The 243,793-nt window shown below is 41.3% G+C and overlaps 1 protein-coding gene across 3 annotated transcripts; it reads right to left on the reverse strand.

Annotated features, from left to right (window-relative positions):
- Positions 1-137,749: 137,749 nt before the first annotated feature.
- Positions 137,750-243,089, reverse strand: FGFR2 (fibroblast growth factor receptor 2). 3 transcript variants are annotated; one of them, XM_081912671.1, is made up of 17 exons: positions 242,814-243,089; positions 220,762-221,028; positions 218,707-218,781; positions 211,510-211,679; positions 196,637-196,760; positions 177,685-177,875; positions 174,942-175,086; positions 169,694-169,890; positions 159,519-159,670; positions 156,455-156,576; positions 154,806-154,916; positions 152,551-152,741; positions 147,954-148,076; positions 146,467-146,537; positions 144,727-144,864; positions 142,765-142,870; positions 137,750-139,605 (listed from the first exon to the last, which is right to left on the reverse strand). In XM_081912671.1, the coding sequence occupies exons 1-17, from the start codon at positions 242,986-242,988 to the stop codon at positions 139,441-139,443; spliced, it is 2,523 nt and encodes an 840-aa protein (XP_081768797.1). In that variant the 5' UTR covers positions 242,989-243,089; the 3' UTR covers positions 137,750-139,440. The 3 variants fall into 3 exon arrangements, with proteins under 3 accessions (XP_081768797.1, XP_081768796.1, XP_081768798.1); XM_081912670.1 differs by lacking the exon at positions 174,942-175,086 and adding an exon at positions 176,708-176,852; XM_081912672.1 differs by lacking the exons at positions 218,707-218,781; positions 220,762-221,028.
- Positions 243,090-243,793: the final 704 nt, after the last annotated feature.

Raw genomic sequence — 243,793 nt, forward strand, 5'->3', positions numbered from 1 at the left:
GGGGGGGGGGACGCAAGTGATTTTTAGTTTTAAGGATTTCCAGGGTTATTAATTCTAGGTAAAGAAATTCAGAGCTCCAAGTCGTCCCCCCACACACTTGGATACAGTATCTGGAGTTATGCACTGCAGCATGTCAAAAGGAAGCTGTTTAGGAACATCTGGCGACCTCTTCTATTTCCTGCAATTTCTTCTGCCTGGTTTTGATGTCATTAGTTTTAAAGACTCACTCCTTAATGGATGCTACCTTATCAGATGAAATAATTTCAGAGTGATAGAGGATTGGGTGTGCTTTCAATTAGGGCAATTGATTTTTTTGATTTTTTTATTTTATTTGACTACTGAGGGCCAGGCCCTTGACCTACGATCGTAATTTGTTTTGTCTCCATTTGCTTGGAAAATGCTTCTCTGCTCTCTCCCCCCCCCCCCCACCAAAGAACATTCCTCATCAGCAAAGCTGCCCACCTACCATTAAAACCAATAATTAAAAGATATTTTTACTATTTGGAAATACTGCGTTTAAATAAATCAGTTTACAAGACAATAAAGGGAGTGGGGGAGCACAAAAGAGAAGCTTACAATATAAAAGTGTTTCCACCGATGTTGTTACTTTGCCTTTTACTTCCATCTGAATATCTCCTCAGCACACCTCTCTAGGGAGACTGTTTTTCTCCTTCTGTGACTACAGAGGGCAGCATTGATGAACTGTCAGAACTCATTTACACCAACAACGATTTAGGAGAATAATCAAATTAGGGTCCTGCAACTCCTTATTTGTTACAAATAATAATTAAAAAAATTCCACAAAGGGAGACTACATCTATGACCCCAGCGTAGCTGAAGGCATAGCTTTCTAATTTACTCATTTTTAAAAGTTACCATGTTGTACATCTTGCTTTAAAATCTTTTACACTTTTCATCACTGAGCAGAAACTAATTTTGTGACATTCTAGAAAAGGAATGAATAGTCAGAGCAATTAGGTTTCATTTTTAATTATGGAAAAGCTCCAGAATAAAGGAATATATGATGTGCCCTGAGGCTGCCTGCATATTTCCCTCTCATGTTACCTCTAATTTAGCTACCGAAATGCAGGGACGGAGCTTTTGCATAGGGGAACTGGGAGGGTCTATCTCTGTCCATCGTTCAGCTGGCTGTTCTCCATAGAACAAGAAGCGCTTTTCATTCAGGTGTGTTTCTGATGGGGTGCACCAGACCAGATGTTAAGGCTTCTTTGTATTTTGAAGTGATGGCATAATCAGTTCTATTAGTTGGATAGAAAGGGATGCGTTCTTCTTTCTCTCTCCTCCATTTTATTAACTTCTCCATCATCCTAGAAAAAGTGGTTCATTAACAAAACAATACCACGATGCCTGAGAAAATAGTTGACTGCAAACAAAATACAAGGAGTTGCCATCATCTGATTGTTGAAAAAGCTCATTGATGCATAGCTGTCAACTTCCAGATTTGAAAATAAGGGACCAGCAGCCTCAAAAATAAGGGATCAACAATTACTTTTATAAAAATACATACTTTGTTGCATGCAAATGGCTTTAGATACCTATTAGGTCCATAAATTACCATATAGCATATATTCAACACAAAAAACCAGCAACAATTTGTTGTTGCAAAGCAGAGCTGGACATAGAAAGGGCCCCATTACCTTCAGTAGCTTATTTAAGGGACATCATCAATAAGGGACAGCAGCGGGACATGGCACTGGGATAAGGGACTGTCCCGCCAAATAAGGGACGCTTGACAGCTATGCATTGATGCAAACTGGGATCTTTTCCATGGATATGGATAATTTGCCAAAATCTATTCATATGGAGGGAAATATCTGGTATATGCAGATTTTTTTAAATTAACAGTATTTATAAACCCCCTTTCAATATATGTTCGCAAGATACTGTGCAAGGTTAAATAATAATAATAATAATAATAATAATAATAATAATAATAATCCCAATAATCCCAGTTAAGACAATATCATACTATATTCTATTAATCGTTTGCTATTACTTTGTAACCAGCCTTCTTTGCTAGGTGGAGCAGCCACATTTCTAAGTGGGGCACATTTTGGGGTGGGGTGGGAATGCACAGTGTCAACCAGTCCCCCTCTCTCCCTGACTGGTGGAGAGGATGTGAGAGCCAGGCCAGGGGAATGGAAAGGCAGTGATTTTCACCCTAACTCCTCCTCCATGCAGAGAGTGTGTTAACTTACACAATGGACTATGTGAAAGTCAGAACAGAAAATTTACTATGATTCTTAAGAATTAAATAACCGGCTTTTTTATATAGGAGAGAATGATGCTAAGGATACAGTGAAAAGGGGGAAAGCAAAATATGTAAAACAAACAAAATAGCCTACACTATCACTAAGAAGTTTAAAACTAGTGCGGAATTTGTTTTCGCAAAAATCCACTCTGGTCTTGTTCTGGACATTTAGATTTTCCTCCTTGTTGGACAGCCACGGGAAAAATGGTTACTATATGGAGGACCAACTAAATAATTGAAAACTAATTGTGAAAAGCAATTGGGTTTTCTTTACTGGTGGCTGGGTTTATTTTTTTCTGGGGGAGAAGCCACAAACTGAGCTGCACACATTGAGAAAATCAGAAATTGCCTAGGTTGTCAGCCAGTTAACTAACTGTAGTGCGTACAGCAGCGTTTATATTCTTCTAGGGCGGTTTTCATCCATTGCCATCCAGTACTCAAGAAAACGAAGAAAGAGTAATTTAGGGTAGTTCTTTTTCTTGATCACTTTAAGTTATCTTTTTATTTCACCATTCAGCAACCCAGACCTGCTGTCCTCATCATCATAACTGCAGAGTAAACAAAAGCTTAGTTCTTACTAAACACAAATATGTTTCTTTATTGCTGAGTAGGTAAAAAGCACAACTGAAACCGAAATCCAAGGGTTGGAGTCTAACTCTAGCCCATAATGCAGTGTTCTAATATTTAACCCTGCAAGGCTTATGTTACTATACAGGTTGTTGTTTTTCAGGACCACATAAGTAATTATAGGGTGATTGTGATAATGGAAAATCCATACTCAATTCAAGAAACTCTTGAGTAAGCAGGTTCTTCAGAGGTTCTTCCACATGTGACTTTTGTTGTGCAATCACCCTGCCTTGCCCACCAAAGTTGTCAGAGGATCCTAAGCTTAACTTGCTTCTGTTCTTAAAACAAGCTGACCTCCTTTAAACGTCATGTCACAAATTAAAAAGACAATATTCAAAAAAATAAATAAATCCTGGATGCCCATGCAGCAAATAAAATCGGCTGCCACTCATTTTCTTTTTCAGTTTGGTATTCGTGTGCTTTCTGAATTATTTTTGTAGTATAGCATCCAACAGAACTCACACATAGCACTCATGCCACTCACACATAGCATACCCAACATTGTGCTTTCCTTTCCCATTTGAAAGACAGCCTCGCAGGGTTCATTTCAATAGCAACATATTCCAGTGCTTAAACAGATACGGAATTGCAGCCATAGAGTTTGAGCTGCTCAAGGTGAAACAGCAGTGTTTCTGCACCTACTTTTTATGTTTTCCAGATGGTAATGTTAAAAGTGTGTGGCAAGTCTTAGCAAAACAGCATCAGTCCTTTTGACATTAATAAAGGTTGCAGTGTGAATAATATAGTAAGGGTATATGTGCTTATGCACACCCCTAGACTCACACTTCCATGTACCCACACCCTTACGAACAACAAGGGGAAATTGTGAATGAAGAGGAGGCTGGGGAGATATCAGCCAAGGTGGGAGAAGTTAAGTTGTAGCCCTGAAATTACAAAAGGACAGCGTGTAGTTTATAACTTCACACAGACGGCTGTGTAGAACATTAATACTATTTCAGATAAATCTCTATGCTTTTCAGCTGAGTTAATTAACACACCTAAATCCCAAAGTTATATTTTAGAAACAGATTTTTTTTCTCTATAAACCTGGACGTGAGTCATACCTTAATTTGAACCAGAATACTCTCAAGAAAATGCAAAAGTGTGACTCTGCAGCACAGGATAACATAATAGTTATAGTCTTTTAACATGTACATTATGACTTTTCTGCATTTATACCTTTCAGAGATGTATGCTCATCACTTGATGGTTACAACATGATGATTTCTCTGTATGAATGAGCCTCAAGTAGAACTTTCAGATCATTTCAAATGGAGATGACCTGTTCCTTGAAATTGGTTCATATATCCAGCTATCTACCATACTCTGGGACATGGTAGTAATTGAATGCATGAACCGACTGGTCAGCTAGGCCAGCTCACATATGGGAGCCATATGTACATCACCCTGGGTTCCATGACAGAAGAAAGGTGAGATATAAATGTAAAAAAGTGTTGAGGATAGGAGAGACAAATATGTACATATGGAGTATGGGTGCACGACTAACCCAAAACTGTATGTCAAAAAGGCATAGTAGCCAGAAGAGATCCAATCATGTTAAGGATTGCATCCAACTAAATTCTATTCAGAGTAGACCTATTTAAATTCAATGGACCCATTTACTTCAGTTGGTATACTCTAACTTTGGGTGCAACCACAAGCACTGAAATCATTGCAACAGAGGCATATGAATGGTACTTAAAGCAGCCACTCAAGTAAACAAATAGTAGCCAGTTAGTCAATAAGGCTGTGATCCTGTGGACTCTTATTTAGGAGTTGGTCCCAATGGACTTGGGACTGGGGAGAAATGTGTTTCGGTTTCCCATTAACGGTGAACCTGAAATGTGTGCATTTCTGAATTTTGCAGTGCAGTGCTCCAGCCAAGTAATGTGTACCAAAATGAATGTTCTGAGGCAAAGGGTGGATTCAAAAGCACATATTAGTAAAAATAGCATACAGAAAACCATGCTCTTGGGGTAAACTGCTTTGTGAAAATGTGCATATAGGACAAAATTGCACACATATGTCTATTCGGAGGAATTAACATTAAAATGCTGGTGAATTTTCATGATGACTTAAAAAAAATCTCTCAAACTGATGTAGAAATTTGGAGATCTGGACTTAAGAATTAAGAAATAAGAAACTGAGAGAAATGAAAACTGACATATTTGTCTATCCTTCCACTAAAGACTGTGTGACTTAGACACATAGTAAACATGTATAGGATTGCACTATATATTTACACGTGGGAGGAGAAAAACAATAGTTTTAGAGGGGAAAAATACTTTATTTTTATATTAGAAGGGATATCTCTCACTCTCTCACAAACATGGGAGGGAATGTGTGTTTTATAGCACAATCATATTCATATTTACTTTAAAGTAAGCCCCACTGAGTTCAGTGAGACTTACTCCCAAATATATAGGCTTAGGATTGCAGCCTTAAGATGTCTCTTGCCATCACCAATTTTTAAAAATGCCTGTATTAAAATTTATCTATGCTGGTTAATCAGCAGCACTTTTTAATTACTCAAAATATAGGAAGAGAACCACACACCCAACCTCTAATTTAGGACTATAGGAGATCTTTCTGAAAGATCTGAGAACATATTCCACTTCACTATGATGCTCTCTAATTTGTGTGGCCATTAATTGCAGCAGCAGCCCCCCCTTTTTTTACTTTTACAAGTACATAATGTATAATGAGATTAATAGCTGGGATAATGAACATTCTGGCAAGGCACGGAAATAGCAGCGAGGAGAAAAAAGGAGAGCAAGATCTGAAAAGCTAATGATCCATTAAAGTGAATACTGGCTCTGTGTAGATCCTGCATTGTTCATTATTGCATAATAAATTTAATTGACAGTGATAGATTCAGCCAAGAAGGGAGCTCATCAAATAAGCCAGAAAACCTCCTGCTTAATTCACTGGGCAGACACTTGGGAATTCAAAGATAATTGAATTACAGTTTATTATTGATATTAATCCCCACAAGGATATGCCTAGACTACAGAAATGTCTTCTGATATTTTATTGAGTGGTGAAACATGTGTTACTCTCCATGAAATAATGCACACATAAGCTGTCTTGCTATGGTGCTATCATTTCCCCAAAGAACCAAAGACAGTCATAGGTGAGGGTCACACTTCAGGGAAACTGTACTAATTCTCCCAGTTGTCAGAATACCACTTTGCCCTACATATACTGGAAATGTCACATTCAGTCCTCCAGAAGGCATGTTCTTATCACTCAGCAAGCCTTCCAGTTGACTTGGAAATAAAGAATAAATCATTTAATAGTCTAGCTTCCTCAGGAAATTGTGGAAGTGAATATGCGACCTCTCCTATATTATTTCCTCTAAGTTGTGGGTCTTGTGACCCTTTTCTTAATTGGCTGTCTTCCTATCTGTCAGGTCATTCATTCAGTGCTTCCACTGGGAATGTTCTCAATCTGTTCCTGAGGGTTCAATTCTTGGTTCCCTGCTATGCTGACTCCATCTCTTCTTGAGTGAGCTCATCAAAACCCATAACCAGTGCTGTTTTTCTAGAAAAAGAGGAGCCATGAACGCTTCCCTCTTTCTCTTAGAATGGCAATGACACCTACCTGAGGGGTGTCGGAACTGAGTTCTGGTGAGTTCCTCCTGAAAAAAAGCCCTGCCCATAACTATTATTACCACTGACATGCTGATGATACCCTTCCATAAACACCCTAAATGAATAACCAACAATGTTGAGCTGTTTCTGATTGCTTTCTGGTTTTCTGAAGTCTCTATTCTTGGTATACATGGTTATATTTCAGTGGATGGATTGCATCTTTAGCTGTGTCAAGCCAAGAGCTTGAAAAGTACATATATTTAACAGCCAAGTTTCTTCAGGAAAATAAACTTGCCATCCTGTTAGAAACTGCCTTCTCTGGGAAATGTGATTAGACTTTGACCATTGATGTAGAAATGACATTCTTTCTTTTGGTTCAATACTTCCCAGGCGTGATTCACCTAAGAAAATAAATTTTCATTTATGACGACTATATAGCAATATGCAGTCTTCAACATGGCAACTTTCCACTTCCTATCCTTATTGGCCTTGCTATATGATCACACAAAAGAATCTTTGTTAAATTCACCACACAGTTATTTATATGCTATCCCCAGCACCTTCCGTGGAATGTAATTTCTTTGCTGTGGTTCTTCTGCAGTTCTTCAAAAATTACTAAGTGTATATTGTAATCCAGCAGATGAATACTTTCTCTCATCAAAGTATATTTCAATGATGGGGCAAGTTGGCAGTGGTGTGTGAGGGTTACAAGACTATGTGCTTAAAAAGGGAACAGGACTGCATTTGGGTCACATGCATGGGAGATGTTTTAGACAGATTGTACCTAAAAACAATTTGTTTTACAGTACCTTGGTTCTCAAATCGCTTAGTTTTCGAACAAAATGTCTCTCGAATGCTACAAACCCAGAAGTAAGTGTTCCGGTTTGCAAACGTTTTTTGGAAGCTGAATGTCTGTTGCGGCTTCCACTTGAGTGCAGGAAGCTCTTGCAAGAAGCCACGTCTTGGTTTTCAAACTGTTTTGAGAGTCGAACAGACTCCCAGAATGGATTAAGTTTGAGAACCAAGGTACCACTGTATTAACTAAAAACCACTTATGTGAAAAGAGATATTAGTGGGAGAACCATTGTTCAATAGCCTGTTGGGTTTTTGGTTTTATCAGTGGCATTTCCACTTGTGATTGGTGACTAGGGTGGGATCCTCACAATACTTGTCAGTTGCAATCTAAGCCCAAAGAGGGGGAAAGTAATAAACCAACAAATGTGCAGTTACTGATCCTGAAATTGTACTACTATCTGCTTTATTTTTGTTTCCCCCCCTACAGTCAAGCAGTATATACATTTTATGACATAAATAAAAAATAAATAAATGCTGATTAGATTGATTTAGGGAGGACACTTTAATTATAAACTTATTAGGTCATCCAGTGGGAGCCTCCTGAATGTTTCTCCTCTGGGAACAGTTTATTTGATGGGAGGGCCTTTTCTGCGTTGGTACTCTAGCTCTAGAACTGCCCCGTGTTTGTTCTGGCTTTTGGCAGCAAGGCTGTTTTCCTGTTTCATTCGTTCTATTGCCTAGAAGGTTTTGGGGATGTCAGGTGATGTAGAAACAGATCAAATAAATGAATAGATTTTGTGACAGAGGCTGAGGCACAACAGTCACCTCAGAATTCTCAGCATCCTTCCCTTCCTGCCCTTGCTCCCCCTCCTCCTCCTTATTGCCCACTCTGTTTCTCCTATTGTCCATATTAGGCTGTAAGCACTTTGCGGGCAAGGATGTGGCTGTTTTGCTTATGCAAAGGGTTTCACAATGTGATGCTACTGCAAAAAATAATAACAGCAGTCCAAACTCTGTAGGCCGACTATGCTGTTTACTGAACGGTTGCTATTTCTACTGCAGCTACTCTTTCTGTACAGATTAATTTATCTGGATGGTTTAAATCTGAAAGAGGAAGCATTCAAAACATTTAAACATTCAGAATGTGAGTGCTGGAGCGGTGGGGGGCATCAGCAATGGACAGATCAGTCTGTTTATAATCCATGTCAGGTTCAGTGTGAGCAACAGGGACTTTCATGGGCAGCAACTAAACACATGCAGGCTTTCACTGGATCCCACTTGGCACAGACTTCTTATTAAAAAATAACAGGCTGTGTTCACATTTAAAGCCCCAAAGAACCCTGGGAACTGTCGTTTACACCTCACAGAGATATAAGCCCCATATCAGGTCCCATGATTCTCTGGGGGAAGTCATGTGCTTTAAATGTACAGTGTGTGCGCAATCATTGTCCTACACAAAGTAAAATAATGCAGGACTGTGTTCAGCTAAATGTAGAAACCTGTTCAGAGAAATGGGCTGTTCCTGTCTGCCTTAGCTGACTGAGGTTAATGGCTAGCCATCTCTAACCTGGGTCCAAATCCAGATCCTTGCCAAATTCCTGCAGTACACTTCTGTATTCAGGGAGCTCCCAGTTGAGCAAATTGCCTAGAAGAGTTAACCACTGGATTTGAATGAGTGATAAATGATGTGAGGGCTTAATCCGTTTCTGATCTCTGACACTTTGGGACAAGTGTGCCCCATTTCTGAACCACTCTGCGGATTATTTATTAAAATGCTTACAAAGATTTGCATTTAAATACAGGTTTAACAGTATTTCTGAATATGCACCTCAATAAATGCATTTCATATATGTGTGTTTTTGATCAGCTTTTTTTTGAACTGAGAACTGCATTGCAAAATGAAGAACTATGCTCCAGTTCTTAAATTAGTGTGGGAGGTGTGGATCGGGTCAGTTCATATTGGAATTGCACAAAGATTGAATAGCATCTCTGGAATGGTTTTTTCTCCCCCTAAAGGTCTCCTGTTAAAATAACTAGGAACTCTGACAGAACTGAATTTTCCACAATGGCTTTTTTTTTTACTGCTGTAATACATAAACGTATGCAGACATACACAGAGAGAAGCATTCACTTTTTTGCATTGACTATGAAAAAAAACAAACCCGTTTAAAAATATTTTTCTTTAAACGACATGATATAAGGCCATTTTTTCCAGTGCAGCCAACTGAGCATAGAGAGCAGCTTTGTATCCCTGTGTTAGTACAACAGTGATATGCAGCTACTGTCAGGAGACGGAGAAGTTTATATTAGAATTCATGACCCCAGTAAGGCAGAAGTACAAAGAGGTGCTGCCTGGAAGCTACTTGCCTGACGTCCTTGTAAAATAGAAGGAATTCCACATGCAAGGAGACAAGGTTTATTTTCCTTTTTAAAGTGTATCGAAGAACAGATCTAAAGTACTTCTGCATAGATTGCCCAGCAAAGTTTTTTCAGACGCTTGCAGTCATCTTATTTGTACTGAAAAATAAGTCAAGCACATGCCATTTTAATGTGTTTCCACCCCAAGACCTATTTAACATTACTTTGGCAGCCTGATATTTAAGCCAGTGCAAGTACTGCGAAGCGAACAGTTCAGGTGAAAATGAAGCCCTACTGTCAAGGCATCCAGAAGCAGCTTGATCACGTATTTTATGAAGCCATTCATTCAAGGATTTATAAACTGAATTTCTGCTCATAAAAATGCCCAGTGCAGCTAACAACAGACTTTAAAAGAGAGATTTAAAATAACTTAGCACTAATTTAAAGAAGCTTAGCGTCATACATGTTCTGCTGGGTGCTCGTAACTATGTTGCGTAAGAGATTGCGTAATCCGTTGTGCAACGTATTTCTGTCGGTGTGATGGTTGCATTGGGTTCCGCTGCTGGACAGCATTAAAACTCACCCACCCATTAGTGTGGAAGCCCTTGTGCGAATAGACAAATAATGTTGTATGCAGCCCAATCATATGTCTTTTCTGCTTTTTTGCAATAGGTATATAAATCACAGTATTGAAAGAGAGGCAGGAGATAAAGCAATTCAGAAATAAATAACCAGCCCACTAGATTAAATGTCTGCTGAAATGAGAAGGTTTTTAAGAAGTGCGCCCCAAAAAAACCCCCAACAAAGAAAGGAGAATCTAGTACGTTTCCGAGCACAATTCAAAGTGTTGGTGCTGACCTTTAAAGCCCTAAACGGCCTTGGTCCTGTATACCTGGAGGAGCGTCTCCACCCCCATCGTTCAGCCCAGACACTGAGATCCAGCGCCGAGGGCCTTCTGGCGGTTCCCTCATTAAGAGAAGTGAGGTTACAGGGAACCTTCTCGGTAGGGCCTTCTCGGTAGTGGCGCCCACCCTGTGGAAGACCCTCCCTTCAGATGTGAAGGAAATAAGTAGCTATCCTATCTTTAAAAGACATCTGGAGGCTGCTCTGTTTAGGGAAGTTTTTAATATTTAATGCTGTACTGTTTTTAACACTTGATTGGGAGCCGCTCAGTGTGGCTGGGGAAACTCAGCCAGAGGGGCGGGGTATAAATAATAAATTGTTGTTGTTGTTGTTGTATTTCCAAGGGAAGGTGTTCCACAACCTGGGCACCACTACACAGGGCTATGGCTTTACTCCTTGTTGCTGTCCAGCACCTGGCACTCTAAGGGACACAGGGCCTCTGAACCTGAAGTTTCCTTGATTGTTATATTTTAACAGACATGCCCTCTATGATCAAGTGGGGAACCTTTCTTATGTCAAGGGCTGCAATGCGTTCCAGGGATAGGATGGGCTAGAGTTGGCAGGGGGCGGGGCCAAATTCAAAAGTGGGTGGGGCTAGAGCTGTCTGTGAATAGTCTATTACCATCTTCCCCACTTTCTCCCTTTCCTATTTTCAATCATTTCCTTACACACACCCCTCCGTCTATTCTCCCCATTTCCATTTAACAATGTTTGTGTACTAGTTACCTGCAGTTTACATTAAATTTATCAAGAGAAGTCAAACTTTACTCATTTTCTGCTTCCGCTTCTATAGGATTTACACACATCCACCCCATGATTTGCCCTCAAATAAGTCCCTGTATCACCGGGAAGCCGCTTGCTTGGCTACTCTGCCTGTGAAAGGCAGCGACAGGTTAGAGACTCAGTAGCCTTATCGTGCATTCCCTTCGTCAGACAAAATTCCCACTGACATCAAAGGACCAAAGAGTGTGTGATTAAGCTCTATGTATAACTAGATTCCAAATTCACCTTGGTTCCCAGCTTCATTTGCGCACAAGATGAAAGTAAGCAAGTGATTATATGTTCTCAGATAATTGCACACATTATTAGTCTTCGGTGTGAGACAAAGCTTCTTTATAAACAGAAAGTTTGTTACTGCCAGAGGTCCACTTTAAAGCTTTCAGCTGACCAGTTTCGCAAGCTACCTAAAAAACTTGTCTCTCTGCCGAGCACAAGCTCCTTCACTCAAATTTAATTACCATTGACTGGAATGTTATAAAGTAATTTATGATACAGGGCAATACTGCTTTTGGAGTTTCAAAAATTAAAAAGCACAGTCTGATGTCATTTGAAAAATAGTGCTGTGGTATTTGAGTCATATATGCAGTTCACTGATGTGACAGATTATTTTATAGGAAGCCTGACAAATGAAGCCATTCCCCAGAAGTATACATTTCCCCCCACCATGTTTCGTTTCGTTGGGGAGGGGTCTCTTATTTCTTTATGTATTTTATTTCATTTATTCTTCACCTTTCCTCCAAGAAGCTCAGTGTGGCATGCATAGTTCTTCACTTCGTTTAATCCCAACAACCTTGTGAGGTAGGTTGGGCTGAGAGGCAGTGACTGGCCTCAAATCACCCAGTGATATTCATGGTCACGTTGGGATTTGAACCCTGCTCTCCAGGCCCTAGTCTGACACATTCTAAGTGCTACAGTACACAAAGCCAATCATGACATTCATTGGACTTCATTATAAATGTTTACCTCATTCCCCAAGCTCTGCAAAGGATCTGGCCAGGCAGCCATGAAATAATTTGCTATAACTCACTGCACACTTCTTTTTGTGTGAATAAACTCAGTTGCTGCCATCTTCATTTTGCCCTTCTTCCTGAGGCTTTGGGGCATCTTACAATGGACTGAAACATGGAAGACGAGGCAGATCACTGTTGTATAGGTGAATTTACAATGTCAAGTGAGCCACAGATCAACAGGTATCTTACATGCACAAGCAAATGCACAGTCATGATTTGTACAAAATTTACAGCTGACAACTTCAAATCGGTGACAATGTAGCTAGGAGATACAATATTCACTTCCAAATCTAAGCATCTCTGTGCTTTAATACATTTGGGTCACATATATAGCTCAATTTGTAGTGATTTGTCTTACTGAAGATCATCATCATTGTTTAGTTGTATGCTACTTTCTCACGGCAACCCATACTCTAAGTGATGCATAGCAGCAAAAAAAATATGTAAGATAATTCACTAGCATGTACAAGAGGCAACCCAATGTAAACAGTCATTTAAACAATAGGCTAATAATGAGCATCACATTAATAAATATACAATCCACTGATAAGCTGAGCCCCATTTAGGTGGATTTAAAAATTGGCTATTTTTGAGAAACTTTAGAAGCCGCACTTCTTTGGAGCTTAAGTATAAACATGCTAAAATGGAAATTAATGAGAGGCAATGATTCCAATGCAATACAGTTGACAACAATGAAAAATAATAGTGCTCTCAGGAACACTGGAAAGGGCAGTGAGCAGAACAAATCACTGCACAAACACTGGCTGCCTAGGATGCCAAAATACTCAACAGACCAAGAGACGTGACGTGAGGTGGAATTGTGGAGGAAAGAAACAGCGGCATCCAGAGGGCAGAACAAACTTCAGAGTCTACAAAAAACTTCACACTGTTTACCAGAAAGTTTTTCTGTCTCTCTTTCTCTCTCCATTTGGGTATTCTTAAGAACCCAAAGGAAATGGAGCAATTTCTCTAACTCCATGTTTTATTATTCCATTTGCAAATGAGTCACGAAGGAAGACTTTTTTATTATTGGTAAAATGCTGGTTTCATGCTTTTTTGTTTTTTAAATAAAATTGTCAACGTGTTTTGGATTCTGAATTCATCGCCAGCTAGAAAATTTATAAAACAGCTCCTTTATACAAGTGAGGGCTGCCCATAACCAGGTGGACATTTTTGTCAAAGAGAATATGGCCAACGTGGGGGGGAAAACCCTCATATGATTTGAATTAAGCTTAGATAATATCCACATTTGGCTCCTCTAAATTTGGAAGGAGGGTCCATCTGAATGACTCCTTGGAGACTTTGGCTTTTGCGTAACTTTTATATTGAGGGTTAGAAATGATGGCTTATTTCAGAATAGAAAAAGAAGGAAGGAAAACAGTTCAATTCCTTCCAAGCATGTACATCAAGGGGCTGCCAGCCTCCGTAAGCTTGTGGGTACCACTTCGTTTTCTTCTGAGTGTGTTTTCTTCTCTTCTGATCACTTCCTGCCTCCCTCTCCTGGACCAGCCTCTGCCCCAAGAGATGGGAAGAGAAATAGCATTCTGACACACACTTCTAATAGCCTAGGCTGACCTGGGCTTTGCCTACAGCAGAAGAAGAGCTACTGAAAGAAAGCTATATAAGACTTTAAGACCTTGCTGGGTCATCTGGGTGGTGAACCTGCTGTCTTCCAGATTTAATTGGATTACAGATCTGATGATTCATGACTACTAACCACACTGGGTGGAGCTGATGGGAGTTGGGCACCAGCTATGTTGGGAGGGTCACAGCTTCCCCATCCTTGGGGTAGTCTGGCAGTTTTTTAGCAGCAGCCAGCCAGGCCCTCACAATGAGCGTATACATGATGATTATAGATTATAGAATCATGGAGTTGGAAGGGATCCTAAGGATCATCTAGGCCAACCCCCTGCAATGGGGAATATGCAGCCATCCCATACAGGGATTGAACCTGCAGCCTTGTGTTACAGGCACCACACTCTAACCAACTGAGCTGTCATGGAACTGACACAGCTAACATCCATGAAGATGCTCAATTTTTTCAGTGGTCTAACTCCTCACCTCCTCAGATCTAAGCTAGTTTATGTAACCGCTTGCTACATACATTAGAGAAGCCTGATGTCTCCTGGGAACTGTCCCAATTAATGGCCCTTTGGGCAATGACTTTCTCTTCTTTCCTAGGGCAAAGATGCTTCTGATACCATTTCAAATTTTAGTAATTATTTTAAAGTTAAAAGGAAACTGGCTCTATATTTAGACTTGTAAAGGAAAATGTGGCGGGATCCTTTTCTGGGCTGTTTGTTTTATTTGCATATCAGAGCTCATAATATAAGAAGCTTTTAACATGAAATTAGCCCCTGTTGAGTATAAAAGGGAGCAGTTAATCATCTCCCTTTGATTTACATAGCCTGAAGTTGGAAGTAGAGGGAAACCGGAGGAAAAGGAGAGTTGTGGGATGCATATGAACACTGTATTTTGCAAATGCCTCTCAAAAGTCACTGAATGGCTGGTCACTGCATAGGTATATCAGGGTGTATTTAGCCACAGCTGATTTGAATTTGTGGGAAGAGAGTGTTTGTAAAGCTCAACACTTCAGAGATAATGTGGCACAGGTGACTCAGCAGGACTTCTGCTTTCAGCCTAGCTACTTCAAAACACAATAGGAATGAGTCATCAATCCATATATGGTAAACCTAACCACTGGACAGCTAACATATCGCCCGAAGGGCAGCAGGTGCCCCTCAATGCATTCTTTTAGTCAGCTTGCCAGAGACTATTGGAATCATAAGAATGTGACCATACATTTTTAATTTTTTTATATATGAAGTGTCTAGCCCTCATGGTTGCAAGGAAAAAACAAGTGTAATGACAAAAGGGGCAGGGGGAGCTAAAGAATCAAAACACAGGAAATCCAGATTTTTTGCATTATGTTTCAACATTCAGAAGGGGATAATGGAAACACAGTGCAACAGAGCCAATCAACTGCAGCTTAGTTCTGCCATGACTGCAAAAATTACGTACATGTTGTGTTAATTGTACTTACGTTGCACTTCCAAGCAAACAACTCCACCAAGATGAAATCGGAGATGTCAGCATTCTCATTAGAGGCAATGGAGCATTTGAACTCAAACTAATCAGCAACAGCTTTCTAGATTATTGTACATTTCTGACACAGCTGAGAATCCCTAACAAGAGGCTGCATTTATCTACCCATATACAGTCCTACTGACTGTCTGCAAAGACTGAAGACGAAGCAGAGACAAATCTGGAAGCATCACAAACTCTGTCCATGAACTTTCATGCAAGCCCACTCACTCTCCCTGGTGTGGTGGCATTGTGGGCCAGTGGTGGCCTCCCTTGGGCCCATTGAGGGGGCTCAAGTCACTGGAATCGTGCCTGAAAAGGTGAGGAGCTGGATCCAAGCCTGCCTGCACAGTGGCCAATGGCAGGCAGGCTTGGACACAGGGCTGGCTTTGGGGGTGGACCTGACACAGCAGGTAGGCTGCATCTGGTTTGTCTGTAAAGACCAAAGAGGAAGCTGAGACAAATTCTGAAGCATCACAATCATTAGGAAGTCACAACTGAATGATGCCCCACATTAAGTGTTCTCTGCACATCTGCAAGAATGACTAGAACTGAAACACATGGTAGTATTCAATGCTGGAGGACTCTCTGTCCATTGTGTCCTTGTCCAGTGCATTCTGAATTAGTACAGTGCCAGGGAGACAGTATCACAGTCCTTTTATGAATATGGATTCAGTCAAGTTTCACATTCCATGCATTAGAATATATTATGTAACATAGCCTAGTCATAGAAATTTGCTTAATTTGCATATGTCACCCCAAGCGCCAATGTAAGTCTGGGATTCATTTGAACTGAATTCTAACTTTTCCATTTGGGGTACATGCAGCGATGCTTATATATGTATTTTGATTGTTTGGAAGAAATGACATTTCCGCATACACAAGCTAGACTTCTACAAACTAGTTTGTTACCTTTGGCAGCCTTTCAGAAGGAAGAACACACACTCACACATATATACATATATAGTGGGTGGGTGAAATGCTAGCTTTCTGATTCAACAGATCTAATCAAATGACATTGAGCAAGATCTCATGTGCCAAGAGAGAGGAATATGGCTGTGTTTTCAATGTCATTGTGTGGCGTCTGTCATTCTATGGTGCCAGCTGTTTTGCTGGTATCAATTAAGCAACCCGCCTTGTGTTTCTGCTGGGAAACCTCAACAATCCTACATTTTTTTCATCATAGAAAAAGAAATTGTCTATTTGTTAGTGAACTAATTAGAACAGAAGTTGGCACAAACCTTTCCCGGGGGTGGGAGGAAAGAAACATGCCCAAGGCTAATAGGAACGTTCTCCATCATAAGGCCATGTCAACCAAATGCCAAAACACTGACAAATACACAATGTGTTCTGTAGGCAGTAATTCAAAACCCTTCGTTGGTATGATGTGTGCGAATTAGCAGAACGTTGTTGTGAAAAAAAGAAAAGCCTTCATCGAAGCTGCAGGAATGACTGCTTTTGCTTTCACTGTGCAGTGGTACCTCAGGTTAAGTACTTAATTTGTTCTGGAGTTCCGTTCTTAACCTGAAACTGTTCTTAACCTGAAGCACCACTTTAGCTAATGGGGCCTCCTGCTGCCACCGTGCCGCTGGAGCACGATTTCTGTTTTCATCCTGAAGCAAAGTTCTTAACCTGAAGCACTATTTCTGGGTTAGCAGAGTCTGTAACCTGAAGCGTATGTAACCCGAGGTACCACTGTACATGCTTGAGAGAGAGTAAGCCAAGCTGTATCCCACCCTTACGTTCAAGTGAAGTAGACAGATATCTGGGTTTCATGCTAGAAGGGATTTTGACCCTTGTTCTTCCAGCTGTAGAGTTTTGTGAGACTGCTGTCTCATTTCACCTCTAGAAAGTTTCATTTACTGCACTCCTGTTGATGGAGCTGCACAGCTGTGAGGAACCTTGGCCTTTCAGACGTTGCTGAACTCCAACTCCCATCAGGCCCAGCCAGCATGGCTGATGGTTAGGGAGGAGGATGGGAAGTTTTGTGGAAGGCTCTCCTAAAAATGATCAGATTTGTCAAAGCAACAACAATGATATTTGCAGAGTATCTAATTTAAGTTGAAGTTCCTGTTCATTCAGTTGGATATCATTATTATAAAAGTGATAAAGACCCCTGGCCAGCTTTTTTTTCTTTTTCAAAAAAGAGAGCACTGATATTTGGAGACCATTGACTACTTTTATTTCATTTTAAACTGATGGTTTGAATCCTTCTTCTGAAATAAAAAGAATAAGGTGCCTTATTTGATTTGCAGTATAATAAAGCTCTAAATTAGAGAGTCCCCGTCCCTGTCACTTGAGGGGAGATATAGTTGTTTTTCTCTTATCCTTGGGCGTTTACTTGCAAAAAATAGAAGAATTTAATTGTCTTTGCCAGGAATACAGTTGCTTGGATTTAATCCAAACCAGGAGAGATTGGAAGAAGAAGAAAAATAAGTTTTACCTATGTAGTTAGTCAACTTAAGTAGCACCAAATTACCTGGGAGAAAGGCAGATTTTGACTCATCCCCATATTCATGTTAATATTGGAGATATTATTGGAGATTATATTGGAGATAATGTTGGTGTGTGGAGGAGTTGCAGCATGGCTTGTCATGTAACCCATAGGAAGCAGCAGTGTGAAAATGGCTTCAATGCTCCTGGGGGGAAAGTGAGCATCAGATCCAAACATGTTGAAAGGAGCTGCTGGCAATTCTGTGTCCCTTCACCAATCCCCAAAGATCCACCTCACCTGCCATGGGCCATCTGATTTTCCAAACATCCCAGTTAGACGATACCAAACATTCACTCTGCTTTTTCATATGTCATTGAAAGTGGTCTTATGGTACAATGCTATCCATGTCTATTCAGAAGGAAGTCCTGTTGAGTTCGGTGGGACTTAAGTGAGTATAGGGCTGGTGCTCTCATCAGCTAATTGTACACTGTTGGTATTAGACGAATGGTAATAAAGGCTTGTAGTTATTTACTTACATTTAGAAGATAATCTGTGGCAATAATACAGACACAAAAGCAATTTTGTAAGCACTTTCCCCATGTGCTGCAGAATGCTTGGTCACCACGGCAATTGCTTTTTTGGGGGGGGTCATTTACAGAGAAAGAGAGTACTATCAAAATTTGGTCACCAAGCTGCAGTAATGCAAAAGGGGGGGGGTGTCAGCACAAATATTTGTCTTTGCATCAGTCATCCAGCAACATAATTTTCTTTCAGGGAGTTTTACAGGACATGACCCATTTAAAATTTTGACATGTTGTATATTTTACATGAGAGGAAACTAGAGAAAGGTATAAAATAACAAACTACATTTTGCCTATAACAAATTGTGCTTTTATAGGAGAAAATGTGCAGGTTTCTCTGTTAACATTGACATTATTCATGGGTTATTTTATTTTTAGCATTAACATTGTTATGACTGGTCTTTAATTATTTCCCATCGCTTTGCACAGTAAATCTGGTTACAGTATGTCAAAAGGTTAAAAGTTGCTTCTATTACTCTTACTGATATTGGTATTTTCAAAAGCTGCCTACATTTCTTTATAGAGGTTGCTTGTATAAACACCCTACATTTAAGGCACAAAGTATATAGCTTCCAGGGACGCGGGTGGCACTTTATAGTGGGAAAGTAAACGGCGTTTCCATGTGCTGCTCTGGTGCCGGTTCGCCAGAGCAGCTTTGTCACGCTGGCCACATGACCCGGAAGTGTCTGCGGACAGCACTGGCTCCTGGCCTCTAGAGTGAGATGAGCACACAACCCTAGAGTCTGTCAAGACTGGCCCGTACGGGCAGGGGTACCTTTACCTTTACTATATAGCTTCCATCGAAAAATCATGTAAGGTGTAGTTTGTTAAGGTTGGTGGAGGTTGCAGATCTGTGAGGAGTAAACTACAGTTCCCAGTGTTCTTGGGGGGAAAGTACAACAGTCCCATTTCTCAGAGGTGAATAACAAGAAGTCGTCCCATTACACATACAGAAACACATACAGGAGCCCTCTCGCCAGATGACTTGACACTGGCAATAGGAGGGCACCCTCTGGAGTGAAGAGCCTAAGTAGCATAAGGTGGCCAATGTGGAGCCTTCCAGATGTTGTGGACTACAGCTCCCATCATTCCTGGCTAATGGCCATGCTGCCTGGGGCTGATGGAAGTTGGAAGTTCTCTACACTCATCTCCTCAAGCAGACAAAAATAAATTCTGTGCCTGGCTTTGACTGTGGCAAAGTCATTGCAAATGATGCCATTGTGATTCAGCGATCACATGATTTGCCTCTCATTGTTCCAGAGGGATAAAGCAGTGAAATGTTCTTGATTCATGGTGGATTGGAGGCTGTTCTGAGCCCTTTTAGAAGACAGAAGGAATGTTCTCCAGTCTTAGTGAGTATCAGGGGCAGTAGCATAACTAGCCACTCGGGTGCTTGGTGCGGCAAGTGCATCCTGCAGCAGGGTGCGCTGCACGCTGGGTGGAGCCTCTCCACTGCCTCCCCCTCAGCTGTAGAGCGGCTGAGGGAGAGGCAGAGGGCAGACGCATGTCCCATGCTGCTGTTTCAGGAGAGTGCTAGGCCCCGCGGTGTGGCGCCCAGTGCCAGCCACCTTTTGTTGCATTTGTTGACTGAACTAAAAAGTTTTGTGAGCCCAATTTTTATTTTTATTTTATGCTCATATTTTTGTCATTTTGTCACCCACCGACCCCAGTGATGACACCCAGGATGACCTGCACCCCACCCCCACCCCTTCCTCTGCCACTGATCGGGGGTAAATACTGCCTCAGTTCAGTTTCAATATTTGGGAAACATTTGACTGAACATGCAATAGTTAACAGAGGGGCTAGGAGCATGCACGCTCCACCCTCTCTCTCTCTATCTCACGCACTCACACAGCTCCTAAAATTAATATCCACACCTCCTTCTACAGGACTGAAGCAGACCCACTTTTAAAGAGATGGATATGCTTCCATCATGTCTTCTTTGGTCCTGATATAATTATAATTGAACCAAAACGATTTGCATAGCTTGGTTGGTTTGGTTTTGTCTGAACATGCAAGCCTGGGAGCTTTATAGGATCCTGCAAACATGTTAAGGAGATAATTGTTGTGAAGTCTAATTAAATGTGTTGAAAAACTTATTGGCAGCTTCTAAAATTGCAATTTAAGTGATGCAAGAAATCAGAACCGTGGTGTCTTTTGCTGGCGGGGCAGATTATAAAGCTGCTGCAAGAAAATATTTGTGCATAATTGTAGTCCCCAGGGTGCTTTTTTTTTCATGCATGTAACATTAATTGAAAATGTAAGTTTCAGGGTATTGAATCTGATATGCTTTCAGTAAGACCCCCATGTAGATTTCAGCTAACAGAGAAAGTTGATTTGCTGTCCAGAGCTGCGATGCCCACAGCCGTGGACTGCTCATGTGGTTCTATAAGCATGTATCAGTGCAGGTCTAGGTTCTCAATAAAGGTAAAGGTACCCCTGCCTGTACGGGCCAGTCTTGACAGACTCTGGGGTTGTGCGCCCATCTCACTTAAGAGGCCAGGGGCCAGCGCTGTCCGGAGACACTTCCGGGTCACGTGGCCAGCGTGACAAAGCTGCATCTGGTGAGCCAGCGCAGCACACGGAAACGCCATTTACCTTCCCGTCAGTAAGCAGTCCCTATTTATCTACTTGCACCTGGGGGTGCTTTCAAACTGCTAGGTTGGCAGGCGCTGGGACTGAGCAACGGGAGCGCACCCCGCCGCGGGGATTCGAACCACCGACCTTTCGATCGGCAAGTCCTAGGCGCTGAGGCTTTAACCCACAGCGCCACCCGCGTCCCAATAGTTGGCCAATAATGTCCAGGTAACTTCACTAGTTCTGTGTGCAGAAATCATAAGCCATGGTAGGGAATGTTTCTTGGTCCAAGGTCCCTGTGCCTTCTAGGTCCAACATCCCAGTGGTGGGCAGGGCCAGAGGCAGAAATGGGTAGATTTTACCTCTGTGCATTAGGATAGCTTCTGCATATTCTCTCACACAGCCCTCTAGCCTACAGCCAAGCAAGCAAGAGGCATTGTCATAGTTTGAAGATACAATCCAGCAATGCAAAAACTCTCAGGCGGGGACAGTGTGTGATGTGGCTTGCAGAGAGAGGCTGTGTCTGAGGAAGGGGTGTGATGGGCCAGATAGAGGCTTGGAGGGTCACATTTGAGCCTCAGGTTCCCCACCCCTGTCCTGTTCCATTATAACCAATCATGTCAGTAGCTTTATGTGTTGGATGCACCACAACAGAGTTCCCATGCTTGAAACTGAGTGCCTTTTGGGAGTATCCTTGAGCAAGTTAGTGAACTTTTCCCCCTGCACCTCAGTTCAATGAGGAGAGAGGGAGGGGAGGGAAACACCTCTGGCTGCCCTTATTTCAGTTGGTTCTCCATTATCCTGTTTCATTCTCCATTTAGAATTAAGAATCCCCATCTTCACAACGTTGCACCAAAGTTATGCTGGCAATGATAAAACACAAGAGAGTGCCCCAGTTGTCAGATTCACTTCACAGCAAAGGTTGACAATGACACTGCTGCCTTTTAGTTACCAGGTTAAGACATTTTTATTCTCACAGACTTTTTTCATGAAATGAACGTCAAACATTGTGATGGTAAAGGAAGCTGCATTTCAAACCTGGTAATGTAATCACCCATTCTGCTGTGTGAATTGATTCTGAAGTGGTGACAAATCTGAAAATGTGCTTGCGTCCCTACCATTTTAATTATGTAATTGCATTTTACTGTAAATTCTAATTGCAAACTGTCCTGGAACATATCTGCAGGAAGTGCAGTATACAAATACAATGAAATTAATTAATTTGGAATTGGTTCAGGCAATATTGCATTAGTTAAGACTCTCACAAGGAAATGCTGACATAAGAAGTCATGGAGGAGGAGCTACAATCTTATGCAAATCTTCCCCTGCAGCATTCTTCACCCTAAAGCCACATCAAATTAGTGCCAAAACACTAAAAAAAGAAAGAAATGCACAGTGTGCTCTGCAGTTGCTAATTTGAAACCCTTCATTAGTACGTAATGTGCTGATTCAAAGTGGTAGGGGGGAGTTATGTTGAGAAATCTCTTTGAGACTGAGCTTTTTTGTAAAAGCTTGCCTTTTTTTACATTTATATCCCACCTTTGTATCCCAATCAGGTACAGGATAGTGCTCACGCTCACACACGCACACACATACACCCCAACAATTTTTTTAAAATCCTAGCACTGAAACAGCAATGTAAAAAAAGAAAGCTCAACATGTCAACAGATAGCAATCACAGGCTCTGAATATTCTGTTGATTAATTAAAAGATTTCTATACAACTTTTCATTTGCATAAAGAAGTATTGAAGCAGTTCACACAGCAATCAAACATAACAAGCCCATACAAACAGTGATCAATAAAACCAGTAAAAAATGTAGTAACCAGTATTGATAATATTAAGGGTCAGCGAAAGCCTGAGTGAACAGGTATGTCTACAAATGGTAGCAAAAAGACCTCATGGTTGGTGCTCACCTGATCTCAATGGGAAAAGAATTCCACATGGTAGGTGTCAGACCAGAGATAGCTCTCTTCCATACCCCACCAGTTGGACCTCTTCAGGCTGTAGTATTGGCAGAAGGACCCCTTCTTTAGTGGTCTATATGGGAGCTGCCATTCCCAGCACCCTTGACAAACTACAGGTTGCAGGGTTTTCCATGACTGTGAAAGCAGTATGATAGTCCTTTAGATGTGTGGTGTGGATGTGACCCTAGTAAGCAAAATGTGAGATGTCACATTCTGAGATACGTGCTACAGTGAAGTTGATCGTTGTCATCAGATGGTGCCTTCTCTATTCCACATAAAAAAGCCAATCAGATTGGAAGCAGAGTCCTGCTTCAACTCTGGTAACAGGACATTGTCTTCTGCTACTCCTTAGGAGGTGCAGAACAGCCCCCATGGCACACACAACCCTTCCTTCCTGCTTATCGGCATTGCCACCTAAGGCAGCTGCCTCCCTCTTCCTCTGACTGCCATGTAATCAACATACTTAAATGCCTTTGCCACCTTGCTTGCCTATAGGACCATACACAGCTGTACTGTATTTGTTGTGTTGCAAAGGCACCCCCAACCATATATGAACTGGCACAGCAACTCTTGGAATAAGATCACTGCTTGCCCAATTTACTCTCCATGTAAAGTTTTTAATGCGACCATTTATGTAAGCCTCTGGTTCATCCAGACCTTTGATCTTCTCAGTGTTTTGAATGCCCTCCAGCAGTTGTGCTCTTTCTTTTTAGGCCACTGTTAGTCAGAGGTTAGTTAGAAAATGCTTCATTATCCAGCCTTTCAAGGAAAAGTCCTGGAATAGTACAGTGCATTGGAAGTTTTCCATATTCCTTAACAAAGTAAAAATATTTGGAGAGGACATTTCCAATCAATTTAAATGAAAGTCCCAGATTTTATTAAAACCACCAATGATCAGGTTAAACTGCTCACTTTGGCTGTATTTCTGCAAAGGGAAGTGTTACAAGATCCAAGGACAACATGCTGTAGGTTGAACCGCTGAGTTACTAAATGGTATACCATTACACCAACATTAATTGCCATTTTATTTTTATTTCCCCCTTATTCTCTTTCTCCTCGGCCTCAGGCCAAGAGAGGGAGGAAAAGTCATTTTGAAAAAGATTCTGAACTCTAGGGACAAGGATAGCAATCCAAAGTGGTATGTGCAGTGCTCTGCACATACATGAGGATTTTTCACAGCTCCCCTGTGGCAGCGCTTCACACACACACACACACCAACACACACATCCCAAAAGACCTGGTTTGATGGTCTGGGTCCCTCTGGAGAAGCATCCCAAGGATCTGGAGAGACGCACTGAAAGCAAAGATTGCCCAGTCTTTGCACACATGCAGAAGCACTTTGTATGCAAGCATGGGTTCCTGTAAGTTCAGGCCAAGGCTTTCAAATCTCATTTATTTCAACCAAACTTGTTCTCCTGTAATAATCTGGACAACACCTCATGTTCTCAAAGTATGTTGTTGCAGCATTTCATTTCCTTTAAACATGCTGGGTCTAAAGATGCCTGGAAAATCTGTAACCCAATGTGTGGGTGCTGGCGATCGTTCCTCAGACGTGACTGTGTCTATCCTTGACCAGCGCAACTGGTGCCCTACCATACCAAACACGGCCCACCAGCCAAGTATGATAAGCTGCCAAGTGCTTCTCAAGCCCTGTTTTGAAGGCCAAGCAGCAGAAAGAGGAGGTTTATCATGGCTGGTATGCCCCATGTTCTGTTGAAGGAGCAATTGCTCAAGGAGGTAATTCTCCCCATGTTCTTAGGGGTGTCTTCTAATGAAGAGTTATCATGAAACCACTGCTTGACCTTTTGCGTCAAGCAGTAGAAGCCCTGGCAGCTCTCGGTATGAACCCAAGAAGCATTTTAAATGTTTTAAAAGCATGTCTAATGAACCTGGTCAATCTTTCTCTACTTACCCAAGCTGCAACAAATATATCAAAAGCAGAAAGAGGGGGGGGGAATACTCCGCAGCAGCAGGCTTTGACAGTGTTAAGCCTGGTGTTTTACTGCCTTGTTACGGAGTTCTGCCTTGCACCCGTTCCAGTGGCAATGGATGGGGTATGACTGCATTACACTATATAACAGCATGTATTTTTGAGGTGGCAAAGTGCTTTTCAAACTTCTCAGAGACGGTAATAAACTCCCCCACCTACACTAGGCAGTAATCTCTAGATGTTTCTATTATTTTGCTGGCAGTATCGCACCATTTTAAGGAAGTGTGTCAAGAAAAATAGAAATCCAGGCACAAGGAGGATTTAGGGCCTGTGTCAGCATATAATTTTGCCAGAGGGCCACTTTTCAAGGGAGTCTGGTGAAGGTTTATTCTATTTTATATCTCGCTTTTCACCCAAGTTGGGATTCAGCATTCCCCTCAGTAAATTTTCTGGGGTTTTTTGTTGGATGCCTGTAATCGGTAACAAAGGTGTGGAGGGGAAGACAGAGAAGATAGAGAAGGGGTGGGACATCAGAAGATAAGTATGCCCACCTCCTTTTCCTGGCTAGGCATGCAAATTCAGAAAAACTGCTGATTATTTTGAGTGGATCCTTTGAAACAGGGTGTTTAACCCGTGGTTCTCTAGTTGTTGTTGGGTTCCAACTCCCAGCAACCCCACCCAGTTTTAAAACAGTGATAGACAACCTGCAACCTCCAGAGGTTGTTTGACTCCAATACTTATCAGTCCCAGTCAGCATATCCAAGGGGTCAGGGATGGTGGGAGGAGCAGCCCAGCAACATTTAAAGCCCATATGTTCCCCAAATCTACTCCCCCATTTTCTTATTGCAAATTATATTTTATTAACTTTTATAGGGACATAGGAAGCCACCTGGCCCATCTAGTTCAGTATTGTCTACACCAGGGTTTCCCAAACTTGGGTCTCCAGCTGTTTTGGGACTACATCTCCCATCATCCCTAGCTAGCAGGACCAGTGGTTGGGGATGATGGGGATTGTAGTCCAAAAATGGATGGAGACCCATGTTTGGGAAACCCTAATCCATGGGTAGGCAAACTGGGGCCCGGGGGCCGGATGCGGCCCAATCACCTTCTCAATCCGGCCCGCGGATGGTCCAGGAATCAGCGTGTTTTTACATGAGTAGAATGTGTGTTTTTATTTAAAATGCATCTCTGGATTATGTGGGGCCTGCCTGGTGTTTTTACACAAGTATAAGGTGTCCTTTTATTCAAAATGCATCTCTGGCTTATTTGTGGGGCATAGGAATTTGTTCATTTGCCCCCCAAAAATATAGTCTGCCCCCCCACAAGGTCTGAGGGACAGTGGACCGGCCCCCTGCTGAAAAAGTACTTAGTCTACATAGTGATTGTCCAGGGTTTCAGATAGGGATCTCTCCCTGCCCTAGCTGGAGATGTTGAGGATTCAACCCAACACCTTTGGCATGCAAAGCAGATGCTCTTACCACTGAGCAACAATTGCATATACAACACAGAAGCAATCAACAAAAACTGAGTACAATACAAGATCCTTAGAGAAGTATCAGTGAAAGTGCCACCTGTGAACTGTAGGCTAAAAGAAAGATTAAAGATGTTTCAGGGAAATAGGTTATGCCCCACTGTCCATTTGTCTTATCCAGCCTCTCCATAAGGAATCGTGCTTAATGGGGCTGGGTGAGGGTGGGTACAGACTGACAGGAATCAATATGGCTGTGAAACAATAACAACAACCCATGTATGCTGCATTAGCTTTTCAGAGAGAGCCGTGTTGACACCCTTTGCCAACAGATCAGTCCCATTCCCTACTTTAAAGAGTAAAAATACAGTGTTTAGCACCGTCTGGAACTTTCCCTCTCCTTTATGGCATTTCCTGTATTAAACTGCACTTGATGAACTCAACTGGTGGGAGAAAATGAGTGCAGTAGTTCTGTTGACCAGTTGAGTTCTCTCATAGTACCAAAAGGGGAAAAAAAGATCCCCTATTAATCTCCACAGCAGCCTTCTCCAACCTGCTGCCCTCCAGATCTTTTGAGCTACAATGTTCATCAGCAGCAGCCAGCAAGGCTATTGGTCAGGAACGATGGGAGTTTGAAATATCTGAGGGGTGCCCCTGAAATGCACTGGAAAGTGCAGGCTACTGATTTTTGAAATCCTCAACTAATGCTTTAAAGAGATCTGGGGCTTGTTGGGAATGCAGGTTCAAAGGAATTGGCACGTCAAAGAAGGTTGTGCAAACTTGTACATTCAGCATAAGCTTATAAACTTTGCTCCAAGCCAGGCTGAGGTTTACATTTGTACTAAGTACCAAACCAAATCCAGCCCGCATTTGGCCAGAGTTTGAGGTTCATTGCACATAAATTCACACAACTTCACTGATGCCCCAGAAAAATGGAGAATCCTGGAGCCAGTTGAAGAACCTCAAGGTGTTCCAAGAAAAGCAATTTTTGTATTGCCAAGAATATCTTAAATGGAACTAACAATAGTTGAGACCTGAAATCATGTTATTTTCCCCACCCCACCCCCCACAAAAAAGTCATCTAGCTAAGTGCAGCGTGCAGGTTTCAAGTACCTTCGGCAGCAGAGAAATTAAGCAAAACAAAAAGCTACAAAACATCCAATGGAATTTGACTTGCCATCCAAAACTTGTTCTGCTTTTCTTTCATTAAAGGAGAGCACACTCAGTTTTCAAGCCTACTCATATCCCTTTCCTCACACAAGCCTGCTAGCCCCTCAGAAAATGGCTGACTCATTACTGCACAGGGGCTGGATGTGGCCCCCCAGGCATCGCTATCTGGCCCTTAGAATGCCCACCAGGCCACCATTGGCTAGCTTTGTACTTTGAATGTTTTTGCCTGAGTGGAATATATCCTTGAACTCTGATAATAGCTCTTGCTGGTATGGATGGAGGATACCAGGGTATGTGTGCTGGAATTAGCCTACCATACAAAGGTAAACTTTCCATTTGTTGCTTGGCTTGCTTTTGCCTCTCCTGGGAAATTTCAGCCCTGAGGCTGAAAATGTTTCCCACCCTTGCTTTACAGGATGGTTTGTTTCCTGCTCAAGTTTTGCTGAAGCTAAGCAAGCCTGGATCTGGTTAATGCCTAGTTGGGTCACTGCTTGGAGACTGCATTTAGTGGAAGATAAGGGACGCAAGTGGCGCAGGGACGCGAGTGGCGCTGTGGGTAAAACCTCAGTGCCTAGGACTTGCGAACGTATGGTCGGCAGTTCGAATCCCCGCAGCGGGGTGAGCTCCTGTCTTTCGGTCCCAGCTCCTGCCCACCTAGCAGTTCGAAAGCACCCCTATGTGCAAGTAGATAAATAGGTACCGCTTTACAGCGGGAAGGTAAACGGTGTTTCCGTGTGCTGCGCTGGTGCAGGCTCACCAGAGCAGCTTCGTCACGCTGGCCACGTGACTCGGAAGTGTCTCCGGACAGCGCTGGCCCCCGGCCTCTTAAGTGAAATGGGCGCACAACCCTAGAGTCGGACACGACTGGCCCGTACGGGCAGGGGTACCTTTACCTTAGATACGAAGTGGAGAAACATTTGAAAGCAAGCAACTCCTATTAAATTCAGGGGGACTTACTTATAGGTACACATACATAGGCAGTAGATAAAAATAGTTTATGAGCACTTCCTTTTTCTTATTTTCTTTATTTATTTATTGCACTTATATCTGACCTTTTTTCTCCAAGGTGGCGTACATGGTTCTCCACAACAACCCTGTGAAGTAGGTTAGGCTGAGAGGAAGCAAGTGGCCCAAGGTCAACCAGTGAGGTTTTGTGCTGAGTGGGGTGGCACTGCAGTCTAAACCACTGAGCCTCTTGAGCTTGCTGACCAGAAGGTTGGCAGTTTGAATCCCCGTGATGGGGTGAGCTCCCGTTGCTCTGTCCCAGCTCCTGCCAACCTAGCAGTTCAAAAGCACACAAGTACAAGTAGATAAATAGGTACTGCTGTGGTGGGAGGGTAACCGGCATTCCTGTGCGCTCTGGCATTCGTCACAGTATTCTCTTGCACTAGTAGTGGTTTAGTCATACTGGCCACATGACCCGCAAAGCTGTCTGCGGACAAACACCAGCCCCCTTGGCCTGAACCAAAGTGAGCGCTGTACCCCATAGTCGTCTTTGACGAGACTTAACTGTCCAGGGGTCCTTTACCTTTACCTTTAGCTCCCAGGTCCAGGTCCAAGACTCTAACCACTACACTGACTTCCACGCCCTTCTCTTTCTATTCTTTTTTTTTAATCCATATTTTCTGGCACTACATTCAATGATGGTCTCCAAGGATCGTATTTCATTCTTCATACCTGAAGAGTAAGCTGGTGTGTGGAAGCATGCAAACGTAGCATGCAAAGCTCTGGAGGTAATTTGAAGCACAACCTGTATTGAACTTGGCATATATACTTTTGAAGAACTTCAATGGCACTCAGAATGGTTTCCATTGAAACTTCTCTAGCTCACTCTCCTGATGTGTTGTTTCTGTTTTCGACCAATTCACTCTGGCATCTGTATTATACAAAATGTTTGCAGTCCTTGAAGTTCATTTCACAGATAGCCTTGAGGCACATATTTAATATATGCATCTGGAGAAAAGAATTGCACTGTTCATGCCAGAACTAGCCATGCTGCCTTCTTTTCTACTCACATACTTGGAGGAAGAACATATGCCTTTATCAAAATCTCAGTTATTCAAACTTGCTGGATACCTTCAAACCATTCACATATACAACACTGCATTTTATGGCAAAAAGAGAGAGAGAGTTTTGTGGTGGCTGTTTAAGAGAGACACCTACTATAGTTTTGAACATGACTCTGTTATAGGTTTCCAAGCATCACAATTTCACAGAATATAAGAAACAAGCTCTGAAACATTAAGGAATTTTTGTACTAGCGGACACCTGTTTCTACAAATACAGACCCCTCTGAAATAAGTGAGCACTGTTGACTTTAGAAAGACAAGCCTTGAAAGGTGTAATGAATGAATGGGGTTTAGGGTAGAAGTTGCCTGTTTCCTCTCTCTACAAGATAAATTATTACTAGAGATACAAACAATCATTCTCCTTCTCCTTTCCACAATCTCCTCAGCAAATCCATCTCTTCCCCCCTCCCCCTTGATGTTAACAGATGACCAAAAGAAGCAACTTGTTCATTCCTCCCTATGAAGTGTTCTTTTAAGCAAGCGGTATATGAAATGTACATGGTGGCTCCCTCGGCAATACTAACAGTGTTTTCTAAATAAAGTATATTGCTCTTTATGCACAATGGGGTAGGGAGTTAAAAGTCTGACATCTAATTTACTAATAATCTATTATATACCTAAAAACTTAACTCTATCATCTGCACCCTAATAAAAATCCCATACAGTGGTACCTCGGGTTAAGTACTTAATTTGTTCCAGAGGTCCGTTCTTAACCTGAAATTGTTCTTAACCTGAAGCACCACTTTAGCTAATGGGGTCTCCTGCTGCTGCTGCGCCACTGGAGCCCAATTTCTGTTCTCATCCTGAAGCAAAGTTCTTAACCTGAAGCACTATTTCTGGGTTAGCAGAGTGTGTAACCTGAAGCGTATGTAACCTGAAGCGTATGTAACCCGAGGTACCACTGTATAAATATATTCATGCTGCTTGTGGTGTAATAGCTTACTGTAGGATGGATGCAGGTAACCACTTGTGGACCAGTCAACTCACTTCAGGGCAATGTACAGTGTGCAACCACTTACCTGTAGCATCCAGACATGTGGAGAGGTCCAAGCAACCCGTCGGAAATGTCAGTTGGCACATGGCCACTTGTGACTCATGTTGATTCGCCTAGTGGCTACCACATTGCAAGCAGTTGCGCCTAAAGACTTATTAAAGGCAGAGCCTCCAAAGTCAATTCAGACAATAAACCTAAGAGCATAAGAATAGCCTGCTGCACCAGGCCAGTAACCCATCTAGTCCAGCATCATGTTCTCACAGTGGCGAGCCAGTTGCCTGAGGAAAACTAGTGTCAGGGACTGGGAAGAGGAGGAATGGTGGAGACCGCCTCCCCAGCCTGACCCTTCCAGAGAAGAAAAAGACAGCTCAGAATTACAACAGGGGGTAGAGGGAGGCCACAGCTCAGAGGAAGATGAGGGGAAAAGTTGGGAAATAATGGGAGAGGAAGAGGAGGCAGAGCCGGAGCAGCTGGCTGACATGTTATCACTAGAAAGCATTCCAGACCCACCATCTCCCAGAACCCGGCAAGCCTTAAAAGTAGGAGAGCAAACGGCTCAAAGACAGACGGTCCTAAGCAGCAACCATAGAGTGGGCAGTGCTGTTGATGAATGAGGAAGTGGTAGAGAAGTGGGGTGGAGATTCTCTCGGGACAACGCCATTATTCCAAGAGGCTGCATTCCTAAGCCTCTCTCTGAAAATATTGACTAAAAAGCAGGCGGTAAGGACTTTTCCTTGTCTGATCTGTTCCTGGCAACCTACTGTGGGGGTTGGTTCCTCTGCCACCTGACAACTACTGAGCAGAGCATGAGAACAAAACACTCTCCCTTTCTGTGGTTTCCAGCAACTGGTATTCAGAAGCACGGCTGCCTCCAACTGTGGAGAATAGGGCATACCCATCATGGCTTGTAGCTATTGATAGGTCTTTCCTCCAGGAATTTGCCTAATCATCTTTTAAAGCCATCCAAGTGGCCATCACTGCCTCTGGGCAGAGTACCATAGTCTGACTGCATGAAGAAGTACAGTGGTACCTCAGGTTACAGACGCTTCAGGTTACAGACGCTTCAGGTTACAGAGTCTGCTAACCCAGAAATATTACCTCGGGTTAAGAACTTTGCTTCAGGATGAGAACAGAAATCGTGACCTGGCGGTGTGGCGGCAGTGAGTGGCCCATTAGTTAAAGTGGTACCTCAGGTTAAGAACAGTTTCAGGTTAAGAACGGACCTCCAGAACGAATTAAGTTCTTAACCCGAGGTACCACTGTACTTTCTTTTATCTGCCTTAAATCTTTGAACATCCAGTTTCACTGGACATCCATGAGTTCTAGTGTTATGAGAAGAGTTATGGGGTTATGTGATAACATCAACTATTCTGTGACAGCTGCTAAGCAAACACAGATCTACAAGAAGAGAGCACTTTTTAATTATCCAAGCATAGATATCTCTCAGCAGAAACTTGCCATTCACTTATTCACTGTGAGGCCTCCTGAATTCATAAAAAAGAATTGCTACAAGTGTAGTTTTGGCCCAAATGAAAACTCCAGCAAGCTTAACTTTATGTAGCATAGCATGGGAATTAATGGGTTTTTAACAGGGAATTCTTAGCACCTTCACATAACTATTTTCTAGGGGTTGCTTGAGGTATAGCCTCAAATGACTCTATATTAGTATAAACTAGGCTGTGCCAAACATTCTCCAGGTTTCAGGTAACAGATGCTGATTTTGCTAGGGTTGAAATATTTTCCCTAAAATGTTTTGTGTGAGTTTTTATCTTTTTCTTTTGGTTGTTGTAGTTTGGGAACCACCTCCTACCTGCACTCACAGTTTCTGCTTCCTGTCTTAGTCCTAACCAATCAGGGTTTTTTAGTGAATATTCTGGTCATAAATAGTGGGTTTTGGCAGGGTGGGAATGTTTTCCCAACACCACCACCCCAATTAGTTTGTGTGGCTATTCATTTTTTTTCATGGTTGAGAATCATTTTCCCCTTGGCTTCAACTTCTTAATCATTCCTGAGTTGGTCACAGCCAATCAGGGATCATTTAGTGAATGGGATGATGTCACAACAACACCTAACATGGACACTAGTTCCTGACTTAAATATATGTGTGATCCCAGCCAGTCGTGGATCTTACAATGAACAGACTGATGTGATGACATTATAAGGCCAGACATATTTGACTATTTGATAATGTCAAGTGGAGCCAAAATGGAACAATGTGAGAGTTAGAACAAGAGCAAGAGAGGGCAATGTCAATGAACAGTTATCATACAAGACAAAGATGTTGAAAAGGAGAGGCCTTTTTAGGCACTTCTGGAAATGTTCTTGATAAATTATGAGTATTTTTGGCCCAAGTCTAATGGAAATTAGAAATAGCACACCCACCGTTATTCTCTTATTTCCATGCAAACTATTTAGCTATAAAGATTTCATTTTAAAAATGTGAATGTTTACTGAAAACAAGCTGGCACATAAAGTGACCTTAATGATCTTGATTGGAATGGCCTTAACAGATCCTGGGACATCAATTGATCATCTTTAACCTTGCACAGAGAACTGATCAATTGGGTCATCCTTTAAATTAAACACCAGCAACAGTCCTGTGTGCTGCAACACTTCAATTCCACATTCTGGGTAGACATTTAACCACTAACCTCTAATTGGAAAAATAAAAGGACTTTCTGTGTGGACTTTATTAAACACAGTATCTGGCAAATAAGACATTCACATACAGATTTCATTTTGTAGCAAAAATATTACTCCTAATTTTTAGCACATTTACAATAATTTTTTGTACCTTGGATTAAAGAGAATGCCCTCCTCTCGCCGTCATGCTAAATTCACTCACTCTACTTTCAGCTTCAAACATTGTACCCTAGTTTATTCCTTGCCATGGAATTTCAATTTATATTTGAGGGGCATTACCTTATTTTACATTGGCACTTTTTATTGGAATATATGATTCAAGGCCACCCCAAAACCAATAAAATTTAGATACAGGTCCAAACTTTGCTTCAAAACCACTTTCTTGGATGTTCAGTCTTACCACTTCCTAACTACTTTAATAGCAACAAATATCCTGTTTCAACAGAAATATTGCAAGCTCTGTCTTGAATTACAAGTGCCAGCAAGAGTCAATGTTAAGGACAGATGATAGATGATAGATAGATGATAGATAGATAGATGATAGATGATAGATAATAGATAGATGATAGATAATAGATAGATGATAGATATAGATAGATAGATGATGATAGATAGATAGATAGATAGATAGATAGATAGATAGATAGATGATAGATAGATAGATGATAGATAGATAGATGATAGATAGATAGATGATAGATAGATAGATAGATAGATAGATAGATAGATAGATAGATAGATAGATGATAGATAGATAGATATAGCATGAGAGAAAATTGCTTAACCAAGGTCATACAATGAGTTTATAACTTTTGGGAAATTTGAAGCCAGATCTATCTCAAGCCCTAAATCACATTAGCTTCAAAGTTTGAGAGAAACTGTGTGCACATTACCTTCAGCTCCAGTGCACTCCTGCTGCTGGTGTTTGAGGCTGAGTACACATAATGTGACCTGTAGTTTTCTTGTTTGATGTTTTCCCCTCTCAGTGATAAGTTCAGGACATACAGGTTAGAGGAATGGGCAAAAAAATCAGGTAATATGCTTCAGGTAAAGCCTCTTCTCTGGTATGTAAAGGTAAAGGGACCCCCGACTATTAGGTCCAGTCATGTATGACTCTGGGGTTGCGGCGCTCATCTTTCTTTATTGGCCGAGGGAGCCGGTGTACAGCTTCCAGGTCATGTGGCCAGCATGACTAAGCCGCTTCTGGTGAACCAGAGCAGTGCACAGAAACGGCATTTACCTTCCCACTGGAGCAGTACCTATTGATCTACTTGCACTTTGACGTGCTTTCGAACTGCTAGGTGGGCAGGAGCTGGGATCAAGCAACGGGAGCTCACCCCGTCGTGGGGATTCGAACCACCAACCTTCTGATCAGGAAGCCCTTGGCTCTATGGTTTAGACCACAGCACCACCTGAGTCTCTTCTCTGGTATGTACAGCAAAGTAAAAATGCAAACAACCTCTGCATTTTAATTGCATTTTAAAATGTAAACAACCACTGCATTTTAAGCCACTAATGTGTTTAAAGCCAAAAATCAGTACATAAGGCTGAGATATTTGAAGCTTAAGCTTTAATAAGGAGAGTTCTGAGACTGTGATCAGAAACTTAGGGACAGGCGAGTGGAGACTAAAAATTCACACCACACAGCATATTTTGTTTTTACGACCTCCGATTTTATAAAGACACCTCCTGATTCTGGTATATGTCTGACAATTTAAGTGATTGCTGGTGTGAAAGTCCTTATACTTTTGAGTTTCAGCCACTCTTTTCATAGGGTCATATTTAATCTGTTTGTGATACAGTTCCTACATAACTTAGGGCAGTGCTCATATTCGTGTGATGGAAAAGTGGGGACACCACCTTCCCTCTAGCATACAAATGATGCAGTGCAAGAGCTGAGCCCTCCATCCAACCATAGCTGTCAACTTACAGATTTGAAAATAAGGGACCAGAAGTCTCGGAAATAAGGGATCAGCAGCCAAAATAAGGGGTTTTAGTCAACTAGCAGCCAAACGAAGCCTCAAGTGGTGGTTCCCACAGTGCAGCAACCTGGCAAAGGGGATGCAGCAAGGAAAACAACCGTCACCTCTCCGCTGGGAAGTGCTGAGCAAAGGCAACGCAGCCGATTTGATCGGTACAAAGCATGCAAGCTCCACCCACCAGTCTTTCTTAGACTCCTTATTGGTGAGCAACACAGCCAAGCAACATAGTTTGAGCCTCCCTCCTCCCTGGCTGGCAGGGAGGGAGGGAGAGGAGCTGCTTCCTTTGAAACCCGGGAAATTTAAAGGACATCATCAATAAGGGACAGCAGCGGGGCACAGCGCTGGGATAAGGGACTTTCCTGCCAAATAAGGGACGGTTGACAGCTATGCATCCAACACCCAGTCATGCAGAGCAGTTCCGTTGGGCAGATAAATGTAGGTTGGCAGGAGGAAATCTATGCAAGCAGGGATTCCATGCAACTGCCTATTATATCATCTGGGCGAGGAATGGATGGAAGGGGTGCCCCCACTGTTCCACCGGCCTCTCCTACATAATTCAGCTGGGCATCTGATTTGGTATTTTTGACATGGTGATTATTATTCTAAATGTTCAGACGGGTATTGAGATTTCACTTTATCCCATCCAGACCAAAGCTGAATCTTGGCTTTTTCTGGCTGGTATGTGTCTTACAATTTACATCAAACCCAGAGGTTGGAAATATTTCCATCCTATGCTAAAGCTGTTTCCAACAATAGGTTTTGCTAAGCTGTTATATGATCCTGTGTTTGGATATGAAGTGTAACAGGCATCACGCACTTGGACAAGTCACTAGTATCTGAGAGTGTTGGACCAGCGTGTGGCCACAGTCTTGCCTCTGAACTTGTATCAAACCAATGGCCTGGCAATTTATTGGTATATGGAAGCATGTTGCCTTGATTGAGATGGGATACCTCACCACCATTTATGGCCATAGGTGGAAAGAGAATGGAAAAATGTCTGCCCTTAGGCTACGCCTCACAGGATCAATGGTGCTAATTTGCATCGTGGTTATTTTCCAGGTTGGGAAAGCAATGCTTGCCCAGCTTAGTACTTTTAAAACTTATGATTAAATGCACAACCATCTTTCTCATTTCTCATTGCTCCCAGTTGATGTGTAGGAATACTGCTCACTACTCAACAACTTCTTCCTTGTCTGTTAGAGCAAAGGCAAAACTTATTGTGGGGAGGTGGTTTCATTATGATTAAAATGCTGTGCGATTCTTTCCTAATGAAATCCCCAGTCAACTGTCTATTTTTAACACATATTAGTGCTGTGCTCGAGGGAAATCAAAAGCAACTATAGAATAAAGATACTGTAATGACTTACAGCATAGTTGTAGATATATTTATTTCTGTAGATGGCCAGTTTCCCTAAAGAATAAGTTGGGGAAATATTATCAGCTCATTATTACAGAACAGTCAAGTACTCAGGGAAATATTCCATATCTTTGAATTGTGCAATACTTCAGAGGAAGAATGACCCAACAGTAAGAAATAATAATTTATTGAATGACAAGTAAATCAAAATGTAGATGCTAATAGAAAATGAAGTAGGATCTGTGATCTTCTACTTTTCAGGTGCATATATTTCCTTTGTAAACTTTCCCTCCTACTAATTGCTTTTCCCCTGGTGACCCTTTGTCGTGATACAGCAGTAGGGATAGAGGAGAAATTAAATTCAAAATCTCACTTTCCAAATCAATAGGCAAACCAAAACACAGCTATCCTCCCAAATTCAAATTCGCACTTAACCAGATTTAGCAATGCAGTTCTCCAACCAAACGGTATTTACAAAAATTCACATATTAGGTAAAGTATGTGCTTAAAAATGAAGCTATAAGTGAAAATATACCAAAATGCATTATATTAGGGAATTGCTTTCGTGTGTGTGTGTGTGTGTGTGTGTGAAAACTACATATAAAAATGTGTTTATTTGCAGAGATTTGCACTAAAATGTTGATGAATTTTCATGAGGATTATTTTTTAAACAAACTGCTGCACAATGCAGAGAACTGAGTTTAACACTGGAAAAGTGAGAAACCAAAAGAAGTGAAATTGACAATATGTTCCACTTCAATTCAAGAAGATTGGCTGTAGCAGAATCCCCTGGGAGACGGGGTGGTGGTGGTGCATAGATAAAATAATGAGCTCCTTTGATGCAAATGACATGTTCACATTCCCCTAGCTGTCACTTTGCAGCTGTTGGCTGGTCATTTGGTTTCCCAGATCAAGGTCTGCTTCTGATTGTGTAGTTCAGGCTTGAGCTCTATGTCAATGCTGAATTCAAGACCTCTGTATATATTGTTGCAAATAAGAGGCCAACTTAAAAATAAATTACACTGAGGACAAATGGGTGAAACCAACCAAAAATGGTTCCAGTGGTTTATCATAAACCATCCATTATAAATATGAAACATAAAGCTACCCAGTTTACATAAAAGAAGAAACATTTGGTCAAACAGTGAAGTTCCATGAGTGTGTGGTCAGCTACAGATGTAAATTTATGGTTCACTGTGACATGCATGAGCCTTTGAGCTCACATGTTCCCATTTCCCCTCTCATCTTTTAGCATGCACATGAGTTTTCACTTCTATTTTGAAATAACTGCCATTTCTACAATTTAACAAACTATTATTAGTCTTAATAATGGTTGAGGGAAACGAAGCATCTTCAAACCATGGTTTACAATCCTGGCTTGTTTGCCTAAACCATCGGTAATGTTAACCATGGCTCTCAGTTCAGACCAATCAACTGTGGTTAGTTGATAATAGAAGCAAAGGTTTCTGAGTCATAGCTGCTCAAGAGAAATAGAGGGGAATTCATAAGCCTAAGGCTTGCCCAAGATTGTTTCTATAGTGCTGGATCAGCATTACATCCAAATGTAGCCTATGTGTTCACATGCATGCTGTTTTGTGTTGGTTAATTTGTGATGTTGGTCGACTCCCGAGATAAGAGATCGCATTAGGAAGCATGCATTAGGATGCTTCCATGACCAATGTGGGTATACTGAATTTATGGAGCAGGGAAGAGAATCATGGTGGCTGGCAGTACCTCTGACATCCATACAGTCATCAGCTCTTTGGCACAGAACCTGACTGTGTGTGGCATGTACAAATGCTATGTGCAGAACAGAAAACAATGGACCTTGCCCCCTCTTCCATGTGTTTGATATATCTATGTTGGTGCCCTGAAGAAAGCTGTTGTCATGTGTGAAGAACACATCTCCATGTGTCTCATCAGTGGTATGACACTGAAACTGACATGATTTGATAGTGGTCTGTGTGCATGATCATGTATATGTGTTAGCCATGATTTTTACTGTCTGGAAATTAAAGGAAAAGAAAAACTCCTTTAGAGTTAAAGCTTACATTATGATTTCTCTCCATCAGGCCAGAAACTAATATATTAATAATAAAGGGCTAGGATTCTTGGGTACTAAAATCAATGCATGCTTCTCTCTATACCATTATATGTGGGAATGGGGAAATTGTGACATGAGAATCAAACAGCAACTCTGAGAAACTGTGAAGCTCAGAAATAGCTAACTAAACAGAGCTCCGCATATTTGTAGCATGTATATTTATTGTAGCTGATAATGCGTAAGCTCTAATAGTACTTGGTGTTGGAAACAGATAAGTGAATGGATGGTTTATATTACTAGCTATTCAGACGGCCTCCCTACTGTTCAAAACACCAGAGAAAGCACATTTCAGTAGAATTATGGCTTTGTATTCACCCAGTGACCATGCATTATATATCTGCTTATGTGTCAGGAAAGTCCAAGTAGGAGCCACATTGACTTCCTTGTAGTGAACATTAGAGGCACTTCACGGCGGGGTTCCACCAATTATGATGACTGCTTTTCCCTCCAAGCATACAACAAGGAGGCTCAAATTTGCTATGTGAAACATACAAAGTGGAATAACTGAACAGATGTCTTAGTAAAGCATCTAGAAGTGACAGGAGGGCATTAGCTGCCTGGGGCCAAGGGGAAAAAAATTGTCAAAACACAGCCCAGACAAAATAAATACTTAGCAAATGATGTTTCTTTGGCAGGTCATCAGTGAACGCTGGTCAAATGAAAATAGTGATGTGCCCAACCAGCTTTGAGCGCACTTATTTTAGGCAACTGCAAGGAGGGAAACACTGGGGGCTTTCATGCTGAGATGACGGGTTTGCTTGCACCTCTGCCATGTTAAATGCCAATTATTTTGCTCTTGTATAGGTGCACGCCCAAAAGGTCACTTCAGGCAAGATGTATGCATGTTATTAAAAAGCCACTGCGCTCTTGCTTGTTGTTGATCTGGCACCATTGCCCATCGTATCTCAAGTAGCTCTCTGAACATCTAGAGCAGTGGCTAAAAGAACGAACTATAAATCAGAAAACAGGACCAGCCCTACCGTAATGAGGCATCTACCTCAGGCAGCTGGCTTGGGGTGTTGTGAAAGGGCAGCAAATTGTTAGTTATTTTTGATTTCTTATTGTTGTCTTTTTGCTTCCACAGAGGGGAATAGGCACCACAGGAATTTTCTGTCTTAGGTGCCAAAGGGTTCAGCTTAGAGACCATGTACCTTGAGGCGGATCTGGGAAATTGTGGCGTAAATAGAATACATTATAATTTATAATATAATAATATAATATAATATAATATAATATAATATAATATAATATAATAATATAATATAATAACTGGGGTTGTTGTTGTTGTTTAGTCATTTAGTCGTGTCCGACTCTTCGTGACCCCATGGACCAGAGCACGCCAGGCACTCCTGTCTTCCACTGCCTCCTGCAGTTTGGTCAGACTCATGTTTGTAGCTTCGAGAACCCTGTCCAACCATCTCATCCTCTGTCGTCCCCTTCTTCTTGTGCCCTCAAACTTTCCCCTTCTTCTTATGCCCTCAAACTTTCCCAACATTTTCCAGGGAGTCTTCTCTTCTCATGAGGTGGCCAAAGTATTGGAGCCTGAGCTTCAGGATCTGTCCTTCCAGTGAGCACTCAGGGCTGATTTCCTTAAGAATGGATAGGTTTGATCTTCTTGCAGTCCATGGGACTCTCAAGAGTCTCCTCCAGCACCATAATTCAAAAGCATCAATTCTTCAGCGATCAGCCTTCTTTATGGTCCAGCTCTCACTTCCATACATCACTACTGGGAAAACTATGGCTTTTACTATAGACCTTTGTTGGCAAGGTGATGTCTCTGCTTTTTAAGATGTTGTCTAGGTTTGCCATCGCCTTTCTCCCAAGGAGCAGGCGTCTTTTAATTTTGTGACTGCTGTCACCATCCACAGTGATCATGGAGCCCAAGAAAGCAAATTCTCTCACTGCCTCCATTTCTTCCCCTAACTGGGGGTAGGGAGTGCCATTTGGTGCTGTGCCTCAAACAACAGCAACATGTCTTGGGATGGCCCCTCAAATCTCACACCTGCCACAAACCCCATTGGTAGACTTAGGCAAACCATCCTCTACCCTCTCTCTATATTAGAGTGGGGTATTAATAAAATATAGACTTGCCTTATAAGGTTGCTGTTAAGGATGACAAGACCATGCATGTTAAGTGCTTTAGAGGCTATTCTTTCTTTAGACACACACACAAATATATCATCTGTTATGCAGGCATATCAAAGCTGTGTATGAGAAAATATATGGTATTCAACTAAGTATTACTCAGAGTAGACTAACTGAACTTCATGACTATGAGTTATGTTAGGTCCATTAATTTCAATAGGTCTACTGTGAACAAAACATTGCTGAATACCACCCAGTATGAATATACTAACGATATAGTACCGTAAAATCAGGCACACAGTAAGAATATAAAGATTATCTTAACAGCTGACATCGATAGCCAGAAAAAGCCACAGTATACCAAAATGTTTTCATCATGTGCTGGAATTGCATCTCTGTTGGTTCATACCTTGTATCTAGGGGGAAACTATTCTGTAGAGCAGGCGCCACCACAGAGAAGGCCTTCCTACTGGTTAATACCAGATGGATGCCTGCAGACTGTACAGCTCACCAGAAGGGCCTCTGTAGATGATATTTACTGATGGCCAGGTCTGTATGGGGAAAGGTGTTCTCTTAGATAACCTTGCCACAACTTGCTTAGGGACTTAGAAGCTAATACAGAACCTTACACTTGGCCCAGAGTAAATTGGCAGCCAGTTCTTCTTTTTCTTGTCGTCATTAGTATGTTTGGTGCGAAGCAAAGCACCATGTATTCAAATAAAGATAGCATTCAATGTTGGATAGATGGGTCAATCAATCAGTGTTTATTATTGTGGCAAATAGCCAGCATTAATATGGGATGGATGAATTAGCTCCAGTTTGTTTCAGTAGAATGAGGAAAGCTTCATAGTAAAGATACCACCACATGGTTTCTTAAAAATAAAAGCAAAAAAACTTTTCTTTGTATTTCAAGGGCATTTTACATATAGTCCATTTTGTATAAATGGAACACCACTTTTATGCATGCCATACACTCCCCCAGAGTCCTCTTACTGAGTGGTTTTTGCCACTGTCTGAAAACTTGTTTCTCTAATATGAAACCATTTGGAAGTAACCAAATCAATTAGACCCTTTTTGAGCTGCTGCAAAAATATTCAGTGTTCAATTTTGAGGTTGTATTTTTAGGATTATAGTCAATCATATTTTATATGTGACCACAGTACTTGCTGCGGAGTTATTGTATCCCACACTGGCATCCTTCTGATGAGGGTTAGTCAACAACTCCAATAAAGAATCATATATTACCAGAAATGACTAGGAAGTTCAGTTGGATAAACTTTGGCACAGTAATTACATATCGAAGCTGCCTAAAATTGAGTAGAATGTTTGTGATGAAGTTTGAAATTTGGCTGGCGATTCCAAGGCCGTTGGACAGAATGTCTGGCTAGAGATACAGTGGCAAATATGCATTAGTTTGCGGCGAGGAATTCCAATTGGTTTTGGATACGCATTGCAGTGGGGTGGTTGCGAAATAGAGCTTCCAGAGGCAGAAGGTTCTGCCAGAATGGTGTTTATTATGGGATTGGTGCTCTTTACACATGCGAGCTTTCTTGCAACAGCCACATTGTTATCTAAATGCCAGACTGTATCACATACACACTAGATTAATCTGGATTCACCCTTCCCAGTAAATTGTAAAAATCTGTTGCCCATTACCCATTTTTGGTATCTCAGTGATCTGTTTACACTATCGAACCCTCTGTCTGGAAGCAACCCAAAAGTCATCCTGGATTGCCTCCCTTTTCCCTATCAGACGTGTACATTTTTTTAACCAAAAAGCAACTGTCCTTAAATATGGTTTCCTAGGCTTCACATTCTTACTTCCTTGTTCTTTTTATGTTCACATAATAAAGTTAGCATTAGCTAGAGCCAGGACACTCACAATGTTTCTATTTTTGTTGCAGCTATACTGCGTTCTTTTCATTTGTTTAATCAATTCATTGTGCTGTAACGTTCAGCGTTACTATACTTTTTCATCTTATGACCACAGCTAGATAGATACATAGATAGTAAGAGTGTGTGTGTGAGAGAGAGAGAGAGAGACAGTCACATCTGTTTATACTAATATAAGAGGCGAGGATAGATTGAACTCCTGAAACCATTTATTCAAAAGGTTTCCGATACACCTAGATTTAAAACTATTACTTCCAAATTAGGCAATTTTGGTTACTGTGGCCTTCAAATGTAATACTTGTCTTTGAGAGCTCTGTCACTAAAATTACCTAACTTGTCAACAAAAGTATTTTTTCTTCATGTTTCACACAGGATGTATCAGTGAGGTTCTTTAAACCTACACTTAGCCATAGGCAGATATGTTCTTTTTGGTTTCCCTCAGTTCATCATTTTTCCAGTATTAAATACAGTTCTCCACATTTCCATGTCTGTTTACAAACTGTGATTTATGTACACTTTAACACATTACTTGGCTGGAGAACTACATTGCAAAATTCAGAAAAGTGTGTACGGTATTTCAAAAGCTGGCTGTGTTTTGCTTCGCATATTGTTTGGGAAAGTGCAGATTAGGGAGGGTTGCCTTTAAATGCCAACGACATTGAAATAAATGATGAGGTCCAAGGCTTTGGGCAGAGTTCAAAAGGCAGGTGCGCCGTGCCGCCCTCCCTAGGGCTTTTTCCCCTGTTAAGATAAATGCAGCTCCAATTCACAAACTCCCTCCTCTTACAAAAGGCCTCTGCCAGTCCATGTGACTGTTGCCCCCTGCAATGTGTGGCTTGTGGATTTCAGCATTTGCTATCACACTCTTCACCTTTTAATTAAACTGCGCTCAATGAGAGAAAGAGGGAGAAATAAAAGGAGTTCTATTTGTCGCAGGAAATTTTACAGCACTGACAAAGGGATGGCCGGTGGCAGGCAGCCAAGGAGGAAACTCAATCTTGGTCAGTTTTTATTAAAGTAACTTTACACTGTTGACATTTGCCTTTGTCCTTATAAAACTCCCCAAACGCTTGCAAGGATAAAGGAGGCAGTTAAGCTAAGCATGGGAGTTGTTGGGGAGGAGGAGCTGGGCTTTTTTGCTTTTTTAAAAAGTCAGCTGCATAATCAGCCGCAAGTCAGAACTACAACCGTATTGTATTAACTGCTCCTAGTGAGCAATAAATTTAAACTAACTTGAAGGTCATAACCAGAAAATGCTGGAGCTGAGGCCATAATGTCCATGACACAGCTTCAGACAAAGAATGCTTCAGGTTACAATATGAAAGACTGACCTTCTCTCATAATATTGAGTTTGCTGGGTATGTTCACAGGCTACCTCCTAGTGTTTTATGGATTATTATTCTGAGGGACCAATCAGCCTGAAAATGTCTCAGACAGCCTGGCAGAAAACACAAAAACAGGAGGAAAAAGAATGAAATTGCAGGCATAATGACTGTAACGCAGATTCATTTGGCTCTTCTCGGTTTCCAAGCAAACGCGTGCAGCATAGTGCATATTCTCTCTCTTGTTTTTTTCTTGTTTTTTTAATAACAAATGATGTGCCGTGGAACTAATCCTGGAATCTTGTATAACCTGAATATAATTTCAGTCCTTCATTAGAACTGTTAAATCTCAACAGAAACACACACACACAAAGAGAGAGAGAGAGAGAGAGAGAGAGAGAGAGAGAGAGAGAGAGAGAGAGAGAGAGAGAGAGAGAGAAGCCATGAAACCTAATGAAGCAACTTATTTCAGACATTCAGACTCAGCTTTCACGCCACATTTGGAATCACATTAATAAAACTCTAAGCATTTGGGTGCTCCTTTGGAAAGCATAGAGGGGCTTTTAACTGAAAGCTGGAACCCCCCACTGTTTGCGACGACAGACAAACATTAATGTGGAAGATCATTTCCAATATGGTTAGCCTGAACAGCTCCATATGGATCATGCTGAACTCATTTCCCAAAAAAACAACAACTCTTGAGTTTTAATCTCCACAACATTTCTGATGGTGTTCTTCACTGAACACATTTTCCTTCCCCCGTCCCTTTCAAAAAATTCCAATGGAGAGCTTCTGAAGCGACATAACCTTGACGTACATTAGCTAGCCAAGAGGACCATTGGCTTGGGTATCTGTTGTGTGTGTGTGTGTGTGTGTGTGTGCTTGCACTAAGCCATCCATCTCTGAACCCATGTGAATGTCTCTCACTTGTATCAGCCTTCATTTCAGGAGGTGAGGGGAACCAAGCCAACTCACACTCAAATCCAGTTTGTGAGATTCCTCTGAGCCTTATCAAACCAGATAAGGCTTCCAGATTATCTTTCTCCCCAGGACAGCTTTCCCAGTTGGTGGCTGTCTCTTCATCTTCAGCGAATAAATTCCACAATTTAATGATGCACAATGCAAAATAAATAAATAAAAATAAAAATATTTTGTCTGTCCTGAATTTTCCAGCATTCAGCTTTCCTGGATGAACCCAAGTCCTTGCATTATGCATTTGTTATTTTACTGCCTGTTCACCCAGTTGGGTTAGAACAGAACCCCTTTTTGTTTTCACCACATTGAACAATCACCTGCAACCTTGGCTACCTCAGTGTTCACCTTTAATTCTAGGTCATTTCTGAACAAGTCAGAAAGCACTGGTCTCAATACTGATCATTGGGAAAGACTCTACTGCCTACATCCTTCCATTAGGAGAATTGTCAATTTATTTCTGTGCTTTGCCTCGAGTTCCTTAACTAGTTACTGATCAATAAGAGGACCTCTCCTCTTATTCCATGAGTGCTCAAGAGACTCCGGGGAGCTACTTTGTCAAAAGGCTTTTCATAATGTCAGCTGGATCACCTGTGACAATCTTCAAGAACTCTATGCAGTTAGTGAGACAGGACATGCAGAAACCATGTTGGTCCTGTTGAGCAAGCATTGATTTCAATATGCTTGGTAATTCTATCTTGTCAGGCAAAGTGGATTAGAGCGGTTGTAAGTAGTCACATACCTGAGATCAATGATAGCACCGAGGCAATGAGAGGAGGATGGGGTACAGAGTCAGAAGTGGCAGAATCAATGCTGCATTGAAGATTCGAACAGTGCCAGTTTTGGGAAGAAGAAGAAGTGCTGATATTAATATATTGGTAAATGTGCTCTGGGTGGCAGCACAAAATGGCTGCCGTGGGAACACCCACACAAAATGAGGTGACAGTATTCCATACTGGTGAGTATTGTCACAAGGTGTACTGGAATACTCACCAGTATGGAGTACTGGATAGAAGCATAAAATGGGGTGCATGGGATTTATAAGGTTCCGTTTCATTTCAAATAAACTAATGTTCCACAATACAAGACCTGAAACTTTCCTGTGGACTTATACAAAGTTGTGGTTGTTGCGGGGGTGGGGGGGATGGTGGGCAGGGAGGGCAAAAACTAGCCATCCTGTACTTCAGTAACCTCTATTTCACATTGTCAGTAGGCTTGATAAATTCTGTATGAGGAAAACACACTTTGGACATTTCAGTAGCATTTCTGGATTCTGATGCCAGATAATATTGGATAATAAACGTCTTATTATGATGTTTGCTGAGTTCCCATTGGTTCCATGCTTGCTTCGTTGAGCGGTGAATGCATGCATCTTGTGGGATAATAGGATGCCATATAATGCATATTAATATAATACTGTATCTCTTTGTATTATATTCAGTAATCTGTTCTTTATTTTGTTTTTATATGGTGCATAATCCTATTACGACAAAAGCTGAAGCAATAAAGCTGGAACAAGTTCCGAAAGCTCTAAATATTGTTGCTTTTTCCATGTCTGGAGTTGTAACTTTCCACACAATAAAAGAATGAAAAATGCAGGAATGTGTAGTTATACAAACCTCAAAGATGCACAGTCAGGGGAAAAATATGCTTTATTTTCATCTAAATGCTGAATGTTGCTTTCTGCAACAACAGCAACAAAATGTTTGTTTTTCAACTCAATGTAGTAAAAGTTTTTTTAAAAAAATAACTATATAAAATTATCTCTTCCCTTATTTTTTAAAAGCTATATTTATAGTTACCAATTGTCAGTTTTAAACTGAAAAACTCTTTTTGGCATCCTGTCTTTTAAAATGTTGGTTCTATTTCTATACAGTCAAGAGCATCTATTTTCCATTTGCTGAAGAGTAGTTCTCAAATTAAAACAATGCACAAAGTCTGATTGCCCTTTAAAGCAAAAGGCGGGGGGGGGGTATAAAAAGAAATTTATTCCCAACCCCGCAGAACTTTGCTCTGGGCTGTCTCTAAATTAAAAAAGAAAAGAAAAGAAAAGAGAGCCATTCAAGTTGCAAAACACAGAAAACAAAAAGCAGAACAATAGTAAATATTCGGAGTGGAATTTCACGCAGTGCTAAGAAGAGAGTTCCATCAGCTTAAGCATTACTGCTTGCCAGGGGGAACAGTCTTCTCTTTCCTCCCCCTGTGCACTCCAAAGTGGATTTGGGGGAGGCGAAGGGGTTTAGGTAAAAGGTAAAGGACCCCTGGACGGTTAATTCCAGTCAAAGGCGACTATGGGGTTGCAGCGCTCATCTCGCTTTCAGGTTGAGGGAGCCGGCGTTTGTCCACAGGCAGCTTTCCAGGTCATGTGGCCAGCAAGACTAAACTGCTTCTGGTGCAACAAAACACCGTGACGGAAAGCAGAGCGCACGAAAATGCCGATTACCATATTTTTCGCTCCATAAGATGCACTTTTTCCCTCTTAAAATCTAAGGGGAAATGTCTGTGCTGAAATGTCTGTGCGTCTTATGTAGAGAATGTGTGGTCCCTGGGGCTGGGGGAGGGGGAAACCTGGGCTTCCCCCGCCAGCCCCAACAAGCTCTGGGAGCAGCGGGAAGGCTGCGCTGCTGTTTGCTGTCAGTGACAGGCTGCCCTTCTCCCTCCTCAGGTAAAAGTCCCCAAGAGCCACACACACACTCCACGCAGCTCTTTAAAGGGAGCGCTGAGCAGAGCCTGGGATGCATACAGGCTCTGCTCAGCGCTCCCTTTAAATAATATATTTTTTCTTGAATTCCCCCCCCCCAAAAAAAGTAGGTGCGCCTTATGGTTAGGTGCGCCTTATGGAGCGAAAAATACAGTACCTTCCCACCGCAACAGTACCTATTTATCTACTTGCACTGGCGTGCTTTCAAACTGCTGGGACAGAGCAACAGGAGCTTACCCCGTCATGGGGATTTGAACCGCTGACCTTCCGATCATCAAGCCCAAGAGGCTCAGTGGTTTAGACCACAGGACCACCCACGTCCCTGCAGGGGTTCAAGGGAGGGTGGAGAGGTGGAAATCTAGGGGTGAAAAGGTAGGTGTGTCAACATAAGATAAAAAGTGGGGTGCACTTTGAACATGAGGAAGCAGATTGTATTGATTTTAATCAGTGAGCATTTATGGGCTCTTTTAATTCATGTGCACTAGATGATCACGGAGTGAAAATCATTAGGAGTTAGTGAAGAGCATAGCCATGTTTGGGCATGGGGAGGGCAAGACAAAAGAGACCATTTGGTGACAGTCAACAAAAAAAACCCTGTAGATAACAACAATATGGCAGTGGAAGGCTGGATTGCGATTCTTGATGCTTAAAAATATATTCTTTTTCTCAACAAAACACTTGGTAATTAGACAGCCATGACCTCTGGAATAGCTATCATTTGTAGGAACAAAGGAGGCACCAAGCTGCTCAGCCATTCCATGCAATTAATCAAAGTGTTCCCCACCTAAACATGAGGGACACACATTTGCCTTGCGTTTCGTTTAACTTTTGTCTCCCACTGCCCTTGGGCTAATCTTTGTGATTGTTATTTTTGTGCTAGTTCCTTGTAGTCTCCAAGTTTAGCGTTTTTAATTCATCTGTGCTGAATTTTAGACGTTACACCTGTGCACTTCTATTCATGAATATCCCTGTAAATTTGATAACATCATCCATTAGGAAATGCAACTTGACAAGAATGCTACTTCACACACTTTAATATGGCACCCTCTATAGGTAAGGGTGGGACGCGGGTGGTGCTGTGGGTTAAACCACAGAGCCTAGGATTTGCCGATCAGAAGGTCGGCAGTTCGAATCCCTACGACGGGGTGAGCTCTTGTTGCTCGGTCCCTGCTTCTGCCTACCTAGTAGTTCAAAAGCACCTCAAAGTGCAAGTAGATAAATAGGTACCACTCCAGTGGGAAGGTAAACAGTGTTTCCGTGCGCTGCTCTGGTTCTCCAGAAGCGGCTTAGTCATGCTGACCACATGACCCGGAAGCTGTACGCCGGCTCCCTCTGCCAATAAAGTGAGATGAGCGCTGCAACCCCAGAGTCGGCCACGACTGGACCTAATGGTCAGGGGTCCCTTTACCTTTACTTTATAGGTAAGGGTGGAGAAAATGAATGCTGGCATACTCCACCACAATGACACAATACATTGTGACATGGCTCCAAGTATGGGTGCTCTGCATAGCTTACCCACTTATTTTTTAACCGCTGTGACACATCTAAGTTGTAAATGTGGTGGGACCATGCAACCATTCATGCTTTCCCACAATAGCTACATAGAGCCTCTTTATGTAAAGCAGTGGTGACATGAAATAGAGGAGATAGTGCCACGATTGTGGATGAGATTAGCTTCCACCAAAACTAATTTGCTGATGAAATTAACACGGCTGGCATCCTGAAAACGCCCCCCACAATATTCACAGAACCTATGGTGGACAATGGGATTGTACCCACTAGCCATGCTCCCAGTGACAAGATGCATACTCCCTATCCACATACAAATGTGCACACATAGAAATTCAAATGGAGTGGTCGTTTTGGCCAGTTAGGGTCCCTTGTTAGCACTTGTCTATGAATAATGCCTCTTCAGACCAAACTGGGACTGTGTGTACTGCCACTAGGAATGTAGGCAGCAACTGCATTTATGTCCAGGGGTGCGGCCAAGGAGTGTGATTCCTTCTCCCTCACTCAACTGGTGACTACATTCGAAGAAGCTCAGTGGTTTCATGAATAGGTTCACAGGTGTAGTCACATTTAAAAACACACAAACATTAATACACACACAATTATAGAGGAGGTGCACAAGGGAGAAAAGTCAAAAACTGGGCTTCAATTAAATACGAAGGGAATGGAGACAGATACAGTACTAAAAGAATGTGAAAAGAGGACGTATACACAGTAATTTAATTTTTTTTAATCATGAGTTTTTTGGGTCTGGAAACACCCAAACCACAGTCCCGATGTGGTAAATCAAGAGATATTTACTTGGCATTACTCTCCTATCTTGTAATCACAGTACGATAAGCAGTGTGACCACAGTTTCATTCTAAGGGAAAATGGCACGAACTAGAGAAATTTCACACTTTTAATCTTGAACTCTCTTTTTGACTTTGTCGTAAATGCGTAAATGCACACATGCTCCACAGTTTGGAAGCCCTATCTGGCAGACAGCGGTGGCTTTCTTATCGGGCTTGACCACATGGCCAGTTTCAGTGCCAAAGTATATACATTTCCAGAGCACTGCTTGGAGAACAATACAAAAGTTGGTTGTCCCTCTTCCAAATATCCATATACTGCAGTCAGTGTCAGCTCATTTTTCCTTCTCAGATTGTGTGTATTATTCTGTTCTGCTTCTCCAGCATTTTTCTTTGTTTTCTAAGTGTTGAACATTGCCATGAAGGTTGGCTTATCTGCAGCATGTGAGGCATGAACACCATTCCTGAAATGGTTGTGGTCCTCCTCAGTACTTTTTCTTGAGTCCATTTTAATTGTCCACCCTGGGTCAAATGGTCTCACTGTGTTGCCCTTATCTACGGTTTGGCAATAGCAAGCTTTAGATATGGCTCATTACAGTTATTAGCAACGGCTGTGCTTCCTAAAGTGTTAACAACCTTTGGCTTCCCCTCCTGATGGTTCACAGACTAGCAGGTCATTAACCACTGGAAACGACCATGTTTCTAAAAATTATATTCTAAGCTTTGGAATCCACACAGATTGTACAAACAACGTGTCCTTTGTCCTTTTTCTAAAAAATAAGATGGACTCTCTCTCTCTTTTAACACAAGGCAGCCCAAGTCTTTAATCCCTAAATATTTCAGTTTATATCCAACTCATTTGTACTCAGTTATACCACTTCAACAGTCATGGCTTCCTCCTAATGAATCCTGGGAAATGTTGTTTGTTATGGGTGCTAAGAGTAATTAGATACCTACTTCCTTCACTGTTAAAGTTCTGAGAGTGGTTTAACAATCTGAGGAAAGTTTCTTCTGGGGATTCTAGCTCTTTTTGGAGGTGGGGATAGAGATCTCCCAAATACTCTCAGCACCCTTAACAAATGACAGCTCCCAGGATTCTTTGTGGCATAAATAGTGCTTTAAATGTATGTTGTTGCTGTAGCCCCGGACACCCAAATCCACTGGAAGCACTACCAACTCTGCTAGGTAAGCCCATTAGGGCCCACAGATAATGAAACCTCAAACTGACCTTGCAATAAGTGAAACCCAAATTCGTATTCCAGGAGAATGTGGTAGGATCTCTGTGATGATCTTGATGTCTGGAGATATCAAGTGAGTTAGGACTCTGGCTTGTGTCCCAAGTTGGAAGCAGTGAAAGCAACTACTGCATGAAACTTTGAGGAGATGCTTCTGCAGCCTTGGCAGGATTTCCACTGCACCACCCTTTACTCATCTGCCTGCTAAGCTTGCCAACAGACCGAAGCAAGTGGTTCACCCTGCTCTTTGCACATTTTATAAGAGTTTGGATGCTTTTTACACAATGGAAATAAGCAATATCACCTTCCACAATGGTTGGTTGAAAAGCTGGCAGGACTACTCTTCTTTGACCTTCCTCCAGAGTCAAGCTTCCACATGGTGCCTTCTTCCTTAAGGAAGAATCTCACTGTTCAACTTCGCTCACCAAAAAAGCAGAAGGATCTGCAGGTTTAGATGTACTTCCTCCATGTGGTCATTTTACAGCAGGATGGGTCACATGGAGCGAACCCACATGTAGTGCAGTCCTGTCCATGTCTACTTAGAAGTAAGCCCCATTGAGTTCAAGTGGGACTTATTCCCAGGGAACATTATGCGATGTTTCCAGAACTGTCATTTCAGGTGATTCAAGACCATTTTTCGTTCCTGATCCATTTCACCCATGCAAAAACATTCTTGTGATATTAGAATTCTTGTGTTTGTGGTTCAGTTTTCAGCTTACGCTTTGCTCCAAAGTGCTTAATATTTTCATTCACATTACAGGGCTGCTGAAAGATTTTTGGAGCAGTATCTCATTATTCAAAGCTTGTTTGGACAAACCCTTTTATTGCTCAGCCTCCTTTTTTTTTCAAAAGGAGTAGGTAATATTTTTTAAAAAAATGTTTTAAGCCCTTTCTGATGCATATAAAATGTAATTCCTTTGGTAGGCCTGTACAGTCTTGTCATCTCTGCTTCTCATGTGGGATGAGAGAAAAATATTTCATATACCTTCCAGCGCATTATTGATTTGCGGTTTTCTTAACAACTGTAATTAAACTGTGCCGGGTCTTCTCTGTTAGCATATTTGATTCTGAATTTGTGGAACAACTTTATTCCTTTCATTGCTGGAAGAGCCTTATGGGATTGAATATGCTAGTGCTTGTAATGAATTTATAAGCTCCTAATTCTCGCCATCCTCACTGTCATTCTTACAAGCTCAGGAATCAAAATGTATGGTAAAAGAGTAAGACAAGACTGGAAGATTCATAGTTGAATACAGATTTTATCACTGCACTTTGAACAAAAATTAATATATAAATTACTATTATTACCCGTTTCCTTAATTCACAGATTACCATTAGTTACCATTAGTTGTCCAATGGTCTTGTCCCCTTTCACTGTCCACATGGAAGGTGCTGAATGTTCACATCAGGGAATTTTCTCTTCTTGTGCAGGCTCCCTGTGCAACATAGAACCCTGATTATGTAGATTTAGAACTCTGATTACATGTGTATGGAACGAGTATGGAACGAGTATTCCCTGAAGATGTTTTGCACCCAATATGTGGATGGCAACAGGGAGGACACAACAGAATGAACAGGCTGGACAGTCTTAACCTCCTACTTTGCCTTATTACATGAGAGGCATGTAACTGGGGCTGCAAAACATTGATAGATCTGAACTAAGTGTTCATAGTCCTGTGAAAAGAACAAAGGGGGGTTCCTCTGTGATCTGTAATAAGGAGTGAGCTATAGCAGGTGCAACTGGAGTTGGAACCATCTGTCAATTTCCATCCCTCTCAATTTCTCATTTCTCTAATATTCAGTTCTCCACATTTCTGCTGCAATTTGTGATTCTCTCCACAACCCCATCCCCACAAACCCTCATGATAATTCATCAGCATTTAGTATGAATTTCTCCTTATAAACACATTTTTCCCCATGCAGTTCTGATTAACATTTTTGCAAGCCCTGTCCCCATAGTGCAATGCTTTTTTATATGTTATTTTCATGAATATAGACATTTTAATGCACACGTCCCGTATTATGTGCACTTTTGTACACACAATTTGGTTGGAGAACTGCACCACTAAAAGTGTGAACTGTGGAGAACAGTTGGGGCTAGAGCTGTGCATTGGCTCAAGAAGTGCAGTTTCCTGTTAAAAATGCAAACAAAATTAAAATTTTCTCCTATCCCTGGGTTCAATGCAGCTTGCAGGGAAAGGTGGGGGAGGCAGTTTGTTGACTTGGCAGAATACAAGCCTTCCTCCCCTCTCGGGCTGCAGCAGTGGGTACAGATGAGTTTCATGCTGCCAGAGCAGGCCAGGCACTCCTGTCTTCTACTGCCTCCCGCAGTTTGGTCAAACTCATGCTGGTAGCTTCGAGAACACTGTCCAACCATCTCGTCCTCTGTCGTCCCCTTCTTCTTGTGCCCTCCATCTTTCCCAACATCAGAGTCTTTTCCAGGGAGCTTTCTCTTCTCATGAGGTGGTCAAAGTATTGGAGCCTCAGCTTCACAATCTGTCCTTCCAGTGAGCACTCAGGGCTAATTTCCTTAAGAATGGGTGCGTTTGATCTTCTTGGAGTCCATGGGACTCTCAAGAGTCTCCTCCAGCACCATAATTCAAAAGCATCAATTCTTCGGCGATCAGCCTTCTTTATGGTCCAGCTCTCACTTCTATACATCACTACTGGGAAAACTAGAGGAAAACCAGGGAGTAATTACACCACTACTGGAAAAACTAGAGAGTAATTAATAATTAGAGTAATGAAGGAAATGCAGGGTTATGGATTTTTTTAAAAAGACACCACAAAAGGAGTAGGAGAAGTCAAAATATATATGTTTATTGAGGAAATACTGGATTTGTATTTCTGTAAAAACTTTCTTAAAAACTGAAAAATAAAATTTATTTAAAAGGGTGGATTTAATTATTATTATCAAAATTTATATTCAGCCTGAGCATAGTAGAACTTCCAGGTGGTTTACAAGAGAAAATCCCTAAGTGGTTTACAAGATGAAAATGCTTAAGTTTAATCTATGTTGTGTTTTCAAATTTAAGTCACTCTGTAAGGTAGTATACACACAGACAATTATTTTCTCGGGAGCAAAAGGAGGAATTTCCCCCCTACTGCTTCTGTAGCATTGGTTCCTCACCTTGTAGCTTGCTAATTGAAATAAATGTAATGGAAAATAGGAGATACTAGTTTGTTTTTTAAAGTTATACCTCACCCTTCAATATTAATATCAAGTCATGCTTTGAGTGCTTGTTTCAGCATTTCTGGACTACAGACGGAAGCACTTCAAAAATCTATAAAACCAGGTTGTCAAAAGAAAACTTTGGGGTGCAAATAAATAAACAATCTAATGGGGGATGCCTATAAATTTACTGGTTCTGCATCTCTAAGAAGCCATTATTTGTATAAAGACAGGATTACTTACTTAACTTAATTTCTTTCTTTCTTTTTAATTGGCTAGTAAGCTGATTAAATGGAAGACCACTTATATTGACTAAAACTTCATCAACCTTAATGCCACTGACATCATGCACCTCCTGTACTTTGACTGTATAGTCTGAGGGGATCCTAGTGGCCTTGCAAACCAACTCATTTATGTTGCAATGTATCTGTCACTGGTGATACCAGTTGCAGTTCTGCCTGTGCATGGCTGATTTCCGCCCACATTTTACAGGGTAGTAACATATCTATCACTGTAGATATCAATCTGTTGGGATTTGCAGGATACTGGATAAGCCTGCAGGCTTCAGGATGATGCAATACTCTGCTGGGTCAGAGTGACTCAGCAGGAGTGTAATTGGTATCACCTGCTTTAAAAGGAGAGCCTGTGTAACAGTGGGTGTGGTTGGTGTGGTGGTTGTCCTGTATGGTGGTTGTGCTGTAGAGCTGTGGTGGAGGAGAGTATTCGTTTGTAAGTACTCTGTATGGACTGTTTCTTTTGTACATGCCTGTGTAAATAGCTCACATTAAAAAAGACAGAACTGGACAAACCTGGAACTCTTAGCGTCTCTGCTGAAAGCTTCGCGTAGAATACGCGACAGGGTTATGGGCCCAGCACGCTTCCGCTGCGCAAGAGTACAGGTGGCAGATATCTAGCCGTGGGTGCTGGAGGTGAGCTGCAGGGATGGAGCAGTCCAGAACTGGCGTGTTGCTGGAGAAGCTGACGGCCACTAACTACAGCATCTGGTCGGTCCGCATGCAACACTTCCTCAAGCGTGAGGGACTGTGGAAGGTGGTGGAAACTCCACCGCAGCCCCCTGAGGAAGATGAGGACGACGACGAAAAGCTGGCACTAGCAGAGGCCCAGCTAGAAAAGGATGAGAAAGCTTTGGCTACGATCATCCTTGGAGTGGACGACAGCCAGCTAGTCTACGTAGCTGATAAGGTGACGGCAAGTGAGGCGTGGAATGCGCTCAAGGCTGTCCATGTGCGAGAGACAGCTGGCTCACTGATAACACTGACCAGGAGACTGTACCGGTGTCGGAAGAAACCGGGGGACTCCCTGGTAAACCACCTAAAATTCCTAACAGGCTGTTTCCAGGAGCTAGCCTTAAGAGGGAGGCCTGTGGGGGAAGAGGACAAAGTCTTTATAGTCCTGAGTTCCCTTGATGACAGCTATGATATGCTGGTCAACTCCCTCGAGTCTGTAGAGACTGATAAGCTGACTCTGGAATATGTTACCGGACGGTTGTATGCAGAGGAGGACAGGCGTGCAGAGCGAAAGATGACCTCAGCCCAGCTGTTGGAGCATCCCAGAGGGAACAACAGCCGGGAAGAGCAGAGGTGTCGGGAGCCGGAGAAACAGCCAGGAGGAGCTGCTGCAGACCAGCCGGTGGTCAACAAAGTAAAAAGGTGTTTTTGCTGCAACTCCAATGGACATCTGCTGCGGGACTGCCCGAGAAAACAACAAAAACAGCAGAAGCACAAGAGGCAGCAGAGAGAGTCTACCGCTTGGGTGTCTGCAGATGGTCAAGAAAATGAAGAGCTGTGGGTTCTGGACAGTGGAGCTTCTCAAACCTTTTGTAAAAGAAAAGGACTGCTAACTGATGCTAGGGCTTCAAACAAAAAACATGTAAGTCTTGCTACGGGCCAGAAAGCTAATGTGGTTTGTGAGGGGGAGGTTGTGTTCCCACAACTGGGACACACATTCAGGAATGTGTTGTGTGTGCCTAGTTTGCAAAACAATCTCCTAAGCATTCCTGACTTGGCAAAAGCAGGCTTTGAAGTAAACTTTGTGGGAGACCAGTGCCAGATAAAGCAAAATGGGGCAGTGTTGGCAAATGCTAACCTTAGAGCTAATATGTATGTACTGCAGTGTGAGTCTAAGGTTGCTAATGTGCAAAATGTCCCAACCCATGATATGTGTATTCATCTCCTGCACAGGCGTCTGGCTCATGCTAGCTATAAGGTGCTAAACAAAACATTGGAGTTGTGTGGGGGGATGAAAAACATAAAAAGTTGTGATAATTACTTAGACTGTAATATCTGCAAGGAGGTTAAAAGCAGGGCTTGCCCAGTAGCAAGAGCAAGCCAGAGAGAAACCAAGAAACCACTGGAGTTGATTCATGCTGATGTAACTGGTCCTTTTCCACCAAGTGTCTCCCATAACAAGTACTGCTTGATCCTAGTGGATGACTATTCTAGATTTGGCTGGGTCTATCCATTGAAGCAAAAGTCTGACGTTGCCCAAACTTTGAAGTTCTGGGTAAGAAGGGTAGAACGGCAACTTGGCGAAAAGGTGTGCTCTATTCAGTCAGACAGGGGAGGAGAGTTTATGGCAAGCTCCCTAAGAAACTGGTTGCGTTCCCAAGGGATCAAACATAGGCTTACCAATGTGGCGACGCCTCAGGAGAACGGAGTAGCAGAACGTAGGGGAGGTGTCTTGCAGACACAAATGAAAGCATTGCTAGCAGATGCAAATCTCCCAATTAAGTACTGGGCTGAGAGTATTAAGACCGCAAATTATATTGGGAATCGCTTGTGGTCAAGGGTACTAGATGACATACCCTATAAAATTCTCTATAACAAAAGTCCCAGTTTGCAACATTTGAGAATCTTTGGGACAAAGGCATGGGTTGACATACCTGTAAAGAACCGAAGAAAAGGTGGGAAAAGGGCACAGCAGTTGCTATTTCTTGGGTATGAAAGTGGTACGAAAGCTTACAGGTTTGAAGATGATAAAAATCTTTTGAGTTATAGTCGATCAGCCAGCTTTAATGAGCAAAGAAATTGGCCCAAGATACATGCAAACCTGCTGCCAGAAAAAGTTTTACTGCCGAGCATACCTGATAAGGCAGTTGAAACAAAGCTGAGAATTGGCAACTCTCCCAGAGAAACTGAAAGGGAGGAGGTAAAGGTTGAGCATTTTTCTCCAGCTGCTAGTATGGAGCAGGGGAGAAAAGAAAGTGCAACAGGGACAGGAGGAGGTAGATCTACAGAGTCAATCCACCCCAAAAGCAGTCCTGAAGGTAGTCCAAGGGATGAGATTAATGAACCAAGGAGGTCTGCAAGAAGTAATAAAGGTCAGCCTCCAGACCGTTATGGGTTCCCAGCCACCATAAACCAGGTTTGTGTAACTGAGCCAGAAAACTTTGAAGAAGTGCAAGAGTTACCTACTCTAGAGAAAGAGGCGTGGTTAAAGGCAATGCAGGCAGAGTATAACTCTCTGCTAAACAACAATGTGTTTGTCCCTACAGAATTGCCTGAAGGTAAAAAGCCCATAAGCTGTAAGTGGGTTTTTAAAGTGAAAAAGCTGGCTGATGGTAGTTGTCAGAGGAAAGCCAGGTTGGTGGCAAGGGGCTTTACACAAAGGAAAATGATACATTATGATGAAGTGTTTGCCCCAACAGCAAAGGCTGAAACAGTAAAATCAGTTTTAGCAATGGCAAGTCTGAGAGGGTTAAAAGTTAATCATTTTGATGTTGCCTCAGCATATTTAAATGCTCCTATAGACGCCGAGGTGTATTTACAGCAAATACCAGGTTATGAGCTGGAAAAAGACAGCATGGTGTTAAAGCTGCAAAGGGCACTATACGGGTTGCACCAAAGTGCACGTCTATGGCATGAATGCATAGACACAACTTTGAAAAAGATGGGATTCAAACAAAGCCTGGCTGATTCCTGTTTATATTCAGCAGTGGTGCAAGGAAGTGTTTGTTATTTACTTTTGTATGTTGACGATATCTGTCTGATAACAACTGCACAAAAGCAAGTGTCTTGGTTTATGAACAGCCTAGGTAACAAATACAAACTGAAGTATTTGGGAGAGATTCAGAATTACTTAGGAGTAGAAGTTCAGAGAAATGAAGAGGGCGTCTACTCTCTGAGTCAGAAGGAAAAAATTGAAAAATTATTAAAGACATATGGAATGGAGAGGGCAAATGAGGTTGATACTCCCATAACTACCCAGTACAAAAATGAACCAGAAGGGCAAAAATGTGAGAATGCAACAGCGTTTCATTCTCTGTTGGGTTCTCTGTTATATTTAAGTTGTTGGACAAGACCTGACATAACATTGGCAGTGCACATGTTAAGCCAAAGAAGTGCAGACCCGGCTCAGAGAGATTGGCTAGCACTTAAAAGAATCCTAAGGTATCTGAAAGGCACAAAAGATTACAAACTGGTGCTGGATACAGGATGTGATCAGCAAGTGTATGCATACGCTGATGCCAGCTGGGGGGACAGAGAAAATGGAAAGTCTACCACTGGCTATGCCATATATATTGGAAATGCCCTGGTTCAGTGGAAATCCCAGAAACAAACATTTGTTGCCACAAGTACTTGTGAAGCAGAGTACTCAGCCATAAGTGAATGTGTATCACAAATAGAATGGTTTGCTTGCCTAACAAAAGAGCTTGGAATACCTTCTGAAATGCCAATCACTGTGCTAAGTGACAACATGGCTGCACAACAGCTTGCTAACCAACAGAACTTTAAAAGCAAGAGCAAACATATAGCTATAAGATACGGAAATGTGAAAAATGCTTTGGAAAGAAATGTGTTAAAGGTACAGCACTGTAACACAAAATGTAATGTGGCAGATTTGTATACAAAATGTTTGGATGCTCCTAAATTTCGAGACTTAAGAGAATTATTAGGTCTCAAGCCTTTGACTTAAGGAGGAGTGTTGGGATTTGCAGGATACTGGATAAGCCTGCAGGCTTCAGGATGATGCAATACTCTGCTGGGTCAGAGTGACTCAGCAGGAGTGTAATTGGTATCACCTGCTTTAAAAGGAGAGCCTGTGTAACAGTGGGTGTGGTTGGTGTGGTGGTTGTCCTGTATGGTGGTTGTGCTGTAGAGCTGTGGTGGAGGAGAGTATTCGTTTGTAAGTACTCTGTATGGACTGTTTCTTTTGTACATGCCTGTGTAAATAGCTCACATTAAAAAAGACAGAACTGGACAAACCTGGAACTCTTAGCGTCTCTGCTGAAAGCTTCGCGTAGAATACGCGACACAATCATTGTACAAATTACTCTGGGGCTTATTGTTGGCAGATCAGCTCACTGCTCAGAAACAGGCTCTGCTCAGGACATAAAGCGTTGCTCTTCTTCTGCAGAGACTTCTTCTAGACAGAGGGGTGGAGTCGGCAGCTCTCCCTGATGCAGGGCTGAGTCCACGTTTAAGTCACAGTCTCAACTAAGCCTTTTCACGAGGGAAGGAAAGCCACAACCAGATGGAATTTTTCAAAGCCAAAAACGAATGGCAGGATAGTTTTGAAAACAGACCCAGATGAGGGACAGATGAGACCCGAGCAGGCATATAGACACAGTCTCTTTTCCCTGCCTCTGTAAGCTAACCTTGAAATTGTTTTTAAGTGCTCTAAGGCCACAAGTGTAAATGTCGACCTCTTGCAAAGCAGTTACAAATTTATAGTTTTGCTTTAAACAGAATTTTTGTTTAACGATAACATTGAACTGAACGCCATACATTTCCTTTGATTTAGCTACGGTAGGTCCCAAAAGCATTCCCTAGAAAACAATAAACAGCTTTCTTAACCCAACTAGGAGCGGAGTTATCCAGAAGTGATTTACGCTGTTGTGAGTGACACTTTCCAGTACTGCTTTGCCCAGACAATGGGACAGTTCAAAAGAGCCCAAGCTGTGCCTATGAAATATAGTCCCTCCCAGGCGCCCTCCTTGAGAAATTGCTTTCTAATTTCCAGATTGGAGGTTTATGTTACTAACTCCATAGATGGCTATTTGGCTTTCCTGCCCTTAACAACATTCAGATATGAGAGCGAAAGGAAAACATACTTTATGGCTCTGTGTGATGCAGGGCCTTGAAGAATGCGCACTTGATCCCTGGACGCAGAACGCGCAGTTATGCGTCATCTTGCATGTGGGTTATGTATGTTTCTGGTGCTGCCCCACCACTTTAATTAAACTGGAAACAGAAGGTTGTTATGAATGGCAAAATATCTGCCTTTACAAAATGTTTCCATTTCTCCAGCATGCACACACAGGGTAGGGCTTATTCAGAGGCCGCCAAAGTTGTTCATTTCAACAAGATGTGAATTATCCCTCTTAAAATGCAAGGTTTCTCAAAAGGTTTCTAAAATTTGGAACCAGATGACAAAGATGCTCAGAAATGCCTGTCCTAATGTTCTTGCTGAAACAGAGGAAATGAGAGTGAAAATTTGGTTTAACAGTTGCAACCATGCTGGTTTTGTCAACTGATGAACCAACACATGATAAGTGTGTATATATATATTTAAATCACCCCACTCTCCCCTTCCACAAAGATGTTATTCCAAGTGTCCTAAAAATCTGCAAAGCCAACATTTAAAAATTGATCCAACCATAAAAATGTTGTTCATATGCAATAATTTGTCATTGATCTAAAAGATATTGTAATAAGTTTGTGGTTAGGCTAAATGTGTTTGGGGGTTGCTTTCAATTCTGTGATTTTATAGCTGTAAGAGTGGATTCTGTAGAAATTAAAGGGATTGATGAAGTGGTCAAACTAGGTAGGAAACTTAGCTTTGCAGATTCTGCGACTTTGCATAACACAGGGCTGCTGAAGAAGATGGTTCATAAACTTCAGCTAGTGCAGAATTCAGTGGCCAGGTTGCTCACAGGGGCAAGACGGTTTAAGCATATTACACTGATCTAGTCTGACTGTACCAGCAGCCAATTAGTTTCTGGGCCCAATTCAAAGTGCTGTTTTTGGCCAATAAAACCTTAAACGCATTAGTACCAACATACCTCATGGACTGCCTCTCTCCATATGAAACTACCCAGACCCTGAGATCATCCTCTGAGGTCCTTCTTCATGTGTCTCTTCCATGGGAGATCCCGAGGGTGGCAACACAAGACTGGGTCTTTAATGCAGTGGTTCCCCATTTGTGGAATGCTCTCCCCAGGGAGGTTTGCCTGGCACCTTCATTATACACCTTTAGGCACAAGGCAAAAACATTCCTCTTCAACCAGGCCTTGGGCTGATTGACATTCAATGTGCTTTTAAATATGTTGTGGGAGGGAGGATTATTGGTTTGTTTATAACAGAAACCAGGTTGCCTAGTAAAACAGGATTTAACCCAGTGCCCTTCAACTCCTTCTCAGAGCTCCTTGGGGAGCTACAAATTGCATCTATGTAATTATGAGAAGGGACGCAGGTGGCGCTGTGGGTAAAACCTCAGCGCCTAGGACTTGCCGATTGTATGGTCGGTGGTTCGAATCCCCGCGGCGGGGTGCGCTCCCGTCGTTTGGTCCCAGCGCCTGCCAACCTAGCAGTTCGAAAGCACCCCCGGGTGCAAGTAGATAAATAGGGACCGCTTACCAGCGGGAAGATAAACGGCATTCCATTTGCTGCGCTGGCTCGTCAGATGCAGCTTGTCACACTGGCCACGTGACCCGGAAGTGTCTGGGGACAGTGCTGGCTCCCAGCCTCTAGAGTGAGATGAGCGCACAACCCTAGAGTCTGTCAAGACTGGCCTGTACGGGCAGGGGTACCTTTACCTTATTATGAGAAACTGAGTACCCTGGTGTACTGCAAACAGGGTACACCACAGGGGAACACAAATATTGGGATCAAATGGGAGATGTTCCTATCATTTAACCAAGTTACATTTTTTGTTGTTTCATTGACTTTCATTGGCTCAGTCAAGAAAACCATCAATATTGCAATGGTCAAATTGATTTTCATCCTCTTGTTCTTTTTAACATACAAACGGATTGCCTTTTTAGGACAGGAAAATGTTAACACTCATTTTGATCAACTTTGGGGGAATTTGTAAAAATAAATAAATCCATGTTTAGCATTTTCTAGCTCCCAATACATTACAAAAAGAGGTAGACGTTATATACCGGTATTCATTATTCTCTGGCAATGTGTGAGGTTACGACTGGCTGAATCTCATCACATTGTAGAACAGAGGATGGAACTGCAAAATGATTGAGACACCATAACCCAGATTCATTTGTAGAACAAATTGTAAAATCAGTCCGACAACAGAGCATGGAATCATCCTGGGGCTCTCGCCCCCATAAATCAACTTTGAATGAGAACAGAAGAAATCTGTTGGAAAATGTTGTGAAATGTCCATATGCGGCAGTTCCACAGTCCCCTTGAATTACTACACAAGCTTGAGTGGCCAGAATAGGAGGCAGAGCAAGTGAAAGGGAATGCAAGAGACACAGAGTTGGAGCTTGGAACAACCATGGGGTCAGAACATTTTAGTTCTTTTGAGAGGCACCAGATGCCTCTGTTATTGGTCCCACTTCTTCATAAACCAGGCTTTTTGCATTTTATGATAGTGCTCATCAATACAAAGTACTGGTGCCTCTTTTTTGCTGTCCATGGCAGCCATATTGTGCTGGCATCGATGATACTTTTATCAATATATGATCACCGGCACCTAATTTTTAATCGAAAAAACCCCCAGAACTGCCTAAACCAAAATCTTCCTATCTCTCAAATCTTCAGGTCCAGAAGGAGTGCTTTCAGGATTCAGTCTTCTTCTTTGTGTTTTCTAAACACTCCCATAATATGCAAAAGTTTCATAATACGCCCGTGCTAAACCCATTAAACTATTTTCTGTTTGCTTAATGCTCTGTAAAACGGAAGAAGAGTTGGCCTTCTAGCTACACGGAAATGACTCTTCCTATAACAATCTCATTGCAGTAAAAGAAACAATCTGTGGCTGTTCTATCCATGCGAAAGATGCAAGTCATCATCAGAATAAAAAAATGATGAGCTACCTTTGTGCTCTGATGTTGCCGATTAAATTAGCCACCAGGGAGAGACTTGCTTCTTTCCAACTCCAAGACTGGGCAGCCTAATAGCTTATGTCCTGGCAATAGGGAATGTGCGGGTGATTATATCCTGGTAAGTAGTTAAGGTTAAAGTCCAAAAGTCTGTGGAACAAAAAGCTGTTTTCTATTCACATTTGGCTAGAGATACTCAAAATGAAGCAGACCACCCACAGCCTGACACTTGGGGAGACTGCAGTGCATTGAATCTGCTGAAAGTCGGCTACGAAAATAAAGTTGTCAGGAATCTGCTAAGAGCTAAGGAAAAAATTACATACAGTGTCATTTCTAAAAAAGAAACTCATGACCTACGCACATATATATGCTTAGATAGTCCTAACCAATTATATATATATATAGAGAGAGAGAGGGGGGGGAGGGGGAGGGAGGGAGGGTACCCTTTCAGGGGGGTTTTCACCGGGGGGGGGGAGTTTTCACTCATTTGTGGGGAAGGGTTAAAGGCCTGTTAATGGATGTATTCAAGACTTTATGAAGAAAGAAAGAAAGAAAGAAAGAAAGAAAGAAAGAAAGAAAGAAAGAAAGAAAGAAAGAAAGAAAGAAAGAAAGAAAGAAAGAAGACATTTGTTGTGGTGACTTCTTTGTAGCTCATAATAGCCTGAAATTGAGGCTAAAAGGAAAAGGAAAAGGAGGAAAAAGGAGGACAAGCAGGACAAGCAAGCTGTCCTTGGCCACAGCAAGGCTTTACCTGGAGGAGTACAAAAGAAAGATAGTTAAAGCCAGGACTTCTGAGTCAGACAGCCTAGAATTATTGCAGTGAGACCTCTTTTGGGGTTCAAGAATATGTCACCTAAAATTCCATGATGGAAGAAAGGCACATAAGAACATAAGAAGAGCCTTGCTCCTAGTTCTTCATCCTGTTCTCACAATGGCCAACAGCGCTGTGGCCTAACCACTGAGCTTCTTGGGCTTGCCAATCAGAAGGTTGGCAGTTCAAATCCACACAACAGTGGTGAGTTCCTGTTGCTCTGTCCCAGCTTCTGTGAACCTAGCAGTTTGAAAGCACACCAGTACAAATAGATAAATAGGTACCGCTGTGTCAGGAAGGTAAACAGTGTTTCCGTGAGCTCTGGCACTCGTCACGGTGTCCCATTGGTTTCATCATGCTGGCCACATGACCTGGAAAGCTGTCTGTGGACAGATGCCAGACCCCTTGGCCTGAAGCAAGATGAGTGCCATACCCCATAGTCGCCTTTGACTGGACTTAACCATCCAGGGGTCCTTTACCTTTACCTTTTAGTTTTTCATCCTGTTCTCATAGTGGCAAATGAGATGCCTGTGCAAGGTACCAGCTGCTAGGTGCAGGAGTTTTGTCTGTATCACCAAAAGAGTGGTATCTGTATATCTCTAGCCCACTCCCCAGGGCTGATACCGACATTGGAGGATCTAGATCAGGAAAACGGCACAGTGAAAAGAGTAAACCCCTTCCTCCTTCAGGGGCAATGCTGCCATAAATTCAGAGCCCCCTGTAGCTGCTTTAAAGTGCAATAAAAACAAGAGGTGCTCCCATCACAGGTTTCCTACATCACATGTAATTTTGGCTCTTTGTTGGAGTCTTCCCAATAGGAAATGTATAGTTAAGCTCACAAATAAAAGCTTGTCTAGGAAGGAGTCTCCAGATATATCCACCTTAAGGCATATAACTTCTTAAAATGATTTGTGGTGCTCTGGTGTGATTCTGATTTCCTTCAGTATTTCGTCTTCCTGTCCTGGAAAATGTATGTCTGTTTACGTCATGTGTCACCACAGCCCCCTTTATAAACAACCAGCCAGAGAATACTTCATAGAAAGATAAATGCAAGGCAAATCCAAATGCCGTCCGTAAGGATTCACAGAGGCTTAAGGGAAAGGGCTTGCTTGAATGAGATTCTGGCAGATGCACCGGGAGCTCTGCTCCTTCATGGGCTCTTCCTTCAATAGAGGTGGGCCCACAGACTTTGCAAAATTCAACTATCTGTAGAGTTCGGTCATTCTCTATAAGGTTTCAAGGGCTAAAGTTGTATTTTCATGACATTCATTCAGCGCTGCAAATAGGTTATTTTTACCACCTAAGCCTATGTCTACATCAAAGTAAGAGTGGTATGTGTATGTTTTGCTTCCCCTATATGTTGTATGGAATATTAATACCCCTTCTTTTCTATGATATAATGTTTTTTTCCTTGGAGGATGCAGAGGTACACATACCTCTAAACATTTTGTGAATCTTTGTACTTTTGTCCATTTAATGTATTTCTTTTTCCCAATTTGAAATATAAAATGGTGATTTTCTTGAGTCAAAATGAGAGTACAGTGGTACCTCGGGTTACGAACTTAATTCGTTCCAGAGGTCTGTTCTTAACCTGAAACCGTTCTTACTGAGGTGCACTTTCGCTAATGGGGCTTCCCGCTGCCACCGCACAATTTCCGTTCTCATCCTGGGGCAAAGTTCGCAACCCAAGGTTCTACTTCCAGGTTAGCGGAGTTTGTAACCCGAAGCGTTTGTAACCCGAGGTACCACTGTACCCTTTAACATTTTTAAAAAAAAAGCACTGGATATTTATGCGTATACACACACTGTATATATTAAGTCACTTGGTGACCCTTTGGGTGACAAGTCACTAATACGTTTATGACCAATAATGATGATGATGATTATGAAGAAGAAGAAGCTCACCATACCTTGACAACATCTGAGCTCCTGATTTTTAAACTTTAGGGTTGTTGAAATATATACAAAAAATAATAATCAATTTGAGTTGTGTGACTCAAAACTGGGTCTACTAGATCCAAAAAAGTTAAGAAATGTGGACTAAAATCACTTCTGGGGCTCCTCCTGGATTAGAGGCCCTGCAGCTTAAGCTTCAGGAGGTTTCACAGTAGATCCACTCCTACCCAGCAGACCTTCCTTGCTCAGCAGGGAATGGTAAGGGGCACATGGACATGGGGATGGAGAGAGGGAGAGGGAGAAGGTGGAGCTTGCATGTGTGTTTGCCCTTGCCCCCTCTTAACTATTGCCATTCAGGCAAATGGATGTTTTCCAAATGTTGAAGCTGCACTGAGGCAGTATTTGCCCCTGATAATCACTAACAGTGGAGAACATTCCTACTAAAAGGACCAGAATGGCCTTGATCCACTATAAATCAAGAACATTTCACTGCTTTATCCCTCTGGAACAATGACAGGCAAATCCTCTGATCGCTGAATCACAATGGCATCATTCATGATGACTTTGTCACAGCCAAAGCCAGGCGCAGAATTTATATTTGTTTGTTTGAAGAAACGGGTGTAGAGAATGATTTATGTTTGGAGATTTTCTCTTTGGCTCGAATGCATCTGTTGATTTTAGATCATTTGTTCCACAGCTTTCAAGGGTAGGCAACGGGGTGCCCTCCTGTGGTTGATGAACTCCAACTCCCATCAGCCCCAAGCAGCATGGCCATTGGCCAGGAATGATGAGAGCTGTAGTCCACCGTATCTGGAGGGCACCACATTGGCCACATTCACTGTATGATTGTTTTATTCCTGCATGCTACTTAGGCTCTTCACTCCTCATAGGAATGGTGGGGGATACTATCCCATGGCCAGTGTTGAGTCATCTGGTGAGAGGGCTCCTGTATGTGTTTCTGTATGTGTAGTGGGAGGACATCTTATTCTTCACCTCAGGCCAACTGTGACTTAGGCTTGCTTGTTTGTGCTAATAGCAGTGGAGTGTATGAGTAAGTAGACTATGGATAACCCCCATGTGTGGCATTAAAATAAATAAAAGGGTATTTCTATGACTGGATTTCTTCAGTGCTCTAACGTGGCAAGGAGCAGGGTGAACAGGTTGCCAGGCAAAACATCCCCCTCTGTCCACAGCAGGACAGCCTATTGCTTGAGCTATGCAGCTAAACCACATTAATAGGCTGGGGTTGTTAGTTATAAATCACATATAATAGCACTGAAGTTTTATCCAGAAAGGAGTCCTTTAAAGAAGGAAGAAAGCCTTAAATTAATTATCTTTCTAGCTGCTCTACACTCCTGTGCCTTTATGCATTATAGGTGTGCTGCACAGGAAATCAGTTTCTAAAAATAAGATAATTTTCATTAAATTAGAATTATAGGGAGGATGCTATACGACAGTTAATCCTAAGAAACTCTGGGAGCTTTATAGTATGGTTTCATGGTGGCTTTTGAATGATATATAAGGTAAGATATGACACTCTGTGGTGCTTTATATTATCCATATGGCAATCATTTGTTCTGTGAGTACCCATTTCCCTATCCTTATAAGAGCCCATAAAAAGGAATAATAAAACTAAAAGTGATAGGGAGGTGGGTGCTCTTAATTGACACCACATGTCTGTCATATACGCTGTATTGCCCTTCTCTCTGAGAAGGAACTTTGCTCCTACAAATGAAATCTAAAGCTGTCCTTTCTGCACATTTTCAGGGCCAGGCAGCACTGCCCTATGTCTATAGAACAAATCCCCGCTGCAAACCTTAATGCCTGTTCATGCTGAATAGGTTGGATCTTTAAATAGGCTATCCTATTTTCTCTTTCACTGGACCAGACAGTCTTCAGTACCCTCAACTGAAAACAGAGCCATATTTAAAGGCAAGTCTTCTACTGTCACATGACTGGCCCACAATAAAGCCTTCCCAATGAAAAATGGATTCCAAATACATGCTCACCTTTAATGATCTTAAGAGTGGGGATGTAAGAAAGCATCACTTTCTGATCCACTCTGTATTTGTTGCATGCATCACTGTTTCTATTCCACTATTCAGTTTGCCTTCCACCCAAAATGCTGGCTATTGTGGCCAGTTATATAACTTATGTACCTATGTAATTAATTATGTAAACTACAGTGTAATTCATTATTCTGCCCCATTCATCTCAAAGCTATGAAATCCATGCAAATGGCAGAAAACATAATCAATTACATATTGATTGTGAAAGCTACATAAAGGGTAAAGGGACCCCTGTCCATTAGGTCCAGTCGTGACCGACTCTGGGGTTGCGGCGCTCATCTTGCTTTATTGGCTGAGGGAGCCAGCATACAGCTTCCGGGTCATGTGGCCAGCATGACTAAGCCACTTCTGGTGAACCAGAGCAAACACTAATTGTATTCACCACACTAATTTCCATCTTGGACATGAAACAAATCAGCAATTTCTGCTCCTGTTTTTGTTTTCACCAGAATTCTCTGACATCTCTAGTTAATGTGTGTGAATGACTTTCTTTTAACATTCTCATGTGTGCCAGTTAGCTAACCAAAAAATTCAAAGCAAAGTTTTGTTCATGGACCATTTCAATGATCTAATGTCCAAAACCCCATGCAAGTAAAGCCTACAGAGTTTAGTTGGATTGCTTGTGAGCAAAAACAGACAGGTGAACCTTCTGTAAGGCTGCACTACTATATACACCTACTTGGGAGTAGGTCCTATTGAACTTAATCCTACAGAAATCAATTGATCGTTCAGAGATGGGTTATGAGTTTTGATGTAATTCCTATATTACACCTGGAAGAAATTAGTGTATGGAAATAAAGGCTGTGTCCAGATGGCAGCTTTGCCCATGGCTGATTTAGCACTGAAGCACTAAACTGGAAGAGGAAGAAAATATAAACTTGAAGAGGAAAAAAGAGATGACAAGGAGGCTAGGGCTTTCCACAACAGGTACTCTTTTGAACTATGCCCCAATGCAAATCCTGCTAGACGCCACTGTAGAAGCCCTCAAAGTAGCTCTTGTCCGCTACCAGACTCTTGATTCTATAGCAGATAGAAGTGTAAGAATAACTCCACTACACCTAGAATTCTGAATCTGGATCTTTATGGAAAGCAACTTACACATTCGGGCCATTGAAGTTTAAGTAGCCTGGGCTCAACTGGTTTGACAATGGAACTCCCATGCAATTGAAAAATGTTGCAACTATATTACAAAAAAGTTGAGAGTTTTCTGAACTACTTTTCCATTCCTCTTTGGAGGAAAAGTGTGGTGGGTCTGGAAAGTTGTAAGCCAACAAAAACAAAACATTACAGTGAAATCCAGCGTGTTTCTTTTACTAGGATAATAGTCTTTTATATGTGCGCCTTCAGCTAATAAATGTAATATAACTCAAACATTACTTATATTATTTAACAAAAGGTGTTATTGAGACCAACATGCATTACTCTGCTGAATCAGGCCATCAAGTTCTCTTGGCTTTTGAAATATTGCTAGCCTGGAACTATTCCTTGCTCTCACCATTTCTTGATGGTTGAGATGGAGTTGTTGAAGGTAAGATGTTCACCACCGTGGAACTTACTTATGATTATGTTGTTTAAAACATCTTCAAATTGTCCTTCATCCTTACAGGTACCAGAGGCTATACAGTGGTTGTGACTAGATTAAGTAACTGATTGATATTGGGAAAATGCACAATTATCAACAAAGTGCATATATAGAGAGAGAGGAGAATATCCTGACCTAAAAAACAACAACAACAACCCTGAAAAGCTATCCCATACTGAACTGGAACAATCAATAATTAAGTAAAGAAAAATATTTGGATTCTTTTCCTAAGAGGGGACCCCTTATGATAGAAAACAACCATTATAAAAACAATCCTAATTATGAAGAACAGAGGAAGCTGCTGCCATATACTGAGTCAAGCCATTACAGTGGTACCTCGGGTTACATACGCTTCAGGTTACAGACTCCGCTAACCCAGAAATATTACCTCGGGTTAAGAACTTTGCTTCAGGATGAAAACAGAAATCGTGCTCCAGCAGCACGGCGGCAGCGGGAGGCCCCCATTAGCTAAAGTGGTGCTTCAGGTTAAGAACAGTTTCAGGTTAAGAACGGACCTCTGGAATGAATTAAGTACTTAACCCGAGGTACCACTGTAGTTCATTTAGCTTGGTATAGTCTACACTGACTGGCAGCAGCTTTCGAGAGTTTCATATGCAGTGGTACCTAGGGTTAAGTACTTATTTCGTTCCGGTGGTCTGCCACGCCGCCGGAGCAAGATTTCTGTTCTCATCCTGAAGCAAAGTTCTTAACCTGAAGCACTATTTCTGAGTTAGCGGAGTCTATAACCTGAAGCGTATGTAACCTGAGGTACCACTGTACAAGTCTCCCCCCAGCCCTACTGAGAGATGCCTGCCCTAGTGAGAGATGGGCCCTTAGATGCTCTCCCACTTAGGCTAGCCCTTTTGAAGAGAAGGCAACCGCACCAATATGCATGGCTAGTAATTTTCCCCCTAATACCTAAATGCAGACAATGCAGGAGTCAACCTGATTTCCCAGGGCAGGGAACTCTGTGTTTAACTCATCACTAAGAACCCCGCCCCTTCTCTCATGGCCACCAGCCACACCTCAGAAGAAGAAGACAGGAAGTGGGGCAAGCAGATTCATGTTGGAAGAGGGAGCCATTTGGCTAGCCTGATCCAAAACCATTTAAGTTCCATGAAACCAAACAAAAGAGGGATTTATTATTTGATAAGTTTTCATAACCAGGCTACTTTAGAGTGAGCCCTTTGGGGACTGCTGCCAAGACGATATGATTAATCTGTATTCACTTTTGACATACTGCTGTCGTTATCTGCTTTATCAGTGACAAGGCCAATCAAGTCATTCTGCTTCTTTTATGGCTTACTTTGCTGAAGCTTTAAAAAGAATTACAGGCTGGAGGGGTGCAGAGTTCCATTTTAAATCCACTGAGAAAGGATGCCAAATGTTTATACAACTACTGAGACTTAACAAATTTGTAGTTCAGCCATAGTGCATTCATTGCTTATACAAACAGTATTATTGTTTTTTTGTCAGATAAACCTCCTCTCTCTCTAATAGGGTGCTTAATCTGTTCACATTTCATGCACCGGGACAATCAGAGCCTGTTCTAGTGTCAACCCCAGAAGAGAGTATAGTTGAATGGTTAATTATACTTGTTCCAGTAAGGGAGTCTTGAAAAATACAGCATGATCACACAGAAACACATTTTCTCCTTTGTATATTTCCATGGGTCAGGAAAGTGACCCAACACTGAACAGATTCCAGACTGTGGAGTATATTTCGCATATGTATATGTTCAGTATACATGGGCCAAGATATGTCAACAACAATAATAAATTCTGCTTACATCACAGTCCTGTACATCTGCACTCAGAAGTAAGTTCCACTCTGTCCAATAGGACTTACTCCCTATTAAGTGTGTTTAGGATGTAGACTCAGTACAGGTTTAACCAATGAGGTGCCTTCCCAATGTTGGTGGACTACATCTGCCACCATCCCTGATCATTGGCTAAACTGGCTGGGGATGATAGGACGGCATTGTAGTTCAACATCTAGACGGCATCATGTGAGCAAGTTTGGGTTAATATAACACTTTTACTATGTGCTGATCAAAATTGTTCACATAACATTGTTTGTGAACATTACAACAGTTCCTTAAAGTAAAACCACTATAGAGTGTTCTCGGTGAAAATCAATTGTTGTTTAATCGTTTAGTCATGTCCAACTCTTCATAACCCCATGGACCAGAGCACGCCAGGCACTCCTGTCTTCCACTGCCTCCCGCAGTTTGGCCAAACTCATGCTGGTAGCTTCGAGAACACTGTCCAACCATCTCGTCCTCTGTCGTCCCCTTCTCCTTGTGCCCTCCATCTTTCCCAACATCAGGGTCTTTTCCAGGGAGTCTTCTCTTCTCGTGACTTCCACAAATGCAGCAAATTTGCCAGATTTTGAATCAGTGCATGTCTGTGGATTCTTCCACCCTTCAAAATGTCTGGAATATTTTTCTAAGAGCATTTTCAGAACTGTCCAGTTTTAGATTTGATTTGAACCCTGTGCTTTTCAGCAATGGAATCCACATTTTCTCTCGCCCACCCCACCCCCCAACCACATTTGTTATTTGGTTCCACAGCCTTGCTTGGCACTAAGCATCCAGTTCCTGTGCCGATCTGATTAGGTCAAATTACATGCTTTTACTACTCCTACAAGCAAATGCAGCAAGCCTACAATTAAGTGTGAGGTGCTTTAAATCCTAAATGGAGCTAATGTCTGCCCTCACCAAAAGCCTGAGGTCCTCGTTTTCCCCCCTCCTTTTAAATTGCTATTTTTTTAGGCTGCTTTCCAACAGCTGAGCCCCTATGACAAGTCAGGACGGTGAACCTACCTTACAGTTAGAATTACTCCCTGGCCATTTTTAGCATCTTTGACAGCTTGTTGAACATACAATATTGCCCTTGTAAGGGAAGAATGAATGGGAAACAGCACTGTGATGTCATTCAGTGTTATATAATATCGGCATTGAGGGAGAAACACAGTTTTGATGCATCCAGGGACGTGTGATAATTGCTGTTACCTTTCATGTTTCCTATCGTTTGGAACCCAAATAATAATCTACTTGTAAAGAAAGAAGAAAAATGGAACTATTTTGGCAAGCAAACTGAAAGCCTTAGAAGTGTTTGCAGCCCCTTGGCCCAATGCTTCCTAAAATGATGACAGAGTCTCCAAATTTGTTATGCTTTGCTATTCTGAAAACAGCAAAGAAGGAAATAAATAAATGACTGATAACTTGGCTTATAGCCTCTGGACCTTCACGGGAAAAGGACTCCTTGTTCAATATGATTATATTTAATCCACTGCTTCTATAAGTTATGGCAAGCCCTACTTCGAGGTGAAATGTGAGATAATTCTTTAGAATTGTACTTATGGAAGTTGCAAGCATGTGGCCTGTGGAAAGGCACTAAATTAATAGTCATACCTCGGGTTGAATGTGCTTCAGGTTGAGCACTTTTGGGTTGCACTCCTGGAAGTAATGGAGTGTGTTACTTCCAGGTTTCACCACTCACGCATGCGCAGACGCTCAAAATGACGTTACGCGCATGCGTGGAAGCGGCAAAATGCGACCCATGCAGATGCACCATTGTGTCTTATGTTCCGAGGTACCACTGTAGTGCAATCCTATGTATGTCAACTCAGAAGCAAATGTCATTGAGTAAATGGGAACAATATAGTGGGGAGTCCTGCCCCAAGGTTGCTGGACTACAACTCTCATCATGCTGACCACTGGCCATGCTGGTTGGGGCTGATGGAAACTGAAGTCCAACAATATCTGGGAGGTTCCCCATCCCTGCCCAAACCTATAAGCTGCTATGCATCAAGATCTAGATTCAGAGTTCAAGCTGTAGTGGAGTTATCTTGACACTTCTGCAGACTAGGGATAATCCTCCCATATTCATTGATATCACTTGTTTTAATTACATGACGCTTTTCCAGGGCACATGGGATACTGCAGAATATAAAACTCTGAAAAAAGGTTGATCTGGTGTGACACATTATTGGTTTTAAAAGATTAAACTAGAGGTCTGCCATCAAGGTTTGTGTGGATAAATACCTACACAGATAACGTTCTCCACCCCTTCAACAAACAATGGCCTTCCTTCACTCTTTGTCTTGTCAGTCTACCACTCTCTGCAGCAGTCTTCCCCCACCTGGTACACTCTAGAAGCTTTGGATGAAAATATCCACCATCATTTATCTATATATCTCCCAACTATTTGAGTTGTTGACTAGAATGAATGGGAGTTGTTGGCCAAAACATCTAAGAACATAAGAAGAAGCCTACTAGTTCAGGCCAATGCCCCATCAAGTCCAGCTTCCTGTTCTCACATTGGCCAACCAAATACTTGTGGGAAGCCTGCAAGCAGGAGCTGAGCTCAGCAGCACTTTCTTTCCTTTCTCTTCTTATGCCAGATGTGCCTACTTCTTCGCATCCCAGATCCTACTTCCTGTGAAGCTTATAGCCCTCAATGCTATGCTTTCCCCCTCTCTCATACCAGCCTCCGCTTCTCCAGCATCCTCTTTCATTCCTGCTGGTCTTCTTGGCACTCGTACATGCAATATAAGATGGGGCATTGGTCTGTATTTATTTTTTTACTTCCTTTATTCTTTGCACATCCTCATTCATCCTCTTTTTTCCACACCATAGAACATTAGATACAGCATTGCGGTACTGTGGTAAAGAGAATGTGGATGTTAGATGCTGTTGGCTGTTCCAGAAAATAAATTATAATGACAAGTATCACTAGGATACTGTTTCCCTTTTCCATGAAAAGGAAAAAGAACTAGGGCATTTCGAAGATCTCCACCAAGGAACAAACAGATCTAATTTCTTTCTTTTCTTGGGATAATTTTTGAGATAAGCCACTGTGTTTTCCATTTTAGGAAATACAATTCCCCCCATTTGGATCCAATTCAGAGAAAGCCACACACAAGTCCCCTTGAAATTAATAGGATTTTTGTTAGACACAACTAATTTGATCAGTTGACTTCATTGCTCAGCTAGCTTTCTCTGAAAAACATGTTTCAAACTTTCTATTCTTTAGTAATGCTTTAGCATCTCATACAATATCCCCTTAAAATACTTTACTTAGAATAATATCTTATTAGAATATTTTATTAAAATAAATCTTTTCATTAAGCTATTTTCACTCAGAAGTAAGACCGCTATACACAGTGGTACTTACTTCCAAGTAAGTGTGTTTTGTTTTTTTGTTTGTTTGTTAATCACCTTCCGCACACACTCTTCAAGACAAGGTACTAAATGCAATTTTAAAAATCTAAAAAAGTTAAAAGCAACACAGACAACAACAGCAGATAAATTTTAAAACATCCATGGCAGAAACCTATTCATTCAACTAGGAAAGTGTGTCAGAACAAAACAAAACAAAATCTTCAGTCATTCCTGAAAAGTGCAGGTAATAGGCTCTGTCATTTAAGAATGCATCCTATCATATTGCTGTTTCTGTTTTATTTTATTTTATTAATTTTCAATCCATGTTATCCAAAAATGCATATGTATCCTGTACTTTGTTATCACATACTACTATGCGATGTGTTGTTTCTCAAACTGGCTTCACATTGAATGGAGTCCTTAACCTGTTTTTAGAATTTGTTTTAGGATCCCATACTCATAGCAGCTGCCCAGAGAGCTGAACTAATAAGCTGAGGTATAACACTTCTTAATAAAAAGTTCTGAAACCCGGGTTTTTAGAATTCTCGTTTTTTCTGGAATTCTTGATTTATCCAGTAGCCTGCTTTCATTGTTGCTCCCAAAGATCTAATACCTTTCTCTGTTCCAATTTGATCCGCTCCATTATCTGTATTTGGATATTTGTCTCTCCACACGATTAACATCAGGTGAAGGAGGAAGAAGAGGTGAGCACACTTCCCCATTCCTGCCATCACCAGGCAGAGGTCCTGAGGGTTGTTGGTCCCCATGTTCAGTTTCCAACACATACATGTAGGTGGCTGAGTAGAAGAGGGTCAGATTTTTCCCCTTTTTGTTCTGGATATTGTTTGGTTCTTTCCATGTTAATTGTTTTACCTCCCCACCCCCACCCCCCAAAAAAATCAGATTCTGCATCTGCATCAAATTGCTTTAGATTCTTCTACATGTGGTTTAAACAAATAAATCATACTAGGGGGAAAAAGTTGTTTTCCCCACATAGCTAAGCTACAAGAAACTGTACTGTACAAGTGTGATGCCTGCAAACCATCCACTGATTCCCTCCCACCCCTTCTTCTTCCTTGTTCTGTTTTGGCACCAGTATGTCTGTGTTTAACTTTATATCTCTTTGCCAGATTTGGAAAGTTGCTTAAAGTAATTATCACATTTTTGTCTGCAGGGAGGAAATTGGGCCCTGTGGCGCTGCTGAAGAAAATAATAGCAAATGGGGATACAGGGGTGTATATGAATAGTTAAGAAACCACTGCTATGATCGAGGACAAAATTTGTATTCAGATAGTCAAGACTTTTCATTAATACTTACTACAGAAGGCAGGCTATTAAGCTGGTGTGTGTCTGTAGGCACTATTCAAAAATGTCCCATTTCATAATCTAATTTGAATTAAGTTCTCTGGATGCCGTTGCTTATGTTGCCAAAATAGCAATAGTAACACAAAGAGGAGGTATCAGCAGACTTGGGGGAACCTGGATATCTGAAAAACCACCAAAAAATTATCAGGGGAAAAACCCTAAAGTGGGGGCAACCCAGAACACAATCCAGAGAGAACTGAGCACACTTAATGTCCATGTAATGCTGAAAGATTGTCGAAAGGGGAAAAAATGAAAACCTGGTAGAAGGGGAATGAAATAGAGTGGCTGAAAAGGGAAGATCGAGGAAAAGACATATAGGGACCCATGTGCACTATACATTTAATGCAGTATCATGCTCTTTGAAACCGTCATGGCTTCCTCCAGAGAATCCTGGGAAATGTAGTTAGGTGTGCTGAGAGTTGTTAGCATACCCGTATTTCACTGACAGAGCTACAGGGGATTGTCTCCTGTGAAGACAAAACATTCTTGTGTACAATGAGTTCATGTATCGCAGCTTCTGCTGTGTATGTTTGAGTAATAATCCTTTACATTCTCATTTTTATTTTTAACTTTTCAGCACTTCATTCTCATACCTGACAGTGGCTCTTTAAATACAGTCTCACCACCAGCCCTGGCAAAATGCTTCTGGCAACACTTTCTAACGAAAGGCCAATCCTGATTAGTTCTACTCTTGATATTCATTTCAGCTGCCATTAATCATGATGAACTCGGTGTGCCGATCTTGACGGCCGTGTGTAATTTCTTTGGAATTTCATTTTCATTTAACATTAATTAAAGAACACTTATGATAAAGTGTTACCAAAATGAATTCCTGCTCTGAAGCCTTGGTCTGCCAAGCTTCAACCTTCGGCAAATTGTTATGGGTGACTAATAGACATCCTAGGAAAATGAGCTTTGTTATGGAATCTTAATCTTAGCTGTGAAGCCGATACAGCAACATAACAAAAGGGAGGACAATCTTGAAGGAGGCTATCCACTCGCAATCGTATTTCTTGCCTGCTTTCTATCTCCTCCACCCCTGCACTGCCTGAAAGCATTAAAGACGCTTAGCAAGCTAGTTTGGTGTAAATGTGGCCTCTTGACACAATGGATCTTTACTCTTGAGAGACTGATTATGACACACTGATCAGACACAGGATATTAACCTAGCTGGCAATTCAGCTTCCTGTTGCTGAGGTTGTACAGACACCGGGGTGATCCTTGAGATGCAGCCTGGTTCATGAAAAGATTTATTTCTTCACTCATATTTCTTGAAGCTGTCATATCCCTGTCAAGAAAAAAAGCAACTGTATGCATTTGCTATGTCTCCTTCTACCCCGACCCTTTCTATCTGTGACATTCACCATGGGGTTTATACTTTACATTTCTTCCCCACCTTCTCAGCCTTAGAAGGAGAACCACTGTTGATATAAAGGGCTTTCTCTGCATCCTGTTTTCACAAGAAATTCTGAATGGATCATGGAATGAAATAAATAAACTTTAAAAAGAGGTTGGTCATTGTTCTTTCTCGTTCTCAGTGGACATTTACCATTCATCCCATAGATTCAGTTCCGTCATTTTGGCATTGCTCCCAGAGCACAAGGAATGCAACAGGTCTACGTAGGGAAGGGGACGACGACCCACCGAGGAAGCAGAGAAGGGTTTCAACGTGATTCCCCAGTTCAAGACCTACTGAGCATGTTTCCTACATCTACACCATGCATTTAAAGCACTTTTCTTCTCCCAAAGAATCCTGGGAACTGTAGTCTACCCTTTGTAAAGCTACCATTCCCAACACCCTTGGCAAACTACACTTCCCAGGATTCTTTGGGGAAGCCAAGTATTCATTAAATGCATGATGTGGGTGTGATGGATTCAGGACCAATTCACATGTGATGATAATGATAATGATAATGTGATGGTACCTGATGTGTTTTACATGGCGAATATCTCCTGTGAAATTGCCCACATGAATGATTGTGTATCCCTTGGTTTTCTTGCTTAAGAGTGTTTCCTTCCACCCACCTGGCATTCCAATCCTCCTGAGTTCCAGTTTTACCAACTGAAGTTTTAACGTTAATTCTACAGCTGAGCATGTGGCATTTGCTACAGCTTTTGGCTCCTTAAGTTCATTTACATCTCCCCCCTCCCACCCATTGTGCTGCATTTGTGCACTGATTAATAATAATAATAATACAGTAATAATAATAATAAAAATAAATAATTTTATTATTTATACCCCACTCATCTGGCTGGGTTTCCCCAGCCAGTCTGGGCAGCTTAGTGTAGGGGCAGCCTGGGGGTTTTGTGTCAACATCACTTGGATAGGCTCTCTTCCTATTCACTTGTTATGTTTCCTTGGTGGTGAAAGAGGGTGGGGTGGCCTAGCGTGTGGTTGATTGTCTTTGGTTGGCTGCAGTGAGATTTGTTCATTCGTGTGTGGGTGTTGTTGGGTTAAGTTAGCCATTTTGAAACATATGCTGTCGATGGGTTCGTGCTGTATAATTCTTTATTTCCTTGACATTTGAAGGGAGGTCATTCCACAGGGAGGGCGCCACTAACAAGAGGGCCCTCCAAGCAGGAGATAGCACCAGTGCTCTTTTTCTGGGGGGACGCAGGGATACGTGTGGATACGTGTACCCGTAAACATTTTGTGAATCTGGCCTGATGGCCTCGTTTCATGTCACAGTGTTTCCTGAGTCTCATACGGAGTCTGAGTCAAAATGAGAGTACCCCTAAACATTTTTATATATATAAAAAAGCACTGGATAGCACCACTCTGGCAAGACAGTCTGCAGGCAAGTAGAGTCTCACCCTGCGATAAAAGAAAGAAAGAAAGAAAGAAAGAAAGAAAGAAAGAAAGAAAGAAAGAAAGAAAGAGGGAGGGAGGGAGGGAGGGAGGGAGGGAGGGAGGGAGGGAGGGAGGGAGGGAGGAAGGAAGGAAGGAAGGAAGGAAGGAAGGAAGGAAGGAAGGAAGGAAGGAAGGAAAAGATGTGATCATACTAGTTTCCCATCAAAATTCTTTTTGTGCCATGTTATACTGATGTAATCCTCCTGCACCCCTGGTAAAACACCACACAAAATGGACCTGGATGCAATTCTCATATGATCCCATCAAGGTTGCTTTGCTGTACTGTCCCCAGAGCATGCCTACAGTAATGTAGACTTGGTGGGGAAGACATAACTGAACCAAAAGAACAGAGTAGTTATGGAGAACTTCCCAAGCACAGTGCTCAGTACCAAATTTGTAAATGTATAGACACAAAATACTCTAGGATTTCTAATATATCAATTTGGAAAAAGGACCAGGTAATTCAGAAATCCCTGGGGAAATATTGGATGAGGAGAATGTTATAGGCACCCCTAAAAAAAAGATTTGAGAATAGTCTGACAGATTGTAACACAAATATGCCGTCAATACTTTGGAAAAGCCCTAATGGTGTGGGAGAGATGCTATTCCAACTCCAGCTCTTCCACTGTTCTCTTGTCCTACCTCCTCCTCCTCTGCATGCTGTAACAAGCACATAGTGCATGCCTAAAAATGCATTTCATCTCAAGATGACAGGAGACCTGACAGTGCTGCCTGAGTCGCTGCCATTTGTCACTGCATTGCAATTGATACACATACCAAAAAGGTGTCAAAAGTAGTTTCATTTCTAAGGAGACAGAAAAAGGTAGTAGAAAAGTTACATATATCAGAGGCATTTTACTCCACTCTTCAGCTGACAAGATTCCTGGGCAAGCTTACATAAAATCAATAAAAATAATAACAAATAAACAAAAGCAGGAAGGGAAAGCCGAGCCGATAAAAATCAATTAGCGATGAGCCAACATTAAAAACAAATTTTAAAATCCAAAGCGAAAAGCTTCTTACTTTGTGCCAAAAGGAAAACAAACTTGTGTCCATTAAACCTCAAGGGGAGAAAATGGGAAGGTCAGGGCACCACAACAAAGAAAGCCCTGATTGTATTTGATGTTGGGCTAAGTAATGTGTTCCCTCAGTGCAAGGAATTAATCCTGCTTCACAGAACATCCCCCCTCTTCCCCCTAAGCCTATTCTGGGGTTACCCCAACCCTCCAGAGCAGATTTGGGAGTGGCCTGGGCAGGCCTGGGCAGAAGGAGGGGCAGTTGGGTAAACTTGCCCTGGGCCTCGGATGGCTAAACTGGGTGGACTTGCACTGTTGTGCCAAGAATCTTATTGCAACAAGACTCCCGGCCTAGGCCTCCGGTAAGCTTGGCATGGGCCTGGGACATGCATAGGAAGAGGAGAGGAAAGAAAGTCGTGTTGCACAAGCAAAAATCCTGGCATTGATGGAACATGTTAGTTGGATACCACTCTTTATCGTCATTCATCATCCACCTCATCTTAGATGGCAAGGAGACCTGAAGAAGCACCTTTCAGCAGATTATAAGATCCCAGCAAGTTCCCCTGGGGGAAGAAAGTGCTCTCAGGTACATGGTCCCAAGCAGTTAAGATTAAAACCAGCCCCTTGTTGAAACTTCCTCCAATTTTTTCTTGCCACTTAGCATCAAATATCTATTTTCCACTGATTACTTGAGAGAGTTTGGCTTTTCTGGTCATCTCTTCATGTTTTCACTGTAAGTAAGGTACCCATTTGATATTTACATTTCTGAATACATTCAGGAATCCCAATTAAGGGGCAACATTCAAACTGAAGCTCAAAATCCAACCATTCAGCCTCCCACTACTAAACCACAACCTTCGTAAAAGAAGTTGTTTTTATTGCATCTTTAAAAAAAAAACAAAAACAAATTGAATAAACAAGTTATGCAAGAAATGGAGGAGGGAATCTTTTCCAAAAAAAGAACAAACATTGCCTGGGGCTTGATATGGATGTCTGAATGTTCACTCACATGGATGATATAATGTGCTCTACTAAAAATAATATAAATTAACGATGAGCATTTCCCCTCTCTGAAGCCAACTAGCACACACCTTCTTCAAGCATCTGCCTGCAGCAACTTATCTACTTTTTCAAGTGCCAGGAACATGCTAACAGAACATTGTGAGTGAAATCTGAGGCTTGTGATTTGCCTCCGGACAAGGCAGGGAGAGACAGAGAGAGAGATTTAAAGTGATAATTGTAAGGATCTTGGGCAAATCATTCAAAGGTCCCCTTTTGCTTCCCTCAACTTTCTCATCCACACCATCCAATTCCTCCTCCTCCTCCAGAGTCCACTCTCAAACATTTGATACTTGTATAAAAGGACTGACTTATTTCTGTTGTTGATAAGCAGTGTCCAGTGCACAGCGGAATGATGAGAAGTATGAGCCAACATGCTCTATACTACTTTATTTACAGTTCAAAGCTGGTAAGTTACAGAAAAACATCTTCCCTCTGCCGGAGCAGAGAAAGCGTCATCTCTCCTCTAAAGCACGGAGAGAATCACAAACTGAAACTGCAAAGAACAGTGAAAAACAGGAAACCAGTGTACGTCATATCCAGTCTCCCGTTCCCGTGGGAAAACCTCCAAGAGTACAGACTCTGTGGAATGTAAACAACCTGTCTCGTGACAAGCACTTCGCTGCACAGAGAAGAAAGCAGAAACCAACATCCTCCCCCTTTCTGTGAACATCTCTGGGCAGCGTGTTCGTACAATATCAGTACAAACCCAACTTCTGCACATAGGTACAGTGTTGATCCCTTGATACAATCTTGGACAATACATCAGCAGGAATTTCATTACCTGGCATATAGGACACCGTTACGAGTCCCTTCTGAATACGTTCCCTAGCATGTTGCAACTTCAATTGCAAGTGCTTCGTGCTTTGCTTACAACCTTCAGAATTCAGCAAAGCCAAACATGCTTTGTTGTCCTGGTAAACCTGGATTGGACATTTGACAGGAATTTTCATGTCTTTGCACAATTGTAACAACCATTCACAATCCTTAAGTGAATAAGACAGTGCATTCAGTTCAGCTTCACAAGTACTTAAGCTAACTGTTGTTTGCTTCTTGCATGACCAATCAAATAGACCCTGATTGTACTTATAGCAAACTCCAGACGTACTTTTCCTGTCTGTAGTGTCACTTCCAAAACTTGCATCTGCAAATATCTCAAGACCACCAGACTTCTGATTGTTAAATCTCAGTCTGTAATGCATAGTGCCTTTCAAATACCGCGCTATGCGTTTCAGAGCTTTCCAATCCTTAACAGTAGGATTGTTGACTTGTCTGCTTAGCAAATTACAGCTAACAGCAATGTCTGGTCTTGAACATCTGGCAATGAAGTTTAGCTTGCCTAGCACACTTCTGTACAGTGTAGTGTCAGAAAATGCTTCTTCAGTGTCATCTACCTGATAACCTGTTACCATCGGTGTGTCCACAGGGTTAGCATCCATCAGGTTTAGTTTGCTTAACACATCAGCAATTTTCCGTGACTGGTGTACTAGAATGTTACCATCTTGATCTCTCTCTATTTCCAGAGATAGGTAGTTGTTTACCTCACCAAGATCTTTCATGTCAAAGTGCTCTTTCAGTTGAGCTAGGGCGTTATTGTACATTGTGACATCTTTCCAAAAGAATAAAAGATCATCAACATAAAACAAACAATACAGTTTCTTTTGCCCCTCCTCTTTGACAAATACACATGGATCAGCTTTCCCTTGCTGAAAACCTAGAGAAAACAATACTTCAGTGAGTTTTGTGTGCCAACACCGTGCACTTTGTTTGAGACCATAAAGGGACTTTTTCAGAGCACAAACAAATCCCTGTTTTACCTGTACGCCATCAGGTGGAAGCATATAAAGTGATTCATTTAGAGATCCGTACAGAAAAGCTGTATTCACATCATGGTGACTAATGTGTAGATTTTCTTCTGCAGCTAGCTTGAGCATAAGCCTAATGCTCTCATACCTCACTGTAGGTGAGTAGGTCTCGTGATAGTCTTCACCTGGTACCTGAGCAAAACCTCTGGCTACCAATCTGGCTTTGTGTCTGACTATCTTGCCATTTTGATCAGTCTTCGCTTTGAAGACCCATTTGCTTCCAAGCAATTTCATTCCTGGAACTACTGGAACTAGGTCCCATGTTTTGTTCCTTTCCAAGGAATCAAGCTCAGCCTTCATGGCATTTAACCATGGCTCAGCTTCCTTTGAATCCAAATCCTGGATTTCTTGGAAACTTGAAGGTTCAAAAACCTTCTTGGAGCTTTTAACAGCTGTTACTGCTATCTTAGCAAACTCATCAGCAAATCTCTTTGGAGGTCTGCCTTTTGTGGCTCTCTGTGACCTGCGAATTAGCCTTAAGTCTTCAACACTCTCCTCTTCCTTCTTAGGAGAAAAGCGACCTATTGTGAACAATGGTTCCTCCAATTCTAGATCAGAGCTTTCAGAGGGTCGCATAGAGGCTTTCGCACTCCTGAAATCCTCTGAATCACCCGATTCAGTTTCAGTTTCAGACTCAGAATCAGAACCTTCATCAGTGGGTGTGGGTTGTTGACTATCCTCAGTCTCATCACTGTCATCAGGATAACATTGGAAAATTCCCACATTCTCCCCCCACTTGGCATTGTACTCAACACTTCTTGTGAGCTTAATTTCCTTAGAGTCAGTCATCATTATTCTGTAAGACCCTTTCTGATAACCTAGAAAGATACCATGCAATCCACGCTTGTCTAACTTGGAGTTTTGTGGAGAGTGAACCCACATGTCCGAACCAAAAATTTTCATGTGTTTGATGTATGGCTTCTTGCCAAACATCTTCTCATAGGGGGTACAACCAATCGCTGAAGATAACCTGCGATTATAACTGTAAGTGAAACATGAGAGAGCTTCGGCCCAATAACTCTCTGGAAGATTTGCATCATGCAGCAAGGTTTTTAACCCTTGAAGCAATGTTTGATTTGCTCGTTCCGCAAGCCCATTCTGCCATGGCGAGCGAGGACTAGACAAATCATGTTGAATTCCTTTCTCAGCCAGAAAAGCTTCAAACTGCTGAGAAGTGAACTCTCCCCCCCGGTCAGTAAAAAGAATTTTTATTTTCTTACCATGCACATTTCCCAACCAAGCACAGAATTCCTTGAACCTAGGAAAAGCCTCTGATTTCTGCTTGAGATTGTACACATAAATATACCTGGAAAATGCATCAATAAGAACCATGAAGTACCTATTCCCACCCAAAGAGGGCGCTAGTGGACCAACCAAATCAGCATGAATAATTTGGTATGGCTCTGTAGCTTGCCTACTAGACACCTTACCTTTCGCAGCCATTTTCACCTTGTTTGCTGCGCATGCCTTGCACTTCATGTGGTACCTGCAGGGTTTAATAGTCATACCTTCAACCAAAGCAGGCATTTTAGATACTGCCTCAAAATGCAAATGACCAAATTTCCTGTGAAAATCGTGAATACATTCTGCATGCAAACTTTTGTTAGATCCTGCAATGCAACAAGTGTCATCCTGCACAACATCATCATAATACAAAAGAAACAAACGATCAACAAATTCAGCATACAATTGATAATCATTTTTCTTGGTGATGATGCATCTATTGTTCTTAAAGGAAACGTCTATTTTCCGCTCCATCAGCTGTCCAACGCTAAGCAGATTATGTTTCGCGTCCGGCACATAAAGCACGTCCTGTATCGACAAGTCCAAACTGTGAAGAACAACAGTTCCGTAGCCTTTACTGGGAATCGTGTGGCCATCTGCCTGGTGAATCGCACCTTCCTGCGGTGTAAAAGACACGAACAGTCGCTTATCGTTGCACATGTGATGCGTTGCAGCTGAATCAACAACGAAGAAAGATCTAGATGTCTTCTGGACCTCTGCAACCTCTGCAACCTTTGCAACCTTTGGAACGTAGCGTGAGACCATTGCCTTGTGCTGCGTTGTCCTGGACACCGGACCTTTGCCTTTGCTCTGGCCTTTTCCACGCGATGAGCTTCCACTGCGCTGCTCTGTCTTGGCCCTGGGATATTTGCAATCCCTCTTCATATGGCCTAGACGTCCACATGAGTAGCATTTCACTGCCTTCAAAGCTTTGGCGCCATCTGGTGGTTCCACTGCACTGCGGGATGACGACTGTGAAGTCTCCCCCTTGTTGATGCAGCTAGCACCGCGGCGATCCGCTTCATTCAATATCACGGCAGTAACATAGTTCACTGTCAGCTGAGCAGTTGGCTGTATAGCAATCTGAGTCGCAACAGACTCCCAACCTGAACCCAAAGATTGTAGTATCATGAAGGAATACACAGCCTCTGGAAAGTTGAGTCCTCTCTGTTGCAGCTCATGTCTCAGATTCTGCATCTCCATCAGATGTATACGCACATCTCCACCTTCAGCAAGAGCCATATTATGCAGCTTGTTGAAGTAAAACATAGTGGACCCAGCTTCTGTCCTTAAGTGAGCCTCTTTCAAAGCATCCCAAATTTCTTTGGCTGAGGTCTTATCACGCAATAGACAGAGCTCTTCTGGGGATACTATCAATGTAAGAGTTCCCCTTGCCTTGGAATCCTTAGCTTTCCATTCATCTGTAACTGGAGCTGGGGGGTTGTCTGTAATCACCTCAAACAGACCCTCTTTCCGCAGAATTGCCTCTGCATACAAAACCCAGTCCGCATAATTTTTCTTATTGAGCTTAGGAATCCCACAAGCATCAGCTAGCTTTGCAGTCGCCATTTCTGCTTGTCTGCTGCTGCTTTAAATCAAGCTGCTTTAATCCAAAGGCAATTTCAAAACAGCCTCTGCCTTTGAGCCTGCGCCTTTCTGTATGCTGCGTTGCTTATCTGCAGCTGTTTCAAACTGCATTCCAAAAGCAAGCTCAAAAGTGATAGTCCCCAAGTGCTTTCTCAATGTTGCCCTTTAATTTTTGCTGCGTCACATTTGCAGCTGCTTTGAAACAACAGCACTTTACTTTCGTTTTCCCCCAGCATAGCGTCCCTTTGAGCCATTTGCCTGTGCCGCGGCAAAACCGGCTATTAAAAGTTCAAAGTCCAGCCATAAAGCCATTAATTAGAAGCTGGCAGGCTGCCCGGAGCAGTAGCACATACCTTCATCAATCATTTTGACGCGCAGAGCAGATACCTTGCGATCCGTGCCTCTGCCGCTGTTCCGATGCTTTGCCGGCACTTCGTCTCTGTGCTCCTTTGTTCCTTTGCCAGGAGCCCGACTTCTGAAGACCATCCTCAAAACACTGCATTTTTCTGGGCCCGAAACCAAATGTTGTTGATAAGCAGTGTCCAGTGCACAGCGGAATGATGAGAAGTATGAGCCAACATGCTCTATACTACTTTATTTACAGTTCAAAGCTGGTAAGTTACAGAAAAACATCTTCCCTCTGCCGGAGCAGAGAAAGCGTCATCTCTCCTCTAAAGCACGGAGAGAATCACAAACTGAAACTGCAAAGAACAGTGAAAAACAGGAAACCAGTGTACGTCATATCCAGTCTCCCGTTCCCGTGGGAAAACCTCCAAGAGTACAGACTCTGTGGAATGTAAACAACCTGTCTCGTGACAAGCACTTCGCTGCACAGAGAAGAAAGCAGAAACCAACAATTTCACCCTAACAACAAAGAAAATACAAAGAACATCGGATACATGCTGAATTAGATGTGTTGAATGTATCAACTTGTACACAGAGTTTTTCTTTGGAATGGCAAAGAAGCATTCCACAAAATCTATCGGTGAAGTCCATGCAGATATCTGATACAATAAAAACAGAGCCCATCCTGCCAGAGCTGACCCTATTATTAGGCAATGTGAAGAGACTAGCACTCAGGCAGAATATGCTGATGAGCAGGAAGTGGTAGAGTGGTGTTGAAGGACAGAGCTGGGTGTGCCGAGTGTCCTGCCCTGCCCCGCTTAATGGACATTGTCCATTGCCAGTGTTAAAGTAAGATTTGACTGCCAATTTGATCAGGTTTTGTAGGTTGGGTGAGGACAGGAACATCTTGTCCTTTGCCTCAGGCAGTCTAAAGTCTTGGGCTGGTTCTGCCTCGTGTTTAGGTCATGCATATAACTGAACAAAGTTTAAAGATATAACCCGAGTGTGTATATTAATATTTAATATTAATATATTAAAACCTGACCCCTTTGGAGTTTAATTTGATGGCACCAAATTTCAGACAAAGAGAAGCAATAACTAAGAGTGTATATTTATGTAGGTGGAACCACTTTTGACATAGAGAGGATTAACAGTGCTCTACCAGCACAGAGTGGAAGCTGTGGAATGAATCTTGTTGGAGATATCCATCACTCCATTTAAGATCTCCATTATATGACAACATTGAAGAAAAATAAGAGCTCCATATGTAACTAACATTTGTTAGAATGAAAAGAGAAGCAATATAGCCACCAGGAAAAGTACAATTCTCCTCTTGTTCACATTGATATACCCAAAATCTTATATTTATTGAAATGTTGTGAAGTAAGGAGTTAAATGCTTCTGTAACTATGGAAGAAGCAAGAAGCTCTTGGGGTATGAATGCTGTGCACCCCTTCATTGTAGACTCATGCTGTATAAACCATATATCATAAAGACACTACTGGGTCTGCTGTGCCTCATTTTTCCAAAAGGAATCACAGACCCTGGGTAAGCATACCTGGAACCCCTTAATCCCACACTGCTGTAGAGATTAGGGTGGCATGTAAAAATAGTCTATGGCTACGGAGCATTCTTTTTGCAATGGTGTCACAGCCCGAACACTGGAAATAGAGGGGAAATGGCATACCCAGAATTACTTAGGCACAGTGACTTCATCTAAACACATTTCCTATATTTGCACTGGTAGCTTGAGTACTGTGTTTTATTACCCTGTTTTTCTAAGCAACCCCCTTCTTCTCTGTGTATTGGAAAAAGCAGGACTTTGAAGCATATGTTCCACTGAAAACAATGTCTGTTCTAATTTTGGGCTTTGCGTAGTCACAAAGGTGAGTAAGGATAACTTATTGCCAGCACCCCCTTCGTCGCTTCTCATCACTTCTTCTCTTTCTTCTGGTTTCCACTTCCCACTAATATTCACAATATGTTGCATGAAGTGATGAAAACGAGAAGCTTATTTCCATGACAAATTCAGAAATCACAACAGGGTGGAAGAAAACGCATTTAGCAGGCAAAAGATTCATGCAGAAAAGACTTCCTTTCTCATCCATTTGACAAAGTGTGTTCAGTATATTATAATCCAAATTTCTCTACATATACTGTTATCATTTTTCTTTTCTTTTCTTTTTTACCATTCAGATAGTGCTCCCTAGCTTCTCTGGAGTATGCAGGGAAATCTGGTGAATGTTACCATTCTTTTGCAGACAGGAAGTGACCGCATCATTAACACTATCCAGAAGTGAGCAGTGATAAACCTTGGCAAGGCTACAGACAGAAAAGCTGGGCAAAACGACACAAGACACTGATATATATATATATATATATATATATATATATATATATATATATATATGTTCCAGTTCAAGGAAGAAAACCCACATGAACTCAAAACACACCCCATCCAAATAAACCTTGTCCTTTGCAGACTATAAACAGAATATGTTCGAGGCAATATATATATATTAGCTATGGCAGGGTAGTGAAATGAGATATTTTGCTGTTTCAATATAAATGCTGAATACATTTTACTTTGGGTTTATATATACACTTCAGAATATGGTCTCATTCAGTAAAGACAAGTTGTAGCTACCATCTTGAATTTATCTTGCGAGAGAATTTCCTGCTGTTATTATCTCAAGATCCTGGCAGCTTAATTGACACTGAATGCTGCTAACTCCACATAAAATGAAAAGAAATGTGAGGGGAGGAAGGGCCTTCTGAGTTTTCTTTAGGTTTAACCTGAAACTTGAGAAGTTACCTGAGTTTCTACATGCTGCCTGTGACTCTTACTGCTGTGCAGAGTGAATAGCTGCCACCACTCCTGCTTCGGTGTAAAACAAGAGCTTGCTAATGAACTTCCCTTATTTTCTGCAAGGTTCACAAGACTTAATTCATATAATCTGTGACCCTCCCTGTCCCCCACCTATAGAGGTAGAAGAATGCAAATACACTGCTATTTAATCTATCATTCACTATGAAAATTAGATTTTTTACATCTTTTTGATGGATGTAAGGACCTGAATTCTGCTCAACTGAATTTCCCTCCTTAATGAGTTCAGGGGAATCTAAATATTTGCTTTGGCTCGCTAGATATTTTTGCTGCATATATTTAGCCCGTTCAGGCATGATCAGCAGCAGGAGAGTTCAATAGACTTTCTTCCATGTTCCTAAGTCTGTGGATTTGATAGCCAAGTGCCCGCTTAAAGTAGTCCAGACAACAGAGTGGAAAAAGAAACTTTAATACTAGGTGTGAAAATGGTGTGAACATTACGTACGTGTAATGGCACAAGATGTAGCCTGCACTTTGAGAGGGAGGAGAGACACACCAGCCAGTAAACCCAGCCACCCTTCTCTTGGCCCTCACCCTTGCCACCAAGATGGCATCTTACGCCCATGTTTACTGCTCCCAGTAAACAGATCTTTAATATCTGTAACTTGCTTAGGGGCTCAGCAAACTCACTATACTGGGTAGTCTGCTCAGGCAATTAGTCGTAGAGCGAATTCCAAGGACTCCAGAGTAAAGGAAACCAAAATCAAATATGGCACTAGAGGTTTTTGTAGAACAGTAATTAAAATCATTATTGTCAAAATATCGTTATTTTAAAATTTGATTTAATCAGTCCGAACACAAGAGCAAGGGGAAATTACAAAGGAAAACACATTGGAAAGCTGAGTGTAGTCAGACATCCACTCTGGACTTGAAGAAGACTGGTTTTGAAAAGCTTAAGGAACTTCTGAGTGAGAACCCCTGGTCAGAAATACTCAAACAGAAAGTGGAGTCCAAGTTGGATGGGAGTTTCTTAAAGGTGGAATATTGAAGGCAGAAAAGCAGACAATTCCAGCAAAAAAGAAAAGTGGGAGGCATGTGAAGAAACTGATGTGGCTACATAAGAACAACATAACTGTTAGGTGGGTTTGTAGCTGGTTGACTAACCCAATCCAAAAAGTGTTCATTCATGTTTCATCATCCTTGGAAAAAGTGACAAGTGAAGTGCCGCTGGGCCTGTTGTTATTCAATGCCTTTATAAAAGACTTTGAGGAAAGAATTGACGGGATGCTCATCAGATTTTCAGATGACACAAAACTGGGAGGGGTAGTGTCAGGGGTGCTCCCCAGCAAAGGAATGTACATGGCAGATACTTCACTCTTTATTGCCAAAGGTAACACAGCAGTTTTCATGGCTCTGAATACCACACACACCAATTTAGTGTCTAGGCAGCTATTCCCAGGTCTGTCATCTACAGAGCAGTTGCAGCAACCATCCACCATCTTATGTATAATCCCCCTATATCTGCGTGGAAGCTGCCTCTGTTCTTCGTGCCTCAATTCTCTCCTGTTTCTGGGGGAAAGTGGTGCAGGAGAGGGTGGGGAAGCACCCGGCCCTTCACTTGCCTGACCTGCCAGTCTCTCTGCATGCTTTGATCTTGATGACTATGGTACCTGGCACCTGATATTTAATTTTCAAAAACACACGATTGACAGGAATTGCAGGAAGAATTCTCCCTGGAAATGACAGAAGCTGAGTGTCATGGTACTGCCAGAGAATGCCGAGGAGGAGCAGGAACAGGCAGAGGGAGGTGGGCAGGAAGTGGCGATTGAGGAAAGAGGGGAAAGCCAGGAGGCGGGAAGGCTCTCGGATGTTGAAGCAGAGCCTCAGCACCGCACAGGATATTCTGGCACCGATAGTGAGACAATGCCTATTCCATCTGCCAGGGAGAGGAGAGAGTTAAGGAGGAAGGGGGAGAGGCATCACATGAAACTTCCCTGCCTTTTCTGTTGGAGGAGAAGCTGGCGCAGGCCACTTCCAGAATCTGAACCAGCGGATTCAGATGCACGATTGTAATACGCTGTCTGTACATATGTAAAATAAAGAACTGTATATATCTCTGAGTGAGCAGAGGTACTTATTGAGAAGAGCATTCACAAGCCATCACACTGAGCCAGATGGAAAAGTTGAACTTTTTCCTTGTTTATAGTAAAGATGTTCTTTCCTGTGAATTTATCCATTCTTTTTTTTCCCCCAACTCCAAATCATGATGCTTTGCTGATTTTGTGTACGTTGTGTTATGTTTTCATTCTGTTGAGAAGAACAGTGGCATTCAGTCAAATGGCATTACTGGTACTGCAGTTCCATTATAACACTGTGAAGATCTCTGAATTAGATATATTCCTTTCCACCACACTGGGGCTTATAGACGCTCGTCTTTTAAATGCATAAATATTTATAAACTCGTTCTGCAGAGCTCGTCTCAATTGTCATAGGGGTATTTGAGTACTCTTGCCCTGCTTTTAAAAAATCAACCAGGATCTCTCATATTGAAAATGTGCCAGTAACTGTAAACCAAATGAGTGGTGGATGCCTTTACTTAAAAAAAGTTTTCAAATGCTATATTTTGAGAATTTGTCAGGCAAAAAAATAAAAATGTCCCTCACAATGAAAATCCTATATAATGGATTAGAAGATGAACCAAATCCCAATGTTTATTCAGTCTAATGGAAACAAAGAATAAACTTGCTAGCATATCACAATAGAGAATTGTAGAAGGAGCCATAATAGGCCTCTTCTGACAGCCAGTGAAAAATAACATTTGTGCCTATAAAAAAAATCCCTCATGTCTATATTTCATGTTGAAAAGCCAATAGGAGACTTCAGCCAAACATTTTTATCACTACACTATCTAGATTTATATTCTGTTTGAAGTCCTCAAAATGAAACTTTCAATCTACTCCTGGCTAAGTATAAAATTGTTTTCACTTTCCCTGGATATGGGACTGAGAGGTGGAGAACAGCTGAAAGGCAGTGCTGGACTAATGAGCAATTCTAAGAGCAGAAAGCCCAACTGTTTTTCTTGATCTCTTACAGTAGTAGGCAACTGGATGACCTTCCATGTGCTATTGAGCTACTACTTCCATCATCCCCAGGCAGCATAGGCAATGGTCAGGGATGATGGAAGTTGGAGTCCCAAGAACATCTGTCTTACACTACAATTATAACAGACACACCAGCACAGTCTTTAAAGGCTGTGTGTAATGGTGGTGGTGGTAGCGGCAACTTTGTAAAGGAAATGGAACATTTCAGGAAATCTAAAATGGGTGGGAAAGAACCATAATGTTCTAGGCTGCCCTTGAACTATACCATGTTAACGTTCTGATAAAGTAGCTTGGGCTAAAATTTTACAGCCTGGTCTAGAGACTTTGATGGAAAAGAACTCTGCCTGAAACCTTGTTGCCATCAGTAGACCTGATGAATGATAGCTTCCTGTATTCCTGGCACCTGCACCACAAATTAAAAAACTGTGATGAGGAGCTTTAGGAATGTGATGAGAAGCAGGGACAGGGAAGATCCAAGGCAGATCATATCAAAAACAATCCACTTACAGGAGGATTTGATATCTATATATTAGTGGTTCCCAAACTTTTATTCCCCACAGACCAACTGAAAATTGCTGATTGTCTCGGTGGACCATCTAATGATTTTTCTGCCCATTCAGCACTGTTCTAGATGCTGAATGTTTTTATTATTATTGTATTTTACAGGCATGCTGCAGACCACCAGAATGAAGCCCCCTGGACCGCAGGTAGGGAATCCCTGCTCTGTTTAAATTGAGGCTGCTAGAGGTTATTTTTGCAAGCAGGTGGAGCAACCTAGGGCTTAAACCAGGTATAAGGAAACTGTGGTCCTCTAGATGTTACTGGCCTACAACTCTCATCATCTCTGACATTGGCCATGCTCACTGGGACTAATGGGAACTGGAGTCCAACAACTTGAACTGGAGGGCTAAAAGTTCCTCACCCTTGGCCTAGCCAGTTTCTGTGTCAACATGCGAACGTAAGAGATCATACCATAACTGAAGAGACTCCTTGCTGATCCACTAAGGTGAAGTATTTGGTTATATGTGAGGTGGTCCATTGCATCTCCCAAGGCCAAGGAAGTTTGAGTGTTGTGCAACAATGAATCACTGTTCAAGGTTTCTTTCACTGCAAGACAGTTTTCAAGCAAAGGTGGCAATTGACTTGCTCTGCATTCATTCACTCTAATCTTAACAACACACAAGGAAATCATTATCCCTGTGTTCACAGTAGATGTTATATAGTTGGTGGTTCGCTAAACTAAAAACTTAAGCTCATATGGAGTTTCAGACTTTATAATAACAAATCTCCACACTTCCTACACACGGAACAAAAAGGTAGACTGCATGGGGGTGTTCACTTCCTTTTGTGTTCATTGCATAAGCCAAAAAACCAACTCCACAAAGTAAATGAAGGTTCTCCTATTGTCCTGTATAAACACCCCTTTGTTGCTTTCCAGTGAAAAATGCTGCTTAAAGAAAGCTTTATATAGATTTCAATAAAGAAAGCACTGTATGAAAAACTGGATTCACAACACAAATTAGACCAGCTCTGTTGCACTGACTGGTGCATGAAAACTAAAGCCAACCATGTCAGATAATATTTTATTTGGAGCTAAAGTGACCCATTGTGAACTTTGACATGCCACCACTTCCAAGTTATGTGTACCACTTTGACAAAAACTGGGCTGAATTTCTTTTGGCTGGGAGCCTATAGGGACCTATATTCCAATTTTGCCTAATATTAGAACTAATTTTCTTTTCGCCTTGCTGGCCAGTCACAATTTTCCCCTCTTTGCCAAATCTCCTCATAGTTCTCGGTGCTATTCTTTGTTTGCTTCCTTGCTACATTTTAAAAATAAAACTCAGCTGTTTTGCTCCAGGAAACATATACGAAAAATGGTCAGAGCCCTCTTAAAAAATCTAATTGACTCCTGTATCAATCTGTTACTGCTGGCTTATCAAAAGCAAGGAGAGCCACGGTGCTGTAGTCTTAAAAAAGCAACAACACTCTTTTGTTACTATAGATCCAAAAGGGAGGTATGTACATTTGTAAAATGGATTCTTGCAGACTTTTCTCTGACAGCTTGCCCTAACTTCTGCCCATAAAATTGGATTATTTGAGGTGATTTAATTGTGTGGTAAATGCTCATGTCAATACAGTCAAAACTTCACATTTTGGCAAAGCTTTGGAAGAAGACTTTTGGAAGAAGCTATAGGATCTCTTTGAGTGTTATGCGCTGAAAATGTGTGCAAAGAACAGCACCCTCCTAGGAGGGCCTGTACTTCAGGATTAGGCGACAGGATCATGTGTGTGTGTGGCCAGATCATGCTTGGATGTCCTATAACATTTTATCAAAAGTCTGGAAAGGGATATGGTAGAAGGTTTACTAACTCCATATCTATATGGTAGAAGGTTTACTAACTCCATATCTATTTATTACACAGATATCCCACCTTTCCACTGCAAGGTAGGTCAGGCCAAGAGAGTTGACTAGTCTAAGCTCAGTCAGTGAGCTTCATGACAATTTGGGTCTCTCCAGTCTTGGTCTAACTGCTACCGAGAGAGGGGTGGAAAAGCAAGTAGGAGACTCTTGGTGAGAAGGCTACCCTGTAAATTAAACTCTCAAACAGTAACAGTGATAAAGCAGTGGAAAGGTTCATTTATAACTGAGAATAAGAGGATCTGTGATGCTTTTACAGATTATTACTCTCCATTACACACTTCCAAAATGACTCTTATATCCACATTCTACTAGGAAGAGCATGGGTTTAGGAAAGTTACAAGGAAGAGAATTCTACATGTGTGTGTTTAAAATTAAAACTAGAAGCCCGTGAAGGAATGGTATTTCCTTGTAAAGAGTTTGGGGATATATTCAACCACCCACTAGCCGCTTTATTTCATAAGATTGTCTCCAAATAGATTATTCTTGAGAAGAATCCAGAATACAGATTGTATTTAAATCTGATTAACAGAAGAACCCTAATCCCTGATCTGCTGAGCTGGAAGGGATTAGGATGTGATGAGGGTATCCCTCCACCCAGCTCTGCCATTGCAGAACTCCCTGTTGCACCAGCTGAAAGCACAGGCAATCTGAAGCTATGGTGACATTGCACAGCCACAAGAAAAGGCTGTATAGTTAAGGGGAAGAGCTAGATTATAATGCATGAATCTGCAGTAGCTCACTATGGGTTCAATTCAGAGAAGAATAAATCAGCAGGCAGCCTTCGCTCTGTCATCTCATGCAAGAGTTTGTACAATACCATAAAAGGCAGGTGTGAGAGCAGTTCTTGTGCTTCTACTTCTGTAAGAGGTTGCACAAGCTCTAGAAAGAGTTGTACAATAGCACTTCCATCAGTAGAAGTCCCTTTTCTCATGAAGTATTTTTTGATCCCACCTCTTATCTTGCCTATTTCTTTTCGAACCCTTCCGTATTACTTTCAGCTGGACAAAACAGAGATGAAAATGTAAACATCTTCATGTTGAGCAGTTAAGCCAGCGATGTATACAACATGGTCACAGAACGAAGGTGGGGAGGAATCAAATACCTTTTAAATCAGTACTGTAATTTACATGATAGATGGCCTGTGAAAGTTTAATACAGAGTAATGGAAATAAGTTACTAATGCACAGGTCAGAATGCACATAAATTGAAAGGGGGCAGGCTTAATGCAGAGGACACCTAATAAAAGAAACATACAAACTGGCAGCCGGCCAATGCAATATTAATATCTACAAATAGAGCACTGTATTAGATATGACAAACATTTCCACTGCCAGCCTAAATGAAAGAAAATGTTTAGTCTTAGCACACAAGTATGACTATGAAGTCATCAGAGGCCTTCATTTCAGGCCCATTTAAAATAAGCATTCCAACTAGCATTTCTTTCAACCAACATGTCTTCTGGGCACCATTTACAAAAATTCAAATAGTGACATAAGGGACCATCTTAGATTCCATTCAGTACCAGACCTGCACAGAGCATCAATAGATCCTTTGGCCATTGCTGCTGCTGCTGTTCAAAGAGCTGCAGTTCTGCACTATGGTAGGGAACAAGGGTTTTCTTGCTGCTATAGTAATTGACAGGCTTCTTTCACTCCTGTTCCAGTCTGTTATGTGGCATTCAATAAAACAATGTCTGGAGGAGATTCATCACAGTGCTATCTCCTTTTTAAAATTTAAAGTACTGGAGGAGATTCATCACAGTGCTATCTCCTTTTTAATATTTAAAGTCCCGGCAGCTCGCTGGAGTGCACGATCCCATGGCAGTTGCTAGCGTGCAGTCTGGCAGGCCAACAGGTCCAAAGTCCTCTCCCCTTGTCTTGCTTCTTTAAAATAATTGTTCTGAATGCACAATACAGTTTTCATATATTAATTCTTGACTACCTTCAACCTGGAAGACAGGAGACTGCAAAATGTTGCCTGTGGAACACTGAAGAGTTCTGTTAAAGCACAGCAGCAGAGGATTATTTTTCTTTTATGTTAAAATCCTATGCAGATCTGCTTAATAAAAGAAATAAAAAGTTTTCAAATTCTACAGGCACCATTCTAGACAGCCTCATATGTTATGTCCCATTGGAGGACACAGAGGGGGGGGGAGAGAGGGAGAGAGAAGCAAGAATATGCACTACTTGGCCATGTCTTAATGACCTTAAGGTAAGAAAATGAGAAGTCTCCATTCTGCCCTGCCCTCATAAATAAAAAATTATTGAGAAAAGTGAATCCCCTATATGTCTACAAGTTGGCATACCTAGTCTACTCTGGAGAGGCTCATGTGCCAGTTAATTTCATCCACTTTGGCCAAAAGGAAAAAAAAGTTAGAACCATTTTTAAATGTTCCATTATAGTGAATTTTATGCAGAGCAACTTGGGATACAGAATACACACTGAAATGCAGAGAACATACAGCAACCCAGAAAGAGAACACACCAATGCAAATTGAAACCTATGTAACCCCCTAAAGCATATGGGTGGACTTAGACCACAAGAACGGCTCAGCTATGAATCTCACTGGATGACCTTACACTTGCCTCTGTCTTTCAATCTACCTGATGAGAATAAAATGGGGAAACTGGCTGTGTTTCTTCGCAAACTTCTCAGGTAAATTAAGTGATCCGAGAAAAGCAATGAACTTCCACAGCCCTGCCTGTATACAGATTTTAACTATTTTGAGATATGTAAGCATAAGGTGCATGCATTATATTAGACCCACAGAAAGAGCCCAAATTCAACTATTGGTGTGGTTATCAAAGCCACCTAGGTTTTTTCTCTCAACAAATTTCTGTGAAATACAGGGATTAGGGAAAATGTGAAATTTTATCTCTCTTAACAACAAATGGCTGGCACTAGGTGTTCTCTTAAAACACTATTTTAATGGTCCCCTGAGATCACTTATCACTTCCAATCCTCTTTACATTCTCGCACACACTCCACCATGAACAGGATTTTATAAATACTATCAGCTTCATACTTCTTCTTTGACTTCCTCAGACAAAACACTTCTTCATTTCTCATTGTGCCATTATCTTTAAACACTCAGAAACATCGTTTTTAATGCATACCTGTTGCCAAAAACAGCAAAGACTCTTACATTTATACATGCAAGAGGAGATAAGTGCTTAACCCTGTTACCGTACAATTAGAGTCTTTCAGCATGACATTTGCTTGACAGATCCCTGCAAATCCCTCCAGTGACTTGCTGCAGACTGTGTTCCTTAAAAAAAAATCTCCAGATGAGCCCCATTGAAAGGCAAACCAGTGCCTAAGAACAGCGGCAGCCAACTATATTTTGGTGCCTCAGCCAGAAAATCCATATGGCCTTCTCCCGTCAAGCTGTAGCAGCATTTGGGGGGTGGGGTTCCACTTTGGTTGTGCCTGCCTAATTTGTACTTTACAGAACAACTGAACTAAACTGAAATGTTTGAAAATCCCAACTTCTCCACACTTTGTGATGCCATTTTCTAAACAAGCTAGGTGTACCAAAATACATATAATAGGGGACGTGCCTGTAAAAAATGCACATAACAGTAGTAATAAACATACAAAAAATGCATCATGTTAGGGAAAATTGTTTGTAAAATAACTGTACATTTGGCAAAATTCCATACAAAAATGTGTATATTAGGAGAAAAATGCACTAAATGTTATTTGGAGGTTTTTTTTTAATGCAAACTGGTGTGAAAAATATGACAAACTAAAATGAAGAGTGGAAAAAATGAGAAACTGAGGGTAACCAAAATTAACAATTTGTCCTTCCCTAGGTAATATATATCATATATTTTACACAAAAAACCACAAAATGTTTAAATCCTTTTTATTGCTAAGAAATTTTATCTACAAGCACATAAATGAACAAAAGAAAAAGGTGTGTGTGTATCTATGCATACACTTACACTAAGCAGAGAATAAACTTTTGATTTCATATATTTCCAGTTTGGGGGGGGGGGAGAAAACAAGCTGTCCCTATTGCAAAGCTTCTAATAAGTTATATGGTTGAACATCATCTCGTACCTTATTGTTGTAGTGCAGTACATAATAAACATGGACCATTTTTCAATGAAACTTTTATTTCCCTTTCTGTCTTTTCTCTATTTAATAATGTCTGTAAGTTTCAACATGTATATCACATCCCAGATCCTACTAATCTTCTCTTTCAGTGATGGTAGTTCTTTCTGTTTCCACTTATGGCCAACTGCTATTGTAGCTGTTGTGAATTCCTTTTCAAGGCATCCCAAATCAGCTGCTGATTTAAACACAATGCTCACTTTTGTACTGATTTATCTATAAGCAGAGAAACAGAACTTTTATTGAAATATTTAAAAAGTTCAGTAAATTTAAGTGTGATGGTGAAGTCGTACGTATCAGGCTTCTGCACTACAGGAAAAGAGAAATGTATCTGAAAGCGGTTATGCAAAGTGCCTCAGAGGAGATCAAACCCAGTACACAATTATATATTAAAGCAAACCTAATTTCAATTATGTTAACGTTATCCATTGTGCCCTATACCCAATACAGCAAGCATGGAACTTAATATTATCACATTTCATTGGAAGCTGCCCAGAACCTAGTCTGGGGCAACCTAGTCAGATGGTGGCATCATCATCACCATCATCATCATGCTTTTATTGCTGCTAGCTGATCATTTCTTTCTTAGGCCAACTGCTGGTTAGCAAACCAGTATAATAACCTACATGGAACCTAGTCTTAGGAAACCAGTCATTGCATGTCCACCATGGCTCAACAACCAGTGCTTCCTTTTTAGCGTTGGCTGTTTAAGAAGCTCCTGCCGATCTGAGCTTCTTCTTGACACCCTTCATTCTCACACTAGCTGCTGACCTTCCTGAGACTCGACTGTTTGCTTGTCTGGACTCTGTAGTCCTGCTGAGGCCTATCAACTCTCTAGAATAGGGGTGGGGCACCTTCAGCCTTCCAGGTGTTGTTGAACTACAGCTTGCATCATCCCTGACCACTCACCACGTGGGCTGGGGCTGTTGGGAGTTGGAGTCCAATGACATCTGGAAGGCCAAGGGGTTCCCTACACATGCCTCAAAACTAACCGTGCCACTTTGAATTATGTTTTACTATATAACTTAGGGCAATGGCCCTGTTACCATTTGGAATGCTGATCCTTAGTGTACCATCATAGTTCCAATAGGCAGGAGCAAAGGAGAGGGGAAACAAACTATACAGAACTCAGTGGTGTGCGGTCCATGGACTAGTGGCACTAGCCTAGTCCCCTTAATGTTCCCAGCGGGACCTTTCTGTGTGCCTTCTGTGATGGAACTCCTACTTGGGGACTTCCCTGGCTTTTTTCTGGCCCACGTAGGAGCAGTCTGAGGGTGAGTCTGTAGGTGAAGACTTGACGTTTTCCTCCCCAAAAAAGTTTTTGAGTTTCTGCTGAAATGAGGCTGCATTTTAATGTTGTATTTTAATCTTGTTTTTTAAGTTGTATTTCAATCAATTGTTTTATATCTGGTGTTATACCTGAGCCTGGTCTTGGCTGGGGAGGGCAGGGTACAAATAAAATTTATTATTATTATTATTACCTGCTTAGCCAGTGTCTCTAGGCTCCAGGCTTTCTCTCTCATTACCTCTTTAATCATAACAACACACACACATGAGTAGGAAGTGGCTGCTTGAAGCCCCTTCTTCATTTTTTTAAGGAAGAGCAGTCAGAAAGCCTGAGGTGCCTTTGGGGTAGGGGTGGAACAGCCACTGTGTGTGTGTGTGTGTGTTTTGAAAGTGTGGTGTTTTAATAACATAAACCCCCAGCCCCAATCTGCCAGAACCTGAAGGATCAGCAGCAGCATGCAACAACCAACAATAACATGATCATAGAAGGGAGAAGATGAAGAAAGGGCGTGCATTAAAAATTGGTTTTTTAAAGGGGGGGGTCCACCCTTCCACCTGGGGTTGTCTTTTTCAAAAAACACACAAAACAAAGCAAAGCCAAACTTTTCTTCTTTTTGCAAGCTGCTTGGAACTGGCAAATTGACCAGCTGGGGAATGGACTTCCTTGGGAGGCTGTGGACTCTCCTTCATTGAAGGCTTTTAGGTATCTGCCAGAGATGCTTGGGTGGAGATTTCTGTCTTGCAGGCGGTTGGACTAGAGCCCCCTTGGGGTCCCCAACTCTACATACAGCCCTGTTCCCCTATAAGAAAATTCACTGCACGCCACTGACAGAACCTGTTGGCATGCTTGTGTTTCCATGCATGCAGGGACATGTTGGGGAAAGGTGTGTCGTATGCAAAGGGTAATTTGTATCTAGCTGCTACTAAGTACATGCATGGCTGGCAGAGAATAAGCCCCCAGATGTGTAGTCAGCAGGATTATTAACTGTGTGAGCCACTGAACAAACAGTTGCAGTGCCACCGTGGTTTCTAAGGTTTCTTAACATCTTTCTACCGGTGCTCCACACCTTCCTGATTAGCAGGGCTTGGGGGCAATGGCTGCTTTTGAATCTCCTGTACTGATCTGTTTTAACTTTCTAAATTGACCGGCTTTTTCTGTTGGAAGACAGCCAATTACTTTAATGGCTGCTTTGTATTTTGGGTGTTTTTGAGGAAGGGGGAAGGTACGCTGCTGCTTCTAGGAGTTTTGCGATTCTGTTTTATTATATTTAACATATAATAAATATATATTAAAAGGCCTTCAGCCTTTTTAAAAGACATATAGGAGAAAGTGGGACAGAAATGGTTAAATAAATAAATAGATGCCATAATAAATCTGGTAGTCTTTAGGGTGCCACAAGACTTTGTTGTTTTAGCAATTTCAAATCGATCACTGTTGTTCATAAGACCACAGCTGTAAACAGTTTGGAGCATACTTTGCTGAACTGATTCCTCTGAAGCATTTTTGAAACATCAAAGGTGTTTTGCATCCAAGCCTTGATTCAGGGCTTTTCCTTCATGCAGTTGATATTAATAGTGAAGCAGGTGCTCCGCGAAATGCCCAGTTGTGTGAAAGCGTTTTGCCGTACAATTATTTTCCCCTCAGAAAGTGGGGTGGGGAGGCAGCAGGAACAAAATGTGTGGAGAATCCAAAAAGCTCAAAGACATGTTTGAAACCACCATGGCCTATAAGCAGTCGCCTAGCCCTGCTCCAAATAAAATCATTGCAGTTTTTAAAAGTGGCTTCTAATCTCACAGCTGAAGACTTTTGAGATTCTCAGTCAGTTTCTCTCACTTGTGTGGGATTAACCGTTTCAAAATAATACCTTGCTCTGACTAGGCAGTGACTATGTTTGTGAAACCATATACAGTGGTACCTCGGGTTAAGTGCTTAATTCGTTCCAGAGGTCCATTCTTAACCTGAAACTGTTCTTAACCTGAAGCACCACTTTAGCTAATGGGGCCTCTCGCTGCTGCTGCGCTGCCGCCGCACAATTTCTGTTCTCATCCTGAAGCAAAGTTCTTAACCTGAAGCACTATTTCTGGGTTAACGGAGTCTGTAACCTGAAGCGTATGTAACCTGAGGTACCACTGTACAACAAACCATCTTCCTTTTAACACAAGTGTGGCTGTTCCTGCTGAAGGAACTTCCCACCTCTAGTGTGACAGTATAACGTTTGGGCATGATTTAAGGCAAGCAGAAAGAACACTAAGAGTCTGAAGTGAAGCTATTCAAAACCAGAGAAGAATTTTAGGTAATGGAAAAGCTTGAAGACTGATAGGCAGCTGTCTCCTCCAGCTTCAGTAAATTAGGCCTTTGGAGTTACTGCTGCTGACAGCTACCTTAACATCTGTCTGGTATTTTTAAGGTGATAACATGCAGCTGATGTCTTTGATCTAAATGGAAAATGCACATCAGCCACAACACTTGGAGAGGCCCTGTTTTTGGATAGAAGCGTTCACCAAGCAGGAAAAATTGCTGAGAATCTTTTCAGTGTACGGTCAGAAGAGAAAAGGAACTAATATTTTAAAAATTTTCTCCAAACAGGCTTCCCTGCAGAAAAGTGTGGCCAAAAGCCCACCCTTTTCCACACAAGAGCAATTCCAAACAACCTCGAACCTTGTTTTTCAAAAGGATACCACGGTGAAAGGTATTCGCTCCTATTTCAGTGACATGAGCATTTGCCTCATACAAACTCTGGTTTCAATGTCTCTCAGTATTTGTCTTTAACTAACCACAAGGGCTCAAGGAATGCCTCTAGTTTTCCATGTTCCTACAGCTCAATATGCTTTCAATTATTTTTCTGGCAGAGGTAAAGAAAGGGGGTTTGATAGTCTTAGGTCCTTATGTCAGGAGCATATAAATGTGCCTTTTTTAGAATGATACAAATATCGCTTTCTTCTCTGACTGTCTGATATAGTAGCAATTTCTAAAATGAAAGAGCAGGCTTTTCTTACAAGCACTGAAGAAGACATTTTGGAGACGGGAAACAATGCCGTTTATCTGTGCATCCCTTGTCAATATTCTTGGGCTCCTACCTCCCACTGAGGGAGTCAAAACTGAACCAGTCCTGAAATCTGGGCTAAATATGTATTTATTTTTTTCTTGAACTGGAACAGAATATGAGCAATTAGTTGCAAGTGTACTGAACCTGAGCCAGAACAGAACCTAATGAATAGGTGCAGGTTAATGCTTCAGAATAACAGCTCAAAAATATGGCTGTGTACAGACTATACATTTAAAGTATATGACTTCCCCCAAAGGATTGTGGTAACTGTAGTTTGCCCCTAACAGAGCTACAATTCTCAGCACTTCTTAACAAACCACAATTCCCAGAATTCCTTGGTGGCTGCGATGCCACTGCCAATGCGATGCCACTGCCAATGCAGACCTCGCTCCAGACCCCTCTGCAATGCTTCCACTTCTGGGACACAGTGCCCTTCCAAGCATGCTCTCCCGAGCATATGTGTGCCCTCCAACCCCCCCCCATAAAAAAAATTAGAAATGCTCCCAAACCCCAGACATTTGTATAAAATGCAAAAATCCACCCAGATGGGCATACCGCCCCCCCAAAAGAGGACACGTCCAGACATATGGCAACCATAATATATGCATGCAAATTTATAAATAATTATATGAGACATCTCACTATAGTGTGGAAGACTGTGGCCATGTGACCTGTGCCTGCTGTCCGAGTGCTAAAGAAATAACTGTTGATGGGCATCTTCAAGACTTTTGTTCTCCCTTCTTGTAGTTCTTTGTCTTTAACCTGGCACAGGATGCTTCAAACAGACAACTGTCCTCTGACAGCCCTCTGAACCGACGGCTGTCTTCTGTAACATAGGAAGGGAACTTGTTTGAACAGAAGGCCCTCTGGCCAACTACACACACTGCGAACACTGGATATAAAACAGCTCAGGATTAACAGACATCTTGGTTAGTTTACAGCCGTGAGCTTGGTGCAGAATTGTAGCAGCTGACGTAATGGAATCTGCAGAGTCAATACCAAAAGAAGAAACTGAAAAGTAGATTAAAATAAGAATAATCTAGCCATTTGGATTATTATGCTTCCAAATACCAGGAAATAGCTTGGAAATTGCTTTCAGGTATCATGTTTACTAAAATTGCTTTCCTGTATCATGTTTTCTAAAATGCAGAGTTATTATCACCTACCAGGGGGTAACTGGATATAGACTGTAGTGTTTGTAACATAAGAATTATTGATGGAGCAGTGAGTTAAATGCAGGCTGCCACAGAGTGCTTGAGTGTGCTTTTCCCTTGCAGGTGAATGCAAGCATCCTTTCTGTGAGTTTACTGTACTATTTAATGCAAAATGTAGGGGCGATTATTCCTTGAATATCAGGATTAGAGAAGTTTGTTAAGCATAACAGCAATGAGTCAACTTCATACTCTTTTATCTTCCACTTAACTGATTTCACGCAAGCTAGGATATCCGTACCAAGGAAGACGCCAATAATATCTACTCCCTTTTCTGAACTCTAATTTTGCAGATCCTTTTAAGAACAGAAAGGTATATGATGCACACATTTGGTCTGCCAAAAGGTCCAGCAAGCATTTCAGGTATCAATGAGTGCTTTTGTTTAAAGGACACTGAAAAAGACACCATATCTCACAGACGTTTCCTATTAGAAAGTACATTCCTAATTTTACCCAAGTATATAGAGATGCTGTGCTCTGTTGAGAAGATGAAATTTTGGATAAAATGTGCTTCAGGCCTCCTGCAAAGTGAACTTATCCAAGTGTTTGGACCCTTAAGCTGAACTAGAAATAGTTCTATTAAAAGTGATGGGAACCATTTAATAGGGCTGTAAACCCAAGTACAAATTCCTTAAATTCCTTAAGTTCCTATTTGTATTAAACAAAACAGGTCCCAATTGTTTGTTCATCCCTTTCAAGGCCCAGAGAAATCCCTGGGTTCAAATTGGCTAATAATAATAATAATAATAATAATAATAATAATAATAATAATAATAATAATTGTACCCCACTCATCAAACTGGGTTGCCCCAAAGGTTTAGCTACTGTAGAATTAATTCAGCTTCACACTGTGATGTTGTGCAAACAGTAAACATACAACAAAATGCAGTAATCACATTAACACTATTGTCTAAGACACTGATGTCACAGGACTTCAGTTTGGATGGTGTGTGACTCAGTTTGGCCCAACCCATGATCAATTTGTGTCCAACACAATTGCAACATCCACACCATACAGTACTTATTATACCACTTGAACAGTCATGGAGAATCCTGGGAATTGTAGTTTGTAAAAGGTGCTTATCAAGGGAGCCGCTGACCTCACAAAACTACACTTCCCAGCAGGGCTTTTTTGCAGCCAGAATTCACCAGAACTTACCGGTAGTTCCTGCACCTCTCAGGTGTGTGCCATTGCCATTATAAGAGAACAAGGGAGTTGTTCATTGTGAGTTCTGACGCCTCTTTTTATAGATAAATAGAACTGTTTTCCAATACCCAGGGACATGCCCTGGGTAATAAGATGTTGTGCACCACTGCAGCAAATACAGTTGCACAACTACATTGTAGGAGAGATGGATATGACCATGCCTTGTTCCACTGAGATCGCATGAAATACTATTAATCTGGATACACATGTCAATGCAGATGTATATCTGCATCTGATATAGGAAACAAGATCACCTGTGGCTAAAGGTATGGCAAGACCTTTCCTCTTCACCTCGGAAACCATCTTCATTTTTGTGATCATGCAATCAGCAAGAAACTCAAGGAGTTTTGTGAGGAATGATTGCAACTGCAAAACCCAGGTGACGGACTCCCCCTCCTTTCCATTGCACATGGGGGTGGGGAGGTAAGGCAACAGAAGGAGCCCGTGTCTGGCCCATCAGACTCCAGATTTTTAGATAATATTTCAGATCATGCTCAGAAATGTCATTTTAACCTCTGGAGTTGGTTGTGCCAGCCAGTGGTGAGGCCCTCTGTTTTCTGTCACTGGTTGTCCTCCCCTTTCTGAAGGGGAGAATCTGGCAAATGAAGGGGTCTAAAGTTGTGACCTTTTTTGAAGTTCAATCCGTAGATGATCCCAGAAGCGGGTCATATTCTCTCCCCACACACACACCAGCAAACTGAGCACTCGCCTCATTCTCTCTTATGAGACAGCCTGCTTCTGTATGTGGACCTCTGTTACTGGCTCTGGATAATGGGACAAAATAGCTGAAGAGAGCCCATGCTGGGTCAGTTCAGGCCTTGGTCACTGCTTGCCAAACTGAGCCTGATTTAAAGTTTGGTTGCTGTCGTCCCTCTGATAAGCATGACAGATAGGGTTGCGCATGGGACAGAACATTTGGGGTTCTTTAGCTGACACCTTTTATCTTTAAAAGAAAGTTGCATAGCGTTGTTGCTTTCTTTTTGCAGATTCCATACTTGTGATTTGTACATTTTGTTTAAGAAAGAGAGAGAGAGAGTGTTATACTGCTAGTCTAACCCATGCATCAGCTCATGCTGTACCACTCGTGCCAGTGCAACAGTGGGATGCAATTTGTAACTGAAACCGCTTCATTCTAATGACAGCAAACAGCCCAAATGGCATTTAACTGGGAATGGAATTTAAAGTAAAGGAATGGAATGTTATTCTTTCTCCACTCATTGGGGTGGGGGGAAGACTGGGGAAAAGTAAGTTCTCCTGCATGCCTCTCTGTTGAAATGAATAGGAGCTGCACAAGAGCATGGCTACAAACTCATGCTGATCTGTAGTAATTCCATTCAGAGCCAGCCCTCTTATTAGGAAGAGTGGGGTGGCTGATTTGGGGTGTCATGAAAGGCTAGCTAATTGTTATTTATTTAATTATATTTTTACTCCCCAGGAGGGTGAAGGTATTTGTTAGATTTTCTGTCTCAGGCACCAGAACAATTTGACCAGCCTAGGATATCATGCACTTTGACTGTGGGGCAGAGGTGTTATTTATCATTTGTACATTGGATAAAAACTCATTTATCACGCTCAAGACAGAGGACTTTCTAAGGCAGGGTACAAGAAAGTAGAACAATATAAATACTCATTATATTCCGGGTCTAGGCATGCTTCTTCAGAAAATTTCCTGTGTCTGAACACAGCTGTTTTCAGTCTCAGATCCAAAGCTGCCCACAAGGGAAGCCATGGCAATTGGATATACTCATTGCAAAGCCAAAATGACCAGTTACATGCTTTCTGAAGCTCGGTAGCCTTCTATTAGTTTGCCTTTGCTTTGAAATTGAGAGCAAGGCAAAGCACCTCTCTGCTTATTGAAGGCAAGGGCAACCCACTACATTTTGCTGCCTGGGCCGAGTGGATAAGATGGTATATCGCCCATTTCAAGTACAGAAACCTGTCAAATTGCCAGTTTGAACCTCCAGCACTGGCAATAGGACCAAGGGGTGGCAAGGTAGCTGAAAGGGTGGAGGAGGGTGGACCACCAGGTACAGAGAAGTCTGTGCTACTATGAAGAGAGAGAGGCTCAAGCGGAATGGTCTTGACTTCCTCACACACACACATACACACAGTGCCTTGCTGCCTGAGGCAGCAGCCTCACTCTCCCTAATTGTAAGGTCTTGCTGGAGGCTCATGCTGACTGAAGGAAGCATGTGAATTAGTTAACTCTCCTACAGGCCACTGCATCTGTCAGTCACTGAACTGATCCTGTGTTTTTATGGAATTGTACAGGAAGGGGATGGTGTAGAGCAGGTATGGGAAACACTTTTCAGTCTGAGGGCCAGATTCAAACCTGGCCAACCTTCAGGGGCAAGAGGCAAAAGGGGACAGGCAAAAGTGTCTGGGGTCAAAGGTTGCCAAAGCAAAAAGTAAATCAATAAATACAGTGAGGCAAAAAATGCTGGAAAATCACATTTTACATAATGTTCTAGAGACATTTTCTGACGTCACACCCATGCAACACATGCCGGGGCCCCTCCATCTTAGGCAGAAGACAGCACCTCAGAAATAATACTATTATGTAGTAAACCTGTTTGCTACACAGGAGCATTATTTATACTTACTGCCTCTGATTCAACTGTTAAGGTAGGAAGCTCCACAGTTAATTGGTCAGGCCCTCCGTTTCTAGACGATTGACAAGCATTCTCCAGAATCTGCAAATTTGTCCTGTTTTCATGAAACAAATGCTGTCCCTTCTTGTGGGGCGAGGGTGCCAATTCATCCCCACAAACCAGTTTTTGGAACAGCATATTAAAATGCATTTGGGTTAAATGTACAGCTATGCTCATGATCACACAACAAAATGCCGGAGGCAGTGTAACAAGCTGGAGAGCAGGGATGGGTAACTTGCCCCCCTCCAGCTGCTGTCGGACTCCAATCCCCCCGACCATCGGCCTCATGGACCAAGGTTGATGGGAGCTGTAGTTCGTCAGCATCTGAAGGACCACAGGTTAGCTGCCTATGGGCTGGAGAGAGGATCACTACTGCAGAAAGAATGCTGAACTAAATATCTGGTTGCAATGAATCCAGAATGATTCAGTGTGTGGTGGCTTGTGGGGAAAGGGGGAAACTATTTTTCTTCTGCTGCTCAGAACGGTAGGAGCTAAAAGCCTTTCATAATGAAAAGTATACAGAATGACAACAGCAGAGGCCAGCTCTCAAGCCTATGTATAAACATAATTGCTCGATTTGGGGGTTTGGAACGTTTGTTCCTCCAAACCCTATACTCTTTTTTTATTTTCAAATAGCATGCCCCCTGCCAAGAAGTTACATTTTTTCCTCTCTTTAAAATAAGCAGTGAGGGCAATGGCATGATGAACAAATTTCATTTCTTCTGTTCCATTTTTTCCATCTTTAATACAGCCTCCAGCAGGCCAAATGGCACCAGTGCAATTGCTAGTAAGTCAATACATCTGGCTGCATTCCTGAAATGACAAATCTGATGGATAGAACTCCAGCTCCTATACAAAGCCTCTTTTCAGAATGCTCTCTCCCTGGTACTTGTCTGCTCGAAGCAAAACCTAATGTGTGAAAACAAAATAAAAATCAAGCTCTTTCACCACCCCGTGCTAGTGTTTCATTTTCAGTGGGCTAATGTTATTATTAACACAGCTCTCTCGTGCTGCCCAGATTCTGCACCTCTGCCTGGATACGATGAGAGCTTTCAATTTGGCACCACGAGCGGCTGTTCTGAGGGCTCCTTGCTTTGCTACAAAAGCATGACATGGCACACTGCTAAGTGTCTAGAACTGATCAGTATCCGAAGAGATTCTGCTTTGCTCACCAAAAGCAATGTGATTGTGTTGGAAATTGCCAGTGGTGAGGAATGCAAGCATGCGGGGAGGCGTTTTACCTTTCAGCTTTGATGATCTTTCAGCAAGAAATTATGAGCTAGACATCATGTGTGACCTTGTGACTGTATATGGGGAACAATCTGTCAGCACATCACTGGGGTTTAGTCTGTTAAGGATTCAGCACATGCCCATGGCATGAAGGTGGGATACTTGGCATTCCATTACTTTAGATTTAATGAGCAACTAACACCAGATCTATATAAACTGGATTGGCTAAGGAGCCAATATTGACCTTTAATGTTTTCTATAGTCTGAGACCATGATACCTTAAGGATTACCTTCACCTGTCTGGACCAGCCCAACCCTTAAAACTGGCCATGGTGGGCCTGCTCTTTGGTTCATTGGAAGTAGACATGCCTAGTGGCTCCTTAGAGTCAGTACCACAACTCTGAAATATCCTCCGTGAGAAAATCTAACAGATTCTACTCTTCCTACTTTCAGATGGCCTATGAGGACAGACATTCATTATTGGAGTTTTTAAACTATTTGAATGGCTCTTGTGCCGTCTTATCTTTCATTATTATTTTCTTATTATATTGCTTCTGTTTTACAATAATTTTTTATTATTTAGATAAATACAATTTTTTAATGTAGAAAAGTGGGATAGGAACCTTCATCCTACTCCTGGTCCATGGAATCAGGGTACCCCATTAAAAGGATTCAGGGCCATAGCACCCACAAAATGGTGATTTCAGAGGAGGGGGTTGCCCTAGTTTGCTGTACATCATAAAGCGATTCATATCCTTGGTTAATCCTGCCAAATAATCAACCAGCAGAAGAGGTTAGTTGATTCAGACTTCACACCCAATGCCTGCGCCAAAACCTGCTGACATCTGTGGCCTGTTTAAGTCCCAAGTGGTTGTCCTGTGTTTACTACAAGTTCACCATGCCTTGGCCCCACTGCCTGAGGCTTCAATGCCCCTGGACCCACACACTGTCCTTCCAATAACTTCCTTGGGATTTAATTGGCTGCCCTCAGAAGTTTTGTGGTACCTTTGTGGAAATGTGTTTCACCTCTAGATTAGAATGAACAAGAAGCCGCCTCCATCCTAAGAAATGTTTGCACTAAAGGAGATCTGAGGTATATCCCAGAACCTCATGTCTCTAGGCTTCTTGGGACTCCTCTCAGAATCAAACCTCATTCTCCCACTGCCTGCAGAGGAAAAAAATGTCTATTGGCAGGTACAGTCTGAATCCAAGCCTAATTTCCAAACAGACTGCAAACCCCCAGACCTGCAAACCCACCAGCCAGATCTAATTGTTCACCTTTGACATGGGCTTTGCTTTTTGAAGTAAAACAAATAAAGGAAAACAATTGTTGAATTAAAATTTGCCCATTTGAATGCCACAACATGAAGATGTTATTTTCAAAAAATGCATTCTCAAAATGTAATAGTTCAACATGAAATATTAGATAGCCGGGCAAAATGTCCAGTTCATCACATTCAGAGCTATTCCACTGATTTTTTCTCAAATGCATGTACTTTTTTTTTTTCAATAGTATGTTCCTTGATCCCCATTCATCCAGGAAATCCTGTACAAATGATGTAGCTTCTTCCACAAAGACATGACATTTCTTTGTATTTCTTGGCCACACAGAGTGAGGGAAAGGGGCGAGGCTTTTACGAACGTCAGAAACACTCTACTATTTCTGTAGTGAATTTTGTCCAATGATACATAGATTTTCCTGTCCAATATAACGAGTAAATACTGAAAACAGTAACAAGAAACAACAAGCACAGATCTGTACAAACTCAGGAGAGTAAAGCAGCCTAACATTAGTCCCTTTAACTCATCAACAAACCGAATAAGGTAGCAGTTAATCTGTAGGTTTAAACCCAGCAGAAAGTATTGTGGGTGTGGAGATGACACCTCAGTTAATGGAGCAGAAGGGGCACCAGCGTACCAGTGAGAGGCAGTGTAGTGTAGTGGTTAGAGTGTCGGACTAGAACCTGGAAGACCAGTGTTCAAATCCCCATTCTCTGGGTGACCTTGGGCCAGTCACTCACTCTCAGCCTGACATACCTCACAGAGGTGTTGTGATGGTACAATGGCAAAGAGGGGAACTATGTATGCCACCTTGAGATCCTTGGATGGGGGGGGGAGAGAGTGGGATTCACTGTTGTTGGCATCCGTCTGTCTTGAGAAACAGTGGAATGCGCCTCCAGGAGTGAAGTCAAACCACTGTGTTAGCAGCACCCAAGTGACCTCTCTGGAGCACAGGCCTGGGCAGTGTGTATGGAGGTCCTGGGCTGCCCAGACAATAAGATCCCCCTCTCAGCCTCACTGATGTGGGACAAAGGAAAGCAGAGCAATACATTTGGCACCAGCTTGGTTGCAGGAATGGCTGGAAGGAGGGGTGCAAGGCGCTATCTAACTATCTTAGGGGCTGCACTCCGGATTTGTGTAGGGTTTATTCCTAAATTTCAGCAGCAGTTTAGAATCAGAGTTGAAACTGCCTTCTTGTCTGCTGGGCCCACTATTGGTCTCATCTGCTCAATCCACCAGAGCCTGTCTTTGCATGCAGGGGAAGGGAAGTCTCACCACGGGTTCGAGACCCACTGGCTACCCTCACCTGGTTTAGCTGGCCAGTTGAAGCCATTCCTGGGGTGTGGCCGCTGTCAGATGCTGACAGCTAGGAGCCACAGGTGAGAGCTGGGAGCAGGGTGGGCGGCAAAGGTGCACAAACTACCCCAGAAGGAGCATGTCATATCCCCAGCCAGAGGTACTGCTGTTCCCCTGACACCCCATACACCCCTCGTTGGGGTACAAATATAATTAAATAAATAAAGTGAGCGTGAAAGTTTTAAAAAAGTGAGGAAGGGAACTTTTGCGGAGGGGAAGTGCAAGTATATAGAAGTTTCCATCTCCTTCACCTGGGACCCTTTCCCTCTTAAAATCTCTTCCTCTCTTGGCTCTCCTTCTCTTCCATATACTTCCCCTCTTATACGCCTACCTTTCTACAATATTGCAACTGAACGGTGACTTATGTCTATTTTGGCCCTGAGGCCTTTATCAATAGTTCCTCATTCTAGGTGACGCAGAGAGCAACCCAGGTAATAGCCAATGAGCCTAGCTCAGCAGGTGCAGCAAGAGACTCTTTATCTCAGGGTCGTGGGTTTGAACCCCACGCTGGGCAAAAGATTCCTGCATTGCAGGGGGGTTGGATTTCATGACCTTTGTGGTCCGTTCCAACTCTACACTTCCATGATTCTATCATCTGGATAGAGTGATAAATACATATTGAGACATCTAGATTGACAAATAATATGCCAAGTTGTCTGCCCCGTAGTATTTCAAGGAACCACTGGCGAGCCATTTGTCTCTTTTCCATCACAATAAGTGTGTTCACATATTACATTTAGCACAATAGCTGGGCAGCAGAAATCAACCAGTGTACCCCCTTTCACACAAACACTTGTAAACGTGAAGAGACACCTTGTACCTGTGTGTGATGTGTGAACAAGCCTTTTGTGCAAGTCTGGGCACTTGTCGATGCTTTGCAGCATACATACAGAATGCTGGATTGCAGTAGTGTTGTGATTTAAGCAAATTGATGATTTTGAGTATTTAAGAGGAACTGAATGCATGCAACTTCATTCACAAATGAATTTAAGGTGGGGCATAGCTTATATGTCGTGCAGCTTCCAGATTTGCACCCCATTATGATGTCTATCATCTGGAGACGAAATAGAAAACTGGAGGTTGCTATCTAGACAACAGCAAACCGTGGCTGCAAAAAATAAAGGCGCTTTTCAAGGTTCATTAAGCACTAATCAATGCCTAGATTAAGACTAAGGAATGACAAGTCTCAGACGATTTGAAAGGGTGTGTTTCATGCTGTTAAGAAATTCAAGAGCCAGACAAGGCCGTCCCACAGTCTATTTAATTTAACAGATAGTCATCTATTATACATTTCTTAGAGGACTGAGAGCGTACTGTATGTCTTTCTCAAAACTTTAGAGCACACAGTAAAAAGAGTAGGAAAGAAAACAATCTGAGTGAAAGGAACACAATTTTGGAAAAGGACCAGCTTCCTTCTGTTCCCCGGCCCCCAGAAAAACCACCAATTAAAGTGACATTACTGCAGAACTGTGCCGGAAAGCCAAGTGGATGCTGCTTGGATCCAGTCAAGCAGTTCACAGACTGATGGAAAGAACTGTTCATACCACATGCATTTAGCGGTTAATTGACCTCATCCATGAACACCGACTTTTGCCAACAAAAAATTAAAGTCAATATCCCTATTTATTTCATACGCTTGTTTGGTGTTTGCTGAATGAGATATGCACCAGGTTTTTATTCCAGTGCTGGAAAGAATGTGGGAAAGATTGGTCAACATGTATGTTTATGCTTTGTCTCTGTTCCACAATGGAAAGGGTTGTCTATGGCAGCCATCATTTCTGTGCTGACTAGTATTAGTCAGGGTCCAGTGCTAGCAGTGTAATACCTGTCACCATGATGTGTGTGAAAAAGATAAATAGCTGCCATAATGCAATGGAGTGGTTTCTCTCTCTGCTCTGTGAATTTCGTCCCCCCACCCCATCCGCAGCAATATTTGGAGCCTCCTGGCATACTTAACTATTCAAGAAAATAGGTGTGTGTGTGTGTGTGTGTGTTCCTGTGGGACTCCTTTCAGATCTGTCAGTTTGTCAGCTACAAACTATATACTGAATATTTTGTCATTTTCCACTTAACCCTGCAACAGCTATGATGCATATTAACCATCTTCTGCCCTCCCCTCCCCATGAGAAATTGTGAAGGAATTTATAGTGTTTGTGGTTGGTTGGTTTTGTAAAAAATCTATAAATACAACTTTTTTAAAAAAACCTTAAAAAATTAAAAGTGTGTGTTTTCACACATGTGTGTGTTTTCCGCCAGACATCTCAGGTTTATTTCTCTATGAAAATTAGGAAAACTCTGTTCTTCCCCACTCCTGAATCTCATAGCACTGATCTGACAGCAGCCTTGACAGTGTGACCTAATGCATGTTTCGTAAGAGAAAGTAAGTCCCATTGTGCCCAATGGGATTTACTACCTGGTCAGTATATTTGGGGTTGGACCCTAGCAGTGCAACCCTATACATATCTCCTCAGAGGTGAGTCCCACTGAGTTGAATGGGGCTTACTCCCAGGAAAGTGGGGAAGGAATTGCACTTACCTGGGTAAAGTGGTGCTTTTCAGACTGTGTTCTTAGGAAGGCTGGGACTCCATAGAATCCTATCACAGTTTTCTCAGCGAGAAAAACCTTGTTCAGGTATTATGCCAGTTCCTTCTGTTTTGTGACTTTTAAAAATGCAGTTGTTTTTAATTGCAAATTATATTTACTATTTTATTGTCCAGAGAACTTGGTTGAGTGAACAGTATATAAATGTGACAAATATATGATTCAGCTTTGCTGTTAGACACAAAATCATGTTAACAAATAGGCTACTGCCAAATTTGTATCTTATGCTACCAATATTTAGTTAGTTTCTGAATTCTTCCTCCTAGCAGTTCTTCACCTTTTCACTGCCCTGAAGCCCCACTTCTCATGAGGAGCTTTTAAACTTCCCCCACATTTAAAAAGAGGCATTTTTGTTGCTTCTTTGGAAAAAAGACACATCTCAGCTCTGTGCACCTATCAGCCCATTGTATGTTTTCTTTCTGATTCTGGGCCACCAGCGCCCTTTGATCACAATGAGAGAGATACATTTGCAGCATTTACTTGCTGGCGAAGTTTTAAATGGCTCCATTTATTTGCAATTGAAGGTGTACCCAGCCTTAGAAAGACATTCATCAAATAAAGGCAACACATAACTTTCCCATTACCTAGGTGTAGCCTGAAACTGCCACTATACAATTTGAAGGAAAAAAACCAAAAAAAGAGCTATAACTCAGCTTGCAATCTGGCTCCCATGCCCATTAAAGCTCAGTCTAAATATAATTTTGACTGCCACCCTCAGCCTTTATAATATACTGTTCAGTTTTACATGTAAACTCATAAACGCTCTGTAGCACATGGTACTGGTGGCTGCCCAGAAAAACCTGAAAAGGGTGGGTGTGTTACCTTAAGATACTATTGTGCTTTGAGATAAGCCAAGCAGCAAACAAAGCACACTTTATAACGAGCTGGCATAGCTGCTGCCTGCGATTTCAAGCATCTGAATGGGAAAACAGCTCTGGATATTTATGACAAATGTCTTGTTTCCTGATTTATGTTAGTACCATGCTGTGCTCGAGCCGATTTTGGTCAGAGAATGGAGCTAATAGGCTCGCAATTCTTTGCAACTAATTGAATGTGAATTGCGCTGGGCAGAGAAAAACCTGACTGAGAGCAAAAGCCAGTGATGTTGAAAGGCTGAGGGAGCCTGTTGGTAGGAAAAAGCAGGAGATGAATCTACAGTGAAAGCACTTGCGAAAAAATCAGGAATGACCACAAGGATGGAGCGCCTGACTTGGAGCCAAAAATCTTTTTACATTTTCCAGTCACAATATCAAATTCTTAGCTTCCATATCTGGATATCTGACATTCGTAATGTGCAGCAGGCAAAGCCCCCTTTTCTATAAATTCGGAGTACGCAGGACTGTAGGAAAATAAGAAATGGGCAGTACAAAATGGATTGGTACACTTTTTCGGGTATGTAGACATGTTGAATCAATCACATTAGAATCAAGCCTGGCATATATTTTATCCTGCAAAGCTAGAGTTAGGCTCTGGCAGAACAGGGGTGGCTAAGCTTTTAGGGGCTAAGGGCCACATTAACTCATGGTGAACTCTCTGGGGGCACCATGGCAACTTGGGTGTGGTCGAAATGTTGAAGTGGGTGTGGCTAAAGTGTAAAGCAGGTGTGGCAAGAGCTGTTTAACAATTAAAGCCATAAGCAGCCATCAAGCGGTTTGATGCTCACAAACGTTTCAAGGAACATTTGGAAAGAATTTAGAGGTAGCTTCAGCACAGGCTTCCATTTAGCAACAAACTGCTCCTGTGTAGGAAACAGATATCTAGGGACTGTGAAAGGAGTCGATTTCAGAAGTGCCGAAAGGGTATGCTGGAAAATGAAGACAGTTAGATTTCCATCAGTTATAGGATAAAAGTCTTTGGGACTATTTTAAGGGGTGAAATGGGAGAGCCCACTTTGAAAAGCTTGATTAGAGAAAACCAGAAGGATTTCTTAACAGGGAGAGTCACGCTTCACTTGGCTATTGGAATTCACGAAAGTTTTCCAGCAGCTATGGGAGAGGACAAGGATATTGTACACCCGCTATATTATTTGGCTATATCATGCCGTCGTTCTCCACATTTAACTTTCTTAAGTATAGGGAAAGGATGAGTAGATGGTATGGGAACTACGTAAAGCAAAATGCGCTTAAGCCTTTGGGGAAAGGTCGGGTTTGTGAAAATGCAACCCTGACTCACGGAGCTAATTGCATATGTAATGATCATGGTACAGACGGAGGGGGGAGGAAGCTGAGACAATGAAAAGGCACTTTCCATGAATTCAGCATTGAAAGCAGTTGGCATGGTAAAACCCCTACCACCAATGAGATGTTTCTCTCCATGCAGTTGAGAGCGTATGGAGAGAGACAGCAGACACACTCACCCAAGCCCTGTAGTCACAGCTGATTCCACAGAGCAAGATGGATTCTTGTTGAGATTTCCACAAATGCCTAGGCATGCTATGCAATCCTATCCACTGTTCTTGCCATTGGGTTCAGTTGGGCTTCCTTCCAAGAAGGCATGCACAGGATTTAAGCTGCATGTTAGTAACCAGAGCAAAGACTTTTCTCCTTACATATCATAATGAACACATCTGAGCCCCCACATAATTGTTCCATTTAAATATTGACACAGTATAGTAGACATTCTGCCAGGTCCTGTTTTCTTCGCAATTAAGTATTAGATAACAGAACATATGTACCCAGCTGGATACAGAAACCCAGAATTTCTGAACAGCGTCCCAGTTTCAGGAGCCGGCATGGAGTCAAAATGACCTCTCCCTTGCCAGTGCTAACAAATTTAGATTAAATATACAGATACAGAATTCATTGCCTGATTTATTGTCAATACAGTGTTAATATTTGCATCTACAGGATATGACATTTTTCAACCATTTGACAGTGCTGGGCTGAAAAGAAGCTGGGGATTTTCTTCCAGGATGACCTGGAAAACAGTGGAACAATTGGAAAGGTTTACTTTCTAGGTATGAAAAATTATGGTAGGCCCAGGAAATAAAGCTTTGAAAGAAGAATTTAAAAGTGTAGATTAGGTGTGTAGAACCAGTGATCCTCCAGATAATAATTGGCTACAATTCTCACTGGCCCTGACCATTGGTCATGCTAGCTGAAACTCTTGAAATCTGGGTTCTAATAACATCTGGAGGCCCTATCCCACATGCAGATCTTTCAAATGCTTAAGATTCTACCCCAAACCATTTTCTGGTGGGATTAAAGGGCATTGCTTCCAAGTAACTATGTTTAGGAGTGGGTTATAGAATCATGCTAGCTCCACACACTGCCACCAGGCTCCCCAAAGAGCATCCATCTGATCTTCATTTGAAAGAGTTCTCCCTCCAGTGCAGATTGTGAGCAGAGAGGGACTATGTATAATCTTGATTTTAATAGTGGCTTCCAGGGAAATAGTTTAGCAACCCTTGCCCACTGCTACTACTCCAATCGAATTCACAACCCCCTTTTCAGGGTGTTTTGTGTTTTGTTTTGTTTTTTTTTGGGGGGGACCCTGCCAGGAAAGTATTCACAAGACTCCTGGATCTCATCTATTTTGGCCCAGATTTAAAGAATATATTTTCAAAGAGCTCTAGTTTTAATTCCATAGTATTAGGTCAGCTCCACACACCAAACATCTATGATCATCAGCCCAGCAACAGTTAAAAGTGCACCATATTTAGATTATTATTTTTTAAGAAAGAAAGAAAGAAAGAAAGAAAGAAAGAAAGAAAGAAAGAAAGAAAGAAAGAAAGAAGGGATTCATTTCACACAGTCTTCTAGTCTAGTCATAATAAAACATATTTTGAAGTTTCAAAAAGATTCATTCACTCTGGTTGTTGCAGGGTATCAATCGCCATCACAAACACAGTGCATTTACTCTATATGACCACTGTTTCTTCACAGAATAATTTCTTTTAAAAAAACACTGAATGCATATTTGTATGAAAGAAATCTTTGATTCCATTTATGCAATGCAGCTGTGAAGTCAAAAGGGCCATGTATTCTTATTTTTTATTTCAGTCTAAGTTGTATACTATGTTACAGAAAGATCTGCACAAACAGTATGAGTTTACAAAGTGAATTTGACATGCCTTGGCTTTTAAAACTGCTGAGCACTGTGGTGGAAAAGTGACACATAATATTTCAAAACACAATCCACCAACAAAACAACCTTACATCTAAATAAAAACAACTCAGTTATAATCAGCATAGCAACAGGATTATAGTATCAAGCTAACAATATTAAGGGGACGCGGGAACGCTGTGGTCTAAACCACAGAGCCTAGGGCTTGCCGATCAGAAGGTTGGTGGTTCAAATCCCTACAATGGGGTGAGCTCCCGTTGCTCGGTCCCAGCTCCTGCCAACCTAGCAGTTCTAAAGCACATCAAAGTGCAAGTAGATAAATAGGTACCACTCCGGCGGGAAGGTAAACAGCGTTTCCGTGCACTGCTCTGGTTCACCAGAAGGTGATTAGTCATGCTGGCCACATGACCCGAAAGCTGTCTGCGGACAAACACCAGCTCCTTGGCCAGTAAAGCGAGAAGAGCGCCACAACCCCAGAGTCGTCCATGACTGGACGTAACAGTCAGGGGTCCCTTTACCTTTACCTAACAACATTAAAACTAAAAAGCTATTCGGGTTATTTAAACAGATGCTTAACTTCATGAAGACTCAACCCCAAGGAGAAATATTGGATCGGCCATTTTGAAGTGTCTTGAAAAGTCAGAACCGTCCGGTGTGTAAAGTACATGCTTTATCATGGGCCCACTCTAAACCCCATTAATCTGGGGTCAGTTCCAATGGAATGTTTCTCAAACTATTACTTGTGGAAACAGCGCCAGTTCTACCATGTTGTTTCCTGAGTTCCCTCCAAACCATTCCCCTCTTAGAACACAAGGAGAGCCCTGCTGGATCAAATCAAAAGCCCACCTTGTTCAGTAATCTGTGGCCAACCAGATTCTTCTGAGAAACCCACAAGCTGGACTTGAGCACAACATGAACACCCTTCCCACTCATGTTCCCCAGCATCTGGTACTCAGAAGCACACTGCCTCTGATACTGAGCCATTGTGATTGGTAGTCATTGATAGCCTCATCTTCTGGGTTGGAGGACATAGTCTGTGCCACATGGCCCACCATGTGCTTCCGAATCCAGTTTGCTGCTCGCAAGTGTGGTGCAGGATTCTATCTCGTTCCCATGTGTAATGGGATGGGGCATCTTGTTTTTCTCTCAAGCGGGCATAATGTGACCCTGTGTGAAAGTAATTGCTATATGTATGATATTGATGGATCCCTCAGTAGCAGATGTAAGCTGCTATTTTACACACAGGCTTAATCTGCACTATAATTTTAAAATAGTATTGTACCACTTTAGACAGTTCATGGCTCCCAAACAATCATGATGACTGTAGTTTGTTAAGGGTTTAGAGAGCTATTCCCTTGATAGAACTACAGTTCCCAGAGTTCCCTCGGAAGAGGGTCTCATTGTTGAACCTCTGCAAGGAAGATAGTAGTCTCCTAACAACTCTCAACACCCTTAACAAATCACAGTTCCCAGGTTTCTTTGGGGGAAGCCATGGCTGTTTAAACTGGTATGGTGCTACATTACATATATAGTGCAGATGGGGCCTTCGTTAGGAATAAGTACTACTAGAGTCAGTAAGTTTTATGAATAAACATTTATGAGATCAGACTGTTAGGTGAATACCACTCTACGCTGGAAGTTTTCTTTGCATATGTGTTCACAACTAAAACTTGCCAGATGAGTGCAGAAAAGTAAGCCAGAACTGGTGCATCAATTGGGTTTTTTAATGGGATAGGACCAGGCTACTTTTGTTCTGGTGGAGAAATTTAAACCAGCTGTAGTCATGTGGAGTTAAGAAGGCAGAGTGATGACTTGCATCTGGATGCTGGTGGTGGTTTGTGACTCACCTTTGCTGGAGGAAAACACCAAAGTTCATTTGAAAGATCCACTCTTTTAAAATTCTGAGAATACAGCAGAAGAGATATGTTGTAACAGGTTTTTTTCCTGCTTGCACTTTACTGGGATCTCGTGAAAACCTGGAGAAGGGAATTGTTTTATAAAGCAAAATGCGACACAGTAGAGGTGATGGAGAAGAATGCAATGGCTGCAGAGTTCCCTGTACACTTGTGCAATGGACTTATGGCTATGTCCCCACTCCCAATATTTTTTTGGGGGAAGCAGCCCTAATGATCAGGGGGCAGTGGAGTGCAGAGGAAAGTACAGAACTGAGGGAGAAGAAGAAGAGGAGTTTGGATTTGATATCCCGCCTTTCACTCCCCTGAAGGAGTCTCAAAGCGGCTAACAATCTCTTTTCCCTTCCTCCCCCACAACAAACACTCTGTGAGGTGAGTGGGGCTGAGAGACTTCAGAGAAGTGTGACTGGCCCAAGGTCACCCAGCAGCTGCATGTGGAGGAGCAGAGACACAAACCCGGTTCACCAGATTACAAGTCCACTGCTCTTAACTACTACACCACACTGGCTCTCTGAGGGTGCCATGGCTTCTGTGGGTGGCTACTCCTGCTGCTGCTGTGGAAAGAGCCCCCAGCTGCTCCTGACATTGCAACATGACATCACACGTGTGAATTATTATTATTATTATTATTATTATTATTATTATTATTAATTTGTACCCAGCCACTCTGGGCGGCTTCCAACAAAGATTAAAAATACATTAAAATGTCACACATTAAAAACTTCTCTGAACAGCCTTCTGATGTCTTCTAAATGTCAGGTAGTTGTTCTTCTCTTTGACATCTGGTGGGAGGGTGTTCCACAGGGCGGGCGCCACTATGGGGAAGGCCCTCTGCATGGTTCCCTGTAGCTTTGCTTCTTGCAGTGAGGGAACCGCCAGAAGGCCTTCGACGCTGGACCTCAGCATCTGGGCAGAATGATGGGATGAAGTCACACGTGCACACACCCCCCATCTGCAGCAGAACTTGGTGTCTCTGGCACTACACCCTTCTCAAATCAGCTCCAAAGGGTTGGGGTGGAGATATATGCAGGTGCATTTTCACCTGTAACTCGTAGTGAGAACCTGACCACTAAGACTGCAAACCCTAAACTTATTTGCTTGTGTCTCGCTGAAACTGGGGGTGGGTGGGAAATACTTCTGAGTTAACATGGTTAGGCTTATGCTGCAAATTAAATTGAAAGAAAAGTGCATACTACGCATATTTAAGTGGCAGAAAGGGGGAAGAAATGCTGTGATTTGTTTATTGCTTTGCAATTGTATACTAAAAGAGCTTGCATAACATCAGCCTGTAGCAATGGCATTGAGCTGATTAATGCCTTTCGATTTCTTAAACTCAGAAAACAGAAGAGTAGTAATCTCCCCCCCCCCCCCAGAGCAGGGCACAGTTTCAGGTATAAACTTGTAAAAACATCAAGCACTAATGAAGTGAAAAGAAGGTGAAATCTGCAGGCTGCAAGGCAATCAGTTTTAGGGAATACTAAAGAGGAGCAGATTGGTGCTTGCTTAATGTTTTATACCAATTTTTTTGTTGTTTAAAAAAAATTAATTAAATGCATATTTGAAAACTAACATTTATTGCCTTATGGGACACATAAACTGTTCTACAATCCTCGCTGATGTCCCAGCGTTCAGAGGGGATCTTAGTCATATTAGGCTGCAGCACTGAAAATATGTTTGCTTGCAGAATTTATATTGCTTGGTTTAAAAACCTATAGACACCTCAGCTAGAGACTACTCTGGTTTCCAGACTTGTAAAACAAAATAAAAACACTTTAATTAGCCTTGAAGGGGCATTGGAAAAGGGCAAACCAATCAAAACTGAACAAACATTTTTTGCCAAGTTACAAGCATGAGTAAGTTCTTACTCAGCTTTGGTTCTACACTGACATGTATTATACAAAAAATATATACAACTCTGAGCTTGGAGCAAAGTTGCTAAATGAGGAAGTAGCGTTTATCCAAGATTCAGTTTTTAAAATGCTGGCATCTTGGCCTTAATCATGTTTACTCAGATAGGTAAGCACATTATGGCCCACTCTGGAAAAAATAAACATAAAACATGTAAGTAAGCCCCATTTATTTCAATTAGCTTGACTTCCAGGTGAAAATGCTTCAGGTCATGCTCTTAGGTTGCAAGGCAATGCCTACTCATTTGGAAACAATTCCCATTTAGTGAGATTTCAGTGGAGATTTATGTCTGGACAGACATCCATAAGATCAGGTTGCTTACCTGAAATCTTAATCACACTATGAATCAATGCAAATGTTCCAAATCCATCTTGTTTTCTCCACCCAGGCCCTTGCCAGCAGAATGGAATGTATGTCGCTCTTTCAGACACTATCTGTGTTTCTATGTGTAACATTCTCTGCTGTTTGAGTCATTGTTCCTTTTTGTTTGGTGTACTAAAGGCTTGTTAAGACACTGTCCACCTAAGGTGACTGAAATATGTGAACCGCAAATGAACTTGGCATGAACGGTAAATTTAACCGCTATTACTCACTTCATTTTTATTTCAGCTAGTTATCTGGGCTTGTTGCAATGCATTCTGGAACTCAAAATAAGCCTTCCATTTCATGGCTAGAAGTAAATCAATAAACAGACATTACCTACATGATAATGTGCTGATCATTTCTTGACATCAACGACAGTACAAAATCTACCAGGTGCCTAATAATTGTGGAGACTGTATTTCAATTTATTTAATCATCTGATTATAGAAAGAACATGACAAACATACTGAGTAGCCAAATTGTCTTGTAGGCTATTTCAATAAACAAGATTAACAATGTGTTCTTAAATGTAATCATTGGGTTGTATCCAAGAAAGTCATTGTGTGAGTGGAATGACTTCCTCTCACTCAACAGAACCTCCCCTTCTTCACTCTCCCTTGCGTACTACCTGCACTGCCATCAAATTCTGGATCAGATTTGCAGCTGGTGCAGATTGGGAAGGCTGTGTCTAACAGCCTATATTTCCATGCTTTGCTTTGCTGCATAGCCAGGCTCCTGAGGAACTTACTACGGTTTTAGGGAGAGAGACAGTGGTCACCAGGAGCAAGATCCAAGTGTCTGAGGTGCTATGGCCAGTGAACAAGGCTCACCCAGAACCCTTTGCTATAGAGGTCAAGGTATATCACCTAACCTGCTTGGGCCTGTTGCTGCAAGGAGGATTCCTTGCTGGTAGGGATGGGGAAGAAATGCAGTTCAGTTTCCTATTAAAGTGACCCTACCTAAATATCACTTTTCAAAATAATAGGTAAACTGAAAGGCAACCAAATCTTTGAAATTCACACTTCCTCGAATTTTGCAGTTCATTTCTCCAAATGCATTTACTAGACAAAGTGTGGATAGAAAAGCATACACCAGTGAAAATGACATACGAAAAGGCATTATATCCAGGGAAAATGTGTATTAGGCAAAATTGCATACTAAAACGTGTCTGTTAGCAGAAATTCTCATTAGAATGTTAATGAATTTCCTTGAGGACTTCTTTTTAAAAAGAAAACTGATGTGGAGATGCGGAGAAGGATTAAATATTGGGGGAAAAAGAGAAACTGAGAGAAACCAAAACTGTCAGTCACTGGTCCTTTCTTGCTGCTGAAGCCGATCACCATGCAGATGACATCACCATGAGTTATTCAGCTCAGAGGCTGAATTCTCATTTGATATCTCTTATATTAGCAGTTCAAGACCCCCTGCATACCCAAGTTTAAGAGCAGAAAGGTGGGTATTTAGGAAGGCTGATCATTTGAAACACATGCATGGCAAAACTGAGATTCTCGTGTCCAAAGTCAAAACCAGTATTCCACAGATTTTACAGCACATGGAGACCCTGATTTTACCAAGCATGTCTGAAAACAGTAATTTCCAATCTGGGGCCTTCCAGATGTTTTGGACACCTATCAACCCTGGCTATCAGCCATGCTGGCTTGGACTGATAGGGAGTTTGTGTCCAACAGTTTAGCCACCCCTACTTTACAATGCAGTTTACCCCTTTCCATACAATAAATAAGCCTATGCAAACAAGGCAGACCTTTACATTTTAAAATGGAAGAAAGTATTAATCACTTGGTATAGTATGTAATGCAACAGTTATTTTGGGTGTGCTCCATAACAACAGGCAAAGGCAGATACTTCAAAGGAAGATGACCAAATATTACGACATGAAAGACAGCTCCATCTCTTGAATCAACAGCTTGCTCCACAAGCCATTTGACCCATGCTGACTTTTGGTCCTGAGTTCTGGAACCAATCCCTGGAAAATGTTCTTATAATCAGTCAGTTCCAAGAAGCATCTCACAGTAGGTTGCTCATGGAATCATAAATGGCAAAAAGGAACCGCTGATACCAGATTTGTCTTTGAAACACACATTTCCACATTCTTTGTTTGTGCCACTTTGAAAATGACTCACACAATGGTGATTTTACCTCTTCCTGTGGGACACCACTCCACCAACAAGAAGGCCTTGTAGTCAAGAATTTTTATTTTAATTTTATTGGCAAAGTGCGAATCTGGGAACCATGAAGTCTGTTCTTTGAATCCACAATACTCAGTAGGGTTAAAGTCAAGCAAAATATATCTTTCCATCCAAAATATTATTGTTTTTCTGGAAGATTTTTCCGAGAATGCAGAGTTTGAGAAGTAGCAACTGAAATAGGAAATCAAGATTATAGCACACCATTACTTGTAGTTTCATGGCTGCAAGTAATAGCTATAATGACTACCCAATCTTTGTTACAGTACTCTGGAAGTGAGAGGAGAAGAGCATTCAGTCATCCTTTACTCAAAAGAAGAAGAGGAGGAGGAGGAGGAGGAAGAAGAAGAAGAAGAAGAAGAAGTTGTTTAATTTTAATATCGTATCCAGATTAATCAAACTGTATCAAGCAGGGAAATCACCATCACTGCCTCAAAGTACGTTTACTGTAAACCAGGGATGGAGGAAGATTTTTCAGCCTGACACGCAACCTTCCAGGGGCCACATACGAGGAGTGAGCAGGGCCAGAGGCAAAAGTGGGTGGAGCAATGGATGTGGCTCTTACTTGTATACAGAACACTACATTCCAGCTACACAAATGTCAGGTTTCTACATCCACAAATCCCTTTCCATCCTCTGTCCTGGTATGCAAGAGGAATTATCCCAAATGAAGGGCAGGCAAAAGCACTTGTGGGGTGTGTGGAAATGGGCCCAGTGAAGAGAGGCTGTGACTTGGGGAGGAACATCACCTAGGGAGAGTGCCAAGGGCCAGACTGGGAAACTTGGAGGACCTCATTCTCCCCTGGGGCCTGAGGTTCCACAACCTTGTTGTAAACAATAAAGATGATTTCACCCTTCTCTGGAGAGAGTTCCAGTCAGCCCACTTGCATCCAGTATTGAGTAGGTACCTTGGGCAATGCCTGGTGTGGGAAAAGGAAGCAGGGTGGTATCAAAAGGTAAGGGTAAAGGGACCCCTGACCATTAGGTCCAGTCGTGACTGACTCTGGGGTTCATCTCGCTTTTTTGGCCAAGGAAGCCGGTGTACAGCTTCTGGGTCATGTGGCCAGCATGACTAAGCCGCTTCTGGCGAACCAGAGCAGTGCACAGAAATGCCGTTTACTTTCCCGCTGGAACGGTACCTATTTATCTACTTGCACTTTGACGTGCTTTCGACTGCTAGGTGGGCAGGAGCAGGGACCAAGCAACGGGAGCTCACCCCGTTGTGGGGATTCGAACCACTGACCTTCTGATCGGCAAGTCCTAGGCTCTGTGGTTTAACCCACAGCGCCACCCGCATCCCACAGGGTGGTATCAAAGTGGGAAGCAAGTTAGGAGTTGGGATTGATACTTTCCACAATGCCATTGACCTACTTCACTAGAATTCTTCTTTTATATAAGTGTGTCGTTATTAGATTATAAACCCTTTCACTGGGTAGGCACCATGGTTTATATTCTGTGTTGTATCTGCTGTCTGGAAATAACAAAATGAAGAAAAAGAATTTGATCCGCAGCAGTCTATCATTCTATACTTACCTCGGCTAATACAGGGAGCAGTGTGACAATATAACAAATCTGATCCATTTTAATGATGCAAAGAAGTTAGCTTAGCAAATGTTTTGCTTTATCTCATTTGGACACACAGCAGCGTGAGAGATAAAAGTGCTTAGAGACTACCCTCTCCCATCCGCTTAAATCAGGCCAGTGCAAACATGTGATAAATGAGACCCATTTGAGAGAAATGATTAACATGGAAAGTTATACATAACCAATTAAACTTGTAAGCTAAACTTAAATCCCCAAGATTCCCAAAGGACATAAGTGCAAATGACGTAACTGTGTGATTCTGGTTTCATGAAAATGGTGGAGAAAGTGAACTTTACGTACTGTATGTGGGGTCTCAGCTTTCCCCCGTCTCACAACAGCTACTTCATCTCCAAAATAACATTTTATCTGTAAGTTTATATGCTTGCTTAGGAATGGTAAACGGTCTCTCTCATTGGTTAAAAGTGAAAACAATTCCTTCAGTAGTAGTTGTCCGTGCGGTCAAATATACTCCAACTCTGAGGATGCATAATAGCAATATACCATCTCCCCTGCTGTTCTTTGTGTTTGCAATAATTATATAAGCAGTTAAGAATCGCCAATTATGATGATAAATTATAAATAAACTGTTGTTACACTCTGGGCAAACAAATTTGTTGTCATTAATAACAGAAATGATAGGAGTAGTAATATGTAGTATTTGCATAATGCTTTTTGAGCACTCAAAGTATTTTGTACATTATTTTGTGCATTGTATGTACATTATCTCAGTAATCAAAGATTTGTTTATTGTTGCTCTTTTGACCATCATGGTCATATCAACCACAGAAATAAAAAAAAAATTAAAAATAAAATAAAATAATAATATACACTGGCACAATATAGAAGAACAATGTTGAGTAAAATATGCTTTTACATTAATATATACCCAAATAACCTAATAATACTATACCATACTATCTCAGTAATCATTGTGATAGGGAGTCTGTGGCAGATGATGAAGACTGATGGCAAGAAAATATAGCTTTTGTTAAAGATACAAAGGCTTAAGGACAAAGGTTTGAAGTGACCACCACTGGAGATCTCCTGGATTTCCTGGGAGGGCAGCTAAAAGGTCATAGGATTCTGCAGACCTCCCTCGTCCTGATGGAGAGGGATGTCTACCACCAGATGGATGTGTGCAATTAGAAGTCTCCATGGTGTGATGGCAGAAAGTTCTGGCAATGTGCTATGATGGCAGGAGGGTCAGCAATGGGACATATGCATTGCAGGGAAGCCATGGAAAGAGTCACTCTGCACTTTATTGAAAAGACAGTGGCAGAGTGAAGGAAACAAAATTAGACCTAACATGTGCTTCTTTCCCTAGAAATTTTAACAACAACAATAGTAAAGCTTTGGGCAATGATGACCCTGGAATCAGAGTCCAAATGCTTGTGCCTCAAGTGCATATTACGTACTTCTATTAAGTGAATGAACTTAATGCCTATAGAAATTGGCATAGAAAACATCTTCACAATACCCGTTTGTTTTATTTGGACATGGTTGCAACCACTGAAAAACCTGGTACTAATAAGGACCATATATACAGGGTGGTCTAGGAATCACATGCTGTGGGGGTAAATTACAGTAAGTGTTCAAATTCTTGGCCATCAACTTGGAAACACTTCTCAGTTCATGGTAGATGTTATGTGTGAACATTTTTAAAGTGTGCAGATTCTGATATTGGAATTCTCATATCTTAATTCCGGGATCAATGGACACAAGCATTTTATGGTGTTTCCACCAAAATAAGCCAATATTTTTTCATATGACGCTGGCATCTACCACTTGTCGGGAATGCTCGGTGTTAAAAGTCATGCCTAGGGACAACAAATATTACAGTGCACCATTCTGCTGAAACTACAGCTCTGCCCATATTGTCAATAAAGTGCCATCCAGAATAGGCATTAGGAATATCTGCAGCATGTACAGATATGCTTCATTGTTCATTTTGCCACAGGATCAGTTTAAGCAATCTCCTCAGAGCCCTACCCACTATAAACATTTTGCACATGAATCATCCATCAAGGCCCCAAGTTTCTTGGCTTAACAGCAGGCATGGTGCCTGTTGACATTACATCTGAAGCACAGTATGAAACATAGATTTTGGATTACCCATATCATTCTTCAGAAGAAGGCTTTGCCACTTCAAGAAAGAGTGATGAATTAATATGGAATCATCTGCCTTATATATGACATTAGTTCTGGCTCTTTCTTTCATCTTCCTTGTAAGAGATCATTAGTGGCTTCAAACACAGCATTTAAAATAAAAACCAGTTGAACCAGAATCATAGCCTTAAAACCTTAAGTTTGTGTTTTCATAGTCATATGAAGTTAGTAATTTCCACACATACATTTTCAGGGTTTCAATGCTTTGTTCCACCCACAGTGTTTGGGGTAAAAGGAATGCACACATTTTGTTGTTGTTGTTCCAGGCATGTTTTTTGTGTCCCAAGAACTCAGGACAACTCTTACTCCTGTGAATAGAGAGTGAGGTACTTCAAGCTCATACCCTCCAACATTTCTCTGATGAAAATAGGGGTGTGGTATTCAATTGTAGTAGTAGTAGTAATAATAATAATAATAATAATTTTATTATTTATACCCTGCCCCTCTCACTAGGTTGCCCCAGCCACTCTGGGCAGCTTCCAACATATATAAAAACATAGTCAAACATTAAACATTTTTTTTAAAAAAACTTCCCCATATAGGGCTGCCCTCAACTGTCTTCTAAAGGGTGTATAGTTACTTACGTCTTTGGCTCGGAGATCACATAATTCCATACCCTCCAATATTTCTCTGATGAAAATATGGACATTCTACAGAACAAATGGGACATTCCAAGGTCAAATCAGAAACTGGGATGGCTTCTGTAAATTTGGGACTGTCCCTGGAAAATAGGTACACTTGGAGAGCCTGGAAGCTGGTTTGTCAATCATCTCTTCCATCCAACTGGGAAGCAGTTTAAGCAGCAAAGCCAACCTCCTACATGACTTGTAATCGAGCCAAATAGAGCCAGATTCTTTATCAAACCAGCAGAAATGCCATGGGGGCTCAGGCAAAGAGATTGCCTTCCCTCCTGACCAATGAGTGACTGGGCCAATGAAAAAGATGATCACCTGGCTACATAAATTCAGCCCATGGACCTAATATGGCCCAAGGGGCTGTTACTGGCAAATTTCACCCATTCACTAATCATGTAGTATCATTTGACATCACTTATAAATCATTTTGATCTGCCCTGATATTTTCTGTGGCATTCCCAAGGGAAGACGTACAATTTTACATACCTTTTTTACATACATTTTGTAAATATTTTACTTATTTCAGATACAATTTCCCCAAGACATGGAATACATTAAATTATGTAAAGTACATAACCCCTGCCAACCATAAGAGGCCTGGCCAGGTTTGAATCTGGCCCTTGGGCTGCAATTGGTTCCTCACTCCATGCTTTTCCACATGACAACCACTGTACCAATTCCCAGACCTTTCAAATACCTTCAGATTTGAATTCTTAACATGACCTTTCCCTGCCAATCCTGCCTCATGTCTGTAACTGGGGAGCGGAGGAGGGGATAACGCACAGTCTTGTCTGCCCAGCCCCTTGTGTTACCTCAACTGCCATTTGTGCTACACTTAAGCCATAATTGGCACACCTGCTTCAATCCCAGCCCTCAGCCAAGCAGCTGTTAGAGCTGTGTTTTCATTGGGGTGGATGAGCAATTAAGAAGGTCAATGCACAGCTTTTGTCTGAGACTAAACCACACACACAAAAAGTTACTGTAGCCAAATGCTCATACCTCTTGTGGTATATGAGCGCGTGATGACAATTCCCCACAGATTACAACCCTTTTCTCATCCTAGCCAAGCAGAGTGAGGCTCTGCGCATCCAGGAAAAAAGGATGCGCTGGCACTCCATCTGTAAATAAACTGCAGTGATGTCATATGAATAGTGCTAAATCTGGTAATGTCTAAGGGTCAGATATGACAAAAGCAATGCACTTTGCAGACCGACTGGCTAAAAGAAGGAAGAAGAAGAAAATGTTCTCTTTCAGGCGCAGCTTCTTGTGACTTTCACTTCAGTAAGGAAATAAAGTTTTTGTCCTGATTCAGGTAGTGCTCGCAGGGTGAGGGAGGATGGCGAGGAGATGGGGGCCAGTGCTCAGGAACCAGAGCAGCAGGACCCACCACCAGAGTCGGAGGAGCCCCTGTCTCCCCAAACACGGCAGGCTCTGAGGCATAGGGAGCAGCAGGAGGAATGCACTAGGAGGCAGAGGCAGGCAAGGGCCCACAGCCCAGATTCCTAGCTGGCCAGGTGGGGCTCGCTAGCTCTGGGAGGAGGCATGTGATTCCTCAGCTGAAGTAGGTTTGGAGCAGGTGAGGGTCTCATGCCTCATCAAACCCAGATGCTGCAATCAGCAGGCAAAGTAGCAGAGCAGAGGTGCTGTGTCTGCTCACCTGCCCATGTTGAGAGGCCTTGGCTTGGATACTCCTGGACCTCTAAGGGACTGTGCTTTGGGTTCGACTCTGGACTGTATGCTGACTGCTGGACTTCACACTTGGCTACTTGGATTGACCCTGGACTATTTTTCCTACCAGGTAGGCTAGGGGTTCAGGACACTAGGCCTGTTTCTCAACCAGAGGGGTGTATAAAGACCTTGTGTACCAAAAAAAAAAATGTACAATATAAGTACCTAACAGACAATATTTTACTATAGTAGTGTGAAATGTTATGTTTGGAAGGTGACAAGACCGTACACAACTTATTATGTGATCTGTATGTCATCATGGATGAACAGTAGTTTGAAATTATCTCATGTCCATTAGCATGGAAGCTTACAAGGAAGCCTTTTAATCACTGGCATTCAGTCCTCCAAGAGGCATTTTTGAAACTGATGTTTGAATCAACATGCCAAAGATGATTTTGAACAATTCACTTCTGAAATGTTTTGGTTGAAGTTTCTCCCTGTGTACCCCCAAAACAGGAAATCAGGGCCTGCGCATTATTATTCTGATTTCACCCAAAGCTGGTTTCTATGTTCTTATGGCAATTAAAGCAAAGGAGCAAAACAGACCGGATGTTGAAAGGGACCTAGGATGTGCCCAGAATCCAAAAGCTTATGACAAGCATGCAGCATCAATGCTTGCACTGATAATAATTAAAGCTGAATCCTAATTTAAAATTCCATGCTAATTTTTTGAAAATCTGAAAATTTCTTTTAAAATGACCAGTGCCTTGCTTTTGTTGTAAAGCTTGTTAAAAGTCATGTTTCGACCCTTTTGGAAATCCAAGTAAAATAATTAGGGGAGCCAGGTTTGAAGTGGGCTGTGAGATTTGTATGTTAGGGTTTTTATCTCTGTGTTTGTTTGTTTTTTTAAGAAAACAAGGTTGACAAGCACTGGCCTCAGGTTTCTGCTCTCTATGTGTCCCTAGCGAAAATCATGGTTGTGCAAACAGGTAGTGTGTGCATGAATCCTTGGTCTGATTCAGCAGCTGGGGCTGCACATGCCTAGCTCTCTAAAAGGAGGAGGAATCACACTAAGAAACCATTTGGTAGAGACACTGCAGTGGGAGGCGGGTGACTGAATGCAACTAAGTTTTACTCAAAGTAGACTTGCTTAAAATAATGGACCTAACTTAGTGCCATCCATTTATTTCAGTGGGTTTACTCTGAACAAGCCTTAGTTGAATACAGTGGTACCTCAGGTTAAGAACTTAATTTGTTCTGGATGTCTGTTCTTAACCTGAAACTGTTCTTAACCTGAGGTACCACTTGAGCTAATGGGGCCTCCCGCTGCTGCCGCCGCCACACAATTTCTGTTCTCATCCTGAAGCAAAGTTCTTAACTCAAGGTACTATTTCTGGGCTAGTGGAGTCTGTAACCTGAAGCGTCTGTAACCTGAAGCATCTGTAACCCGAGGTACCACTCTACTCCCATGAAAAAACCTCACAAGTTTTTGAATTCCCTTATTATTTTTTGTATTCTTTCTGAACTTGCGTTTCCAAAAATGGTGATAGTTGAAGGGTTGGGGGGTGGGGGGAGAAGTCTTGCAATATTACCAGGAGTCCCTCAGCCAATATCAATTCCTTCTGTAGCCAGATGTTGCATATCCCTGTGTTGCTTCAGATGTCAGACAAAGCAGTTATCTATTCCTTTTGCCTAACACAGGCACACACATATATAAACACATACATTTCCATGGAGGGAAGGAGGGAAATGCTGTTGCAATCAAAATAACAAAAGACGTGTCTTTCTAAAAAGAGGGTGCACAAAATTGTTTACTTATGTAGCCATGTGGCTTTGCAGAACTTGCGAAATATCACTTTCTTGGCCTGAATTAACAGAAATCTGCCTTCTTCCAAGACAGAATATTGTATTAATAGCTGCTTCATTCAAACTGAAAGGGCAGCATCAAATCTACTCCTGTTGCTGCAGAGCTGGAGATCTTGCTCTGTGTCATTTCACAGTTCTCCATACTCATGGAAACAGAATGATACATGTGAGGAACTCCACAGTGACTCTTAAGCATGAGCCTTATTATCTTGAATCGATCTTTGCTTTGCATCTGGAATAGCTGAAAGTTAAAGCCCTTTGCAAAGCTCATCTCCTGTGTAGCCCCACTTTGACCAAACCACCCTGAAGTTTGAAATGGATTCAAGAGGATCTGGAAACTATAGCCAAGCTGACTGATGGCACTTAATTGCATTCTGTGTTTCATAAATGCTATACCGTAAATCTACTGATTGTCATGGAGAACAGGGTGATTAATGGGGGCCGCGGCTGTGTGCAGTTAGAGTTACAAAGAAATCTTGAAGATATGGAAGCCTTTGAGGACACATGTGTTCGAACGACTGATGCTTCATGCTAGGGCAAAGAGACTCTTGGGGCCAGCAGGTTTGGAAGGAGGAAGGGCCCTGAGAGTAGATATAGTAGATAGCAAACATAATGCATTTCTCTTCCTTCATATACTGTAGAAAGTCATGAGAAGCATTCAGTGTACTGGTTTGCACACAATGCTAAGTCATGGTTAACATTATCCATAGCTATGTCAACAATAGCTAACAAATTATGGTTAAAGCTTAGGCACCTGGCAGAAAACTTAAAACCTGGCTTATTTCATCCCCCTCGTTCTCCTGTAAAAGGAGACACTGGCCCGGAAGATCCACCCTTCACTCATGGCTATATAGCTTTTGGGCAGTGACAGATTCTTAACCATAAATAGGAAAGAATATGTTGTGACTGGTACTGAAATCAATTCAAAACCTGATAGCCAAGTGTGTGTGTGTGTGTGTGTGTGTGTGTGTGTGTATGAATATGATTTCTGAGTTTACAAAAATATGAGCATTGTCTCTTTTTTCAAGTTTCAAGTTTCATTTTCTACAGATCAGTTTCATTTGTTGTGAGACATTAGTGTTACATACAGTGTTAGGTTAGGAAGGAAAGTGGGGAAGAGGGGGAGGGGAGAGTGATGTGGGGTTAGGTGGCAAAGTTTCTATTCTTCTGCTTAATGTACATGAGGGGTGTTGTGTCAGCGTCACTTGTGTGGGTTCTCTTACTATTCACTTGTATTTGGGGGTGAGAGAGGTTGGCAGTGGCCTAGGGTATGGTTGGTTGTCTTTCTTGTCTTTGGTTGGCTGTAATGAGATTTGTTTTTGTGTGTGAGTGGGGTGCATGTGTGTTTGGATCAGGTTAGCCAGATTGATTCGTATGTTGTTGTCAGATTCTTGTTGTTGTCTTGTTGGGCTGTGTATGTGGCAAAGAGGAACCATACTGGGGTGAAGGCATCTTCTATTTGTCCCCATGTCAGTTTCAATTTATTGGTTAGTTTTTCTAATAAGGCTGTTTCCCATACTACTTGATGCCAAGTATGTTTTGAAGATTTTATAAACTATGTGAGCCATATGTGTGTAGTTTGATCAAATCTCTCGCCCACTTTAAGCACAAAAATCACCCCCAATAATTAAAAATGAAGTGTAGTAGACCAATTCTGAAAGGGAAGATGAGGTTGGGGTTAACTCTGACATTAGGAAGGAGAATGTGACTTGCCACAAGCACCAATTTTAAGATGTAAGAAGAGATGAGTCTGCTTGAGCAGCCCAATGGCCAATTGAGACCAGCGTCCTGTTCTGTTGTCAACCAGTTGCCTGTGGGAAACCCGTAAACGGAACCTGGTCTTCTGCACTGTGGTTTCCTACAACTGGCATTCAAAAACATTACTACCTGTGACCATTGAGGCAGAGCATAGCCATCATGGCTAGTAGCCATTAATAGCCTTGACCTCTACGAATTTCTCCAATCTACTTTAAAAATCATATAAATTGGCGGTCATCATAGCTTCCTGTTGGAGCAATTTCCATAGTTTACGTGCTGTTTGAAGTACCTTAGTTTCACTGGATGTCCAGTTCTGCTGTTATGAGAAAAACACTCTACCACTTTCTCCATAATTTTCATTAACATTTTAACTTATCATTAAATTTAATTAATAATTAAATTTATCATAAAAAATTCAATAACACGTTATATTTTTACCACCATGCTGGGAGGGTTGTGATTTAAATTTTCTGCTGTAGGCATTGCAATGCCATGGACCACTGCAAGAACCCGTCTATGTTGAAAGTTTGACGAGAATTTCAAATTCTCCTTGTTTCAAAATGCTTACCCTGCTCCTTCCTCATGTCCCAACAAATGCTGAAACAACAATATGCCACTATCGCACTGAATTCACTCCCTCCCAAATGGTCTTCTCTGGCTTTGCTCTCAGTTGCAACTCACGATACTTCTACTAGCCTTTCCCTTCATGTTTATATAGCAGGATATCCAGATGGCATTGAATCTTGAACCCATAGCTCTTTCCACAATACCCTGGGACCATTTGGTGAAGCCAGCAGGCTACAAATAATAAAATGCTACCTGATCCCACTACGGGAAAAAAAAACTATGTAATGATCCTAAAACAAATGTCTTTCATTGAGGTGAAATTTCTTGGCCCATTTCAGAATGATTTGGCCCAAAAATTATTTGGTGCATCACTTTCGGAACAAACTCTTCTAAGCACACATTGCAAACTCCCTTAAATGATCCAAAAGTTGTTGTTCTTTGGAATCATTAGGCAGGGCTATTTTAATCAGTCAAGTGTTTGAAAGCTTTGTATCTGGGATACAAAGTATTGTATGAGGGCATGTGTGGGTGAGAACTAAGTTTATTGACTTTTAAGGAGGCCTGGTATGTATGATTTCACCATCCCTTGGTGTGGTTGTGAGTGATAGGCAAAAGGTTATTGCAGCTAACACTCAAAATGAAACTTACTACTGTGACTTTTAAAAGCTACAGTTCTATGCCCACATATGAAGGAGTTAGTCCCACTGAACTTACTGGAACTTATTTCTAAGTTATGTATGGGAGCAGCCTGCATGAACTTGTCAGAAGTCAGATTAGACATAGCTCAAAAGCCTCTGATCTTTTTGCTAAAGGCCTCCAAAAAAAATGTATTCTAAGATGCTGGAAGGACGTCTTGTTGATTTTTTTTAAAAAACAACACTAAATCTAATTTGCAAAAATCACTTGTTTTGTTTTTCTGGTTTTACAACCATTGCAGCTATAGCCATTCATGTTGGAAAAAATGCTATTCAGTTGTCAAATTACATTAAGTAATTCACAGAATAACTCATAAAGTGCATTTAAATGTTTATGTTGCACTTAGTCCAGTGAATTCAAGGCTGTGTACATGTCAAGTTCTCTATCTTCACAACAACCAAGAGAGGTAGGTTAAACCGATAGTGACCAAGCAAAAATTAGAATCTATGTCAGTCATGAAATTCAATGGGTACCTTGAACAGGGATACTATCTGCCTATAAGTTAGCATCAAAATAAATGCTACTAGTAACTTTGAAGGCTTTAACACTCTATGCAACAAGCATGCACACACATGAGTTAATGAAAGGGAGAGAGGACATTTTCATGTTATAGATCCCAGCGGCAAACCTTTTGTGTGAATCAATAGCTTCATATTTGGCTTAAAGGCAACATGCCATATTGATTCCCAACATAAGATGACTCTATAGCAAATGTTTGAAGTTTCCTTCAACACACTGACTCTGGGACGTAATGACATAGAATTGTGACATTGATGCTATTGTTTTTTTAAGTGTCCATAGCTCAGTATTTAGTTTCCAGTTTGTACATCTCTGTGGCAACAGAATTTGGGGCAGAAGGAAGCACTATATTCTACTGAATATAGACCTTTAACAAAATAAAAAAATAAAATAAACTGCGCCAGAGAGAAATGTCTAGACGAAATATTGTATCTTGGCCACAACCCTCTTTGAAACGTGGTTCTTGGCAGGATGGAGTTTTCCATAAATTCTCACTTTTTCTTGTTTGAACAGATTATGCCATTGAATTCTCTAAAAGGGGGGCATGTGAAAGGAGTTTGTGCTGCACTTAGCACTCTTCTAGCCCTTCCATGACCCCTTCATGACCTTTTCTGTTCCCGAGAGAACAAAAAAAATTGAATTCTTTAAGCCCAGTGTAAAGCACTCCATTGCAGGGTCACTGGTACAATGCAGCTTTATCATCTTTTGCAGTTTGGCCTTTTTGTATGGGAACAAACTTTGCTTGTCTTTTTGCTTACTACTAGCATTATTATTAACAATACTTGGTTGCCCTTTTCCAACTACAGTGGTACCTCGGGTTAAGTACTTAATTCGTTCTGGAGGTTCCTTCTTAACCTGAAACTGTTCTTAACCTGAAGCACCACTTTAGCTAATGGGGCCTCCTGCTGCCGCCGCTGCACGATTTCTGTGCTCATCCTGAAGCAAAGTTCTTAACCCGAGGTACTATTTCTGGGTTAGCGGCATCTGTAACCTGAAGCGTCTGTAACCCGGGGTACCACTGTACTGAAATAAATTGGGAATGGTCTGGAAATGACATGTAATGGATTGTGCTGAATGTGAACAGTCATACATTAACAATAACTAACACAAACTAATGGGTGTTCATTCCATTTCTGGCTATATTATCGCAGAAAACCCGAAGCCATTTTGTAAGACACAAATGATTTAAAAAAATAAGATGCATGACATTTATTTTGTAATGTTAACATTAATATCCGTAGAAAGATTTTTATTGTCAGTACAAAAATTAACAGATTTTAATACTTTTTACCCCCTCCCCCCCATTTTAAAAAACATGTAAAGTCGGTATGGATTGCATTCATATTGCATGGCTACACCAGCGTGAAAGGTGATTTGAATGTGAAAACATAATGCTTTAAATTCTGAAAGACAAGTTATAGAAATGCAGTAATATTTTTGGCCAGGCACCAGGGCTGACACCTGGTACAGCAGGATGGTTTGGAAAGCTGTAATGGAGCAAGAATAAAATAACCCCTCAGAAAGATGGTCAGATTCCAACATGAATTTCTGTAATTGCCATGATGACAACCTCGGTGCTCTCGTAGTACAAGAGAAGCCTCAAAAGCGTGTGTTTGATCAAAATATCCAAAAGCATTATTGGACGTTCAGCAAACATAGTTGCTAATCTGAAGCATGTACAGAAAGCTAAGAATTGAGGTTTAGGGCGTTTAAAAATTGTAGAAGTTTAGACAAGCTAGAATACTATGGCGTAAGTCTCAGACTTTTGGGTCGTTCTACTGAGCAATTTAATTAAATGAACAGGGGTGGCCATCTAACTTTTTTGCATTTGAGGAGTTGTAAAGTGTGACAACCAAAACAGCTACACACCTGGCAATACAGGGAGCAAAATACTTTCTCATTAAAAGATACTTTTTTTATTTCTGAGAGTTTTGGTTTGTTACAGCAATAACCTCTCATGTAACTTTGGGCTGCAATCCTATACCTGCTGAACTCAAAGGGTAGACATGTATAGCATGTCACTGTTAAAAAAACAACCCAAATTAATTAAAACCTTAATTCCCAAAATTAGTTATATACCGTAAATATTTCTCTCTTTTTTTAAAAAAAAGATCTGACAACTAGTAAAGTTTGAGCAATATATCTACTAGTTCTCTGTGCTGTCTGCATAGAAATGCCATTTAAATTACAAAATAACACAACCCTATAAAAGATTAATTGTTTTGTACATTACCAATTAATTAATAAATTAATGAGATAACAATTTTCCCTGAAAGCAAAGTATTTTTCACCTTTAGGTGGTGATATTTTAAAAAAGAAAAGTTTTATGTATGAACAGCAATTACAGGTAGCTGTTTCTTTTTAAAAAAGGCTAATTTTGCTTGGTGAAGTGAGACATCCATTTTCAAATCAATACAAAAAATAATTCATTGTAAATATATATAATATATATTTATACATATTTGATTATATTTACATACATCCAGCACCTATATACTGCATTTGTGCTCTGTAAGTGTGTGCCAACATATATTTTCTCCAAATATTACAAAATAAACAAGGAAGGCTAACCCAACATTTGCCTCAAGTCCAACTGGTCCACTGAATGTAGAAAGTGTGTTGCGGTATCCAGACCTGTCAACTGGCATCCAAATATGGCCCATAAAATTCTTCTTCTGAAAATTGTTTAGCATTCCAAAGTACACCACTTTTCCCCCTGGTGTGATCATAACACCTTTTGCCAATTTTTTGCTTTTGTTTTGGTCCCTACAATTCATATGTACAAACAAAAATCCTGTGTGTCTGAAGAAAGGCTCTTTTTTTTCACATGGTAGGTAGACATTCTTGTTTTCTTACTCCTTTGAGGAATAAAATAAGGGTTCTTTTCATGTTTTGACACTGCCGTTTATGTGCTGGTACTTAGGGAGGCAAGGTTCATAAGGCATCGGATCGGCAGAAAAAACAGAGTCATCACCTGAAGAACAGGAACTCCTTGTGTCTTGGTAGCTAGGTGAATACTGTTCCAGTGGTCCACTAAGATCTAGGTACTCCTGTAAGATAAATTCATACACGTATTTACTTTAGGAGTGTACACATTTACTTTTGTGGGGTGTGTGAATGTGTGTGTGTGTAAATAATATCACATTCATATAGAAACACAAACAAAAAAAAACAGGCTGGCACCATTCAGCATTCAAAAGTAGATTTCTTGAATCAGTTCACATATCACAGTAAACCATGGTTAATAGGTCACTGTAAACATGCATAAGAGGGCTCTCTCACTTTTCCTGATCTCACTGGTGCTCTGTACCCAAAGGGTTTTTCTTGGCTTACCGGTTGCGATTTGCTGGAAGCAAAACAAACCATGATACTTGGGTTTGGATGGAATGCAAAGCCATATATTGTGGGTCATTTTATCTGCATGCAAGCATGAAGGAGCCCGCTTGAGAGCAAGCATGGTACAAACTACGGTTTACTCAAGATGTGCACACAGGGCCAGTGTCAGAACTAAGACTGTAGAAACTCGGGTTCAATCCCTACCCATCCATGATGATTTCTTTTGGGTTGCTGGCTTCATTTCTCAGCTAACTCAACTTTATATAGTAGATGTGAGGATAACACTGTAGGGAAAGAAGGCCTTAAGCTCTTTAGACGGAGAGTTTGGGGGGGGAGGGTAATAGCTACTCATAAAACTAGAAGTCACCAGAGGAGTGTGAAAAAGGAGCGGGGGACCCAAACCAACAAAAAAGGGAATTCTGAGGCAGATGTGTCAGTTCCAAAAACATCAACTTTAACCACACCAGTCGAGACATATACTGTAGCCACATCAAAAGCAAACATTTTGCTTACGATGATAAAAACAAAATTTCACCCTACATAGAACTATTTTTCCCCCCAGCACATGGAAACAATTTGCAGAGAGAACGATCCTTTCTTTCCAATATCCATTTGGTTAAGCTGGCTATTTTGTATTTTATAATATCACATTTCAATTTACATGTGCTCAAGCAAGTAATACCCAAGTCACTGCAATACGTTACTCTAAGTATATTTTTTTGCTCACTGTAGTTGCTTCCACCAGCTTTTGTGGAACTCAATAAACTTAGCAATGATTTTGAGCAAGTCCCAATGAAATCAGAAGGAGCATGGCACTTTCATTCAATGAGTCTAACACAGAAAACCTTCCTAGTCGCTTGTGTCCTACATTTTCATAGCTGGGGGGGGGGGCGTACATAAAACCCAGTGATTAAGCATAGGGACCTAGGATTCTTCTTGTTGACGGCAGAGTGACCAACTCTGTCTTGTCACTGGAAAGCTGAACCAGAGCCACCAATGGAGACCTGGATTAATTATGTCTGTGTCATAGCCATCTGGATTGTCTTAGCCAGAAGAGGACCATCAAGGGTGTGGTATGTCAAAAAGGGATAGGTTTGTGAAAGTTTGGTTTTTCTATTTCCCTTTCATATATAAGGGAAAGCATACTTTGTATCCCCCAGTCTTTTCAGCTCCTATATGGAAAGGCCTTTTGAAAGTGGGGCATAGGATATAACGCATAGGATCCTTGCCTTAAGATGAATTTCCAAGTCCATGGGAGCAGAGTGCTCACCATGTTACATTGGTGGATACTTTCCTTGCTACTGTATTGTGCTTTGCTTTGTACAGTCTTGTAACAGCTACATTTCTGTGTTGTTTTATTTGTCATTTGTAAATGTTTAATGAAAATAAAACAAATCTTTAAAAAGAAGAGGAAGAGGAGAAAAAGAGCTATAGTGTCAGCTGAATCTGAAGCCAGGGCTATAGAAGTTCTTGAAACAACAGTTTTGGCAGGAGAATAAAGTTATTTTTTCTCCTTGAAATGCTGCTTCTCTTTCAACTTCTGCAGAGCAGCTGTATTCATTTAAATACCAATCGCTTCATTTGCTAAACCACAAGTTACGATTCTAAGATGTGAAAAAATCAATTTTTAAAAGCTGGGCTGCGTGTGTGTGTGTGCGTTTTTAACAAATTATGTGATTTTTCTTTAAAAAAAAACAAACCAACAGTGAATGTTTTCCTATTAAGACAGTGATGGTTAATTCAATGTAAAATAAACAGAAGCATGGCACACAGCAAAAAAAAAACAAAAAAAAAACTTCATAGTACACTTTTGATCTGATGTTACTTCCATATCTTGTAAGTACTCTTTCATGTCTGGTCCCTGTGATCTCCGTGTCTATTTAGAGACAATATGAATCTATCGGTATGCACAGGCTAAAATTGTGGCGCCTCTACCATCAATGGCAAATAGCCCATTGACTTCAAAAGAAGTTGTCATTTCCTCAATATAAATTAGCATGACAGCTTTTAGGAAAAATATGGAGCGGGAAATTTCTACCACAAATGGAAGGAGAAAGCTATAGGGATACCCAGTGAAAGACTTTATCCATGTGATTCACACATATTCAACAGATCCATATATTCACTGAAGGATGGTTCAGTTGACGAATTTATGTGATAATCCTTACTTGGTTGTTAGCTTCAATATGCGGCTATAGTATGACCCCTAGATGTGGGGAAGTCCATGCAGCTGACAATTTACCATGGAAGACAATCCATGATAGCTGGTATTCAAGGGTGTACTACTTCAAAAATAAATACCAACCTGGGAAGAAACTCCATTTCAAATTAAAATGCAAGCCTAAGAAATTTTATAATTTGTGGGTTCAACAGAATCTCCAGTACTGTTTCTCCTCTACAATACTTAACTGATCTTGGTGCTGTGTTCAGACTTCTATTTCTACTATACCTACATATATACAAATCAGAATCAAACTGCAGTGCACTTTAACCCTGAAAAAGAACTCAGGATGGAATGGGGTGATTCTCACTGGCAGGGATTAGAGGAAGAGATTAATACACTGAATGCACCTCTTTTAGTTTATCCATAGAAATTAATAGTTGTTTTTCAGATACTTGGACATGGTTGTAGTGTGGGCAAAACCAGTGCTCAGTGCTTTGTACTCTGTGAACAGGGATTCTACCAGGGAATGTGTGCAATGTTTATTGTGCATAACTTGTGCAAGTGCCCTTCACTGCTAGGGGCCTTGCAATGCACAAACTCTCCTTAACATACCTTGCAATAGGCATGTTCTCATTTAAGATGCTCCTTATAACATTGAAAGCATTTTGCTTGTTCTTTCAGAAGTTTAAAAAGCAAGCGCCTTACTCACCTCATTAGTTGTGAGAGTGAGGATCCGATCCAAGTCCTCCACAAGCTGCTTAAAAGTAGGTCTCTGGGAAGGCACAGCATGCCAGCAATCTCTCATCATCATGTAGCTGTGGAAGGCAGAATTTCATTGTGTTAATTAACTCAATGTGTCTATGTCAGGCATCTTCCATATTCACAATACTTCAGGGCTGTTCAGTTAAAGTCAGGGTGTGTTCACATGTTACAGTCTGGAGTATTTAAGATGCATGCATTATGAACTATGGTGATTTCCATTGATGCTTATTCATATTCTACATATACAATTATTATTATTATTATCATCATCATCCTTAGTAGCCTATGTTCTGTCTTTTGAAATAAAGCTCAAAGCAGCTCACAGGGGAGAATCTGAGTAACCATTATGTGAAGCATATACTAAGCAAACCAAGAATGGTTCTTGTGGAAATTATTTCACCATTTGTAAATACAATAGTTCATTTGTTTGACAGTGTTTGCACTCTCAGCAGTTTTACTGTTTTGCTGATCAATTTAATATACAAATTTATTGCATTTCAGTGGTATTGTATCTTGCTTTAGGACTATTTTAGAATAAACAAACAAACCATTTGCCTAAAAACAAATGCTTCATGCTGATATCTAAAAGCCTGAGGGATTGGCCAAGGGGAGCATTTTTAAGCGACACAACTTCTCCCACCCCCACCCCAGGCTCAGGCAATTTGTGAATCTGTATTTAACCAGAGTGCTGGAGCATTCATATAACTCCAAGAGGGCAATCCAAACCCAATATCGGCTGGGATTAGTGATTTTGAAATAGGTGGCTCTTCAACTGAATTATGACCATAACTAAGTTGTTGTTGTTTAGTCGTGTCTGACTCTTTGTGACCCCATGGACCAGAGCACGCCAGGCACTCCTGTGTTCATGACTAAGTTAGGTTCATTAATTTCTATGGGTCTACTCTGAGTAAAACATAGTGGAATGCTACCTTAAGTTTCTAAAAATAAATAAATGGTGAGGCTTCTCCATCCCCTATACTCTTCTCTCTTGCCAGTTGTATAGCCTGTTCCAACACTGGCTTTGTTCAGTGACAGTCATACAGCTCCATTTCCAGCCCCACACTTGAGAATGACAGGATCACTATCCACACTCTTTCAAATACATTATATGGGGATAAGCTAGGACATTACTGGCATTAGACTGGGGCTATTTCATGCATAGCACTAAAGATAAAACATGTTCCTATAACTGACTGGAAGGCCCCACATATTGGGCCACAGCATATATGTGAGCAGAAATCACAAGTTCCACTGCTGGTTACTTGATGAATCTGTGAACCATATGCTGTGCTTAAAACAGGTCTGGGAAAGCAACTTTGGGATGTATGAGACAGATGCATGAGTAAAGTAAATACTTTAAATTTTAAAAAAGCCTGTGGGGTTTTCAGACCCTGTACAATACTTCAGACAAGATTTACTCTTGCATGATTCAAGTCAGATATTGTGTAAAGCCTGCTGTTGAGGGCCCAACGAGGAGGGTAGAGAAGAAAAATGGTTGTTGAGAGGGCATCAGCAGCACTGTGGTGAGGGCCCCTGAAGTCTGCAGCTGGACCTGGTCTAAGTGCAACTCAAACAAAAAGATCAACTTATTGATGTGTACTTTTGGCAGGTCCACAACTGACTGCATAATTAAAACTTTCCCAAATCATACGCTTCCTGTTCACATTGCTAAAAATATGTATCAGACATGTGATGTTTATCCTGGCTTTTAACAGCTGAGATGTGTGTTTTCAGGACCCTCCCTGTTCCTGTGACTGATTAGTTTCATCTCTTTCAATACTCATTTTTGAAGCTGCCCTGTGTGCACATGCATATAATGTTATAGTGCTCCCATTGTATCATATAAATATTGCTGATTATATTAGCACATCCCTCTTCAGCCCATGGCCCAGCAAGAAAGAGTTCTTACAGTTCACTGGTGCAATTGGCAGGTTTGTCCATTCTGTGTCCTTCTTTCAGCAACTTGAAGAGCTCTTCCACTGGAATTCCTGGATACGGTGACCCTCCTAAAGTGAAGATCTCCCACATTAGCACACCAAATGACCATCTAAAACAAGAAAGGGAATAAGAATGGGGCTGAATCAGATTTACTAAAGACAGCATAGAGACATCTATTTTTAGCTACCTACCTTATGATCTGAGCAGCAAAGTTGTTTAACGCTACTTTCCTTGCTTGTTTTCCTCTTTCTGGCGGCAGATGAATAATGATAGCTATCCATCTACCTTGCCATTTTTTACCAATCCTAATCTACCCCCTCTCCAAATATAAAAATCATTTTGTTTGAGGAAGTACTTCATGATGAAAACAAACAAAAACAGAGAAATGTTGGGGGTGACTCAGTTCTGTTGCTAAAAAATTGAGCAGATCTGCTTCTGTAAACAACCTGGATGGAAAACCTCTAGGAATCATGCAGAAACTGCTCTGAGTACCTTGGGCGAAGAGTATGGCAGGGCTAGCCAATGTGGTACCCTCCAGTTGAAGTACAACTCCCATCAGCCCCAGCCAATGTGGCCAATGGGCAGGAATGATGGAAGTAGTAGTCCAACAACATATGGAGGGACCACATTGACTGCCCCATAATAACACACACATAGGAGAGAGACAAAGAGACACAACCAGAACCACGGAATCATGGGATGTAAGTAGGGTCTGGCTGAATCTAATCCAAATATAAGCAACCTGTTCCATAGTTACAATCCAAACCATATTTGCTTGCAGATACGTCTCAACAATCCGTAAAGGCAGGACTGTGTAAGGCAATGGCATTTGTGTGTGATCTGCTGTCAGAGGCTGATGTGCATCCATTATATAAGTCTGATCTGCCCAAAGGTCGCATGAATACAACAAATATGTGCATCAGACATTTGCATAGGATTCTGAAACAGGCGAGGACTAGCATAGGAAACAGACTGTTTTGACTATTTTGCTTCTTGTCCAAATGTACCTGCAATTCTGAGGAAACCCTTGCAGTCACAGATTTACGAACAATTAACAGCAACTCAAGTCTTAGAGTCTCCAGGCTTTGGTTCAGAAAATGCTCCAACCAAACCATTTAAAACAATGCTTCAGAGCTGCACATCTGTAAAGAAGGTTCAAGGGAAGTAAACTTCCGCACTGGCAAGAGGAAGCCAGTGTTTTCTACCTTTCATGTGCTTTGAAGCCAGCCAGATTAGTAACAGAGCACTGGTCTGCAGTCTTCCAGAAAATCCTCACTTTCTAAGGCTACCACTTACTGGGGAATAAAACAGCAGTCACAGGTCTCAGGAAGTAAAGGAGGGGAAAATAATGTAAAATCTACCAAAGTGAGGTCAACAATATTGCTGAAAGAATGAGTCCATGAGGCAGCAATGAGATTGAAAATATCCATTGTTTTCTTTGGTTCTGAAGTTTTCCATGGTAATTTTTTAAAAAACAAAAAAGCCTTTGCAAAAAAACAAAGCACAAAAAGCTTTTCTTTTCAGCTTTTTAACCTGCCAGAATAAAGGTGTCTGGCTTGTAGTAAATTAATTTACCTTGGTGGATCAAAGGTTGAGAGACATATTTTAATCTGTTGCATATATATTTCTATTACATGTAATTCAAGTACACTGGAAGAAGCTATAAATGAATAAAAAGATAAAAGTAAGGTTCTGAGATAAAGTTACTTACACATCACTTTGATGTGTGTAAACCCTGTCAAATAGAGCTTCTGGTGCCATCCACTTCACAGGCAGCCGACCCTGGACATAAAATAGAAAAGCAGCAACTGGTTATCTACTGATCATTAGTCAATTTCAGCAATGAATCTGGCAAAGATTAAGTCAAGCTGCAATACTAAATTTTGCTAAAGCAAATTAACAGTTCCATGAAACATTAGAAAACACAACCCCTCTTTCCTTAGTCTCCTGGCTCATTAACATAGCTGTGATTCTCATTAACTTCTATAGAATGAGAATTTTAAAACGTCTTATTCAGAATTGAAAGAATCAGAAAGTCAAGCTCTGCCACAGCTTTCACCCCACCAAGGCATCGTTCCCCAATCATCAGCACTCTGCAGAACCTGTATAATACAGGGAGTGCTTTATTTTGCTCTATTCAAGCATACTCAGGGGTAAAAAAAAATTAAAAACCAAAATGTTGGAATATGCCCTTGTGCAGGCGGCAACCATTTTGCATGGGGATTCCATTCCTGGCCCCCACATGGACTGCATTAGCCTGCCCCTGTTCTGCCCTCTGCTAGGTCCAAAAGGACCCAGGCATCAGTGATTGTGTGTCAGTTGGACAAACACAAAATGGTCGCCGCCTGTTTAGCAGTTCCTCTCCTCAACCAAAGTCAAATAGTCCTTCTCAGTGTCACATGCCCACAGACTGGATCTGTTCAACGCCTAAATGGGAGTCCAATGGGAGACCACCAATATAAAGAACCCTGATTTCTGTGCTAGAAAGAAGATGCAATATAAATGTACTAAATAAATAAGTTAACTAAAATGACAGCTGACCCAGAAATATGATTCATGTGCAGGGGCATCTAGTATAATGTGCAAGAGAAGCCCCGCATGTTAGGCCTTTTCTAAATAGATTTAATCACTACTTTGTATGCTAAGAGATCCTGTTCCTTTTTTAAAAAAAAAACACAACAGAATAAGCTGCTATCCACAGTGAGGGCATGCCATTTAAATGGGGAGTGCTTGTTATTTAACCAGCGGATTGCCAAGAATGTCATAAGCTTCTGCTGAAATGTGGGTAATAAAAGACTTCTACAAAACTAAAACCAAATGTTAGTAATTTCATAATGGATACATTCCACAAAATTATCCATTGATTACAAAAAGCCAAATTTATATTCATATTCGGTATCTAGCTAACAGTCAAAGAATGTGCTGCAAGTTTCATGGAGGCCATAAAACGAAAAAGGCTAAAGCTTATCCTTTAGAAAGCATCATGTAACACGTACTCTCCCAGCCGGTGTAAGCAGATAACCTTCCTTTCCTAGTAAAAAGGGGTTAGGAATCCTAACACACTTGCCTATTATTTTCATTTCTTTGATTAAAAGTTAGGCTGCTGTACAAGAAGTCCATTAGGAATACATTTGCCATACTTAAATGCAGCAAGGAAAAAAGATACCGGATCAAGTGATAAGACTGCCTTCCACTTACATTAGTAGTCTTTTTATAATAATCTATATTGTTGATGTCTCTGGCCAACCCGAAGTCAGCTATTTTCATGACGTTGTTTTCAGTTACCAAAACGTTCCTTGCTGCTAAATCTCGATGGATGCACTGGAAAATAAAATTTAAAATATGAATTCACAGAAGTGAGTACACGCATCCCATCTGCAACCCGATTCCCAACTTGATAAACCTTCAGCCATCAGAATTCACACTGCTTCATTCAGGTACACACAGTCAGGGACAGATGTGAAGGCTCAGAGAAAAATGGAACCATTCCAGAAAAAGTAGCCCCCCCCCCCCCGTTTTTAAAAAGCACTTCTCTCCACCCCCCAAAAAATGTAAAACATTTTTGGATTATGAAACGTTTTCTTTTAAAACGATGAACGAAAGGAGACAAGGAGTTCATATACTTAGTCCCTCAAAACTAAAATGGTGTAACACAAAGACTTTTGTATTAAATTATGCACAGATCACTACAATTTGTTTACGCTGTGGACAAGCAAGTCCTGAGTACAAGCAGACAAGCAAGTCACTGAGAGTACACAACTCCAAAATGCAAGAGCAAGATGCATTTGTGCCTCTTGGAGGGCACTGCCATTGTGATCTTCCTTCGCTTGGCATAGTTGATGGATCTGTTTCTGTCCTCTGGACTATGCCTCAAAGGACTGGGTGTGGAAGGAAGTACAGAACAACATAATTTTGTGGCCATGCGATTCTTGCTGCTATAATCTGACCCTCCCCACAATTTCTTTCAGCTGTGTTTCTGCACCTGGGGAAAAAACATTGCTGGGAGACCAGAAAGGGTGAGGAGGTAGGGAATGCAGGTGGAAACTAAATGACATGTGGCAACCACTTGAAGGCAGGTTTTGTTTTAAAGCATAGAAAACAATTCCCATTGGCCAACTTTCTATATACTTAAAACACATTTGTCAGAAGACAATTCACTCATGTTAAAGCTTTCTGGGAAGATGATTTCAACATCCCTAAAAATAGTCAAGCAACATGTACCAAAGGCTCCAGAAATACTGTCATTTCTCCTAGGAAACCAGTCTAAAGTCTCCTGCCACTTAAAACCTGCTGATTTTATCTTTTGCCATTAAAGCACAGCTCTGCAATAGTATACAGTGATACCAAGTAATTATTTTCCACTGCTTTTATGAGAGCGTTTAAAATACGGCAAGATAGCAACCAAATCTTTCCCTTAGTGACTACTAGAAATCTCTAAAAAAAAAATGCATTTGAAAACTCACAACTCCATTTTATGCTGCGAAGGGAGACCATCCTTCAACTGAATCAAATGTTTAAAACTGTACATTAAATTGTATCATACGGCTCCTGAAATAGCTTCCACTATAATGACTTCCACTATAAACCCCGTTTGTATGAACTCGACAACTTCTAAGAAACAGGATTTCAAGTTAACATGTGGAGTCAGAGTGGCTACTTTTTGCAGAAGTATATAAAAATAAAAACAACTATATTCTCTACCCCCCCCCAAAAAAAGGCTGAAATGTAGCACATTTGTGCCCTCTGAGATATCCAGCGTACTAGGTTTTGAAACCAAGTTACCGACTTTTGAAAAACTAACATTTTGTAGAAAACGTAAATAATGAAATTTGAAAGTGGTCTCCCACACCCTTAACCTTCTTTCCTCCCTGCACGTCAGCACCTTTTTGAAAATGCACAATTGACCTTTCTTGACTCAGAAAGGAAGTTCTGCCTGCTGATGGAAACCATAGCTTGCTTTAAGCTCTTCTGTCATTAGTAATAAGAGGCAGCAGGAGAAACATGTTGTGAAACTTTCTACTGGATTTCCCCCCCCCCCTCCTTTTGGTCCAGGATATCATACTTCCACAGTGCAACACTACATGCTCTTATTGATGGACTTTTTGAACAGAAAGTATTCTTTTGTCATGTTATTTCTTTTAACCAAATCCGAATCGCAAGGTGCAGATCTGGCTTTGCTCCACTAAAATAAAAACCCATAAAATAAAAGATTGTAACAAAATTCCAGCAACATCGAGATCTATATTACAAATTATTGGAATGCCATTAAATTCCAAAAGAATAGTTACATCACAACAAAAACAGTGGTCCAGTTTGCACATTATAGTAATGTTTTGCTCCCCCTTAATCTCACAGGGAAGGAACAAACTATGAACCTTGGCCGAGTGTCAAGTCAGAACTAGTGCTATGCCAGGCATTTTTTCCGGCATTCAAAAACTATCAAAAAGGGAGAGAAAACGTCAATGAAATTCACATGGTGGTGTGCAGAGGGTTTATGTCACCTTACTTTTGAGGTGGCCAAGACTGTGAATGGGCCTTTCTTTCATTCTACAAATCATTTTCAAAATGACAGGGGCAGATCTAGATTTCGGGGTCTCAAATTTCAGCGGCGCCCTGGGCAACGCCAAAATCAGCATCTCCTTGCCTCTTATGCTCCGTTCTAAATCATAGTTGCGGCATCCCCCTCTCCCGTGGGTCCAGTGCACTAGCCATGCCCCCTAAATCCACCTCTGGGTTGCACAGTCTTGCTGGTGCAGCACATTACATGACTCACAGAAGCAGTAAGACCCTTTTAAACATTACAGTTTTTTTCAATTCTAGAAAGCATTTTTCAGTGATTTCTATCTATCCAACGCAGTCAAGCCGAAGGAGTATTAAAGGGGAGGAAGAGGGACTTTTCTTTCGCTTACCAGTCCCACAAGGCTACGTGGTGATATAAAGAAATAAACATTATTTCATTACAAGTTTAACTGCCTGGTAAAATCTGTTGCATTTGCATTTTTTTATTTAATGTCATGTTATAAAGATGACAACTGGACACGCTGAATTTCTGTGTATTTCTGTTCCTGGATGGTAAGAACATCCTGAAAATATAAACTCATATTATTTCTGCCCAAAGGAGCAAGTAAGGGTATGGGGAAGCTGGTGAAATGTCAATATTAAGCTGTTTAAAGAATCAGAATGTATTTCCCTTTTGTTTAGTTTCTCAGATGTGACTACTATCTGTTTAATGCCTTGCACTCTCAAAACCTTCCATTCTGCTGGTACATTTCAGTTCTTTTGGGGGTTGGCATTCATTCAAGGATGTGGTTTCTCCTTCTCTAGGGCAGAAGATTTGTGCACGCTTAGCAACTGCATTTCTCTATTTAAACAGCTGAAGTTGGCTTGCATGCCAAAAAGACAATGACCATGTTCCCACACGATGCTAAACCATGGTTTGGCGCTATGTGCACAAGCACAGCATCCAAAAAATGGAATGTCTGCCTGCAAAATTTAAATACAGACTAAAATATTTAGAAAATATTACTTCTGGTGTAACAAGCAACTCACATAAAGGAACGTTGATTAGCATGTGCTAGTACACAATGCTGTAGTCAACAACAAAGCCAATTATGTTCTGTCTGACTCAGTTACTAAGAAAGCTGGCCTTGCACCTCCACCATCGTCCTTATTTAGTCTATTAAGCAGAGGACTGCACTGTATTTACAGGCACAGGAAAATTTTAGGTTTAGCTGTGGAGGAATCTGCCAAATAGGGATCTCCAAGGACTGAATATCAAAATGATGCTATTACAGTTAGTTTTCTCAGCAGGCAAATATTTTAAGTGAAGACAAATGACTAATTTGCTCACAGGATTGCTGCTGCTTCTTTTCACCAATTAGCCAATGCCGGCAGATGGAATTCCCTTGAAACCTCTTGGGAAATGAATGGCGCTCTCTTTCATATTCAGTAAGTTAGTAAACTGTTTAGGCTTTAGTTTAATAAGGCAAATTTCAAGGTTATGCTTTTGTTGCCTGACTAAACAGCTCACAGTTTATCCACATCAATATTGGAATTCATGAATATCTAAGTTCATTTTCTGATATTGTTTGCCAAATAATGATTTCTTTGTTCTGTCTTTAAAAGAAACCTTAGCCGGCATAACCTGGCATTTGATTACTTATGCATACATTTGCTTCCAAATTAAATGCAGCTCTTTACTGGAGCCTCTATGAACAATTCTGCTAGTAAAAATGCCTATTAATATTAAAATAGCTGAAGCTGCCATTCAAATGGATCAAACTGAAAAACTTGAAAAGGAAGGAGTGGAAAAGTTGTTTAGCACTAAGGGTTACTTGCTTTTATTTATTAATTTTGCAGCCCCGATCAACCTAATTTGCAAAATAGTCTATGACTGTTGCCAACTGCATTTGGAAATGCTCTGCAATTCCACAAGAGGTTTCTCCTCCTATTCCCCTACATCATCTGGAACAGGATTTCCCCTAGATTTCCAACATTGACTCCCTCACCTTCTACAAGAGGAATCACCACTGGAATTTAGAATGCAGTACCCATTTGCCCAAATAGTTAAGAACACTGCTATTGTCTCTGGGCCTGAGCAATGCCTATAAGCTTGATGTAACACTGGGACAGGCAGATGAGTATAAAACTCAGAATGTGTTGTGACATTCAGGATGCCAATCTCATGTTTCAGATCTGTTTCTTCAAAAATGCAATTTATAGATGGAGGGAAGGGAGGGAGGGAGGGAGGAGCAAGCTCATGCAAAGCTGTCATCTTTCAATAACACTGGCTTACTTTTTGTGATGCTAAGTATTCCATGCCTCTTGCCAACTGGTATGTACATGAGACTAAATCTTTGAATGTCATCTGCTCTTCAGGAACCCGGTTAATATCAAATGAATATTCCATCCCTGGTGGCCGCCGTGCTCGCAGGTACTCCCGCAAATTCCCTTTCGAAGCATATTCAACCAGCACGTAGAGTGGTCCTTCAAGGTGAGCAGATAAGACAGTATATGAATGAATGAAAACCAGGAGCAATATATATATATATTCCATTCTACTGACCCATAAAAGTATAGTAGCATGAATCTTTTCCGATTCATTGGATGATTTTTCTCAAAATGCTATTGCCATGTATTTCTTTAGAAAATAAATTCATTCTGTCTGTAGTACAAGTAGCATGTTTATTTTTTAATTAGACTTCTCATCTGCCCTTCACTTTATGGTCCCAGGACAGGTTGCAACAATATAATATACAATTATACAAAAGAGATAAAACCATTGCAATTATAAAACAAATAGAACTATTTTCCAAATAGAGCAGAATAGTATAAATTCAATAAAAGAGGTGATTCTCACAAAATAAAAGTTACTGGAGTCCGAAACACACCCAACTCTTTAATACATTCAGTTCAAATCAGCTGCCTTCAAACATTCACATTCTCCCCCCCCCCCATGACGCCATACCTACCCATCCACCTACTCCAGGTGAACATACACAAGATCACAAAGCAGAATATGCACTCTTGCCACATTTTGCCTTCATCATAAGAACTCCCTTCCAGTCTTACCAAAAGCAGAAGGGAGGTGGAGCAGTTTCTGCTTTGTATGCTTTAAGCTCAATAACCAGATTCATGTCTCTCCTCCATCGGGGGTGGGAGAGGAGATGAACCCATGGGCTTGACCCCCTGACATGCACCATCTCTCTCAGCATTTGTACAGTCCCACACATATTGGGGTCTATACTTCTGCAGCAGGGAACTTTTTCTACCCAAGTAGGCTCCATGCGCAAGTCTAGTAAACTTGAAGAAAGGGTTTCTAAATCAGGCAGGGATTCTACTAAACAGCAGGCTCCCAGCTGCAAATGTTCAGCACCAACATATGGGGTTTGCAGCAATGCTGGCAGAGATGTGAGGGAGGTGGTGAGCCAAACGAGTTCACCCTTGCTCTCCCTTTCATGTGACAATAACTGAGGGGGTGGAAAGCAAAGAGCATATGAACAGGGCTATTGAGATTGGCACGAGATGTTTAGGTAAAACAAAAGGAGCAGGAAGTACATGCCTTGTACTTTTTATTCCTCTCCATTTCTGACCATGTGAAAGTCATCTCATGTATTTCAGACGTCAAGGAAATGCAGAAGGTCCACTGAAGAGCTAACTTGTGCATATGAATTTCATCATGAAGTTCCACCCACTCATTCCCGACTACTTTTTGGAATCTTATTTGCTCTTCATTGTTCCATCAAATGAACAGGAACAAAAACCACTGTGAAACTAGTGTTCAGCACAACACTAGCTTTCAATTTTCAACGCTGGCTTTCAGTTACCAAAGAGTTAGAATAGGCTGTAATACAGGAGGAATGCAGATCACATTCTGTCGGTAGAGCTGTGCAAGAGTTGCAGTAGATCAGCAAGGTTTCTGGCTCCAAATTGCTGAACAGTAGCAGCAACAAAAATATTTGTTTCCCTTCTAACTAAGGCTGCTGTGATAATGAAAGCTGGGGTGGAGGGAATCAGGAGTGGATTGTGGATTTTGAAGTGGCAGGGCTGTAGACATTCCTGCACTGAGCATCCACTCAAAGGTGCCCTGTTCCTTAATTCTGAGAGAGTGTTGTCTTTTCCCTAGCCAGTATTCTGCACCTGGCTCCAGTGGGGAAAAAACAAAGTAGATCCCAAACGCCTGAAGTCTGCCCACCCCTAGAATGAACTTAATTAATCTTGTTATTGTAACGTGCCCTAGCAATCAGATGGGCGGGCTGAAAAATAATAACATAAATACATAAATTAATCCACCCAGCATTTGAATCAGAGAAAAGTACTGTGTAAAAATAAATGACAAATGTTGCTTCTATATTCCTCTCCTTTTAGCCAGAGATGCAAGTTCCTGCATATTTTCAAAACAAATTCAATATGGCATCCATCTATCCACTCTACTCTCCCACAGTGTCATTTTTATTACACTTACACAGAATTAACAGACAAGAGTATGTCACATAATAAAAACTGCACTATATCACCACCTTCGGTCTGTAAAACCAAAACGACACTCACCGTCCTGAGTGCAGGCCCCAAGAAGATTGATGATATTTTTGTGCTTCCCAATCATTTTCATCATCTCCATTTCGGACACTAGGTCAGAGAGGTCTTTTTCTGTAGCATCATCTGCACAAGACAAAACGAGTTCCACCAACAGTTTTAAATTAGTGCACCAGCTCAATTGGTTTTTTCTGCTAAAATGTTTCCTTGCAGGCTCTCCAACTAGCTTGAGGTACTTTACAGGCCATTAAGTTACAGATATAGTAACACTGTTTCCCTGCAACTCTGGTTCCCAAGGCCAGCAACAAAGTAAACCACTGGTCCTTTGTTGTTTAAGCTGTGGGCTCTGCTTTTCATTGAGTAAACCTCCATAAAAACAAAAGAACATATAACAAAAATTAGGAAAGCACACACATTACAGTACGAAGGGAAACTGTATCACAAATAATTTTAAGAAACTTATATACCATCAAAAAGTCCTACTGTATGATGTAGTCCAAATGTTACGATTTCAATGTGATGCCTATCAGTCTCTTGTCTGGGAATTCTACCAGTTCAAGCAACTTCAGAAACCATTTTATATAAGCTTTAATTTCCTACTGTGGTTCTCCAGCTCCATAAAACTTAAAACCATAAGGAGATGGATGCGCCTTGTGTCATATCAGAACATATAAAACAGTAACACTTTAAATTAAGACCTCCTTAATTGCCCATCTCTGCACCTTTAATGCAGATATCCCTGTTGCAAACAACATATCAGAGAATTGCCGGCAAGACTTCCAAGCGAAATATTTTTATTTTTTCCAGTGCTCAGTAGTTTTAAAAAATATTATTATATTAATATAATAAACATACAATGGTTTAGATTACTTATACAAGATCACTGATAGCACACCAAATAATGGATTAGCTCCATAATTAGTGATGCATATGTCACTCAGAAGTTATCCTAAATGGTCATTTTCTTTGTTTATATGCATTCCCTATCATGCTGGAGGCTTTTGTTTGGGCAAAAGGCATTTGAAGAATTACCTATTTTGTTTACAATGTCAGTCATTATTCAGGCATAAGTATAAATATGTATTTTTAAAATTAAGATCCTAGATTAAGTATAGTATATTTGTTTTATTACGGTCAATGACCAGTAGCAAGATAAAATTACAAAATTTAAAAGCCCACAATTGTATAAAATCCCATACACATAAACATATACTAGATTGCAGAATAAATATCATCATCACCATCATATTTCTATATATTGCCTTTTACAAATGTTTGCACTCTGTCTTTCTCACATGCACATTTTTTAAATGTGTTAGAAGAGACTAGGTCAGGTCCTGTCATTTGTTTACCTAAGGCATTTATGCTACAGTTGCCTTTCAGTAACTTTTAGCCAACCAAATGAAAGAATGTAGACTTCCCTGTGGATCAAATCAAGAGTTGAGGAATAAACAATTGTACCAAGACTTTGACTTGCTTGTAAATACCTGCTGCTAAAGATAAATAGGCTGTCAAAGGCACTGATTTATACCGAAAACTGCTGAAGCCTGAGGTGAACAAAATGAACTTTGGCCTTCTACAGTTAGAGAGTTTGGACGCCACAAAAGAAACATTATTCACAGAACCTGCCACCTCGCTCAATACTCCCTTTCACCCCATATTACCTTTCAGCATTTTCACTGCAACAGTAACGGCTTCTTTCGGCCTGTCTTTGTCGATTCCCACCGCTTCCGCCATAACAACTTGACCAAAGCATCCTTCCCCAAGGGGCTTCCCTAGCGTCAACCTAGGGATGTAAACAGAGGATTAGCGCCTGGCATCTGATGAGGAGATGAAGTTGGTGAAACTCAAGAGCGAAAAATAAAATAATCTTTCAGCAGACCACTTTTGACCAGAGCATTTGTTGTAAAGAACTAACAAGGGTCTTACTAGATGTCAGGGCTTGTGCACGCGCCTCTAGCAAGTTTTCTGAGGAACAAATTCTGCGTGTGCGCATTTATCACTTACATGACAGACCCTCTTCATGTACTTGCAGAAAGAGAAGCTGCAATTCCCAGAGTAGTTTAGCGATCAATCTGTCTTTACAGGGAACTTTGGGAACTGTAGCTCTGAGGGGAATAGGGGATCTCCTAACAATTCTCGGCACCTTTAGCAAACTACAGTTCACAGGATACTTTGTGGGAAGCCCTGATTGTTAACACGGTATGATTTGTACGGTGTGGATGTGGCCCTCCTTCCTTTTCCAGAAAGGCCACAGAGTGACAAGGAAGCTTAATTAGAGAGGCTTCTCTTTTCTACCAACTTTGGGGAGTGCTTCATCTGAACCACCACAGAGCATGTGAAGAGTATCTTTTTCTTCACTGCTAAGTAATCACAACTAGCCCCTGTATTTGCATCTGCAACCAGACAGAAGGGCTTCTATGGCTGTCTAAGAAAATAAGGCCTATTCATTACTCCCAACATATCTAGACACAAAGTGTTGTAAACTTTACAACAATGGTACTAGAATCTCCTCACCCTCTTGATACTAATGGCCAAAGAACTTCCTGTACGAATGAAGGCAGAAAACCTTTATATTGATACAGTGAATCATTATTTGTGACGTATATTTTACCACTGTGAATTGAGAGAGATTTCGGAGAGGAAGCTCTTTGTTTGTCAATGTTGCAAAGGTGATCCAACTGCCTTACTTCATTGTAAAAGGCGCCCTCCCTGGAGCAAGAATTTATCTTGAAATGAATTGGGGATAAGGGATCCTGTTTTTCATATGCAGCTTTGTTTGTTTGTTTTCTTTACTATTTGCTTTGCGTTTTTGACTATTGTTTTTTCAGTTTTCCACAGCAGACAGATAGAAATTATTGTTGATAAAAATCTCCGATTAGAAATTAAGCACAGACCATATGTTAAACTAACAACAGAGCCTCTACTGCCTACCTCTTCCACTAGTTCTGGCAATGTTCTGGTGCAAGAGGAGTCCACTGTATTCTCTCCTGGAGAAAATTAAGTGGGCTTGGCAAAATGCCATGATTAAAAATCAAATGGGATGAGTTTAAATAGGGGCTTTTAATTGAAAAAAGCTCTCAGTTTAATCATGCTAATGTAAATGTATACACTGGGCTATATCTGTTATGAAAATCGCATGCTACTTTGACAATACACAAAGACCAAAGAGTTGTATGTTTTGTGCTGAGATCATGCTGCATTTCCCCCCCCCCCCGAAACCAAAATTGAATTTAAGATCTTGGCAGAAAGCAAACATTTGCATTGGAAAATGGTTAATTTATGTGCTCTTGTGCTTCTAATATGAACACAACAATTCTGTCATTGTGTTTCTGCGGCCCCCAATCTAATAAACTGCTCTTAAAGAGCCTTCTTTCATTACAAACCCTCTCCACCCACATTTATGCCGAATGCTGTTTTCAAACGTTTAATGCTCTAAGATTTTCCGCATTAATGTTTCCCCTAAGGGAAAGGGCTGACAGAATTATATAGACAGACCCCCACTGTTGACTAGAATCTTGCAGGTGGCAAGTGAAATGCATGGCACCATCTTTCATCCACATAATTAAGACTATTTCCATAAATAAACATAAAATATTTTTTTCCTTTTTTTTAATCAACAGGTAAAATTTCAAAAAAGTGGTTTTAAGTTTTCAAACAGTAGCACAATTTCTAAAATGTTTCTATTTTTTCCTGAAAATTCAACAATAATTAAAATTAATTCTAGTTTTAATGTGTGCCCTGTTTCATTTCAATACTATAAGCTTAGCATACACCAGACACTAAAGAGCAGAGGTTGTATCCAACAGTGTTGTTCAGCTGACAGTAAGGGTGCCCCCAGGCCTGTGGAACTGATTTAGAGAAGACGGAAATGGGGAATTACTGGAAATGGCTTCCATGTACATCAGGCATAGGCTAACCCATCCCTCCAGATGTTTTGGGAGTACAACTCCCATCATCCCTAGCTAAAAGGACCAACGGTCAGGGATGATGGGAGTTTGCCTATGCCTGCTATACATTCTTTGGACAGAAACTGTACTGTGAACTGAGCGCTACTGTTGGATACAACTCCATATCAGCTCCTGGTGGCAGTGGGGAAAGCTTTGCTCATGTTGCTTGAAAGCCCCTTAGCACCATCATGTTAGTCCTATTGATACACCACAGATGGCATTCCAAAAGCGAAAGGTAGCACATGACACATAGGATGTATAAGAGAATCCACAAAATATCAGTTTGTATTATTAAAAAAAGAATAATTTTTTTAGTCTGTCATGGCTGCTGGAAGTACCAGTATGGGGGAAAAAGGAAGTCAATATGATGGGCTGCAAATTGTGTCCACTGATTTCTGGGAATTAATTTAATGTTTCTTTGTCCATTTTTCAACCGAACATTTTGTTGAACAATAAATAATGGAGATAGCATTCAAACCAGAAGAAACATATATACTTCTCCATTAAGGCATTCTCTTTCTTTTGGCTGTTTTATACAAATATGCAGGCAGGAAGCTGATAATAAAGATAGAATCTCTCAAGGAATACTATGTTCTTCAGAGGAAATATATAATTTGCCTAGGCCCCACTACTATGGTTTGCCTTACCATCAGCAAATGCAAATGACATAAGTGGAAGAACTGTAAATGAAAAGAGCATGGGAAGCATGGACTGAGGTCTCCTTGCTCCACAGTTACCAGAGCTATTGAAATACCATAAATGGCAAAATTTTGCTTACTTATCTCTTGGGAACTCCCATTTTGGATCTTCTGGTAGTTCATACTCTGAGACTCCTGCCAACATTGGAGCATCAGCATTGGAGGATAGACGAGTGGTTATTCTCACCAAAGGTGTGTTGGAATTCATGGAGGAGCTAGAGTCTGCAGACACCTGTTATGAGAATACAAGATGCAAAACGAAGATGTAATCTTGGTCCAATTACTGCAAACTGGCAATAGAGAGCAACCAAGCCAGGTCATAAATGGCACTCGGCTACTGAAACGCTCACTAAGGCACATGAACATGAACATGACTTCAGGGTTCCAATCAGTTTTGCCTTACTTCTGCTAACTGGCTACATATTAAGATGAGTTATGGCTACAAACCCAAACTTTTAATATTCTGATATAATTGGATAACTGCATTACTGTCACTGTTTGTAACCATCTTCTTCTCTCACTCTGCAAGTGAATATTTTTTTTAAGAGAATGCGCTTTCTCTCTTGCTATCTCTTTATGGTAACTTTTCTCTTAAAAAATTAAGCACAACTAGTGGTTTTCCATCCATATGTGTTTTTAAAATTTGAAGCAAGCTTATTATGTTCATCAGTACATACAAGGAACTTGTCACGACTTGAGTGACTCAGCCGAAACAGTGTTGTTACTATGTTGCTAAAAAGCACTTGAATTATCCTAGGTATCCAAATATTATTTTCCTATTTAACAGCAAACAAAATATCTGTTCAAATCTTGATGTATCTACTTAGTAAACTTTTAATCCACACAGCCAGGGAAAGTTATAGCACCTCTCCAATACTACTACTTGAATAGTAAGGGTCTGTCAAATCCTAACAAAATTTAAATCTCCACTACTCTACAGATCAAAATGACAACAGGCCAATATGAATACAAAGTTCTCACATAATTTTTGGAAGTTCCTTAGGAACTATTGGACTCTTTAGTGATGGGGACACCAATATCTTTTTCTATATCACCAATAGTACTGATAAGAGTGTTCTTGGTCAATCTTACAGATAGGTGTGTTTGCAGTCAGTAAACAGCAGCCACTTTTGAATGATCGCAGCTCCCCTTAGTAAGCTGAGATATGCCTGAGAACTATGCACCTGCAAGCAGTTCCTTTGCTTCCCCATTTATCTGAGTGACCAAGGAAGCCACAGTAAGCTTCTGCTTACATCTGAAAAGGGAACTATGGTTAATAGATTCCAAGAAGTCAGGAACTGGAAGTTCATATCAACTCTGGCTTCCTGCCTTGTTTCACCACTTCTGTGAAAGGAAGAGTGAAACAGGAACAAAGGGGGCTGTGTGCTAGTGCATGAAGTTCATGCATATATCAGCTGATTAAGCCGAGATCTGACTCTAGGAATATGGTCACTGTTTGCAAAGTATCAGAACAGTAGAAATGTTTCTATGGTGTCTGGCATCCAAATAGTTCAGATCTTCACAGCCGGATTAAAAACTCCAGTATGAATTGTGTCCAGAGGGCTAAAAGAAAATACTGCATGGATGAAGACTGCTCATGTCTGATTCAAACATGAAAGTGGCAGGGTGTTTGCAGAAACAAAACAATTCCATAGGGTCAAGATTCCTGGATGCTATTTTAATAGGTTTTTCCCAAGGATCAGCAGGACAGCACAGTTCAGTGTCGAACCAGCCCCAGGCATGGAGGCAGATGTAGAGACTTACAATGCATTCCCATCAATCTCCATAGGGCTGGTGGCACAGCAGCCATCTGAAAGCCTTTGAGGTAACATTCATTCCAATGACATAACGTATGGATTTGGCCATAATGATAAACACCAGAAATATGCAAGCCTACAGAGAGTGTTCAAGTACAGGGCACATGCAGCACACTCTAAGAGGCACAAACAACAGTCAGCATGCCTGAACCTGTATGAGGTCACCACAACCTCCCCATTAGTTGTAGAAAGATGAAACAAACATTTCCCTGCTCACTGTTGCAACATGCAATTCCATTTGCAATAGGTTCAGGAACGCCTCAAATCTGAAACTAGAAAAAGGGCGCCAGGGAGGCTGAGCGTTTGCTATCCTGGTGTCTCTACTCCCCCACCACACACACACACACACTTGTAAGCCTTCAGTTGCTGATCACTGCTTCAATATTTGTCTGGGTGCAGTTTCAGCTGGGTCACCTACACCTACTGCGGTCATTTCACAAGAGAGCACATTGAATGTGCAATGCAGTTCCGAAACTGAAGTGGCTTCATAATACTTACCACTTAACAACACTGGACAAAGGAACTTTGTTTTCATAAACACTGTTGGAACAAGACCAAGCAATGATGCCACTTAATACATGGAAGTGCCATTCCATGCAACACAATCTGGTGGTTGATAATTCTGAAATGAATAGGCTTTTTCCTCCTCTACCTCTTCCTTCCAGATGGATGTTGAAATGTTTTGCAGCCCATAGCCTACTATCTTGTTAGAAGGATAGATGGACGTTCTCGTGCCAAACGTTTTCTTTATCACTTGACAAGAAGTACTTGAAGAGCAGGTGATTACAATGTCCCAACCCAAACTAGAAACTGCACATCTTTTAACACAAGATACCTGACCTTAATTATGATATAACATTTTATTAAGACTTTGCATGCAAGTTATTTTATCAATTTCTACATGTTTTAAAAGCACCTTGAAGAGTTTCAAACTTGCTCCAAACACCAGAGTAACAAATGAAGTTATTTTCAATAAAACTGTGCTAGAAAAAAGGAATATATCACCTCCTATATATTTTTGGAATCTTCTATTCACTGTGACTTAGAACCTGCTGACCTGGTACAACATAGCTTTCTGAATGGCTGCAATGACACGCCAAAAACCAATCTAGCCTGAATTCAAACATCTACAGCTTAAGTAAACAATGTAAACATGCTTACTTAACATGCTACAATGGCTAGCATGCTACAATGGACAGAATGGCTAACTGGCTCCAAATTTTTTATTTTCTGAAATCTTTCCATTTATTTTAATTTCATTTTGTCTTGAACTGTATTGAGATCTCACCATGAAGTCTCTAGAGCAGTGTTTCCCAACCTTGTGCCTCCAGCTGTTTTTGAACTACAACTCCCATCATCCCTGACTAGCAAGACCAGTGGCAAGGGATGATGGGAATTGTAGTCCAAAAACAGCTGGAGGCACAAGGTTGGGAAACACTGCTCTAGAGAAAGGGCAGATTATGAGAGAAATTGGTAGAGAAATGCAAATAGATACATAACCTCGGTGTAAACTCCTGTGAGAAAGGAGAGCACTGAGCATGGTGGAAAGGCCTGGTTTGCATGTCATGCTAAACCATAGTTTAAAACAAACTATTATTTAATGTGAATAATCCAAGGTTGGTTCTGGACTTACTGCTGATGATTTGTTTGCACGAAAAACAAGCCAAGAACCCGAGCTTGGACTACATGACAAGCCATGCTTTGACAAGACATGTTTTGTCTGCAGTGTGGCAGCAACAGGACTATAGGAGGAGCATTGCGTAAACTTTGGGGCAGTGTAAGAAAGGCCCTGCTGGATCAGGCCAGCCTACACCAACATCCTATACTCACAGTGGCCGACCATACACCAATGGGAAGTCCACAAGTAGGAACTGAATGCAATAGCACTGTTCCCACCTCTGCTTCCTAGCAACTGGTATTTAAAGGCATATGGCTTCCAACAATGGCGACAGTTCGCAGCCATGATGACTAGCAGCCACTGATCCTCCATGAATTGGCAGTCTCAATCTCCAATGCATTTCCCTAATCTTATTTCAAAACCATCTTTTAAAACCATCCCTTCCATAATTTAGCCATGCATATCTAACATGTCAACACACTTCCCATCCACATTAAACCATTTTTTTAATATACTGTGCCAAAGTGTAGTTGTTGCCCTTACTACACTACAAAATTGCTTGGGAATTTTTTAATGTGAATCCAAACCTGGCAGAAATTCAGTATAGCACTAACTTGGCCAAAATTAGTCCAACCCAATTCTATGTTGAGTGAGAGAATAGGCAATCTGGACTACTATAGAATGATGTTAGACAGCCTGCCCAAAGCCAGACGCTGTTTTTCAGAGTACTGAACTATGACTGTTTTTAAAGTAAATATAGATTCCTTACATGGTACGTCACACATATTGGAAAATGATCTGAAATCTGCTCATTTCACCACTCACATATCAATTCACCAACATTTATCTCAAAGGTCATATCATTTGTTTTCCTAGACAGAGAAGAGTGGTGTACAGTTTTGCTGGGGAAAGCCTGTTTAAACTTTAAATCCATAGCTGCACTGTGTTGCACATGATGACGTTACAGGAAAAGCTTGAAGGAACACTTTGCCAATTCATTCTATGTTTGCAGGGAGGGGAGCAAACTCACCAGTAAGTGTAACATCAAACAAGTCCTCAGCGTAAATACCAAGACTGCGTACAAAAAAATGACTCCATTCTAGAAGGAATATTTAGCATTAGCTATTTTTTAAAAAAAGGATCGGGCCAGTCTCAAAGGTAATGTATTTTTGATTGATTCATTGGAGCAGAGCATGGTATTATGGAAGCTGAAGGACTATTAAAAAAAATTGTCCATTGGAAAAAGAAGAGTATAGCAGCACAAGTTGGCCCAGGATCCAGGGAGGCCTTCTGGGACCAGCCCACACTTTTAAAAGCCTTGTTCTTCCACCGAGAAATAAAAAGGAAAATGCCTGGGCATTTTCACTTTCTATAGGTTATTTCATTTTACACAGATTTGCTTCTTAGAGCCTTTTGTGTACACAAGGTAGAGTTGCACTCCCTCAAAGCCAACCTTCTGCAGGACTCAGTGGTGGGTGGGGCCAGGGTGAAATTCTAGTGAGAGGTCTCACATGGTAGAAGGTGCTCCTTCGGATCATTTCAGGCCTCTGGATTGAAATAAGAATATTTAAAGGAGGAAAAACCTGTCTACAGACCCAAGATGAACATCAATGTTTAATATCAGACTACCAGTATCAGATCTTCCTTCCTGATTCCTCCATTATTTAACTCTCTCCACATCAGAGTACATGGCAAAAGGGATGTGGGGGAATGTGAAAGCTAGGGAAAGTAAAATGAAGGAAAAGCACACAGGGCTTTATGTGCAAACCTCATACATACAAAACCTACAACAGCATGCTCAGGGCTTCAGACATTCAAGCAAACAAAACCACTATATTTCAGAGATCTTCACCTCACATTCTTAGGAGACGTTGTTTCCAGACAGACAGACAGACACACACACACACTTGTATACAGTGGTACCTTGGGTTAAGTACTTAATTCCTTCCAGAGGTCCGTTCTTAACCTGAAACTGTTCTTAACCTGAGAACCTGGGTTAGCGGAGTCTGTAATCTGAAGCGTATGTAACCTGAAGCATATGTTAACCCAAGGTACCACTGTAGTTTTAGGATGTTATGTTGCAATTATACATTTTCAGGCAGAACTGCACATTTCTATAACTGTTCTAATAAAGTTAAAATGACAACATCACTACAGTGGTACCTCAGGTTACAGATGCTTCAGGTTACAGACCCCGCTAACCCAGAAATAGTACCTTGGGTTAAGAACTTTGCTTCAGGATGAGAACAGAAATCGTGCTCCGGTGGCGCGGCAGTAGGAGGAGGCCGCATTAGCTAAAGTGGTGCTTCAGGTTAAGAACAGTTTCAGGTTAAGAACGGACCTCCGGAACAAATTAAGTACTTAACCCGAGGTATCTCTGTACTCAAATCTGTAAAAAAAAAAATTACTAATCCGTTGGAAGACTGATTTCTTTTAATATGACGTTTCAACTTCAGTGAGGCCCACAAAGCCCATGGTTGCCTTCGCAAGCCTGGTGTCTTGAAGCTGTTTTAGATGACAACTCCCGTTAGCCTCAGCCTTATGGAGGGTGCCTTATGACACTCAGTATACCTGAAATTCCCATACCACAAACTGTGATTTTGGAAAGTTTGATGCTTAATCCTATACATGTTTACTGACAACTAATGCTACGTTCCATGAATGTATTTCCAGGTAAGTAGGCATAGGACTGTGACTTATATCCTTTTGAGAAACCTGAAAGGTGATCTCTCTGTGTTATGGCATCACTTCTTGCAAGCCCCCAAGTGTACACCAATAATCTCCTTTGGGACTCTGCTTCTCAGCTTTAAAAAGTAAGAGTGCCATCAACCTTCTCTACAACTTCCAAGTCACCTAAACTAACTGATCCGTAAATCCTGTTCAAAGGTAATCAGGTTATTTACTCCTAATGCTACAGAGCACAAAAGTAAGGAACTGCAACTTTTTATTTGACTGAACTGATATCTAGGTTACTGCCAACTCTTTTAAAGGTTTTTAAAAAGGAAAAGAAACAAGTCTCAAAAATACAACCAAGGCTTGCGGGGACTCAGTGCATTGCAACAAAAAAATAGGCCTATTCAACTAATCCAGGAACACACGCCTGTTAAACAAAACACCCTCTGTTTTTCTAACTCCTTCAGATTTACAGCAAATGTATGAAACCCTAACCTTTAATGTACAGAAACTAAACAGTTACTTCTGAAAATCTAAGTACATTAGTCTTTGCCTCTGGAAACCATGATTTCTCTAACTGCTGCTGTTGGCAGAGAGCATTACTTCAGTGCAAAAATGTATTGAGAACTATGAAAATAGAAACACATTTCCTTGCAATGCTTACAGCAGATACTTTCACAATCCAAAACTTAGGAGTGGCTGCACCTGAAAACATGGAATGGAATAAACTTGGAACAACATACAGAAGCATTTCTAAAACTACCAGTTGATACCAGAAAAGTATTTGGTTGGGGAGTATTTCCTTTACATGGGTAAAAAGGTAAGAAAACTGAAATGTCAGCTACTCAACAAAACCAGAACATGAACAACAGTGCATCAAGTTTACCATAAGCGTGCAGAATACAATGTTTTAAAGGTGGTTTATAGAGGAGTTTCATTGTGCAACTGCATGACAAATGATGGCAGTGAAGTCTGCTGTTGGCGAAGAAAGAGACAAATGATGAAAGAGTATTTAACAAACCAACAGACTGGGATAACTGCCCTTTGGAAAATGGTGAGTTTATGACAATCCATGGTCTGACCACTGACAGATGGATTATATACCAATGGTATTTTCTCTGTCATCACCACATGATCAGGTCATCTTGCTGCTTTCATTCCAGTCACAGCCCAATAATCTCTTTTTATTCCAGAGCTGATACAAATAGCCTATTCTAAGTGGGCTTAGACCGAAAGCTCTCTTTAGTAGAGAATACAACATTCAAATTTTCCTGGCATACGTTGTTTGTGCAAATGCATGCACGTGTACATGACAGCCACATACAAAGTTTAGTACTCCATAAGAGTAGATGAAATAAGTGTCTCTCGTACAATTGCTTAAAGCATTTTAATTCTACAAGTGGATTAAGTCGGCTCCCTGGAAGACTTTGGCCACACTGCCAGCTACATAGAGGCAACTGGGAAGCCTTTCAGTCTAAATTCTAAGACTCTTAATTTAAGCAGAATTAAGTCAGAGAATAATTGTCCTATGCCATGGGATTTCAAGTGACACCTTGTGGGCACAAATTAATTGGACAACTTTCCAGGGGCAGATACACATTGGCCTGGTTCACATATAAAGTACATGAACCTTAGGCTCTTGCACTCCCTTTTCTGCTCCTCTCTGGCCACAAGGAATACAGAAATACCTGCTTCCATTTTCAGCTAACCATAGTTTGTTGTTTACTTCCAGTTGAGAACTGTGATTAGTGCTAACTGTAGTTTATTGAAACAAGCCAATTTTGCTGGTAAACAATCCTTGCTTGCTTCAATAAACTATAGTTAACAGTAACCACAGCATGGCATATGGCACAGAGAGCTGTAATAAGTAGGAGAGATCAGCACAAAACAGGAATGTCACCTTGCATAATCAGAAATTTCCACTAGTGCAAAACTACAACGGCATGCAAGCCTTAGCATTTACGTGTATCTAAACTATAACCAGGGATGCGGGTGGCACTGTGAGTTAAATCACAGAGCCTAGGACTTGCTGATCAGAAGGTCGGTGGTTCAAATCCCCGTGACGGGATGAGCTCTCGTTGCTCAGTCCCTGCTCCTGTCAACCTAGCAGTTCGAAAGCAAGTCAAAGTGCAAGTAGATAAATAGGTACCGCTCTGGCGGGAAGGTAAACGGCGTTTCCGTGCACTGCTCTGGTTTATGCTGGCCACATGACCCAGAAGCTGTACGCCGGCTCCCTCGGCCAATAAAGCAAGATGAGCACCGCAACCCCAGAGTCGGCCACGACTGGACCTAATGGTCAGGGGTCCCTTTACCTTTACCTTTAAACTATAACCAATACATATCTCTTTTTCTCAGCTGGGTTGAGGAATCAGTCATAGAAGGAAACAGGTCCATTCAGTCTAGCCTACTCCTACTTGGCATAGCCATCAGTTTTTGTTTCCCTGTTCAAACCACTCTACCTAGGCAGCAGTGTGCTGCAAGTATGGAACAGCTGCACAGTTGAAAAAGACCTGTAGAAAAAGACCAGTCAGTCTGATAGTAAATTCTCTTTGGCTCACACATAGCAGTAAGTTAGATCTTCAGAATGAGAAAACCCAAACCCTGAGTTTTCCAATAGCTCCCAGAAAATATTGGAGCAGGCATTCTATATCCTGTGGTGCAGTCCCTGAAGCCTTAGAGAAAGGGGAAGAGGCTGAGCAGAGAATCCAAATAAGACTTAAATTGGTCAAATTCATGACACTTGCAGTTAAGTTGGTCTTTTTCTACATACCTCCCACTTGCAGAAGCTGAAACAACAAAACCCATTTGACGGGCAAGCATTAATATAGGTGAGATTGAAATAGGACATGAAATAGGACACCTGGAGAGGACACATGATTCAATAAAGTTCCAAATGTGCACTCGTTAATTATACTCAGCAAAAACATATCATTGTACACAATCCAATTCCACTGAAATCTGATTAAACACAGGAAATAACAGGTACCCTTATTGATGGGAAATAACCTGAATTTTTTTAAAATACAATTTTTCCAAAAAAAATTCAGTTTGTCTTTTCTTAACACAGCAGGCCTAAATCATTGCACGAAAAAATTCCTGAAATATTTTGAGCTCCCCCTGCCCCCCCCAACTTCAACATGTTCAAAAATCACTATATCCACTAACTGAATATAAACAAAGCATTCAACTCCTGAAAGTCCTATTTGCGTTGAATATACATACTTTCAGGAAAGCTGCCTTCTCACAAAGGAAACAATAGAATATATTTTACAACCAAATGTTCAGCTCAGTTGAAGTGATATATATCCATGTCCAAATTTACAACCTTGCTGGATAACAACACTTGTGACCTGCTCATTATTTTTAAAAATATGATTCCTCTCTAGAAACAAACATATATTATAAAAATATATCATGTGAAATGTCGCTGCACAAGAATACTTGAAGGGAAGGAAGGGAGAAAACATTGAGGAGTGGGGGGAAGCACAACTCCCTCCCAGTTATGCATTCCTGTGTTTAGATGCTTTAGCAAAACATGTGACTCCCCCTTTATTCCACTGTCTGTGGCACCAGCTAATCTGATAAGTAGCTCAAATGGAAGACACACCTGAACATATACTATTTTACCTCTTGTGTTACTTAAAAGTGTTCACATTTACCACATCCTCAAAAAGCTTTTTTTCATTTTCCACTGGAAATGTAATCATGCTTCCTCAACTTTACAGCATCAAAGTTCCTGCTCTGAGATTAAATAATTTTCAGCAGCCCTGCTTTATTTAGCCTAGGGGTTTATTGATGTCAGAACCCAGTACAAGATTCAGAAACACAAGTCAGGTTCTGGAACCACACAAGTGAAATCACCTTGATCCAGTAACAGCTGTGCTCCCTAGCTTCAGACCTGGTGGAAGAGCAGGGTGCCTCTGAGCTTAAGCAGCCCTTGTGTCTCCACTCAACCACTACAGGATTCTTTGAGACACCAAGCTTGAGACGGGGAGTTATGGATTCAAAGCAAAATGGAGTGCTACAGCCCCTCTTCTTAGCAATCAAGTGCCACTTCAGTCCCATGTGCTTCATGAAAAATGATCTGCTGGCTTGTTTTGTTTATAGGATAATAGGTTTTTTAAACTCTTTATCTACTTTCTGTTACCTGTCTGCGCAGCGGAATGCGCTTAGTCAGCTTGTGCACGGCCGGCTGGCTACTGAAGTCCGGCTTCTTGGTGGAAGATCTCATGTGGCACAGAATGACTGTCACCACCATGCAGACAATCAGGAAGACCCCTACACAGTAAATGGCTATCTCCAGGTAGTCTGGCGATGTTGGAAACGGTTTGTCTTCTACAGGTCCTAGAGTGCAAGTACGAAGGAGGAAGAGTCATGAGGAAGAATTACAAGGTAGCGAAAACAAATCGGCAGCACACATCAAACCAAGTGGTCTGGTTTGCAACGAACTACGCGAGATAAAAGAACACTCCTGATTTCCACAGCATGGAAACAGCTACACTGAGAGTCTCCACGCAGCCATTTTTCAAAGTGTCGGCTTAAGCTGGCTGCTACCCCGCTAAGCGAGCTTAGTGAGGTACTTCTGGACAAAATCACTTTGGTATGAATAGCTGATCTTATTTAACTTCACAAGGAAAGGCTACATGCTTAAATTATGCCTGTGATCACCTTTTCTTCTCATTCTATTTTTCTTTTTAGCCAAGCTGCTTGAGACAGGGAAGTGGGCACATAATTCACTCCAGATGAATCAATATTTATCCCAATCTCCCAATCTCTGGCCTGAAGCAAATGACAGGTTTAGTAAAATAATTTTTCAAGAGCATTGTGTTTAACTCTGTGGGCCACCTGAGCACACAATGAAAGGCAAACAAGCACTGAATTAGCTAGCTGAAAAGCAAGGCTTATGGGACGCCGAAGCATAACAAAGCTCAGGCATGAACTGGCCTGGTTTAGGTATCCAAATACTTCTACTGAAAATCAGGATTCACAAAAAGTGTTGAAATGTATTGGACAGCGAATTTGTGTCAACAGCACATCTCTATGAACACTTACTTGGGAGTAAGCCCATTTAACATAGTGGGATTTACTTCTGAGTTAATAGGCACAGGATTTGGGCTATAAAAGTCCATAGGAATTGAGTGGCTAACTAATCTTTGGATATTCTGAAAACAGCAGACTGCTGTGGATCTCCATGACCACTTTCTCTTAACTAGGTCCACGCCAGTTCTCAAGTACTGAATTTAGGTATCAGCATATTCCCTGCCCCCTTCAAAAAGTACCGTATTTTTCGCTCTATAGGACGCACTTTTTCCCCTCCAAAAATGAAGGGGAAATGTGTGTGCGTCCTATGGAGCGAATGCAGGCTCCCTGGCTTCAGCGATAGCAAGGCAAAGCCTCCGAAGCCTGCGCTACAGAGGCTTCCCGTTGCTTCCGCTGAAGCCAGGAGAGTCTGCTCTTTGAGGCTGGCGGTGGGGAAAGCAGCGCTTCCCCCATCGCCAGCCCCAGAGGATGGGGGGCAGCAGGAAGGCGCGCGACGCCTTCCCGCTACTCTCCAACCCGGCTTTGAGGCTGGCGGGGGGGAAAGCAGCGCTTCCCCCATCACCAGCCCCAGAGGATGGGGGGCAGCAGGAAGGCGCGCGACGCCTTCCCGCTACTCTCCAACCCGGCTTTGAGGCTGGCGAGGGGGAAAGCAGCGCTTCCCCCATCGCCAGCCCCAGAGGATGGGGGGCAGCAGGAAGGCGCGCGACGCCTTCCCGCTACTCTCCAACCCGGCTTTGAGGCTGGCAGGGGGGAAAGCAGCGCTTCCCCCATCGCCAGCCCCAGAGGATGGGGGGCAGCAGGAAGGCGCGCGACGCCTTCCCGCTACTCTCCAACCCGGCTTTGAGGCTGGCGGGGGGAAAAGCAGTGCTTCCCCCATCGCCAGCCCCAGAGGATGGGGGGGCAGCAGGAAGGCGCGCGACGCCTTCCCGCTACTCTCCAACCCGGCTTTGAGGCTGGCGGGGGGAAAAGCAGTGCTTCCCCCATCGCCAGCCCCAGAGGATGGGGGGCAGCAGGAAGGCGCGCGACGCCTTCCCGCTACTCTCCAACCCGGCTTTGAGGCTGGCGGGGGGGAAAGCAGCGCTTCCCCCATCGCCAGCCCCAGAGGGTGGGGGGCAGCAGGAAGGCGCGCGACGCCTTCCCGCTACTCTCCAACCCGGCTTTGAGGCTGGCGGGGGGGAAAGCAGCGCTTCCCCTATCGCCAGCCCCAGAGGATGGGGGCAGCAGGAAGGCGCGCGACGCCTTCCCGCTACTCTCCAACCCTCCTGCGGGCTTTTGCGGGAGATGGGGGAATTCCCCCACCTCCCGCAAAAGCAGGCAAAAGCCGTGCGCTCTTTAAAGAGGCTCCGTGGCTTCTGCAGGCTTTTCTAGGAGGTGGGGGAATTCCCCCACCTCCTAGAAAAGCCCGCAGGAGCCGCGCACCCTTTAAAGAGCGCACGGCTCTTGGGGGCTTTTCCCCAAGGACGGAGAAGGGACTGACTGGCCGAGTCAGTCCCTTCTCCCTCCTGCGGGCTTTTGCGGGAGATGGGGGAATTCCCCCACCTCCCGCAAAAGCAGGTAAAAGCCGTGCGCTCTTTAAAGGAGCTGCACGGCTTTGCTGGCTTTTCCAGGAGGTGGGGGAATTCCCCCACCTCCTAGAAAAGCCCGCAGGAGCCGCGCACCCTTTAAAGAGCGCACGGCTCTTGGGGGCTTTTCCCCAAGGACGGAGAAGGGACTGACTGGCCGAGTCAGTCCCTTCTCCCTCCTGCGGGCTTTTGCGGGAGATGGGGGAATTCCCCCACCTCCCGCAAAAGCAGGCAAAAGCCGTGCGCTCTTTAAAGGAGCTGCACGGCTTTGCTGGCTTTTCCAGGAGGTGGGGGAATTCCCCCACCTCGCAGAAAAGCCTGCAAGAGCTGCGCAGCCTTTAAAGAGTGTGCAGCTCTTGGGGGCTTTTCCCCAAGGAGGGAGAAGGGACTGACTGGCCGAGTCAGTCCCTTCTCCCTCCTTCGGGCTTTTGCAGGAGATGGGGGAATTCCCCCACCTCCCGCAAAAGCAGGCAAAAGCCGTGCGCTCTTTAAAGGTGCTGCACGGCTTTGCTGGCTTTTCCAGGAGGTGGGGGAATTCCCCCACCTCCTAGAAAAGCCCGCAGGAGCCGCGCACCCTTTAAAGAGCGCATGGCTCTTGGGGGCTTTTCCCCAAGGACGGAGAAGGGACTGACTGGCCGAGTCAGTCCCTTCTCCCTCCTGCGGGCTTTTGCGGGAGATGGGGGAATTCCCCCACCTCCCGCAAAAGCAGGTAAAAGCCGTGCGCTCTTTAAAGGAGCTGCACGGCTTTGCTGGCTTTTCCAGGAGGTGGGGGAATTCCCCCACCTCGCAGAAAAGCCTGCAAGATCCGCGCAGCCTTTAAAGAGCGTGCAGCTCTTTGCGGCTTTTGCCCAAGGAGGGAGAAGGGACTGACTGGCCGTTTCAGTCCCTTCTCCCTCCTGGTCGAAAAGCCCGCAGGAGTCAAGCGGGGCTCCTGTGGGCTTTTGCGGGAGGTGGGGGAATTCCGCCACCTCCCGCAAAAGCAGGGAGAAGGTCTTGGAGTAGCGCACAGGCTGCGTGCAACCTGTCCACTGCTCCCAGAGCTGGGGGGGGGGGGGGGAAATCATATTTTTTCCTTGATTTCCCCCCCTGAAAACTAGGTGCGTCCTATGGTCCGGTGCGTCCAATCGTGCGAAAAATACGGTAACTCATCCAGCTTTCTTCAAAAGTCTTCAAGAATTCTTCAAACTGGGCTGTCACATAGCAGGAGGACAGTATGAGATTCTACTCTGACATTGGTAGATCACTAAGTTCCAGAACCAAAAAGAGAATGGATTTTTAAAAAAAATAATAAAAAAAAAATTTACATATATTGGTATATATTCACATATATAGGTAAGTCTACAGATAGAAGATCACACTCAGATCTTAACAGCCCCTAGTCTGTGAATGGCATCAAATGGCAATGCTAGTTTTACAGTTATTCTCTTCATTAAGTAATTGCACAGAATTTATTTTTCAGTCATGATTTAACTAATTAAGAAAGTATTCCCATTTTTTACATTGCAACGATAACACTTTAGTTTATTAGGTGGGGTTTGACAGCAAATAAGAATTGTGACAAAGCACTTGTCAAGATATTTGTTTATTATTATTATTATTATTATTATTATTATTATTATTATTATTATTATTATCTGTTCCTAATACTTTTACTTCATTACTCTGAATCATCACCATCAGCATTCTGCAGCAATACCCGGTCATTATGCAAGCAATGCACATTGCAACATGTTCATCTGTCTCATTTTGTATTAATATAAGCATTCACTCAAACTGATTAAGAAGTGGTGCTTAAGCGCTTGCAAATATGGAAAGAACACTGCAAGCAGAAGCAACTGCAACTTTAAGCACTGACTAGCTGTTTAGTGGTGAATGCACCTCGGAAGCCACAAAGGTTAATAGTTAAAGATGGTAGTAATGTAAGCTATCTCTTACATAAAGAGAGAAGAAATAACATAGAAACCTTGAGAACAACTCATATAGCAGCACAGTACTTAATGAACACATGCAGTTACCAAACCTATATTTTAAAAACATTAATACTTAATATATATCTTGACCAGCGAATTATTAACTGTGCAAGTAATTCGGCAGTTGCTCTGCATTGAACAGTTATAAAGCAAGAAAGTTTAATTAGTGCAGACATCTAAAACTATATTTTCCGACAGACAACCAATTTCAGGCAATGAAGCGCATTAATGTGTGTTTCTGCTAAAAACAGAAACAACATCAATCCAAGCATGGCAATACATGCTTTGCAGAAAAGCAAATTAGCTTGTCATTTGCTTAGAACATGCAACATTTAAAGATACACCAAGTTGATTCCAAAGATTTGTAAAAACACCGCTTCTGTAATCACATTTCAGCACAGCCAATTCTCATATATACACGTGTAAACCCAGGCAATTTGACTGGGTTGTGGTATTTCATAAAATGCGACTTTGAAATTTCCCTTTAAAAACTTCCCAGGAGAGGATTTTTGAGTTTCTCTCAGGGAGAAGTTTATGATTGTTGACTTTTGGTTATATAATCAAGTGTCAAAGAAAGCCTCTTTTTTCCAAATTTATAATGAACATTAAGGTAATTGGGGGGGGGGAGGGGATGTTTAAATGAAGTCTGAAAAAATTACAATTCATCTTTTTCAGTTGAAGTGCAGCCTTTTGCTGCGGTGAAGAACATTTGAAAGGGAACCAAAAGTCCACTTCTGAGACAGAAGCTGTGCTAATTTTGCAGCAATCAACAATGAAGCAGGGGGAAGGGTAGGGGAACCACTGAAAGATAGCAGTAATATACCTGGCAGAACTGTCAACCATGCAGAGTGAAAGGATATCCCAATAGAATTACCCGCCAAGCATGTATACTCCCCCGCATCCTCAAAAGTTACATTCCGTAAATAGAGAACCTCAATCTCTTTGTCCGTGGTGTTAACACCGGCAGCCTAGAAAAAAAAGGGAAGCAAGAGAAAAGCTAGACATTTTAGGAATTCTTGTGGATGGGAAGTGGAGCCACGGGGAGCTTGGCACTTCAGAAGAAACGTCCGGTGCACAGCCGTGGGGGGAGATCCCATCCACAAAGCCCTCAACCAAAAGGCAATTACCAACAGATCCCAGCTCACCTCAGAGAGGAATGAATCATCAACACCCTTCACCAAACCTACTCTCACCACCTAAGAAGGCATGCAATCAAAGAACATGGAAAAAATTGTCCACAAAACGTTTGGAGGAGAAAATGACATAAACACAAAGAAAGATGAAACAGACAGAAGAAGAGGGGACAGGATATTCTGTAATGTCACTTAAAATGTCCTTCAGATTAATGAAGACATACATTTCAGAGACATACAGGGAAGGACTGAAAATAAAGAGATAAAAAGACTTCAAAAAGAGGTGTTTTCATTACAACCTGTATTAAATATAGCCCCAAGAGTTCCTTGTAACCAAGGGCTGAGGGAGAACTCAGGCTATCACCGCCTCAAATAATAACTTAAGTCAAACCTAAGATTTAAATATAATCGAGCAGTTTAGGAATCCATCATGAACCCAAACGCAGGTTTGTCACAGGTAGGAATGCCCAGACAAACAGTTGGTGCTAGAAGTAAACAGGCCACTACTGTTTCAAGTGATCATAGAAATAAAATGTATGGAAAATGGATTTTCTAGATGTGCTTACTTGCTTACATTTGGGTCTATTATGATGACCCAAAGTCTGGAAACAAGTTGGTCTGAACAGTTCACCTTATCTAGAAAAAAAAAATTGGGCCACCCAATGTGGTGAGAAATAGGTGTACTGATAAGGCGTACAATAGGATTTACAAATACCGGAATGTGAAATTCAACAATCTCTGATTAACAAGATGGTAACTATTGCTGCAACAAAAGGAATCAAGACCTCTATATGTATGCCGAATGACTATGGAAGAGAATTAGTTCTATTCAAATATTAAGATTTAACATATTTGCATTTTTAAAAGAGCATGAAGCTTTTTGCCAAAGCTAAAGTGCATACCACACTATTAAAAAGATCCAAATGAGACCCATGACATGGCTATACAGCACTTGTGTAAAGATGGAAACAATGATATAAAATGCTGGCTCGTCAAGTGGATAGGTCTCCATGAATTCATGTTCAGTCTTCTACCAGACTGAGACAGGTGGCATTGAAGGTAATCTGGTATGTGCAACACCTCATCACTTGATCCAACCTCAATGAGTAGCTATGATTTCCAGAACAGTGATCAATATATAATACAAAGAAATAGAAGGCAACAGTGCAAAAGTAAGGAAGACTCAGAGTGGTCAGATTCTGTGGGGAAAAATATATACGAAGACAAATGATACATCAAAGAAAAAACAGAAAAGACAAAAGGTTTCAGAAGAGGTAACTAAAACAGTATTTGTGGGAATTTTTCCATGGCTACTGGAGTAATACCAGTTGCATCTCCAAGAGAGGATTATAAATACACCAAGGTCATGGAGTTATCCTACAAGCTGCCTGCAGAGTCCCAAAGCACCAATTTTTTCCAGCTTCTACATCCAGCTTTCTTTAACAGACGTCGTTACCTTTTTTTAGCAGAACCGTAAGCCAGGCAGACTGGTTGGCCTCCCCTATATAATTGGAGACCTTACAAATATATTCTCCAGCATCCGCCTCTGTCACATTGTACAGTTTCAGCACTTCAGCATTGGAACTATTTATCCCCGAATGCTAGAACAGACCAATAACACAGGAGAACAATGTAACTACTGCCCCAAATGTAGACACCACCATGGTCCCGCCACCAAAACACTTGAAGGAGTCTTCCAGTTACTACAAATGCTAGCATTGAAATATTGCACTTTAAAACAACAGCAGCAGCAGCAAGAAAGATTTCTTACAAAATTGGGGCAGGAAAGCTTCTGCCCAGATAAACTACCTTTTTTGTTTCTTCGCTGTGCAGAATCATAAATTTCTGGCTCTACTGCTAAGCTTCATGGGAAATCACTACTATAAAAATTAGCTGTTCCTTAGGAGCAAAGCCAGGCAAAAATGACATATTTTCAAAATGGCTGCTACCCCTAAAATGATTGCCCAGTCAATAGTTCACACTTGGGGAAGGGGGACACACTCAGTATCTTTATCATAAGGAAAATGAGCACTGACAACATCCTTTGGCAACAAATATGGTCATTACAGAAGGGCCTATAATGTTGTCCAAACCTCTTAATATATTTCCTTTGATTTATTTTGGATACTCTTTGCCAATGCACAAATCTCAAGTGATGCCAAGATAACGGCACTGCAAGTCTTTTAATAAACAACCATGATGTCTGAAAAATAAGCAAACAATCATGCTGATGGATAAAAGACTTTAAGGAAGGTGAAATGCGGAATGAATTTTTGCTTTTGTTTATACCAACAACTCAGTATTCCACTGTATTTATGTGTTCTGGCAAGGATAAATTATAAAAATCTATCCCTTGACCTTGTTCAAAAAGCTTTATAACATTCTAAAAAGAATTGCTTATTGTTCAAAAGAAATATGGGGGGGGCAACTCACCTTTAAAACTTTCAGGTACGGCAATCCATCTGGCCCATATTTACTTCCATTCTTTTCTGTGTGTTTTATCCACTGGATATGAGGCTGAGCATCACTGTAGACTTTGCAGACAAACTCTGCATCACCCCCAACAACTGCGGAAGTATTTGCTGGTAGGCCAGCTTGTAGGATAGGCCTGTGAGGCGATCGCTCTGTCAGGAAGCAAAGATGGGGCGGGGGGAGAAGAGAGAGAGAGAAACGTATAAAGAAGCAGAATTAAGCAGCACTGCCAAGAAAACTGTTAGTGAACATGAGCCAAAAAGCCCTGTAAGCCTGTTGGCTGACTTCACTGAAATAACGCTGTAACCAAAACGTAGAACAAAAACTGCACTTCAAAGGAGGTGCTTGAATACTCCAGTTGGAGTGCTGTCTAAAGACTAGCCTTTTAGAAGAAAAAGAAAAAAGATGGCACAGAGCAGAAGACTGTATGAAGTGGGGGAAGGGAAAATAGGGCACAATTAACTAAGGATACTTTTTTTAAATCACAGAAACTTCTATTTATGTGGTATCAAATATGAGAGCACCACTCTCTGGGGTTGTTCCCTACTATATGGGGTGAGGGAAATCTATCATCGATCTATCTATCCTCTATCTATCTATCATCGTCTTCAGTTGTACGGTAATTGATTTTAATGAATGTCAAACTAGAAAACAATATTATGATTCACCAACTTAATAAAAAAGAATTAAGTGTGTCCTAATCTGAAGTCAAATCTACAGTGGTACCTCAGGTTACATACGCTTCAGGTTACATATGCTTCAGGTTAGACTTCGCTAACCCAGAAATATTACCTCGGGTTAAGAACTTTGCTTCAGGATGAGAACAGAAATTGTGCTGCGGCGGTGCTGCGGCAGCAGGAGGCCCCATTAGCTAAAGTGGTGCTTCAGGTTAAGAACGGACCTCCAGAATGAATTATGTTCTTAACCCGAGGTACCACTCTATTGCCAAATCCTTTGGGTGAGGGTTTACTGAGGTATATTGTAACTGGTAATTAGGCAAAAATAAAAACATAGAAGGGGAAAAGAGAAGCAAAGACCAAACAAAAATACTACCAAAAACAAGTAATTTTTTAAAAAAAAGACTAAAATGAGCATCAATTAATATATATTATTATAGAAGGCATTCACTAATTGTGAACTATAATCATGTACTGATAATAACATTACTGCAAAGAACATATATGGCATCATCTCATATACATGTTGGTTACGTAACAACCTCAGTCAAGGAACCATTATAGATTTTCCACAATTAGGCCTATTGGGTCTGTCCCAAAGGGTACCATCAGTGCATAGGACCATTACCTCACATGAACCAGAGTACCAGTGCTTTTTCACCAGCAACCACTACTACCTCATATCCATATCCTGGTTTGTAGGTAGTAGCTCTTGAAACTCTCAGCTTTAGGGAACTGCTTCTAGAAGACATGCTTCAGAAGCCACACTGTATGCCCAGAGCTCACTGTGTGGCCTTCTGCGTCATGATCACAACTGGCAACTACTGTTCTAAAAAACAACTTCTATTATTTCTTTTAATAATGGGCTTTCCAAAGGGCTTTCCAAAGCTCTGAACTCATGAGATCATTCTGTGGTTTGGGCCTTTGAAAGACTTAGTACCAAACGTAAAAGGGTCAGCTTATTAAGTTCCATCATCCATCATCGTGAAATGATGCACAATGGTCTTTTTCCAAGATGGTCATCAGGGAGAATACTGAATTGGCTTCTTGGCAAAATCTGTATGTTCTTATTCATCAGCTTGAATTATTTCACAGCAATCTTGAAGTATTAAGACTCAGCAGTAATTTTATGCCATTGGGAAGAAAACACCATTAAGAGATTAGAAGCTAATGATTTTCCTTAACGGTATTTGGAACTCAAGTGTATCTCACATGTCAAGAAATGGAATCTTTTTTTGTTCTTGCTCTGTTTCATTACATGTTTGTTTATTTATCTGATATTATTTTGCCTCTCATCTCAGGGCAAATTATAATAAACAGGAAAATAAATCAAACAATTAGACACCTGAAATGAAAAACTTATTAAGTGCTTTATTTTTTGTAAGTGTAAACAAATTACACACAATTTCTTTTGGACTCTTCATTTCTTTTGAAGAACCCACTGGGGTTGGGAACTTTTTGCCTTCCTGATGTAGTGGAATACAACTTCCATCAGCTCCAGTCAGCATACCCAATGCCGATCAGAAGGTCGGCGGTTCGAATCCCCGCGACGGGATGAGCTCCTGTTGCTCGGTCCCTGCTCCTGCCAACCTAGCAGTTCGAAAGCACATCAAAGTGCAAGTAAATAAATAGATACCGCTCCGGCAGGAAGGTAAATGGCGTTTCCGTGCGCTGCTCTGGTTCACCAGAAGCAGCTTAGTCATGCTGGCCACATGACCCAGAAAAACTGTCTACGGACAAACGCCGGCTCCCTCGGCCAGTAAAGCGAGATGAGTGCCGCAACCGCAGAGTTGTTCGTGACTGGACTTAACTGTCAGGGGTCCTTTACCTTTTTAGAGATACATTAATTATTAAAACTAAACTAGAGTTATTTGAGGAAACATTAAAAACCATCCAAATTCCAAATAGCATATCGTCTGCCATGCAGTGCAATCCTATACATGTCTGCTCAGAAGTAAGGCTCACTGAGTACAATGGGATTAAGCTCTGGTACGTTTGTATAGGACTGCAGCCTTTAACATGTTGGCTTCCAAAAAAAAAAAAATGTCTGAAAAGCACAACACTGGGGTGTAACAGCAAATAATGACACTGCCAAACAATAGGATCTTTAATAAAGGCCATATATTTGGCACTCTGCAAATGCCTATGGGGAATTTACTTACTGAGGCAGCACTGGCAACATACTACAAAGCAGAAGCCTTATTTAACTTGTAGCTCTTGCAGTGCTGTTTTTAAATTACTTCATGGCTGTATGTTGGACGGTGTGTATGACTTGAATTCATCCAACATAAAAGATCTGCTATAGTTAAGGTCTGGGGACATAAAAGGCCTTCATCTGGTGACAAAAAGACATCTATTTAAGCACCTATAAAGCTTCTCTGGGAAAGAATTTCATAAACAGGGTATCATGACTGAGAAGGCCCTCTTCTCACCTTACTTAAGATGGCACCCAGTGGAAGCCCTGCAGAAGATGTGTGGGCAGGTTAATACTGTATGGGGAAAGTGGGCCTTTAGGTCCCAAGCAATGCGGAGCTTTAAGTACTAATTCTGAACAGCACTCAGTAATGGACCATGGGGCAGTACATTTCTTTTAGCACTGGTGAGTTGTGTTTCCAATGCCCAGTCTAAATTCATATTCTAGCAGCTGCATTTTGGACCAAACTGCAGTTTCTGATCAATCTTCAATGGCAGCTCCACATACAATGCACTGCAGTAGTCTAACCAAGACTCGGTGAAGAGACTACAAGGGTGAGGGAATTTCACCTTTTGTATTGATACATATTCCTAATGTATAGGTATTTCTTATTTCATTCTTAAAATGTTTTACTTCTTCTTTTAGGACAATGACCTCACAAATTGGTTTCCAGTGACAGAAAATACAAATCATCAGGAAAAATGAACAACGTAAGGGCAGTGTGAGAGGGATCACATCCACAAACGTCAGAGAAGGTTATGCTGAACAAACAGTTCCAAAGTGGGACTCCAACAATTCCCTCATGGAGAAATGCATAAGAAAAACAGGGAGAACTCATGGACCTCTTTGGAAGTGAAGGATCTGAACAAATGCAAGAAAGCGCAACTCCATCAACCTTCTTATATTTGCACAAGCCACTCTCTGTGTGTTGCCTTGTCAGATGTAGGAATGGTATACTTTTTTTAAAAAAGTGAAATGCAAATTGTGGTTTAATGTAGCAGTTAATATTTTTATAGTCCTGGAGAAAACTTATAAAGCTTTCCACCCTTTACTAAATAAGCTCCAACTCCATCTCCCCTACCCATGTTTGGGTACAAAAAGAAAAAGAAAAAACAAGTATGATCTCGCTTTAATGGAAACCTTACACCATCTTCCAAAACATATTACAATCGCCTTCAGTATAAAATGAAACCTTAGAGAATATTATTTAAAATGTTTTTAGAAAGTCAGTAGGCCTCATGTTTCATTTATCCACATCAGGATTTGATTTCCTTCACGACCTTACTTCTTGCCCTTAAATGGGGGTGGGGAGTCCCCAATACCATTGGCAGGGGGTGGGGGGAGAATCACCACTAACATTAACACACTATGTGTTTTGTTTATTTCACTTGAAACTTTTTAACTTTTAGCTACATGTGCTAGCTTGCCTCATGTAGCTGATCTGAGGTTGGAATCTTTAGCTCTAACATTTTAAGGGATGTGTAAAAGTGTTCACGTAAGGCACTGGCTGTAGATGATTAAGAGTAGAAAATGTTACCAAAGTTTGAGGCGTTTTAGTAAAGCGCTGCATATCAAAGCAATTGGCTTCTTCAGGTACTTCATCTAATAATAAATGACTTTCATTGACTGCAACATTAAATCTTAAACTTGATTGCTGCCCATTGCAATCCAATTGAGTGCAGCAACTGTCACTGAAAGAATAAGGCATTCTGCATAAAGCTGTCATATATAGGTTACCTAATCATACAGAGTATGCTGGCTGCTAACATCAGTGGTACAGTGAAGGATGCTGTTTCAAGGTAACAAAGCAAACATGTAATCTGGCCTAAAGAGATCCAGGCATCTATCTAACTGCCTTAGAACAAAGCTTTCCAAACTTTTCATGTTAGTTACACACTTTTTAGACATGCATCATTTCACAACACAGTACCGTAATTCAGTTTTGCATTATTTCGCGGCACAGTAATTCAGTTTTACTAGAAAACTGGATGTTAAACTAACCCCATTCCAGCCCAGGAGGAGCACATGGAGCATTCACACGACACACCTAAACACTGCAGCTGACAATACTAACATGTCATGACACACAGTTTAGAAAGCTCTGCCTTAGAAACTGCTGAATTTTCAGTGATATTACACACACACACACACACTGCACTCTATGTGGGGCTACCTTTGAGGTGACTCAGAAACTACAACTAACCTAGAATGTGGCAGCTAGACTGGTGACTGGGAGTGGCCACCGGGACCATAGAACACCGGTTCTAAAGTATCTTCACTGACTCCCAGTACATTTCTGAGCACAATTCAAAGTGTTGGTGCTGACCTTTAAAGCCCTAAATAGCCATGGCCCAGTATACCTAAAGGAGTGTCCCCAACCCCATCGCTCAGCCCAGAAACTGAGGTCCTCCTCTGAGGGTCTTCTGCTGGTTCCCTCACTGCGAGAAGTGAAATTGCAGGGAACCAGACAGAGGGCCTTTTTGGTAGTGGCGCCCTCCCTGTGGAACATCTTCCCTTCAGGTGTCAAGGAGATAAAGAACTGCACAACTTTTAGAAGATATCTGAAGGAAGCCCTGTATCGGGAAGCTTTCGGCACTTGATGTTTTATGTTTTTAGATATGCTGTAAGTCTATCTAATGCAAGTCTAGTGGCTTTAAACTATGACCCTGTTCCCAAGCAATATGAAATATCTGATAGACATACATGGGGAATGACTGCCTTACATGAGAAGTTGGCATTCCACACCACTAGTATGACCCAAATTTATATCAGGTTCCCTTTCCTTGTTCTCTCTTTCATTTAAGTGACTCTGCAGTCTCACCACTGATGGAGCGGCTCCAGCTATTTACTAAGCTCAGCCTTACGTGTTTTCCAGATGTTTTGGACCACAATTCCCATCATCCCTTACCACTGGCCATGCTGGCTGGAGCTGGGGAAGTGGTGCATTTAATAATCATTATATGCAAAGTATGCACAATTACGACAAAATAAGGGTGAGAGGAAAAGTGGGCAAATATTACCATATTGTTCTCTTTTAATTTGATAGCTCTGTGGGGTTTTTTTACCAAAGCCTTTTCACTACGCCTGCGTGAAGCAGTGTATTAAAATATAAAATCTGCTGCAGTTCGTTTGTCAGGTATCCAGATCGTGCCTGTGCATTCTGACTAAATATGGTAATTTAAAACATTAAACATTACAGTTTTAGGCAGTTGTTGGTATATGGGCAAGTAGCAGGGGTGATAAGAGACTATGTCACATTCCTGAAGAAGAATAAAAGCTGTGTTTATGAAAGACAAAGACAAAGGCTAAAGACAAAGGCTAGCTCTAAAATACAAAGTACTGCTAAAGTATGCTAAATAAATATATTGGCCTTTTGGAGACCAATTATATTTTGTTCTACATCTGAAAACAGTTAAAGTAAAACTTTATTAATTCTTCATTCCAAACTATAAATGTTAAATTTTAAAACACACACACAACTTCAGAGCCTTTGCTTTCCCAGTGCTATAAATCCATCAGTATTCAGTATATGTATTCTCTTATTTACTCATGCACAAAAAGGTCAAATAGGCACATGGGAAATAAATCTTTGCTAATTGAAACTTCAAAAGTTTCCATTTTGAACATGTAGATGGTTGGGTTGTATAAAGCATGCCAACACCTTTCCCTGTAATTTTTATTTAAGGGGCCTTTACATACAAGGGGGGAAGTTCCTGGACACTTCTGTCTACAGTGTCACTGATAATCTTTGAAAGAATAAATATGCACTCATATATATTAAACAAAATCCTATGGAGTTCGCTTACCCTGAGTTCAGTTCAGGATTCAATGGGGGGAAATTACTCCTAGTAATGCAATCCATGCCAACAATTCCATGGGGCAGAGGAACTGTAAGCAAAGGGTGGTAGGTATCATTTCGCCTAGAAAATAGCTATATCAGTGTCTGGAAAATAAGCCAGTGAATGTTACTGATCTGGTTGCAAATTGCAGAGAATTCACCTTCTAAAATGTGTTTAATAAGACATGGTGCAATTCAAGTTCTCAAAATCTGCATACATTATTCTAGTAATCCTTTTAAAATCCTTGTATGGGAGGTCAGTATGTTCACTGAATAAGCAGACAGAGGGATGAGACCAAGAGAACAGTGGTTTGCCTAAGGTCATGTAGTGAGTTTGTAAAAATGCTACATTAACCACACAGTCAATGCCTTAAAACACTGCCCTTGTTACACAGGCAAGTAAAACAGTTCCACTATCACTAGAGTTCAAAGATTATAGGGAAGTTACGAAAAATTCTTGGAAAGTTAAGAAAATTCAGATAAAATCTCTGTGATGCAGCCATGGACAGCTGACATACCAGAGTATCAGGTGACTCAGCACGTCATCTACAAGAACTCTCATGATCCAATAATTTCATCTATTGAGACATCAAGTACAGCATCTTTGGCTGTGGTCAAAGCCAGATAAAGAATGTGGAAAGTGCTGAATGAATGTTATCTGGGGTCAGCCTTGTTCCAACCCTTGGCTCATGTGTTTAAGCATTCACTTAAGATACTGCTGTAACTGTGAGGAACATTGCTACATAGCTGTTTTATATGTGAGATGAAGCTCAAGAGCAAAATGATTTCTAGAGCAAGATTCACAGCTCTTCATACCACACCTCTTTCACTTGCAAGCTGCCATGAGAAAGGATAAAATGAGCTATATGTTGGCTACAAGACTGTGGATGGATTTTCATGCATATGGGCTTTTCTATGTTCTTATAGGGGCAAAGTACAAGTGTGCACAGTGTGAATTTCTGATAGGAGAGGGTTGCTCCCCTCCCCCTTTCTGGCTGAGTCTCTGGAAAATCCCCAACAATATCCATGAACCTTGTGCAAATGACAAGAGGATTGTGGCCATTAACTGCAATACAATCCACATTTAGATGTGCTTCAAATCCTACATGGAAATGAAGCACATACTGTTCTGCATTTTGGCTCTTTTTATGAACAGGGACACCTAATGGTACAATTCCAATAAAACTTTCAGCGGCTGGAGTTAGTGTGCGGGCAGTTACTGTAGACCCTAGATTATTCACTGCAACTAGTAGCATATTTGACTGAATAATCAGTAGACAAAAGGTATTCTCACTGCTTAAACTCCTTTACAAATTAGCAGTCATGTGCACTTACAAGAAACAGTGAAACAATACTATTAGGGAAACAATGTATTGTTGAAATGCAGCAGAATGAGATTACTAGATAATAGCCAGTTTTAGAATCATAAAGAAACATTGGCAGATTCATTGGCAGATTCAACAATAATCAAATGAGCCAGAGTTCAGAAGTACATGTAGTGTTGTGCATGTGCACAATAAAACATTTACAATTTTTATTCCTTTGCCTATCTGAAGCCTGGTTCCTCAACATCAAAGTATTCTTATCTAGGACAGTCTGAAAAAAGACAGCATTGTTTAATCTTTAAAGAAATTTGCTGCCAAGTTCAACTCGTACCTCTGTCTATGTTTTCATCACTGATTTAATCCTTAGCAGTGTTCAGGAATCTGTATCTTTGCAAAACTCTCAGGTATGTTGACTATGGCTGTGATCCAGAGGTCCATGTATGAGCCTTATGCCTACTAGAATGTTTTTAATTTTCCGTTCTCAACAGTTGCTACTACAGAACCCCTCCAAACTGATTTTTTAGAACTCATGAGTTCAATTAGGCACACATCCATGCAGCTCCAGATACCACAGTTCTTGAAACTGCAGACAAAGAAAATATGCCCAGAATGAGCAATAGCCATTGCTAATCTTGAGGCCCACTATATTCTCCAGATATCTTCATGGATGGTCAGACTCATTAGGAGGTGTGGGGAACTTCTGGTTCCCCAGATGTTTCTGAACAACAACCCCTAACATCCATGCTTCTTTGGGCTAATGGGAGTTGTACTTCAGCAACATCTGAAGAACCAAAGGTTCCCCACATATTCTCCATAGGAAACCTGGCATCACTTGGCAATGAAGGCTTCACAAATACTGAACATGTGCACTCAGCTGGTAGGAAGTCAAAGCAACGGATGTCAAAGCAACAGATGCTGCTGTTTCTTTTCCTTAAAGGGGAAACTGAGCAGAGTTTTCAACAAACATAATTCAAATTTAGTAAAGCTATTTGGGGGGGGGGGGTGTCAGACAAAGTAGCTTCACTTAGTCATCCTCACCCAATTTTCTTAATGGGTAAGGAAGAACCATGTTTTTATCCTTCGTGTTCTCTGCTAATTATGCACCCAGTTTTACCACACGATAATCAAACTATGCTCTTTGAAAATGTATCCATTACAAAGGTTTAAGTGATACAATGCACCACCAGCCACTCAGAAATTGCAGTATGCAACATGAATGTTCTTGTTTTAAAATGTTCAGTTGTCATCGCTGGCTAATGGTCTTAATATCAGTCCGCTCTTCATGCAGAGAAACCCATTGTTAGGCTGCCACAGTGTGCGTTTCATGAGCTTCCCCAGAGGAAGAGGCTGTCGTGTCTACCCCGCTAATCTTGGGGTTAACCACTATGATCCTTGTTACGGCACAGGCAAAAGCCAAAGCTTTAGAACATCTGAACTACCAAGAACAGCTTTGATTGGGCGAGGGAAAATATGGAAAGCATAACAATGAAATAGTGTGACTGAAGGATTTTTTATTTTATTTTTTTACTTTGTTATATATATTAAAAAAACATTTTTGGATTGGAAAAGAATAAAGCAGAACTACTCTGGAATGTGAAATGCAAGAGGCAATTTCTCCCACACACGGCTGAAACATAGAACCAGCCAAATGGGAGACACTTCTAGAATCTCTTGGCAATATATCATCAGATTTTTTTTGGAGCTCGATAGCAGTTAGGAATGCTTGGATATGAAAATCATTTATGTCAGCCTCATCACAATACAGCCTTGCAATGGTACTGCTGCATGAGCTTGGTAATTGCGGTTGGAAATATAACACTGAAATGCCAAATCTCATACAGAGTAAAAGGGAAGGGTAGGTGGACTGTGGTATCATTATGGACCCAGTCCCATTCCATCCAGGATACGATACATAAATGGTTGGTTCATTGGGTACATTCAGATGTTGGGATTATAGCATTCGTTTTCCTGGCTGTAATTCTGTCCCTGTTTCCAACATTCCTTTTACACTGAATTACCGATTGTGTTATAGAACTATGGGGGTTTTTTATTGATATACCATGCTATGTCATGCTAAATTTTATTTACACCAGCAGCCATGCTGTGACACAACTGCAGATGTCATTGGACATGTTGCCATCCTTTATGCACATGAATGCTTGTTTTCACACAAGAAAATGGCAGAAAGATTGCCTTCCCAAATTTTGGCATCCATGAAAAGGGTTGGGAAAGTACAGCACAAAATTCCTGCAGTTTTCTGAGTTAATAGGGTTGCAAACAGTTTTTTTTTCCTGGAAGCATTTAACACAGAAATGAGCACTAAACTTCTGGTCGATTCCACTTGGTTTGCAAAAGGGGCTTTTATGTCATGTGAAAAGAGTGTGTATCATGCAGAAATTATCAGGTAAGGAAACATCAGGGAAATGGAATGAAGTGCTGTCTGAGTATAAGCCATAGTCATTTTTATGTCATGTCCTTACCACTGTAATGCACATACAACTAAAAGCATCACTAGGAAAGCATGGTAATGAACTACACACTGTTTGTAGGGAGAGGGAATGCAGCTGAATGTTGTTTCATTGCTACAGGATAAGAACATAGGAACCTGACTTAAGTCAAAAGCTGCCAGAGCCTAAGTGCATCTAGCTCAGTATTGCATGCACAGGGTGGCAGCAGCTCTCCAGAGTTTCAGATACAGATCTCTGCCAGTTGTACCTGGCAGGGATTGACCAGGGAGCTTTTGCATGCCAACCATGCAGCTACACTGATCAACAGTGCTTCTCTGCAGTATGAGATGTCAATATGTCCTAATTAGTAATGTTGATTGCAAAGCAATTGACCTTTCAATAAAACACAGGGCTAGAAGGCTGCCTGCTCCAGAAACGTCTCAATTTGGTTTCCAGCGCTGGAGAAAGGGTACAAAATTTTAAAATGATGATATTCTTTAAAGTGCAAGAATTCTACTCCGGCGTTCTCATCAGCTTTGGACTTGAGAGAGAAGCAAAAGGTGGGGGGGGTGCATGTGCCCTGCGTTGCATATGTAAGAACTGGGGAAATGATAGAAAAGGGCTAGTTCTATACTCTGAAACCTGTTCTCCGTTTTCCTTAAAAACGTTCTTCCCCAGCCTCCCTGGCTGCTCATACTTCCTGATCTGAAAAAACCTCAAGGGAGAATTTGCACCTGGGTTTAACTGAAGTCCAGGAATCTGGGGGCACTGGCTACTGCGTGCATGAGACTGGTGTGCTCAATAATTTAATGTATTCAATAAGTTCTTCATTTTACCTTCTTAATAGTTCAGTTGGAAGAGCATGAGACTCTTAATATCAGGGCTGTGGGTTCTAGCCCCACATTGGGCAAAAGATTCCTGCACTGCAGGGGGCTGGACTAGATGACCCTTGTGTCCCTTCCAACTCTACAGTTCTATGATTCTGTGATTTCTGCACTGACTTCTTCAAAAACACCTTCACTTAAAATAAAAAGAGAAGAATAGCTGACAGAGGCATAGTGTCCATGGGAAAGTCCAGCCAATGATGACATGAGGTTTTTATAAAGTGCAGGCATCTGGGGAGGCTGCAGAATACATATCTTAGAAGATATGGTTTGCAGAATCAAAGAAAGGACACTTACAAAACACTTCAGCTGCCATGAAATTAAAACAAATGCAATGAATATCCTGACCCCACACATGAGAATTACATGAAATCATTTTCTCCACTTTGATAATAAAATTCCTTTTCTCATTAATTCATGAAGAATGGTTATCAAAATTGCATAATATATTTTTGGCACAGCATTACGAAGGACAGAGCAAATAGATGGTGAGCATATGGGCATGTAGTGGCAAGGAAGTAAGTTAAGTGAGGGGCTGTGTGATCCAAAAGGCGCAATGCAAGTATGACAAATCCAATGAGTAACAGCACCTGGATATTTTTTTTAAAACCCTTTGATAAGCAGTGACATTCGCTAAGAGCAAAGCACACAGCCTCTAGCTCTAAACAATTTGTGTAGGGTTTCTTTCCTCTCCCTCTTTCTGAGCTAGTTGCTCAAGTGTTGCCAAAAGCCCATGCCAGGTGTAAAGTCCACAGTCAGGCTTTTCTCTTGCTTTGAAAGAAAGTTTCTTCCTTCTCAGTTTATCCAAATACCTAGAGGCAAGCACCAGTGTGGATTCCTGCCTGCCTCTGCCCCTGTCTCAGCACGTCCCAGCCCTCAAGTGCTCAGGTAAGTATGTCAGGCTTATCCTTGCTCCTGTAAAGAGTTAGTCAACAACTGCAAACCTGGCTGCCAGAAAGCAAGTTGTGACTTGGGTGGACTATATACATTTAACTCTTGCTGGAAATTAATTAAGCAGCACCTGAACGTTTGTATTAAGGATGGAGTTTTCTCTACTGCTGTGGCAGAATAAGGTTCAACTAAACCTTGTAAGGACACCAACTTGAATATCCCCTGTGATAAAAAGGCTCTCCCTACACCCTCATCAACTACACAAAGGATATAACACTATGGTCAAAGGAGTTGTGGAAGATTGTACAAAGATCAACATGAGCTTGAACAGTCATTTGGAAAGGCCCGAAGGCTACCCTTAATTAATTCCTGAAAACAAATGAAATGTTTTATTTTTAGCAATATCTCACTACTGCTTTGGAGAAAGAGTTCTGATAATACCTGCAGATAATTACTCTCACACCCTTTATTGTGTTTTGTGTTTGGACTCCAGCAGTACAACCTACCCAACAATAATCTTACATAAGCCCACTGCAAATACCCATTTATTACACAGACATAATATATGGCTGCTGTTGCCTATGTTCATAAATTCCATTGTGCCTCAGAACAGCCATACATAGACTCAACTGAGCTATAATGCACAAGCTCACAGTGCTTCTTCCAGACTGACATAGGCTCACCATTGCAGACTTATAACTTACCCTTCCTCTGACTGCTGTAATAATTACACGCAAACCCTGTTGCTTGGTTGTAACACTATAACATTTTTAATTATGGCTATCATTAGCTGTATTTTATGTCAAAGACCAAGTAAGTGACTCATTTTCAATCTCTGCTCAATCCTTTCGCAAACTTACACTCAGTGGGACATGGGGGACAGAATCTACATGTGCAAAGTGTACAGCATGTTCCCAACACCCAAACCATAGTTTGGCCATGACACCTAGTATGAGTCACACACCTAGTATGAGTGTCTTATCCAAATTAATACATGGCTGTAGACCAGACTTGCTTAATGCGTAGTCGTTAGGCTACAACTCCCATCATTCTTTACCGCTTGCCATGCTGCCTGGAATTGTAGCCCAAAACATCTACAGGGCACTAGATTGATGGAGCTTGTCTTCTACTCTTCACACACGATCAGGTTCCTACACATATGTCACTACCATTTATGAAATCAGTTACTCCCGATGCATGCATGCAGTGTTGCATGTAACGAATTTATGCACAGCAAGAAGCAAGCAGGGGATTCAGTAAAATAACTACTTCTGTTCACTGCACATGATGGCATTCACAGTACCAAACTCAGAAGTGATATCATACAGAAAATTCATGTTGAGTGAAATGGTCCATAACTCTCTTGTAAGGTACTAGTTTATAATAAACGTGACAAACGTTTCCCAATATAAGCTCTGAACAACAAGCTTAGTTTATATGGTACAATTCTTGTGGGGAAACGATTACTTCCACAGGCTAAGACTCATGTTTTTATTGCTATAATCATAAAATACAGACACATATTACTCAGTGCCTGCTCACCCTTTTAGGTTCCCACCTACATTACACCCACTATGGCACTGTTTTAAGGCTATGCATTAAGGCAATCTTATACCTGGAATATGATCATTTTAAAAATCGACCAATATTGAAAATCCTGAAATTCTAATTAAAAGAAAGGGGGTGGGAGAGGCTTACATGAATGCGGAGCAGGCAGGTCATTACTGGCCAAGTTGCCAATTTTTATGGGGGGTGAAGATGTACTCAGAGAAAAACAGAAGTGGCAAACTGTACTATAGATGCTTTAAAAACATGTCATCTTCTCTCCTTCAATAGGAACTATACAAGCCGAAATGTAAACACTGGCATGTCCTAGCTACATCTTGAAAACGGGACAACGCCAAGGACATTTGCTGAACAACAGATACATAAAACATGTAATGAACTGGCAAAAGTAAATAGGGAACAGTTGTTTGTCCTTTTTCACAGCACCAGAACTGTAGCTATCTGACATATTAAGATCAAGAGAGACTTTAAACAGACCAGGTTTTTTTTTAAAAAAAACAACAACATTATGCTGTTGAACTGAAAAGCACATGATGGGCAACAAAGTTACTGAGTTTAGACAGAGCCAGTCATTTTCAGTAGAGCTCAGCATCTACTGCTAAAATAGCCAAGGCAGAAACCCTTAATGCATGTGGTAGCCTTCAGTAACTTGAAACTCAAGAGTGAAAAATACTTGCAGTTTATTTAATTGCTGATTTCATCAAAGCTGTATATGTACCACTGAAGCCAAGATGCTGAGCTAGAAGGATCTTACATTTCTATCCTCTAAAAAATAGAATAAAATGTTCTCTGCCTTTTCCTGTAATCTGCAGCCCCCAAACTGTACGGCTGCCTTTCCGATTAGTACCCAAATTCTATTCCATTTTCTCTGCTATCAACAATGTTCCTATCTAGGGTTTGCAGCAGTTGCCTCTCTGCAGGGTCATCCCAAGCACATGACATGAGCAAGGTAAGAGTGCGTTATCAAGATGACAGGGAAGGAGGAGGCTTATTTCCAGTTTGGACCACTTCACCCTTCTATAGCTTTTCTGGCTCCTCAATGTGGAAGCCAGACACATGCACAAGCACACAGCATTCTGTTGCAAATAATCAAAGTCATAATTTCAGTACAAGAAACACGAAAAGTAGAGAACATTACCGATCATCAAAATGTCCACCTAAGGCAGTGTCTGTTTTACTTCCGAGAATCCAGATAAGTTCTACTGTGCAGCCAGAAGCTAACTGGACTACTAAGAAAATTCTGCTTACAGCCGAATGTTCTTCTCACATTTGCAGCAAAATATCAGATGGTGATGTACTTCCTACGTTCACAAATCTGAGCTAACAGCTGAGAATATTTAGCATATGCACTTCAAATGAAACCCTTCACATTCTGCTAGCTATTAGTGCATGCACGGCGAAAGATTCAGGCTTTCAAAAGTTATTACAGGCAAGTTAATAATGGCTATTCCCAATTTAGCATTGTGTCACCATTTGGCAACAGGCTTGCTGAGAAAACTCCAAAATCTGTGAGGTAATAAGAGGTTACACTACAACGTGTCACACAGACACATTAGTATAACGTACTGCCATATTTTAACACTATTCATTACCATTAATATCAAACAGGTCTGCTCTGAAATCAGCTGAACCCATGGAAAAGAGACAGAAAAGAAGGGAGTCAACAAGTTAGCTTAGCTGAAAGCACAAGGAACAAATAATGTCTGAGAGGCTTCCTTCCCTACACTAATCTATGCCTGTGTATCACATGAAGCTCAACTATTAATACTGCCTTTCCTCCTCTTCATCCCTGGAACATAAAAAGAGCAAGTACAAGAAGAGATGAAAGAGTAATAAAGGGGAAAGGGTTTAGATTTCTGGGTTAATGCTCTGAACTTTTATCACAAATCCACACACACTAACTGGATTATTCATGAACATATTTTTTTTTTTGAAGATTTAATTAATTTTCCTGAGTACTTCTACTTCTCTTTCCTACACCCAGTTCATCTTCTCTATGTTTTTCATGTTTGGCATCACCTTCGCCAGGACTGGAGCAGTAAGAGACATGCTTCATAATTTGCCTCTGCTTTTCTTTCCTTCTCTCCCCCTCCTCCCTGGTCAAATTACCATTGGGTAAAAGCTTGGTCATCTGCATTATCCTAGCCAAGTATTAAGGAATATTTTACTACACATAACATGCAAATCTATGGTAAGATGTGTGGTAAAATGATCATTAATATGAGCTTCACATCAAACTAGAATCCTGACTCAAAATCTGTTAATCTCTCATCAGTGAAGAAAATAGTAAAAATAATAGTAATTGTAGTAGTAATAATAAACATAACTTCCAGCAGATTAGTTTATGTAGAAGGGCAAACAACTAAAACAAGCAAAGAGAAATTCATTTTATACTGCCCAATTTAAATCTGGTTTCTATTCCACAATTTACTCAATTGTTTCAAATTTAATTGAGTGTCAATGTGTTTTAGCAAAATGGGTTCACCACAGGGCAACCAATTGTGGTCAGTTGTGTATTAAATATGAAGGGACATTTGCTCTGCAGAGTTCTACACACTTTTTCCTGGATCTGTCATCTAACCACCATCTAAGTATGTGATTGCTCTGTTTGGTTAACGAATGTAGCACCAAATCAGTTCCATTCTGAGCTGTGTTTAGCAATGGGAAGTATGAGGAATACAGTGTTGGGGTAACAGAAGGAAACTTTAAAAAATATTATTTACCTATATTATTTATCTTGGGAAGGAAGAGACCCACACACTAGGGAATTCAAGGGAAATAGCTATTGCAGGTTTCTAAATTATATTCTGCATTACCACATAATTCAACTCTATGCTATAGTAATCACCTAACTAAAGGGGCAAGAATCTTCACAGTGTACCTTTCTGGCTCTTACAGATGAATGGAATATGAATAGTGACCAAAGAACCACCTCTGTGTGAGAAACTGAAACCCAAACAGTCAAGTGGAAGAATCCCCTGTGGAGTCTAACACTTCAGCACTGGGCACCTGAATCTAGCTACCATTTTTATTTCCCACAATGCTTCTGATACAGCATCACTATGGCGTATTGTGAGAAAACAACATGGTGGCTAGACCCAGCCAACCAGGACTGCAAGAGCACTGAACTGGGGTGGTAGGGAAGGGGCATTTAAAGGAAGGCCCAGGCAGCTTCCCAAAGATGCTAGGTACTGATGCCAGCCCCAAATAGGACAGTCTAAAATGTGTTGAGCTCTGAAAAATTCTCTTACTTCTGCAGGTTAGAAACTAAAGGATAAAGAAACCTAGGGTTCCTTTCCCATCATTACCATTGCTGTTTCCTCTTACTCTGCGCTAAATTTCAAATTCTGGATCATTTTCCAAACACGGTGAAACAAAGCTTACCATGGTTGCTGCTGAGACCAACAAGTACTGAAAACAGCACCAAATGTTTCAAAATGTAACCAAAAAGCCCAAATTCTAACATGCCATTGCCAAATAAATATAAAGAGAATTAACAGACAAACACTACATATTCCAAAATGGGTTTGTAAATACTATAGATTTCCTTTAAGAAACAGAGGTACATGCTTTTAGAAAAAGTGCATTTCTAGACCCTCAGAAGAAGAAACAAGACCCCATGATGGCAACTGAGCACATTCAGAAACCCCTAATCACGATGGAAAATCTTGGCCTTACTGTTTACTTTTATGATTCTCTCTATGAAAGTAGCAGACATAGCAATAAATGACATAACTCTCATTACCATTCCATTCATTCATGCAAGTCACCAATATTTTCTGCCAGGAAAAATAAACTGTGCAGAATATTCTTGAATGTAAGGCATTGAAAAGCTTAAAGAGGAAGAAGAGGCTAGGGGTTTCTGGTAAATATTTGCATAACTTTCAGAAAACAAAAGAAAATTTCCCCAAAAAGTAAAACTGCACACACTGTAGGGATTTCAAGACAGTGTCTTTTTCAGTTTCATTCCTGGTATTTTAAAAGAAGTTTTTTCCTTCTAGACTCCCCTACTTCTTTTCTGCAACACAATTCTTTGAAGTACTGTCCAGGAAAGGAGAAAATACTCTTAGGAGAGAAGTGTATATATTCCCTTGGTTTCCTCCTTTGCTAGATATTGTGGACACACCCACTCCCTGGTGAGGGAACATAATTCAGCTGCACCCTTTCAGCAGCTGGTCTGTACAGGATGGAGTCATGTGGAACGCAATTTACTACCATTCCTGGCAGCCGTTGGAGCTGCACCTTCAATAAACATTGTTTAAACAAGTGTTCAAACAAAAAAAAATGGTTTAGTCTCCAGGTTAGTTCACCTCAGCTAAATAAGGAGATTTTACTGTGCGGAGGGGGAAGAGAGATATCTATAGCTCTCCAACATCCATTCTTTGGATCTTAAAGAATCAGGCCACACACCACAAATTAAACCTATCAAAGTGATTAAGATTAACCCTGAATTATGTCAAGGACCTATCATTTTTCAATTTAAAAAAACCATCATTCCATTTGTTAATTTACTGTATAGTGGTACCTTGGGTTAAGTACTTAATTCGTTCCGGAGGTCCGTTCTTAACCTGAAACTGTTCTTCACCTGAAGCACCACTTTAGCTAATGGGATCTCCTGCTGCTGCCGCGCCGCCGGAGCACGATTTCTGTTCTCATCCTGAAGCAAAGTTCTTAACCTGAGGTACTATTTCTGGGTTAGCGGAGTCTGTAACCTGAAGTGTATGTAACCTGAAGCGTATGTAACCTGAGGTACCACTGTACTTAAAAGCACTTATAAACAGTTTAGTATTTTAAAATCTCTAAGCAGGAACAATAATGATCATTAAAACAAAAACACAACAGTAAAGAAAAGAATATGAAAACAGGAATTCAAACTAACAGAGAAACAGGGCCTGATCTGAAGCAACTAATGGTCACTGCTTCGTGGTATGGCCTATTCTGCTTCACATATGCTCCATTCTAAGTCCATTTTAAGTTTTACGTTTAGTTATTTTCACCTTTTAAAAAAAAGATAATTAGGAGGAAAATAAATCTAAGTCATCACTTAAAGAAAGAAAAAAAAAAACATTTAGCCACTGAGAGTTTACTCACCAACAACATCAAGGTGGTACGTGTGGTTGATGGATCCATGAATATTCTCCACAATACAGGTATAATTTCCTTTGTCCGATGGGACTACGCTCTCCATTATGAGACTCCAATGCTGATTTCGGACCTAAGAGAATTTCAAAAGTGTTTTAATTAGCTGACACCAACCCTCATCATGGGCTCACAAAGATGATGCATTTTAACCCTTCAAATAATTCATTGTTTTTCTACTCTAACGCACCACAATGGCTGTGGTACCCCTGAAAAGTAGTCAGATGCTTAGAAACCCATAGTGGAATAACCCACATCACTATGTCAGCATGGTGGCAGTGCCACAAAACTCCAAACACAGCAGGAACAAAAACCCAAATGAAACAAAATTAGCAATTCTGCATGGATGCAATTATCTGATCAAATTCATTCTAAGTGCCGACATCTGCGATTTTCTGAACTGAAAGAACAGAACAGAAAGTGAAGTATTTGTTTAGTGACTTTTTATTGATCTATGTCACACTTTCTTTCAAGCACCTCAAGGAGGAATACATGATTTTCCCCATCTGCATTTTACCTTCACAACCCTGCAGGGTAGATCACCCAGTGAGCCCAGGTCACCCAGTGGGTTTTGTGGCAACGTGAGGGCGCTAATTCCAGCCAATACTCTAACCGCTACACCACACTGGCTCACAAGAGTTATGAAAAGTCACAGGAGATGGAGAACAGTGATGAGCACAGAAGACATACTTCCAGATAACTAAACGCTCTACCTATGGCTCCCGTTGTTTATTGAGATTTTAAGAGGCACAGCTGCAATCCAAAGCCCTACATAGATCATGGAATTCTGAATAAACATGGCCTAGTCCATATTCTTTAGTGCTGAGAACTGCTACACATTGAAATTCACACAGATCACTTTCCCATTTCAAGGATTACAACGTAGTCTGTTCTCTGGCAAATCCCTGATAGCACATCAGAGATGTGGGAGAGAGGCTAGGAACTTGTTTCATTCTTTTAATCGACTACAATATATGAACACTACCTCTGGGGACAGAGTTCCTAAAACAACAACAGATGTTTAACGTCCGCAGAGCTTTGTGTTATAGGTGCTGGTGGCCGCCCTTTTAAGCTTGGGACCTAGTTATGGGAAGGAGTGCTGACCTCTGCATAAACCTGACCAATCCTTAAGAACAGCCTCTGAGGCTCTGCTCATGAGCCTTCCATCAAAAAATATTAAAGGGGAAGGAATCATAAACAGGGCCTTTAGGGTGGTAAGAAGACATGTATGACCAGTATACTGTCAGCCTTAAAGGCACTGAAGACTTTTCTATTCCAAGCAGCTTTTATTTTATTTTTTATTAATTTTGCAATACATATATGAAATCTTTACATAATAATACATATACATTAATTTGTAAATTCACATTCACATTTCATTATGTACCAAAAAATATTGATTTCTTATTTCTTGCCATGTGTCTTCCCTCCACCCGTGTGTGACTTCCTTGTTATTATTTTGTAACTTTATTATTGAGATTGTATTTTTGTGTCTTAATAATTAAACATTCATTCTTATATATCCAAACAGCTTTTAATTAGCATTTTAGTGCTTCATATTTAACTGCTGCTGCTTTTTTAACCTTTCCATTTTTAGCTGCCTGATTTTATACCCTGCTGATCCTGTTTCAGTTGTTGCTGGTATAATAAAAAAGATATTTTAGTGTTTCATAGATTGCAGTTCTATGGACTGTAATTACATCATGATGAATTCTGTTCTTATTATGTTGTGAGGAGGAATGGAAAGGGTGAAGATCAGATAGATTATATGCTCCTTTATACAGAAACAACTACTCAACAGCTTTGTACAAAGAAAGCCAGCATGTCAGGCAAAGGGCTGGCCCCAACACTGGGTTATCTATGTACAGGATTTTAGCATTTTGCTTTGGTTTCGACAGAGGAATATTTCATCGTGTGTGTTTCTGCCTGCAGGTACACATGATGTCACCTAGAAACAGGTGTTCCTCCACATCTGCTGTTTGTGAAAAGTGATGGGTTTTTATTCAGCGGTGACTCTTAGGGGGAAATGCTTCTGCTTGCACAAGTCAGGGCACAGAATTTTTGCCCATTCCCCGTGCCCCCCCTGCAGGAATGCCTAAAACCATTTCCAACTCTGATCAGCAGGATCCTCAAACCTTCCAGACCTCTGAAGCTGCTGGGGGAGGGGAGGCTTTTCATGGATAGGAGAGATTGGTAAAAATAAATAAATAAATGGGTGTCCTGGCTTGAAAGAACAGAAACACCTTATACTAAGGCAAAGTCACCACTGTCATGGTTTCCTTTCAAGTACACAAAGTCTGTAGTACGTAGGTCAGGACATAAACATACAGGAGAGATCTGTGCACTGAACTTCAGTTGCAGCTTTCCATTTCCACTGCAGTAACTTTCATCACCAAAGAGATATCCCCACTTTTTAAAAGAGCAGCTTCTCAGCTCAGCAAAGATCCTGCCGCACACAAGTAATGCACTTTTGTGTCCTTATTTGGTTACTGGCTATAGTTAACATAAAATCTCTTTTATTTCCTAAGAGTCTCATTAGGCAGCAAGGCACCGGTACTGCTATGTTATGAATGAAGGCTTTGAACTTTAAAGCATCAGAAAAAAGATTTTCTGTGCCTGCATTTTTTCCCCCTTTTCAACTCTTGCTTTTTCACATTTATGAGCCCAATGCTAACCTCCTGGTCAGGAATGTGATATAAGATAAGCATCAATTCCAGAATGAAAATTTGGGTGTGCTTTGTACATTCAGTTAGCTATTACACACCAGGAAACAGTCTGTGAGGAGCCGAAGTTTCGGTCTTAACAATCACTGCTCCTGCAATGTCCCATTCCCCCGTCCGCACTGTGACTCAGGCAGGAGTAGATCAACATAGGTAGAGAATTATAAAGAGCAGTTATATAAAAGAGGGCTAACTATAGGGTGCAACTGAAAGGGTAAAAGGTGTTTACTGATGTATACTGGGAACCCAAATGCATACATCTTTGCCCCTACAGGAACTTGAAACCAAAGCAGTTCCCACATCCTACACAGCAACTGTTTAGAGCAGTTCTCCCGATTAAACTTAGTGGGTTGTGAATGTGAATGGTGTAGGTGCATGCAGCAGTCAGCACTGAATGAAGCTGGTTTTTTTAATGAATTTGACAAGCACTCAGTCATCCACATATTGTGCTATTGCTCGACTCACTTTCAGCCCCTTTGTGTGGTGCATGAAGGCTGAGTTGCAATCTGGGCACCTTCTGAAACAATCAGTACTGTTTCAGCGAACGTTTTGCACATGGCAAAGACCCTTTCAACCCAAAGCCCACAACACATCAATCTGATTAAGTGAATTAGCTAACACAGATAATTCATTCAGTTCTCTAGCACACAGAAAACACAACTTGTTCGTTCCCTTACATTATAGTTCAGTGCCATTCATTGAATCTGGACAGCGTCTGCTAAAATCCTACCAGCACCATCTTATCATTTCTTTCCAAAACTCTGTACAGTTTCCACACCACTCCACCTATCATGCTCCAATGTCCTTACCTTTATATTTAAGTCTTCTCAATCCCTAGCTATAGGCTGATCTCAAACTCATACAATTTAAAGTAATGTAGAATATCTACTTCTTTCCATGGAAGATTCCTTAATGACCTCTTCATTCTAAGCTCCGCTGCAGTACTCTTCAACTTGCAAATAGAGTGTGTGCTGCCTTATGGGAATTAACATGCCCCATGCCTTTATCAGAGATATTTTCCTTCTTGCACTGATTTATTAAATATGGTAGCTATGAACTGCTTTACCATATTTCACACTTTTGCAAGCACTCTGTTTCTCTGTGTGTAAATAGCTTTTACAATATCTGCAGCTAAAGATTTTTTAAAAATATGATTCTGTAATTGTAACCAATAGACACAATTACTATAGCACTGCTAATCTACAATGTACTTAAAGGCTTTATCTCGCATGTCCTTCCAATCACTCTAATGTAGAACCCCTATTATTTCCCTCATTTATTAATGAAGAATTGAAGATGAAGGTTCTTTCTGAAAGTGGTAAAAAAAAAAATTGGGTAAACTGTGGTATATGTATGAGCTGATCCACATCTGGATCCCATGCATCTCTCACACATGATGAAGGTATGATGTTCTTCTTTGTGTTTCAAAGCAAAAATATGACTTGTGGTGTAATCCTATGTTTGTTAACCCAGAAGGAAGTCCCACTGAGCTCTGTGGGGTATACTCCCAAGTATGCAAGCCTAGGAGTGCAGCCTTACTTGTGCTTCCCCTTTCGGTAGTCTCTCATGAAAGAGTCCTACATGAGTCCAGATTATCTCAGCTTAATACACTAATATATAAATGAGACCTTTGGTGACATGCACAGCTGCTTTGCTTCTTCCTTCAGATGAACGGGCAAACCAACCAGGAAATTTCAAATTAATTCAAATTAATAGAGCCAGTGTGATGTAGTGGTTAAGAGCGGTGGACTCGTAATCTGGTGAACAGGGTTTGCTTCCCTGCTCCTCCACAAGCAGCTGCTGGGTGACCTTGGGCTAGTCACACTTCTCTGAAGTCTCTCAGCTTCACTCACCTCACAGTTTGTTGTGAGGGAGGAAGGGAAAGGAGATTGTCAGCCGCTTTGAGACTCCTTAGGGTAGTGATAAAACGGGATATCAAATCCAAAATCTTCTTCATCATCATCATCTTAATGGGGAAACTATAGACAACAGCTTTTGAACAAGTCCAGATATTAAGACAATATAATGGTCTGGCTGGTTCTTAAGCCTTTAACCACAGTTTCCTGGTTGGGATGACACAGCAAAATAGGTAATGGAAGTCTCACTGGTTTGTTTGATTGGCTGAAGCAAAGGGCTGCATTTACTTATTCATTCATTTCATGAAGTGATTTAACAATTTAAAAAACAACAACATGAAAACAATTTCAAATCCAATAGGGATACAGATTGGGGCACAGATTTCCACTTAAAAGCTTTGTTGAAAGAGGATGGTCTTCAACAGACATGGAGAATAAAATAAAGATATCACCTGTCTCATACACAACAGGAAGGAATTCCAAAGGGTAACTGTTCCGACACTAAAGTCCCAATTCCTACATCATATGGAACAGACCTCTTGATGAGATGGTACCTTTAGGAGACCCCATCTGGCAGAATGCTGTGATTAGCTGCATATTATAATGGGTGAGACAATCTTTTAGATGTCCTGTATGCTGAGTGAAAAGGCTCACTTATATCTCGGCTTATTAAGCAGAGATATGATCATACAGACACAGTCAATTATTTTCCTTAGACTAAGCAGAGATTTTCCTCAGATTTGCCCAAGTAGAAGCTTGAAACCAGGTCCAAAAATGTTTTAGGAATGACATTCCCCTGCATCTCAGCTGCTTCACATTTTACATACCTAATTCCTCATCATCACTTTACAACAAATGAGAAATACCTTCATATGTTCTGATTTTTGTAAGGGGAGGGGGTGTGCGCGCATGCACACACACACACATGCACACACACAGACATTTTTTTTATAGTTAGCCAACATAAACCTGGTCTCTTTACCCTATCTGGTTTGAAAATATGAAAAGCAGACTGTCTGAGACGACAGCCATTCCAGTGTCTAATTTGGGAAGATAACACCATCAGTTACATTGCATATAATATGAACACGAAGATATTGCCAGGTTTGTGGATAGGGCTGGGGGGAGAACCTGCTACACTGACAATATTCATCTAATATTCTAAGTGAGATTGATACTGTGTCTACTTTTAAGCCCACAACTTTTAAGCCTACCTACGTCATACCAAATAATCACTTTAGTTGCACAAAGTGTTTATGACACCGTGTCAAGAAACTACATTTATAATAGCTCAAGTTATTCATCTTGTTGACAAGGCAAAAACCTAACAAGATCTATCTTTTTCTTTGCTGAAGAGGCTGTTAGCTGTTGGGAGATTACTGAATCAAGCTGTTAACCAGCTAATCAATCCTCATCAGTTCACAAAGTCTGGGCAGACTGTTAATGTAGACAGCACGTATTTCTTTTTTTAGAGTCCGTCTCTCCTCTTTATGAAACTAGTTCTGAGGAGCAAAATTTTGTAAGTCTTCTGCACTACTCAATGAAGATTTAGCTCATGCAAAGTATGAACACAACTGGCTGAAGCTGAGACTTTCTAGTGGAATAAACAGTCCTCAGATAGACATGTGGGCAACCTCTTCTATACATTAGGCAAGCCATTTATGCTTCAGCACATGCCATAATATGAAAACCTACGTTCTGTCACAGAATGTTATTCCACTTAAGAGACAGCCAAAAAAGATGGAAATTATGCTTTTAGAAGTCACTAGAGTTCAGTTATGTTTACTATGCAAAACCACTAACAAAAAGATCCCGGTACAGACCTTTGAAGTATCGCATAAACAACCCAACTGCTGGCTTTATAGGCATCCTGTTTTGGACTCCAACATGCTAACTTCGCCAAACCCGTCTAATGGAGGTTCAGAGAGTGCCATATCAAATATGCACAATTATGCTTGGTAGACATTCAAGCTTCTTCAGCGAGGGGCACCAGTTCCGCCTGAGGAACCTTGAGAATCCACTTGCTGGAATACAGTAAGAATAGTCCCAGAAAGCTGTGTGCTGGAGCAAAACTAAGTACCAGGAAAGCGAAGCTACTGGGCTCCAAAGAAATAAGAAGAATCTTTTAAATTTTAGACTGGGTGACGGGCATGAGTGGACGGGAAGAAGACCATGAGCAGTGACAGCACAATTAACCTATTTACAAAGCCAACCTTCGTATGGTTCTGCAGCATGACATTTGGCCTATGCCTGCCAGACTGGGATAACAGACAAATGTTGTTCTAATTAAAAAGAAGCAAGGGTAGGGGGGGGAAATACCCTGGCTTCTTTAAGCAGGTTTTGACAAGCTCTGAACACAATCCTTCTCAGGGCTAAAAATGACAATTCACTGAGAGCAAAGTTGTTCGAGAACTAGAAACCTCAGCTAATAGATTCCGCATCCCCCAACTTGCAGACAATATCTGCGCTGCCAACTGTTACAAAGAGTTCTGCATTTGAAACAGAGTCTTTTGATATCTCCTCCCAGATTTATTGTATCTTAAAGGTAAAGGTAAAGGGACCCCTGACCATTAGGTCCAGTCGTGAACGACTCTGGGATTGCGGCGCTCATCTCGCTTTATTGGCCAAGGGAGCCAGCGTACAGCTTCCGGGTCATGTGACCAGCAGGACTAAACTGCTTCTGGAGAACCAGATCAGCGCACGGAAACGCCGTTTACCTTCCCAACAGAGTGGTACCTATTTATCTACTTGCACTTTGACGTTCTTTCGAACTGCTAGGTTGGCAGGAACAGGGTCCAAACAATGGGAGCTCACCCCGTCGCAGGGATTCGAACCGCCGACCTTCTGATCGGCAAGTCCTAGGCTCTGTGGTTTAACCCACAGCGCCACCCGCATCCCTATTGTAACTTACTTGCCTTTATTTGTCTCAAGGAAAACTCATGACCCAACTACTGGATAGTAACAGCCAATCAGAATGCTTCTAGATGAGTGCATTTCATGTTATTTAGCTTCCTTATTAAAAAAAAAGAAAAGAAAGAAAAGTCAATATACACTAGAACTTTTGCACTCAATTTTGTTACACGGGTTTTTGTTTGTTAGTTAGCTTTTTTAAGGATCCAGGCCAGTGGCTATAGCTATAGATTTTGCTGATCATATGTTTAAGAGCTTTGAGCCTCCAAAGCAAGTTTTTTTAATGCAGTGACATAGTTAGGAAAACAGGCTGTCACATGCAAACTGCCACCCTTCACTTGCCTTGCTGATCTAATACGTGAACAGGTTTTTAAGCAGTGATCAGTTGCTCTGAATTCCACCTGTCTTCAGCTGACTTGTCCTGAGATCTTCCTCTGTTACAGCATATAGAAACAACAGTGGGAGCCAATTTATGATGCCAGAATGGAGGTATCCATGGCATTTCCTTTTCCAGTTTGGTACCATAGTCTCCATAGTCATGGTGAAATCCCCACGAGTTCCTCCACACATGCAAATGAGGAACAGAGTCGCTAACCTTCTCTATGTGACAGGAAAGTAGTAACTGTGTTTTGATCTCTGGGATAATGGAAGAATGAGCTGCATAGAATAGACACAGGATAGGACTGACACATCCAACCTATACAAAGAGATGTACTGAGCCATGCTATAACAGGGCACACAATACTTACATATTTACAGCCTGATCCTATCCATGTCTAAGAATACATTTCAGTGAGTTCAATGAGATGCAGGGTAATCTCTCCCTTCACCACTTGTTGTTGTTTAGTCGTGTCCGACTCTTCGTGACCCCATGGACCAGAGCATGCCAGGCACTCCTGTCTTCCACTGCCTCCCGCAGTTTGGTCAAACTCATGTTGGTAGCTTCGAGAACAATGTCCAGCCATCTCGTCCTCTGTCGTCCCCTTCTCCTTGTGCCCTCAGTCTTTCCCAACATCAGGGTCTTTTCCAGGGAGTCTTCTCTTCTCATGAGGTGGCCAAAGTATTGGAGTCTCAGCTTCAGGATCTGTCCTTCCAGTGAGCACTCAGGGCTGATTTCCTTCAGAGTAAATAGGTTTGATCTTCTTGCAGTCCATGGGACTCTCAAGAGTCTCCTCCAGCTCCATAATTCAAAAGCATCAATTCATCGGCAATCAGCCGATGGTCCAGCTCTCACTTCCATACATCACTACTGGGAAAACCATAGCTTTAACTATACGGACCTTTGTCGGAAAGGTAATGTCTCTGCTTTTAGAGATGTTGTCTAGGTTTGTCATCACTTTCCTCCCAAGAAGCAGGAATCTTTTAATTTCGTGACTTCTGTCACCATCTGCAGTGATCATGGAACCCAAGAAAGCAAAATCTCTCACTGCCTCCATTTCTTCCCCTTCCCCTTCCTCTTGCCAGGATACGTCTCAGTGAGTTCACTGAGATGCAGGGTAATCTCTCCCTCCACCACTTAGTATTAATTATTTTCTGTACACAGTGGGAATAGCTCAGTTGGCAGAGCATGAAACTCTTAATCTCAGGGTTGTGGGTTCGAACCCCATGTTGGGCGAAAGATATCTGCATTGCAGGAGGTTGGACTAACCTTTGTGGTCCCTTCCTACTCCACAGTTCGATGATTCTCTTCTTGTGTTTTCATAATAAAAAATGATCATAGGATGGCAACACTTTGTATACCTCTTAACTCCTCTGAATCACAATGGATTTCTGCTCTGTTATCAGAAACTGAAATCATGAATTGAGCAGCAAAGAAAGGAATGAAGTGCCGCACTCTGCACAATCTCCACAAAACAAGGCAAATGGTTACGTGGCTCCTATAGATTTGCATCCATATATTGAAAACTATCATATATTTACCCAAGCTGAGCTACAGTGTGTAAAAAGGGCTGTGGTAAACGTAGCTTATCAAAACACAGCTGTGGAAACAAACACCCCTTTTAATACTTAAAGCAGTAAAAACTGATAGGACTCCATTTACTTTCTGGGAGGTGAAAAAGAAAGTAAAGAGCCTTGTTCAATCTTATTGGCATGCACTATCTTGCTACGGTCCACACAGGCTCCCCATTTGGGGAGGGGGAGATTATACAGGAATTCTTCCAAAGACCCACAGCCATGTGTGTGAGGAGGAGATGGTGATGGTAGTTGGAAGAACCACACTCAGCTTGGAAAAGACACAAGAAGCCAACAGCTCTTTGAAATATGACCTCTGCGTATCTTGGAAAACCCGAGTGTTTCCAAATGTTTGAAAAACAGAGTCACTCACAACAGAAGAATCAACTTCTGAGTTATAGTTTCCTAGAAAACTGGTATCATTTGTGCACTTCCATCCTGAATAAAAAAGTGAAATGGTACATTCATCGAACAAAAGGACAAACTGCTAAACACACAGCCCTGGGCAGGGTTTTTTTGTTTATTTTAAAGGGTATCACACTTTCTGTTCAAGAAGGAAAATGATAACAAAGGGCTTGTCCACACTCTTCCGCTTGTCCAGTGCCTAGAAAGCAAAGGTCTCAGAAGTTGATTTGAGTCTTCTGGGCATGGATCCAAGCGGTTATGCCTTTGCCCGTTGAAAACCTGCTCCTTAGCGCTAAATCGGAACAAACTGCAATCTACAGAAAACCTACTTGCTTGTTGTTCTGATTCAGTGCGAAAGATTGGGTTTCCCCAGGGGAAAGTGTTGGGCAAACAGCAGTGTGGATAAGCCCTAAGATGAACCAAGGAGCCATAAGGAATGTCAGGTTTTCCTTCGTCTAGCTTGCTATGTCAGAAAAAGAAGCTGTATTTCCACCCCCCAATAATGCAAAAGTCTGTGTATGTGAGGTCAACTGCAGTTGCAGATATCAATATTCCACTGTAACACAAAATGTCTTCTATCTTCTAGTGGTGATCTGGATTATGAATATGTCTGTTGGAAATATTATACCTATAAAATCAGAGCCATTTCCTACAAATCTGATTTACAAAAACCTAATCCTTTGGCATGTTTTATGCCTATCCATACAGAGAGATAGCATGATTCCCTGAAATAACTGGTTCTGATCAATGCAGCCTATAAGGACTCTAATAAACACCAGACCTGTCCAGTTTTTTTTATTATTATTCTGCTACAGCAACCCATGGAGGTCAGAAGAGTTTAAGAGAAAGGAATGGTAACCATGAAACCCATTGGTCTCATGTAATAATTTTGGGGAGAAAAAACTCATGGCACTTTAAGCATGCCATTTGGGGGCTCTGTAGTTTAGGCTTCCCCAACCCGATACCCTCCAGATGTTGTATAAACCCTGGCTAGCTTTTTGGCTGGTGTTGGTGAGAGTCCAGGGTCAACTGAAAAGGCTGTATATACACATTTAAAAGCTCACAAAAATGACCATTTAAAATGATAGAAGTGCAGTGAGAAACAGCAGAACTTTTTGCTACACCTAATGGATGTCTGTGGACTGTACTTGTTAAATTTGGTAAATATATTATCTAACCCACCCACACACACCCACTTTGAATACGGCAAACAAATATACCCCTGCTTCTAATTTATGGTGGACACACAGCCCCTTCAAGGGTGTGCTTCTGGTAAGGGGGTGTCACATTTTCTCAACATTTACTCCAATTTTTTAGTTACAGATAGGTAGCCGTGTTGGTCTGCCATAGTCAAAACAAAAAAAATTTCCTTCCAGTAGCACCTTAAAGACCAACTAAGTTAGTTCTTGGTATGAGCTTCTGTGTGCATGCACACTTCTTCAGATATTTTTTGTCCAATTTTTTGTTACTGAAAAGTGTTGTCCTTATCCCAGGTATGACATTCTCTCTCTCTCCCATTACCATGTATGTGTTGGCAGAGGAAACAGAGTTGCTCAATTTCTATTTTTTATAATTGCTGAGGCTGTGCTCTCTTGATCAAGGTGAGACATTCTCAAGGCAAATTCTGGAGAAACTGCTTGCATGTTCACCTTGATGACAAGACCAGCCGACAACCTCCTCCAATAGCTACCTTCTTCTGATGGGGCTTGCTGCCAAGATGAACTGGCAACCTCTGAAGTAGCCCCTTGTCAGTTTCACACCTGCAAACCAACCCAGTTAAAGACTCTAGGTAAAGTCTGGAGGCTTATTTTTTATTATTTTAGCTCTTTGGCGGTTGTTTGTCCTAGACCATTCTGGCATTAGAAAAGCTATTTTGGAGGTCCATTGCCTTCCTACCAAAATCTTGAATCTGGAAATGCTCTACAGTGGTGAACCAAGTCAAAGAATTGCATAAGCCTGTGACTTTTTGCTAGTGAAAGGCCACAATCCAAAGAGCACTACTCTTCTTGGGCAAGCCAAGTGGGATTTCCCCCCTTGCAATATTGCAGGGAGTGGGAGCATCTGCTGCTCAGACTGCTTTCCAAGTGCCCTCCATTTTAGAAGCAGGCCAAGTGACTCTAATCAGTGAACATCAGCTTACAGTTTTATGTGTTTGTTATTCTTTGAAACAAACAGCTGCACACCTTTCTCCCCTAAAAGGCAGAACACTCATTAGGATTGGAACAAAGTTTCTCTTGTGCTCCAAGACTAGACTGACTTTCTTAATTGGCTTCATTTCACTCTATCATCCCCAAGACAAGTGTGTAAGATTGAATGGTAGCCAATTCATTTATGCGTTTTGGTATTACGAAAAGCAAGGAGGTGTTGCCAGGTGCACCTTTATATTTTATGAGGTAAGCAAATGTAGTTAGAAAAGTCTACTTCATTAATTAATGTTCATCTGGAACATTAGCATGCCTCCATCTCTGGAAAAACTGACACTTTCTATAGGAAATCTGGCTAGAAAGGAAAAAAATAAAGGATTTTAGAGCCTCTCTTCTTTAGCATTTGAAGCGGGCATATTTTCAGAGGTTACTCACACATTGTGGTAAAAGTTATAACCTATCCTGGTAAGAAAACCATGGAGAGCAGTAAAGGGCTGGAACAAATTGGCCATTGTAGATTTACAAACTGAAGTTAGGCATTTGAACTCTTGAACAAATATATGAATTCATATTTGCAGAATTCATATAATGAAAAACCACTTAACTGGATGCTTTAAGAAAGTCCTTACAGGCCATTAAGGGGTATTAATGCTATAGCCTTCACCAACCATCCTTGAGGGCACCTTGGCATCCCCTGAGACCCATGTAGCTGCCACAGCTAAGTCTTCATCTGCCCCATTATAATTTTATCTCAAAGCACACCTGGTTTCCTCTGATTAGGCCAGTTAGACACGATTGGTCACTTTTTTTATTTTCCAGGCCACTTTCTTCTTTTTTGCATATACAAACTACATCCATACTTATGAGAGCTTGAGTTTCCTGGCTCAATTTGAAGCTCCCTCTCCAGGTCTACAAAGCTGCTATGATATTTGTAGGTGCATTATCAAAATTACACCTTCATGAGCGCACCTGCAACATTTTGTAGCAAGTCCCACTTCTATCACTAATTGCCCGTTTTGCAAAATATAGCAATAAATGACATAACTCTCATTACCATTCCATTCATTCATGCAAGTCACCAATATTTTCTGCCAGGAAAAATAAACTGTGCAGAATATTCTTGAATGTAAGGCATTGAAAAGCTTAAAGAGGAAGAAGAGGCTAGGGGTTTCTGGTAAATATTTGCATAACTTTCACAAAACAAAAGAAACTTTCCCCAAAAAGTAAAACTGCACACACTGTGAGGATTTCAAGACAGTGTCTTTTTCAGTTTCATTCCTGGTATTTTAAAATAAGTTTTTTCCTTCTAGACTCCCCTACTTCTTTTCTGCAACACAATTCTTTGAAGTACTGTCCAGGAAAGGAGAAAATACTCTTAGGAGAGAAGTGTATATATTCCCTTTATTTTTTTCCTTTCTAGCCAGATTTCCTATTGACTGAGCTGCCACAAGCAGGGGACAGTGTTTTTTGGAGAGTTCAACATGCCTAATGGTGTACTTAAAAGTCCAACTAGATTTTGTGCATATTTTATTCACAGTAATGATGACTCTTTTCGTGTGAGGGTTTTTGTTTTTCGTAGATGATGAGGGTTATTTTGTGGAAGTGTTTTGTTTTTACATACATAAAGATCATCCACGTGTCAGCTTAAATAACCAAATAAAAGCAAAATTATCAAATCCTAGTGTTTTTCCCCTCCCTGACCCCAGTAGGTACCTGAAGGTTTAATATTAACTCTAACTTGGCACTCTAGCTAACCTCTCTAGATGTCCTTTCTAATCAGTAACTCACAGTTTGAATGGAAACAACTAATCCGATGCTACTTTCAATTCAAGCAAACCATTTTAAGTAATTGCAATTACTTGCCCTCAAAACACTACTTTCTGCATCTATTTCACAGACCATAAAATCCATAAAAATAGTCTTCCTGCTCATTAAGTGTGCAGTCACCAAACCATAAGATTTTTGTTTTGCTTTGTTTTACTATAAGTCTACAAGTTGGAATATTCTAGGCTGTCGTAGCACAAAAGCACAGACTGTTAAGAACACTTCTACAAACAATGTTTTCGTAAAGTGTTTTTCCACCTTGTTTTTTCACCACTAACCCCTTACTCAGTAAGAGCTCTATTCACAATGTCTGATCTTTTGATAACTTGACCTTACAAACAGAAAATAAGAAAAAGAAAAAAGCTCTAGGGAAGATGAAGAGAGCCAGAACCAGACTCCTTTAAAGGTACTGCATGTGCTTTTACCATTTACAGAAATTTACTATAGTTAGGGCCAGCATTGTCCAGCAGAGGCAGGCTTCTGGGCATATCAGAGCTCCAAATCTGAGTTTAATTATAAACACAGTGAATAGGAACATAGGAACCCACATTGTACAAAGCCAGACCACTGGTCCACCTAGCTCTGTATTCTCCATACTGACTGAAGTTTCAGGCTCCCCATCCCTCAAAAAAGCCCTATTCACATGTTACTAACATAGGGCATAGGTTGGAGAAAATAAACTACTGACGTAAACCAGGTCACATGACATGGAAATATAACTTTCCTATAGAATAGCCACATCCTGTGATACCTCTGGAACAGTCATGGGGAACATGTGGCCCTCCAGACATTGATTAGACTACAACTGCCGCCACTCCCAAGCATTGGCCATGCTGACTGGGGCTGATGGGAGTTGTAGTCCAACAGCATACGGGATGCCACATATGGCTTTACATGGCTGTTATGAGCATGATATAAGTCTGTACAGCATGCTGCATCTAAATCTTATTGGCATTCCTACGTATAATACACCAAGTCCACTTGACATGTGGAGGAAGGAAGATGTGTCTTACCTTGTATCCACCAATGCGATGTTCTTGCTTAAATTCTTTGCCATTTTTTAGCCACCTCATGGTTGGTAGGGGGTTTCCTGTAGCTGGACAACGGAACTTGACAGTGTTAGCTGCTGGAACTGCATGTAACCGCTTCTCCATTTTATCAGTTTGTGTCCATTTAGGTCCTTCTGTTTCCAAAAATGAAAGAGAGAAAGCGAGAGAGAAGAAGAAGAATGTAATCAGTTGTCATTTGCATGATTTCCAGTATGACACAACATACTTTAGGGGGAGCACTGAAGTTCTACGTTGTTGATTTATGTCGCCTTTGGCAAAGCATACAAGACACTCAAGTACCTTAGAAATTTCAGTGTGTACCTAAAGACAAAGATCTACCCTGCTTCAGCTAGAGTTATTGCTTGTGATTCATGCCTTACAGCAAGTAAGTAAAAGTTATTTCAAGAAGGAGAGCTATAAAAATAAAATGACACCTGTCATCTTGCCATAGCCTTTAGGCTTGAGGTAACCATTTTAAAATGCAGAAACAAAAATTGTACTAAAATGCAGAATGTTTGAAACTTTGAAAGTTTGCCTGTGTGAGAGAGAATCAGAGCCTTCATTTGAAATGTTGGCCTTATTTTCCTTTGGCTTGGAGTATAATAATCAATGACTGCCTTTCAGATAACATGTGTGTCTGTGTGTGTTTAGAACTGCTGTTTTAAAAAAGGAAAGAACAACTATGACAACGAACAAAATCACTGGAATTGTTTCATACAAGGATCTGGAATTTTACCCAACCCAATCCAACAGCAAAACAAGTTCCTCTCTCTGCTGCTGATCTCTCAACTTGCAGTACAACATGGTATGAAATTCTATGTCAGAGTTTGGATGGGAAGCAAACAAATCTCTGACCAGAGTGCTTGTTAAAACACTATGGTTTAATTCTAGGAAAAACAGACACTCACTCTAACTAGCTACTCAAAAGCTATTCCATACCAAGGGAATATTCCTGATGTTCCCTCTCCAAAAATAAAAAAAAAAACACCACCAAAACAGTGCACTAACTTCAATAGAAAAGGAACACTATTTCTAATCTCTCCTGTCCAAAGAGTTTTGTGAAAGTTATATATCGATTTGGTTAATACAGATAACGATGGCATGAAGACAGATGTGCCTGTTCCAGATATTTGTACTAATCCATGCCAAGTAATCAACTCTGTCCCGTGTTTACTGATCTTACATACTAGGAAAAATCAGCCTAAGTATAAGATCACAGGAACAAACAAGGAAGATTATTGTAACAGGTGGTTTATAACACCTAGCTAAGAACCTACAAAATGACCATCCCCAACATTAGCAATGTTTTATTTTCATTGTGAAATCGGCATTTCTGAGTGCAGTAGTTTTCCAAAGCAATACCCTAAACAATCTTGGCCCCCCATAGCTCCTTTGACATCCAGAGTTTGGTAACGATGCCCATTAATAATATTATGTGGGTTTATGAAGCCATAACAATACTATGAAGAAATCAAATGTTACATTATATATTTATTTATCCTCAATAGCATAAATCCTCTCAGTAGTCTCCAAGAAAAAATAAAATAAATACAAAACAAGCTGTTTAGAAATGACTGGTAAACCTGTGTCCCCCTCTCAATGTTTTTGAACTACAACTTCCATCATCCTTGGCCATTAGCCATGCTGGATGGAGCTGATGGGATTCAGAGTCCAATGACATCTGGAGAGCCACAAGTTCTCCAATCCTGTCTTAAAACCATAAAATGCAATACAGCAGAAAATAAGATAAACAGAGCTCACAGATCTGATACATCTTTAAACTCCAAGAATAAGCAAAGATCTGTAAACCACTAAATGGTTTTATGATTGAAAAGCCTGGAAAAATAAACAAGGACTTCAGCTGGCAACAAAGGGATCGCAATGTGGGAGCCAAGAGAGTCTCTCTGGGAAGGGTGTTCTACAACTGTGGCACCACCACTGAAAAGGCCCTCTCTTTCTCATAGCCATGAGCCCCAGCTCGTTGGGCAGAGCCACATTATATAACATCTGGACATCTCTGTTGGCCAATAGACTCTACAAAACACCCACTGGTAAGTTACGTTTTGACAAAAAAAATGATGTTACTGGACGTCAACACATCAGTGATGAACTGCAGAAGACTGAATTTTCAAAGGTAAATAAATGCTTTTAAAGGGGCACCATAGCTAAGCCCCCTCCCCCCAAAAGCAGGATCATTACTAACAAAATTGAAAACAAATCTGAAAGCATAAGAACTGCATTGGCTTAGCTGAAATTACTACAATAGGTTTTCAGTATCTATCCATAATTCTCCTGCTGTACAGTAGTGACTTGAGCCCTCTACTGCAGATAACAAGAAATCTGATTAACTGCACAGTTATATAATGACCGTGCTTAATTCAGTTCACTCATTTACCTGTTTAAAAATTAAGGATGGAAATCTATTTAACGGTAAGGACTTTTAATTATTTTACAACAGATCCTTCCTGAAATAAATCCATTTACTATGGACATTTTTAGGACCAGAGGGGTCCAGAAACATAACCATTCCTCTCTCAGCCTTAACTCATTTCCTTTATTACAAGCTACTGCTCCATAACAAACAAACCCTTCCGTTCGTCAAACATTTATGGCAGTTCTTGAAATCAGCACACATAGAATTCCTCCACTCCACTTCCCCCAACAAACCAAAATAAAAATACAGCTGGAGAAGAATACAGCAACAGAGTCCTTAACAAGCCTCTTCACTAAAAGAAAATATTCAAATTTAAGCATTAAAATTATTCTAGAAATGATACTTGACTATTTCATTTTAGCCTGAAGCTTTAAAATTTAATTAAGTGGAAAAATCAATGGATATTTGGAACATGCAGTTGCAAGCATAACGCCGGGAAGGTTATAAATATTTAAAATTAAACTGCGCAACCAACAAAATTTTAATTATTCCAAAAGATACATAGGAGAAAGCGCCATTAAAATGATTTGCTAGATACAAAATGGCAACAACACTAGAGGGGAATGTGGAAATAAAGCAGTTAAGTCGAGGATCACAACAAAAAAGGGGGTTCATCTAACATGAATGTTATTAAGTACCGATACATGAGTACATTTTTCTTTTTTTTGCTCTGGCGCTAGCACGTTCCACAAAGCAGTTTCTTTTGATCAGACAAATAACCCTGCTGGAACAAATCCCAAATTCCTGATAAAGTTAATCCAAACGGCACATGAACAAGATTGGTGCTAAAGAGCACAGGAGTCAGCGGGCGCTGCTATAATCACAAGAACCCAGCAGATGCAATGATTCTTTCAGTGCTGTGAACTCCGTTATCAGTGACAAGCACTTTGGCAAGAGCACAATGGTTACCCGATTTCTAGTTACTGGGCCTTTCCATCACACTGCCATCTTGGTTTCTCGTCATTTCCCACTACCATAATGATTATAAATCTGAGAACAAGCAGAGTAGGAAGCAAATTACTGGCCCTGGGCAAAGCAACGTCTCTCGGGGTGAGACTCCCTTTTTACCATGGTCACCTACACTCTGGTTTACTGTACATATTACTAATATGGTCTTAAAGATTTTGTATGCTGCACTGTTTCAATAGCATTTTCTGATAGTTTCATTATTGCTATTAGGTTGCAGATAGATGAAACACAGCCAATCTTGGGTCTATTTATTTATTACTCTGTATTCACCATCAGCATTTAAGGACCATACAAAGGTGCGTTCAGGCCAGGTGTTACATAAACCCCTATTAACCTCTCTGTAGTCTTGGATCTTGCGGGATCAATTACATTGGCAGCTACGTAATACTGTAACATTAATGGTTATTAATGTTTTTATACTTTTTACGATAAGAAAGGGAACAGGATAATAACTGGAAAGTGTGGAAACAAAGTGGGAGGGGGAAATTCACATCGTGGTATAGAGTACTATATTAAGGAGAAAGAGTTTCATGGGGAACTGTTATCTGTTGCTTTCGAATTCCAATATTGGATGGTCAAGGGCCATCTCTTGATAAATCCACTTTACTGGTTACTGCTTGAAGCTTTCCTTTTGTATGTATGTATGCCACCCCATTAGTCTGTTACAGCCAGAGTGTTTTTATTTCTTCAGTGTTGAGCAATGCAAGGTTTAGCAATGGTCAATAAGCCTGTTACCAACTGGAGAACTATACTTCTGATTGTAATATGCAGGAGTATTGTTTTCAAGTTCCTGAATAATAGGTACTCAGCAATTTCCTGTATTATATCCAGTACTGTGGCCCCAAAGTGGGGTTTGTTGTGTGTGTGTGCAACTGCAAAAAATATGCATAGAATCAGATCTGCTCCACTTACACCTCCAAAAGCATATATTTTCGTGATAGATCAATTTAAAGAATACTTCCTTTAAATTAACACTAGTTAGTGGTGTTGGTATAGGTTTTTGTGTTTTGTATTCTTGTTTTGAATTTCTCTGTTGTTAATAGCCCTGGGATCATCGGATGAAGAGTGGTATTATATTATTATTATTATTATTATTATTATTATTATTATTATTATTTAAAAAAACAAGCATTCCCATTCAGCTTGTTGCATTGTAATATTACTTGCAGGCTTCCCATGAGCATCTGGTACACTAATGTATTAACAGCATGATGGACTAGCTTGATCCAGAAAATATTTAAATTATTTAATCAGTTTTGTTCTCTGCTTTATGGCCAGAGATCTGCATTTTTTGCTGCTGCTATGTTTGCACCTCATGGTAAAAAAGTAACATTCCAACAATAGGTGGAAGTAATATAAAGCACATTCAGTATACTGCTTGGATTTAATCTAACCTATTGTTTTCTCAGTTAGGATATCTGCCCACAGATGAGGTAAGAATTTATATATACAACGTATATTAATAAGTGTGTGTCTCCATCACAAAGTTGCAGTAGAAATAAACATGGCATAAAATGACAAATGAAAATGACCCACACACATATACGTAAAGTTCAGAGTCTCCTCTTAAAGCAACAAGCTGCAAAGCCTTTCCTTACTTTTCACATTATAAATCTAACACTCCTGTTATCACTGATCATTACAAGAACTGCCATCTAAGCCTATATAAAAGCTCACACACGTAGCTGGGCTTGCCCCTAAAGCTATAAACAACCCTACGCCTGTGAATAAACACGGCTCTAATTTGCAAGTAAAATAAGCCCACCTACAAATCACATAAGCCCACACTAGCATTACTCGAAAATATACTCACCCCTCCCAGAAAACTCATAATAATTCAGCATCTGAAGATGAAAGGTTCTAAATCAGGGATGGGGAGCCTGTGGACATCCAGGTGTTGCTGAACATCAACTTGCCTCAACACCTGCCAGCATTGCTGATGCTCAGTGTTCCAGGGAGAGGCACTCCTACATCTGGAGGGTCACAGGTAAGCAACCCCTGTTCTAAATGTTCAGGCTAGAGGGTACTTTGTATAATTTAACACCATGGCTTACTGGAAATGAATTGTCCCCAAGTTAAGGCTTCTTCACAACCAAGGTTCTTTACAAACACTTGTTGACTTTTCTTTCCACGAAACATTTTCAATACTCTAGCCACAGCAGGCATTTGCCTCTATGGGACTCTGGTTTCTTAGAAAGAACCTCCAGAAGCATCAACCTAGGCAGATGTTCCATTCCCTACCTATTCAGGGCCAGCAGTACCATTAGGCAGAGTGGGGCAGCTGCCTCAATGTGGCAGATGAGGGAAGAAGTGTGGTGGTGAGGTGCTAGAGGAGAGGGCTGTGGCTGCCCCACAGAGCCTGCCCTGCAGCCCCTAACCCTGCCTGCTGGTCAAGAGCAGTGGAAGATACCAGGATTGAAATTAGTTTCAGCTGTCCTTCCCACCATCTTTCAATATATGCTATGAAGAAGAAGAAGAAGAAGAGTTTGGATTTGATATCCCGCCTTTCACTCCCTTTAAGGAGTCTCAAAGCGGCTAACATTCTCCTTTCCCTTCCTCCCCTACAACAAACACTCTGTGAGGTGAGTGGGACTGAGAGACTTCAGAGAAGTGTGACTGGCCCAAGGTCACCCAGCAGCTGCATGTGGAGGAGTGGAGACACGAACCCGGTTCCCCAGATTACGAGCCTACCGCTCTTAACCACTACACCACACTGGCTCTCAGTGTGAAGGGGGCAGAAAGATCTCATCCTTTGTTTCAAGCAGCAAAAATGTCTTGGTTGGGGGCTGCTAAGCAGTTGAGCTGGTCTTTTGAGCGTTGAGCTTCAATCCACAGTATTTTATACTATGTTGGGCAAAATATATTGCAGCAACACTGTTGTGGGTGAGTGGTGATGGGGCGGGTGGTGCTCCTGTTAGGATCAGAGATGAATCAAACCATTTCTCCAAATGTTGATCTAGTACTTTGGAGGATTTGTGAATTCTTACCTAGGACCATGTCAATGAGCTTGCTGGGCCTTGAACCTCAAGACTTTCTATTTGCAAAACATGTATTCTACCCACCAAGCTATGAGCCTTCCCTTACAGACATTCTCGCCTCCTTCTGCTGCATGTATAAAACTGGACCAGTTCTAACCATTTGGTAGGCCTAATAAAAACTACATATTAAGGTATAGAATGCTAAAGGAAGCATTTGGTTTTAAATTCTTCAAAACCATATTACTAATGTAGGAACAACATATAAGCGTCTGCCTAGACAGCTAACCAAGTAGAGTATATTCTTTGGGATTGGACCATACCATCATTAGGAAAGCTTAAGTTGGAAAGGGTCATTACATTCTCTTTCCATAGATTTTTCTTTTCACTACAAAATTAATTACAATTCAATTTCATAACCATCTCTTGAATATTGTCATTGCAGGAAATTACAACTCTGATCCAGAAATGAAGAAAGAGGGGAGGTGTCAGTATAGAACATGTTGAGTTAAAAAAGAAGAATTGCTAAAAGGTTAATGGCAACTAAGACAAGAAAGAATAAACAAGCAGGCAAGAATATGATAATAGTTTATTTCCATGTTTCAGAAGACCAGAAATACACAAAAACAAAGAGGAAACAAGCCAGTTGAAATCTACAGCTAATAGATTGCTCATGCGTTTAACAGCCAAGAAAGTGCTTGAAGAGAGTGCAGAAGATTAGGTGGGGAAAATATTTCCATATGGATTCTGCCAGGCACCTTCAGCAGTCAGAGAGTTACTTACTGATTTGGTTGTTGTCATTCACAAAATCCTCAGAGCCGTCGTTGTCATCTTCATCATCTCCAGATGAAAGAACATCTGAAGTTTAAAAATTTAACATTGTTCACCTACTACACATTGCAAGCAAACACACCTATTTTCTGGACTCATGTTGTTACTTTTATGTCACATCTGGAACAGATCTTGTTTAAGAGATGCAGCATCACACACTTTATGGCATATATATATATATATATATATATATATATATATATTTGCTTTCGTAGATTTTCACGGGTACAGGAATGCAGGTTTTGGTGTCCTCGGGTGTCTTCCCGTGTAAAAGTTGGGGTGTCTAGGCGACGTTTCGACGAGGTCTCACTCGTCATCTTCAGGCTGGTGCTTTCGGCTTCTTGTTACAGTAACAAGAAGCCGAAAGCACCAGCCTGAAGATGACGAGTGAGACCTCGTCGAAACGTCGCCTAGACACCCCAACTTTTACACGGGAAGACACCCGAGGACACCAAAACCTGCATATATATATATATATATATATATATATATATATATATATATATTTAGTCCATGATCCACTGAAGCTATATGTCTGTGTAGGTAAAAACTGTACACAGCCATAGGCTTCTTTGAAGTATCTGCTGCTAAGGAACCTCCAGCTGAGTGCACTGTTCATCCCTGCATGCACATATAGTCTAGTTGGGTCATGGCCATAGATGTTTCCAAGCAAAGTTTCTTATTCTAAAGAGCTGCTGATATTTTCTTTCTTTGAAAATTAAACACACAAAAAATGACAACAAGAAAAGATTATTTACTTGTTCCTGAAAAAGCACGTGTGGTTTACATTGTGTGTGTGTGTATGTCTTTGAAGGTTTCGATACTTTAAAAAATGGAGTTCTGGTATAGTTGATCATGGAGAAGATTTGGAGAATAATTTCAAATGATGGGTGTTGTTATTTTCTAACATGACTGTGCAGTAGAACCAAGTATTGTCTCCACATTGGTTACCCAGTTCTCTTAATTATCCATACACACTCTGCCCCAGTCCCAAGTATACATCTAAATAGGCCCACATAAATTACCCCATCACTGCTATATAAAGTTTGTGGCTGTATGAACCAGAGTGGGAGGGTAGAACTATCAAACAGAAGTTTTCTTAAACTGACATCACTATAAACTTCTTTTATATTATTTCATTGAAACATTATTCTACCACCCTTCATCAAAGCTGACTCCAAGGTGGCTTAATTAATACAAAGGCATGGAGTGGCTTTTGAAAATAATGGGACTATGCACAATTGGCAAAACTGACAGCGAAATGATGATTATTTTAAAAAATAGAAGAATGGAGGACTTATGTGGACTATTAAAAAAAATATTATAGTCAAATCACAGGCAGGAAGAAAAGTGATAAAATAATTGTAATGGAGAAACTTTTTTGTAATAGATGCAGCAGTATGAGTAAAAACATCGTGGAGGTGAGGGTGGGAAGTCAACTAGTGAAACAATGTAATTATTTGATTTGAATGTTATTGTGAAAATGTTTGGAAAATGTGTGTGTGTATATATTGCATACAGCAACAAATAAGATATTCCACATTATTATTATTATTATTATTATTATTATTATTATTACATCACCCATCTGACTGGGTTTTCCCAGCCACTCTGGGCGGCTCCCAACAGAATATTAAAAGCACAATAACACATCAAACATTAAAAACTTTGCTAAACAGTCACTATATATAGCATTTATATATAGCAGTCCATAGCATGCACACACACACGCACGCACGCACGCACACTATGTGCTTGAAAGAAGAAAAAGCTTTCCCCCCCCCTCGGCACCTAATAGGGCGAATTCAAGGGCACCACAGCTAAAAATGCCACCCACTTTACCATCCAACAGGGGAAATGATATAAGAGCATGAGCAAGCTGGCAAAATAAAGAATATTATATATGACCAGAATGTCTCTTTAATGCTTGAGCAGAAACTGGCTATACATACGCATATAATAAATTTAGGTTACAGCTATTTGCATGTAGTAAAAAATCAAACTCACCTGTAATATTTATAATGAAGTAGAGGGTCTCACTGTCTACAGCCCTAACAGCAGTGCAAGCATAAAGGCCTGAATCTTTGGGCGAACTATCTTTAATCCGCAAGTATTCCCCAGTCATGATTGTTCGATTGCTGGGCATCAAATGGACCCCATCTTTAGTCCAAGTGATCTTGATTGCATCTTTCAGTTGACAGTGCAACATCAAAGAGTCTCCCGGAAGTATAGAGTATACATCAGGCTGAGAGATTTGATATTTTGTTGGTGGCTCTGCAAAAGTGGAAAGTAGGTGGGCACAGAAGAAGGGTGGAGAAGGGACAAGGGGGGGGGTGAGAGAAAATTTCCAACAATTGTCAGTGAAGGCCCTCTTCGAAAATGTATGAATTTTTCATAAAACTGGGGAAAGGCAAGCAAAACTGATGAAGCAGCTTCATCCATGATGTGCTGCAAGCTTACAGGACAGAGTATAAAAAGTAGAAGGCATGGCTTTGGATAAGAAAACCGCAAGTTCGAGGAAGGTGGCGATGCTCAGGCCAGGAAGTGTGCAGTCTGACTATACGCCACAACACAAGAATCCTAGTAACTTGATAACCGCATCTGATGAAGTAAGCCCAGGGCTTATGCAAGCTCAAGTTGCAATAAATTAGTTTTTTTAAGTGCCATGTGACACTCTGTCTTCTTTGCTAATAATTCACAGCCTCCCATGCTGGAGTGCATGCAAGGAGAGGGGTGTACGAACAAATTCTGAGTATTACAGCTAATCAGTTCTGGCTCTAGAAAAGGGACTTGGAACATGTGGCCATTCAGATGTTGTGGGACTCCCAGCATTCATCAGCCCTGGCCAGCAGGGCCAATAGTCAAGGAGGATGTGAATTGAGAGTCCAGTGAGCCACAGGTTCTCAACTCTGTTCTAGAGGGAAGGCCATATACAACACAATTATGAATACATGTAAATGAGACACGTTCATTTCTTGGAACAGTGTTCACAATTTATACCCAATTTGGGGGAGCAAGTGTAGGCAATTTGCAAACCCAAGCGCAAGGTAGGTAGCCTTCTCACTCTTGCAGTGTCCTGAACTGGACAAGTTAGTAGCATGAAACCAAAATCAGAGGTGTGATTCGAGCTACATCCTGTTTCTCTGCTGGTAGAATTTCACACATGAGGACAATGACTAATCCTTCCGTAAATTAGCTCTGCAGAACCACTGATTATTTTTCCACAGAAAAAAATGTTCCCCTCACAGCCTCTTCTCCAATTTGCACCATCAAGGAAAAGCAATTCTTCATTTTCACAGAATAAGATTGTGTGACTGCTATACATACTGAAACTGAGACCTAAACAATATTTTTATACAAATGTTAACATTTTACATGTTTAGATTTTACAACTAGGTCTCAAAATGTTCAACAGATCGAAATTATTTGGCAAGCAAGTATTCTATGAACTCTCGTACAATTTTACACTTCTTTTTTACAAACTTGATGAGGTAATTATGGATTCCATCAATCCATTATACAGGTGTTACAATTTGCACCAACCAAGGGTTGTTAGGAGGGCGGGGGGGGAATCATTATCCAGATGGAGAATGAGCTGTTTTCTGCATATATATTTTATATCAGTAAAAGGTTAAATCCAAGAAATGTAGCAAAAATGTCACGGAACGAATGATTGATTTTAGGTTTGCTGACACTTCAGAACAAGCAAGACTGGTTTACTTTATAGAATTGCATTCACTGTTCTCTGTAACCACTGCAGCTAATTCTATCTGGTGTAGTAAATTTGTTTTACTGAGCTTGGTTGTGGCCAGCATTTCCCAAGAGTCTTTGAAATTGACCTTCAAAAATAGTGTATGTGCAGTGGTACCTCAGGTTACAGACGCTTCAGGTTACAGACTCCGCTAACCCAGAAATAGTACCTCGAGTTAAGAACTTTGCTTCAGGATGAGAACAGAAATCGCGCGCAGTGGCGGCGCAGCAGCAGTGAGAGGCCCCATTAGCTAAAGTGGTGCTTCAGGTTAAGAACAGTTTCAGGTTGAGAACAGACCTCCGGAACGAATTAAGTTCTTAACCCAAGGTACCACTGTATGTAGATCACTTTATTAAGATACCAATTTTGTACAGTGTCTAAATAACCCACCGAGGGACTTTACCAACTAATTAAAAAAAAAACCCACCCCAAAAGGCTAGAAATGAAACATGTAGCCACAACATTGCAGGTTGATGTTAAATTCCCCATTTAATAATCCAGTGATTACAAAGCCAGGAAGAAGCATTGGATCTGCATGTTTCCTGCCTCCCCTTGCACACCAGCTTCCATACTTGGAGATCCTAGACCATTTAGAAGCAGCCTTCAAAGACCGTATGTTCTTCAGATGTTTTGGACTAGAAATGGAGTTGATGGAAGCTGCAGTCCATACATCTGGTAAGAACCAAGTTAGCGAAGACTACTTTAAAATACAGCCCCCATGTTAGAACTGAAACATAAAACTGTGGCTTATTTACTAACCAGGATCAAATCATGGTTTAATTTCCTGGTCAGTAAACAACCATTATACCAGAGCTCCTTAGTTTGGAGAAAATGGGAAGTTAGTCTAAAGAGCAGTGTGTGAAGGGAGGTAGTGTGTGAAGGGAGAGGTGAGGAATAAGCAGGCACAACACTCATTCCCAGCTTCCTAAACCATAATTAAAGAATCTGGGAACATTTCAGTTGAAAAGGCCTGAATGTCTTGAGCCATTATTCTGGCAGCACTTGTGTGCCAAATAACCCCACTCTTTTTTACTTTGTTTTTTAATAAGCATCCACTGAATCCACTTTCAAGAGATGGGAAGAGTCAAATTTGACCGTAGTTAGGAAAGAAATTGCTAATGATTCAGAAAAAGGAAAAGGAAATTCTCTTAGGATTTGCACTGGGCATATAATTTACAGTATAATGTGATTTCAGTATACTCCTTAATACAGTATTCTTATTCACACCAAGTTTTCCACTTTTTCAGCCCAACACTCAGTCATCATTCTGTGGAGACTGAGCATGCTCAGTCCACATTGGGCTGCTGTTTCGTCCCCTTGCCATTCTTTTCCGTTAAAGATTTGTTTGTACTTCTGCTAACCTTGGAGAATGCCGCCACCACGCCAGAGTGGTGCTGCCATTACATGAACTACATGAGCATCATCCTTGAACTTCAAAATTAAAAGGAACTGATGTTCCTCCTGTGACTAAGAATGTCGTGGCAAACATAGGATATCAAGAATCCTCATGACATATAAATTAGTTTGGAAATCAATATCTATTTCAGGTAAGCTTTTTGTTCTGCCAAATTCAAATCTAACAGCACTTAAAGACTGTCACTTTTTATAATGTTTGCCTATAAACTCTCCCAGCACAGTTTTTGACGATGTGCCCAAAAGCAAACAGAGAACAGGTGGGATACTACAGCATTGTGCTGTCCAATTCTTTCATGTGAAAAGTCCTACAGGTTTAAGCACTTAAGGAGTTCCAGCCAACATGGAAACTGCTCTGCTCTGCAGAATTAACCCATCTCCCACTGTAGTGCTCTCCGCCAAGCTTGTAAAAATACTTATTACACTTACATGGAGCTTAACACAAAAAAAACCTATGAAAGATAAGCTTGTGCACTGACTTACAACAAAATTTTGAACTCATTGCTTTACGCGTCCTGGTGGGTGAAGACTGAAGAAAGGAGGTTCAGACCCCCGTAGGGTCTTTCAGCCCATCACATGACTTGACTGGCAGCTGCCATTGGAGTCTGTGCAATTCTCCGGCTCCTAAAGGAGAGAGACTAACACTACAGCAAGCAAGATACCTTGGCCCTTAGTGCTAGCCAAGGAGCTAACATCTTTATTCCTTAAGCAGCAAAGTAAACCTCAATTTGGGACGCGGGTGGCGCTGTCGGTAAAACCTCAGTGCTAGGACTTGCCGATCATATGGTTGGCGGTTCGAATCCCCGCAGCGGGGTGAGCTCCCGTCATTCAGTCCCAGCTCCTGCCCACCTAGCAGTTCGAAAGCACTCTTGTGCAAGTAGATAAATAGGTACCGCTTTATAGCGGGAAGGAAAACGGTGTTTCCATGTGCTGCGCTGGTGCTGGCTCGCCAGCTGCAGCTTCGTCACGCTGGCCACGTGACCCGGAAGTGTCTTCGGACGGTGCCGGCTCACGGCCTCTAGAGCGAGATGAGCGCGCAACCCTAGAGTTGGACATGACTGGCCCGTACAAGCAGGGGTACCTGTACCTTTACCTTTAAACCTCAATTTCCCAGTCTAACCTGCAACTGAGGTTGGCTGGAATAGAAAGAACTAAGAGAAGCTACTCGTTCCTCTTGTTTTTTTTTATATCTGCTGCATAACAAGTTTGGTGAACTGGTTACCTTCAATGCCTTGCCAATTGCTGTGATAAATAAATATCGCCAGACTGCAGCTCACCAGATTTCTGATCAGATGCTAATATTTGCAAAAATTTCCCTCAGCAGGATATGAGAAGTCCTACTCAGGTGTTTAAGGTTCATTTCATGGAGATGAACTCAATGTCTCTGCCCCCTCTGTAGTATTCCAAACAGCCCATCCACTGATTTTTTAATTAATGAAAAGCAATTTTCTGATGTCTTAGAAAGTGATATAACTGTTTATATTACTTGTATAGCAAACTGATATAACATGTTTATATTACTTGTATAGCAAGGCCAACATCTTGAAGTTGCCGTACGTGCCTGATATTTTATTTGTAACTGGCATCCATTTACTTTTTGCTAATGAACTCATGAAATGGAAAAATTTCCACGGGAAAATACAGCACTGGTATTTTTTCTGGAGGGGAAATTTATTTTGGAAAACCTTGTGTAGGCTCTCCATATGACTCAGAACCCCTGAGCTAGTGTACAGAAGGCTCCCTTCTGCAGACAGTCACACTGCATTGTCTGGAGCACTGCAGAGCTAGGTTGAGAGCCAGTGGCGACAAAGAACACATCCCCACAAATCTTTCACTTGATGAAGAGCATGTGGATTTCAACGCCTGACTAGGGCTAGATACATGCAGCTTACTAAGTTCTTTCTACTATATGAACTGCCCATCAGTAGAAGAAACTCAAAAGTAGCCAAGTGTGTCTCCTAGAACTGTAGGAGGCTGAGCTCATCTCTTTCTGCTGAGGAGGTGGAACTCTGGAAGCCATGGGAAGCTTGTTCCGCTGCCCGTTATAGATAATTTATCCGTTTATCCCATTCAAAACTTGGATGAAAAAGCAGTGACACAGGCACAAACCTAGTTTCCTGATCAAACCTTGGGCTCTTTTTCAAAGTCTGTTCTTCTCTTTAAGGAAATATGAAAACATATTCCAGTTTTTTACAACCAAGAAATATTACATGCTTGTTCTAAGAAGCAGGTATTGAAGGTCAAAAAAATAAATAAATTCAGCAGGATGTTGCAGATCTTTCCCATGTCTTTTACTGGTGCCGTAAAAAGGGGCTGAAGTAAAAAAGAAAATTGGAGCTAACTTCTGGGTTGTTATTGCAAAATTCTCATGGACCAGTCTAAGAATGTACTATTGCCCGCCCCCCAAATGTTGCAACCAATTAGGGTTGCCATACATTCAGATTTTCCAGTTGGCAGTAGTGTCTGGGCAGAAATCCAGAAAATGTCCAGGAAAATCCGGACATATGGCAGCCCATGGCAGCAGTGCCATTTCCCCCATAAAAATAGCTCAAAAGCGGCATTTATTTTTGTGCTTTTGCCCAAAAAGCTCAACAACATTTTTGTCTGGATTTTCACTGTTTGAAATATGGCAACCCTACAACAGACAGATTGTTTCCCACTGCAAGGTGTCTCTAAAATAAAATTAAGAGGATGCTGAACTTTAGACGAGCTGCTAATCAAAGTATAGACTTAACCGTTTTTGTCATACTAAAAGTCCTACAGAAAGTATAAAAAGCCCACCCCACCCCACCCCACCCCGGCAACATGCTTTAAGAGACAATTACACAAGTGCTTTGGATCAAAGAAAATGGCTTCTAAATACAAAATCACCCAACTAGCTCACAGCTGCTTCCTTATTTATCATCCATCCATGGAATCTAACGAAACAGGTTTTGTAAACACAGGCTACAAATATTAGGCAAACATCATCAATTTTTAAAAAACCACCTAAAGTATCATTCTTGCCTTATACGTATGGTAAATGCTTCCCCATTTTAAAAATGTATCTCTTTTTAGCCTTGTGCAAAGTGGATTGTAAACCTCTGAAGTTATCTCTCTCCATCTTGGACCGACTAATGGCCAGTTCCTGCTTAGCTTCTCTGGCATAGCTGAGCCTTACCCTGTACTGATACCATGGGAAATGAAAAGGCTGTGCGGGATTTGTGGCTACATCCATCAAAGAACACCTTTCCAGAGCCAATGGCACTGACATGGGAAATCATTTATCCTGCTCTCCCAAGTTGGGCATCCACAGGCATTTATCGCAGAGTGAGGCAAAGTAAAAACACTCAAAGTGGCGCGCACACAAATGATAAATATAATGCCTGTACGTGTTGCCTCGTATCTCAGGTTCTACAAATGCTAAAAAACAACAACCTTACTCTCTCTCTTTTAAAAAAGGAAAGCTGATAATGTAGGAATTATGGTTACTCAGGGGAGGGAACTGCTCCCACTATAAGACTCCCATGCCTCCCAAACCATAAAGCCTCCCCATGTCAAACATTTATTGGTTTGGCATGGGGCTTGAGCATGCAGAAGCAGCAACAATAAAAGGTCGGCCCTGAATAGATGCTGTTGCTAATTGACATACTATTAGACAACTTCTCATCCTTCAAATATTAACACTGCAGGCCTAACAAAAGCCCTATAATGAAGTACTACACATTTTTAAATGGTCGCTCCTCCTTCGGGAAAGCTTTGAAGCCCGCTTGTTTCCAGTAGTCTACTCAAGAGGGATTTCCTATACTGCACTGTAGAATTGTAGAGGTGGAAGGGACCCAAAGGCTCATCTAATCTCAACTAAAGCCGTCCAAACTGTGCTTTGAAACCACCAGTGAAGGAGAGTCCGCCACCTTCTGAGGGAGTCCGTTCCACTGTTATTCCTCAGAAAGTTATTCCTTGTGTTTAGTTGGAATCTCCTTTCTCATAACTTGAAGCCATTGCTTTGGGTCCTACTCTCCAGAGCAGGAGAAAACAAGCTTGAACTTCTTTTGTATGGATTTACCTGCCAGATTGTTGGTTGGCTGGTTTGGAAGGGAGCAGAGGAGGGATATGTATTTTTAAAAAAATGTTTTTTCAATGTTGTGAAATATTGTTCATGTTTATTATCTTAAAATTATTTATTCTATTTATTAGATGAATAACTAGTCTCCAAGTGACTTACAAAATTTTAATAGCATAAAGACTATTGTGAAATCAGAAAATAAATTTTATTATATTTTATTGTATCACTATTATCATTTGTATTTTGTATAAGTCACCTGGAGTGAGCAGGATTCTTGAGGGCAGCCTATAAAATTCTTGAAGTAAATAAATAAAATATTCATTTAGGTTGCTCTATGGTTTGATATCAACATATCTTCTTTTGGTTTTGTTCTTGTTTTTAAATAATGGATTGGAACCTAGACACTGCACTTAATATGCTGAGCAGAGTTACGGGGGGGGGGGGGAGTATTTTATTTTAAAAATAAATGCCATTGTTCTCATGTTGTCCTGTTAGTAATTTGAGCAACAACAAGAAAAATAACACAGATTTTTACATTAATGTCAGGGCCAGCCAAGGTATTTTCCTACCTGAGGCGCAAGTGCAACAGGTGGTACTCACCTCACCTCAGGCAAAGTGCACAGTTCCCAAGGCCTACAAAGCTATTCTATCACCTGAGAAAGAAAATCCAGTGTCTCTTCCATCTTCCCAGGAATAAAATCAAAGCAATAAGAAATTCAGTAAATCTAACAATTTGTTGCCTTTTTGTGACATCAAGATCAGCTGACGGAGCTGGCAGCTTCATTCCACCTCATGGTAGAACCGGCCCTGATAAATGAATAGGTCAAACCACTTCTCTGCAAGTCACAAATAATTAAGCTTGCCTAAGCGCTTATCTGTGCCTTTATCTTCCACCTGTGCCCCTTTCCCCCTTACTCAGAGCTAAAATTCACCTTACTCAGGCAAAGATGCCCCGTGGTCAGTATTCCATACCTGAGCATAAAACCATAGAAACTTTGCCACTGTGCATGCCCCAACTTTTTACTTTGGTATCAGTGAGAAACTGAGAGGATTCCTTCGATTCCGAATTTTACTGTGTTGAACGGAGAGGTTAAAAACCATGCTGAAGTCAATGAAGCAGCAACATTATGGAAGAGAACGCCCGTGAACCCAGTTTTCTGCCAGCCTAGAGTACATTCTGTTGATCGGGTTTTGGGGGGCAGGGGAAGGAGGAGTATATTTTCTTGTTGACTTCAGACAGCTGCCTGTCCTATTAGCAGGCGAGATGATAGGGTGCAACCAGATCTGGGAGAAAGAAGCCAGAGCATGTAGGCTGGTCTGGTGTAAGGGAGAGACAGGGCAGGTGTTAGACACTGTGCTTCTCAAACATGGGTCCCCAGCTGTTATTGGACTACAACTCCCATCATCCTTAGCTAGAACAAGTGGTCATGAATGATGGGAGGAGGAGTTGGAGGTTTTCCTGTGTATGAACAGGCACACATACCTTTATAAGTTTAAAATATAGTCATACCTTGGGTTACAGACGCTTCAGGTTGCGTTTTTTCAGGTTAGAGACCCGCCAAAACCCAGAAGTACCAGAACGGGTTACTTCTGGCTTTCGGGGGTCGTCCATGCTCAGAAGCGCCGAATTGCAACCCATACATGCGCAGACGCGCCACTGCGGGTTGCGAATACTGCAGGTTGCGAACATGCATCCCGCACAGATCACATTCGCAACCCGAGCGTCCACTACATAACTATTATCCTTTTTTTATTATTTATTGAATTTATGGATTGCTTCCCATGAAAATATCTCAGTGTGATTAACCATTTTTTAAACAATGAAAAAATCATAAATAATAAATTACATCAAATCAAAAACAGCCATGGACAATTCCCCGCTAAACTTCTGTGCACGCTCAGCAAACTGGTCTCAGCATTAAAAAGCTTTGAAACCACATTGTCCATATGTGGGGTTTTCTGTTCAACTATCAACTTTTCCAGCTGTGCTGATGAATATTCAGTAAGCCCATCATAAACATCCTCTTGGACGATGAAAGTCCTCCTCTGCCAAGGACAGCCCTACAAAAAGGCAGTGAGTCCGCCCCCCCCCCTCCTCTAAATACAAAAAAAGACTTCAGTAGCAGAACAATGCAAAGGAAAGGAATTTGGCTGAATTTTCGAACTCTTTGACAAACTACCAAACTCATACGCTGGGAACTTTAATTATAATATACAAGCAGGAAAGTGTGATAAATATGAGATTGTTGTTTGTGCATGGGAGGGGGAGGAGAGCATGGGAACAAAGCTGTTTCTCTCATTGTACTCTGAGGCAGATATATCCAAAACAAAGAGCACATTTTCCAACACTTTTATAGGAGGACTCCTAAATCTGGAAATGCAAAACTGAGACTTAAGAAATCTGCTGTTCCGTTATTACTGATATTTAAGATAAATGCAAAAGGGAAAATGGAGACTCTGCTTCCATTTACAGCCACACAGACTTTCAAGGCTCAAGTTATGGCTGAGGAGTTTTCAGAAGGGAAAAAGATAATGCGAAGCAGCAAACACAGTAAAAACTGGTTCGAGTTATAGTGTGCCTGAAAAACAGAACTGACTACTCATGACCGGAAAGGGGAAACTGGCCCCTTTGGAGTCAGCTGGAATGAACTCCCTCACCAGACACGCTACTCTGCTATAGGTGAGGGATCCTATGTTTCAGACTCCGAACCATATAACTAGCAGGGTAACAGTTCAATGCAGCATGAACTGTGCTTGCATATTAGGTCACATTTACATCACACATTTAAAGCACTATGACACCATTTTAAACAGCCAAGAATTCTGGGAGCTGCTTAGTGCTCTGAGAGTTGTTAGGAGCCCCCCTATTCCCCTCACAGAGCTGCAATTCCCAGAGTTCCCTGGAAAGACGGATTGCTGGTTAAACCACCATCAGAACTGTAGTTCAGGGAGGGGATCTGAAGTCTCCAAGGTCCTATTTCAGCTTGTGCCCAGGGAAGGTCTCTGTAAATATCATTCAAACATGCACAATGTGCAAGAGACCGATTGTCTTTCCTGCTCAGGAAATGTCTGCAATGGCTTGGCTCTCTTACGCATCCCCTTAGATATGCCCACATTTTACTGGATGCCAAGCCAGGACACCCACCCTCCATTCTGGGCAGAGGAGAAATGTGAAAAGCTTCATTATGAGTAAGGGTGGCTGTAGCTAATACAGGTGTTTTCCTATATATGGGGCAGCTGATGGGGAAGAATATGCCTGCCTTACATGATTTTGGGATGCCACCTCTTTAAATTTGCCAGCCATGTTGTCTTGTGCCATGCCACCACAGTAGCCATTTTCTGACTGGTGTTCACTGCTCTTTCTTGAAATTCCAAATGTGTTCACTGGCCTAAAAAGGTTGACAAACCCTGCTCTAAACACTACACTACTACTCACACACTTCAGTGCTTTGAATATCCAAAAGTGCCATACAAATACTAATTATGACTTTTATACTGATACCATCTGCCCTGCGTGAAGGATGAAGAGAGAAGGGGAAACAAACAATACCACACCAGGGCCTGCTCCGGAGACAGGCTGTCCCCTCCTCACTACAAGGCCAGCTGGCACCATCTGCCCTATAGGAAAAGACATGTGGTGTTGGCTCTTGTTTCTTTGCCTGTTGTTTTCTTTTGTGAGTGTGTGGTTCTTGGTGTATCTGTTGTGTTTTATAAACGATGTTAGCCACTTTAAGAAACCTAGTCAAAAAGCAGGGTATAAATCTGCTAAGTAAATAAATAAATGAACTCTGTATGACAGGAGTCTCACCCCCACCCACCCCAGGGAACCAACAAGAGGAATCAACAAGAGAAACCAACAAAGATCCAAGTATTCCATCCGAAGAACAATAAGTGACAAAACAGAGGACCCAGTTCTAAAATGCAGTGTAGCAGGAAATTACTCCACAGGACTATACTGCAATGATCTTGGCCCCAACATGCGCAAGTCTACCATTACCTTGTCACCAGCTTTACTGCAGGGCCAAAATGGATGCAGCAGAAACAAACCTAGTTGCCAAAGCATGAACATGCATAGAAAAATACAACATTTCACTCAGAAGGTGTGAATTTCATTGAATAATTTAACCAGCTAAGCCCAGTTCCAATAAAAATAAAACAATACTGCACCATACTGCTCTTAACTCAAGAGTATCAAGTCACAGTATTTTCACATTGTGAAAAGCAGCCCGCATTCAACCTAACTAAAGCCTTTCAATGACTTTCTTCGATGCTGTCATATGAAAAGAATATTGCACTTGGGTGGCAAGTTGTGGCCAGCCAGGACAATTGCTCCACAAAAGTCAGAGCTAATCACTCACACCTATTAATCACTCACTATTCCATTACGATTTTGACAAGATTTGCCCCATCAGTGGTAGGCACCCATGAGGTCTCTCATTTTCCCCAGGATAGACACACTCGGCTACCTTAGCCATTTAAACTGCTTAAGCAGGCTTGATATTAGGAGAGCCTGACTAGCTATTACCTTACACATGCTGAGATTGAAGGGCATCATAAAGCTAAATGACAGAGACATGACTATCGTGTCTTGCCTATTTAGCTGACATGGAGGTGCATGACTTTGAGTGTTTTAAAACCCAAAGGTATCATCTCTGCCTTGGCCTGCTTTGTGACAAGAGAACCTGAAAATGTGTGCACACAACATTAATCACAACTTAGCTGCACAGTGGGACCCACACAAAATGTAAAACCTTTATTGGCCTTTTAAAAACCGATTAATATTCTGTGCTGAGGACCAAACTAGTCACAAAAGAGCAGCCTTTTGTTTTAGGTTCAGTTGCTGCTGAGTGCCTACAAAGAACAGAGCAAGAAGGAATGAAAAATGCAGCATAGGCTGAAGTGAGGGAAGTTGAAGTGGAACCTTCCCAGGACTGTGCTTTCCGTCCATCCCCGGAAACCATTTTAGAGCCATTTGTCTTTTAAAAGCTTAAAAACTATATAGGCTCTGTTGACTGTGTGCCTGTGAATGGTGTATGTGACTCAAACTAAGCCTGCAGCCCGCAAACCACTTAGTAACATCAACAACACAGAAAGTGATCTGAGCATTGTAGCCTAAGTATTATAAAGAGAAGACATTGTCATAATTAAACAAGGCCACCCTTCCTTATTGAGGTGGCCTACCTCACATTTGGGGGCAAAAACACACACACAATGGGTTGAAGCATGAACTAGTGCAGTACAATCCTATATATATTTACTTGGAAGTTCAATGGGGTTTACTCACACATAAGTGTGCGTAGGATTGCTCTCTCAATTATAGTACTGTAACCTGAAACTCTCACTTCCAATGAACTGATTTTAATTAACTGGCCTCGTGATAATTTTGCTGACTTTCTATGGCCACTCAGCCAGTATTCCAGCATCGTTTCAGCCTTAGAAAGAAAGAAACTTTTCCTACGACCTTCACCATTTTCAAAACAGCAATTTCCAGATATCTTGCTCTATTACCTATACTTAAATTACACAGTCCTTTTCTTTATAAATCTATTTCCAAATAAAATATTTACTTTAAGCAGGAATTAAATATCTGGTTAAATGAGGTACTAAAAGTAAGGAGATTAAAATGTTTCTAGCAAAGTTGGAAAAGGGGGTCTACAAAATATTAAGTGTCACGCTGCACTTATTACGGGTTCAGATTGACCATTTGTTGCCTCATCCATTATAAAACCATGACTTCCCTTAAGAACTCTGGTCCTGTCAGCATTTTCATGGTAAACTCTCTTGTCGCTTGTAAAATGTAATTACAAATTCTCCACAATAAACGATTTTAAAATTTGGCTATTTCCCATTTTAATCATCGGTCTATGGAAAATAACTAAGAGTGAAGGGTTCTAAGGAGGCTATGTAGGATGTTGGATGTAGGATGCCATGTGGGGGTTCCATGAAGCAGCTTCCCCAACCTGGTGCCCTTACCATTATCTCTAAAGGTAAAGGGACCCCTGACCATTAGGACCAGTAGCGAACGACTCTGGGGTTGCGGTGCTCATCTCCCTTTACTGGCCGAGGGAGCCAGCGTACAGCTTCCGGGTCATGTGGCCAGCATGACTAAGCTGCTTCTGCCGAACCAGAGCAGCGCTCAGAAACGCTGTTTACCTTCCCGCCAGAGCGGTACCTATTTATCTACTTGCACTTTGACGTGCTTTCGAACTGCTAGGTTGGCAGGAGCAGGGACCAAGCAACGGGAGCTCACCTCATCGTGGGGATTTGAACTGCCAACCTTCTGATCAGCAAGCCGTAGGCTCAGTGGTTTAGACCACAGCGTCACTCGCATCCTTTCCCCATTATCTCTAGCTCCCTATTATCTCTAACCATTGCCCATGCTGCCTGGGGATATTGGGAGTTCAGCAACCTCTAGAAGGCACCAAATTTTTCTTTTGAAAACAGCAGGAAGGAAAACTCCTACCTGCGAAGGCAGGAAATGGAACTGGACCAAGAGGGTTGTCTCTCCCCTGAAGTATCCCTCAAAGCTTTTTTTTTCAGACTTCCTACCAGTGGGTGGAGACAACCCACATCATGGATCCCAACTCTCCCCTACAGGAGGTGGTTATCTTCCCTTAAACAGAAGAAGTTGCCCTCTACAGACAAAAATCATTGGTCCATCTACCTCAGGACCGTCTCTATACTGACTCACAGTGACACTCTGAGTTTTCAAACAAGGATGTTTTCCACGCCTACCTAGAAATGCAAGAGATTGAATCTAATCACTCCTGCATACAAAGCATATTCTCTAAAAGTGAGCCAGTGAGTTAGATCTGAAATATAGCCATCCAAAATTAGTAAATGTAACTAAGTTCCTGAATTCAACATACAATTTTAAATGAAAAGCACAGCTGCTGAATCTGAAATGCAAGGCTTATATTAAAATCTAGGGCTGTATGCAGGAACTCAGATGCCAGTGGTGTCTGAATGCATACACACCTCATTCCACAAAATCCTGACATTTGGTCCAAAATTACCAATCTCTGCAGGAATTGTAAATTTCAAAACTTTGAAATTTCAAAAAAAAAGAAAAGAAAATTGTTTCACACAAATAGTTTTGATTCTAACATATGGCAATTAATAAAAGCCCTTTGCTCTTGTTCACTTCTACAGCATTCCCTAGTAAGATCCATGAGAGAAGACTCACAAGATCATAATCTGTGAACATCTGAATGCTTCTGTTCACAGTATAAACTTCTTTGAAAAACAAAATGGAAGTTTGGAGGCAACCAAGACAAGAACTTAAGCTTGGAGTCCATGATATGGCACCAATAGGGGCATAGCGCCCGCAGATACACATTACCTTGGCACCTGTGAAGACCCCCTAATTTTTAATGAAAAAAACCCCTGAGCTTTTACCAAGGGTGGTCCTAAGTGGCTAGAATGAAAAGCAGTCATCCAAACACTCCACCTTAACCCTAACTCTAATCCTAACCCTCTCTTTCCCAATAAAGCCTTTGGCCCCCGCATAGATGTGTGTTCCTCTTGGGTCTTGCATGCTTTTAAATTTTTTGTCTATTCTTTGTGTTTTGCCCAGTTTAGTATTTGCCCAGTTTGTGTTTATTTAGTAGGAGCACTTTGCCTGTTTTGTAAGGGAGATGCTGTCTACTCCCCCCCCCCCTGTTTTATTGGGGGCGGGGCTTGTTTGAAGATGGAATTCTAAGCATCACCAGTTTTCTTCCGTGAAATGGATCCTCTGAGGCCCCCGTGACAGTTTGCTGTGCCCTTGAGCCAAAAAGGTGTCCCTGGCTTAAAAACTGTACCTTAGGAAGATTGTAAATACTTTTGTTTTCAAAAATGAGAGAGCAGTTTAACTTAGAAATGGTTATATTTAAAAACCCAGTGACAGTTTGTCTGTACACCAGCTGAAAAGGGATTTAAATGCCAAATTAACTAGCCCAGCAGGTTTCTCAACAGACAACGTGAGTGAGAGAAGGTCAAGAGTGAGCTTGCTATTTATCAAATACATGTCTAAACTAATTATTCAATTCAACGAAGTTGTCTTTCAACCAGTATGTGCGGTCAAACCTCCCATCCTTAAGGGTTAACTTCATTAGGGTTCACTCTGTGACAAGAATGTTGATCAGGTTTAAAAGCCTCTCTCAAGACACAAGGAATTCCACTTACACAATGCAGAATTAATACAGATTTCCTGCTTTAAAGGAACTAGCAAAAAGCAACTGTAGGAGGCAAACTGCAGCTCAAGTCTCACTTTTTATCAGGAAGAATCACTCCAGGGTGATTTACCCTATGATTGACATGTTGGAGATTCCTTAGAATACAGCCTCATGTGGACCGATCAAGATTTACCGCATTTCCCAGAAAGTAAAATTTTACAGATGTTCAAAAATAGCTGTGCAGAAGAAAACTTACATACAAAAAAATTAACCTCTTAGCTTCCATTCTAAGTCATAAAAAGAAAATGGGGGGAAGTAGAATGATACTACTTAGCCATGAAGCTCTAAGGGTGACCTTGGGTTTCCCACTCAGCCTAACCTACCTCACAAGGTTGTTGTTAAGATAATATGGTGGGGAGAGAACCATGTACACCACCTTGAGCTCGTGAGGAAAGGTGGAATACAAATGCCATAAAGAAAGAAAATAAATAATATTTCGCTAAGCCTACTCTCTTTCCTTTTATTGACACAATGCATGTGTACAGAGGCGTACAATGTAAGAAAAGCACCAGTACATTGTCAGTTGTCTGTATTTAATATGTGGCTAAACTGCAAACAGGGGGCTCGGGAAAACCCTCCATGTCCCAAACCTGTGCTCAAAAAAGCAACTGCGTATAGGAATCTGAAATCATAATTGTGTCTAGGATTTTTTTAAAATTAAAAACCTTGTCCCCTCTAATTCAAGCACCATTTCCCAGTCCAGCAAAAGTGCCATGCGTTCAGTTATATGCATTCTACCATGAGAGTAACAATTATTAGAACTCATGTTGCTGTAAGGAAAAGCGGTGGAAATTAGTTATATTTTAGATCAGGCTTCCTCAACCTCAGCCCTCCAGATGTTTTTGGCCTACAACTCCCATGATCCCTAGCTAGCAGGACCAGTGATCAGGGATGCTGGGAATTGTAGTCTCAAAACATCTGGAGGGCCAAGGTTGAGGAAGCCTGTTTTAGATCAAATAAAAAGAACCCCTGCTAGTTTGTATCTAACAGTGTTACTCAACTGATGGATAAGGCTTCCATCATGTGGGGGCGGGGAGCAGTTTCTGCTGTTTCCCATTGTCCCCTCTCCCCTGCAGCCCCTACTCCTAATATGCTCCAGTGGGTTCAGGGACCCTCCAGAGCAGATTTAAGAAGGATGCAGGGGCTGTGGTAGTGCTGTGGGAATCACCAAAATTGCTTCCCTCATTGTTCTGCTGAAAAATGCCTTATATCAGCTGACAGGACCAGAGGATACAACACAGCAGTTAGTACGGTACTTTGTAGTCGTATCTGTTGGAGAAAGAGCTGATGCTAGGATTTTGAAGGCAATGGCCAGGAAGAACTTATGCCCAGTTACAATCTACCAGAAGACCCTCAGTGTTCAGCCATGGGCTGCTTGCACAATAGCAAAGACCATAGTGGCATACTTTTGGGTTGTTGAGCCAGGATTCTTATTATTGTTAAATTTGCTTACATTTTGCCCATCTAAATTTTCCAGCAATGGCATTTGCTCAGTTCGCATACAGAAATTCCACAGCATTCCATGCCTTGTTCCACCTGGAAGAAATTCTAGCACAGATGGCAATGTTTTAATATTATCTAGATGAGATTAGATACTTGGGATTCTAATAACAGGCCCCCAAAACTGGGAGCTACATGCTGGTGTTTCTTAACTACGTGCAGCCTAGCTCTGCAGTTACTCATGTTACTTTATGGCACTTCACAACAGAATGCCGTTGTTTAGTCATCTGGGGCTGTGCTGGTAATACTGGGTTGTCATCGTGACTATGCTTGGCAGCAAACTTGATACCACAAGGTGCAATGGCGTGCTTACAGCAAACATATTCCGGTGTACAAATATGGTTTATTATTTGCACAACAGCAGTGCCTGAAGGCTGCTCTCAAGACTGGGGTCTCATCCATTACTATGCAAACAGCAATTAAGACAACATTATGAGAAACTGGCAAGCAAAGAACTGATCATCGACACATGTAAAAGTTACTTAACCACCTTGAAAATGTTCCCATCAAAATAATGCCATATAGTGGGTTTAGTAGCATCTACTAATCAAATTAACTGAATTGTTAGTAAGTCATCATTCATGAATGAAAGCACATATTCAATCAGATATTCTAAATGCCAAGCGTTTTGAAGTCCCTGAAGATGTGCTAAGACAGAAGACCCAACGGGACTCATGAGAGTCTGTTAGGTATACCCTTTCATAAATGGTGTTGCTTCATTTAAAAATCCATGCTTGGAAGTTCACTGGAGTCCGTCCTTGAATTTTAGGAGAAATATCTTAAAAATGAGAAGGTAAGGTTCTTCATCATGGAGCCTACATGAAGGTGCACCTCAAGGATGCCCTTGGCCACAACCACTACCTGCTTTTCCAGGTGTAGTACCACAAACACCAAAGTGTCCCTGAAATGTTTTAATGTTCAATTGCTGTAAGAGGTTTTGGACTTCATATTCTATAAATGAGGCACACTATAGTCACAACCACACCATACAGGCATTCCTGGGAACTGTAGTTCATTAAGGGTCCTAGAAATTGTAGCTCTGTGAGGACTCCCCTAACAACTCTTTACAAACTACAGTTCCCAGCATTCTTTTGGCTGTTAGGGTGGTATAAATGTGCTTTAAATGTATAATATGCATGTGACCCAAGTGTAGTAAACGAAGGGGAGAAAAGCTACTATACCCCTTACCTGGGAGTAAGCCTCACCTCACTGAACTCAATGGGTCTTACTTTGGAGTAGAGATGCTCAGAGGATATGACTGTGTGCTCACCAGTTAAGTATTAAGATGCTATAATATCTATGTGATGTTCTGAGAACTTTCTCTTCAAATAAAATAATATGTTCAATTTCTTTGCAGTTTAAAAATCATTTTATAATAATTTTGTTTGATGAGGTTAATCCAAATTTAATCTGATCTTACACTCACATTTTTAGAAGAAGTCCCAGGCAAACTTTCCTGGGAGTAAACCCCATTTTACATGGTGGGAGTTGCTCCTATGTAAGCATGTGCTGGATTCTGATGTTAACCCAATTCACTAAATAATTCCTTTACAGTCACACGAAGTGTCTTACATTCTATTCTTGACTCAAGTAGTAAGGCTTAGGGGGATGCTGAGGGGTCTTTAGACCTCCCCAGAGAATAAGCATGGTTTTTTTCTCTGCAAAATGTACCATTGAAAAAACAACAACAGCGTAAAAAAGGAGTGTTTGCAAAAGGAGCTGAGCAAATTATGGCGTTTGAATTCCATTATCATCCCACACTCCTGCATCTCTTCTGCCACATGAAAGTTCTTATTATGCCATTAGGTTTGGAAGCCTGTTTTCTCTCTGCTAGTAATTCTCCAGTGTTCTCACATCTGAAATTGTTTCATATATGTAAACGACATTTCTGCCGCAGGGGAAAAAAATTGGTTGTTTTTCAATAATGCCACATGCTGATAAGATCCAGACTCTGTACAGTGAATATCTAGTCCAGAAGCAAGATGCTTTTAAAATGCACACTCCCTTCAAAGAGCTAATCAGAAGATAACCCCCACCCCTAAAAAGAACAAATAACTACTATGATGACCCCAAAGAGTGGATTCTTCCTTTACTACAACATTCTGTGCTGTGCTGTAGAAACATCCCTGCCACTTTAAGCCTATGATCAGGGGGCTTAGAATAGGAAGCAGCCAGCAAAGCAAATTACTGAACATAAACCAAGAAGCACACAAAACCTTAAACTTTCTTTGGAAAACAAGTATAGCAGGCTGCTAGCCCTCACGGTTGCAGAGAAAATCTTGAACACATGTTGGTAATTTATCAGAAGAAATATGGAAAATGCATTGTTTTTCCATTCTGTTTCTACCCTCCCAGCACCTTCTCCCAAAACAACCTCATAATATTGCTAGACACCTTTTCATTCCAACTTTCCCCCCTCCACTATTCTAGTCTATACTGATGGCAGCAGCGACTGCTGGTAGTGGAGGAGGGAAAATGAACAGCATAGTAACATCAGGACACAGGATAAGTTGTTCTTCATATTATGCTAGGGCTTTATCCCTGATCCCTGAATTCCTCTCATGAACGCTGGCTGGCTGGGGCTGATGGGAGTTGGAGTCCAACAAGGTCTGGAAGGCCTCTGTGGAGGGACTAGAGGACCAATAAGATATCCAGCTGCCCTTAAAACAGCAGGGCTTTAGTTGGATGCATTCCCAAGGAATCAAGCTGCAGGTGCATGCCTTAAACATGTCATGAGTCCTGCCTCTTTTAATCTCACCCAATCAAAAAAGCCATCTCTAGTGGGCTCGGCTGAAGACAGGCTGCGCTATCACTACACTTCATTAAGATTTCTTCTTCTTCTAGAAATGCATAATTCAACCGGATCACCAATGTAAATAAATTCTAAGAATTGATTCTCAATTTCTGGGTATCTCTAGGAAGGCATAATTTCATATACAGAGTAAGCAAAAAGAAACAGAATCAATTATGCATTCCAACAGATGGAAGAGAGGGGTGGGATAGGGGGGAAGCAAGCCATAGTCTTATATGATATACAGAGGCCAAATCGCCTCAACAAAGCATCTGGGAGAGGACACGTTTCATGAACATTAGACTGATGAGATTGTTTTGACAGTTCAGTTAATATAAATGTGTTAGCTCATTGTATTACAAGATAACAGCAACTATATTAAGAATGCACTAGCCCCCTTACTGTGAGGCCCAGAAGGTGGGGAGGATAGAGCACAGGGGCCCTCTATCCCATTCAGCATAATGCAAACTTTCTTACTCCCAATACATACACTGTAATCAAAAACATCATCTTAAAATTCCAAAAATACCACAGATTGAGGAACTTGGGAGCCTGGATGTCCCTAAACGAATATCAGCTCCAGAGGAGAGCTCCAAACGATTACAGCTGCAAAAATCCTCATTTGTACAAGACACAATAGCAATTTGAAGTGTTGTCATTCTTCTGTGTTTTCTTTGGCATGCACCGGCATGCAGATTTTGTTTGGATTTCAGAACACCCCCTGTAGCGTTTGCACCGCAGGATTTTTCTGCGGCTTAGAAACAATAAGGGGAAAAGTCGCTAGAAAACTAGCAAGAACCAAACATACCCACACAAAAGGGTCCATTTTTCCATGAACAGGCCAACACAACACGCTACTCATGGACTAAATGTGGCCCCATATGTCTGTTTTTGGGGCCCACCAAGGATTACCTTCACATGCACCATTTATCAACTCGGTGCTGTCCAAGAGTTGCCGTCTTTGAATATTCACAAGTCTTTGGCACAGCTTCCCAAATTCTGGGGTGCACTTTTTGGCAGTACCTCCACAGCCCTAAAACCTCCCTTTAGACACTGCATCTTTCTGGGGATGGTATCCACAGATTCTCCAACCCCCAATGGCACAAAAGATGCCAGTACTACACACTCATGAGCTAATAATAATTGGAATAGGGGGCTTGGGATGAAAGGAAATGCAACAGAGAAATCCTTAGCAGGTGCGTAGATAGTAATAAATGCTAATGCAAATCTAGTGATGTAGACATCTATGAGTCCAATAAACATGGCATTGCTCTGTCAAGTAAATTAAGATATATAAACATTAATTGTGCTGCATGTGGTTCATGAGACATCTAAAGGTCACCCCCAATTAATGATAAGTGGTAATAAAATGGCTTTTGTGGTCATTTTTGAGCTATGCATCTCTTTTTAATAGACTACCTGTGGACAAAATTACAATGAACAAACAGAAAGGGGTTGTTGTTTTTTCAAACAAGAGACACACTCTTTATGCACAATGTTGCCTTTTTTGCTCTGAAATAGCTCAGCATGAAATTTTGGACTGAATCCCAACAGACTGCTGTTAAATACTATGGTTTAGAAGGCCTTATTCCTCTTGAGAAATGACTAAAGCCTTATGTGACGATGGATACCCCAGTGTGAGCCCCTTACAGTCTTTTTTCATGTTACTGATGTCATGTTTTAAGACTTAGTACAGGAGATGATGACCTTTCAGAAATCAAAGCTTAGCTCAAACAAAATTCATGACGTTATTTGTAGGCTTAAGTTGTCAAACAATAAATTAAGCTCCCTATTTTGCAAAGAAGTACACATCTCCTTAACCAACCAAGAAACAGTGCAAACCTATAAATGTCTATTCAGCAGTAAATCCCAGCTTTCAGTGGCTTTTCTCCCAGTTAAATGTGTACAGAATCGCAATCTTAACTTTCTTAAAATAGTAGTAGCTTACTTGCGAGTTCTAAGGCGGAAAGCTTTGAAAATACTTGTTCTAGGGGTCACACTATAACCAACATGGTAGTAACATATATGTTACCAATACATCCTCCTATATTTTGTCCATAGCCACATTTTCTCCCTTAGCACTGTAGCTAAAATAGTCACACCTGGAGTTAGTCACAGCATCATTCTTCTGTTGGGTCCAATAGAGCAGTGTCAATGGTAACAACACAGGTGACAGAAAACTAAGTTCCTGTGTGGAGGAGTTTCCACAAGTCACACAAGTGATGAGATCACCTTGGTGCTGGTGGTACATGGTTATTTATACAGAGCCTGAACATCCTCGGAAATTAATGACCCCATTCAAAAAAACAAAACTTAAACAAACAAACAACAACAGTGACTCACCTTCAGGTTCCAAAGTGGTGTCTTCACCAACTAAATTGTATGATGGCCGAGCCAACGAAAATCCAGCCATGGTGATCACCACCAGGCAGATAAGGCAACATGAATTCCAGCTGACCATCTTCTCAATGCCAGTCCCTGATCCTCTTCCATACCTCCATGTGGACTTTACTCCCATCTGAGCTCCTCTACGCAAGCATGGGCTGAAAGGAGCACCTTAAGCCTTGATAATAAGTACCTTCTTACTCCCGATTGCTGCTGGAAAAGGAGAAGGACATTTGGTGAGTTAAGGAAACCAGAATTTCTGCATTTAAACTGCACAATCCCCAATCATGCCTCCGTTTTCATCAATCGTTCATACATATCCAGGACCTGCTTCATTTTTAATTTTTAATTTTTATTATTTTTGGAGGACTCCAACACAGGAGGTTCCCTGGAGTCCCGAAATGAGTTGGAGGGAGAAGTAACATAAGCAACAGGTTGGGTAGGAACCGGGTGCAAGCCTGTGTGAGCCAAAAAGGCTAGAGAAGCACAGAAAGGATTATAAGGAAGCTCAGAGCAGGATTGCCTGGGTGTTTGCTGATAAACTTTCTCTTCTGTTGGAAATCCTTCACTCCATCAGAAACTGCTACAAATTGCACATCATTAAGCTTTAGCTTCATTTTCAAATGGATCACCTAGGGCTGAAGAAATATAGTCACAGTGGTCAAATACTAAGTCCATTCTTTTGGCAAAGCCTACGTAAGTATCAGTAGGCTCTGGAACATTTGTATTCAAGTTCTACATCTACTGACTCACTGAGCCAATTTAAAGCTACAGAAATAACACATAGCACCTTACTGGATGTTACTATTTTAGTGCAGGTAGATGACCGCCATGCTTGAATATTTCAACACCTAAAGAATTCCCCTCACACAGAAAATGTGTGTGCCACTGAAAATAATACCATTCCATCATTTTCCCCTTGATGGGCTAGTTTACGG

This window comes from Podarcis melisellensis (assembly GCF_964234715.1).
Source record: "Podarcis melisellensis genome assembly, chromosome: 5".
Classification (NCBI taxonomy): domain Eukaryota; kingdom Metazoa; phylum Chordata; class Lepidosauria; order Squamata; family Lacertidae; genus Podarcis; species Podarcis melisellensis.

Bases quoted from the DNA above. Each gene is read 5' to 3' on its own strand.
- FGFR2 (XM_081912671.1), bottom strand. From the start codon at position 242,988: ATGGGAGTAAAGTCCACATGGAGGTATGGAAGAGGATCAGGGACTGGC. The intron at 218,782-220,761 runs GTGAGTTTGATT...TTTAAACTTCAG, and splicing joins CTTCATTATAAATATTACAG to ATGTTCTTTCATCTGGAGAT. The intron at 146,538-147,953 runs GTAAGTGGAAGG...TTTTATGTCCAG, and splicing joins ATTATAAAAAGACTACTAAT to GGTCGGCTGCCTGTGAAGTG.